Genomic DNA, 286,263 nt, shown 5'->3' with positions numbered 1-286,263 from the left:
AGCTGTGGTGTGTGTATGGGCTGAATCAAGGCAGGACAGCTGTGGTGTGGTGTGTATGGGCTGTATCAAGGCAGGACAGCTGTGGTGTGTATACTGGCTGAATCAAGGCAGGACAGCTGTGGTGTGGTGTGTACAGGCTGAATCAAGGCAGGACAGCTGTGGTGTGGTGTGTACAGGCTGAATCAAGGCAGGACAGCTGTGGTGTGGTGTGTACAGGCTGAATCAAGGCAAGACAGCTGTGGTGTGGTGTGTACAGGCTGAATCAAGGCAGGGCAGCTGTGGTGTTGTGTGTACGGGCTGAATCAAGGCAGGACAGCTGTGGTGTGGTGTGTACGGACTGAATCAAGGCAGGACAGCTGTGGTGTGGTGTGTACAGGCTGAATCAAGGCAGCACTGGTGCGGTGCGTACAGGCTGACTCAAGGCAGGACAGCTGTGGTGTGGTGTGTACAGGCTGAATCAAGGCAGGACAGCTGTGGTGTATGTATGGGCTGAATCAAGGCAGGACAGCTGTGGTGTGGTGTGTACAGGCTGAATCAAGGCAGGACAGCTGTGGTGTGGTGTGTACAGGCTGAATCAAGGCAAGACAGCTGTGGTGTGTGTGTGGGCTGAATCAAGGCAGGACAGCTGTGGTGTGTGTACAGGCTGAATCAAGGCAGGACAGCTGTGGTGTGGTGCGTACTGGCTGAATCAAGGCGGGACAGCTGTGTTGTAGTGTGTACAGGCTGAATGAAGGCAGGGCAGCTGTTGTGTGGTGTGTGTGGGCTGAATCAAGGCAGGACAACTGTGGTGTGTACAGGCTCAATCAAGGCAGGACAGCTGTGGTGTGGTGTGTACAGGCTGAATCAAGGCAGGACTGGTGCGGTGCATACAGGCTGAATCAAGGCAGGACAGCTGTGGTGTGGTGTGTACTGGCTGAATCAAGGCAGGACAGCTGTGGTGTGTACAGGCTGAATCAAGGCAGGACAGCTGTGGTGTGTGTATGGGCTGAATCAAGGCAGGACAGCTGTGGTGTGGCGTGTACAGGCTGAATCAAGGCAGGACAGCTGTGGTGTGGTGTGTACGGGCTGAATCAAGGCAAGACAGCTGTGGTGTGTGTGTGGGCTGAATCAAACCAGGACAGCTGTGGTGTGTGTACAGGCTGAATCAAGGCAGGACAGCTGTGGTGTGGTGCGTACTGGCTGAATCAAGGCGGGACAGCTGTGGTGTAGTGTGTACAGGCTGAATGAAGGCAGGACAGCTGTTGTGTGGTGTGTGTGGGCTGAATCAAGGCAGGACAACTGTGGTCTGTACAGGCTCAATCAAGGCAGGACTGCAGTGGTGTGGTGTGTACAGGCTGAATCAAGGCAGGACTGGTGCGGTGCATACAGGCTGAATCAAGGCAGGACAGCTGTGGTGTGGTGTGTACTGGCTGAATCAAGGCAGGACAGCTGTGGTGTGTACAGGCTGAATCAAGGCAGGACAGCTGTGGTGTGTGTATGGGCTGAATCAAGGCAGGACAGCTGTGGTGTGGCGTGTACAGGCTGAATCAAGGCAGGACAGCTGTGGTGTGTGTACAGGCTGAATCAAGGCAGGACAGCTGTGGTGTGGTGTGTACAGGCTGAATCAAGGCAAGACAGTTGTGGTGTGGTGTGTACAGGCTGAATCAAGGCAGGACAGCTGTGGTGTGGTGTGTACAGGCTGAATCAAGGCAGGACAGCTGTGGTGTGGTGTGTACAGGCTGAATCAAGGCAGGGCAGCTGTGGTGTGGTGTGTGTGGGCTGTATCAAGGCAGGACAGCTGTGGTGTGGTGTGTACAGGCTGAATCAAGGCAGGACAGCTGTGGTGTGTGTGGGCTGAATCAAGGCAGGACAGCTGTGGTGTGTACAGGCTGAATCAAGGCAGGGCAGCTGTGGTGTGTGTACAGGCTGAATCAAGGCAGGACAGCTGTGGTGTGGTGTGTACAGGCTGAATCAAGGCAAGACAGCTGTGGTGTGGTGTGTACAGGCTGAATCAAGGCAGGACAGCTGTGGTGTGGTGTGTACAGGCTGAATCAAGGCAGGGCAGCTGTGGTGTGGTGTGTACGGGCTGAATCAAGGCAGGACAGCTGTGGTGTGGTGTCTACGGGCTGAATCAAGGCAGGACAGCTGTGGTGTGGTGTGTACAGGCTGAATCAAGGCAGGACAGCTGTGGTGTGGTGTGTGTGGGCTGAATCAAGGCAGGACAGCTGTGGTGTGGTGTGTACAGGCTGAATCAAGGCAGGACAGCTGTGGTGTGTACAGGCTGAATCAAGGCAGGGCAGCTGTGGTGTGGTGTGTACGGGCTGAATCAAGGCAGGACAGCTGTGGTGTGGTGTGTGTGGGCTGAATCAAGGCAGGACATCTGTGGTGTGGTGTGTACGGACTGAATCAAGGCAGGACAGCTGTGTTGTGGTGTGTACAGGCTGAATCAAGGCAGGACAGCTGGTGGTGTGGTGTGTACAGGCTGAATCAAGGCAGGACAGCTGTGGTGTGGTGTGTACAGTCTGAATCAAGGCAGGACAGCTGCGGTGTGTGTATGGTCTGAATCAAGGCAGCACAGCTGTGGTGTGTGTATGGGCTGAATCAAGGCAGGACAGCTGTGGTGTGGTGTGTATGGGCTGTATCAAGGCAGGACAGCTGTGGTGTGTGTCCTGGCTGAATCAAGGCAGGACAGCTGTGGTGTGGTGTGTACAGGCTGAATCAAGGCAGGACAGCTGTGGTGTGGTGTGTACAGGCTGAATCAAGGCAGGACAGCTGTGGTGTGGTGTGTACAGGCTGAATCAAGGCAAGACAGCTGTGGTGTGGTGTGTACAGGCTGAATCAAGGCAGGGCAGCTGTGGTGTTGTGTGTACGGGCTGAATCAAGGCAGGACAGCTGTGGTGTGGTGTGTACGGACTGAATCAAGGCAGGACAGCTGTGGTGTGGTGTGTACAGGCTGAATCAAGGCAGCACTGGTGCGGTGCGTACAGGCTGACTCAAGGCAGGACAGCTGTGGTGTGGTGTGTACAGGCTGAATCAAGGCAGGACAGCTGTGGTGTATGTATGGGCTGAATCAAGGCAGGACAGCTGTGCTGTGGTGTGTACAGGCTGAATCAAGGCAGGACAGCTGTGGTGTGGTGTGTACAGGCTGAATCAAGGCAAGACAGCTGTGGTGTGTGTGTGGGCTGAATCAAGGCAGGACAGCTGTGGTGTGTGTACAGGCTGAATCAAGGCAGGACAGCTGTGGTGTGGTGCGTACTGGCTGAATCAAGGCGGGACAGCTGTGGTGTAGTGTGTACAGGCTGAATGAAGGCAGGACAGCTGTTGTGTGGTGTGTGTGGGCTGAATCAAGGCAGGACAACTGTGGTGTGTACAGGCTCAATCAAGGCAGGACAGCTGTGGTGTGGTGTGTACAGGCTGAATCAAGGCAGGACTGGTGCGGTGCATACAGGCTGAATCAAGGCAGGACAGCTGTGGTGTGGTGTGTACTGGCTGAATCAAGGCAGGACAGCTGTGGTGTGTACAGGCTGAATCAAGGCAGGACAGCTGTGGTGTGTGTATGGGCTGAATCAAGGCAGGACAGCTGTGGTGTGGCGTGTACAGGCTGAATCAAGGCAGGACAGCTGTGGTGTGGTGTGTACGGGCTGAATCAAGGCAAGACAGCTGTGGTGTGTGTGTGGGCTGAATCAAGCCAGGACAGCTGTGGTGTGTGTACAGGCTGAATCAAGGCAGGACAGCTGTGGTGTGGTGCGTACTGGCTGAATCAAGGCGGGACAGCTGTGGTGTAGTGTGTACAGGCTCAATGAAGGCAGGACAGCTGTTGTGTGGTGTGTGTGGGCTGAATCAAGGCAGGACAACTGTGGTGTGTACAGGCTCAATCAAGGCAGGACAGCAGTGGTGTGGTGTGTACAGGCTGAATCAAGGCAGGACTGGTGCGGTGCATACAGGCTGAATCAAGGCAGGACAGCTGTGGTGTGGTGTGTACTGGCTGAATCAAGGCAGGACAGCTGTGGTGTGTACAGGCTGAATCAAGGCAGGACAGCTGTGGTGTGTGTATGGGCTGAATCAAGGCAGGACAGCTGTGGTGTGGCGTGTACAGGCTGAATGAAGGCAGGACAGCTGTGGTGTGTGTACAGGCTGAATCAAGGCAGGACAGCTGTGGTGTGGTGTGTACAGGCTGAATCAAGGCAAGACAGTTGTGGTGTGGTGTGTACAGGCTGAATCAAGGCAGGACAGCTGTGGTGTGGTGTGTACAGGCTGAATCAAGGCAGGACAGCTGTGTTGAGGTGTGTACAGGCTGAATCAAGGCAGGGCAGCTGTGGTGTGGTGTGTGTGGGCTGTATCAAGGCAGGACAGCTGTGGTGTGGTGTGTACAGGCTGAATCAAGGCAGGACAGCTGTGGTGTGGTGTGTACAGGCTGAATCAAGGCAGGACAGCTGTGGTGTGTGTGGGCTGAATCAAGGCAGGACAGCTGTGGTGTGTGTGGGCTGAATCAAGGCAGGGCAGCTGTGGTGTGTGTACAGGCTGAATCAAGGCAGGACAGCTGTGATGTGGTGTGTACAGGCTGAATCAAGGCAAGACAGCTGTGGTGTGGTGTGTACAGGCTGAATCAAGGCAGGACAGCTGTGGTGTGGTGTGTACAGGCTGAATCAAGGCAGGGCAGCTGTGGTGTGGTGTGTACGGGCTGAATCAAGGCAGGACAGCTGTGGTGTGGTGTGTACGGGCTGAATCAAGGCAGGACAGCTGTGGTGTGGTGTGTACAGGCTGAATCAAGGCAGGACAGCTGTGGTGTGGTGTGTGTGGGCTGAATCAAGGCAGGACAGCTGTGGTGTGGTGTGTACAGGCTGACTCAAGGCAGGACAGCTGTGGTGTTGTGTGTACTGGCTGAATCAAGGCAGGACAGTTGTGGTGTGGTGTGTACAGGCTGAATCAAGGCAGGACAGCTGTGGTGTGTACAGGCTGAATCAAGGCAGGGCAGCTGTGGTGTGGTGTGTACGGGCTGAATCAAGGCAGGACAGCTGTGGTGTGGTGTGTACGGGCTGAATCAAGGCAGGACAGCTGTGGTGTGGTGTGTGTATGGGCTGAATCAAGGCAGGACAGCTGTGGTGTGGTGTGTACGGGCTGAATCAAGGCAAGACAGCTGTGGTGTGGTGTGTACGGGCTGAATCAAGGCAAGACAGCTGTGGTGTTGTGTGTACGGGCTGAATCAAGGCAGGACAGCTGTGGTGTGGTGTGTACCGGCTGAATTAAGGCAGGACAGCTGTGGTGTGGTGTGTACAGGCTAAATCAAGGCAGGACAGCTGTGGTGTGGTGTGTACGGACTGAATCAAGGCAGGACATCTGTGGTGTGGTGTGTACAGGCTGAATCAAGGCAGGACAGCTGTGGTGTGGTGTGTATGTGCTGAATCCAGGCAGGACAGCTGTGGTGTGTTGTGTACGGGCTGAATCGAGGCAGGACAGCTGTGGTGTGGTGTGTACAGGCTGAATCAAGGCAGGACAGCTGTGGTGTTGTGTGTACTGGCTGAATCAAGGCAGGACAGCTGTGGTGTGGTGTGTACAGGCTGAATCAAGGCAGGACAGCTCTGGTATGGTGTGTACAGGCTGAATCAAGGCAAGACAGCTGTGGTGTGTGTACAGGCTGAATCAAGGCAAGACAGCTGTGGTGTGTACAGGCTGAATCAAGGCAGGACAGCTGTGGTGTGGTGTGTACGGGCTGAATCAAGGCAGGACAGCTGTGGTGTGGTGTGTATGGACTGAATCAAGGCAGGACAACTGTGGTGTGGTGTGTACAGGCTGAATCAAGGCAAGACAGCTGTGGTGTGTGTACAGGCTGAATCAAGGCAGGACAGCTGTGGTGTGGTGTGTGTGGGCTGAATCAAGGCAGGACAGCTGTGGTGTGGTGTGTACGGACTGAATCAAGGCAGGACAGCTGTGGTGTGGTGTGTACAGGCTGAATCAAGGCAAGACAGCTGTGGTGTGTGTACAGGCTGAATCAAGGCAGGACAGCTGTGGTGTGGTGTGTACAGACTGAATCAAGGCAGGACAGCTGTGGTGTGGTGTGTACAGGCTGAATCAAGGCGGGACAGCTGTGGTGTTGTGTGTACTGGCTGAATCAAGGCAGGACAGCTGTGGTGTGGTGTGTATGGGCTGAATCAAGGCAGGACAGCTGTGGTGTGGTGTGTACTGGCTGAATCAAGGCGGGACAGCTGTGGTGTGGTGTGTACAGGCTGAATCAAGGCGGGACAGCTGTGGTGTGGTGTGTACAGGCTGAATCAAGGCAGGACAGCTGTGGTGTGGTGAGTGTGGGCTGAATCAAGGCAGGACAGCTGTGGAGTGTACAGGCTGAATCAAGGCAGGACAGCTGTGGTACGGTGTGTACAGGCTGAATCAAGGCAGGGCAGCTGTGGTGTTGTGCGTACAGGCTGAATCAAGGCAGGACAGCTGTGGTGTGGTGTGTACTGGCTGAATCAAGGCAGGACAGCTGTGGTGTGTACAGGCTGAATGAAGGCAGGACAGCTGTGGTCTGGTGTGTACGGGCTGAATCAAGGCAGGACAGCTGTGGTGTGGTGTTACAGGCTGAATCAAGGCAGGACAGCTCTGGTGTTGTGTGTGTGGGCTGAATCAAGGCAGGACAGCTGTGGTGTGTGTATGGGCTGAATCAAGGCAGGACAGCTGTGGTGTGGTGTGTACAGGCTGAATCAAGGCAGGACAGCTGTGGTGTTGTGTGTACTGGCTGAATCAAAGCAGGACAGCTATGGTGTGGTGTGCACGGGCTGAATCAAGGCAGGACAGCTGTGGTGTGGTGTGTACGGGCTGAATCAAGGCAGGACAGCTGTGGTGTGGTGTGTACAGGCTGAATCAAGGCAGAACAGCTGTGGTGTGGTGTGTACAGGCTGAATCAAGGCAGGACAGCTATGGTGTGGTGTGTACAGGCTGAATCAAGGCAGGGCAGCTGTGGTGTGGTGCGTACAGGCTGAATCAAGGCAGGACAGCTGTGGTGTGGTGTATACAGGCTGAATCAAGGCAGGACAGCTGTGGTGTGTACGGGCTGAATCAAGGCAGGACAGCTGTGGTGTGGTGTGTACAGGCTGAATCAAGGCAGGACAGCTGTGGTGTGGTGTGTGTGGGCTGAATCAAGGCAGGACAGCTGTGGTGTGGTGTGTACAGGCTGAATCAAGGCAGGACAGCTGTGGTGTGTGTATGGGCTGAATCAAGGCAGGACAGCTGTGGTTTGGCGTGTACAGGTTGAATCAAGGCAGGACAGCTGTGGTGTGTGTACAGGCTGAATCAAGGCAGGACAGCTGTGGTGTGGTGTGTACAGGCTGAATCAACGCAAGACAGCTGTGGTGTGGTGTGTACAGGCTGAATCAAGGCAGGACAGCTGTGGTGTGGTGTGTACAGGCTGAATCAAGGCAGGACAGCTGTGGTGTGGTGTGTACAGGCTGAATCAAGGCAGGGCAGCTGTGGTGTGGTGTGCACGGGCTGAATCAAGGCAGGACAGCTGTGGTGTGGTGTGTGTGGGCTGAATCAAGGCAGGACAGCTGTGGTGTGTGTGGGCTGAATCAAGGCAGGACAGCTGTGGTGTGGTGTGTACAGGCTGAATCAAGGCAGGGCAGCTGTGGTGTGGTGTGTACGGGCTGAATCAAGGCAGGACAGCTGTGGTGTGGTGTGTACGGGCTGAATCAAGGCAAGACAGCTGTGGTGTGGTGTGTACGGGCTGAATCAAGGCAAGACAGCTGTGGTGTGCTGTGTACAGGCTGAATTAAGGCAGGACAGCTGTGGTGTGGTGTGTACAGGCTGAATCAAGGCAGGACAGCTGTGGTGTGGTTTGTACGGACTGAATCAAGGCAGGACAGCTGTGGTGTGGTGTGTACAGGCTCAATCAAGGCAGGACAGCTGTGGTGTGGTGTGTATGGGCTGAATCAAGGCAGGACAGCTGTACTGTGATGTATACGGGCTGAATCAAGGCAGGACAGCTGTGGTGTGGTGTGTACAGGCTGAATCAAGGCAGGACAGCTGTGGTGTGGTGTGTGTGGGCTGAATCAAGGCAGGACAGCTGTGGTGTGTACAGGCTGAATCAAGGCAGGGCAGCTGTGGTGTGGTGTGTACGGGCTGAATCAAGGCAGGACAGCTGTGGTGTGGTGTGTACGGGCTGAATCAAGGCAAGACAGCTGTGGTGTGGTGTGTACGGGCTGAATCAAGGCAAGACAGCTGTGGTGTGGTGTGTACAGGCTGAATTAAGGCAGGACAGCTGTGGTGTGGTGTGTATAGGCTGAATCAAGGCAGGACAGCTGTGGTGTGGTTTGTACGGACTGAATCAAGGCAGGACAGCTGTGGTGTGGTGTGTACAGGCTCAATCAAGGCAGGACAGCTGTGGTGTGGTGTGTATGGGCTGAATCAAGGCAGGACAGCTGTACTGTGATGTGTACGGGCTGAATCAAGGCAGGACAGCTGTGGTGTGGTGTGTACAGGCTGAATCAAGGCAGGACAGCTGTGGTGTTGTGTGTACTGGCTGAATCAAGGCAGGACAGCTGTAGTGTGGTGTGTACAGGCTGAATCAAGGTAGGACAGCTGTGGTGTGGTGTGTACGGGCTGAATCAAGGCAGGACAGCTGTGGTGTGGTGTGTATGGACTGAATCAAGGCAGGACAACTGTGGTGTGGTGTGTACAGGCTGAATCAAGGAAAGACAGCTGTGGTGTGTGTACAGGCTGAATCAACGCAGAACAGCTGTGGTGTGGTGTGTGTGGGCTGAATCAGGGCAGGACAGCTGTGGTGTGGTGTGTACAGGCTGAATCAAGGCAAGACATCTGGGGTGTGTGTACAGGCTGAATCAAGGCAGGACAGCTGTGGTGTGGTGTGTGTGGGCTGAATCAGGGCAGGACAGCTGTGGTGTGGTGTGTACGGACTGAATCAAGGCAGGACAGCTGTGGTGTGGTGTGTACAGGCTGAATCAAGGCAAGACAGCTGTGGTGTGTGTACAGGCTGAATCAAGGCAGGACAGCTGTGGTGTGGTGTGTACAGGCTGAATCAAGGCAGGACAGCTGTGGTGTGGTGTCTACAGGCTGAATCAAGGCGGGACAGCTGTGGTGTTGTGTGTACTGGCTGAATCAAGGCAGGACAGCTGTGGTGTGGTGTGTATGGGCTGAATCAAGGCAGGACAGCTGTGGTGTGGTGTGTACTGGCTGAATGAAGGCGGGACAGCTGTGGTGTGGTGTGGACAGGCTGAATCAAGGCGGGACAGCTGTGGTGTGGTGTGTGTGGGCTGAATCAAGGCGGGACAGCGGTGGAGTGTACAGGCTGAATCAAGGCAGGACAGCTGTGGTACGGTGTGTACAGGCTGAATCAAGGCAGGGCAGCTGTGGTGTGGTGCGTACAGGCTGAATCAAGGCAGGACAGCTGTGGTGTGGTGTGTACTGGCTGAATCAAGGCAGGACAGCTGTGGTGTGTACAGGCTGAATCAAGGCAGGACAGCTGTGGTGTGGTGTGTACGGGCTGAATCAAGGCAGGACAGCTGTGGTGTGGTGTGTACGGGCTGAATCAAGGCAGGACAGCTGTGGTGTGTGTATGGGCTGAATCAAGGCAGGATAGCTGTGGTGTGGTGTGTACAGGCTGAATCAAGGCAGGACAGCTGTGGTGTGGTGTGTACAGGCTGAATCAAGGCAGGACAGCTGTGGTGTGGTGTGTACAGGCTGAATCAAGGCAGGACAGCTGTGGTGTGGTGTGTACAGGCTGAATCAAGGCAGAACAGCTGTGGTGTTGTGTGTACTGGCTGAATCAAGGCAGGACAGCTGTGGTGTGGTGTGTGTGGGCTGAATCAAGGCAGGACAGCTGTGGTGTGGTGTGTGTGGGCTGAATCAAGGCAGGACAGCTGTGGTGTGGTGTGTACGGGCTGAATCAAGGCAGGACAGCTGTGGTGTGGTGTGTACAGGCTGAATCAAGGCAGGACAGCTGTGGTGTTGTGTGTACTGGCTGAATCAAGGCAGGACAGTTGTGGTGTGGTGTGTACAGGCTGAATCAAGGCAGGACAACTGTGGTGTGGTGTGTACAGGCTGAATCAAGGCAGGACAGCTGTGGTGTTGTGTGTACAGGCTGAATCAAGGCAGGACAACTGTGGTGTGGTGTGTACAGGCTGAATCAAGGCAGGACAGCTGTGGTGTTGTGTGTACTGGCTGAATCAAGGCAGGACAGCTGTGGTGTTGTTGTGTACTGGCTGAATCAAGGCAGGACGGCTGTGGTGTGGTGTGTGTGGGCTGAATCAGGGCAGGACAGCTGTGGTGTGGTGTGTACGGACTGAATCAAGGCAGGACAGCTGTGGTGTGGTGTGTACAGGCTGAATCAAGGCAAGACAGCTGTGGTGTGTGTACAGGCTGAATCAAGGCAGGACAGCTGTGGTGTGGTGTGTACAGGCTGAATCAAGGCAGGACAGCTGTGGTGTGGTGTCTACAGGCTGAATCAAGGCGGGACAGCTGTGGTGTTGTGTGTACTAGCTGAATCAAGGCAGGACAGCTGTGGTGTGGTGTGTATGGGCTGAATCAAGGCAGGACAGCTGTGGTGTGGTGTGTACTGGCTGAATGAAGGCGGGACAGCTGTGGTGTGGTGTGGACAGGCTGAATCAAGGCGGGACAGCTGTGGTGTGGTGTGTGTGGGCTGAATCAAGGCGGGACAGCGGTGGAGTGTACAGGCTGAATCAAGGCAGGACAGCTGTGGTACGGTGTGTACAGGCTGAATCAAGGCAGGGCAGCTGTGGTGTGGTGCGTACAGGCTGAATCAAGGCAGGACAGCTGTGGTGTGGTGTGTACTGGCTGAATCAAGGCAGGACAGCTGTGGTGTGTACAGGCTGAATCAAGGCAGGACAGCTGTGGTGTGGTGTGTACGGGCTGAATCAAGGCAGGACAGCTGTGGTGTGGTGTGTACGGGCTGAATCAAGGCAGGACAGCTGTGGTGTGTGTATGGGCTGAATCAAGGCAGGATAGCTGTGGTGTGGTGTGTACAGGCTGAATCAAGGCAGGACAGCTGTGGTGTGGTGTGTACAGGCTGAATCAAGGCAGGACAGCTGTGGTGTGGTGTGTACAGGCTGAATCAAGGCAGGACAGCTGTGGTGTGGTGTGTACAGGCTGAATCAAGGCAGAACAGCTGTGGTGTTGTGTGTACTGGCTGAATCAAGGCAGGACAGCTGTGGTGTGGTGTGTGTGGGCTGAATCAAGGCAGGACAGCTGTGGTGTGGTGTGTGTGGGCTGAATCAAGGCAGGACAGCTGTGGTGTGGTGTGTACGGGCTGAATCAAGGCAGGACAGCTGTGGTGTGGTGTGTACAGGCTGAATCAAGGCAGGACAGCTGTGGTGTTGTGTGTACTGGCTGAATCAAGGCAGGACAGCTGTGGTGTTGTTGTCTAGTGGCTGAATCAAGGCAGGACAGCTGTGGTGTGGTGTGTTGATTGGCTGAATCAAGGCAGGACAGCTGTGGTGTGGTGTGTACAGGCTGAATCAAGGCAGAACAGCTGTGGTGTGGTGTGTACAGGCTGAATCAAGGCAGGACAACTGTGGTGTGGTGTGTACAGGCTGAATCAGGGCAGGACAGCTGTGGTGTATGTGTGGGCTGAATCAAGGCAGGACAACTGTGGTGTGGTGTGTACAGGCTGAATCAAGGCAGGACAGCTGTGGTGTGTGTACAGGCAGAATCAAGGCAGGACAGCTGTGGTGTGTGTACAGGCTGAATCAAGGCAGGACAGCTGTGGTGTATGTGTGGGCTGAATCAAGGCAGGACAGCTGTGGTGTGGTGTGTACGGGCTGAATCAAGGCAGGACAGCTGTGGTGTTGTGTGTACTGGCTGAATCAAGGCAGGACAGCTGTGGTGTGGTGTGCACGGGCTGAATCAAGACAGGACAGCTGTGGTGTGGTGTATACGGGCTGAATCAAGGCAGGACAGCTGTGGTGTGGTGTGTACAGGCTGAATCAAGGCAGGACAGCTGGGTTGTGGTGTCTAGGGGCTGAATCAAGGCAGGACAGCTGTGGTGTGTGTGGGCTGAATCAAGGCAGGACAGCTGTGGTGTGGTGCTTACAGGCTGAATCAAGGCAGCACAGCTGTGGTGCGGTGTGTACAGGCTGAATCAAGGCAGGACAGATGTGGTGTGGTGTGTGTGGGCTGAATCAAGGCAGGACAGCTGTGGTGTGGTGTGTACTGGCTGAATCAAGGCAGGATAGCTGTGGTGTGGTGTGTACAGGCTGAATCAAGGCAGGACAGCTGTGGTGTGGTGTGTACAGGCTGAATCAAGGCAGAACAGCTGTGGTGTTGTGTGTACTGGCTGAATCAAGGCAGGACAGCTGTGGTGTGGTGTGTGTGGGCTGAATCAAGGCAGGACAGCTGTGGTGTGGTGTGTGTGGGCTGAATCAAGGCAGGACAGCTGTGGTGTGGTGTGTACGAGCTGAATCAAGGCAGGACAACTGTGGTGTGGTGTGTACAGGCTGAATCAAGGCAGGACAGCTGTGGTGTTGTGTGTACTGGCTGAATCAAGGCAGGACAGCTGTGGTGTTGTTGTGTACTGGCTGAATCAAGGCAGGACGGCTGTGGTGTGGTGTGTGTGGGCTGAATCAAGGCAGGGCAGCTGTGGTGTGGTGTGTACAGGCTGAATCAAGGCAGGACAGCTGTGGTGTGTGTGGGCTGAATCAAGGCAGGACAGCTGTGGTGTGGTGTGTGTGGGCTGAATCAAGGCAGGACAGCTGTGGTGTGGTGTGTACGGGCTGAATCAAGGCAGGACAGCTGTGGTGTGCACGGGCTGAATCAAGGCAGGACAGCTGTGGTGTGGTGTGTACGGGCTGAATCAAGGCAGGACAGCTGTGGTGTGTGTGGGCTGAATCAAGGCAGGACAGCTGTGGTGTGGTGCTTACAGGCTGAATCAAGGCAGCACAGCTGTGGTGCGGTGTGTACAGGCTGAATCAAGGCAGGACAGATGTGGTGTGGTGTGTGTGGGCTGAATCAAGGCAGGACAGCTGTGGTGTGGTGTGTACTGGCTGAATCAAGGCAGGATAGCTGTGGTGTGGTGTGTACAGGCTGAATCAAGGCAGGACAGCTGTGGTGTGGTGTGTACAGGCTGAATCAAGGCAGAATAGCTGTGGTGTTGCGTGTACTGGCTGAATCAAGGCAGGACAGCTGTGGTGTTGTTGTGTACAGGCTGAATCAAGGCAGGACAGCTGTGGTGTGGTGTGTACAGGCTGAATCAAGGCAGAACAGCTGTGGTGTTGTGTGTACTGGCTGAATCAAGGCAGGACAGCTGTGGTGTGGTGTGTGTGGGCTGAATCAAGGCAGGACAGCTGTGGTGTGGTGTGTGTGGGCTGAATCAAGGCAGGACAGCTGTGGTGTGGTGTGTACGAGCTGAATCAAGGCAGGACAACTGTGGTGTGGTGTGTACAGGCTGAATCAAGGCAGGACAGCTGTGGTGTTGTGTGTACTGGCTGAATCAAGGCAGGACAGCTGTGGTGTTGTTGTGTACTGGCTGAATCAAGGCAGGACAGCTGTGGTGTGGTGTGTGTGGGCTGAATCAAGGCAGGACAGCTGTGGTGTGGTGTGTACAGGCTGAATCAAGGCAGGACAGCTGTGGTGTGTGTGGGCTGAATCAAGGCAGGACAGCTGTGGTGTGGTGTGTGTGGGCTGAATCAAGGCAGGACAGCTGTGGTGTGGTGTGTACGGGCTGAATCAAGGCAGGACAGCTGTGGTGTGTACGGGCTGAATCAAGGCAGGGCAGCTGTGGTGTGGTGTGTACGGGCTGAATCAAGGCAGGACAGCTGTGGTGTGGTGTGTACAGGCTGAATCAAGGCAGGACAGCTGTGGTGTGGTGTGTACAGGCTGAATCAAGGCAGGACAACTGTGGTGTGGTGTGTACAGGCTGAATCAGGGCAGGACAGCTGTGGTGTATGTGTGGGCTGAATCAAGGCAGGACAACTGTGGTGTGGTGTGTACAGGCTGAATCAAGGCAGGACAGCTGTGGTGTGTGTACAGGCTGAATCAAGGCAGGACAGCTGTGGTGTGGTGTGTACAGGCTGAATCAAGGCAGGACAGCTGTGGTGTGGTGTGTACAGGCTGAATCAAGGCAGAATAGCTGTGGTGTTGCGTGTACTGGCTGAATCAAGGCAGGACAGCTGTGGTGTTGTTGTGTACAGGCTGAATCAAGGCAGGACAGCTGTGGTGTGGTGTGTACAGGCTGAATCAAGGCAGAACAGCTGTGGTGTTGTGTGTACTGGCTGAATCAAGGCAGGACAGCTGTGGTGTGGTGTGTGTGGGCTGAATCAAGGCAGGACAGCTGTGGTGTGGTGTGTGTGGGCTGAATCAAGGCAGGACAGCTGTGGTGTGGTGTGTACGAGCTGAATCAAGGCAGGACAACTGTGGTGTGGTGTGTACAGGCTGAATCAAGGCAGGACAGCTGTGGTGTTGTGTGTACTGGCTGAATCAAGGCAGGACAGCTGTGGTGTTGTTGTGTACTGGCTGAATCAAGGCAGGACAGCTGTGGTGTGGTGTGTGTGGGCTGAATCAAGGCAGGACAGCTGTGGTGTGGTGTGTACAGGCTGAATCAAGGCAGGACAGCTGTGGTGTGTGTGGGCTGAATCAAGGCAGGACAGCTGTGGTGTGGTGTGTGTGGGCTGAATCAAGGCAGGACAGCTGTGGTGTGGTGTGTACGGGCTGAATCAAGGCAGGACAGCTGTGGTGTGTACGGGCTGAATCAAGGCAGGGCAGCTGTGGTGTGGTGTGTACGGGCTGAATCAAGGCAGGACAGCTGTGGTGTGGTGTGTACAGGCTGAATCAAGGCAGGACAGCTGTGGTGTGGTGTGTACAGGCTGAATCAAGGCAGGACAACTGTGGTGTGGTGTGTACAGGCTGAATCAGGGCAGGACAGCTGTGGTGTATGTGTGGGCTGAATCAAGGCAGGACAACTGTGGTGTGGTGTGTACAGGCTGAATCAAGGCAGGACAGCTGTGGTGTGTGTACAGGCTGAATCAAGGCAGGACAGCTGTGGTGTATGTGTGGGCTGAATCAAGGCAGGACAGCTGTGGTGTGGTGTGTACGGGCTGAATCAAGGCAGGAGAGCTGTGGTGTTGTGTGTACTGGCTGAATCAAGGCAGGACAGCTGTGGTGTGGTGTGCACGGGCTGAATCAAGGCAGGACAGCTGTGGTGTGGTGTGTACGGGCTGAATCAAGGCAGGACAGCTGTGGTACGGTGTGTACAAGCTGAATCAAGGCAGGACAGCTGTGGTGTGTGTATGGGCTGAATCAAGGCAGGACAGCTGTGGTGTGCGTACAGGCTGAATCAAGGTAGGACAGCTGTGGTGTGTATGGGCTGAATCAAGGCAGGACAGCTGTGGTGTGTGTGTGGGCTGAATCAAGGCAGGACAGCTGTGGTGTGGTGTGTACGGGCTGAATCAAGGCAGGGCAGCTGTGGTGTGGTGTGTACGGGCTGAATCAAGGCAGGACAGCTGTGGTGTGGTGTGTACGGACTGAATCAAGGCAGGACAGCTGCGGTGTGGTGTGTCTGGGCTGAATCAAGGCAGGACAGCTGTGGTGTGGTGTGTCTGGGCTGAATCAAGGCAGGACAGCTGTGGTGTGTGTGGGCTGAATCAAGGCAGGACAGCTGTGGTGTGTACGGGCTGAATCAAGGCAGGACAGCTGTGGTGTGTACGGGCTGAATCAAGGCAGGGCAGCTGTGGTGTGGTGTGTACGGGCTGAATCAAGGCAGGACAGCTGTGGTGTGGTGTATATGGGCTGAATCAAGGCAAGGCAGCTGTGGTGTGTTGTGTACGGGCTGAATCAAGGCAGGACAGCTGTGGTGTGGTGTGTACAGGCTGAATCAAGGCAGGACAGCTGTGGTGTTGTGTGTACTGGCTGAATCAAGGCAGGACAGTTGTGGTGTGGTGTGTACAGGCTGAATCAAGGCAGGACAGCTGTGGTGTGGTGTGTACGGGCTGAATCAAGGCAGTACAGCTGTGGTGTGGTGTGTACGGGCTGAATCAAGGCAGGACAGCTGTGGTGTGGTGTGTACAGGCTGAATCAAGGCAAGACAGCTGTGGTGTGTGTACTGGCTGAATCAAGGCAGGACAGCTGTGGTGTGGTGTGTACAGGCTGAATCAAGGCAGGACAGCTGTGGTGTGTGTATGGGCTGAATCAAGGCAGGACAGCTGTGGTGTGGTGTGTGTGGGCTGAATCAAGGCAGGACAGCTGTGGTGTCTATGGGCTGAATCAAGGCAGGACAGCTGTGGTGTGTGTGTGGGCTGAATCAAGGCAGGACAGCTGTGGTGTGGTGTGTACAGGCTGAATCAAGGCAGGACAGCTGTGGTGTGGTGTGTGTGGGCTGAATCAAGGCAGGAGAGCTGTGGAGTGTACAGGCTGAATCAAGGCAGGACAGCTGTGGTACGGTGTGTACAGGCTGAATCAAGGCAGGACAGCTGTGGTGTGGTGTGTATGGGCTGAATCAAGGCAGGACAGCTGTGGTGTGGTGCGTACAGGCTGAATCAAGGCAGGGCAGCTGTGGTGTGGTGCGTACAGGCTGAATCAAGGCAGGGCAGCTGTGGTGTGGTGCGTACAGGCTGAATCAAGGCAGGGCAGCTGTGGTGTGGTGTGTACTGGCTGAATCAAGGCAGGACAGCTGTGGTGTGGTGTGTACAGGCTGAATCAAGGCAGGACAGCTGTGGTGTGTGTATGGGCTGAATCAAGGCAGGACAGCTGTGGTGTGGTGTGTGTGGTCTGAATCAAGGCAGGACAGCTGTGGTGTGTATGGGCTGAATCAAGGCAGGACAGCTGTGGTGTGTGTATGGGCTGAATCAAGGCAGGACAGCTGTGGTGTGGTGTGTATGGGCTGTATCAAGGCAGGACAGCTGTGGTGTGTGTACTGGCTGAATCAAGGCAGGACAGCTGTGGTGTGGTGTGTACAGGCTGAATCAAGGCAGGACAGCTGTGGTGTGGTGTGTACAGGCTGAATCAAGGCAGGACAGCTGTGGTGTGTGTATGGGCTGAATCAAGGCAGGACAGCTGTGGTGTGGTGTGTGTGGGCTGAATCAAGGCAGGACAGCTGTGGTGTCTATGGGCTGAATCAAGGCAGGACAGCTGTGGTGTGTGTGTGGGCTGAATCAAGGCAGGACAGCTGTGGTGTGGTGTGTACAGGCTGAATCAAGGCAGGACAGCTGTGGTGTGGTGTGTGTGGGCTGAATCAAGGCAGGAGAGCTGTGGAGTGTACAGGCTGAATCAAGGCAGGACAGCTGTGGTACGGTGTGTACAGGCTGAATCAAGGCAGGACAGCTGTGGTGTGGTGTGTATGGGCTGAATCAAGGCAGGACAGCTGTGGTGTGGTGCGTACAGGCTGAATCAAGGCAGGGCAGCTGTGGTGTGGTGCGTACAGGCTGAATCAAGGCAGGGCAGCTGTGGTGTGGTGCGTACAGGCTGAATCAAGGCAGGGCAGCTGTGGTGTGGTGTGTACTGGCTGAATCAAGGCAGGACAGCTGTGGTGTGGTGTGTACAAGCTGAATCAAGGCAGGACAGCTGTGGTGTGTGTATGGGCTGAATCAAGGCAGGACAGCTGTGGTGTGGTGTGTGTGGTCTGAATCAAGGCAGGACAGCTGTGGTGTGGTGTGTACAGGCTGAATCAAGGCAGGACAGCTGTGGTGTGTGTATGGGCTGAATCAAGGCAGGACAGCTGTGGTGTGGTGTGTATGGGCTGTATCAAGGCAGGACAGCTGTGGTGTGTGTACTGGCTGAATCAAGGCAGGACAGCTGTGGTGTGGTGTGTACAGGCTGAATCAAGGCAGGACAGCTGTGGTGTGGTGTGTACAGGCTGAATCAAGGCAGGACAGCTGTGGTGTGGTGTGTGTGGGCTGAATCAAGGCAAGACAGCTGTGGTGTGGTGTGTACAGGCTGAATCAAGGCAGCACTGGTGCGGTGCGTACAGGCTGACTCAAGGCAGGACAGCTGTGGTGTGGTGTGTACAGGCTGAATCAAGGCAGGACAGCTGTGGTGTATGTATGGGCTGAATCAAGGCAGGACAGCTGTGGTGTGGTGTGTACAGGCTGAATCAAGGCAGGACAGCTGTGGTGTGGTGTGTACGGGCTGAATCAAGGCAGGACAGCTGTGGTGCGTGTACAGGCTGAATCAAGGCAGGACAGCTGTGGTGTGGTGCGTACTGGCTGAATCAAGGCGGGACAGCTGTGGTGTTGTGTGTACCGGCTGAATGAAGGCAGGACAGCTGTTGTGTGGTGTGTGTGGGCTGAATCAAGGCAGGACAACTGTGGTGTGTACAGGCTGAATCAAGGCAGGACAGCTGTTATGTGGTGTGTACAGGCTGAATCAAGGCAGGACTGGTGCGGTGCATACAGGCTGAATCAAGGCAGGACAGCTGTGGTGTGGTGTGTACTAGCTGAATCAAGGCAGGACAGCTGTGGTGTGTACAGGCTGAATCAAGGCAGGACAGCTGTGGTGTGGTGTGTACGGGCTGAATCAAGGCAGGACAGCTGTGGTGTGTGTATGGGCTGAATCAAGGCAGGACAGCTGTGGTGTGGTGTGTACGGGCTGAATCAAGGCAAGACAGCTGTGTTGTGGTGTGTACAGGCTGAATCAAGGCAGGACAGCTGTGGTGTTGTGTGTACTGGCTGAATCAAGGCAGGACAGCTGTGGTGTGGTGTGTACAGGCTGAATCAAGGCAGGACAGCAGTAGTGTGGTGTGTACGGGCTGAATCAAGGCAGGACAGCTGTGGTGTGGTGTGTACAGGCTGAATCAAGGCAAGACAGCTGTGGTGTGTGTACAGGCTGAATCAAGGCAAGACAGCTGTGGTGTGTACAGGCTGAATCAAGGCAGGACAGCTGTGGTGTGGTGTGTGTGGGCTGAATCAAGGTAGGACAGCTGTGGTGTGGTGTGTACGGACTGAATCAAGGCAGGACAGCTGTGGTGTGGTGTGTACAGGCTGAATCAAGGCAGGACAGCTGTGGTGTGGTGTGTACAGGCTGAATCAAGGCAGGACAGCTGTGGTGTGGTGTGTACAGGCTGAATCAAGGCGGGACAGCTGTGGTGTGTATGGGCTGAATCAAGGCAGGACAGCTGTGGTGTGGTGTGTAAAGGCTGAATCAAGGCAGGACAGCTGTGGTGTGGTGTGTATAGGCTGAATCAAGGCAGGACAGCTGTGGTGTGGTGTGTACGGGCTGAATCAAGGCAGGGCAGCTGTGGTGTGGTGTGTACGGGCTGAATCAAGGCAGGACAGCTGTGGTGTGGTGTGTACGGACTGAATCAAGGCAGGACAGCTGTGGTGTGGTGTGTACAGGCTGAATCAAGGCAGGACAGCTGTGGTGTGGTGTGTACAGGCTGAATCAAGGCAGGACAGCTGTGGTGTGGTGTGTACATGCTGAATCAAGGCGGGACAGCTGTGGTGTGTATGGGCTGAATCAAGGCAGGACAGCTGTGGTGTGGTGTGTACTGGCTGAATCAAGGCGGGACAGCTGTGGTGTGGTGTGTACCGGCTGAATCAAGGCAGGACAGCTGTGGTTTGGTGTGTACAGGCTGAATCAAGGCAGGACAGCTGTGGTGTTGTGTGTGTGGGCTGAATCAAGGCAGGACAGCTGTGGTGTGGTGTGTATAGGCTGAATCAAGGCAGGACAGCTGTGGTGTGGTGTGTGTGGGCTGAATCAAGGCAGGAGAGCTGTGGAGTGTACAGGCTGAATCAAGGCAGGACAGCTGTGGTACGGTGTGTACAGGCTGAATCAAGGCAGGACAGCTGTGGTGTGGTGCGTACAGGCTGAATCAAGGCAGGGCAGCTGTGGTGTGGTGCGTACAGGCTGAATCAAGGCAGGGCAGCTGTGGTGTGGTGCGTACAGGCTGAATCAAGGCAGGGCAGCAGTGGTGTGGTGTGTACTGGCTGAATCAAGGCAGGACAGCTGTGGTGTGGTGTGTACAGGCTGAATCAAGGCAGGAGAGCTGTGGTGTGTGTATGGGCTGAATCAAGGCAGGACAGCTGTGGTGTGGTGTGTGTGGGCTGAATCAAGGCAGGACAGCTGTGGTGTGTATGGGCTGAATCAAGGCAGGACAGCTGTGGTGTGTGTGTGGGCTGAATCAAGGCAGGACAGCTGTGGTGTGGTGTGTACAGGCTGAATCAAGGCAGGACAGCTGTGGTGTGGTGTGTGTGGGCTGAATCAAGGCAGGAGAGCTGTGGAGTGTACAGGCTGAATCAAGGCAGGACAGCTGTGGTACGGTGTGTACAGGCTGAATCAAGGCAGGACAGCTGTGGTGTGGTGCGTACAGGCTGAATCAAGGCAGGGCAGCTGTGGTGTGGTGCGTACAGGCTGAATCAAGGCAGGGCAGCTGTGGTGTGGTGCGTACAGGCTGAATCAAGGTAGGGCAGCTGTGGTGTGGTGTGTACTGGCTGAATCAAGGCAGGACAGCTGTGGTGTGGCGTGTACAGGCTGAATCTAGGCAGGACAGCTGTGGTGTGGTGTGTACAGGCTGAATCAAGGCAGGACAGCTGTGGTGTGGTGTGTGTGGGCTGAATCAAGGCAGGACAGCTGTGGTGTGGTGTGTACAGGCTGAATCAAGGCAGGACAGCTGTGGTGTGTATGGGCTGAATCAAGGCAGGACAGCTGTGGTGTGGTGTGTACTGGCTGAATCAAGGCGGGACAGCTGTGGTGTGGTGTGTACCGGCTGAATCAAGGCAGGACAGCTGTGGTGTGGTGTGTACAGGATGAATCAAGGCAGGACAGCTGTGGTGTGGTGTGTGTGGGCTGAATCAAGGCAGGACAGCTGTGGTGTGGTGTCTGTGGGCTGAATCAAGGCAGGACAGCTGTGGTGTGGTGTGTACAGGCTGAATCAAGGCAGGACAGCTGTGGTGTGGTGTGTGTGGGCTGAATCAAGGCAGGAGAGCTGTGGAGTGTACAGGCTGAATCAAGGCAGGACAGCTGTGGTACGGTGTGTACAGGCTGAATCAAGGCAGGGCAGCTGTGGAGTGGTGCGTACAGGCTGAATCAAGGCAGGACAGCTGTGGTGTGGTGTGTACAGGCTGAATCAAGGCAGTACAGCTGTGGTGTGGTGTGTACTGGCTGAATCAAGGCAGGACAGCTGTGGTGTGGTGTGTACAGGCTGAATCAAGGCAGGACAGCTGTGGTGTGTGTATGGGCTGAATCAAGGCAGGACAGCTGTGGTGTGGTGTGTGTGGGCTGAATCAAGGCAGGACAGCTGTGGTGTGTATGGGCTGAATCAAGGCAGGACAGCTGTGGTGTGTGTGTGGGCTGAATCAAGGCAGGACAGCTGTGGTGTGGTGTGTACAGGCTGAATCAAGGCAGGACAGCTGTGGTGTGGTGTGTATAGGCTGAATCAAGGCAGGACAGCTGTGGTGTGGTGTGTACGGGCTGAATCAAGGCAGGGCAGCTGTGGTGTGGTGTGTACGGGCTGAATCAAGGCAGGACAGCTGTGGTGTGGTGTGTACGGACTGAATCAAGGCAGGACAGCTGTGGTGTGGTGTGTACAGGCTGAATCAAGGCAGGACAGCTGTGGTGTGGTGTGTACAGGCTGAATCAAGGCGGGACAGCTGTGGTGTGTATGGGCTGAATCAAGGCAGGACAGCTGTGGTGTGGTGTGTACTGGCTGAATCAAGGCGGGACAGCTGTGGTGTGGTGTGTACCGGCTGAATCAAGGCAGGACAGCTGTGGTGTGGTGTGTACAGGCTGAATCAAGGCAGGACAGCTGTGGTGTGGTGTGTGTGGGCTGAATCAAGGCAGGACAGCTGTGGTGTGGTGTGTACAGGCTGAATCAAGGCAGGACAGCTGTGGTGTGGTGTGTGTGGGCTGAATCAAGGCAGGAGAGCTGTGGAGTGTACAGGCTGAATCAAGGCAGGACAGCTGTGGTACGGTGTGTACAGGCTGAATCAAGGCAGGGCAGCTGTGGTGTGGTGCGTACAGGCTGAATCAAGGCAGGACAGCTGTGGTGTGGTGTGTACTGGCTGAATCAAGGCAGGACAGCTGTGGTGTGCTGTGTACAGGCTGAATCAAGGCAGGACAGCTGTGGTGTGTGTATGGGCTGAATCAAGGCAGGACAGCTGTGGTGTGGTGTGTGTGGGCTGAATCAAGGCAGGACAGCTGTGGTGTGTATGGGCTGAATCAAGGCAGGACAGCTGTGGTGTGTGTGTGGGCTGAATCAAGGCAGGACAGCTGTGGTGTGGTGTGTGTGGGCTGAATCAAGGCAGGACAGCTGTGGTGTGGTGTGTACAGGCTGAATCAAGGCAGGACAGCTGTGGTGTGGTGTGTACAGGCTGAATCAAGGCAGGACAGCTGTGGTGTGGTGTGTACAGGCTGAATCAAGGCAAGACAGCTGTGGTGTGGTGTGTACAGGCTGAATCAAGGCAGGGCAGCTGTGGTGTTGTGTGTACGGGCTGAATCAAGGCAGGACAGCTGTGGTGTGGTGTGTACGGACTGAATCAAGGCAGGACAGCTGTGGTGTGGTGTGTACAGGCTGAATCAAGGCAGCACTGGTGCGGTGCGTACAGGCTGACTCAAGGCAGGACAGCTGTGGTGTGGTGTGTACAGGCTGAATCAAGGCAGGACAGCTGTGGTGTATGTATGGGCTGAATCAAGGCAGGACAGCTGTGGTGTGGTGTGCACAGGCTGAATCAAGGCAGGACAGCTGTGGTGTGGTGTGTACGGGCTGAATCAAGGCAAGACAGCTGTGGTGTGTGTACAGGCTGAATCAAGGCAGGACAGCTGTGGTGTGGTGCGTACTGGCTGAATCAAGGCGGGACAGCTGTGGTGTAGTGTGTACAGGCTGAATGAAGGCAGGACAGCGGTTGTGTGGTGTGTCTGGGCTGAATCAAGGCAGGACAACTGTGGTGTGTACAGGCTGAATCAAGGCAGGACAGCTGTGGTGTGGTGTGTACAGGCTGAATCAAGGCAGGACTGGTACGGTGCATACAGGCTGAATCAAGGCAGGACAGCTGTGGTGTGGTGTGTACAGGCTGAATCAAGGCAGGACTGGTACGGTGCATACAGGCTGAATCAAGGCAGGACAGCTGTGGTGTGGTGTGTACTGGCTGAATCAAGGCAGGACAGCTGTGGTGTGTACAGGCTGAATCAAGGCAGGACAGCTGTGGTGTGGTGTGTACGGGCTGAATCAAGGCAGGACAGCTGTGGTGTGTGTATGGGCTGAATCAAGGCAGGACAGCTGTGGTGTGGCGTGTACAGGCTGAATCAAGGCAGGACAGCTGTGGTGTGTGTACAGGCTGAATCAAGGCAGGACAGCTGTGGTGTGGTGTGTACAGGCTGAATCAAGGCAAGACAGTTGTGGTGTAGTGTGTACAGGCTGAATCAAGGCAGGACAGCTGTGGTGTGGTGTGTACAGGCTGAATCAAGGCAGGACAGCTGTGGTGTGGTGTGTACAGGCTGAATCAAGGCAGGGCAGCTGTGGTGTGGTGTGTGTGGGCTGAATCAAGGCAGGACAGCTGTGGTGTGGTGTGTACAGGCTGAATCAAGGCAGGACAGCTGTGGTGTGTGTGGGCTGAATCAAGGCAGGACAGCTGTGGTGTGTACAGGCTGAATCAAGGCAGGGCAGCTGTGGTGTGGTGTGTACGGGCTGAATCAAGGCAGGACAGCTGTGGTGTGGTGTGTACGGGCTGAATCAAGGCAAGACAGCTGTGGTGTGGTGTGTACGGGCTGAATCAAGGCAAGACAGCTGTGGTGTGGTGTGTACAGGCTGAATCAAGGCAGGACAGCTGTGGTGTTGTGTGTACTGGCTGAATCAAGGCAGGACAGCTGTGGTGTGGTGTGTACAGGCTGAATCAAGGCAGGACAGCTGTGGTGTGGTGTGTACGGGCTGAATCAAGGCAGGACAGCTGTGGTGTGGTGTGTACGGACTGAATCAAGGCAGGACAGCTGTGGTGTGGTGTGTACAGGCTGAATCAAGGCAAGACAGCTGTGGTGTGGTGTGTACGGGCTGAATCAAGGCAAGACAGCTGTGGTGTGGTGTGTACAGGCTGTATCAAGGCAGGACAGCTGTGGTGTTGTGTGTACTGGCTGAATCAAGGCAGGACAGCTGTGGTGTGGTGTGTACAGGCTGAATCAAGGCAGGACAGCTGTGGTGTGGTGTGTACGGTCTGAATCAAGGCAGGACAGCTGTGGTGTGGTGTGTACGGACTGAATCAAGGCAGGACAGCTGTGGTGTGGTGTGTACAGGCTGAATCAAGGCAAGACAGCTGTGGTGTGTGTACAGGCTGAATCAAGGCAAGACAGCTGTGGTGTGTACAGGCTGAATCAAGGCAGGACAGCTGTGGTGTGGTGTGTGTGGGCTGAATCAAGGCAGGACAGCTGTGGTGTGGTGTGTACGGACTGAATCAAGGCAGGACAGCTGTGGTGTGGTGTGTACAGGCTGAATCAAGGCAGGACAGCTGTGGTGTGGTGTGTACAGGCTGAATCAAGGCAGGACAGCTGTGGTGTGGTGTGTACAGGCTGAATCAAGGCGGGACAGCTGTGGTGTGTATGGGCTGAATCAAGGCAGGACAGCTGTGGTGTGGTGTGTACTGGCTGAATCAAGGCGAGACAGCTGTGGTGTGGTGTGTACCGGCTGAATCAAGGCAGGACAGCTGTGGTGTGGTGTGTACAGGCTGAATCAAGGCAGGACAGCTGTGGTGTGGTGTGTGTGGGCTGAATCAAGGCAGGACAGCTGTGGTGTGGTGTGTACAGGCTGAATCAAGGCAGGACAGCTGTGGTGTGGTGTGTGTGGGCTGAATCAAGGCAGGAGAGCTGTGGAGTGTACAGGCTGAATCAAGGCAGGACAGCTGTGGTACTGTGTGTACAGGCTGAATCAAGGCAGGGCAGCTGTGGTGTGGTGCGTACAGGCTGAATCAAGGCAGGACAGCTCTGGTGTGGTGTGTACAGGCTGAATCAAGGCAGGAAAGCTGTGGTGTGGTGTGTACTGGCTGAATCAAGGCAGGACAGCTGTGGTGTGGTGTGTACAGGCTGAATGAAGGCAGGACAGCTGTGGTGTGTGTATGGGCTGAATCAAGGCAGGACAGCTGTGGTGTGGTGTGTGTGGGCTGAATCAAGGCAGGACAGCTGTGGTGTGTATGGGCTGAATCAAGGCAGGACAGCTGTGGTGTGTGTGTGGGCTGAATCAAGGCAGGACAGCTGTGGTGTGGTGTGTACAGGCTGAATCAAGGCAGGACAGCTGTGGTGTGGTGTGTATAGGCTGAATCAAGGCAGGACAGCTGTGGTGTGGTGTGTACGGGCTGTATCAAGGCAGGGCAGCTGTGGTGTGGTGTGTACGGGCTGAATCAAGGCAGGACAGCTGTGGTGTGGTGTGTACGGACTGAATCTAGGCAGGACAGCTGTTGTGTGGTGTGTACAGGCTGAATCAAGGCAGGACAGCTGTGGTGTGGTGTGTACAGGCTGAATCAAGGCAGGACAGCTGTGGTGTGGTGTGTACAGGCTGAATCAAGGCGGGACAGCTGTGGTGTGTATGGGCTGAATCAAGGCAGGACAGCTGTGGTGTGGTGTGTACTGGCTGAATCAAGGCGGGACAGCTGTGGTGTGGTGTGTACCGGCTGAATCAAGGCAGGAGAGCTGTGGTGTGGTGTGTACAGGCTGAATCAAGGCAGGACAGCTGTGGTGTGGTGTGTGTGGGCTGAATCAAGGCAGGACAGCTGTGGTGTGGTGTGTACAGGCTGAATCAAGGCAGGACAGCTGTGGTGTGGTGTGTGTGGGCTGAATCAAGGCAGGAGAGCTGTGGAGTGTACAGGCTGAATCAAGGCAGGACAGCTGTGGTACGGTGTGTACAGGCTGAATCAAGGCAGGGCAGCTGTGGTGTGGTGCGTACAGGCTGAATCAAGGCAGGACAGCTGTGGTGTGGTGTGTACTGGCTGAATCAAGGCAGGACAGCGGTGGTGTGGTGTGTACGGGCTGAATCAAGGCAGGACAGCTGTGGTGTGTGTATGGGCTGAATCAAGGCAGGACAGCTGTGGTGTGGTGTGTGTGGGCTGAATCAAGGCAGGACAGCTGTGGTGTGTATGGGCTGAATCAAGGCAGGACAGCTGTGGTGTGTGTGTGGGCTGAATCAAGGCAGGACAGCTGATTTGTGGTGTGTACAGGCTGAATCAAGGCAGGACAGCTGTGGTGTGGTGTGTATAGGCTGAATCAAGGCAGGACAGCTGTGGTGTGGTGTGTACGGGCTGAATCAAGGCAGGGCAGCTGTGGTGTGGTGTATACGGGCTGAATCAAGGCAGGACAGCTTTGGTGTGGTATGTACGGACTGAATCAAGGCAGGACAGCTGTGGTGTGGTGTGTACAGGCTGAATCAAGGCAGGACAGCTGTGGTGTGGTGTGTCTGGGCTGAATCAAGGCAGGACAGCTGTGGTGTGTGTGGGCTGAATCAAGGCAGGACAGCTGTGGTGTGTACGGGCTGAATCAAGGCAGGGCAGCTGTGGTGTGGTGTGTACGGGCTGAATCAAGGCAGGACAGCTGTGGTGTGGTGTGTACGGGCTGAATCAAGGCAAGACAGCTGTGGTGTGGTGTATACGGGCTGAATCAAGGCAAGGCAGCTGTGGTGTGGTGTGTACGGGCTGAATCAAGGCAGGACAGCTGTGGTGTGGTGTGTACAGGCTGAATCAAGGCAGGACAGCTGTGGTGTTGTGTGTACTGGCTGAATCAATGCAGGACAGCTGTGGTGTGGTGTGTACAGGCTGAATCAAGGCAGGACAGCTGTGGTGTGGTGTGTACGGGCTGAATCAAGGCAGTACAGCTGTGGTGTGGTGTGTACGGACTGAATCAAGGCAGGACAGCTGTGGTGTGGTGTGTACAGGCTGAATCAAGGCAAGACAGCTGTGGTGTGTGTACAGGCTGAATCAAGGCAGGACAGCTGTGGTGTGGTGTGTACAGGCTGAATCAAGGCAGGACAGCTGTGGTGTGTGTACAGGCTGAATCAAGGCAGGACAGCTGTGGTGTGTGTACAGGCTGAATCAAGGCAGGACAGCTGTGGTGTATGTGTGGGCTGAATCAAGGCAGGACAGCTGTGGTGTGGTGTGTACGGGCTGAATCAAGGCAGGACAGCTGTGGTGTTGTGTGTACTGGCTGAATCAAGGCAGGACAGCTGTGGTGTGGTGTGCACGGGCTGAATCAAGGCAGGACAGCTGTGGTGTGGTGTGTACGGGCTGAATCAAGGCAGGACAGCTGTGGTGTGGTGTGTACAGGCTGAATCAAGGCAGGACAGCTGTGGTGTGTGTGGGCTGAATCAAGGCAGGACAGCTGTGGTGTGGTGTGTGTGGGCTGAATCAAGGCAGGACAGCTGTGGTGTGTATGGGCTGAATCAAGGCAGGACAGCTGTGGTGTGTGTGTGGGCTGAATCAAGGCAGGACAGCTGTGGTGTGGTGTGTACAGGCTGAATCAAGGCAGGACAGCTGTGGTGTGGTGTGTATAGGCTGAATCAAGGCAGGACAGCTGTGGTGTGGTGTGTACGGGCTGTATCAAGGCAGGGCAGCTGTGGTGTGGTGTGTACGGGCTGAATCAAGGCAGGACAGCTGTGGTGTGGTGTGTACGGACTGAATCTAGGCATGACAGCTGTGGTGTGGTATGTACAGGCTGAATCAAGGCAGGACAGCTGTGGTGTGGTGTGTACAGGCTGAATCAAGGCAGGACAGCTGTGGTGTGGTGTGTACAGGCTGAATCAAGGCGGGACAGCTGTGGTGTGGTGTGTGTGGGCTGAATCAAGGCAGGACAGCTGTGGTGTGGTGTGTACTGGCTGAATCAAGGCGGGACAGCTGTGGTGTGGTGTGTACAGGCTGAATCAAGGCAGGACAGCTGTGGTGTGGTGTGTACTGGCTGAATCAAGGCGGGACAGCTGTGGTGTGGTGTGTACCGGCTGAATCAAGGCAGGACAGCTGTGGTGTGGTGTGTACAGGCTGAATCAAGGCAGGACAGCTGTGGTGTGGTGTGTGTGGGCTGAATCAAGGCAGGACAGCTGTGGTGTGGTGTGTACAGGCTGAATCAAGGCAGGACAGCTGTGGTGTGGTGTGTGTGGGCTGAATCAAGGCAGGAGAGCTGTGGAGTGTACAGGCTGAATCAAGGCAGGACAGCTGTGGTACGGTGTGTACAGGCTGAATCAAGGCAGGGCAGCTGTGGTGTGGTGCGTACAGGCTGAATCAAGGCAGGACAGCTGTGGTGTGGTGTGTACTGGCTGAATCAAGGCAGGACAGCTGTGGTGTGGTGTGTACGGGCTGAATCAAGGCAGGACAGCTGTGGTGTGTGTATGGGCTGAATCAAGGCAGGACAGTTGTGGTGTGGTGTGTGTGGGCTGAATCAAGGCAGGACAGCTGTGGTGTGTATGGGCTGAATCAAGGCAGGACAGCTGTGGTGTGTGTGTGGGCTGAATCAAGGCAGGACAGCTGAGGTGTGGTGTGTACAGGCTGATTCAAGGCAGGACAGCTGTGGTGTGGTGTGTATAGGCTGAATCAAGGCAGGACAGCTGTGGTGTGGTGTGTACGGGCTGAATCAAGGCAGGGCAGCTGTGGTGTGGTGTATACGGGCTGAATCAAGGCAGGACAGCTTTGGTGTGGTATGTACGGACTGAATCAAGGCAGGACAGCTGTGGTGTGGTGTGTACAGGCTGAATCAAGGCAGGACAGCTGTGGTGTGGTGTGTCTGGGCTGAATCAAGGCAGGACAGCTGTGGTGTGTGTGGGCTGAATCAAGGCAGGACAGCTGTGGTGTGTACGGGCTGAATCAAGGCAGGGCAGCTGTGGTGTGGTGTGTACGGGCTGAATCAAGGCAGGACAGCTGTGGTGTGGTGTGTACGGGCTGAATCAAGGCAAGACAGCTGTGGTGTGGTGTATACGGGCTGAATCAAGGCAAGGCAGCTGTGGTGTGGTGTGTACGGGCTGAATCAAGGCAGGACAGCTGTGGTGTGGTGTGTACAGGCTGAATCAAGGCAGGACAGCTGTGGTGTTGTGTGTACTGGCTGAATCAATGCAGGACAGCTGTGGTGTGGTGTGTACAGGCTGAATCAAGGCAGGACAGCTGTGGTGTGGTGTGTACGGGCTGAATCAAGGCAGTACAGCTGTGGTGTGGTGTGTACGGACTGAATCAAGGCAGGACAGCTGTGGTGTGGTGTGTACAGGCTGAATCAAGGCAAGACAGCTGTGGTGTGTGTACAGGCTGAATCAAGGCAGGACAGCTGTGGTGTGGTGTGTACAGGCTGAATCAAGGCAGGACAGCTGTGGTGTGTGTACAGGCTGAATCAAGGCAGGACAGCTGTGGTGTGTGTACAGGCTGAAGCAAGGCAGGACAGCTGTGGTGTATGTGTGGGCTGAATCAAGGCAGGACAGCTGTGGTGTGGTGTGTACGGGCTGAATCAAGGCAGGACAGCTGTGGTGTTGTGTGTACTGGCTGAATCAAGGCAGGACAGCTGTGGTGTGGTGTGCACGGGCTGAATCAAGGCAGGACAGCTGTGGTGTGGTGTGTACGGGCTGAATCAAGGCAGGACAGCTGTGGTGTGGTGTGTACAGGCTGAATCAAGGCAGGACAGCTGTGGTGTGTGTGGGCTGAATCAAGGCAGGACAGCTGTGGTGTGGTGTGTACGGGCTGAATCAAGGCAGGACAGCTGTGGTGTGGTGTGTACGGGCTGAATCAAGGCAGGACAGCTGTGGTACGGTGTGTACAGGCTGAATCAAGGCAGGACAGCTGTGGTGTGTGTATGGGCTGAATCAAGGCAGGACAGCTGTGGTGTGTGTACAGGCTGAATCAAGGTAGGACAGCTGTGGTGTGTATGGGCTGAATCAAGGCAGGACAGCTGTGGTGTGTGTGTGGGCTGAATCAAGGCAGGACAGCTGTGGTGTGGTGTGTACGGGCTGAATCAAGGCAGGGCAGCTGTGGTGTGGTGTGTACGGGCTGAATCAAGGCAGGACAGCTGTGGTGTGGTGTGTACGGACTGAATCAAGGCAGGACAGCTGTGGTGTGGTGTGTCTGGGCTGAATCAAGGCAGGACAGCTGTGGTGTGGTGTGTCTGGGCTGAATCAAGGCTGGACAGCTGTGGTGTGTGTGGGCTGAATCAAGGCAGGACAGCTGTGGTGTGTACGGGCTGAATCAAGGCAGGACAGCTGTGGTGTGGTGTGTACGGACTGAATCAAGGCAGGGCAGCTGTGGTGTGGTGTGTACGGGCTGAATCAAGGCAGGACAGCTGTGGTGTGGTGTGTACGGGCTGAATCAAGGCAGGACAGCTGTGGTGTTGTGTGTACTGGCTGAATCAAGGCAGGACAGCTGTGGTGTGGTGTGCACGGGCTGAATCAAGGCAGGACAGCTGTGGTGTGGTGTGTACGGGCTGAATCAAGGCAGGACAGCTGTGGTGTGGTGTGTACAGGCTGAATCAAGGCAGGACAGCTGGGGTGTGGTGTCTAGGGGCTGAATCAAGGCAGGACAGCTGTGGTGTGTGTGGGCTGAATCAAGGCAGGACAGCTGTGGTGTGGTGCTTACAGGCTGAATCAAGGCAGCACAGCTGTGGTGCGGTGTGTACAGGCTGAATCAAGGCAGGACAGATGTGGTGTGGTGTGTGTGGGCTGAATCAAGGCAGGACAGCTGTGGTGTGGTGTGTACTGGCTGAATCAAGGCAGGATAGCTGTGGTGTGGTGTGTACAGGCTGAATCAAGGCAGGACAGCTGTGGTGTGGTGTGTACAGGCTGAATCAAGGCAGAACAGCTGTGGTGTTGTGTGTACTGGCTGAATCAAGGCAGGACAGCTGTGGTGTTGTTGTGTACAGGCTGAATCAAGGCAGGACAGCTGTGGTGTGGTGTGTACAGGCTGAATCAAGGCAGAACAGCTGTGGTGTTGTGTGTACTGGCTGAATCAAGGCAGGACAGCTGTGGTGTGGTGTGTGTGGGCTGAATCAAGGCAGGACAGCTGTGGTGTGGTGTGTGTGGGCTGAATCAAGGCAGGACAGCTGTGGTGTGGTGTGTACGAGCTGAATCAAGGCAGGACAACTGTGGTGTGGTGTGTACAGGCTGAATCAAGGCAGGACAGCTGTGGTGTTGTGTGTACTGGCTGAATCAAGGCAGGACAGCTGTGGTGTTGTTGTGTACTGGCTGAATCAAGGCAGGACAGCTGTGGTGTGGTGTGTGTGGGCTGAATCAAGGCAGGACAGCTGTGGTGTGGTGTGTACAGGCTGAATCAAGGCAGGACAGCTGTGGTGTTGTGTGTACTGGCTGAATCAAGGCAGGACAGCTGTGGTGTTGTTGTGTACTGGCTGAATCAAGGCAGGACAGCTGTGGTGTGGTGTGTGTGGGCTGAATCAAGGCAGGACAGCTGTGGTGTGGTGTGTACAGGCTGAATCATTGCAGGACAGCTGTGGTGTGTGTGTGGGCTGAATCAAGGCAGGACAGCTGTGGTGTGGTGTGTACAGGCTGAATCAAGGCAGGACAGCTGTGGTGTGGTGTGTGTGGGCTGAATCAAGGCAGGACAGCTGTGGTGTGGTGTGTACGGTCTGTATCAAGGCAGGGCAGCTGTGGTGTGGTGTGTACGGGCTGAATCAAGGCAGGACAGCTGTGGTGTGGTGTGTACGGACTGAATCTAGGCAGGACAGCTGTGGTGTGGTGTGTACAGGCTGAATCAAGGCAGGACAGCTGTGGTGTGGTGTGTACAGGCTGAATCAAGGCAGGACAGCTGTGGTGTGGTGTGTACAGGCTGAATCAAGGCGGGACAGCTGTGGTGTGTATGGGCTGAATCAAGGCAGGACAGCTGTGGTGTGGTGTGTACTGGCTGAATCAAGGCGGGACAGCTGTGGTGTGGTGTGTACCGGCTGAATCAAGGCAGGACAGCTGTGGTGTGGTGTGTACAGGCTGAATCAAGGCAGGACAGCTGTGGTGTGGTGTGTGTGGGCTGAATCAAGGCAGGACAGCTGTGGTGTGGTGTGTACAGGCTGAATCAAGGCAGGACAGCTGTGGTGTGGTGTGTGTGGGCTGAATCAAGGCAGGAGAGCTGTGGAGTGTACAGGCTGAATCAAGGCAGGACAGCTGTGGTACGGTGTGTACAGGCTGAATCAAGGCAGGGCAGCTGTGGTGTGGTGCGTACAGGCTGAATCAAGGCAGGACAGCTGTGGTGTGGTGTGTACTGGCTGAATCAAGGCAGGACAGCTGTGGTGTGGTGTGTACGGGCTGAATCAAGGCAGGACAGCTGTGGTGTGTGTATGGGCTGAATCAAGGCAGGACAGCTGTGGTGTGGTGTGTGTGGGCTGAATCAAGGCAGGACAGCTGTGGTGTGTGTGTGGGCTGAATCAAGGCAGGACAGCTGAGGTGTGGTGTGTACAGGCTGAATCAAGGCAGGACAGCTGTGGTGTGGTGTGTATAGGCTGAATCAAGGCAGGACAGCTGTGGTGTGGTGTGTACGGGCTGAATCAAGGCAGGGCAGCTGTGGTGTGGTGTATACGGGCTGAATCAAGGCAGGACAGCTTTGGTGTGGTATGTACGGACTGAATCAAGGCAGGACAGCTGTGGTGTGGTGTGTACAGGCTGAATCAAGGCAGGACAGCTGTGGTGTGGTGTGTCTGGGCTGAATCAAGGCAGGACAGCTGTGGTGTGTGTGGGCTGAATCAAGGCAGGACAGCTGTGGTGTGTACGGGCTGAATCAAGGCAGGGCAGCTGTGGTGTGGTGTGTACGGGCTGAATCAAGGCAGGACAGCTGTGGTGTGGTGTGTACGGGCTGAATCAAGGCAAGACAGCTGTGGTGTGGTGTATACGGGCTGAATCAAGGCAAGGCAGCTGTGGTGTGGTGTGTACGGGCTGAATCAAGGCAGGACAGCTGTGGTGTGGTGTGTACAGGCTGAATCAAGGCAGGACAGCTGTGGTGTTGTGTGTACTGGCTGAATCAATGCAGGACAGCTGTGGTGTGGTGTGTACAGGCTGAATCAAGGCAGGACAGCTGTGGTGTGGTGTGTACGGGCTGAATCAAGGCAGTACAGCTGTGGTGTGGTGTGTACGGACTGAATCAAGGCAGGACAGCTGTGGTGTGGTGTGTACAGGCTGAATCAAGGCAAGACAGCTGTGGTGTGTGTACAGGATGAATCAAGGCAGGACAGCTGTGGTGTGGTGTGTACAGGCTGAATCAAGGCAGGACAGCTGTGGTGTGTGTACAGGCTGAATCAAGGCAGGACAGCTGTGGTGTGTGTACAGGCTGAATCAAGGCAGGACAGCTGTGGTGTATGTGTGGGCTGAATCAAGGCAGGACAGCTGTGGTGTGGTGTGTACGGGCTGAATCAAGGCAGGACAGCTGTGGTGTTGTGTGTACTGGCTGAATCAAGGCAGGACAGCTGTGGTGTGGTGTGCACGGGCTGAATCAAGGCAGGACAGCTGTGGTGTGGTGTGTACGGGCTGAATCAAGGCAGGACAGCTGTGGTGTGGTGTGTACAGGCTGAATCAAGGCAGGACAGCTGTGGTGTGTGTGGGCTGAATCAAGGCAGGACAGCTGTGGTGTGGTGTGTACGGGCTGAATCAAGGCAGGACAGCTGTGGTGTGGTGTGTACGGGCTGAATCAAGGCAGGACAGCTGTGGTACGGTGTGTACAGGCTGAATCAAGGCAGGACAGCTGTGGTGTGTATGGGCTGAATCAAGGCAGGACAGCTGTGGTGTGTGTGTGGGCTGAATCAAGGCAGGACAGCTGTGGTGTGGTGTGTACGGGCTGAATCAAGGCAGGGCAGCTGTGGTGTGGTGTGTACGGGCTGAATCAAGGCAGGACAGCTGTGGTGTGGTGTGTACGGACTGAATCAAGGCAGGACAGCTGTGGTGTGGTGTGTCTGGGCTGAATCAAGGCAGGACAGCTGTGGTGTGGTGTGTCTGGGCTGAATCAAGGCTGGACAGCTGTGGTGTGTGTGGGCTGAATCAAGGCAGGACAGCTGTGGTGTGTACGGGCTGAATCAAGGAAGGACAGCTGTGGTGTGTACGGGCTGAATCAAGGCAGGGCAGCTGTGGTGTGGTGTGTACGGGCTGAATCAAGGCAGGACAGCTGTGGTGTGGTGTGTACGGGCTGAATCAAGGCAGGACAGCTGTGGTGTTGTGTGTACTGGCTGAATCAAGGCAGGACAGCTGTGGTGTGGTGTGCACGGGCTGAAACAAGGCAGGACAGCTGGGTGTGGTGTGTACAGGCTGAATCAAGGCAGGACAGCTGGGGTGTGGTGTCTAGGGGCTGAATCAAGGCAGGACAGCTGTGGTGTGTGTGGGCTGAATCAAGGCAGGACAGCTGTGGTGTGGTCCTTACAGGCTGAATCAAGGCAGCACAGCTGTGGTGCGGTGTGTACAGGCTGAATCAAGGCAGGACAGATGTGGTGTGGTGTGTGTGGGCTGAATCAAGGCAGGACAGCTGTGGTGTGGTGTGTACTGGCTGAATCAAGGCAGGATAGCTGTGGTGTGGTGTGTACAGGCTGAATCAAGGCAGGACAGCTGTGGTGTGGTGTGTACAGGCTGAATCAAGGCAGAACAGCTGTGGTGTTGTGTGTACTGGCTGAATCAAGGCAGGACAGCTGTGGTGTTGTTGTGTACAGGCTGAATCAAGGCAGGACAGCTGTGGTGTGGTGTGTACAGGCTGAATCAAGGCAGAACAGCTGTGGTGTTGTGTGTACTGGCTGAATCAAGGCAGGACAGCTGTGGTGTGGTGTGTGTGGGCTGAATCAAGGCAGGACAGCTGTGGTGTGGTGTGTGTGGGCTGAATCAAGGCAGGACAGCTGTGGTGTGGTGTGTACGAGCTGAATCAAGGCAGGACAACTGTGGTGTGGTGTGTACAGGCTGAATCAAGGCAGGACAGCTGTGGTGTTGTGTGTACTGGCTGAATCAAGGCAGGACAGCTGTGGTGTGGTGTGTACAGGCTGAATCAAGGCAGGACAGCTGTGGTGTGGTGTGTACGGACTGAATCTAGGCAGGACAGCTGTGGTGTGGTGTGTACTGGCTGAATCAAGGCAGGACAGCTGTGGTGTGGTGTGTGTGGGCTGAATCAAGGCAGGACAGCTGTGGTGTGGTGTGTACAGGCTGAATCATGGCAGGACAGCTGTGGTGTGTGTGGGCTGAATCAAGGCAGGACAGCTGTGGTGTGGTGTGTGTGGGCTGAATCAAGGCAGGACAGCTGTGGTGTGGTGTGTACGGGCTGAATCAAGGCAGGAGAGCTGTGGTGTGTACGGGCTGAATCAAGGCAGGGCAGCTGTGGTGTGGTGTGTACGGGCTGAATCAAGGCAGGACAGCTGTGGTGTGGTGTGTACAGGCTGAATCCAGGCAGGACAGCTGTGGTGTGGTGTGTACAGGCTGAATCAAGGCAGGACAACTGTGGTGTGGTGTGTACAGGCTGAATCAGGGCAGGACAGCTGTGGTGTATGTGTGGGCTGAATCAAGGCAGGACAACTGTGGTGTGGTGTGTACAGGCTAAATCAAGGCAGGACAGCTGTGGTGTGTGTACAGGCTGAATCAAGGCAGGACAGCTGTGGTGTGTGTACAGGCTGAATCAAGGCAGGACAGCTGTGGTGTATGTGTGGGCTGAATCAAGGCAGGACAGCTGTGGTGTGGTGTGTACGGGCTGAATCAAGGCAGGACAGCTGTGGTGTTGTGTGTACTGGCTGAATCAAGGCAGGACAGCTGTGGTGTGGTGTGCACGGGCTGAATCAAGGCAGGACAGCTGTGGTGTGGTGTGTACGGGCTGAATCAAGGCAGGACTGCTGTGGTGTGGTGTGTACAGGCTGAATCAAGGCAGGACAGCTGTGGTGTGTGTGGGCTGAATCAAGGCAGGACAGCTGTGGTGTGGTGTGTACGGGCTGAATCAAGGCAGGACAGCTGTGGTGTGGTGTGTACGGGCTGAATCAAGGCAGGACAGCTGTGGTACGGTGTGTACAGGCTGAATCAAGGCAGGACAGCTGTGGTGTGTGTATGGGCTGAATCAAGGCAGGACAGCTGTGGTGTGTGTACAGGCTGAATCAAGGTAGGACAGCTGTGGTGTGTATGGGCTGAATCAAGGCAGGACAGCTGTGGTGTGTGTGTGGGCTGAATCAAGGCAGGACAGCTGTGGTGTGGTGTGTACGGGCTGAATCAAGGCAGGGCAGCTGTGGTGTGGTGTGTACGGGCTGAATCAAGGCAGGACAGCTGTGGTGTGGTGTGTACGGACTGAATCAAGGCAGGACAGCTGTGGTGTGGTGTGTCTGGGCTGAATCAAGGCAGGACAGCTGTGGTGTGGTGTGTCTGGGCTGAATCAAGGCTGGACAGCTGTGGTGTGTGTGGGCTGAATCAAGGCAGGACAGCTGTGGTGTGTACGGGCTGAATCAAGGCAGGACAGCTGTGGTGTGTACGGGCTGAATCAAGGCAGGGCAGCTGTGGTGTGGTGTGTACGGGCTGAATCAAGGCAGGACAGCTGTGGTGTGGTGTGTACGGGCTGAATCAAGGCAAGACAGCTGTGGTGTGGTGTATACGGTCTGAATCAAGGCAAGGCAGCTGTGGTGTGGTGTGTACGGGCTGAATCAAGGCAGGACAGCTGTGGTGTGGTGTGTACAGGCTGAATCAAGGCAGGACAGCTGTGGTGTTATGTGTACTGGCTGAATCAAGGCAGGACAGCTGTGGTGTGGTGTGTACAGGCTGAATCAAGGCAGGACAGCTGTGGTGTGGTGTGTACGGGCTGAATCAAGGCAGTACAGCTGTGGTGTGGTGTGTACGGACTGAATCAAGGCAGGACAGCTGTGGTATGGTGTGTACAGGCTGAATCAAGGCAAGACAGCTGTGGTGTGTGTACAGGCTGAATCAAGGCAGGACAGCTGTGCTGTTGTGTGTACTGGCTGAATCAAGGAAGGACAGCTGTGGTGTGGTGTGTACGGGCTGAATCAAGGCAGGACAGCTGTGGTGAGGTGTGTACGGGCTGAATCAAGGCAGAACAGCTGTGGTGTGGTGTGTACAGGCTGAATCAAGGCAGGACAGCTGTGGTGTGGTGTGTGTGGGCTGAATCAAGGCAGGACATCTGTGGTGTGGTGTGTACGGACTGAATCAAGGCAGGACAGCTGTGTTGTGGTGTGTACAGGCTGAATCAAGGCAAGACAGCTGTGGTGTGTGTACAGGCTGAATCAAGGCAGGACAGCTGTGGTGTGGTGTGTACAGGCTGAATCAAGGCAGGACAGCTGTGGTGTGGTGTGTACAGTCTGAATCAAGGCAGGACAGCTGCGGTGTGTGTATGGGCTGAATCAAGGCAGCACAGCTGTGGTGTGTGTATGGGCTGAATCAAGGCAGGACAGCTGTGGTGTGGTGTGTATGGGCTGTATCAAGGCAGGACAGCTGTGGTGTGTGTACTGGCTGAATCAAGGCAGGACAGCTGTGGTGTGGTGTGTACAGGCTGAATCAAGGCAGGACAGCTGTGGTGTGGTGTGTACAGGCTGAATCAAGGCAGGACAGCTGTGGTGTGGTCTGTACAGGCTGAATCAAGGCAAGACAGCTGTGGTGTGGTGTGTACAGGCTGAATCAAGGCAGGGCAGCTGTGGTGTTGTGTGTACGGGCTGAATCAAGGCAGGACAGCTGTGGTGTGGTGTGTACGGACTGAATCAAGGCAGGACAGCTGTGGTGTGGTGTGTACAGGCTGAATCAAGGCAGCACTGGTGCGGTGCGTACAGGCTGACTCAAGGCAGGACAGCTGTGGTGTGGTGTGTACAGGCTGAATCAAGGCAGGACAGCTGTGGTGTATGTATGGGCTGAATCAAGGCAGGACAGCTGTGGTGTGGTGTGTACAGGCTGAATCAAGGCAGGGCAGCTGTGTTGTGGTGTGTACAGGCTGAATCAAGGCAGGACAGCTGTGGTGTTGTGTGTACTGGCTGAATCAAGGCAGGACAGCTGTGGTGTGGTGTGTACAGGCTGAATCAAGGCAGGACAGCAGTAGTGTGGTGTGTACGGGCTGAATCAAGGCAGGACAGCTGTGGTGTGGTGTGTACGGACTGAATCAAGGCAGGACAGCTGTGCTGTGGTGTGTACAGGCTGAATCAAGGCAAGACAGCTGTGGTGTGTGTACAGGCTAAATCAAGGCAAGACAGCTGTGGTGTGTACAGGCTGAATCAAGGCAGGACAGCTGTGGTGTGGTGTGTGTGGGCTGAATCAAGGTAGGACAGCTGTGGTGTGGTGTGTACGGACTGAATCAAGGCAGGACAGCTGTGGTGTGGTGTGTACAGGCTGAATCAAGGCAGGACAGCTGTGGTGTGGTGTGTACAGGCTGAATCAAGGCAGGACAGCTGTGGTGTGGTGTGTACAGGCTGAATCAAGGCGGGACAGCTGTGGTGTGTATGGGCTGAATCAAGGCAGGACAGCTGTGGTGTGGTGTGTACAGGCTGAATCAAGGCAGGACAGCTGTGGTGTGGTGTGTATAGGCTGAATCAAGGCAGGACAGCTGTGGTGTGGTGTGTACGGGCTGAATCAAGGCAGGGCAGCTGTGGTGTGGTGTGTACGGGCTGAATCAAGGCAGGACAGCTGTGGTGTGGTGTGTACGGACAGAATCAAGGCAGGACAGCTGTGGTGTGGTGTGTACAGGCTGAATCAAGGCAGGACAGCTGTGGTGTGGTGTGTACAGGCTGAATCAAGGCAGGACAGCTGTGGTGTGGTGTGTACAGGCTGAATCAAGGCGGGACAGCTGTGGTGTGTATGGGCTGAATCAAGGCAGGACAGCTGTGGTGTGGTGTGTACTGGCTGAATCAAGGCGGGACAGCTGTGGTGTGGTGTGTACCGGCTGAATCAAGGCAGGACAGCTGTGGTGTGGTGTGTACAGGCTGAATCAAGGCAGGACAGCTGTGGTGTGGTGTGTGTGGGCTGAATCAAGGCAGGACAGCTGTGGTGTGGTGTGTATAGGCTGAATCAAGGCAGGACAGCTGTGGTGTGGTGTGTGTGGGCTGAATCAAGGCAGGAGAGCTGTGGAGTGTACAGGCTGAATCAAGGCAGGACAGCTGTGGTACGGTGTGTACAGGCTGAATCAAGGCAGGACAGCTGTGGTGTGGTGCGTACAGGCTGAATCAAGGCAGGGCAGCTGTGGTGTGGTGCGTACAGGCTGAATCAAGGCAGGGCAGCTGTGGTGTGGTGCGTACAGGCTGAATCAAGGCAGGGCAGCTGTGGTGTGGTGTGTACTGGCTGAATCAAGGCAGGACAGCTGTGGTGTGGTGTGTACAGGCTGAATCAAGGCAGGACAGCTGTGGTGTGTGCATGGGCTGAATCAAGGCAGGACAGCTGTGGTGTGGTGTGTGTGGGCTGAATCAAGGCAGGACAGCTGTGGTGTGTATGGGCTGAATCAAGGCAGGACAGCTGTGGTGTGTGTGTGGGCTGAATCAAGGCAGGACAGCTGTGGTGTGGTGTGTACAGGCTGAATCAAGGCAGGACAGCTGTGGTGTGGTGTGTGTGGGCTGAATCAAGGCAGGAGAGCTGTGGAGTGTACAGGCTGAATCAAGGCAGGACAGCTGTGGTACGGTGTGTACAGGCTGAATCAAGGCAGGACAGCTGTGGTGTGGTGCGTACAGGCTGAATCAAGGCAGGGCAGCTGTGGTGTGGTGCGTACAGGCTGAATCAAGGCAGGGCAGCTGTGGTGTGGTGCGTACAGGCTGAATCAAGGCAGGGCAGCTGTGGTGTGGTGTGTACTGGCTGAATCAAGGCAGGACAGCTGTGGTGTGGCGTGTACAGGCTGAATCAAGGCAGGACAGCTGTGGTGTGTGTATGGGCTGAATCAAGGCAGGACAGCTGTGGTGTGGTGTGTGTGGGCTGAATCAAGGCAGGACAGCTGTGGTGTGGTGTGTACAGGCTGAATCAAGGCAGGACAGCTGTGGTGTGTATGGGCTGAATCAAGGCAGGACAGCTGTGGTGTGGTGTGTACTGGCTGAATCAAGGCGGGACAGCTGTGGTGTGGTGTGTACCGGCTGAATCAAGGCAGGACAGCTGTGGTGTGGTGTGTACAGGATGAATCAAGGCAGGACAGCTGTGGTGTGGTGTGTGTGGGCTGAATCAAGTCAGGACAGCTGTGGTGTGGTGTCTGTGGGCTGAATCAAGGCAGGACAGCTGTGGTGTGGTGTGTACAGGCTGAATCAAGGCAGGACAGCTGTGGTGTGGTGTGTGTGGGCTGAATCAAGGCAGGAGAGCTGTGGAGTGTACAGGCTGAATCAAGGCAGGACAGCTGTGGTACGGTGTGTACAGGCTGAATCAAGGCAGGGCAGCTGTGGAGTGGTGCGTACAGGCTGAATCAAGGCAGGACAGCTGTGGTGTGGTGTGTACAGGCTGAATCAAGGCAGTACAGCTGTGGTGTGGTGTGTACTGGCTGAATCAAGGCAGGACAGCTGTGGTGTGGTGTGTACAGGCTGAATCAAGGCAGGACAGCTGTGGTGTGTGTATGGGCTGAATCAAGGCAGGACAGCTGTGGTGTGGTGTGTGTGGGCTGAATCAAGGCAGGACAGCTGTGGTGTGTATGGGCTGAATCAAGGCAGGACAGCTGTGGTGTGTGTGTGGGCTGAATCAAGGCAGGACAGCTGTGGTGTGGTGTGTACAGGCTGAATCAAGGCAGGACAGCTGTGGTGTGGTGTGTATAGGCTGAATCAAGGCAGGACAGCTGTGGTGTGGTGTGTACGGGCTGAATCAAGGCAGGGCAGCTGTGGTGTGGTGTGTACGGGCTGAATCAAGGCAGGACAGCTGTGGTGTGGTGTGTACGGACTGAATCAAGGCAGGACAGCTGTGGTGTGGTGTGTACAGGCTGAATCAAGGCAGGACAGCTGTGGTGTGGTGTGTACAGGCTGAATCAAGGCGGGACAGCTGTGGTGTGTATGGGCTGAATCAAGGCAGGACAGCTGTGGTGTGGTGTGTACTGGCTGAATCAAGGCGGGACAGCTGTGGTGTGGTGTGTACCGGCTGAATCAAGGCAGGACAGCTGTGGTGTGGTGTGTACAGGCTGAATCAAGGCAGGACAGCTGTGGTGTGGTGTGTGTGGGCTGAATCAAGGCAGGACAGCTGTGGTGTGGTGTGTACAGGCTGAATCAAGGCAGGACAGCTGTGGTGTGGTGTGTGTGGGCTGAATCAAGGCAGGAGAGCTGTGGAGTGTACAGGCTGAATCAAGGCAGGACAGCTGTGGTACGGTGTGTACAGGCTGAATCAAGGCAGGGCAGCTGTGGTGTGGTGCGTACAGGCTGAATCAAGGCAGGACAGCTGTGGTGTGGTGTGTACTGGCTGAATCAAGGCAGGACAGCTGTGGTGTGGTGTGTACAGGCTGAATCAAGGCAGGACAGCTGTGGTGTGTGTATGGGCTGAATCAAGGCAGGACAGCTGTGGTGTGGTGTGTGTGGGCTGAATCAAGGCAGGACAGCTGTGGTGTGTATGGGCTGAATCAAGGCAGGACAGCTGTGGTGTGTGTGTGGGCTGAATCAAGGCAGGACAGCTGTGGTGTGGTGTGTGTGGGCTGAATCAAGGCAGGACAGCTGTGGTGTGGTGTGTACAGGCTGAATCAAGGCAGGACAGCTGTGGTGTGGTGTGTACAGGCTGAATCAAGGCAGGACAGCTGTGGTGTGGTGTGTACAGGCTGAATCAAGGCAAGACAGCTGTGGTGTGGTGTGTACAGGCTGAATCAAGGCAGGGCAGCTGTGGTGTTGTGTGTACGGGCTGAATCAAGGCAGGACAGCTGTGGTGTGGTGTGTACGGACTGAATCAAGGCAGGACAGCTGTGGTGTGGTGTGTACAGGCTGAATCAAGGCAGCACTGGTGCGGTGCGTACAGGCTGACTCAAGGCAGGACAGCTGTGGTGTGGTGTGTACAGGCTGAATCAAGGCAGGACAGCTGTGGTGTATGTATGGGCTGAATCAAGGCAGGACAGCTGTGGTGTGGTGTGCACAGGCTGAATCAAGGCAGGACAGCTGTGGTGTGGTGTGTACGGGCTGAATCAAGGCAAGACAGCTGTGGTGTGTGTACAGGCTGAATCAAGGCAGGACAGCTGTGGTGTGGTGCGTACTGGCTGAATCAAGGCGGGACAGCTGTGGTGTAGTGTGTACAGGCTGAATGAAGGCAGGACAGCGGTTGTGTGGTGTGTCTGGGCTGAATCAAGGCAGGACAACTGTGGTGTGTACAGGCTGAATCAAGGCAGGACAGCTGTGGTGTGGTGTGTACAGGCTGAATCAAGGCAGGACTGGTGCGGTGCATACAGGCTGAATCAAGGCAGGACAGCTGTGGTGTGGTGTGTACTGGCTGAATCAAGGCAGGACAGCTGTGGTGTGTACAGGCTGAATCAAGGCAGGACAGCTGTGGTGTGGTGTGTACGGGCTGAATCAAGGCAGGACAGCTGTGGTGTGTGTATGGGCTGAATCAAGGCAGGACAGCTGTGGTGTGGCGTGTACAGGCTGAATCAAGGCAGGACAGCTGTGGTGTGTGTACAGGCTGAATCAAGGCAGGACAGCTGTGGTGTGGTGTGTACAGGCTGAATCAAGGCAAGACAGTTGTGGTGTAGTGTGTACAGGCTGAATCAAGGCAGGACAGCTGTGGTGTGGTGTGTACAGGCTGAATCAAGGCAGGACAGCTGTGGTGTGGTGTGTACAGGCTGAATCAAGGCAGGGCAGCTGTGGTGTGGTGTGTGTGGGCTGAATCAAGGCAGGACAGCTGTGGTGTGGTGTGTACAGGCTGAATCAAGGCAGGACAGCTGTGGTGTGTGTGGGCTGAATCAAGGCAGGACAGCTGTGGTGTGTACAGGCTGAATCAAGGCAGGGCAGCTGTGGTGTGGTGTGTACGGGCTGAATCAAGGCAGGACAGCTGTGGTGTGGTGTGTACGGGCTGAATCAAGGCAAGACAGCTGTGGTGTGGTGTGTACGGGCTGAATCAAGGCAAGACAGCTGTGGTGTGGTGTGTACAGGCTGAATCAAGGCAGGACAGCTGTGGTGTTGTGTGTACTGGCTGAATCAAGGCAGGACAGCTGTGATGTGGTGTGTACAGGCTGAATCAAGGCAGGACAGCTGTGGTGTGGTGTGTACGGGCTGAATCAAGGCAGGACAGCTGTGGTGTGGTGTGTACGGACTGAATCAAGGCAGGACAGCTGTGGTGTGGTGTGTACAGGCTGAATCAAGGCAAGACAGCTGTGGTGTGGTGTGTACGGGCTGAATCAAGGCAAGACAGCTGTGGTGTGGTGTGTACAGGCTGTATCAAGGCAGGACAGCTGTGGTGTTGTGTGTACTGGCTGAATCAAGGCAAGACAGCTGTGGTGTGTACAGGCTGAATCAAGGCAGGACAGCTGTGGTGTGGTGTGTGTGGGCTGAATCAAGGCAGGAGAGCTGTGGAGTGTACAGGCTGAATCAAGGCAGGACAGCTGTGGTATTGTGTGTACAGGCTGAATCAAGGCAGGGCAGCTGTGGTGTGGTGCGTACAGGCTGAATCAAGGCAGGACAGCTCTGGTGTGGTGTGTACAGGCTGAATCAAGGCAGGACAGCTGTGGTGTGGTGTGTACTGGCTGAATCAAGGCAGGACAGCTGTGGTGTGGTGTGTACAGGCTGAATGAAGGCAGGACAGCTGTGGTGTGTGTATGGGCTGAATCAAGGCAGGACAGCTGTGGTGTGGTGTGTGTGGGCTGAATCAAGGCAGGACAGCTGTGGTGTGTATGGGCTGAATCAAGGCAGGACAGCTGTGGTGTGTGTGTGGGCTGAATCAAGGCAGGACAGCTGTGGTGTGGTGTGTACAGGCTGAATCAAGGCAGGACAGCTGTGGTGTGGTGTGTATAGGCTGAATCAAGGCAGGACAGCTGTGGTGTGGTGTGTACGGGCTGTATCAAGGCAGGGCAGCTGTGGTGTGGTGTGTACGGGCTGAATCAAGGCAGGACAGCTGTGGTGTGGTGTGTACGGACTGAATCTAGGCAGGACAGCTGTGGTGTGGTGTGTACAGGCTGAATCAAGGCAGGACAGCTGTGGCGTGGTGTGTACAGGCTGAATCAAGGCAGGACAGCTGTGGTGTGGTGTGTACAGGCTGAATCAAGGCGGGACAGCTGTGGTGTGTATGGGCTGAATCAAGGCAGGACAGCTGTGGTGTGGTGTGTACTGGCTGAATCAAGGCGGGACAGCTGTGGTGTGGTGTGTACCGGCTGAATCAAGGCAGGACAGCTGTGGTGTGGTGTGTACAGGCTGAATCAAGGCAGGACAGCTGTGGTGTGGTGTGTGTGGGCTGAATCAAGGCAGGACAGCTGTGGTGTGGTGTGTACAGGCTGAATCAAGGCAGGACAGCTGTGGTGTGGTGTGTGTGGGCTGAATCAAGGCAGGAGAGCTGTGGAGTGTACAGGCTGAATCAAGGCAGGACAGCTGTGGTACGGTGTGTACAGGCTGAATCAAGGCAGGGCAGCTGTGGTGTGGTGCGTACAGGCTGAATCAAGGCAGGACAGCTGTGGTGTGGTGTGTACTGGCTGAATCAAGGCAGGACAGCTGTGGTGTGGTGTGTACGGGCTGAATCAAGGCAGGACAGCTGTGGTGTGTGTATGGGCTGAATCAAGGCAGGACAGCTGTGGTGTGGTGTGTGTGGGCTGAATCAAGGCAGGACAGCTGTGGTGTGTATGGGCTGAATCAAGGCAGGACAGCTGTGGTGTGTGTGTGGGCTGAATCAAGGCAGGACAGCTGATTTGTGGTGTGTACAGGCTGAATCAAGGCAGGACAGCTGTGGTGTGGTGTGTATAGGCTGAATCAAGGCAGGACAGCTGTGGTGTGGTGTGTACGGGCTGAATCAAGGCAGGGCAGCTGTGGTGTGGTGTATACGGGCTGAATCAAGGCAGGACAGCTTTGGTGTGGTATGTACGGACTGAATCAAGGCAGGACAGCTGTGGTGTGGTGTGTACAGGCTGAATCAAGGCAGGACAGCTGTGGTGTGGTGTGTCTGGGCTGAATCAAGGCAGGACAGCTGTGGTGTGTGTGGGCTGAATCAAGGCAGGACAGCTGTGGTGTGTACGGGCTGAATCAAGGCAGGGCAGCTGTGGTGTGGTGTGTACGGGCTGAATCAAGGCAGGACAGCTGTGGTGTGGTGTGTACGGGCTGAATCAAGGCAAGACAGCTGTGGTGTGGTGTATACGGGCTGAATCAAGGCAAGGCAGCTGTGGTGTGGTGTGTACGGGCTGAATCAAGGCAGGACAGCTGTGGTGTGGTGTGTACAGGCTGAATCAAGGCAGGACAGCTGTGGTGTTGTGTGTACTGGCTGAATCAATGCAGGACAGCTGTGGTGTGGTGTGTACAGGCTGAATCAAGGCAGGACAGCTGTGGTGTGGTGTGTACGGGCTGAATCAAGGCAGTACAGCTGTGGTGTGGTGTGTACGGACTGAATCAAGGCAGGACAGCTGTGGTGTGGTGTGTACAGGCTGAATCAAGGCAAGACAGCTGTGGTGTGTGTACAGGCTGAATCAAGGCAGGACAGCTGTGGTGTGGTGTGTACAGGCTGAATCAAGGCAGGACAGCTGTGGTGTGTGTACAGGCTGAATCAAGGCAGGACAGCTGTGGTGTGTGTACAGGCTGAATCAAGGCAGGACAGCTGTGGTGTATGTGTGGGCTGAATCAAGGCAGGACAGCTGTGGTGTGGTGTGTACGGGCTGAATCAAGGCAGGACAGCTGTGGTGTTGTGTGTACTGGCTGAATCAAGGCAGGACAGCTGTGGTGTGGTGTGCACGGGCTGAATCAAGGCAGGACAGCTGTGGTGTGGTGTGTACGGGCTGAATCAAGGCAGGACAGCTGTGGTGTGGTGTGTACAGGCTGAATCAAGGCAGGACAGCTGTGGTGTGTGTGGGCTGAATCAAGGCAGGACAGCTGTGGTGTGGTGTGTGTGGGCTGAATCAAGGCAGGACAGCTGTGGTGTGTATGGGCTGAATCAAGGCAGGACAGCTGTGGTGTGTGTGTGGGCTGAATCAAGGCAGGACAGCTGTGGTGTGGTGTGTACAGGCTGAATCAAGGCAGGACAGCTGTGGTGTGGTGTGTATAGGCTGAATCAAGGCAGGACAGCTGTGGTGTGGTGTGTACGGGCTGTATCAAGGCAGGGCAGCTGTGGTGTGGTGTGTACGGGCTGAATCAAGGCAGGACAGCTGTGGTGTGGTGTGTACGGACTGAATCTAGGCAGGACAGCTGTGGTGTGGTGTGTACAGGCTGAATCAAGGCAGGACAGCTGTGGTGTGGTGTGTACAGGCTGAATCAAGGCAGGACAGCTGTGGTGTGGTGTGTACAGGCTGAATCAAGGCGGGACAGCTGTGGTGTGTATGGGCTGAATCAAGGCAGGACAGCTGTGGTGTGGTGTGTACTGGCTGAATCAAGGCGGGACAGCTGTGGTGTGGTGTGTACCGGCTGAATCAAGGCAGGACAGCTGTGGTGTGGTGTGTACAGGCTGAATCAAGGCAGGACAGCTGTGGTGTGGTGTGTGTGGGCTGAATCAAGGCAGGACAGCTGTGGTGTGGTGTGTACAGGCTGAATCAAGGCAGGACAGCTGTGGTGTGGTGTGTGTGGGCTGAATCAAGGCAGGAGAGCTGTGGAGTGTACAGGCTGAATCAAGGCAGGACAGCTGTGGTACGGTGTGTACAGGCTGAATCAAGGCAGGGCAGCTGTGGTGTGGTGCGTACAGGCTGAATCAAGGCAGGACAGCTGTGGTGTGGTGTGTACTGGCTGAATCAAGGCAGGACAGCTGTGGTGTGGTGTGTACGGGCTGAATCAAGGCAGGACAGCTGTGGTGTGTGTATGGGCTGAATCAAGGCAGGACAGCTGTGGTGTGGTGTGTGTGGGCTGAATCAAGGCAGGACAGCTGTGGTGTGTATGGGCTGAATCAAGGCAGGACAGCTGTGGTGTGTGTGTGGGCTGAATCAAGGCAGGACAGCTGAGGTGTGGTGTGTACAGGCTGAATCAAGGCAGGACAGCTGTGGTGTGGTGTGTATAGGCTGAATCAAGGCAGGACAGCTGTGGTGTGGTGTGTACGGGCTGAATCAAGGCAGGGCAGCTGTGGTGTGGTGTATACGGGCTGAATCAAGGCAGGACAGCTTTGGTGTGGTATGTACGGACTGAATCAAGGCAGGACAGCTGTGGTGTGGTGTGTACAGGCTGAATCAAGGCAGGACAGCTGTGGTGTGGTGTGTCTGGGCTGAATCAAGGCAGGACAGCTGTGGTGTGTGTGGGCTGAATCAAGGCAGGACAGCTGTGGTGTGTACGGGCTGAATCAAGGCAGGGCAGCTGTGGTGTGGTGTGTACGGGCTGAATCAAGGCAGGACAGCTGTGGTGTGGTGTGTACGGGCTGAATCAAGGCAAGACAGCTGTGGTGTGGTGTATACGGGCTGAATCAAGGCAAGGCAGCTGTGGTGTGGTGTGTACGGGCTGAATCAAGGCAGGACAGCTGTGGTGTGGTGTGTACAGGCTGAATCAAGGCAGGACAGCTGTGGTGTTGTGTGTACTGGCTGAATCAATGCAGGACAGCTGTGGTGTGGTGTGTACAGGCTGAATCAAGGCAGGACAGCTGTGGTGTGGTGTGTACGGGCTGAATCAAGGCAGTACAGCTGTGGTGTGGTGTGTACGGACTGAATCAAGGCAGGACAGCTGTGGTGTGGTGTGTACAGGCTGAATCAAGGCAAGACAGCTGTGGTGTGTGTACAGGCTGAATCAAGGCAGGACAGCTGTGGTGTGGTGTGTACAGGCTGAATCAAGGCAGGACAGCTGTGGTGTGTGTACAGGCTGAATCAAGGCAGGACAGCTGTGGTGTGTGTACAGGCTGAAGCAAGGCAGGACAGCTGTGGTGTATGTGTGGGCTGAATCAAGGCAGGACAGCTGTGGTGTGGTGTGTACGGGCTGAATCAAGGCAGGACAGCTGTGGTGTTGTGTGTACTGGCTGAATCAAGGCAGGACAGCTGTGGTGTGGTGTGCACGGGCTGAATCAAGGCAGGACAGCTGTGGTGTGGTGTGTACGGGCTGAATCAAGGCAGGACAGCTGTGGTGTGGTGTGTACAGGCTGAATCAAGGCAGGACAGCTGTGGTGTGTGTGGGCTGAATCAAGGCAGGACAGCTGTGGTGTGGTGTGTACGGGCTGAATCAAGGCAGGACAGCTGTGGTGTGGTGTGTACGGGCTGAATCAAGGCAGGACAGCTGTGGTACGGTGTGTACAGGCTGAATCAAGGCAGGACAGCTGTGGTGTGTGTATGGGCTGAATCAAGGCAGGACAGCTGTGGTGTGTGTACAGGCTGAATCAAGGTAGGACAGCTGTGGTGTGTATGGGCTGAATCAAGGCAGGACAGCTGTGGTGTGTGTGTGGGCTGAATCAAGGCAGGACAGCTGTGGTGTGGTGTGTACGGGCTGAATCAAGGCAGGGCAGCTGTGGTGTGGTGTGTAAGGGGTGAATCAAGGCAGGACAGCTGTGGTGTGGTGTGTACGGACTGAATCAAGGCAGGACAGCTGTGGTGTGGTGTGTCTGGGCTGAATCAAGGCAGGACAGCTGTGGTGTGGTGTGTCTGGGCTGAATCAAGGCTGGACAGCTGTGGTGTGTGTGGGCTGAATCAAGGCAGGACAGCTGTGGTGTGTACGGGCTGAATCAAGGCAGGACAGCTGTGGTGTGTACGGGCTGAATCAAGGCAGGGCAGCTGTGGTGTGGTGTGTACGGGCTGAATCAAGGCAGGACAGCTGTGGTGTGGTGTGTACGGGCTGAATCAAGGCAGGACAGCTGTGGTGTTGTGTGTACTGGCTGAATCAAGGCAGGACAGCTGTGGTGTGGTGTGCACGGGCTGAATCAAGGCAGGACAGCTGTGGTGTGGTGTGTACGGGCTGAATCAAGGCAGGACAGCTGTGGTGTGGTGTGTACAGGCTGAATCAAGGCAGGACAGCTGGGGTGTGGTGTCTAGGGGCTGAATCAAGGCAGGACAGCTGTGGTGTGTGTGGGCTGAATCAAGGCAGGACAGCTGTGGTGTGGTGCTTACAGGCTGAATCAAGGCAGCACAGCTGTGGTGCGGTGTGTACAGGCTGAATCAAGGCAGGACAGATGTGGTGTGGTGTGTGTGGGCTGAATCAAGGCAGGACAGCTGTGGTGTGGTGTGTACTGGCTGAATCAAGGCAGGATAGCTGTGGTGTGGTGTGTACAGGCTGAATCAAGGCAGGACAGCTGTGGTGTGGTGTGTACAGGCTGAATCAAGGCAGAACAGCTGTGGTGTTGTGTGTACTGGCTGAATCAAGGCAGGACAGCTGTGGTGTTGTTGTGTACAGGCTGAATCAAGGCAGGACAGCTGTGGTGTGGTGTGTACAGGCTGAATCAAGGCAGAACAGCTGTGGTGTTGTGTGTACTGGCTGAATCAAGGCAGGACAGCTGTGGTGTGGTGTCTGTGGGCTGAATCAAGGCAGGACAGCTGTGGTGTGGTGTGTGTGGGCTGAATCAAGGCAGGACAGCTGTGGTGTGGTGTGTACGAGCTGAATCAAGGCAGGACAACTGTGGTGTGGTGTGTACAGGCTGAATCAAGGCAGGACAGCTGTGGTGTTGTGTGTACTGGCTGAATCAAGGCAGGACAGCTGTGGTGTTGTTGTGTACTGGCTGAATCAAGGCAGGACAGCTGTGGTGTGGTGTGTGTGGGCTGAATCAAGGCAGGACAGCTGTGGTGTGGTGTGTACAGGCTGAATCAAGGCAGGACAGCTGTGGTGTTGTGTGTACTGGCTGAATCAAGGCAGGACAGCTGTGGTGTTGTTGTGTACTGGCTGAATCAAGGCAGAACAGCTGTGGTGTGGTGTGTGTGGGCTGAATCAAGGCAGGACAGCTGTGGTGTGGTGTGTACAGGCTGAATCATTGCAGGACAGCTGTGGTGTGTGTGTGGGCTGAATCAAGGCAGGACAGCTGTGGTGTGGTGTGTACAGGCTGAATCAAGGCAGGACAGCTGTGGTGTGGTGTGTATAGGCTGAATCAAGGCAGGACAGCTGTGGTGTGGTGTGTACGGTCTGTATCAAGGCAGGGCAGCTGTGGTGTGGTGTGTACGGGCTGAATCAAGGCAGGACAGCTGTGGTGTGGTGTGTACGGACTGAATCTAGGCAGGACAGCTGTGGTGTGGTGTGTACAGGCTGAATCAAGGCAGGACAGCTGTGGTGTGGTGTGTACAGGCTGAATCAAGGCAGGACAGCTGTGGTGTGGTGTGTACAGGCTGAATCAAGGCGGGACAGCTGTGGTGTGTATGGGCTGAATCAAGGCAGGACAGCTGTGGTGTGGTGTGTACTGGCTGAATCAAGGCGGGACAGCTGTGGTGTGGTGTGTACCGGCTGAATCAAGGCAGGACAGCTGTGGTGTGGTGTGTACAGGCTGAATCAAGGCAGGACAGCTGTGGTGTGGTGTGTGTGGGCTGAATCAAGGCAGGACAGCTGTGGTGTGGTGTGTACAGGCTGAATCAAGGCAGGACAGCTGTGGTGTGGTGTGTGTGGGCTGAATCAAGGCAGGAGAGCTGTGGAGTGTACAGGCTGAATCAAGGCAGGACAGCTGTGGTACGGTGTGTACAGGCTGAATCAAGGCAGGGCAGCTGTGGTGTGGTGCGTACAGGCTGAATCAAGGCAGGACAGCTGTGGTGTGGTGTGTACTGGCTGAATCAAGGCAGGACAGCTGTGGTGTGGTGTGTACGGGCTGAATCAAGGCAGGACAGCTGTGGTGTGTGTATGGGCTGAATCAAGGCAGGACAGCTGTGGTGTGGTGTGTGTGGGCTGAATCAAGGCAGGACAGCTGTGGTGTGTGTGTGGGCTGAATCAAGGCAGGACAGCTGAGGTGTGGTGTGTACAGGCTGAATCAAGGCAGGACAGCTGTGGTGTGGTGTGTATAGGCTGAATCAAGGCAGGACAGCTGTGGTGTGGTGTGTACGGGCTGAATCAAGGCAGGGCAGCTGTGGTGTGGTGTATACGGGCTGAATCAAGGCAGGACAGCTTTGGTGTGGTATGTACGGACTGAATCAAGGCAGGACAGCTGTGGTGTGGTGTGTACAGGCTGAATCAAGGCAGGACAGCTGTGGTGTGGTGTGTCTGGGCTGAATCAAGGCAGGACAGCTGTGGTGTGTGTGGGCTGAATCAAGGCAGGACAGCTGTGGTGTGTACGGGCTGAATCAAGGCAGGGCAGCTGTGGTGTGGTGTGTACGGGCTGAATCAAGGCAGGACAGCTGTGGTGTGGTGTGTACGGGCTGAATCAAGGCAAGACAGCTGTGGTGTGGTGTATACGGGCTGAATCAAGGCAAGGCAGCTGTGGTGTGGTGTGTACGGGCTGAATCAAGGCAGGACAGCTGTGGTGTGGAGTGTACAGGCTGAATCAAGGCAGGACAGCTGTGGTGTTGTGTGTACTGGCTGAATCAATGCAGGACAGCTGTGGTGTGGTGTGTACAGGCTGAATCAAGGCAGGACAGCTGTGGTGTGGTGTGTACGGACTGAATCAAGGCAGGACAGCTGTGGTGTGGTGTGTACAGGCTGAATCAAGGCAAGACAGCTGTGGTGTGTGTACAGGCTGAATCAAGGCAGGACAGCTGTGGTGTGGTGTGTACAGGCTGAATCAAGGCAGGACAGCTGTGGTGTGTGTACAGGCTGAATCAAGGCAGGACAGCTGTGGTGTGTGTACAGGCTGAATCAAGGCAGGACAGCTGTGGTGTATGTGTGGGCTGAATCAAGGCAGGACAGCTGTGGTGTGGTGTGTATGGGCTGAATCAAGGCAGGACAGCTGTGGTGTTGTGTGTACTGGCTGAATCAAGGCAGGACAGCTGTGGTGTGGTGTGCAGGGGCTGAATCAAGGCCGGACAGCTGTGGTGTGGTGTGTACGGGCTGAATCAAGGCAGGACAGCTGTGGTGTGGTGTGTACAGGCTGAATCAAGGCAGGACAGCTGTGGTGTGTGTGGGCTGAATCAAGGCAGGACAGCTGTGGTGTGGTGTGTACGGGCTGAATCAAGGCAGGACAGCTGTGGTGTGGTGTGTACGGGCTGAATCAAGGCAGGACAGCTGTGGTACGGTGTGTACAGGCTGAATCAAGGCAGGACAGCTGTGGTGTGTGTATGGGCTGAATCAAGGCAGGACAGCTGTGGTGTGTGTACAGGCTGAATCAAGGTAGGACAGCTGTGGTGTGTATGGGCTGAATCAAGGTAGGACAGCTGTGGTGTGTATGGGCTGAATCAAGGCAGGACAGCTGTGGTGTGTGTGTGGGCTGAATCAAGGCAGGACAGCTGTGGTGTGGTGTGTACGGGCTGAATCAAGGCAGGACAGCTGTGGTGTGGTGTGTACGGACTGAATCAAGGCAGGACAGCTGTGGTGTGGTGTGTCTGGGCTGAATCAAGGCAGGACAGCTGTGGTGTGGTGTGTCTGGGCTGAATCAAGGCTGGACAGCTGTGGTGTGTGTGGGCTGAATCAAGGCAGGACAGCTGTGGTGTGTACGGGCTGAATCAAGGAAGGACAGCTGTGGTGTGTACGGGCTGAATCAAGGCAGGGCAGCTGTGGTGTGGTGTGTACGGGCTGAATCAAGGCAGGACAGCTGTGGTGTGGTGTGTACGGGCTGAATCAAGGCAGGACAGCTGTGGTGTTGTGTGTACTGGCTGAATCAAGGCAGGACAGCTGTGGTGTGGTGTGCACGGGCTGAATCAAAGCAGGACAGCTGTGGTGTGGTGTGTACGGGCTGAATCAAGGCAGGACAGCTGTGGTGTGGTGTGTACAGGCTGAATCAAGGCAGGACAGCTGGGGTGTGGTGTCTAGGGGCTGAATCAAGGCAGGACAGCTGTGGTGTGTGTGGGCTGAATCAAGGCAGGACAGCTGTGGTGTGGTGCTTACAGGCTGAATCAAGGCAGCACAGCTGTGGTGCGGTGTGTACAGGCTGAATCAAGGCAGGACAGATGTGGTGTGGTGTGTGTGGGCTGAATCAAGGCAGGACAGCTGTGGTGTGGTGTGTACTGGCTGAATCAAGGCAGGATAGCTGTGGTGTGGTGTGTACAGGCTGAATCAAGGCAGGACAGCTGTGGTGTGGTGTGTACAGGCTGAATCAAGGCAGAACAGCTGTGGTGTTGTGTGTACTGGCTGAATCAAGGCAGGACAGCTGTGGTGTTGTTGTGTACAGGCTGAATCAAGGCAGGACAGCTGTGGTGTGGTGTGTACAGGCTGAATCAAGGCAGAACAGCTGTGGTGTTGTGTGTACTGGCTGAATCAAGGCAGGACAGCTGTGGTGTGGTGTGTGTGGGCTGAATCAAGGCAGGACAGCTGTGGTGTGGTGTGTACGAGCTGAATCATGGCAGGACAACTGTGGTGTGGTGTGTACAGGCTGAATCAAGGCAGGACAGCTGTGGTGTTGTGTGTACTGGCTGAATCAAGGCAGGACAGCTGTGGTGTTGTTGTGTACTGGCTGAATCAAGGCAGGACAGCTGTGGTGTGGTGTGTGTGGGCTGAATCAAGGCAGGACAGCTGTGGTGTGGTGTGTACAGGCTGAATCATGGCAGGACAGCTGTGGTGTGTGTGGGCTGAATCAAGGCAGGACAGCTGTGGTGTGGTGTGTGTGGGCTGAATCAAGGCAGGACAGCTGTGGTGTGGTGTGTACGGGCTGAATCAAGGCAGGAGAGCTGTGGTGTGTACGGGCTGAATCAAGGCAGGGCAGCTGTGGTGTGGTGTGTACGGGCTGAATCAAGGCAGGACAGCTGTGGTGTGGTGTGTACAGGCTGAATCCAGGCAGGACAGCTGTGGTGTGGTGTGTACAGGCTGAATCAAGGCAGGACAACTGTGGTGTGGTGTGTACAGGCTGAATCAGGGCAGGACAGCTGTGGTGTATGTGTGGGCTGAATCAAGGCAGGACAACTGTGGTGTGGTGTGTACAGGCTAAATCAAGGCAGGACAGCTGTGGTGTGTGTACAGGCTGAATCAAGGCAGGACAGCTGTGGTGTGTGTACAGGCTGAATCAAGGCAGGACAGCTGTGGTGTATGTGTGGGCTGAATCAAGGCAGGACAGCTGTGGTGTGGTGTGTACGGGCTGAATCAAGGCAGGACAGCTGTGGTGTTGTGTGTACTGGCTGAATCAAGGCAGGACAGCTGTGGTGTGGTGTGCACGGGCTGAATCAAGGCAGGACAGCTGTGGTGTGGTGTGTACGGGCTGAATCAAGGCAGGACAGCTGTGGTGTGGTGTGTACAGGCTGAATCAAGGCAGGACAGCTGTGGTGTGTGTGGGCTGAATCAAGGCAGGACAGCTGTGGTGTGGTGTGTACGGGCTGAATCAAGGCAGGACAGCTGTGATGTGGTGTGTACGGGCTGAATCAAGGCAGGACAGCTGTGGTACGGTGTGTACAGGCTGAATCAAGGCAGGACAGCTGTGGTGTGTGTATGGGCTGAATCAAGGCAGGACAGCTGTGGTGTGTGTACAGGCTGAATCAAGGTAGGACAGCTGTGGTGTGTATGGGCTGAATCAAGGCAGGACAGCTGTGGTGTGTGTGTGGGCTGAATCAAGGCAGGACAGCTGTGGTGTGGTGTGTACGGGCTGAATCAAGGCAGGGCAGCTGTGGTGTGGTGTGTACGGGCTGAATCAAGGCAGGACAGCTGTGGTGTGGTGTGTACGGACTGAATCAAGGCAGGACAGCTGTGGTGTGGTGTGTCTGGGCTGAATCAAGGCAGGACAGCTGTGGTGTGGTGTGTCTGGGCTGAATCAAGGCTGGACAGCTGTGGTGTGTGTGGGCTGAATCAAGGCAGGACAGCTGTGGTGTGTACGGGCTGAATCAAGGCAGGACAGCTGTGGTGTGTACGGGCTGAATCAAGGCAGGGCAGCTGTGGTGTGGTGTGTACGGGCTGAATCAAGGCAGGACAGCTGTGGTGTGGTGTGTACGGGCTGAATCAAGGCAAGACAGCTGTGGTGTGGTGTATACGGTCTGAATCAAGGCAAGGCAGCTGTGGTGTGGTGTGTACGGGCTGAATCAAGGCAGGACAGCTGTGGTGTGGTGTGTACAGGCTGAATCAAGGCAGGACAGCTGTGGTGTTATGTGTACTGGCTGAATCAAGGCAGGACAGCTGTGGTGTGGTGTGTACAGGCTGAATCAAGGCAGGACAGCTGTGGTGTGGTGTGTACGGGCTGAATCAAGGCAGTACAGCTGTGGTGTGGTGTGTACGGACTGAATCAAGGCAGGACAGCTGTGGTATGGTGTGTACAGGCTGAATCAAGGCAAGACAGCTGTGGTGTGTGTACAGGCTGAATCAAGGCAGGACAGCTGTGCTGTTGTGTGTACTGGCTGAATCAAGGCAGGACAGCTGTGGTGTGGTGTGTACGGGCTGAATCAAGGCAGGACAGCTGTGGTGAGGTGTGTACGGGCTGAATCAAGGCAGAACAGCTGTGGTGTGGTGTGTACAGGCTGAATCAAGGCAGGACAGCTGTGGTGTGGTGTGTGTGGGCTGAATCAAGGCAGGACATCTGTGGTGTGGTGTGTACGGACTGAATCAAGGCAGGACAGCTGTGTTGTGGTGTGTACAGGCTGAATCAAGGCAAGACAGCTGTGGTGTGTGTACAGGCTGAATCAAGGCAGGACAGCTGTGGTGTGGTGTGTACAGGCTGAATCAAGGCAGGACAGCTGTGGTGTGGTGTGTACAGTCTGAATCAAGGCAGGACAGCTGCGGTGTGTGTATGGGCTGAATCAAGGCAGCACAGCTGTGGTGTGGTGTGTACAGGCTGAATCAAGGCAGAACAGCTGTGGTGTGGTGTGTACAGGCTGAATCAAGGCAGGACAGCTGTGGTGAGGTGTGTACGGGCTGAATCAAGGCAGAACAGCTGTGGTGTGGTGTGTACAGGCTGAATCAAGGCAGGACAGCTGTGGTGTGGTGTGTGTGGGCTGAATCAAGGCAGGACATCTGTGGTGTGGTGTGTACGGACTGAATCAAGGCAGGACAGCTGTGTTGTGGTGTGTACAGGCTGAATCAAGGCAAGACAGCTGTGGTGTGTGTACAGGCTGAATCAAGGCAGGACAGCTGTGGTGTGGTGTGTACAGGCTGAATCAAGGCAGGACAGCTGTGGTGTGGTGTGTACAGTCTGAATCAAGGCAGGACAGCTGCGGTGTGTGTATGGGCTGAATCAAGGCAGCACAGCTGTGGTGTGTGTATGGGCTGAATCAAGGCAGGACAGCTGTGGTGTGGTGTGTATGGGCTGTATCAAGGCAGGACAGCTGTGGTGTGTGCACTGGCTGAATCAAGGCAGGACAGCTGTGGTGTGGTGTGTACAGGCTGAATCAAGGCAGGACAGCTGTGGTGTGGTGTGTACAGGCTGAATCAAGGCAGGACAGCTGTGGTGTGGTCTGTACAGGCTGAATCAAGGCAAGACAGCTGTGGTGTGGTGTGTACAGGCTGAATCAAGGCAGGGCAGCTGTGGTGTTGTGTGTACGGGCTGAATCAAGGCAGGACAGCTGTGGTGTGGTGTGTACGGACTGAATCAAGGCAGGACAGCTGTGGTGTGGTGTGTACAGGCTGAATCAAGGCAGCACTGGTGCGGTGCGTACAGGCTGACTCAAGGCAGGACAGCTGTGGTGTGGTGTGTACAGGCTGAATCAAGGCAGGACAGCTGTGGTGTATGTATGGGCTGAATCAAGGCAGGACAGCTGTGGTGTGGTGTGTACAGGCTGAATCAAGGCAGGACAGCTGTGGTGTGGTGTGTACGGGCTGAATCAAGGCAAGACAGCTGTGGTGTGTGTGTGGGCTGAATCAAGGCAGGACAGCTGTGGTGTGTGTACAGGCTGAATCAAGGCAGGACAGCTGTGGTGTGGTGCGTACTGGCTGAATCAAGGCGGGACAGCTGTGGTGTAGTGTGTACAGGCTGAATGAAGGCAGGACAGCTGTTGTGTGGTGTGTGTGGGCTGAATCAAGGCAGGACAACTGTGGTGTGTACAGGCTGAATCAAGGCAGGACAGCTGTGGTGTGGTGTGTACAGGCTGAATCAAGGCAGGACTGGTGCGGTGCATACAGTCTGAATCAAGGCAGGACAGCTGTGGTGTGGTGTGTACTGGCTGAATCAAGGCAGGACAGCTGTGGTGTGTACAGGCTGAATCAAGGCAGGACAGCTGTGGTGTGGTGTGTACGGGCTGAATCAAGGCAGGGCAGCTGTGGTGTGTGTATGGGCTGAATCAAGGCAGGACAGCTGTGGTGTGGCGTGTACAGGCTGAATCAAGGCAGGACAGCTGTGGTGTGTGTACAGGCTGAATCAAGGCAGGACAGCTGTGGTGTGGTGTGTACAGGCTGAATCAAGGCAAGACAGTTGTGGTGTGGTGTGTACTGGCTGAATCAAGGCAGGGCAGCTGTGGTGTGGTGTGTACAGGCTGAATCAAGGCAGGACAGCTGTGGTGTGGTGTGTACAGGCTGAATCAAGGCAGGGCAGCTGTGGTGTGGTGTGTGTGGGCTGAATCAAGGCAGGACAGCTGTGGTGTGGTGTGTACAGGCTGAATCAAGGCAGGACAGCTGTGGTGTGTGTGGGCTGAATCAAGGCAGGACAGCTGTGGTGTGTACAGGCTGAATCAAGGCAGGGCAGCTGTGGTGTGGTGTGTACGGGCTGAATCAAGGCAGGACAGCTGTGGTGTGGTGTGTACGGGCTGAATCAAGGCAAGACAGCTGTGGTGTGGTGTGTACGGGCTGAATCAAGGCAAGACAGCTGTGGTGTGGTGTGTATAGGCTGAATCAAGGCAGGACAGCTGTGGTGTTGTGTGTACTGGCTGAATCAAGGCAGGACAGCTGTGGTGTGGTGTGTACAGGCTGAATCAAGGCAGGACAGCTGTGGTGTGGTGTGTACGGGCTGAATCAAGGCAGGACAGCTGTGGTGTGGTGTGTACGGACTGAATTAAGGCAGGACAGCTGTGGTGTGGTGTGTACAGGCTGAATCAAGGCAAGACAGCTGTGGTGTGGTGTGTACGGGCTGAATCAAGGCAAGACAGCTGTGGTGTGGTGTGTACAGGCTGAATCAAGGCAGGACAGCTGTGGTGTTGTGTGTACTGGCTGAATCGAGGCAGGACAGCTGTGGTGTGGTGTGTACAGGCTGAATCAAGGCAGGACAGCTGTGGTGTGGTGTGTACGGGCTGAATCAAGGCAGGACAGCTGTGGTGTGGTGTGTACGGACTGAATCAAGGCAGGACAGCTGTGGTGTGGTGTGTACAGGCTGAATCAAGGCAAGACAGCTGTGGTGTGTGTACAGGCTGAATCAAGGCAAGACAGCTGTGGTGTGTATAGGCTGAATCAAGGCAGGACAGCTGTGGTGTGGTGTGTGTGGGCTGAATCAAGGCAGTACAGCTGTGGTGTGGTGTGTACGGACTGAATCAAGGCAGGACAGCTGTGGTGTGGTGTCTACAGGCTGAATCATGGCAGGACAGCTGTGGTGTGGTGTGTACAGGCTGAATCAAGGCAGGACAGCTGTGGTGTGGTGTGTACAGGCTGAATCAAGGCGGGACAGCTGTGGTGTGTATGGGCTGAATCAAGGCAGGACAGCTGTGGTGTGGTGTGTACTGGCTGAATCAAGGCGGGACAGCTGTGGTGTGGTGTCTACCGGCTGAATCAAGGCAGGACAGCTGTGGTGTGGTGTGTACAGGCTGAATCAAGGCAGGACAGCTGTGGTGTGGTGTGTGTGGGCTGAATCAAGGCAGGACAGCTGTGGTGTGGTGTGTACTGGCTGAATCAAGGCGGGACAGCTGTGGTGTGGTGTGTACCGGCTGAATCAAGGCAGGACAGCTGTGGTGTGGTGTGTACAGGCTGAATCAAGGCAGGACAGCTGTGGTGTGGTGTGTGTGGGCTGAATCAAGGCAGGACAGCTGTGGTGTGGTGTGTGTGGGCTGAATCAACGCAGGACAGCTGTGGTGTGGTGTGTACAGGCTGAATCAAGGCAGGACAGCTGTGGTGTTGTGTGTGTGGGCTGAATCAAGGCAGGAGAGCTGTGGAGTGTACAGGCTGAATCAAGGCAGGACAGATGTGGTACGGTGTGTACAGGCTGAATCAAGGCAGGGCAGCTGTGGTATGGTGCGTACAGGCTGAATCAAGGCAGGACAGCTGTGGTGTGGTGTGTACAGGCTGAATCAAGGCAGGACAGCTGTGGTGTGGTGTGTACTGGCTGAATCAAGGCAGGACAGCTGTGGTGTGGTGTGTACAGGCTGAATCAAGGCAGGACAGCTGTGGTGTGTGTATGGGCTGAATCAAGGCAGGACAGCTGTGGTGTGGTGTGTGTGGGCTGAATCAAGGCAGGACAGCTGTGGTGTGTATGGGCTGAATCAAGGCAGGACAGCTGTGGTGTGTGTGTGGGCTGAATCAAGGCAGGACAGCTGTGGTGTGGTGTGTACAGGCTGAATCAAGGCGGGACAGCTGTGGTGTGGTGTCTACCGGCTGAATCAAGGCAGGACAGCTGTGGTGTGGTGTGTACAGGCTGAATCAAGGCAGGACAGCTGTGGTGTGGTGTGTGTGGGCTGAATCAAGGCAGGACAGCTGTGGTGTGGTGTGTACTGGCTGAATCAAGGCGGGACAGCTGTGGTGTGGTGTGTACCGGCTGAATCAAGGCAGGACAGCTGTGGTGTGGTGTGTACAGGCTGAATCAAGGCAGGACAGCTGTGGTGTGGTGTGTGTGGGCTGAATCAAGGCAGGACAGCTGTGGTGTGGTGTGTGTGGGCTGAATCAACGCAGGACAGCTGTGGTGTTGTGTGTACAGGCTGAATCAAGGCAGGACAGCTGTGGTGTGGTGTGTGTGGGCTGAATCAAGGCAGGAGAGCTGTGGAGTGTACAGGCTGAATCAAGGCAGGACAGATGTGGTACGGTGTGTACAGGCTGAATCAAGGCAGGGCAGCTGTGGTGTGGTGCGTACAGGCTGAATCAAGGCAGGACAGCTGTGGTGTGGTGTGTACAGGCTGAATCAAGGCAGGACAGCTGTGGTGTGGTGTGTACTGGCTGAATCAAGGCAGGACAGCTGTGGTGTGGTGTGTACAGGCTGAATCAAGGCAGGACAGCTGTGGTGTGTGTATGGGCTGAATCAAGGCAGGACAGCTGTGGTGTGGTGTGTGTGGGCTGAATCAAGGCAGGACAGCTGTGGTGTGTATGGGCTGAATCAAGGCAGGACAGCTGTGGTGTGTGTGTGGGCTGAATCAAGGCAGGACAGCTGTGGTGTGGTGTGTACAGGCTGAATCAAGGCAGGACAGCTGTGGTGTGGTGTGTATAGGCTGAATCAAGGCAGGACAGCTGTGGTGTGGTGTGTACGGGCTGAATCAAGGCAGGACAGCTGTGGTGTGGTGTGTACGGACTGAATCAAGGCAGGACAGCTGTGGTGTGGTGTGTACAGGCTGAATCAAGGCAGGACAGCTGTGGTGTGGTGTGTACAGGCTGAATCAAGGCAGGACAGCTGTGGTGTGGTGTGTACAGGCTGAATCAAGGCGGGACAGCTGTGGTGTGTATGGGCTGAATCAAGGCAGGACAGCTGTGGTGTGGTGTGTACTGGCTGAATCAAGGCGGGACAGCTGTGGTGTGGTGTGTACCGGCTGAATCAAGGCAGGACAGCTGTGGTGTGGTGTGTACAGGCTGAATCAAGGCAGGACAGCTGTGGTGTGGTGTGTGTGGGCTGAATCAAGGCAGGACAGCTGTGGTGTGGTGTGTACAGGCTGAATCAAGGCAGGACAGCTGTGGTGTGGTGTGTGTGGGCTGAATCAAGGCAGGAGAGCTGTGGAGTGTACAGGCTGAATCAAGGCAGGACAGCTGTGGTACGGTGTGTACAGGCTGAATCAAGGCAGGACAGCTGTGGTACGGTGTGTACAGGCTGAATCAAGGCAGGGCAGCTGTGGTGTGGTGCGTACAGGCTGTATCAAGGCAGGACAACTGTGGTGTGTGTACTGGCTGAATCAAGGCAGGACAAATGTGGTGTGGTGTGTACAGGCTGAATCAAGGCAGGACAGCTGTGGTGTGGTGTGTACAGGCTGAATCAAGGCAGGACAGCTGTGGTGTGGTGTGTACAGGCTGAATCAAGGCAAGACAGCTGTGGTGTGGTGTGTACAGGCTGAATCAAGGCAGGGCAGCTGTGGTGTTGTGTGTACGGGCTGAATCAAGGCAGGACAGCTGTGGTGTGGTGTGAACGGACTGAATCAAGGCAGGACAGCTGTGGTGTGGTGTGTACAGGCTGAATCAAGGCAGGACAGCTGTGGTGTATGTATGGGCTGAATGAAGGCAGGACAGCTGTGGTGTGGTGTGTACAGGCTGAATCAAGGCAGGACAGCTGTGGTGTGGTGTGTACGGGCTGAATCAAGGCAAGACAGCTGTGGTGTGTGTGTGGGCTGAATCAAGGCAGGACAGCTGTGGAGCGTGTACAGGCTGAATCAAGGCAGGACAGCTGTGGTGTGGTGCGTACTGCCTGAATCAAGGCGGGACAGCTGTGGTGTAGTGTGTACAGGCTGAATGAAGGCAGGCCAGCTGTTGTGTGGTGTGTGTGGGCTGAATCAAGGCAGGACAACTGTGGTGTGTACAGGCTGAATCAAGGCAGGACAGCTGTGGTGTGGTGTGTACAGGCTGAATCAAGGCAGGACTGGTGCGGTGCATACAGGCTGAATCAAGGCAGGACAGCTGTGGTGTGGTGTGTACGGACTGAATCAAGGCAGGACAGCTGTGGTGTGGTGTGTACAGGCTGAATCAAGGCAAGACAGCTGTGGTGTGTGTACAGGCTGAATCAAGGCAAGACAGCTGTGGTGTGTACAGGCTGAATCAAGGCAGGACAGCTGTGGTGTGGTGTGTGTGTGGGCTGAATCAAGGCAGGACAGCTGTGGTGTGGTGTGTACGGACTGAATCAAGGCAGGACAGCTGTGGTGTGGTGTGTACAGGCTGAATCAAGGCAGGACAGCTGTGGTGTGGTGTGTACAGGCTGAATCAAGGCGGGACAGCTGTGGTGTGTATGGGCTGAATCAAGGCAGGACAGCTGTGGTGTGGTGTGTACTGGCTGAATCAAGGCGGGACAGCTGTGGTGTGGTGTGTACCGGCTGAATCAAGGCAGGACAGCTGTGGTGTGGTGTGTACAGGCTGAATCAAGGCAGGACAGCTGTGGTGTGGTGTGTGTGGGCTGAATCAAGGCAGGACAGCTGTGGTGTGGTGTGTACAGGCTGAATCAAGGCAGGACAGCTGTGGTGTGGTGTGTGTGGGCTGAATCAAGGCAGGAGAGCTGTGGAGTGTACAGGCTGAATCAAGGCAGGACAGCTGTGGTACGGTGTGTACAGGCTGAATCAAGGCAGGGCAGCTGTGGTGTGGTGCGTACAGGCTGAATCAAGGCAGGACAGCTGTGGTGTGGTGTGTACAGGCTGAATCAAGGCAGGACAGCTGTGGTGTGGTGTGTACTGGCTGAATCAAGACAGGACAGCTGTGGTGTGGTGTGTACAGGCTGAATCAAGGCAGGACAGCTGTGGTGTGTGTATGGGCTGAATCAAGGCAGGACAGCTGTGGTGTGGTGTGTGTGGGCTGAATCAAGGCAGGACAGCTGTGGTGTGTATGGGCTGATCAAGGCAGGACAGCTGTGGTGTGTGTGTGGGCTGAATCAAGGCAGGACAGCTGTGGTGTGGTGTGTACAGGCTGAATCAAGGCAGGACAGCTGTGGTGTGGTGTGTATAGGCTGAATCAAGGCAGGACAGCTGTGGTGTGGTGTGTACGGGCTGAATCAAGGCAGGGCAGCTGTGGTGTGGTGTGTACGGGCTGAATCAAGGCAGGACAGCTGTGGTGTGGTGTTTACGGACTGAATCAAGGCAGGACAGCTGTGGTGTGGTGTGTACAGGCTGAATCAAGGCAGGACAGCTGTGGTGTGGTGTGTACAGGCTGAATCAAGGCGGGACAGCTGTGGTGTGTATGGGCTGAATCAAGGCAGGACAGCTGTGGTGTGGTGTGTACTGGCTGAATCAAGGCGGGACAGCTGTGGTGTGGTGTGTACCGGCTGAATCAAGGCAGGAAAGCTGTGGTGTGGTCTGTACAGGCTGAATCAAGGCAGGACAGCTGTGGTGTGGTGTGTGTGGGCTGAATCAAGGCAGGACAGCTGTGGTGTGGTGTGTACAGGCTGAATCAAGGCAGGACAGCTGTGGTGTGGTGTGTGTGGGCTGAATCAAGGCAGGAGAGCTGTGGAGTGTACAGGCTGAATCAAGGCAGGACAGCTGTGGTACGGTGTGTACAGGCTGAATCAAGGCAGGACAGCTGTGGTGTGGTGCGTACAGGCTGTATCAAGGCAGGACAACTGTGGTGTGTGTACTGGCTGAATCAAGGCAGGACAAATGTGTTGTGGTGTGTACAGGCTGAATCAAGGCAGGACAGCTGTGGTGTGGTGTGTACAGGCTGAATCAAGGCAGGACAGCTGTGGTGTGGTGTGTACAGGCTGAATCAAGGCAAGACAGCTGTGGTGTGGTGTGTACAGGCTGAATCAAGGCAGGGCAGCTGTGGTGTTGTGTGTACGGGCTGAATCAAGGCAGGACAGCTGTGGTGTGGTGTGAACGGACTGAATCAAGGCAGGACAGCTGTGGTGTGGTGTGTACAGGCTGAATCAAGGCAGGACAGCTGTGGTGTATGTATGGGCTGAATGAAGGCAGGACAGCTGTGGTGTGGTGTGTACAGGCTGAATCAAGGCAGGACAGCTGTGGTGTGGTGTGTACGGGCTGAATCAAGGCAAGACAGCTGTGGTGTGTGTGTGGGCTGAATCAAGGCAGGACAGCTGTGGTGCGTGTACAGGCTGAATCAAGGCAGGACAGCTGTGGTGTGGTGCGTACTGGCTGAATCAAGGCGGGACAGCTGTGGTGTAGTGTGTACAGGCTGAATGAAAACAGGCCAGCTGTTGTGTGGTGTGTGTGGGCTGAATCAAGGCAGGACAACTGTGGTGTGTACAGGCTGAATCAAGGCAGGACAGCTGTGGTGTGGTGTGTACAGGCTGAATCAAGGCAGGACTGGTGCGGTGCATACAGGCTGAATCAAGGCAGGACAGCTGTGGTGTGGTGTGTACGGACTGAATCAAGGCAGGACAGCTGTGGTGTGGTGTGTACAGGCTGAATCAAGGCAAGACAGCTGTGGTGTGTGTACAGGCTGAATCAAGGCAAGACAGCTGTGGTGTGTACAGGCTGAATCAAGGCAGGACAGCTGTGGTGTGGTGTGTGTGTGGGCTGAATCAAGGCAGGACAGCTGTGGTGTGGTGTGTACGGACTGAATCAAGGCAGGACAGCTGTGGTGTGGTGTGTACAGGCTGAATCAAGGCAGGACAGCTGTGGTGTGGTGTGTACAGGCTGAATCAAGGCGGGACAGCTGTGGTGTGTATGGGCTGAATCAAGGCAGGACAGCTGTGGTGTGGTGTGTACTGGCTGAATCAAGGCGGGACAGCTGTGGTGTGGTGTGTACCGGCTGAATCAAGGCAGGACAGCTGTGGTGTGGTGTGTACAGGCTGAATCAAGGCAGGACAGCTGTGGTGTGGTGTGTGTGGGCTGAATCAAGGCAGGACAGCTGTGGTGTGGTGTGTACAGGCTGAATCAAGGCAGGACAGCTGTGGTGTGGTGTGTGTGGGCTGAATTGAGGCAGGAGAGCTGTGGAGTGTACAGGCTGAATCAAGGCAGGACAGCTGTGGTACGGTGTGTACAGGCTGAATCAAGGCAGGGCAGCTGTGGTGTGGTGCGTACAGGCTGAATCAAGGCAGGACAGCTGTGGTGTGGTGTGTACAGGCTGAATCAAGGCAGGACAGCTGTGGTGTGGTGTGTACTGGCTGAATCAAGACAGGACAGCTGTGGTGTGGTGTGTACAGGCTGAATCAAGGCAGGACAGCTGTGGTGTGTGTATGGGCTGAATCAAGGCAGGACAGCTGTGGTGTGGTGTGTGTGGGCTGAATCAAGGCAGGACAGCTGTGGTGTGTATGGGCTGATCAAGGCAGGACAGCTGTGGTGTGTGTGTGGGCTGAATCAAGGCAGGACAGCTGTGGTGTGGTGTGTACAGGCTGAATCAAGGCAGGACAGCTGTGGTGTGGTGTGTATAGGCTGAATCAAGGCAGGACAGCTGTGGTGTGGTGTGTACGGGCTGAATCAAGGCAGGGCAGCTGTGGTGTGGTGTGTACGGGCTGAATCAAGGCAGGACAGCTGTGGTGTGGTGTTTACGGACTGAATCAAGGCAGGACAGCTGTGGTGTGGTGTGTACAGGCTGAATCAAGGCAGGACAGCTGTGGTGTGGTGTGTACAGGCTGAATCAAGGCGGGACAGCTGTGGTGTGTATGGGCTGAATCAAGGCAGGACAGCTGTGGTGTGGTGTGTACTGGCTGAATCAAGGCGGGACAGCTGTGGTGTGGTGTGTACCGGCTGAATCAAGGCAGGACAGCTGTGGTGTGGTCTGTACAGGCTGAATCAAGGCAGGACAGCTGTGGTGTGGTGTGTACAGGCTGAATCAAGGCAGGACAGCTGTGGTGTGGTGTGTACAGGCTGAATCAAGGCAGGACAGCTGTGGTGTGGTGTGTGTGGGCTGAATCAAGGCAGGAGAGCTGTGGAGTGTACAGGCTGAATCAAGGCAGGACAGCTGTGGTACGGTGTGTACAGGCTGAATCAAGGCAGGACAGCTGTGGTGTGGTGCGTACAGGCTGAATCAAGGCGGGACAGCTGTGGTGTAGTGTGTACAGGCTGAATGAAGGCAGGACAGCTGTTGTGTGGTGTGTGTGGGCTGAATCAAGGCAGGACAACTGTGGTGTGTACAGGCTGAATCAAGGCAGGACAGCTGTGGTGTGGTGTGTACAGGCTGAATCAAGGCAGGACTGGTGCGGTGCATACAGGCTGAATCAAGGCAGGACAGCTGTGGTGTGGTGTGTACTGGCTGAATCAAGGCAGGACAGCTGTGGTGTGTACAGGCTGAATCAAGGCAGGACAGCTGTGGTGTGGTGTGTACGGGCTGAATCAAGGCAGGACAGCTGTGGTGTGTGTATGGGCTGAATCAAGGCAGGACAGCTGTGGTGTGGCGTGTACAGGCTGAATCAAGGCAGGACAGCTGTGGTGTGTGTACAGGCTGAATCAAGGCAGGACAGCTGTGGTGTGGTGTGTACAGGCTGAATCAAGGCAAGACAGTTGTGGTGTGGTGTGTACAGGCTGAATCAAGGCAGGACAGCTGTGGTGTGGTGTGTACGGGCTGAATCAAGGCAGGACAGCTGTGGTGTGGTGTGTACGGACTGAATCAAGGCAGGACAGCTGTGGTGTGGTGTGTACAGGCTGAATCAAGGCAAGACAGCTGTGGTGTGTGTACAGGCTGAATCAAGGCAAGACAGCTGTGGTTTGTACAGGCTGAATCAAGGCAGGACAGCTGTGGTGTGGTGTGTGTGGGCTGAATCAAGGCAGGACAGCTGTGGTGTGGTGTGTACGGACTGAATCAAGGCAGCACAGCTGTGGTGTGGTGTGTACAGGCTGAATCAAGGCAGGACAGCTGTGGTGTGGTGTGTACAGGCTGAATCAAGGCAGGACAGCTGTGGTGTGGTGTGTACAGGCTGAATCAAGGCGGGACAGCTGTGGTGTGTATGGGCTGAATCAAGGCAGGACAGCTGTGGTGTGGTGTGTACTGGCTGAATCAAGGCGGGACAGCTGTGGTGTGGTGTGTACCGGCTGAATCAAGGCAGGACAGCTGTGGTGTGGTGTGTACAGGCTGAATCAAGGCAGGACAGCTGTGGTGTGGTGCGTGTGGGCTGAATCAAGGCAGGACAGCTGTGGTGTGGTGTGTACAGGCTGAATCAAGGCAGGACAGCTGTGGTGTGGTGTGTGTGGGCTGAATCAAGGCAGGAGAGCTGTGGAGTGTACAGGCTGAATCAAGGCAGGACAGCTGTGGTACGGTGTGTACAGGCTGAATCAAGGCAGGGCAGCTGTGGTGTGGTGCGTACAGGCTGAATCAAGGCAGGACAGCTGTGGTGCGGTGTGTACAGGCTGAATCAAGGCAGGACAGCTGTGGTGTGGTGTGTACTGGCTGAATCAAGGCAGGACATCTGTGGTGTGGTGTGTACAGGCTGAATCAAGGCAGGACAGCTGTGGTGTGTGTATGGGCTGAATCAAGGCAGGACAGCTGTGGTGTGGTGTGTGTGGGCTGAATCAAGGCAGGACAGCTGTGGTGTGTATGGGCTGAATCAAGGCAGGACAGCTGTGGTGTGTGTGTGGGCTGAATCAAGGCAGGACAGCTGTGGTGTGGTGTGTACAGGCTGAATCAAGGCAGGACAGCTGTGGTGTGGTGTGTATAGGCTGAATCAAGGCAGGACAGCTGTGGTGTGGTGTGTACGGGCTGTATCAAGGCAGGGCAGCTGTGGTGTGGTGTGTACGGGCTGAATCAAGGCAGGACAGCTGTGGTGTGGTGTGTACGGACTGAATCAAGGCAGGACAGCTGTGGTGTGGTGTGTACAGGCTGAATCAAGGCAGGACAGCTGTGGTGTGGTGTGTACAGGCTGAATCAAGGCAGGACAGCTGTGGTGTGGTGTGTACAGGCTGAATCAAGGCGGGACAGCTGTGGTGTGTATGGGCTGAATCAAGGCAGGACAGCTGTGGTGTGGTGTGTACTGGCTGAATCAAGGCGGGACAGCTGTGGTGTGGTGTGTACCGGCTGAATCAAGGCAGGACAGCTGTGGTGTGGTGTGTACAGGCTGAATCAAGGCAGGACAGCTGTGGTGTGGTGTGTGTGGGCTGAATCAAGGCAGGACAGCTGTGGTGTGGTGTGTACAGGCTGAATCAAGGCAGGACAGCTGTGGTGTGGTGTGTGTGGGCTGAATCAAGGCAGGAGAGCTGTGGAGTGTACAGGCTGAATCAAGGCAGGACAGCTGTGGTACGGTGTGTACAGGCTGAATCAAGGCAGGGCAGCTGTGGTGTGGTGCGTACAGGCTGAATCAAGGCAGGACAGCTGTGGTGTGGTGTGTACTGGCTGAATCAAGGCAGGACAGCTGTGGTGTGGTGTGTACAGGCTGAATCAAGGCAGGACAGCTGTGGTGTGTGTATGGGCTGAATCAAGGCAGGACAGCTGTGGTGTGGTGTGTGTGGGCTGAATCAAGGCAGGACAGCTGTGGTGTGGTGTGTACAGGCTGAATCAAGGCAGGACAGCTGTGGTGTGGTGTGTACGGGCTGAATCAAGGCAGGACAGCTGTGGTGTGTGTATGGGCTGAATCAAGGCAGGACAGCTGTGGTGTGGCGTGTACAGGCTGAATCAAGGCAGGACAGCTGTGGTGTGTGTACAGGCTGAATCAAGGCAGGACAGCTGTGGTGTGGTGTGTACAGGCTGAATCAAGGCAAGACAGTTGTGGTGTGGTGTGTACAGGCTGAATCAAGGCAGGACAGCTGTGGTGTGGTGTGTACAGGCTGAATCAAGGCAGGACAGCTGTGGTGTGGTGTGTACAGGCTGAATCAAGGCAGGGCAGCTGTGGTGTGGTGTGTGTCGGCTGAATCAAGGCAGGACAGCTGTGGTGTGGTGTGTACAGGCTGAATCAAGGCAGGACAGCTGTGGTGTGTGTGGGCTGAATCAAGGCAGGACAGCTGTGGTGTGTACAGGCTGAATCAAGGCAGGGCAGCCGTGGTGTGGTGTGTACGGGCTGAATCAAGGCAGGACAGCTGTGGTGTGGTGTGTACGGGCTGAATCAAGGCAAGACAGCTGTGGTGTGGTGTGTACGGGCTGAATCAAGGCAAGACAGCTGTGGTGTGGTGTGTACAGGCTGAATCAAGGTAGGACAGCTGTGGTGTTGTGTGTACTGGCTGAATCAAGGCAGGACAGCTGTGGTGTGGTGTGTACAGGCTGAATCAAGGCAGGACAGCTGTGGTGTGGTGTGTACGGGCTGAATCAAGGCAGGACAGCTGTGGTGTGGTGTGTACGGACTGAATCAAGGCAGGACAGCTGTGGTGTGGTGTGTACAGGCTGAATCAAGGCAGGACAGCTGTGGTGTGGTGTGTACGGGCTGAATCAAGGCAAGACAGCTGTGGTGTGGTGTGTACAGGCTGAATCAAGGCAGGACAGCTGTGGTGTTGTGTGTACTGGCTGAATCAAGGCAGGACAGCTGTGGTGTGGTGTGTACAGGCTGAATCAAGGGAGGACAGCTGTGGTGTGGTGTGTACGGGCTGAATCAAGGCAGGACAGCTGTGGTGTGGTGTGTACGGACTGAATCAAGGCAGGACAGCTGTGGTGTGGTGTGTACAGGCTGAATCAAGGCAAGACAGCTGTGGTGTGTGTACAGGCTGAATCAAGGCAAGACAGCTGTGGTGTGTACAGGCTGAATCAAGGCAGGACAGCTGTGGTGTGGTGTGTGTGGGCTGAATCAAGGCAGGACAGCTGTGGTGTGGTCTGTACGGACTGAATCAAGGCAGGACAGCTGTGGTGTGGTGTGTACAGGCTGAATCAAGGCAGGACAGCTGTGGTGTGGTGTGTACAGGCTGAATCAAGGCAGGACAGCTGTGGTGTGGTGTGTACAGGCTGAATCAAGGCGGGACAGCTGTGGTGTGTATGGGCTGAATCAAGGCAGGACAGCTGTGGTGTGGTGTGTACTGGCTGAATCAAGGCGGGACAGCTGTGGTGTGGTGTGTACCGCCTGAATCAAGGCAGGACAGCTGTGGTGTGGTGTGTACAGGCTGAATCAAGGCAGGACAGCTGTGGTGTGGTGTGTGTGGTCTGAATCAAGGCAGGACAGCTGTGGTGTGGTGTGTACAGGCTGAATCAAGGCAGGACAGCTGTGGTGTGGTGTCTGTGGGCTGAATCAAGGCAGGAGAGCTGTGGAGTGTACAGGCTGAATCAAGGCAGGACAGCTGTGGTACGGTGTGTACAGGCTGAATCAAGGCAGGGCAGCTGTGGTGTGGTGTGTACAGGCTGAATCAAGGCAGGACAGCTGTGGTGCGGTGTGTACAGGCTGAATCAAGGCAGGACAGCTGTGGTGTGGTGTGTACTGGCTGAATCAAGGCAGGACATCTGTGGTGTGGTGTGTACAGGCTGAATCAAGGCAGGACAGCTGTGGTGTGTGTATGGGCTGAATCAAGGCAGGACAGCTGTGGTGTGGTGTGTGTGGGCTGAATCAAGGCAGGACAGCTGTGGTGTGTATGGGCTGAATCAAGGCAGGACAGCTGTGGTGTGTGTGTGGGCTGAATCAAGGCAGGACAGCTGTGGTGTGGTGTGTACAGGCTGAATCAAGGCAGGACAGCTGTGGTGTGGTGTGTATAGGCTGAATCAAGGCAGGACAGCTGTGGTGTGGTGTGTACGGGCTGTATCAAGGCAGGGCAGCTGTGGTGTGGTGTGTACGGGCTGAATCAAGGCAGGACAGCTGTGGTGTGGTGTGTACGGACTGAATCAAGGCAGGACAGCTGTGGTGTGGTGTGTACAGGCTGAATCAAGGCAGGACAGCTGTGGTGTGGTGTGTACAGGCTGAATCAAGGCAGGACAGCTGTGGTGTGGTGTGTACAGGCTGAATCAAGGCGGGACAGCTGTGGTGTGTATGGGCTGAATCAAGGCAGGACAGCTGTGGTGTGGTGTGTACTGGCTGAATCAAGGCGGGACAGCTGTGGTGTGGTGTGTACCGGCTGAATCAAGGCAGGACAGCTGTGGTGTGGTGTGTACAGGCTGAATCAAGGCAGGACAGCTGTGGTGTGGTGTGTGTGGGCTGAATCAAGGCAGGACAGCTGTGGTGTGGTGTGTACAGGCTGAATCAAGGCAGGACAGCTGTGGTGTGGTGTGTGTGGGCTGAATCAAGGCAGGAGAGCTGTGGAGTGTACAGGCTGAATCAAGGCAGGACAGCTGTGGTACGGTGTGTACAGGCTGAATCAAGGCAGGGCAGCTGTGGTGTGGTGCGTACAGGCTGAATCAAGGCAGGACAGCTGTGGTGTGGTGTGTACTGGCTGAATCAAGGCAGGACAGCTGTGGTGTGGTGTGTACAGGCTGAATCAAGGCAGGACAGCTGTGGTGTGTGTATGGGCTGAATCAAGGCAGGACAGCTGTGGTGTGGTGTGTGTGGGCTGAATCAAGGCAGGACAGCTGTGGTGTGGTGTGTACAGGCTGAATCAAGGCAGGACAGCTGTGGTGTGGTGTGTATAGGCTGAATCAAGGCAGGACAGCTGTGGTGTGGTGTGTACGGGCTGAATCAAGGCAGGGCAGCTGTGGTGTGGTGTGTACGGGCTGAATCAAGGCAGGACAGCTGTGGTGTGGTGTGTACGGACTGAATCAAGGCAGGACAGCTGTGGTGTGGTGTGTACAGGCTGAATCAAGGCAGGACAGCTGTGGTGTGGTGTGTCTGGGCTGAATCAAGGCAGGACAGCTGTGGTGTGTGTGGGCTGAATCAAGGCAGGACAGCTGTGGTGTGTACGGGCTGAATCAAGGCAGGGCAGCTGTGGTGTGGTGTGTACGGGCTGAATCAAGGCAGGACAGCTGTGGTGTGGTGTGTACGGGCTGAATCAAGGCAGGACAGCTGTGGTGTGTACGGGCTGAATCAAGGCAGGGCAGCTGTGGTGTGGTGTGTACGGGCTGAATCAAGGCAGGACAGCTGTGGTGTGGTGTGTACGGGCTGAATCAAGGCAAGACAGCTGTGGTGTGGTGTATACGGGCTGAATCAAGGCAAGGCAGCTGTGGTGTGGTGTGTACGGGCTGAATCAAGGCAGGACAGCTGTGGTGTGGTGTGTACAGGCTGAATCAAGGCAGGACAGCTGTGGTGTTGTGTGTACTGGCTGAATCAATGCAGGACAGCTGTGGTGTGGTGTGTACAGGCTGAATCAAGGCAGGACAGCTGTGGTGTGGTGTGTACGGGCTGAATCAAGGCAGTACAGCTGTGGTGTGGTGTGTACGGACTGAATCAAGGCAGGACAGCTGTGGTGTGGTGTGTACAGGCTGAATCAAGGCAAGACAGCTGTGGTGTGTGTACAGGCTGAATCAAGGTAGGACAGCTGTGGTGTTGTGTGTACTGGCTGAATCAAGGCAGGACAGCTGTGGTGTGGTGTGTACAGGCTGAATCAAGGCAGGACAGCTGTGGTGTGGTGTGTACGTGCTGAATCAAGGCAGGACAGCTGTGGTGTGGTGTGTACGGACTGAATCAAGGCAGGACAGCTGTGGTGTGGTGTGTACAGGCTGAATCAAAGCAAGACAGCTGTGGTGTGTGTACAGGCTGAATCAAGGCAAGACAGCTGTGGTGTGTACAGGCTGAATCAAGGCAGGGCAGCTGTGGTGTGGTGCGTACAGGCTGAATCAAGGCAGGGCAGCTGTGGTGTGGTGTGTACTGGCTGAATCAAGGCAGGACAGCTGTGGTGTGGTGTGTACAGGCTGAATCAAGGCAGGACAGCTGTGGTGTGTGTATGGGCTAAATCAAGGCAGGACAGCTGTGGTGTGGTGTGTGTGGGCTGAATCAAGGCAGGTCAGCTGTGGTGTGTATGGGCTGAATCAAGGCAGGACAGCTGTGGTGTGTGTGTGGGCTGAATCAAGGCAGGACAGCTGTGGTGTGGTGTGTACAGGCTGAATCAAGGCAGGACAGCTGTGGTGTGGTGTGTACAGTCTGAATCAAGGCAGGACAGCTGCGGTGTGTGTATGGGCTGAATCAAGGCAGCACAGCTGTGGTGTGTGTATGGGCTGAATCAAGGCAGGACAGCTGTGGTGTGGTGTGTATGGGCTGTATCAAGGCAGGACAGCTGTGGTGTGTGTACTGGCTGAATCAAGGCAGGACAACTGTGGTGTGGTGTGTACAGGCTGAATCAAGGCAGGACAGCTGTGGTGTGGTGTGTACAGGCTGAATCAAGGCAGGACAGCTGTGGTGTGGTGTGTACAGGCTGAATCAAGGCAAGACAGCTGTGGTGTGGTGTGTACAGGCTGAATCAAGGCAGGGCAGCTGTGGTGTTGTGTGTACGGGCTGAATCAAGGCAGGACAGCTGTGGTGTGGTGTGTACGGACTGAATCAAGGCAGGACAGCTGTGGTGTGGTGTGTACAGGCTGAATCAAGGCAGCACTGGCGCGGTGCGTACAGGCTGACTCAAGGCAGGACAGCTGTGGTGTGGTGTGTACAGGCTGAATCAAGGCAGGACAGCTGTGGTGTATGTATGGGCTGAATCAAGGCAGGACAGCTGTGGTGTGGTGTGTACAGGCTGAATCAAGGCAGGACAGCTGTGGTGTGGTGTGTACGGGCTGAATCAAGGCAAGACAGCTGTGGTGTGTGTGTGGGCTGAATCAAGGCAGGACAGCTGTGGTGCGTGTACAGGCTGAATCAAGGCAGGACAGCTGTGGTGTGGTGCGTACTGGCTGAATCAAGGCGGGACAGCTGTGGTGTAGTGTGTACAGGCTGAATGAAGGCAGGCCAGCTGTTGTGTGGTGTGTGTGGGCTGAATCAAGGCAGGACAACTGTGGTGTGTACAGGCTGAATCAAGGCAGGACAGCTGTGGTGTGGTGTGTACAGGCTGAATCAAGGCAGGACTGGTGCGGTGCATACAGGCTGAATCAAGGCAGGACAGCTGTGGTGTGGTGTGTACTGGCTGAATCAAGGCAGGACAGCTGTGGTGTGTACAGGCTGAATCAAGGCAGGACAGCTGTGGTGTGGTGTGTACGGGCTGAATCAAGGCAGGACAGCTGTGGTGTGTGTATGGGCTGAATCAAGGCAGGACAGCTGTGGTGTGGTGTGTACGGGCTGAATCAAGGCAAGACAGCTGTGGTGTGGTGTGTACAGGCTGACTCAAGGCAGGACAGCTGTGGTGTTGTGTGTACTGGCTGAATCAAGGCAGGGCAGCTGTGGTGTGGTGTGTACAGGCTGAATCAAGGCAGGACAGCTGTGGTGTGGTGTGTACGGGCTGAATCAAGGCAGGACAGCTGTGGTGTGGTGTGTACGGACTGAATCAAGGCAGGACAGCTGTGGTGTGGTGTGTACAGGCTGAATCAAGGCAAGACAGCTGTGGTGTGTGTACAGGCTGAATCAAGGCAAGACAGCTGTGGTGTGTACAGGCTGAATCAAGGCAGGACAGCTGTGGTGTGGTGTGTGTGGGCTGAATCAAGGCAGGACAGCTGTGGTGTGGTGTGTACGGACTGAATCAAGGCAGGACAGCTGTGGTGTGGTGTGTACAGGCTGAATCAAGGCAGGACAGCTGTGGTGTGGTGTGTACAGGCTGAATCAAGGTGGGACAGCTGTGGTGTGTATGGGCTGAATCAAGGCAGGACAGCTGTGGTGTGGTGTGTACTGGCTGAATCAAGGCGGGACAGCTGTGGTGTGGTGTGTACCGGCTGAATCAAGGCAGGACAGCTGTGGTGTGGTGTGTACAGGCTGAATCAAGGCAGGACAGCTGTGGTGTGGTGTGTGTGGGCTGAATCAAGGCAGGACAGCTGTGGTGTGGTGTGTACAGGCTGAATCAAGGCAGGACAGCTGTGGTGTGGTGTGTGTGGGCTGATTCATGGCAGGAGAGCTGTGGAGTGTACAGGCTGAATCAAGGCAGGACAGCTGTGGTACGGTGTGTACAGGCTGAATCAAGGCAGGGCAGCTGTGGTGTGGTGCGTACAGGCTGAATCAAGGCAGGACAGCTGTGGTGTGGTGTGTACAGGCTGAATCCAGGCAGGACAGCTGTGGTGTGGTGTGTACTGGCTGAATCAAGGCAGGACAGCTGTGGTGTGGTGTGTACAGGCTGAATCAAGGCAGGACAGCTGTGGTGTGTGTATGGGCTGAATCAAGGCAGGACAGCTGTGGTGTGGTGTGTGTGGGCTGAATCAAGGCAGGACAGCTGTGGTGTGTATGGGCTGATCAAGGCAGGACAGCTGTGGTGTGTGTGTGGGCTGAATCAAGGCAGGACAGCTGTGGTGTGGTGTGTACAGGCTGAATCAAGGCAGGACAGCTGTGGTGTGGTGTGTATAGGCTGAATCAAGGCAGGACAGCTGTGGTGTGGTGTGTACGGGCTGAATCAAGGCAGGGCAGCTGTGGTGTGGTGTGTACGGGCTGAATCAAGGCAGGACAGCTGTGGTGTGGTGTGTACGGACTGAATCAAGGCAGGACAGCTGTGCTGTGGTGTGTACAGGCTGAATCAAGGCAGGACAGCTGTGGTGTGGTGTGTACAGGCTGAATCAAGGCGGGACAGCTGTGGTGTGTATGGGCTGAATCAAGGCAGGACAGCTGTGGTGTGGTGTGTACTGGCTGAATCAAGGCGGGACAGCTGTGGTGTGGTGTGTACCGGCTGAATCAAGGCAGGACAGCTGTGGTGTGGTCTGTACAGGCTGAATCAAGGCAGGACAGCTGTGGTGTGGTGTGTACAGGCTGAATCAAGGCAGGACAGCTGTGGTGTGGTGTGTACAGTCTGAATCAAGGCAGGACAGCTGTGGTGTGTTGTGTGTGGGCTGAATCAAGGCAGGAGAGCTGTGGAGTGTACAGGCTGAATCAAGGCAGGGCAGCTGTGGTGTGGTGTGTACAGGCTGAATCAAGGCAGGACAGCTGTGGTGCGGTGTGTACAGGCTGAATCAAGGCAGGACAGCTGTGGTGTGGTGTGTACTGGCTGAATCAAGGCAGGACATCTGTGGTGTGGTGTGTACAGGCTGAATCAAGGCAGGACAGCTGTGGTGTGTGTATGGGCTGAATCAAGGCAGGACAGCTGTGGTGTGGTGTGTGTGGGCTGAATCAAGGCAGGACAGCTGTGGTGTGTATGGGCTGAATCAAGGCAGGACAGCTGTGGTGTGTGTGTGGGCTGAATCAAGGCAGGACAGCTGTGGTGTGGTGTGTACAGGCTGAATCAAGGCAGGACAGCTGTGGTGTGGTGTGTATAGGCTGAATCAAGGCAGGACAGCTGTGGTGTGGTGTGTACGGGCTGTATCAAGGCAGGGCAGCTGTGGTGTGGTGTGTACGGGCTGAATCAAGGCAGGACAGCTGTGGTGTGGTGTGTACGGACTGAATCAAGGCAGGACAGCTGTGGTGTGGTGTGTACAGGCTGAATCAAGGCAGGACAGCTGTGGTGTGGTGTGTACAGGCTGAATCAAGGCAGGACAGCTGTGGTGTGGTGTGTACAGGCTGAATCAAGGCGGGACAGCTGTGGTGTGTATGGGCTGAATCAAGGCAGGACAGCTGTGGTGTGGTGTGTACTGGCTGAATCAAGGCGGGACAGCTGTGGTGTGGTGTGTACAGGCTGAATCAAGGCAGGACAGCTGTGGTGTGGTGTGTACAGGCTGAATCAAGGCAGGACAGCTGTGGTGTGGTGTGTGTGGGCTGAATCAAGGCAGGACAGCTGTGGTGTGGTGTGTACAGGCTGAATCAAGGCAGGACAGCTGTGGTGTGGTGTGTGTGGGCTGAATCAAGGCAGGAGAGCTGTGGAGTGTACAGGCTGAATCAAGGCAGGACAGCTGTGGTACGGTGTGTACAGGCTGAATCAAGGCAGGGCAGCTGTGGTGTGGTGCGTACAGGCTGAATCAAGGCAGGACAGCTGTGGTGTGGTGTGTACTGGCTGAATCAAGGCAGGACAGCTGTGGTGTGGTGTGTACAGGCTGAATCAAGGCAGGACAGCTGTGGTGTGTGTATGGGCTGAATCAAGGCAGGACAGCTGTGGTGTGGTGTGTGTGGGCTGAATCAAGGCAGGACAGCTGTGGTGTGGTGTGTACAGGCTGAATCAAGGCAGGACAGCTGTGGTGTGGTGTGTATAGGCTGAATCAAGGCAGGACAGCTGTGGTGTGGTGTGTACGGGCTGAATCAAGGCAGGGCAGCTGTGGTGTGGTGTGTACGGGCTGAATCAAGGCAGGACAGCTGTGGTGTGGTGTGTACGGACTGAATCAAGGCAGGACAGCTGTGGTGTGGTGTGTACAGGCTGAATCAAGGCAGGACAGCTGTGGTGTGGTGTGTCTGGGCTGAATCAAGGCAGGACAGCTGTGGTGTGTGTGGGCTGAATCAAGGCAGGACAGCTGTGGTGTGTACGGGCTGAATCAAGGCAGGGCAGCTGTGGTGTGGTGTGTACGGGCTGAATCAAGGCAGGACAGCTGTGGTGTGGTGTGTACGGGCTGAATCAAGGCAGGACAGCTGTGGTGTGTACGGGCTGAATCAAGGCAGGGCAGCTGTGGTGTGGTGTGTACGGGCTGAATCAAGGCAGGACAGCTGTGGTGTGGTGTGTACGGGCTGAATCAAGGCAAGACAGCTGTGGTGTGGTGTATACGGGCTGAATCAAGGCAAGGCAGCTGTGGTGTGGTGTGTACGGGCTGAATCAAGGCAGGACAGCTGTGGTGTGGTGTGTACAGGCTGAATCAAGGCAGGACAGCTGTGGTGTTGTGTGTACTGGCTGAATCAATGCAGGACAGCTGTGGTGTGGTGTGTACAGGCTGAATCAAGGCAGGACAGCTGTGGTGTGGTGTGTACGGGCTGAATCAAGGCAGTACAGCTGTGGTGTGGTGTGTACGGACTGAATCAAGGCAGGACAGCTGTGGTGTGGTGTGTACAGGCTGAATCAAGGCAAGACAGCTGTGGTGTGTGTACAGGCTGAATCAAGGTAGGACAGCTGTGGTGTTGTGTGTACTGGCTGAATCAAGGCAGGACAGCTGTGGTGTGGTGTGTACAGGCTGAATCAAGGCAGGACAGCTGTGGTGTGGAGTGTACGTGCTGAATCAAGGCAGGACAGCTGTGGTGTGGTGTGTACGGACTGAATCAAGGCAGGACAGCTGTGGTGTGGTGTGTACAGGCTGAATCAAAGCAAGACAGCTGTGGTGTGTGTACAGGCTGAATCAAGGCAAGACAGCTGTGGTGTGTACAGGCTGAATCAAGGCAGGGCAGCTGTGGTGTGGTGCGTACAGGCTGAATCAAGGCAGGGCAGCTGTGGTGTGGTGTGTACTGGCTGAATCAAGGCAGGACAGCTGTGGTGTGGTGTGTACAGGCTGAATCAAGGCAGGACAGCTGTGGTGTGTGTATGGGCTAAATCAAGGCAGGACAGCTGTGGTGTGGTGTGTGTGGGCTGAATCAAGGCAGGTCAGCTGTGGTGTGTATGGGCTGAATCAAGGCAGGACAGCTGTGGTGTGTGTGTGGGCTGAATCAAGGCAGGACAGCTGTGGTGTGGTGTGTACAGGCTGAATCAAGGCAGGACAGCTGTGGTGTGGTGTGTACAGTCTGAATCAAGGCAGGACAGCTGCGGTGTGTGTATGGGCTGAATCAAGGCAGCACAGCTGTGGTGTGTGTATGGGCTGAATCAAGGCAGGACAGCTGTGGTGTGGTGTGTATGGGCTGTATCAAGGCAGGACAGCTGTGGTGTGTGTACTGGCTGAATCAAGGCAGGACAACTGTGGTGTGGTGTGTACAGGCTGAATCAAGGCAGGACAGCTGTGGTGTGGTGTGTACAGGCTGAATCAAGGCAGGACAGCTGTGGTGTGGTGTGTACAGGCTGAATCAAGGCAAGACAGCTGTGGTGTGGTGTGTACAGGCTGAATCAAGGCAGGGCAGCTGTGGTGTTGTGTGTACGGGCTGAATCAAGGCAGGACAGCTGTGGTGTGGTGTGTACGGACTGAATCAAGGCAGGACAGCTGTGGTGTGGTGTGTACAGGCTGAATCAAGGCAGCACTGGCGCGGTGCGTACAGGCTGACTCAAGGCAGGACAGCTGTGGTGTGGTGTGTACAGGCTGAATCAAGGCAGGACAGCTGTGGTGTATGTATGGGCTGAATCAAGGCAGGACAGCTGTGGTGTGGTGTGTACAGGCTGAATCAAGGCAGGACAGCTGTGGTGTGGTGTGTACGGGCTGAATCAAGGCAAGACAGCTGTGGTGTGTGTGTGGGCTGAATCAAGGCAGGACAGCTGTGGTGCGTGTACAGGCTGAATCAAGGCAGGACAGCTGTGGTGTGGTGCGTACTGGCTGAATCAAGGCGGGACAGCTGTGGTGTAGTGTGTACAGGCTGAATGAAGGCAGGCCAGCTGTTGTGTGGTGTGTGTGGGCTGAATCAAGGCAGGACAACTGTGGTGTGTACAGGCTGAATCAAGGCAGGACAGCTGTGGTGTGGTGTGTACAGGCTGAATCAAGGCAGGACTGGTGCGGTGCATACAGGCTGAATCAAGGCAGGACAGCTGTGGTGTGGTGTGTACTGGCTGAATCAAGGCAGGACAGCTGTGGTGTGTACAGGCTGAATCAAGGCAGGACAGCTGTGGTGTGGTGTGTACGGGCTGAATCAAGGCAGGACAGCTGTGGTGTGTGTATGGGCTGAATCAAGGCAGGACAGCTGTGGTGTGGTGTGTACGGGCTGAATCAAGGCAAGACAGCTGTGGTGTGGTGTGTACAGGCTGACTCAAGGCAGGACAGCTGTGGTGTTGTGTGTACTGGCTGAATCAAGGCAGGGCAGCTGTGGTGTGGTGTGTACAGGCTGAATCAAGGCAGGACAGCTGTGGTGTGGTGTGTACGGGCTGAATCAAGGCAGGACAGCTGTGGTGTGGTGCGTACGGACTGAATCAAGGCAGGACAGCTGTGGTGTGGTGTGTACAGGCTGAATCAAGGCAAGACAGCTGTGGTGTGTGTACAGGCTGAATCAAGGCAAGACAGCTGTGGTGTGTACAGGCTGAATCAAGGCAGGACAGCTGTGGTGTGGTGTGTGTGGGCTGAATCAAGGCAGGACAGCTGTGGTGTGGTGTGTACGGACTGAATCAAGGCAGGACAGCTGTGGTGTGGTGTGTACAGGCTGAATCAAGGCAGGACAGCTGTGGTGTGGTGTGTACAGGCTGAATCAAGGTGGGACAGCTGTGGTGTGTATGGGCTGAATCAAGGCAGGACAGCTGTGGTGTGGTGTGTACTGGCTGAATCAAGGCGGGACAGCTGTGGTGTGGTGTGTACCGGCTGAATCAAGGCAGGACAGCTGTGGTGTGGTGTGTACAGGCTGAATCAAGGCAGGACAGCTGTGGTGTGGTGTGTGTGGGCTGAATCAAGGCAGGACAGCTGTGGTGTGGTGTGTACAGGCTGAATCAAGGCAGGACAGCTGTGGTGTGGTGTGTGTGGGCTGAATCAAGGCAGGAGAGCTGTGGAGTGTACAGGCTGAATCAAGGCAGGACAGCTGTGGTACGGTGTGTACAGGCTGAATCAAGGCAGGGCAGCTGTGGTGTGGTGCGTACAGGCTGAATCAAGGCAGGACAGCTGTGGTGTGGTGTGTACAGGCTGAATCCAGGCAGGACAGCTGTGGTGTGGTGTGTACTGGCTGAATCAAGGCAGGACAGCTGTGGTGTGGTGTGTACAGGCTGAATCAAGGCAGGACAGCTGTGGTGTGTGTATGGGCTGAATCAAGGCAGGACAGCTGTGGTGTGGTGTGTGTGGGCTGAATCAAGGCAGGACAGCTGTGGTGTGTATGGGCTGATCAAGGCAGGACAGCTGTGGTGTGTGTGTGGGCTGAATCAAGGCAGGACAGCTGTGGTGTGGTGTGTACAGGCTGAATCAAGGCAGGACAGCTGTGGTGTGGTGTGTATAGGCTGAATCAAGGCAGGACAGCTGTGGTGTGGTGTGTACGGGCTGAATCAAGGCAGGGCAGCTGTGGTGTGGTGTGTACGGGCTGAATCAAGGCAGGACAGCTGTGGTGTGGTGTGTACGGACTGAATCAAGGCAGGACAGCTGTGCTGTGGTGTGTACAGGCTGAATCAAGGCAGGACAGCTGTGGTGTGGTGTGTACAGGCTGAATCAAGGCGGGACAGCTGTGGTGTGTATGGGCTGAATCAAGGCAGGACAGCTGTGGTGTGGTGTGTACTGGCTGAATCAAGGCGGGACAGCTGTGGTGTGGTGTGTACCGGCTGAATCAAGGCAGGACAGCTGTGGTGTGGTCTGTACAGGCTGAATCAAGGCAGGACAGCTGTGGTGTGGTGTGTACAGGCTGAATCAAGGCAGGACAGCTGTGGTGTGGTGTGTACAGTCTGAATCAAGGCAGGACAGCTGTGGTGTGTTGTGTGTGGGCTGAATCAAGGCAGGAGAGCTGTGGAGTGTACAGGCTGAATCAAGGCAGGACAGCTGTGGTACGGTGTGTACAGGCTGAATCAAGGCAGGGCAGCTGTGGTGTGGTGCGTACAGGCTGAATCAAGGCAGGACAGCTGTGGTGTGGTGTGTACTGGATGAATCAAGGCAGGACAGCTGTGGTGTGGTGTGTACAGGCTGAATCAAGGCAGGACAGCTGTGGTGTGTGTATGGGCTGAATCAAGGCAGGACAGCTGTGGTGTGGTGTGTGTGGGCTGAATCAAGGCAGGACAGCTGTGGTGTGTGTGTGGGCTGAATCAAGGCAGGACAGCTGTGGTGTGGTGTGTACAGGCTGAATCAAGGCAGGACAGCTGTGGTGTGGTGTGTACAGTCTGAATCAAGGCAGGACAGCTGCGGTGTGTGTATGGGCTGAATCAAGGCAGCACAGCTGTGGTGTGTGTATGGGCTGAATCAAGGCAGGACAGCTGTGGTGTGGTGTGTATGGGCTGTATCAAGGCAGGAAAGCTGTGGTGTGTGTACTGGCTGAATCAAGGCAGGACAGCTGTGGTGTGGTGTGTACAGGCTGAATCAAGGCAGGACAGCTGTGGTGTGGTGTGTACAGGCTGAATCAAGGCAGGACAGCTGTGGTGTGGTGTGTACAGGCTGAATCAAGGCAAGACAGCTGTGGTGTGGTGTGTACAGGCTGAATCAAGGCAGGGCAGCTGTGGTGTTGTGTGTACGGGCTGAATCAAGGCAGGACAGCTGTGGTGTGGTGTGTACGGACTGAATCAAGGCAGGACAGCTGTGGTGTGGTGTGTACAGGCTGAATCAAGGCAGCACTGGTGCGGTGCGTACAGGCTGACTTAAGGCAGGACAGCTGTGGTGTGGTGTGTACAGGCTGAATCAAGGCAGGACAGCTGTGGTGTATGTATGGGCTGAATCAAGGCAGGACAGCTGTGGTGTGGTGTGTACAGGCTGAATCAAGGCAGGACAGCTGTGGTGTGGTGTGTACGGGCTGAATCAAGGCAGCACAACTGTGGTGTGTACAGGCTGAATCAAGGCAGGACAGCTGTGGTGTGGTGTGTACAGGCTGAATCAAGGCAGGACTGGTGCGGTGCATACAGGCTGAAACAAGGCAGGACAGCTGTGGTGTGGTGTGTACTGGCTGAATCAAGGCAGGACAGCTGTGGTGTGTACAGGCTGAATCAAGGCAGGACAGCTGTGGTGTGGTGTGTACGGGCTGAATCAAGGCAGGACAGCTGTGGTGTGTGTATGGGCTGAATCAAGGCAGGACAGCTGTGGTGTGGCGTGTACAGGCTGAATCAAGGCAGGACAGCTGTGGTGTGTGTACAGGCTGAATCAAGGCAGGACAGCTGTGGTGTGGTGTGTACAGGCTGAATCAAGGCAAGACAGTTGTGGTGTGGTGTGTACAGGCTGAATCAAGGCAGGACAGCTGTGGTGTGGTGTGTACAGGCTGAATCAAGGCAGGACAGCTGTGGTGTGGTGTGTACAGGCTGAATCAAGGCAGGGCAGCTGTGGTGTGGTGTGTGTGGGCTGAATCAAGGCAGGACAGCTGTGGTGTGGTGTGTACAGGCTGAATCAAGGCAGGACAGCTGTGGTGTGTGTGGGCTGAATCAAGGCAGGACAGCTGTGGTGTGTACAGGCTGAATCAAGGCAGGGCAGCTGTGGTGTGGTGTGTACGGGCTGAATCAAGGCAGGACAGCTGTGGTGTGGTGTGTACGGGCTGAATCAAGGCAAGACAGCTGTGGTGTGGTGTGTACGGGCTGAATCAAGGCAAGACAGCTGTGGTGTGGTGTGTACAGGCTGAATCAAGGTAGGACAGCTGTGGTGTTGTGTGTACTGGCTGAATCAAGGCAGGACATCTGTGGTGTGGTGTGTACAGGCTGAATCAAGGCAGGACAGCTGTGGTGTGGTGTGTACGGGCTGAATCAAGGCAGGACAGCTGTGGTGTGGTGTGTACGGACTGAATCAAGGCAGGACAGCTGTGGTGTGGTGTGTACAGGCTGAATCAAAGCAGGACAGCTGTGGTGTGGTGTGTACGGGCTGAATCAAGGCAAGACAGCTGTGGTGTGGTGTGTACAGGCTGAATCAAGGCAGGACAGCTGTGGTGTTGTGTGTACTGGCTGAATCAAGGCAGGACAGCTGTGGTGTGGTGTGTACAGGCTGAATCAAGGCAGGACAGCTGTGGTGTGGTGTGTACAGGCTGAATCAAGGCAGGACAGCTGTGGTGTGGTGTGTACGGACTGAATCAAGGCAGGACAGCTGTGGTGTGGTGTCTACAGGCTAAATCAAGGCAAGACAGCTGTGGTGTGTGTACAGGCTGAATCAAGGCAAGACAGCTGTGGTGTGTACAGGCTGAATCAAGGCAGGACAGCTGTGGTGTGGTGTGTGTGGGCTGAATCAAGGCAGGACAGCTGTGGTGTGGTGTGTACGGACTGAATCAAGGCAGGACAGCTGTGGTGTGGTGTGTACAGGCTGAATCAAGGCAGGACAGCTGTGGTGTGGTGTGTACAGGCTGAATCAAGGCGGGACAGCTGTGGTGTGTATGGGCTGAATCAAGGCAGGACAGCTGTGGTGTGGTGTGTACTGGCTGAATCAAGGCGGGACAGCTGTGGTGTGGTGTGTACCGGCTGAATCAAGGCAGGACAGCTGTGGTGTGGTGTGTACAGGCTGAATCAAGGCGGGACAGCTGTGGTGTGTATGGGCTGAATCAAGGCAGGACAGCTGTGGTGTGGTGTGTACTGGCTGAATCAAGGCGGGACAGCTGTGGTGTGGTGTGTACCGGCTGAATCAAGGCAGGACAGCTGTGGTGTGGTGTGTACAGGCTGAATCAAGGCAGGACAGCTGTGGTGTGGTGTGTGTGGGCTGAATCAAGGCAGGACAGCTGTGGTGTGGTGTGTACAGGCTGAATCAAGGCAGGACAGCTGTGGTGTGGTGTGTGTGGGTTGAATCAAGGCAGGAGAGCTGTGGAGTGTTCAGGCTGAATCAAGGCAGGACAGCTGTGGTACGGTGTGTACAGGCTGAATCAAGGCAGGGCAGCTGTGGTGTGGTGTGTACAGGCTGAATCAAGGCAGGACAGCTGTGGTGTGTGTATGGGCTGAATCAAGGCAGGACAGCTGTGGTGTGGTGTGTGTGGGCTGAATCAAGGCAGGACAGCTGTGGTGTGGTGTGTACAGGCTGAATCAAGGCAGGACAGCTGTGGTGTGGTGTGTACGGGCTGAATCAAGGCAGGACAGCTGTGGTGTGTGTATGGGCTGAATCAAGGCAGGACAGCTGTGGTGTGGCGTGTACAGGCTGAATCAAGGCAGGACAGCTGTGGTGTGTGTACAGGCTGAATCAAGGCAGGACAGCTGTGGTGTGGTGTGTACAGGCTGAATCAAGGCAAGACAGTTGTGGTGTGGTGTGTACAGGCTGAATCAAGGCAGGACAGCTGTGGTGTGGTGTGTACAGGCTGAATCAAGGCAGGACAGCTGTGGTGTGGTGTGTACAGGCTGAATCAAGGCAGGACAGCTGTGGTGTGGTGTGTACGGACTGAATCAAGGCAGGACAGCTGTGGTGTAGTGTGTACAGGCTGAATCAAGGCAGGACAGCTGTGGTGTGGTGTGTACGGGCTGAATCAAGGCAAGACAGCTGTGGTGTGGTGTGTACAGGCTGAATCAAGGCAGGACAGCTGTGGTGTTGTGTGTACTGGCTGAATCAAGGCAGGACAGCTGTGGTGTGGTGTGTACAGGCTGAATCAAGGCAGGACAGCTGTGGTGTGGTGTGTACGGGCTGAATCAAGGCAGGACAGCTGTGGTGTGGTGTGTACGGACTGAATCAAGGCAGGACAGCTGTGGTGTGGTGTGTACAGGCTGAATCAAGGCAAGACAGCTGTGGTGTGTGTACAGGCTGAATCAAGGCAAGACAGCTGTGGTGTGTACAGGCTGAATCAAGGCAGGACAGCTGTGGTGTGGTCTGTGTGGGCTGAATCAAGGCAGGACAGCTGTGGTGTGGTGTGTACGGACTGAATCAAGGCAGGACAGCTGTGGTGTGGTGTGTACAGGCTGAATCAAGGCAGGACAGCTGTGGTGTGGTGTGTACAGGCTGAATCAAGGCAGGACAGCTGTGGTGTGGTGTGTACAGGCTGAATCAAGGCGGGACAGCTGTGGTGTGTATGGGCTGAATCAAGGCAGGACAGCTGTGGTGTGGTGTGTACTGGCTGAATCAAGGCGGGACAGCTGTGGTGTGGTGTGTACCGGCTGAATCAAGGCAGGACAGCTGTGGTGTGGTGTGTACAGGCTGAATCAAGGCAGGACAGCTGTGGTGTGGTGTGTGTGGGCTGAATCAAGGCAGGACAGCTGTGGTGTGGTGTGTACAGGCTGAATCAAGGCAGGACAGCTGTGGTGTGGTGTCTGTGGGCTGAATCAAGGCAGGAGAGCTGTGGAGTGTACAGGCTGAATCAAGGCAGGACAGCTGTGGTACGGTGTCTACAGGCTGAATCAAGGCAGGGCAGCTGTGGTGTGGTGCGTACAGGCTGAATCAAGGCAGGACAGCTGTGGTGCGGTGTGTACAGGCTGAATCAAGGCAGGACAGCTGTGGTGTGGTGTGTACTGGCTGAATCAAGGCAGGACATCTGTGGTGTGGTGTGTACAGGCTGAATCAAGGCAGGACAGCTGTGGTGTGTGTATGGGCTGAATCAAGGCAGGACAGCTGTGGTGTGGTGTGTGTGGGCTGAATCACGGCAGGACAGCTGTGGTGTGTATGGGCTGAATCAAGGCAGGACAGCTGTGGTGTGTGTGTGGGCTGAATCAAGGCAGGACAGCTGTGGTGTGGTGTGTACAGGCTGAATCAAGGCAGGACAGCTGTGGTGTGGTGTGTGTGGGCTGAATCAAGGCAGGACAGCTGTGGTGTGGTGTGTACAGGCTGAATCAAGGCAGGACAGCTGTGGTGTGGTGTGTGTGGGCTGAATCAAGGCAGGAGAGCTGTGGAGTGTACAGGCTGAATCAAGGCAGGACAGCTGTGGTACGGTGTGTACAGGCTGAATCAAGGCAGGGCAGCTGTGGTGTGGTGCGTACAGGCTGAATCAAGGCAGGACAGCTGTGGTGTGGTGTGTACTGGCTGAATCAAGGCAGGACAGCTGTGGTGTGGTGTGTACAGGCTGAATCAAGGCAGGACAGCTGTGGTGTGTGTATGGGCTGAATCAAGGCAGGACAGCTGTGGTGTGGTGTGTGTGGGCTGAATCAAGGCAGGACAGCTGTGGTGTGGTGTGTACAGGCTGAATCAAGGCAGGACAGCTGTGGTGTGGTGTGTATAGGCTGAATCAAGGCAGGACAGCTGTGGTGTGGTGTGTACGGGCTGAATCAAGGCAGGGCAGCTGTGGTGTGGTGTGTACGGGCTGAATCAAGGCAGGACAGCTGTGGTGTGGTGTGTACGGACTGAATCAAGGCAGGACAGCTGTGGTGTGGTGTGTACAGGCTGAATCAAGGCAGGACAGCTGTGGTGTGGTGTGTCTGGGCTGAATCAAGGCAGGACAGCTGTGGTGTGTGTGGGCTGAATCAAGGCAGGACAGCTGTGGTGTGGTGTGTACGGGCTGAATCAAGGCAGGACAGCTGTGGTGTGGTGTGTACGGGCTGAATCAAGGCAAGACAGCTGTGGTGTGGTGTATACGGGCTGAATCAAGGCAAGGCAGCTGTGGTGTGGTGTGTACGGGCTGAATCAAGGCAGGACAGCTGTGGTGTGGTGTGTACAGGCTGAATCAAGGCAGGACAGCTGTGGTGTTGTGTGTACTGGCTGAATCAATGCAGGACAGCTGTGGTGTGGTGTGTACAGGCTGAATCAAGGCAGGACAGCTGTGGTGTGGTGTGTACGGGCTGAATCAAGGCAGTACAGCTGTGGTGTGGTGTGTACGGACTGAATCAAGGCAGGACAGCTGTGGTGTGGTGTGTACAGGCTGAATCAAGGCAAGACAGCTGTGGTGTGTGTACAGGCTGAATCAAGGCAGGACAGCTGTGGTGTTGTGTGTACTGGCTGAATCAAGGCAGGACAGCTGTGGTGTGGTGTGTACGGGCTGAATCAAGGCAGGACAGCTGTGGTGTGGTGTGTACGGACTGAATCAAGGCAGGACAGCTGTGGTGTGGTGTGTACAGGCTGAATCAAGGCAAGACAGCTGTGGTGTGTGTACAGGCTGAATCAAGGCAAGACAGCTGTGGTGTGTACAGGCTGAATCAAGGCAGGACAGCTGTGGTGTGGTGTGTGTAGGCTGAATCAAGGCAGGACAGCTGTGGTGTGGTGTGTACGGACTGAATCAAGGCAGGACAGCTGTGGTGTGGTGTGTACAGGCTGAATCAAGGCAGGACAGCTGTGGTGTGGTGTGTACAGGCTGAATCAAGGCGGGACAGCTGTGGTGTGTATGGGCTGAATCAAGGCAGGACAGCTGTGGTGTGGTGTGTACTGGCTGAATCAAGGCGGGACAGCTGTGGTGTGGTGTGTACCGGCTGAATCAAGGCAGGACAGCTGTGGTGTGGTGTGTACAGGCTGAATCAAGGCAGGACAGCTGTGGTGTGGTGTGTGTGGGCTGAATCAAGGCAGGACAGCTGTGGTGTGGTGTGTACAGGCTGAATCAAGGCAGGACAGCTGTGGTGTGGTGTGTGTGGGCTGAATCAAGGCAGGAGAGCTGTGGAGTGTACAGGCTGAATCAAGGCAGGACAGCTGTGGTACGGTGTGTACAGGCTGAATCAAGGCAGGGCAGCTGTGGTGTGGTGCGTACAGGCTGAATCAAGGCAGGACAGCTGTGGTGTGGTCTGTACAGGCTGAATCAAGGCAGGACAGCTGTGGTGTGGTGTGTACTGGCTGAATCAAGGCAGGACAGCTGTGGTGTGGTGTGTACAGGCTGAATCAAGGCAGGACAGCTGTGGTGTGTGTATGGGCTGAATCAAGGCAGGACAGCTGTGGTGTGGTGTGTGTGGGCTGAATCAAGGCAGGACAGCTGTGGTGTGTATGGGCTGATCAAGGCAGGACAGCTGTGGTGTGTGTGTGGGCTGAATCAAGGCAGGACAGCTGTGGTGTGGTGTGTACAGGCTGAATCAAGGCAGGACAGCTGTGGTGTGGTGTGTATAGGCTGAATCAAGGCAGGACAGCTGTGGTGTGGTGTGTACGGGCTGAATCAAGGCAGGGCAGCTGTGGTGTGGTGTGTACGGGCTGAATCAAGGCAGGACAGCTGTGGTGTGGTGTGTGTGGGCTGAATCAAGGCAGGAGAGCTGTGGAGTGTACAGGCTGAATCAAGGCAGGACAGCTGTGGTACGGTGTGTACAGGCTGAATCAAGGCAGTGCAGCTGTGGTGTGGTGCGTACAGGCTGAATCAAGGCAGGACAGCTGTGGTGTGGTGTGTACTGGCTGAATCAAGGCAGGACAGCTGTGGTGTGGTGTGTACAGGCTGAATCAAGGCAGGACAGCTGTGGTGTGTGTATGGGCTGAATCAAGGCAGGACAGCTGTGGTGTGGTGTGTGTGGGCTGAATCAAGGCAGGACAGCTGTGGTGTGTATGGGCTGAATCAAGGCAGGACAGCTGTGGTGTGTGTGTGGGCTGAATCAAGGCAGGACAGCTGTGGTGTGGTGTGTACAGGCTGAATCAAGGCAGGACAGCTGTGGTGTGGTGTGTACAGTCTGAATCAAGGCAGGACAGCTGCGGTGTGTGTATGGGCTGAATCAAGGCAGCACAGCTGTGGTGTGTGTATGGGCTGAATCAAGGCAGGACAGCTGTGGTGTGGTGTGTATGGGCTGTATCAAGGCAGGAAAGCTGTGGTGTGTGTACTGGCTGAATCAAGGCAGGACAGCTGTGGTGTGGTGTGTACAGGCTGAATCAAGGCAGGACAGCTGTGGTGTGGTGTGTACAGGCTGAATCAAGGCAGGACAGCTGTGGTGTGGTGTGTACAGGCTGAATCAAGGCAAGACAGCTGTGGTGTGGTGTGTACAGGCTGAATCAAGGCAGGGCAGCTGTGGTGTTGTGTGTACGGGCTGAATCAAGGCAGGACAGCTGTGGTGTGGTGTGTACGGACTGAATCAAGGCAGGACAGCTGTGGTGTGGTGTGTACAGGCTGAATCAAGGCAGCACTGGTGCGGTGCGTACAGGCTGACTCAAGGCAGGACAGCTGTGGTGTGGTGTGTACAGGCTGAATCAAGGCAGGACAGCTGTGGTGTATGTATGGGCTGAATCAAGGCAGGACAGCTGTGGTGTGGTGTGTACAGGCTGAATCAAGGCAGGACAGCTGTGGTGTGGTGTGTACGGGCTGAATCAAGGCAAGACAGCTGTGGTGTGTGTATGGGCTCAATCAAGGCAGGACAGCTGTGGTGTGTGTACAGGCTGAATCAAGGCAGGACAGCTGTGGTGTGGTGCGTACTGGCTGAATCAAGGCGGGACAGCTGTGGTGTAGTGTGTACAGGCTGAATGAAGGCAGGACAGCTGTTGTGTGGTGTGTGTGGGCTGAATCAAGGCAGGACAGCTGTGGTGTGGTGTGTACGGACTGAATCAAGGCAGGACAGCTGTGGTGTGGTGTGTACAGGCTGAATCAAGGCAGGACAGCTGTGGTGTGGTGTGTACAGGCTGAATCAAGGCGGGACAGCTGTGGTGTGTATGGGCTGAATCAAGGCAGGACAGCTGTGGTGTGGTGTGTACTGGCTGAATCAAGGCGGGACAGCTGTGGTGTGGTGTGTACAGGCTGAATCAAGGCAGGACAGCTGTGGTGTGGTGTGTACCGGCTGAATCAAGGCAGGACAGCTGTGGTGTGGTGTGTACAGGCTGAATCAAGGCAGGACAGCTGTGGTGTGGTGTGTGTGGGCTGAATCAAGGCAGGACAGCTGTGGTGTGGTGTGTACAGGCTGAATCAAGGCAGGACAGCTGTGGTGTGGTGTGTGTGGGCTGAATCAAGGCAGGAGAGCTGTGGAGTGTACAGGCTGAATCAAGGCAGGACAGCTGTGGTACGGTGTGTACAGGCTGAATCAAGGCAGGGCAGCTGTGGTGTGGTGCGTACAGGCTGAATCAAGGCAGGACAGCTGTGGTGTGGTCTGTACAGGCTGAATCAAGGCAGGACAGCTGTGGTGTGGTGTGTACTGGCTGAATCAAGGCAGGACAGCTGTGGTGTGGTGTGTACAGGCTGAATCAAGGCAGGACAGCTGTGGTGTGTGTATGGGCTGAATCAAGGCAGGACAGCTGTGGTGTGGTGTGTGTGGGCTGAATCAAGGCAGGACAGCTGTGGTGTGTATGGGCTGATCAAGGCAGGACAGCTGTGGTGTGTGTGTGGGCTGAATCAAGGCAGGACAGCTGTGGTGTGGTGTGTACAGGCTGAATCAAGGCAGGACAGCTGTGGTGTGGTGTGTATAGGCTGAATCAAGGCAGGACAGCTGTGGTGTGGTGTGTACGGGCTGAATCAAGGCAGGGCAGCTGTGGTGTGGTGTGTACGGGCTGAATCAAGGCAGGACAGCTGTGGTGTGGTGTGTGTGGGCTGAATCAAGGCAGGAGAGCTGTGGAGTGTACAGGCTGAATCAAGGCAGGACAGCTGTGGTACGGTGTGTACAGGCTGAATCAAGGCAGGGCAGCTGTGGTGTGGTGCGTACAGGCTGAATCAAGGCAGGACAGCTGTGGTGTGGTGTGTACTGGCTGAATCAAGGCAGGACAGCTGTGGTGTGGTGTGTACAGGCTGAATCAAGGCAGGACAGCTGTGGTGTGTGTATGGGCTGAATCAAGGCAGGACAGCTGTGGTGTGGTGTGTGTGGGCTGAATCAAGGCAGGACAGCTGTGGTGTGTATGGGCTGAATCAAGGCAGGACAGCTGTGGTGTGTGTGTGGGCTGAATCAAGGCAGGACAGCTGTGGTGTGGTGTGTACAGGCTGAATCAAGGCAGGACAGCTGTGGTGTGGTGTGTACAGTCTGAATCAAGGCAGGACAGCTGCGGTGTGTGTATGGGCTGAATCAAGGCAGCACAGCTGTGGTGTGTGTATGGGCTGAATCAAGGCAGGACAGCTGTGGTGTGGTGTGTATGGGCTGTATCAAGGCAGGAAAGCTGTGGTGTGTGTACTGGCTGAATCAAGGCAGGACAGCTGTGGTGTGGTGTGTACAGGCTGAATCAAGGCAGGACAGCTGTGGTGTGGTGTGTACAGGCTGAATCAAGGCAGGACAGCTGTGGTGTGGTGTGTACAGGCTGAATCAAGGCAAGACAGCTGTGGTGTGGTGTGTACAGGCTGAATCAAGGCAGGGCAGCTGTGGTGTTGTGTGTACGGGCTGAATCAAGGCAGGACAGCTGTGGTGTGGTGTGTACGGACTGAATCAAGGCAGGACAGCTGTGGTGTGGTGTGTACAGGCTGAATCAAGGCAGCACTGGTGCGGTGCGTACAGGCTGACTCAAGGCAGGACAGCTGTGGTGTGGTGTGTACAGGCTGAATCAAGGCAGGACAGCTGTGGTGTATGTATGGGCTGAATCAAGGCAGGACAGCTGTGGTGTGGTGTGTACAGGCTGAATCAAGGCAGGACAGCTGTGGTGTGGTGTGTACGGGCTGAATCAAGGCAAGACAGCTGTGGTGTGTGTATGGGCTCAATCAAGGCAGGACAGCTGTGGTGTGTGTACAGGCTGAATCAAGGCAGGACAGCTGTGGTGTGGTGCGTACTGGCTGAATCAAGGCGGGACAGCTGTGGTGTAGTGTGTACAGGCTGAATGAAGGCAGGACAGCTGTTGTGTGGTGTGTGTGGGCTGAATCAAGGCAGCACAACTGTGGTGTGTACAGGCTGAATCAAGGCAGGACAGCTGTGGTGTGGTGTGTACAGGCTGAATCAAGGCAGGACTGGTGCGGTGCATACAGGCTGAAACAAGGCAGGACAGCTGTGGTGTGGTGTGTACTGGCTGAATCAAGGCAGGACAGCTGTGGTGTGTACAGGCTGAATCAAGGCAGGACAGCTGTGGTGTGGTGTGTACGGGCTGAATCAAGGCAGGACAGCTGTGGTGTGTGTATGGGCTGAATCAAGGCAGGACAGCTGTGGTGTGGCGTGTACAGGCTGAATCAAGGCAGGACAGCTGTGGTGTGTGTACAGGCTGAATCAAGGCAGGACAGCTGTGGTGTGGGTTGTACAGGCTGAATCAAGGCAAGACAGTTGTGGTGTGGTGTGTACAGGCTGAATCAAGGCAGGACAGCTGTGGTGTGGTGTGTACAGGCTGAATCAAGGCAGGACAGCTGTGGTGTGGTGTGTACAGGCTGAATCAAGGCAGGGCAGCTGTGGTGTGGTGTGTGTGGGCTGAATCAAGGCAGGACAGCTGTGGTGTGGTGTGTACAGGCTGAATCAAGGCAGGACAGCTGTGGTGTGTGTGGGCTGAATCAAGGCAGGACAGCTGTGGTGTGTACAGGCTGAATCAAGGCAGGGCAGCTGTGGTGTGGTGTGTACGGGCTGAATCAAGGCAGGACAGCTGTGGTGTGGTGTGTACGGGCTGAATCAAGGCAAGACAGCTGTGGTGTGGTGTGTACGGGCTGAATCAAGGCAAGACAGCTGTGGTGTGGTGTGTACAGGCTGAATCAAGGTAGGACAGCTGTGGTGTTGTGTGTACTGGCTGAATCAAGGCAGGACAGCTGTGGTGTGGTGTGTACAGGCTGAATCAAGGCAGGACAGCTGTGGTGTGGTGTGTACGGGCTGAATCAAGGCAGGACAGCTGTGGTGTGGTGTGTACGGACTGAATCAAGGCAGGACAGCTGTGGTGTGGTGTGTACAGGCTGAATCAAGGCAGGACAGCTGTGGTGTGGTGTGTACGGGCTGAATCAAGGCAAGACAGCTGTGGTGTGGTGTGTACAGGCTGAATCAAGGCAGGACAGCTGTGGTGTTGTGTGTACTGGCTGAATCAAGGCAGGACAGCTGTGGTGTGGTGTGTACAGGCTGAATCAAGGCAGGACAGCTGTGGTGTGGTGTGTACGGGCTGAATCAAGGCAGGACAGCTGTGGTGTGGTGTGTACGGACTGAATCAAGGCAGGACAGCTGTGGTGTGGTGTGTACAGGCTAAATCAAGGCAAGACAGCTGTGGTGTGTGTACAGGCTGAATCAAGGCAAGACAGCTGTGGTGTGTACAGGCTGAATCAAGGCAGGACAGCTGTGGTGTGGTGTGTGTGGGCTGAATCAAGGCAGGACAGCTGTGGTGTGGTGTGTACGGACTGAATCAAGGCAGGACAGCTGTGGTGTGGTGTGTACAGGCTGAATCAAGGCAGGACAGCTGTGGTGTGGTGTGTACAGGCTGAATCAAGGCGGGACAGCTGTGGTGTGTATGGGCTGAATCAAGGCAGGACAGCTGTGGTGTGGTGTGTACTGGCTGAATCAAGGCGGGACAGCTGTGGTGTGGTGTGTACCGGCTGAATCAAGGCAGGACAGCTGTGGTGTGGTGTGTACAGGCTGAATCAAGGCAGGACAGCTGTGGTGTGGTGTGTGTGGGCTGAATCAAGGCAGGACAGCTGTGGTGTGGTGTGTGTGGGCTGAATCAAGGCAGGACAGCTGTGGTGTGGTGTGTACAGGCTGAATCAAGGCAGGACAGCTGTGGTGTGGTGTGTGTGGGCTGAATCAAGGCAGGAGAGCTGTGGAGTGTACAGGCTGAATCAAGGCAGGACAGCTGTGGTACGGTGTGTACAGGCTGAATCAAGGCAGGGCAGCTGTGGTGTGGTGCGTACAGGCTGAATCAAGGCAGGACAGCTGTGGTGTGGTGTGTACAGGCTGAATCAAGGCAGGACAGCTGTGGTGTGGTGTGTACTGGCTGAATCAAGGCAGGACAGCTGTGGTGTGGTGTGTACGGGCTGAATCAAGGCAGGACAGCTGTGGTGTGTGTATGGGCTGAATCAAGGCAGGACAGCTGTGGTGTGGTGTGTGTGGGCTGAATCAAGGCAGGACAGCTGTGGTGTGTATGGGCTGAATCAAGGCAGGACAGCTGTGGTGTGTGTGTGGGCTGAATCAAGGCAGGACAGCTGTGGTGTGGTGTGTACAGGCTGAATCAAGGCAGGACAGCTGTGGTGTGGTGTGTATAGGCTGAATCAAGGCAGGACAGCTGTGGTGTGGTGTGTACGGGCTGTATCAAGGCAGGGCAGCTGTGGTGTGGTGTGTACGGGCTGAATCAAGGCAGGACAGCTGTGGTGTGGTGTGTACGGACTGAATCAAGGCAGGACAGCTGTGGTGTGGTGTGTACAGGCTGAATCAAGGCAGGACAGCTGTGGTGTGGTGTGTACAGGCTGAATCAAGGCAGGACAGCTGTGGTGTGGTGTGTACAGGCTGAATCAAGGCGGGACAGCTGTGGTGTGTATGGGCTGAATCAAGGCAGGACAGCTGTGGTGTGGTGTGTACTGGCTGAATCAAGGCGGGACAGCTGTGGTGTGGTGTGTACCGGCTGAATCAAGGCAGGACAGCTGTGGTGTGGTGTGTACAGGCTGAATCAAGGCAGGACAGCTGTGGTGTGGTGTGTGTGGGCTGAATCAAGGCAGGACAGCTGTGGTGTGGTGTGTACAGGCTGAATCAAGGCAGGACAGCTGTGGTGTGGTGTGTGTGGGCTGAATCAAGGCAGGAGAGCTGTGGAGTGTACAGGCTGAATCAAGGCAGGACAGCTGTGGTACGGTGTGTACAGGCTGAATCAAGGCAGGGCAGCTGTGGTGTGGTGCGTACAGGCTGAATCAAGGCAGGACAGCTGTGGTGTGGTGTGTACGGGCTGAATCAAGGCAGGACAGCTGTGGTGTGGTGTGTACGGACTGAATCAAGGCAGGACAGCTGTGGTGTGCTGTGTACAGGCTGAATCAAGGCAGGACAGCTGTGGTGTTGTGTGTACTGGCTGAATCAATGCAGGACAGCTGTGGTGTGGTGTGTACAGGCTGAATCAAGGCAGGACAGCTGTGGTGTGGTGTGTACGGGCTGAATCAAGGCAGTACAGCTGTGGTGTTGTGTGTACGGACTGAATCAAGGCAGGACAGCTGTGGTGTGGTGTGTACAGGCTGAATCAAGGCAAGACAGCTGTGGTGTGTGTACAGGCTGAATCAAGGCAGGACAGCTGTGGTGTTGTGTGTACTGGCTGAATCAAGGCAGGACAGCTGTGGTGTGGTGTGTACAGGCTGAATCAACGCAGGACAGCTGTGGTGTGGTGTGCACGTGCTGAATCAAGGCAGGACAGCTGTGGTGTGGTGTGTACGGACTGAATCAAGGCAGGACAGCTGTGGTGTGGTGTGTACAGGCTGAATCAAAGCAAGACAGCTGTGGTGTGTGTACAGGCTGAATCAAGGCAAGACAGCTGTGGTGTGTACAGGCTGAATCAAGGCAGGACAGCTGTGGTGTGGTGTGTACAGGCTGAATCAAGGCAGGACAGCTGTGGTGTGGTGTGTGTGGGCTGAATCAAGGAAGGACATCTGTGGTGTGGTGTGTACAGGCTGAATCAAGGCAGGACAGCTGTGGTGTGGTGTGTACAGGCTGAATCAAGGCAAGACAGCTGTGGTGTGGTGTGTACAGGCTGAATCAAGGCAGGGCAGCTGTGGTGTTGTGTGTACGGGCTGAATCAAGGCAGGACAGCTGTGGTGTGGTGTGTACGGACTGAATCAAGGCAGGACAGCTGTGGTGTGGTGTGTACAGGCTGAATCAAGGCAGCACTGGTGCGGTGCGTACAGGCTGACTCAAGGCAGGACAGCTGTGGTGTGGTGTGTACAGGCTGAATCAAGGCAGGACAGCTGTGGTGTATGTATGGGCTGAATCAAGGCAGGACAGCTGTGGTGTGGTGTGTACAGGCTGAATCAAGGCAGGACAGCTGTGGTGTGGTGTGTACGGGCTGAATCAAGGCAAGACAGCTGTGGTGTGTGTATGGGCTCAATCAAGGCAGGACAGCTGTGGTGTGTGTACAGGCTGAATCAAGGCAGGACAGCTGTGGTGTGGTGCGTACTGGCTGAATCAAGGCGGGACAGCTGTGGTGTAGTGTGTACAGGCTGAATGAAGGCAGGACAGCTGTTGTGTGGTGTGTGTGGGCTGAATCAAGGCAGCACAACTGTGGTGTGTACAGGCTGAATCAAGGCAGGACAGCTGTGGTGTGGTGTGTACAGGCTGAATCAAGGCAGGACTGGTGCGGTGCATACAGGCTGAAACAAGGCAGGACAGCTGTGGTGTGGTGTGTACTGGCTGAATCAAGGCAGGACAGCTGTGGTGTGTACAGGCTGAATCAAGGCAGGACAGCTGTGGTGTGGTGTGTACGGGCTGAATGAAGGCAGGACAGCTGTGGTGTGTGTATGGGCTGAATCAAGGCAGGACAGCTGTGGTGTGGCGTGTACAGGCTGAATCAAGGCAGGACAGCTGTGGTGTGTGTACAGGCTGAATCAAGGCAGGACAGCTGTGGTGTGGTGTGTACAGGCTGAATCAAGGCAAGACAGTTGTGGTGTGGTGTGTACAGGCTGAATCAAGGCAGGACAGCTGTGGTGTGGTGTGTACAGGCTGAATCAAGGCAGGACAGCTGTGGTGTGGTGTGTACAGGCTGAATCAAGGCAGGGCAGCTGTGGTGTGGTGTGTGTGGGCTGAATCAAGGCAGGACAGCTGTGGTGTGGTGTGTACAGGCTGAATCAAGGCAGGACAGCTGTGGTGTGTGTGGGCTGAATCAAGGCAGGACAGCTGTGGTGTGTACAGGCTGAATCAAGGCAGGGCAGCTGTGGTGTGGTGTGTACGGGCTGAATCAAGGCAAGACAGCTGTGGTGTGGTGTGTACGGGCTGAATCAAGGCAAGACAGCTGTGGTGTGGTGTGTACACGCTGAATCAAGGTAGGACAGCTGTCGTGTTGTGTGTACTGGCTGAATCAAGGCAGGACAGCTGTGGTGTGGTGTGTACAGGCTGAATCAAGGCAGGACAGCTCTGGTGTGGTGTGTACGGGCTGAATCAAGGCAGGACAGCTGTGGTGTGGTGTGTACGGACTGAATCAAGGCAGGACAGCTGTGGTGTGGTGTGTACAGGCTGAATCAAGGCAGGACAGCTGTGGTGTGGTGTGTACGGGCTGAATCAAGGCAAGACAGCTGTGGTGTGGTGTGTACAGGCTGAATCAAGGCAGGACAGCTGTGGTGTGTACAGGCTGAATCAAGGCAGGACAGCTGTGGTGTGGTGTGTACGGGCTGAATCAAGGCAAGACAGCTGTGGTGTGGTGTGTACGGGCTGAATCAAGGCAAGACAGCTGTGGTGTGGTGTGTACAGGCTGAATCAAGGTAGGACAGCTGTGGTGTTGTGTGTACTGGCTGAATCAAGGCAGGACAGCTGTGGTGTGGTGTGTACAGGCTGAATCAAGGCAGGACAGCTGTGGTGTGGTGTGTACGGGCTGAATCAAGGCAGGACAGCTGTGGTGTGGTGTGTACGGACTGAATCAAGGCAGGACAGCTGTGGTGTGGTGTGTACAGGCTGAATCAAGGCAGGACAGCTGTGGTGTGGTGTGTACGGGCTGAATCAAGGCAAGACAGCTGTGGTGTGGTGTGTACAGGCTGAATCAAGGCAGGACAGCTGTGGTGTTGTGTGTACTGGCTGAATCAAGGCAGGACAGCTGTGGTGTGGTGTGTACAGGCTGAATCAAGGCAGGACAGCTGTGGTGTGGTGTGTACGGGCTGAATCAAGGCAGGACAGCTGTGGTGTGGTGTGTACGGACTGAATCAAGGCAGGACAGCTGTGGTGTGGTGTGTACAGGCTAAATCAAGGCAAGACAGCTGTGGTGTGTGTACAGGCTGAATCAAGGCAAGACAGCTGTGGTGTGTACAGGCTGAATCAAGGCAGGACAGCTGTGGTGTGGTGTGTGTGGGCTGAATCAAGGCAGGACAGCTGTGGTGTGGTGTGTACGGACTGAATCAAGGCAGGACAGCTGTGGTGTGGTGTGTACAGGCTGAATCAAGGCAGGACAGCTGTGGTGTGGTGTGTACAGGCTGAATCAAGGCGGGACAGCTGTGGTGTGTATGGGCTGAATCAAGGCAGGACAGCTGTGGTGTGGTGTGTACTGGCTGAATCAAGGCGGGACAGCTGTGGTGTGGTGTGTACCGGCTGAATCAAGGCAGGACAGCTGTGGTGTGGTGTGTACAGGCTGAATCAAGGCAGGACAGCTCTGGTGTGGTGTGTACGGGCTGAATCAAGGCAGGACAGCTGTGGTGTGGTGTGTGTGGGCTGAATCAAGGCAGGACAGCTGTGGTGTGGTGTGTACAGGCTGAATCAAGGCAGGACAGCTGTGGTGTGGTGTGTGTGGGCTGAATCAAGGCAGGAGAGCTGTGGAGTGTACAGGCTGAATCAAGGCAGGACAGCTGTGGTACGGTGTGTACAGGCTGAATCAAGGCAGGGCAGCTGTGGTGTGGTGCGTACAGGCTGAATCAAGGCAGGACAGCTGTGGTGTGGTGTGTACAGGCTGAATCAAGGCAGGACAGCTGTGGTGTGGTGTGTACTGGCTGAATCAAGGCAGGACAGCTGTGGTGTGGTGTGTACGGGCTGAATCAAGGCAGGACAGCTGTGGTGTGTGTATGGGCTGAATCAAGGCAGGACAGCTGTGGTGTGGTGTGTGTGGGCTGAATCAAGGCAGGACAGCTGTGGTGTGTATGGGCTGAATCAAGGCAGGACAGCTGTGGTGTGTGTGTGGGCTGAATCAAGGCAGGACAGCTGTGGTGTGGTGTGTACAGGCTGAATCAAGGCAGGACAGCTGTGGTGTGGTGTGTATAGGCTGAATCAAGGCAGGACAGCTGTGGTGTGGTGTGTACGGGCTGTATCAAGGCAGGGCAGCTGTGGTGTGGTGTGTACGGGCTGAATCAAGGCAGGACAGCTGTGGTGTGGTGTGTACGGACTGAATCAAGGCAGGACAGCTGTGGTGTGGTGTGTACAGGCTGAATCAAGGCAGGACAGCTGTGGTGTGGTGTGTACAGGCTGAATCAAGGCAGGACAGCTGTGGTGTGGTGTGTACAGGCTGAATCAAGGCGGGACAGCTGTGGTGTGTATGGGCTGAATCAAGGCAGGACAGCTGTGGTGTGGTGTGTACTGGCTGAATCAAGGCGGGACAGCTGTGGTGTGGTGTGTACCGGCTGAATCAAGGCAGGACAGCTGTGGTGTGGTGTGTACAGGCTGAATCAAGGCAGGACAGCTGTGGTGTGGTGTGTGTGGGCTGAATCAAGGCAGGACAGCTGTGGTGTGGTGTGTACAGGCTGAATCAAGGCAGGACAGCTGTGGTGTGGTGTGTGTGGGCTGAATCAAGGCAGGAGAGCTGTGGAGTGTACAGGCTGAATCAAGGCAGGACAGCTGTGGTACGGTGTGTACAGGCTGAATCAAGGCAGGGCAGCTGTGGTGTGGTGCGTACAGGCTGAATCAAGGCAGGACAGCTGTGGTGTGGTGTGTACGGGCTGAATCAAGGCAGGACAGCTGTGGTGTGGTGTGTACGGACTGAATCAAGGCAGGACAGCTGTGGTGTGCTGTGTACAGGCTGAATCAAGGCAGGACAGCTGTGGTGTTGTGTGTACTGGCTGAATCAATGCAGGACAGCTGTGGTGTGGTGTGTACAGGCTGAATCAAGGCAGGACAGCTGTGGTGTGGTGTGTACGGGCTGAATCAAGGCAGTACAGCTGTGGTGTTGTGTGTACGGACTGAATCAAGGCAGGACAGCTGTGGTGTGGTGTGTACAGGCTGAATCAAGGCAAGACAGCTGTGGTGTGTGTACAGGCTGAATCAAGGCAGGACAGCTGTGGTGTTGTGTGTACTGGCTGAATCAAGGCAGGACAGCTGTGGTGTGGTGTGTACAGGCTGAATCAACGCAGGACAGCTGTGGTGTGGTGTGCACGTGCTGAATCAAGGCAGGACAGCTGTGGTGTGGTGTGTACGGACTGAATCAAGGCAGGACAGCTGTGGTGTGGTGTGTACAGGCTGAATCAAAGCAAGACAGCTGTGGTGTGTGTACAGGCTGAATCAAGGCAAGACAGCTGTGGTGTGTACAGGCTGAATCAAGGCAGGACAGCTGTGGTGTGGTGTGTACAGGCTGAATCAAGGCAGGACAGCTGTGGTGTGGTGTGTGTGGGCTGAATCAAGGAAGGACATCTGTGGTGTGGTGTGTACGGACTGAATCAAGGCAGGACAGCTGTGTTGTGGTGTGTACAGGCTGAATCAAGGCAAGACAGCTGTGGTGTGTGTACAGGCTGAATCAAGGCAGGACAGCTGTGGTGTGGTATGTACAGGCTGAATCAAGGCAGGACTGCTGTGGTGTTGTGTGTACAGGCTGAATCAAGGCAAGACAGCTGTGGTGTGTACAGGCTGAATCAAGGCAGGACAGCTGTGGTGTGGTGTGTACAGGCTGAATCAAGGCAGGACACCTGCGGTGTGTGTATGGGCTGAATCAAGGCAGGACAGCTGTGGTGTGTGTATGGGCTGAATCAAGGCAGGACAGCTGTGGTGTGGTGTGTATGGGCTGAATCAAGGCAGGACAGCTGTGGTGTGTGTACTGGCTGAATCAAGGCAGGACAGCTGTGGTGTGGTGTGTACAGGCTGAATCAAGGCAGGACAGCTGTGGTACGGTGTGTACAGGCTGAATCAAGGCAGGACAGCTGTGGTGTGTGTACAGGCTGAATCAAGGCAGGACAGCTGTGGTGTGGTGTGTACAGGCTGAATCAAGGCAGGACAGCTGTGGTGTGGTGTGTACAGGCTGAATCAAGGCAGGACAGCTGTGGTGTGGTGTGTACAGGCTGAATCAAGGCAAAACAGCTGTGGTGTGGTGTGTACAGGCTGAATCAAGGCAGGGCAGCTGTGGTGTGGTGTGTACGGGCTGAATCAAGGCAGGACAGCTGTGGTGTGGTGTGTACGGACTGAATCAAGGCAGGACAGCTGTGGTGTGGTGTGTACAGGCTGAATCAAGGCAGCACTGGTGCGGTGCGTACAGGCTGTCTCAAGGCAGGACAGCTGTGGTGTGGTGTGTACAGGCTGAATCAAGGCAGGACAGCTGTGGTGTATGTATGGGCTGAATCAAGGCAGGACAGCTGTGGTGTGGTGTGTACAGGCTGAATCAAGGCAGGACAGCTGTGGTGTGGTGTGTACGGGCTGAATCAAGGCAAGACAGCTGTGGTGTGTGTGTGGGCTGAATCAAGGCAGGACAGCTGTGGTGTGTGTACAGGCTGAATCAAGGCAGGACAGCTGTGGTGTGGTGCGTACTGGCTGAATCAAGGCGGGACAGCTGTGGTGTAGTGTGTACAGGCTGAATGAAGGCAGGACAGCTGTTGTGTGGTGTGTGTGGGCTGAATCAAGGCAGGACAACTGTGGTGTGTACAGGCTGAATCAAGGCAGGACAGCTGTGGTGTGGTGTGTACAGGCTGAATCAAGGCAGGGCAGCTGTGGTGTGGTGCGTACAGGCTGAATCAAGGCAGGACAGCTGTGGTGTGGTGTGTACTGGCTGAATCAAGGCAAGACAGCTGTGGTGTGGTGTATACAGGCTGAATCAAGGCAAGACAGCTGTGGTGTGTGTACAGGCTGAATCAAGGCAGGACAGCTGTGGTGTGGTGTGTGTGGGCTGAATCAAGGCAGGACAGCTGTGGTGTGGTGTGTACCGGCTGAATCAAGGCAGGACAGCTGTGGTGTGGTGTGTACAGGCTGAATCAAGGCAGGACAGCTGTGGTGTGGTGTGTGTGGGCTGAATCAAGGCAGGACAGCTGTGGTGTGGTGTGTAGAGGCTGAATCAAGGCAGGACAGCTGTGGTGTGGTGTGTGTGGGCTGAATCAAGGCAGGAGAGCTGTGGAGTGTACAGGCTGAATCAAGGCAGGACAGCTGTGGTACGGTGTGTACAGGCTGAATCAAGGCAGGGCAGCTGTGGTGTGGTGCGTACAGGCTGAATCAAGGCAGGACAGCTGTGGTGTGGTGTGTACTGGCTGAATCAAGGCAGGACAGCTGTGGTGTGGTGTGTACAGGCTGAATCAAGGCAGGACAGCTGTGGTGTGTGTATGGGCTGAATCAAGGCAGGACAGCTGTGGTGTGGTGTGTGTGGGCTGAATCAAGGCAGGACAGCTGTGGTGTGTATGGGCTGAATCAAGGCAGGACAGCTGTGGTGTGTGTGTGGGCTGAATCAAGGCAGGACAGCTGTGGTGTGGTGTGTACAGGCTGAATCAAGGCAGGACAGCTGTGGTGTGGTGTGTATAGGCTGAATCAAGGCAGGACAGCTGTGGTGTGGTGTGTACGGGCTGAATCAAGGCAGGGCAGCTGTGGTGTGGTGTGTACGGGCTGAATCAAGGCAGGACAGCTGTGGTGTGGTGTGTACGGACTGAATCAAGGCAGGACAGCTGTGGTGTGGTGTGTACAGGCTGAATCAAGGCAGGACAGCTGTGGTGTGGTGTGTCTGGGCTGAATCAAGGCAGGACAGCTGTGGTGTGTGTGGGCTGAATCAAGGCAGGACAGCTGTGGTGTGTACGGGCTGAATCAAGGCAGGGCAGCTGTGGTGTGGTGTGTACGGGCTGAATCAAGGCAGGACAGCTGTGGTGTGGTGTGTACGGGCTGAATCAAGGCAAGACAGCTGTGGTGTGGTGTATACGGGCTGAATCAAGGCAAGGCAGCTGTGGTGTGGTGTGTACGGGCTGAATCAAGGCAGGACAGCTGTGGTGTGGTGTGTACAGGCTGAATCAAGGCAGGACAGCTGTGGTGTTGTGTGTACTGGCTGAATCAATGCAGGACAGCTGTGGTGTGGTGTGTACAGGCTGAATCAAGGCAGGACAGCTGTGGTGTGGTGTGTACGGGCTGAATCAAGGCAGTACAGCTGTGGTGTGGTGTGTACGGACTGAATCAAGGCAGGACAGCTGTGGTGTGGTGTGTACAGGCTGAATCAAGGCAAGACAGCTGTGGTGTGTGTACAGGCTGTATCAAGGCAGGACAGCTGTTGTGTTGTGTGTACTGGCTGAATCAAGGCAGGACAGCTGTGGTGTGGTGTGTACAGGCTGAATCAAGGCAGGACAGCTGTGGTGTGGTGTGTACGTGCTGAATCAAGGCAGGACAGCTGTGGTGTGGTGTGTACGGACTGAATCAAGGCAGGACAGCTGTGGTGTGGTGTGTACAGGCTGAATCAAAGCAAGACAGCTGTGGTGTGTGTACAGGCTGAATCAAGGCAAGACAGCTGTGGTGTGTACAGGCTGAATCAAGGCAGGACAGCTGTGGTGTGGTGTGTACAGGCTGAATCAAGGCAGGACAGCTGTGGTACGGTGTGTACAGGCTGAATCAAGGCAGGACAGCTGTGGTGTGTGTACAGGCTGAATCAAGGCAGGACAGCTGTGGTGTGGTGTGTACAGGCTGAATCAAGGCAGGACAGCTGTGGTGTGGTGTGTACAGGCTGAATCAAGGCAGGACAGCTGTGGTGTGGTGTGTACAGGCTGAATCAAGGCAAAACAGCTGTGGTGTGGTGTGTACAGGCTGAATCAAGGCAGGGCAGCTGTGGTGTGGCGTGTACGGGCTGAATCAAGGCAGGACAGCTGTGGTGTGGTGTGTACGGACTGAATCAAGGCAGGACAGCTGTGGTGTGGTGTGTACAGGCTGAATCAAGGCAGCACTGGTGCGGTGCGTACAGGCTGTCTCAAGGCAGGACAGCTGTGGTGTGGTGTGTACAGGCTGAATCAAGGCAGGACAGCTGTGGTGTATGTATGGGCTGAATCAAGGCAGGACAGCTGTGGTGTGGTGTGTACAGGCTGAATCAAGGCAGGACAGCTGTGGTGTGGTGTGTACGGGCTGAATCAAGGCACGACAGCTGTGGTGTGTGTGTGGGCTGAATCAAGGCAGGACAGCTGTGGTGTGTGTACAGGCTGAATCAAGGCGGGACAGCTGTGGTGTAGTGTGTACAGGCTGAATGAAGGCAGGACAGCTGTTGTGTGGTGTGTGTGGGCTGAATCAAGGCAGGACAACTGTGGTGTGTACAGGCTGAATCAAGGCAGGACAGCTGCGGTGTGGTATGTACAGGCTGAATCAAGGCAGGACAGCTGTGGTGTTGTGTGTACAGGCTGAATCAAGGCAAGACAGCTGTGGTGTGTACAGGCTGAATCAAGGCAGGACAGCTGTGGTGTGGTGTGTACAGGCTGAATCAAGGCAGGACAGCTGCGGTGTGTGTATGGGCTGAATCAAGGCAGGACAGCTGTGGTGTGTGTATGGGCTGAATCAAGGCAGGACAGCTGTGGTGTGGTGTGTATGGGCTGAATCAAGGCAGGACAGCTGTGGTGTGTGTACTGGCTGAATCAAGGCAGGACAGCTGTGGTGTGGTGTGTACAGGCTGAATCAAGGCAGGACAGCTGTGGTACGGTGTGTACAGGCTGAATCAAGGCAGGACAGCTGTGGTGTGTGTACAGGCTGAATCAAGGCAGGACAGCTGTGGTGTGGTGTGTACAGGCTGAATCAAGGCAGGACAGCTGTGGTGTGGTGTGTACAGGCTGAATCAAGGCAGGACAGCTGTGGTGTGGTGTGTACAGGCTGAATCAAGGCAAAACAGCTGTGGTGTGGTGTGTACAGGCTGAATAAAGGCAGGGCAGCTGTGGTGTGGTGTGTACGGGCTGAATCAAGGCAGGACAGCTGTGGTGTGGTGTGTACGGACTGAATCAAGGCAGGACAGCTGTGGTGTGGTGTGTACAGGCTGAATCAAGGCAGCACTGGTGCGGTGCGTACAGGCTGTCTCAAGGCAGGACAGCTGTGGTGTGGTGTGTACAGGCTGAATCAAGGCAGGACAGCTGTGGTGTATGTATGGGCTGAATCAAGGCAGGACAGCTGTGGTGTGGTGTGTACAGGCTGAATCAAGGCAGGACAGCTGTGGTGTGGTGTGTACGGGCTGAATCAAGGCAAGACAGCTGTGGTGTGTGTGTGGGCTGAATCAAGGCAGGACAGCTGTGGTGTGTGTACAGGCTGAATCAAGGCAGGACAGCTGTGGTGTGGTGCGTACTGGCTGAATCAAGGCGGGACAGCTGTGGTGTAGTGTTTACAGGCTGAATGAAGGCAGGACAGCTGTTGTGTGGTGTGTGTGGGCTGAATCAAGGCAGGACAACTGTGGTGTGTACAGGCTGAATCAAGGCAGGACAGCTGTGGTGTGGTGTGTACATGCTGAATCAAGGCAGGGCAGCTGTGGTGTGGTGCGTACAGGCTGAATCAAGGCAGGACAGCTGTGGTGTGGTGTGTACTGGCTGAATCATGGCAAGACAGCTGTGGTGTGGTGTATACAGGCTGAATCAAGGCAAGACAGCTGTGGTGTGTGTACAGGCTGAATCAAGGCAGGACAGCTGTGGTGTGGTGCGTACTGGCTGAATCAAGGCGGGACAGCTGTGGTGTAGTGTGTACAGGCTGAATGAAGGCAGGACAGCTGTTGTGTGGTGTGTGTGGGCTGGATCAAGGCAGGACAGCTGTGGTGTGTACAGGCTGAATCAAGGCAGGACAGCTGTGGTGTGGTGTGTACAGGCTGAATCAAGGCAGGGCAGCTGTGGTGTGGTGCGTACAGGCTGAATCAAGGCAGGACAGCTGTGGTGTGGTGTGTACTGGCTGAATCAAGGCAAGACAGCTGTGGTGTGGTGTATACAGGCTGAATCAAGGCAGGACAGCTGTGGTGTGTGTACTGGCTGAATCAAGGCAGGACAGCTGTGGTGTGGTGTGTACAGGCTGAATCAAGGCAGGACAGCTGTGGTGTGGTGTGTACAGGCTGAATCAAGGCAGGACAGCTGTGGTGTGGTGTGTACAGGCTGAATCAAGGCAAGACAGCTGTGGTGTGGTGTGTACAGGCTGAATCAAGGCAGGGCAGCTGTGGTGTGGTGTGTACGGGCTGAATCAAGGCAGGACAGCTGTGGTGTGGTGTGTACGGACTGAATCAAGGCAGGACAGCTGTGGTGTGGTGTGTACAGGCTGAATCAAGGCAGGATAGCTGTGGTGTGGTGTGTACAGGCTGAATCAAGGCAGGACAGCTGTGGTGTGTGTATGGGCTGAATCAACGCAGGACAGCTGTGGTGTGGTGTGTACAGGCTGAATCAAGGCAGGACAGCTGTGGTGTGTGTCTGGGCTGAATCAAGGCAGGACAGCTGTGGTGTGTGTACAGGCTGAATCAAGGCAGGACAGCTGTGGTGTGGTGCGTACTGGCTGAATCAAGGCGGGACAGCTGTGGTGTAGTGTGTACAGGCTGAATGAAGGCAGGACAGCTGTTGTGTGGTGTGTGTGGGCTGAATCAAGGCAGGACAGCTGTGGTGTGCGTGGGCTGAATCAAGGCAGGGCAGCTGTGGTGTGGTGTGTACAGGCTGAATCAAGGCAGGACAGCTGTGGTGTGGTGTGTACGGGCTGAATCAAGGCAGGACAGCTGTGGTGTGGTGTGTACAGGCTGAATCAAGGCAGGACAGCTGTGGTGTGGTGTGTACTGGCTGAATCAAGGCAAGACAGCTGTGGTGTGGTGTATACAGGCTGAATTAAGGCAGGACAGCTGTGGTGTGTACGGGCTGAATCAAGGCAGGACAGCTGTGGTGTGGTGTGTACAGGCTGAATCAAGGCAGGACAGCTGTGGTGTGGTGTGTACGGGCTGAATCAAGGCAGGACAGCTGTGGTGCGGTGCATACAGGCTGAATCAAGGCAGGACAGCTGTGGTGTGGTGTGTACAGGCTGAATCAAGGCAGGACAGCTGTGGTGTGTGTATGCGCTGAATCAAGGCAGGACAGCTGTGGTGTGGCGTGTACAGGCTGAATCAAGGCAGGACAGCTGTGGTGTGTGTACAGGCTGAATCAAGGCAGGACAGCTGTGGTGTGGTGTGTACAGGCTGAATCACGGCAAGACAGCTGTGGTGTGGTGTGTACAGGCTGAATCAAGGCAGGACAGCTGTGGTGTGTACGGGCTGAATCAAGGCAGGTCAGCTGTGGTGTGGTGTGTACAGGCTGAATCAAGGCAGGACAGCTGTGGTGTGGTGTGCACGGGCTGAATCAAGGCAGGACAGCTGTGGTGTGTGTACATGCTGAATCAAGGCGAGACAGCTGTGGTGTGTACAGGCTGAATCAAGGCAGGACAGCTGTGGTGTGGTGTGTGTGGGCTGAATCAAGGCAGGACAGCTGTGGTGTGGTGTGTACGGACTGAATCAAGGCAGGACAGCTGTGGTGTGGTGTGTACAGGCTGAATCAAGGCAGGACAGCTGTGGTGTGGTGTGTACAGGCTGAATCAAGGCAGGACAGCTGTGGTGTGGTGTCTACAGGCTGAATCAAGGCGGGACAGCTGTGATGTGGTGCGTACAGTCTGAATCAAGGCAGGACAGCTGTGGTGTGGTGTGTACAGGCTGAATCAAGGCAGGACAGCTGTGGTGTGGTGTGTACTGGCTGAATCAAGGCAGGACAGCTGTGGTGTGGTGTGTACAGGCTGAATCAAGGCAGGACAGCTGTGGTGTGTGTATGGGCTGAATCAAGGCAGGACAGCTGTGGTGTGGTGTGTGTGGGCTGAATCAAGGCAGGACAGCTGTGGTGTGTATGGGCTGAATCAAGGCAGGACAGCTGTGGTGTGTGTGTGGGCTGAATCAAGGCAGGACAGCTGTGGTGTGGTGTGTACAGGCTGAATCAAGGCAGGACAGCTGTGGTGTGGTGTGTATAGGCTGAATCAAGGCAGGACAGCTGTGGTGTGGTGTGTACGGGCTGTATCAAGGCAGGGCAGCTGTGGTGTGGTGTGTACGGGCTGAATCAAGGCAGGACAGCTGTGGTGTGGTGTGTACGGCCTGAATCAAGGCAGGACAGCTGTGGTGTGGTGTGTACAGGCTGAATCAAGGCAGGACAGCTGTGGTGTGGTGTGTACAGGCTGAATCAAGGCAGGACAGCTGTGGTGTGGTGTGTACAGGCTGAATCAAGGCGGGACAGCTGTGGTGTGTATGGGCTGAATCAAGGCAGGACAGCTGTGGTGTGGTGTGTACTGGCTAAATCAAGGCGGGACAGCTGTGGTGTGGTGTGTACCGGCTGAATCAAGGCAGGACAGCTGTGGTGTGGTGTGTACAGGCTGAATCAAGGCAGGACAGCTGTGGTGTGGCGTGTACGGGCTGAATCAAGGCAGGACAGCTGTGGTGTGGTGTGTACGGACTGAATCAAGGCAGGACAGCTGTGGTGTGGTGTGTACAGGCTGAATCAAGGCAGCACTGGTGCGGTGCGTACAGGCTGTCTCAAGGCAGGACAGCTGTGGTGTGGTGTGTACAGGCTGAATCAAGGCAGGACAGCTGTGGTGTATGTATGGGCTGAATCAAGGCAGGACAGCTGTGGTGTGGTGTGTACAGGCTGAATCAAGGCAGGACAGCTGTGGTGTGGTGTGTACGGGCTGAATCAAGGCACGACAGCTGTGGTGTGTGTGTGGGCTGAATCAAGGCAGGACAGCTGTGGTGTGTGTACAGGCTGAATCAAGGCGGGACAGCTGTGGTGTAGTGTGTACAGGCTGAATGAAGGCAGGACAGCTGTTGTGTGGTGTGTGTGGGCTGAATCAAGGCAGGACAACTGTGGTGTGTACAGGCTGAATCAAGGCAGGACAGCTGTGGTGTGGTGTGTACAGGCTGAATCAAGGCAGGGCAGCTGTGGTGTGGTGCGTACAGGCTGAATCAAGGCAGGACAGCTGTGGTGTGGTGTGTACTGGCTGAATCAAGGCAAGACAGCTGTGGTGTGGTGTATACAGGCTGAATCAAGGCAAGACAGCTGTGGTGTGTGTACAGGCTGAATCAAGGCAGGACAGCTGTGGTGTGGTGCGTACTGGCTGAATCAAGGCGGGACAGCTGTGGTGTAGTGTGTACAGGCTGAATGAAGGCAGGACAGCTGTTGTGTGGTGTGTGTGGGCTGAATCAAGGCAGGACAGCTGTGGTGTGTACAGGCTGAATCAAGGCAGGACAGCTGTGGTGTGGTGTGTACAGGCTGAATCAAGGCAGGGCAGCTGTGGTGTGGTGCGTACAGGCTGAATCAAGGCAGGACAGCTGTGGTGTGGTGTGTACTGGCTGAATCAAGGCAAGACAGCTGTGGTGTGGTGTATACAGGCTGAATCAAGGCAGGACAGCTGTGGTGTGTGTACTGGCTGAATCAAGGCAGGACAGCTGTGGTGTGGTGTGTACAGGCTGAATCAAGGCAGGACAGCTGTGGTGTGGTGTGTACAGGCTGAATCAAGGCAGGACAGCTGTGGTGTGGTGTGTACAGGCTGAATCAAGGCAAGACAGCTGTGGTGTGGTGTGTACAGGCTGAATCAAGGCAGGGCAGCTGTGGTGTGGTTTGTACGGGCTGAATCAAGGCAGGACAGCTGTGGTGTGGTGTGTACGGACTGAATCAAGGCAGGACAGCTGTGGTGTGGTGTGTACAGGCTGAATCAAGGCAGGACAGCTGTGGTGTGGTGTGTACAGGCTGAATCAAGGCAGGACAGGTGTGGTGTGTGTATGGGCTGAATCAACGCAGGACAGCTGTGGTGTGGTGTGTACAGGCTGAATCAAGGCAGGACAGCTGTGGTGTGTGTCTGGGCTGAATCAAGGCAGGACAGCTGTGGTGTGTGTACAGGCTGAATCAAGGCAGGACAGCTGTGGTGTGGTGCGTACTGGCTGAATCAAGGCGGGACAGCTGTGGTGTAGTGTGTACAGGCTGAATGAAGGCAGGACAGCTGTTGTGTGGTGTGTGTGGGCTGAATCAAGGCAGGACAGCTGTGGTGTGTGTGGGATGAATCAAGGCAGGGCAGCTGTGGTGTGGTGTGTACAGGCTGAATCAAGGCAGGACAGCTGTGGTGTGGTGTGGACGGGCTGAATCAAGGCAGGACAGCTGTGGTGTGGTGTGTACAGGCTGAATCAAGGCAGGACAGCTGTGGTGTGGTGTGTACTGGCTGAATCAAGGCAAGACAGCTGTGGTGTGGTGTATACAGGCTGAATTAAAGCAGGACAGCTGTGGTGTGTACGGGCTGAATCAAGGCAGGACAGCTGTGGTGTGGTGTGTACAGGCTGAATCAAGGCAGGACAGCTGTGGTGTGGTGTGTACGGGCTGAATCAAGGCAGGACAGCTGTGGTGCGGTGCATACAGGCTGAATCAAGGCAGGACAGCTGTGGTGTGGTGTGTACAGGCTGAATCAAGGCAGGACAGCTGTGGTGTGTGTATGGGCTGAATCAAGGCAGGACAGCTGTGGTGTGGCGTGTACAGGCTGAATCAAGGCAGGACAGCTGTGGTGTGTGTACAGGCTGAATCAAGGCAGGACAGCTGTGGTGTGGTGTGTACAGGCTGAATCACGGCAAGACAGCTGTGGTGTGGTGTGTACAGGCTGAATCAAGGCAGGACAGCTGTGGTGTGTACGGGCTGAATCAAGGCAGGTCAGCTGTGGTGTGGTGTGTACAGGCTGAATCAAGGCAGGACAGCTGTGGTGTGGTGTGTACGGGCTGAATCAAGGCAGGACAGCTGTGGTGTGGTGTGTACAGGCTGAATCAAGGCAGGACAGCTGTGGTGTGGCGTGCACAGGCTGAATCAAGGCAGCACAGCTGTGGTGTGTGTACAGGCTGAATCAAGGCAGGACAGCTGTGGTGTGGTGTGTACAGGCTGAATCAAGGCAAGACAGCTGTGGTGTGGTGTGTGTACAGGCTGAATCAAGGCAGGACAGCTGTGGTGTGTACGGGCTGAATCAAGGCAGGACAGCTGTGGTGTGGTGTGTACGGGCTGAATCAAAGCAGGACAGCTGTGGTGTGGTGTGTACAGGCTGAATCAAGGCAGGACAGCTGTGGTGTGTATGGGCTGAATCAAGGCAGGACAGCTGTGGTGTGGTGTGTATGGGCTGAATCAAGGCAGGACAGCTGTGGTGTGGTGTGTACGGGCTGAATCAAGGCAGGACTGCTGTGGTGTGGTGTGTACGGGCTGAATCAAGGCAGGGCAGCTGTGGTGTGGTGTGTACGGGCTGAATCAAGGCAGGACAGCTGTGGTGTGGTGTGTACAGGCTGAATCAAGGCAGTGGGTGTGCAGGCCGGAGAGTGGGGAGTACCCAATGGTCAGCCAGTCCTGGAGCAAACTTGAAGGCAATTTGATTCGGCAGAACTGAGATGAGGCAAGCAGAGTTGAAGTGGCGGGGCCCGGACTCAGGCCTGGGAGTGAAGAAAGACCTTCGATTTGAGCAAGTAAAGTGCCAAGCTGAATTGGAAAAGTTGGGTATGGGCCGAATTGAGATGGCAGGACACTAGCCCGAGAGCATAGGAAGTGGCAAGCCCGGAAGCAAGGTCTGAACGATTTAAGCACTAGGTCAGAATGAGAAAAGGACAGAGTGTCAGGGCGTGAGGTGAGGCACAGGCCGGTTCAAATCGCTGCCCCATGAGGTTGACTCACCTCCACGCTGAACTTCAACTCGTTACTTGGCGAGGTTTACTCATCTCTGACTGTGGCCTGTAACTATCACAGTGTGAACTTGCCATTGTGAACTTCAGTTCTGAATGCTATTTGCCGCCTTGTATTGTTTGCTGGTACCTTTCCTGTAGCACCATGGGCTCTTGTTAAGCATCCTCAAGTGCAGCACCTTGTAAGAGACCCTCTGAGAATCCTAATGAACAACACCCACTGACTCCCCTTTATCTATTCTACCTGTTATTTCCTCAAAGAATTCCAACAGATTTGTCAGGCAAGGCTTCCCCTTGAGAAAACTCTGCTGATTTTGGCCTATTTTATCATGTTCCTCCAAGTACCCCTCACCTCATCCTTAATAATAAACTCCAACATCTTCCCAACCACTGAGGCCAGGGTAACTGGCCTATAATTTCCTTTCTTCTGCCTCCCTCCCTTTTTAAAGAGTAGAGTGACACTTGCAATTTTCGAGTCCTCTGGAAGCATTCCCGAATCTAGTGATTCTTGAAAGATTATTACTAATCCCTCCACAATCTCTGCTGCTACCTCTTTCAGAACCCTGGGTGTAGTGCATCTGGTCCAGGTGACTCATCTACCTTCAGACTTTTGAGATTCCTAAGAACCTTCTCCTAATAGACAATAGGTGCCGCAGTAGGCCATTCGGCCCTTCGAGCCAGCACCGCCATTCACTGTTATGGCTGATCATCCACAACCAGTACCCTGTTCCTGCCTTCTCCCCATATCCCTCGACTCCACTATCTTTAAGAGCTCTATCTAACTCTTTCTTGAAAGCATCCAGAGAATTGGCCTCCACTGCCTTCTGAGGCAGAGCATTCCACAGAACCACAACTCTCTGGGTGAAAAGGTTTTTCCTCAACTCCATTCTAAATGGCCTACCCCTTATTCTTAAACTGTGGCCTCTGGTTCTGGACTCCCCCAACATCGGGAACATGTTTCCTACCTCCAGCGTGACCAATCCCTTAATAATCTTATACCTTTCAATCAGATCCCCTCTCATCCTTCTAAATTCCAGTGTATACAAGCCCAGTCACTCCAATCTTTCAACATATGACAGTCCCGCCATCCTGGGAATTAACCTTGTGAACCTACGCTGCACTCCCTCAATAGCAAGAATGTCCTTCCTCAAATTTGGAGACCAAAACTGCACACAATACTCCAGGTGTGGTCTCACCAGGGCCCTGTACAGCTGCAGAGGGACCTCTTTGCTCTTATACTCAACTCCCCTTATTATGCAGGCCAACATGCCATTAGCTTTCTTCACTGCCTGCTGTACCTGCATGCTTACTTTCAGTGACTGATGAACAAGGACACCTAGATCTCCTTATACTTCCCCTTTTCCTAACTTGACACCATTCAGATAGTAATCTGCCTTCCTGTTCTTGCCACCAAAGTGGATAACCTCACATTTATCCACATTAAACTGCATCTGCCCACTCACCCAACCTGTCCAAGTCACCTTGCATTCTCGTAACATCCTCCTCACATTTCACACTGTCACCCAGCTTTGTGTCATCTGCAGATTTGCTAATGTTACTTTTAATCCCTTCATCTAAATCATTAATGTATATTGTAAATAGCTGTGGTCCCAGCACTGAGCCTTGCAGTACCCCACTAGTCGCCGCCTGCCATTCTGAAAAGGACCCGTTAATCCCTACTCTTTGTTTCTTGTCTGCCAACCAATTTTCTATCCATGTCAGTAGCCTACCCCCAGTACCATGTGTTCTAATCTTGTCCACTAACCTCCTATGTGGGACCCTATAAAAGGCTTTCTGAAAGTCCAGGTACACTACATCCATGGGCTTTCCCTTGTCCATTTTCATAGTTACATCCTCAAAAATTTCAGAAGATTAGTCAAGCATGATTTCCCCTTCGTAAATCCATGCTGACTCGGACCTATCCTGCTACTGCTATCCAAATATGCCGGTATTTCATCTTTTATAATTGATTCCAGCATCTTCCCCACCACTGATGTCAGACTAACTGGTCTATAATTCCCTGTTTTCTCTCTCCCTCCTTTCTTAAAAAGTGGGATAACATTAGCTACCCTCCAATCCACAGGAACTGATCCTGAATCTGTAGAACATTGGAAAATGATTACCAATGCATCCACGATTTCTAGAGCCACCTCCTTAAGTACCCTGGGATGCAGACCATCAGGCCCTGGGGATATATCAGCCTTCAGTCCTATCTGTCTTTCCAACAACATTTTCTGCCTAACATAAATTTCCTTCAGTTCCTCCATTACCCTAGATCCTCTGGCCACTATTACATTTGGGAGATGGTTTGTGTCTTCCCTAGTGAAGACAGATCCAAAGTTCCTGTTCACCTCGTCTGTAATTACAATGACAGTCACTTCTTCCCTCAACACTGTCGCATTTCTGGCATACTGCTAGTGTCTTCCTCAGTGAAGACTGACACAAAATACTTGTTAAGTTTGCCTACCATTTCTTTGTCCCCCATTGCTATCTCTCCAATTTCCAAGCTGGAAGCCAGAAAGCTTGGAGCATCAGATAAAGAGGCAGGGATGAGTTGGACAGAGTGGTGGGGGGCATGGAATGCTGTCAGAGGGCATAGTATTTGCAGCCAAATACTATTTAAGAGATTCTCAGAAAGGCACAGGGATGAAAGAAGAGTGAAGGGTATACAGAAGGGGAATGTTAGATTGATCTTGGAGCAGGGTAAAATATCAGCACAACATTGTGGACTGAAGGGCTGGAGTAGGAATGGTTACCTGTCTTTAGCTCCCTGTGCATGTTCCAGACACTGACTGATTTCATACACCTCAGTCAACCTATTGCCTTTGACCAAATAGCCCTCTGTCCTGGGTCTGTGGTGGGTCACGCCCATTCCAGTCTTGAGCACAAAATCTGAGTTGACAGTGCAGGCCTGAGCCAGTGCTTTACCAATAAACAGGCCTTGCGTTCTCTCTGGTGGACAACTTGGTTAAAAAAAAATAAGGCAATGCTGCTGATTTGGTCAATTTAACCCATCAACTGTTATAACAAAGAACATATTATATTGTTGCTTACTCAATTAATGTGTGGTAGGACTTATTTATGTTTTTTTCAGTGTTTCCAGCATTATAAACTATTTATTCACTGTAAATTATTTTGGGATGAATGAATGTAAGAATGCAATTTTATTTCATGATCATCAAAAACATAAAATCTCTGCATTTGGGATCCAAATATAAAATTCTACAAAATGCCGATAATTTTTCAAGTAGATGCCAAGCTTGTTGTGATGAAATCATCTCTTCTAAACAGTTGTTGACTGACTTTGTCTAAAGACAGGGATCTGAGGGGGCAGTAAAAGAATGCAGAACCCATAGATGCATGAATTCCCAAAACAACACCACAAAGACTTTGATGTCTTTCAATACCAGCTGACAGAGAGGCCATTGTCACAATCCAACTCGATGAGTAATAACAAGCATGGCCAGCTCGAAGCAGTGGCTGATATGTCAAACTCCACACTACTGTCATAAACCTGATACTCCTGGAATGGGATTAACAGGGTAGGGCGACTACACATGTGCATGGTGATTCAATGGGTGATAGTGTGGATTAAGTTTCCATTCAGCATGGAGCTGTGACACTGATGGGCTTGGATGCTCTCTTCTTGGGGTTCCTGTTTGTGTTCCTCACTGCAGTGACTTCAGGTAGATTCATCTTCTAAATGGTGAAATTAGTAAATGAGTCAGGGAAACAAATGTTCAGTAATTTAAAATGTGGCAAGATAGTATTATGAGAAAAGGGAGCACATGGCCACTGAGGCCAAAAAGACGGTGTTAGTGTGTCTTCAACAGTGTGAGTTGCCCTTCTATCTGTCTATATCAGTGTCAGTGTGCGCTTGTATCTGTCTATATCAGTGTTAGCGTGCGCTTGTATCTGTCTATATCAGTGTCCATGTGCGCTTGTATCTGTCTATATCAGTGTTAGTGTGCGCTTGTATCTATCTATAACAGTGTTTGTGTGCGCTTGTATCTGTCTATATCAGTGTTAGTGTGTGCTTGTATCTGTCTATATCAGTGTCCGTGTGCGCTTGTATCTGTCTATATCAGTGTTAGTGTGTGTTTGTATCTGTCTATATCAATGTGTGTGCTTCTATCTGTCTATATCAGTGTCAGTGTGCGCTTGTATCTGTCTATATCAGTGTTAGTGTGTGTTTGTATCTGTCTATATCAGTGTGTGTGCTTGTATCTGTCTATTTCAGTGTTTGTGTATGCTTGTATCTGTCTATATCAGTGTCAGTGTGCGCTTGTATCTGTCTATATCAGTGTGAGTGTGCACTTGTATCTGTCTGTATCGGTGTTTGTGTGCGCTTGTATCTGTCTATATCAGTGTGAGTGTGCGTTTGTATCTGAATATATCAGTGTTTGTGTGTGTTTGTATCTGTCTATATCAGCGTGAGTGTGCGCTTGTATCTCTCTGTATCAGTGTGAGTGTACGCTTGTATCTGTCTATATCAGTGTGTGTCTGTGGTTGTACCTGTCTATATCGGTGTTGGTGTGCATTTGAATCTGTCTATATCGGCGTTTGTGTGAGCTTGTACCTGTCTATATCAGTGTTAGTGTGCACTTGTATCTGCCTATATCGGTGTGAGTGTGCACTTATACCTGTCTATATCGGTGTGAGTGTGTATTTGTATCTGTCTATATCGGTGTGAGTGTGCATTTGTATCTGTCTATATCGGTGTGAGTGTGCATTTGTATCTGTCTATATCGATGTTGATGTGCGTTTGAACCTGTCTATATCAGTGTTTGTGTGCACTTGTATCTGTCTATATCAGTGTTAGTGTGTGCTTGTATCTGTCTGTATCAGTGTGAGTGTGCCCTGGTATCTGTCTGTATCAGTGTTAGTGTGCGCTTGTATCTGTCTGTATCAGCGTGACTGTGCGCTTGTATCTGTCTATATCAGTGTTTGTGTGCCCTTGTATCTGTCTAAGTCAGTGTTAGTGTGCGCTTGTATCTGTCTATATCAGTGTTAGTATGCACTTGTGTCCGTCTATGTCAGTGTGTGTGTGTGCTTGTATCTGTCTATATCAGTGTTAGTGTGTGTTTGTATCTGTCTATATCAGTGTGTGTGCTTGTATCTGTCTTTTTCAGTGTTTGTGTATGCTTGTATCTGTCTATATCAGTGTGAGTGTGCGCTTGTATCTGTCTATAGCAGTCTTTATGTGCACTTGTATCTGTCTATATCAGTGTTTGTGTGCGCTTGTATCTGTCTAAGTCAGTGTTAGTGTGCGCTTGTATCTGTCTATATCAGTGTTAGTATGCACTTGTGTCCGTCTATGTCAGTGTGCGTGTGTGCTTGTATCTGTCTATATCAGTGTTACTGTGTGTTTGTATCTGTCTATATCAGTGTGTGTGCTTGTATCTGTCTTTTTCAGTGTTTGTGTATGCTTGTATCTGTCTATATCAGTGTGAGTGTGCGCTTGTATCTGTCTATAGCAGTCTTTATGTGCACTTGTATCTGTCTATATCAGTGTTTGTGTGCGCTTGTATCTGTCTATATCAGTGTTAGTGTGCACTTGTATCTGTATATATCAGTGTTTGTGTGTCCTTGTATCTGTCTAAATCAGTGTTAGTGTGTGCTCGTATCTGTCTATATCAGTGTTAGTGTGCCCTTCTATCTGTCTATATCAGCGTTAGTGTGTGTTTGTATCTGTCTATGTCAGCGTTAGTGTGCGCTTATATCTGTCTATATCAGTGTGTGCCCTTCTATCTGTCTATATCAGTGCTAGTGTGTGCTTGTATCTGTCTATATCAGCATTAGTATGCACTTGTATCTGTCTATATCCGTGTGTGTCTGCTTGTATCTGTCTATATCAGTGTTAGTGTGCGTTTGTATCTGTCTATATCAATGTGTGCACTTGTATCTGTCTATATCAGTGTTTGTGTGTGCTTGTATCTGTCTGTATCAGTGTTAGTGTGTGTTTGTATCTGTTTATATCAGTGTTAGTGTGCGCTTGTATCTGTCTATATCAGCGTTTCTGTGCGCTTGTATCTCTCTATATCAGCGTTAGTGTGTGCTTGTATCTGTCTGTATCAGCGTGAGTGTATGCTTGTACTGTCTGTATCCGTCTTTGCGTGCGCTTGTATCTGTCTATATCAGTGTGAGTGTGCACTTGAATCTGTCTATATCAGTGTGTGTGCGCTTGTATCTGTCTATATCAGTGTTAGTGTGTGCTTGTATCTGTCTGTATCAGTGTGAGTGTGCCCTGGTATCTGTCTGTATCAGTGTTAGTGTGCGCTTGTATCTGTCTGTATCAGCGTGACTGTGCGCTTGTATCTGTCTATATCAGTGTTTGTGTGCCCTTGTATCTGTCTAAGTCAGTGTTAGTGTGCGCTTGTATCTGTCTATATCAGTGTTAGTATGCACTTGTGTCCGTCTATGTCAGTGTGTGTGTGTGCTTGTATCTGTCTATATCAGTGTTAGTGTGCGCTTGTATCTATCTATAACAGTGTTTGTGTGCGCTTGTATCTGTCTATATCAGTGCTAGTGGGTGCTTGTATCTGTCTATATCAGTGCGTGCACTTGTATCTGTCTATATCAGTGTTAGTGTGCGCTTGTATCTGTCAGTATCAGTGTGAGTGTGCGCTTGTATTTGTCTGTACCAGTGCTTGTGTGCCCTTGTATCTGTCTGTATCCATGTTTGTGAGCGCTTGTATCTGCCTATATTGGTGTTAGTGTGCGCTTGTATCTGCCTATGTCAGTGTTAGTGTGCATTTGTATCTGTCTATGTCGATGTGAGTGTGTGCTTGTATCTGTCTATATCAGCATTAGTGTGCGCTTGTATCTGTCTATATCAGTGTTAGTGTGCGCTTGTATCTGCCTATGTCAGTGTTAGTGTGCATTTGTATCTGTCTATGTCGATGTGAGTGTGTGCTTGTATCTGTCTATGTCGGTGTCTGTTTGCACTTGTATATGTCTATATCGGTGTCTGTGTGCATGTGCGCTTGTATCTGCCTATATCGATGTTTGTGTGCGTTTGTATCTGCCTATATCGGTGTTTGTGTGTAGTTGTATCTGTCTATATCAGCGTGAGTGTGCGCTTGTATCTGTTTATAATGGTGTGAGTGTGCCCTTGTATCTGTCTATATCAGCGTGAGTGTGTGCTTGTATCTGTCTATATCAGTGTGAGTGTTTGTTTCTATCTGTCTATATCACTGTTAATGTGCGCTTGTATCTATCTGTCTATATCACTGTTAATGTGTGCTTGTATCTGTCTATACCAGTCTTTATGTGCACTTGTATCTGTCTATATCAGTGTCAGTGTGCGCTTGTATCTGTCTATATCAGTGTTAGTGTGTGCTTGTATCTGTCTATATCAGTGTTAGTGTGCCCTTCTATCTGTCTATATCAGCGTTAGTGTGTGTTTGTATCTGTCTATGTCAGCGTTAGTGTGCGCTTATTTCTGTCTATATCAGTGTGTGCCCTTCTATCTGTCTATATCAGTGCTAGTGTGTGCTTGTATCTGTCTATATCAGCGTTAGTATGCACTTGTATCTGTCTATATCCGTGTGTGTCTGCTTGTATCTGTCTATATCAGTGTTAGTGTGCGTTTGTATCTGTCTATATCAATGTGTGGACTTGTATCTGTCTATATCAGTGTGTGTGCGCTTGTATCTGTCTATATCAGTGTTAGTGTGTGCTTGTATCTGTCTGTATCAGTGTGAGTGTGCCCTGGTATCTGTCTGTATCAGTGTTAGTGTGCGCTTGTATCTGTCTGTATCAGCGTGACTGTGCGCTTGTATCTGTCTATATCAGTGTTTGTGTGCCCTTGTATCTGTCTAAGTCAGTGTTAGTGTGCGCTTGTATCTGTCTATATCAGTGTTAGTATGCACTTGTGTCCGTCTATGTCAGTGTGTGTGTGTGCTTGTATCTGTCTATATCAGTGTTAGTGTGCGCTTGTATCTATCTATAACAGTGTTTGTGTGCGCTTGTATCTGTCTATATCAGTGCTAGTGGGTGCTTGTATCTGTCTATATCAGTGCGTGCACTTGTATCTGTCTATATCAGTGTTAGTGTGCGCTTGTATCTGTCAGTATCAGTGTGAGTGTGCGCTTGTATTTGTCTGTACCAGTGCTTGTGTGCCCTTGTATCTGTCTGTATCCATGTTTGTGAGCGCTTGTATCTGCCTATATTGGTGTTAGTGTGCGCTTGTATCTGCCTATGTCAGTGTTAGTGTGCATTTGTATCTGTCTATGTCGATGTGAGTGTGTGCTTGTATCTGTCTATATCAGCATTAGTGTGCGCTTGTATCTGTCTATATCAGTGTTAGTGTGCGCTTGTATCTGCCTATGTCAGTGTTAGTGTGCATTTGTATCTGTCTATGTCGATGTGAGTGTGTGCTTGTATCTGTCTATGTCGGTGTCTGTTTGCACTTGTATATGTCTATATCGGTGTCTGTGTGCATGTGCGCTTGTATCTGCCTATATCGATGTTTGTGTGCGTTTGTATCTGCCTATATCGGTGTTTGTGTGTAGTTGTATCTGTCTATATCAGCGTGAGTGTGCGCTTGTATCTGTTTATAATGGTGTGAGTGTGCCCTTGTATCTGTCTATATCAGCGTGAGTGTGTGCTTGTATCTGTCTATATCAGTGTGAGTGTTTGTTTCTATCTGTCTATATCACTGTTAATGTGCGCTTGTATCTATCTGTCTATATCACTGTTAATGTGTGCTTGTATCTGTCTATACCAGTCTTTATGTGCACTTGTATCTGTCTATATCAGTGTCAGTGTGCGCTTGTATCTGTCTATATCAGTGTTAGTGTGTGCTTGTATCTGTCTATATCAGTGTTAGTGTGCCCTTCTATCTGTCTATATCAGCGTTAGTGTGTGTTTGTATCTGTCTATGTCAGCGTTAGTGTGCGCTTATTTCTGTCTATATCAGTGTGTGCCCTTCTATCTGTCTATATCAGTGCTAGTGTGTGCTTGTATCTGTCTATATCAGCGTTAGTATGCACTTGTATCTGTCTATATCCGTGTGTGTCTGCTTGTATCTGTCTATATCAGTGTTAGTGTGCGTTTGTATCTGTCTATATCAATGTGTGCACTTGTATCTGTCTATATCAGTGTTTGTGTGTGCTTGTATCTGTCTGTATCAGTGTTAGTGTGTGTTTGTATCTGTTTATATCAGTGTTAGTGTGCGCTTGTATCTCTCTATATCAGCGTTAGTGTGTGCTTGTATCTGTCTGTATCAGCGTGAGCGTATGCTTGTACTGTCTGTATCCGTCTTTGCGTGCGCTTGTATCTGTCTATATCAGTGTGAGTGTGCACTTGAATCTGTCTATATCAGTGTGTGTGCGCTTGTATCTGTCTATATCAGTGTGAGTGTGCGTTTGTATCTGTCTATATCGGTGTTTGTGTGTGTTTGTATCTGTCTATATCAGCGTGAGTGTGCGCTTGTATCTGTCTGTATCAGTGTGAGTGTGTGCTTGTATCTGACTATATCAGTGTGTGTCTGTGGTTGTACCTGTCTATATCGGTGTTGGTGTGCGTTTGAATCTGTCTATATCGGCGTTTGTGTGCACGTACACTTGTCTATATCGGAGTTTGTGTGCGCTTGTACCTGTCTATATCGGTGTTTGTGTGCATTTGTATCTGCCTATATCGGTGTGAGTATGCACTTATATCTGTCTATATCGGTGTGAGTGTGTGTTTGTATCTGTATATATCGGTGCTTGTGTGCGCTTGTACCTGTCTATATCGGTGTGAGTGTGCACTTGTATCTGTCTATATCGGTGTTGGTGTGCGTTTCAATCTGTCTATATCGGCGTTGGTGTGCGTTTGAACCTGTCTATATCGGCGTCTGTGTGCACTTGTATATGTCTCTATCGGTGTTTGTGTGCGCTTGTATCTGCCTCCATCAGTGTGACTGTGTGCCTGCATCTGTCTGTATCAGTGTTACTGTGCTCGTATCTGTCTATATCAGTGTTGGTGTGTGCTTGTATCTGTCTATATCAGTGTTAGTGTGCGTTTCTATCTGTCTATAACAGTGCGAGTGTGCCCTTCTATCTGTCTATATCAGTGTTAGTGTGTGTTTCTATCTGTCTATATGTGTTAGAGTGTGTTTCTATCTGTCTATATCAGCGTTAGTGTGTGTTTCTATCCGTCTATATCAGCGTTAGTGTGTGTTTGTATCTGTCTATATCAGTGTGTGCCCTTCTATCTGTCTATATCAGTGCTAGTGTGTGCTTGTATCTGTCTATATCAGTGCGTGCACGTATCTGTCTATATCAGTGTGAGTGTGCGCTTGTATCTGTCTGTACCAGTGCTTGTGTGCCCTTGTATCTGTCTGTATCCATGTTTGTGTGCGCTTGTATCTGCCTATATTGGTGTTAGTGTGCGCTTGTATCTGCCTATGTCAGTGTTAGTGTGCATTTGTATCTGTCTATGTCGATGTGAGTGTGTGCTTGTATCTGTCTATGTCGGTGTCTGTTTGCACTTGTATATGTCTATATCGGTGTCTGTGTGCATGTGCGCTTGTATCTGCCTATATCGATGTTTGTGTGCGTTTGTATCTGCCTATATCGGTGTTTGTGTGTAGTTGTATCTGTCTATATCAGCGTGAGTGTGCGCTTGTATCTGTTTATAATGGTGTGAGTGCGCCCTTGTATCTGTCTATATCAGTGTGAGTGTTTGTTTCTATCTGTCTATATCACTGTTAATGTGCGCTTGTATATACCTGTCTATATCACTGTTAATGTGTGCTTGTATCTGTCTATATCAGTCTTTATGTGCACTTGTATCTGTCTATATCAGTGTCAGTGAGCACTGGTATCTGTCTATATCAGTCTTTATGTGTCACTTGTATCTGTCTATATCAGTGTGAGTGTGCACTTGTATCTGTCTGTATCGGTGTTTGTGTGCGCTTGTATCTGTCTATATCAGTGTGAGTGTGCGTTTGTATCTGAATATATCGGTGTTTGTGTGTGTTTGTATCTGTCTATATCAGCGTGAGTGTGCGCTTGTATCTGTCTGTATCAGTGTGAGTGTGCGCTTGTATCTGTCTATATCAGTGTGTGTCTGTGGTTGTACCTGTCTATATCGGTGTTGGTGTGCGTTTGAATCTGTCTATATCGGCGTTTGTGTGCGCTTGTACCTGTCTATATCGGTGTTAGTGTGCACTTGTATCTGCCTATATCGGTGTGAGTGTGCACTTATATCTGTCTATATCGGTGTGAGTGTGCGTTTGTATCTGTATATATCGGTGCTTGTGTACGCTTGTATCTGTCTATATCGGTGTGAGAGTGCATTTGTATCTGTCTATATCGGTGTTGGTGTGCGGTTGAATCTGTCTATATCGGTGTGAGTGTGCATTTGTATCTGTCTATATCGGCGTTGGTGTGCGTTTGAACCTGTCTATATAGGCGTCTGTGTGCACATGTATCTGTCTATATCGGTGTTTGTGTGCGCTTGTATCTGCCTATATTGGTGTTAGTGTGCGCTTGTATCTGCCTATGTCAGTGTTAGTGTGCATTTGTATCTGTCTATGTCGATGTGAGTGTGTGCTTGTATCTGTCTATGTCGGTGTCTGTTTGCACTTGTATATGTCTATATCGGTGTCTGTGTGCATGTGCGCTTGTATCTGCCTATATCGATGTTTGTGTGCGTTTGTATCTGCCTATATCAGTGTTTGTGTGTGCCCTGGTATCTGTCTATATCAGTGTTAGTGTGCACTTGTATCCGTCTGTATCAGCGTGACTGTGCGCTTGTATCTGTCTATATCAGTGTTAGTATGCACTTGTGTCCGTCTATGTCAGTGTGTGTGTGTGCTTGTATCTGTCTATATCAGTGTTAGTGTGTGTTTGTATCTGTCTATATCAGTGTGTGTGCTTGTATCTGTCTTTTTCAGTGTTTGTGTATGCTTGTACCCGTCTATATCAGTGTGAGTGTGCGCTTGTATCTGTCTATAGCAGTCTTTATGTGCACTTGTATCTGTATATATCAGTGTTTGTGTGTCCTTGTATCTGTCTAAATCAGTGTTAGTGTGTGCTCGTATCTGTCTATATCAGTGTTGGTGTGCGTTTCTATCTGTCTATATCAGTGTTAGTGTGCCCTTCTATCTGTCTATATCAGCGTTAGTGTGTGTTTGTATCTGTCTATGTCAGCGTTAGTGTGCGCTTATATCTGTCTATATCAGTGTGTGCCCTTCTATCTGTCTATATCAGTGCTAGTGTGCGCTTGTATCCATCTATATCAGCGTTAGTGTGCGTTTGTATCTGTCTATATCAGCGTTAGTGTGCGCTTGTATCCATCTATATCAGCGTTAGTGTGCGTTTGTATCTGTCTATATCAGCGTTAGTGTGCGTTTGTATCTGTCTATATCAGTGTTTGTGTGGACTTGTATCTGTCTATATCAGTGTGAGTGTGTGCTTGTATCTGTCTATATCAGCGTTAGTGTGCGCTTGTATCTGTCTATATCAGCATTAGTGTGCGCTTGTATCCATCTATATCAGTGTTAGTGTGCGCTTGTATCCATCTATATCAGTGTTAGTGTGCGCTTGTATCTGTCTATATCAGCATTAGTGTGCGCTTGTATCCATCTATATCAGTGTTAGTGTGCGCTTGTATCCATCTATATCAGTGTTAGTGTGTGCTTGTATCTGTCTATATCAGCGTTAGTGTGCGTTTGTATCTGTCTATATCAGTGTTAGTGTGCGCTTGTATCTGTCTATATCAGCGTTAGTGTGTGCTTGTATCTGTCTATATCAGTGTGAGTGTGCGCTTGTATCCATCTATATCAGTGTTAGTGTGCGCTTGTATCTGTCTATATCAGTGTTAGTGTGCGTTTGTATCTGTCTATACCAGTGTTAGTGTGCGTTTGTATCTGTCTATATCAGTGTTTGTGTGCGCTTGTATCTGTCTATATCAGTGTTTGTGTGGACTTGTATCTGTCTATATCAGCGTTAGTGTGCGCTTGTATCTGTCTATATCAGCATTAGTGTGCGCTTGTATCCATCTATATCAGTGTTAGTGTGCGTTTGTATCTGTCTATATCAGTGTTAGTGTGCGCTTGTATCCATCTATATCAGTGTTAGTGTGCGCTTGTATCTGTCTATATCAGTGTTAGTGTGCGTTTGTATCTGTCTATATCAGTGTTAGTGTGCGCTTGTATCTGTCTATATCAGTGTTAGTGTGCGTTTGTATCTGTCTATATCAGTGTTAGTGTGCGTTTGTATCTGTCTATATCAGTGTTTGTGTGCGCTTGTATCTGTCTATATCAGCGTTAGTGTGCGCTTGTATCTGTCTATATCAGCGTTAGTGTGTGCTTGTATCTGTCTATATCAGCGTTAGTGTGTGCTTGTATCTGTCTATAACAGTCTCTGTGTGCGCTTGTATCTCTCTATATTAGTGTTTGTGTGCGCGTGTCGCTCTATATTAGCATTTGTGTTTGCTTCTATCTGTCTCTATCAGTGTTTGTGTGCATGTTTCTGTGTATATCAGTTTTTGTGTGTGCTCGTATCTAGGATTTGTATTTGTGTGTGTCTGTGTTATGTTTTTGTGTATTTGGGTGCTTCTGCATATCCATGTCTGTACGTGCATTTGTGTTTGAACACATGTAGCTGTGTGGGTGTTTATATGTGTAAGCATGCGGATACACACATTAGGTGAGCTTACAAACTACGCTAAAGCTTCCACTGATTGGGGTCTCCACCTGGTAGTTTCGGATCCCGATGCCACTCTCCCCTGGAGCTCCTGGATTTTTGCTGCTTTGACCGGCTCCACCTGAACGGTAACCCCAGGCAGACCGCATCACTGACTCTCTTCACTTCCTTACAAGTATCACTCATGTTCGTCAAATGCAGCATCAGCTTAAATTAATTCTACACTCACCATCCTCGGTTAATTTGTTCTCTTAGAAAGGAAAGGTTTAACCTCACCCTTAGGATGGACTCCAACAGTTTGTTCTTAAGGAGACATACTACCACAGTGCTGTTCCAGGATTTCAACCCAATGATGATGGCAAAATATTTACACTGTTAACATATTTAACGCTGATGGCTGCAACATGTCTCACTAATCACAATTCCGTGTGTTGATCCATGCCCTGAGTTCTAACAGTACTTCTTGCATTGAAATACACGCAACTCAGAACATTAGTCGCACCATGTTCAACCCTTTGATTTGTGACTTTGACTGAGGTCATAACAACATTAGTCTCCAACCTCTCCACTATCTGTTCTGGCACTCTCGTTCCCGTCCCCCTGCAGCTCTAGTTGGAATCTCCCCCACACACCATTAACAAACTTTCCCGCTAGGATCCCTTCAGTTCAGGTGCAAACCCTCCCTTCTATACAGGTCCAACCTTTCCTTGTGAAGAGCTCAATGATCTAACTCCTTGATCATGTGTTAAAAATTTGATTTCTGGCCTCACTAGCAGGTGGCACGGGGAGCAATCCTGAGGTCACAACTCTGGAGGTCCTGCCCTTTAACTCAGCACCTAACTCGCTGAATTCATTTCTCAGAACCTCATCACTCTTCCTACCCGTGTCACTGGTACCTACATGGACCACGACCTCTGGCTGCTCACCCTCCCACTTAAAAATGCTGAGAACTCAATCCAACATGTCCCAGACTCTTGGCACTTGGGTGGCAATATACCATCTGGGAGTCCCATTCTTGTCGACAGAACCTCCTTTCTGTTTCCCTAACTAACAAATATTCTATCACTGCAGCTCGCCTCTTCTCCACACTTCTCTTCTGAGTCACAGAGCCAGACACCTGACCACTGTGACTTTCCTCTGCCAGCTCATCCCCCACAACAGTATTCAAAGTGATGTACCTGTTGTTGAGGGGATGGCCACAGGGGTTCTCTGCACTGGCTCCTTAACCCCTTTCCCCTTCCTGACTGTCACCCAGTTTCTGTGTCCTGCACTTTAGGTGTACCTACCTCTCTCTATGTCCTATATCACACCCTCGGTCTCCCAAAGAGTACGGAGTTCATCGAGTTCCAGCTCCAACTCCTAACACGACCGTTAGAAGCTGCAGCTGGATGCACTTCTTGCAGGTGTAGATGTCAGGGACACTGGAGGTCTCCCTGCCTTCCCACATCACACAGGGGGAGTATTCAGCTGTCCTGCCTGGCATCCCTACTGTTCTAACTTGCAGCTATAAAGAAAGAAACAATAAACTGGAAAAATTCTACCTACAGCTTTTTCGCCTTCTTTTATTCAAACCTCTCCTCGCTGAAGCCTCGAAGAGCTAAAGCCTCAAATAACCACTCTAACACTCTCTGCGCCAACAAAGGAACAACAAATGGAATTATGATATTGTAGCCATGGAATTATGAGATTGCAGACTGTTGCACGAAACATCAGGTTGTTATAATAGGTGATTTTAACTTTCCACTTATTGACTAGGATTCCCATACTTTAAAAGGACTAGATGGGATAGTTTGTCAAGTGTGTTCAGGAAAGTTTCCTTAATCAGTACATAGAAGTCCTGATGAAACAGTGTGCAATACTTCATCTCTCATAAGGGAATGAGACTGGGCATGTGACAGAAGTTTGTGCAGGGGACCACAATGCCATTAGTTTCAAAGTAAATATGGTAAATGATAGGTCTGATCCACAGGTTGAGATTCCAAGTTGGAGGAGGGCCAGTTGTCCTGGCATCAGAAAGAACTTGGCAAGTGTAGACTGTGACAGGCTGTTTTCTAGCAAAGGTGTACTTGGTAAGTGGAGGGCCTGCAAAATAGAAATTTTGAGAGTACAAAGCTTGTATGTGCCTGTCAGAATAAAGGTAGCAGGTTTAGGGAACTTTCGTTTGCATGAGATATTGAAGCCTTGCTTAAGGGAAAAAAGGAGATGCATTGCAAATATAGGCAAGTAGGAACAATTGAGGTACTTCTGGAGTATAAGAAATGCAGGAGAACACTTAAGAAAGAAATCAGGAGGGCTAAAAGAAGGCATGACAAGGTGAAGGAGAATTCAAAGGGATTCTACAGATACATTAGGAGCAAAAAGAATTGCAAGGGACAATATTGGTCCTCTGGAAGATCAGAATGGTGATCTCCTTGTGGAGCCAAAAGAGATGGGGGAGATCTTAAACAGATTTTTTTGCATCTGTATTTACTCAGGAGATGGACACATGGTCTATAGAGGTGAGGCAAAGGGGCAGTGAGGTCATGGACTCTCTACAGATTATAGAGGAGGAGGTGTTTGTTGTCTTGAGGCAAATTAAAGTGGACAGATCTCCAGGGCCTGACAAGATGGATGTTTCTATGTTCTACTTTTCGATGACTCTATTGGAATGGTGTGAGAGTTAAAGCGGAAACTGCAGGTTCTGGTATTCTCATGTACCTGTTGTGATTTGGGAGCTGGTGTAGTCTGTGTGAATGACTGAACTGCATTTGTAGATTGTGCATCTAGTTGTTTCATTGATAATGGGAATTGAACCACAACCAGCAGGAACAAGGTATCTGCCAATGATAACCACAAACCTCTCAGCAATCTGTACTCCTATTGAAAACAAGTACAGAGAATGGTAGAAATCCTCAGCAGCTCGAGCAGCATTTGTGGAGAAAGGAACAGGAAAACTTCATAAGCAGGAGCAGGATTCGACCATCTGGGCCCTCATGCTGTTAGTCAGACCATAGCTGATTTTTTTACCTCACATTCCCACACGAATCCCTTTCTCCCTTGATTCCCTCAGTATTCAGAAACCTATCAATCTCGGTCCTGAAGACTGAGTTTCTACAGCCCTCTGGGTTAGCGATCTCCAAATAGTCAGCACCCTTGGAAAAGGAATTTCTCTCCAGCCGGGGGAAGTATTACCCCCACCTTGTCAAATCTGTAGGTATTGAGATCACCTTTAAGAGGGAAGGATTAGGCTAAGGGAACCAAATGTCAAGTTGCAAGTTTGTGAATAATACAAACCTGGTTGGGACTCTGAGGAGGATGAGAAAAAAACAACTCGATGTCTGGGCAACAACATTTCAGATTGAACATAATGTGGGAGAATGTCCACTTTGCTTCACAACATTTAAAAGCAGGGTTTTTTAAGTGGAGTTATGTTGGATGTTCCAATGGGCCTCAGTGAGTGTCCTTCATATGTCATTGAAACAAGTGGGTGTGGGAAAGAGTTAGGGTCACAGTGGCTGGTGGCCTTTATTCTGACAGGACTATCAGACTATATCTCTTGATAAACACAATAGATGCTGGAAATCTTGAGCAAAACACACAAAATGCTGGAAGAACTCAGCAAGTCATACAGCATCTGTGGAGGGGAATAAATTGTTGATGTTGCAGGCTGAGACCCTTCACAATGGCTGGAAAGGAAGGCAGCAGAATACTGCCATGATGGGACCAAACACAGGTTGGAGCAGCAGCACCTCATATTCTGTCTTGGTAGCCTCCAAGCTGATGATAAGAACTTTGATTTCTCTAACTTCTGGTAATTTCTCCCATTCCTCCTTTTCTTTTTTCTGTTCTCCATTCTGATCACCTCTCACCCCTTCTCTGTTCAAAGTTTAAAGTGAATTTATTATCAAAGTACATATATGTCACCATATACAACCCAGAGATTTGTTTTCTTGGGGGCATACTCAGAAAATCCAAGAAACATAGAACCAATGAAGGACCCCACCCAACAGGACGGACAAACAACTAAAATGCCAAAGACAGCAAACTGTACAAACACAAAAGACAAAAGAAAAAAGAGAAAAATAATAATAAATAAATAAGCAATGAATATTGAGAACAAGAGATGAGGAGTCCTTGAAAGTGATTCCATAGGTTGTGAGAACAGTTCGGAGATGGGGCGAGTGAGATTGAGTGAATTTATCCCCACTGGTTCAAGAGCTGACGGTTGAGGGATAAAATCTGTTCCTGAACCTAATGATGTAGATCCTGAGGCTCCTGTATCTTCTGATGGCAGCAGCGACCAGCGAGGTGAGGACCCATGATGATGAATGCTGTTGCCCTACAACAGCACTCCATGTAGGTGAGGGCTTTACCCGTGATGGACTGGGCTGTATCCACCATCTTGTGTAGGATTTTCTATTCAAGGGTATTGATGTTTCCATACCAGGCTGCATAGCAACTGATCAATATACTCTCCACCACACATCTATAGAAGTTTGTCAAAGTTTTAGGTGAACACACTGAATCTTCGCAATGCCGAATCTTCACAAAGTTCTAAGGAAGCAGAGGTGCTGCTGTGCTTTCTTCATGCTGGGTCCAGGAAAGATCCTCTGAAATTATAACACCAGCGAACTTAAAGTTCCTGATCCTCTCCACCTCTGATCCCCCAATGAGGACTGGCTTATGGACATCCGGTTTCCTTCTCCTGAGGTCAACAATCAACTCCTTGGTCTTGCTGACATTGAGTGAGAGGTTGTTGTTGTGACAGCACTCAGCCAGATTTTCAATCTCCCTCCTATATGCTGAATCGTCACTACCTTTGATTCAGCCAACCATGGTGTCATTAGCAAAATTGAGTATGATATTGGAGCTGTACTTAGACACACATTCATAAGTGTAATGCAAGTAAAGCAGGATCTGTGCACACAGCCTTGTGGTGCACCAATGCTGAGGGCAATCACGGATGAGATGTTGCCAATCCGAACTGACTGGGGTCTGCAAGTGAGAAAATTGAGGTTCCAATTGCACAAGGAGGTATTGAGGCCAAGGTCTTGAAACTGAGTGATTAGTTTTGTGCGGATGATAGTATCGAATGCCAGGCTGTAGTCAATAAAGAGCACACTGAGGTATGCGCCTTTGCTGGCCAGGTGTTCCAGGGCTGAGTGAAGAGCCAAAGAAATGGCATCTGCTGTGAACCTGTTGTGTCGGTAGGCAAACCGGAGTGGGTCCAAGTCACTTCTCACGCATGAGTTGATACGTTTAATTCCCAAACTCTCTAAGCAGTTCATCTTCGTGGATGTTAGTGCTAGTGGATGATAGTCATCAAGGCAGGTTACCACATTCTTCTCAGATACAGGTATACTTAAACAGCTGGGTTCCTCAGACTGTTGAAGTGAGGGGTTAAAGATATCGGTGAGTACACCAGCAGCTCTTGCCTCTACCTGCTCACCACCTCCCTCTGGTGCTCCTCCCCCTTCCCTTGCTTCCATGATCCTCTGTTCTGTCCTATTGGATTCCTTCCTCTTTTTCTTTAGATTATGAGGACACACAGTCCTCTTTTATTGTCATTTAGTAATGCATGCATTAAGAAATGATACAATTTGTTCCTCCAGAATGATATCACAGAAACACAAGACAAACCAAGACTTAAAAACTGACAAAAACCACATAATTATAACATATAGTTACAACAGTGCAAAGCAATACCGTAATTTGATAAAGAACAGACCACGGGCACGGTAAAAAAAAAAGTCTCAGAGTCTCTCGAAAGTCCCATCATCTCACACAGACAGTTGAAGGGAGAAACTCTCCCCACCATGAGCTTCCAGTGCTGCAAACTTGCCGATGCAGCATCCTGGAATCACCCAACCACAGCCCAACTCTGAGTCCATCCGAAAATTCTGAGCCTCTGACCAGCCCTCCGACACCGAGCACCATCTCTGCCGAGCGCTTCGACCCCGGCCCCGGCAACAGGCAAAGCCGAGGATTTGGGGCCTTCCCCTCCGGAGATTCTCGATCACACAGTAGCAGTGGCAGCGAAGTGGGTATTTCAGAAGTTTCTCCAGATGTTCCTCCGTGCTTCTCACGTCCATATCCATCAGGATTGTGCACGGTCCCTATTTAACAAATACGATATCAATTCGGAGCGGCCACGCGCGCTTCTCCTCCCCTCCTCCTCAGCCCTTTACCTCTTCACCTACCATTTCTAAGCTTCTTACTTCATATCCACCCCCCCCCCCAACCATGCACCTTCCTCCTCACCTGGTTTCACCTATCACTCCTTTCCTTCCCCCCCACCCCCACTTTAAATTATTCAGGCTTCTGCCCCCATCCTTTTCAGTCCTGACAAAGGGTCACTGCTTGAAACATCAACTCCTCATTCTCCTCCATAAGTGTTTGGTGACTTGCAGAATTCTGCCAGCATTTTGTTTGTACTGCACTTGGTTGATGTTCCCCTGGCCTGAGGAGTCTAGAGCAAATGTTACAATCAGGCCTGAGGTGGGGAGACATTTCTCCATCAAGGGTGTGCTGACTCCTTGGAACTCTCTACCTTGGAAGGGCTGTGAAAATTCAGTTTTTACCAAACAGGGGTCCTTAGGTCTTTGAATTTCAGGGGAACTGAGACAGTGCAGAAAATGCAGATAAGCCATGATGAAGGGTAGACACTGGAGGTGCTGGTATCAGGAGTGCAAAATAAGCTACTGGAGGAACTCAGCAGGTCGGAGAGTGCCTGTGCGAGAGAACAGACAGTTGACATTTCAGGATAAGACCTTTCATCCAAACTGAAAGGTAAAAGGTGACTGTATAAAGAAGCAAGGGGAGAGGATGGAGTGAGAGCTGGAAGGAGATAGGTGATGCAGATGAGGGGGAGTGGTGACTTGCAGATGAAGGAAGGGAGAGTGGGAATAGTGACAGAGACCAGGAGGCAATAGATTCATTTGTTCACTATCTGCCTTGTTGTCTGACGTAGGTCATCATGGCCATGATTCTCCTTGGTAGTTTTTTCTACAGAAGCGGCTTGCCCTTATCTTGACAAGATGGGTGACCCCAGCCATTAACAATACCCTTTAGAGACTGCCTGCCTGGCATCAGTGGTCGCAATACCAGGGCTGATGATCTGCAGATGTGCACCAGCTGCTCATATGACCATCCACCGCCTTCTCCCATGGCTTCACTTGTCCCTGATCCGGTGGCGGGGGGGGGGGGGGTGTGGAAGGGCTAAGCAGGTGCTTCACCTTACTCAAGGGTAACCTACAGATGAGCGGAGAGAGGGAGCGCCTTACACTTCATAGTCATACTTTATTGATCCCAGGGGAAATTAGTTTTCGTTACAGTTGCACCATAAATAATAAATAGTAATAGAACCATAAATAGTTAAATAGCAATATGTAAATTATGCCAGGAAATAAGTCCAGGACCAGCCTATTGGCTCAGGGTCTCTGACCCTCCAAGGGAGGAGTTGTAAAGTTTGATGGCCACAGGCAGGAATGACTTCCTATGATGCTCTGTGTTGCATCTCGGTGGAATGAGTCTCTGGCTGAATGTACTCCTGTGCCCAACCAGTACATTAGGTAGTGGATGGGAGACATTGTCCAAGATGGCATGCAACTTAGACAGCATCCTCTTTTCAGACACCACCGTGAGAGAGTCCAGTTCCATCCCCACAACATCACTGGCCTTACGAATGAGTTTGTTGATTCTGTTGGTGTCTGCTACCCTCAGCCTGCTGCCCCACCACACAACAGAAAACATGATCGCACTGGCCACCACAGACCCGCAGAACATCCTCAGCATCATCCGGCAAATGTTAAAGGACCTCAGTCTCCTCAGGAAATAGAGACGGCTCTGTCCCTTCTTGTAGACAGCCTCAGTGTTCCTTGACCAGTCCAGTTGACCTCTTCTTTTGGTAGAACTGTGTTTCCACCCGCACCCCAGTAACAGATTGAGGCACCGAATGGCTGAAGATGTTGGAATTGGATAGGAGAGGGGAGTGGAGTGGAGCATGCCCAACTATGTGAGGTAGGGAACAGTGTACGTGTAATGGGCGGGTGGAGTGCATCGAGGAGATGAGGGAAACAGGGTGATTGTGGGGCTGGTGTGTGTGGAGGAGGTACTGAGTAGACCAGGAGGGACAGGGAGAGAGGAGCTTACCCCCTCATTATTATTCAGGAGAATTCAGTGTGCATGGTGTTGGCTGCCAGGTGGAGTAAGAGATGCTGAACCTATAGTTTACATTTTGGCCTTAGTGGAGGAGGCAGAGGACAGTCACCTTGGTGTGGGAATGGAACTAAAATGGCCAACAACCGCGAGGGCCAGAGGTCATGGCAGATAGCGTGTAGGTGATTAGCAAAGTGGCTACCCAGTCAGAATGATTGTGAGGGGGGAGTGACAGGAGCAAGTGTTTGGTGAGGGGGAAGAGGTGAGTGATCCAGGGAGTCACAGAGAGAGCAGCCCCTGTGGAAAGCAGGGAGGGGGAGGTGAATAGTGCTGGTCTAACTGGCAGGACTGATGTGCTGGTGGTGGCGGGGTGAAAGTTAAACATAGAACATAGGATAGTACAGGCCCTTCAGCCCACAAACCCTGCCTCCCATATAACCCCCCACCTTAAATTCCTCCATATACCTGTCTAGTAGTCTCTTAAACTTCACCAGTGTATCTGCCTCCACCACTGACTCAGACAGTGCATTCCATGCACCAACCACTCTCTGAGTAAAAAACCTTCCTCTAATATCCCCCTTGAACTTCCCACCCCTTACCTTAAAGCCACGTCCTCTTGTATTGAGCAGTGGTACCCTGGGGAAGAGGCGCTGGCTGTCCACTCTATCTATTCCTCTTATTATTCTGTACACCTCTATCATGTCTCCTCTCATCCTGCTTCTCTCCAGAGAGTAAAGCCCTAGCTCCCTTAATCTCTGATCATAATGCATACTCTCTAAACCAGGCAACATCCTGGTGGATCTCCTCTGTACCCTTTCCAATGCTTCCACAACCTTCCTATAGTGTGGCAACCAGAACTGGACACAGTACTCCAAATGTGGCCTAACCAGAGTTTTATAGAGCTGCATCATTACCTCGTGACTCTTAAACTCTATCCGTCGACTTATGAAAGCTAACACCCCATAAGCTTTCTTAACTACCCTATCTACCTGTGAGGCAACTTTCAGGGATCTGTGGACATGTACCCCCAGATCCCTCTGCTTCTCCACACTACCAAGTATCCTGCTATTTACTTTGTACTCTGCCTTGGAGTTTGTCCTTCCAAAGTGTACCACCTCACACTTCTCTAGGTTGAACTCTATCTGCCACTTCTCAGCCCAATTCTGCATCCTATCAATGTCTCTCTGCAATCTTTGACAATCCTCTACACTATCTACAACACCACCAACCTTTGTGTCATCTGCAAACTTGCCAACCCACCCTCCTACCCCCACATCCAGGTCGTTAATAAAAATCACGAAAAGTAGAGGCCCCAGAACAGATCCTTGTGGGACACCACTAGTCACAACCCTCCAATCTGAATATACTCCCTCCATCACGACCCTTTGCCTTCTGTAGGCATGCCAATTCTGAATCCACCTGGCCAAACTTCCCTGGATCCCATGCGTTCTGACTTTCTGAATAAGCCTACCGTATGGAACCTCGTCAAATGCCTTACTAAAATCCGTATAGATCACATCCACTGCACTACCCTCATCTATATGCCTGGTCAGCTCCTCAAAGAACTCTATCATGCTTGTTAGACACAATCTGTCCTTCACAAAGCCATGCTGACTGTCCCTGATCAGACCATGCTTCTCTAAATGCCCATAGATCCCATCTCTAAGAATTTTTTCCAACAGCTTTCCCACCACAGACGTAAGGCTCACTGGTCTATAATTACCTGGACTATCCCTACTACCTTTTTTGAACAAGGGGACAACATTCGCCTCCCTCCAATCCTCTGGTACCATTCCCGTGAACAATGAGGACATAAAGATCCTAGCCAGAAGCTCAGCAATCTCTTCCCTCGCCTTGTGGAGCAGCCTGGGGAATATTCCGTCAGGCCCCGGGGACTTATCCGTCCTAATGTATTTTAACAACTCCAACACCTCCTCTCCTTTAATATCAACATGCTCCAGAACATCAACCTCACTCATATTGTCCTCACCGTCATCAAGTTCCCTCTCATTGGTGAATACCGAAGAGAAGTATTCATTGAGGACCTGGCTCACTTCCACAGCCTCCAGGCACATCTTCCCACCTTTATCTCTAATCGGTCCTACCTTCACTCCTGTCATCCTTTTGTTCTTCACATAATTGAAGAATGCTTTGGGGTTTTCCTTTACCCTGCTCTACTTTGTTTACCCCACCCTACCCTGTTCTACTTTGAGAACGCTATCCCCTCTGTAAAGAGAAGGGGCTTGAGAGCAGGTGCAGGAAATGAAGGAGGTCGCCAGGAGGGCTCCATTAACCACAGTGCCGACAACAGATTGAAGGGCCGAATGATCTCCTTCCGCTTCTATTAGGCTCTTGTGACCTTTCGCTGGAACTGAATTTGGACGCACACGATAGTTTATCGTCGAAGTGCGTGTGAGTTTAGTAAGTAGTCCAGTAAGTTACATTCCTGGAGGCGGGGTGGCACTGGGAGGGGCGTGGGTCTGCCCCCTGTCCCGGAGTGGAGGGGTGCTTCACCCGCACCCTCCCGGGAATTGACTAACCTTCCCAGAGAGTCGGCAAGCGTTCCGCAGTCTCTCTTTCGAGAAAGTGGGTGGCGCAGGGAGTCTCCGAGTGCCGCAGGTAAGCGTCCGATTAGCTGATCCGACTGTGTTGCGGGGAACGTCTGCGGCACCGCTCGGCTTCCCTGGAGCGGGAGTTCCCGGACTTTGGCTGTGGACGTGGGCGGACGCCGGTTTTTACAAGGGCAGCTGAAGTGCGGAGATGCCGGAGTTTGCCGGCGTCGGAGGGCAGGTCTATAGCATGAGGTGCGGGGCGGAGGGAAAATCCCCTGCACTCCGGGTCGGCGGCATTCACAGACGGAGGAAGGTAGGAAAGAGGAGGCGAGCCCGATTGGTGTGGGGGCTTTGGTCTGTGAGCCCCCTCCCCGCCCGCTCCGTGGGGCGGAGACACCTTCTCGGCGTTTGGGTGTGGTGTTTGAAGCCTGGATCCCGTGGAGGGTGGAGGTCCTGCTCGGGTCCGGGTTGTGGACGGGGGCGGATTGTCGGCGATTGACTTTACCCGTGCCCCCCGGGACCTGATCCCCCTTCCCAGAGTGTACGCGGGACCGCAGTGTGCGGCTCACGGCACCCTGTGGGTGAGAAACGCTGTCAAGCACCCTGCGAGCAACTGGAACACGGGGAGTCGGGTCCTGGGTGACACCGAGAGATCCAACCGGGGTAGAGCGGCACTGCGGCTCAACCTGTGGCTGCAGGTGGGCGAGAGGGGAGGCGTGGATGAGGGGTCCTTCACCGAGGAGGGGAAGAGTGGATGAGGGGTCCTTCGCTGAGGAGGGGAGGAGTGGATGGGGGGTCCTTCACCGAGGAGGAGAGGAGTGGATGAGGGATCTTTCACTGAGGAATGGGTCTGCGATGCTTTGGCGGGGAGGATGTCTTTTCCTGGGCTCAGGTAATGCGGTGGGGGAATGAGGTTCTTTAAGGGACAAGCGCCTTCTCCCAGGAACCAGTGGTGTGAATGTATTCTATTGAAGTAAATCTGACTCCTGGTCTGTAGAGTTTGTATAGCGTGAAAACAGGCCCTTCAGCCTGTCTGGCCCATGCAAACAAGATGTCCCATCTGAGCTAGTCCAATTTGCCTCAGTTTGGCCATCTGAACCTTCACTTGCCCCATCAATGAAATGTTCCTGCAACCTGCGGACACACTTTCAAGCACACTTTGTCGCATGTTCTCAATATTTATTTATTTATTATTATTATTTCTTTCTTTTTGTATTTGCACCATTGTCCTTTGCACACTGGTTGAATGCCCAAGTTGATGCGGTCTTTCATTGATTCTATTAGTTATTATTCTATTATGGAATTATTGAGTATGCCCACAAGGAAATTAACCTCATGCTGTATGTAGTGACATAAATGTGTTTGATAATAAATTTACTTTGACCTTTGAAACTTTTCTAATCGGAAGACTGTCTTTTCAAAGTTGTTGTTGTACCTGCCCCAGCCACTTCCTCTGGCAGCTGATACCACCCTGTAAGGAAAGAAAAGTTGCCCCTCGAGGGCCTGGGTTGTTTGGCTGCTGATGGTGTTGGTACGTTACCCACAGGATGGACTCCTGCTGCAGCATTTTCTGTTCATTTTTGTCATCTGCTCAGTTAGCTATAGATTCTGGGCACAAACAACTGCTGTGCCCACAGAACATTGTAGCTGGGTGGAAGGGAGCAGCAGTTAGGCCACTGGTGCCAGGAACCCTGGCTTTTGGTGACATTGGTTCAGTAACGCTCAGGATGTCACTGGAATTTCCAGCAGTACAAGCTCAGCTGGCCAGGCAGTGCCTATGTGGAGAGACACAGTTGGTATCTCGGAGCTGAGGAAAGTTATAAATCTGACATGTTTGAATTGGCAGCGAAGGGGGAGGATAGGGACGAATGAGGGCATGCTGGAGATAGGGTGGAGACCGCAGAGACTGGATGACACACGTGGCTGCGTCACTCAAGCCAGGCTAGTGAAGAATTGTTCAGTGCAGCTGTTCTGTCGGGAGATGTCAGCAGAAGATGAATGAATTCTGATAAAGAGACTGTGGCAAAACTGGTGGAGTTGTAAAACGCTGGAAATATTTGGCAGGCAAGACAGCATCAGTGAAGAGAGAAATAAAGGAATGTTTCAGGTTAGTGATCTTTCTTCGGATTGGGCCACTTCTGACACAAACTGGAAAGTTTGTGGGTTATCTGTGGGTAGAAAGGTTGGTTGTAGAGCTTCATGTTGAGTCTTGGGGGGTGAATTAGTTTAATATTGTCCCATGTACCTAGGCACGGTGAAAAGCTTGTTCTGTAAACTGCTCATACAGATCAATTTATTACAGAGTGCTTTGAAGTAGTATAGGAGAAAACGATAACACAATGTGTAAAACCTACGGAGAATGTGCATTCCAGTAACAAGTTGAGATGCTGTTCCTGACAATTTATGTTGCATTTCATGGTAGCAATGTTAGATTTCAAGAACAGAGATAGAGTGCAAGGGGAGTGCAGAATTAGAGTGACAGGCAACTGGAGCTCAGTCTGGATTGAATGGAAGTATTCTGGAAAACAGCCACCCGATCTCCTCTATAACCATATAACAATTATAGCATGGAAACAGGCCATCTCGGCCCTTCTAGTCCGTGCCGAGCGCCTACTCTCACCTAGTCCCACCGACCTGCACTCAGCCCATAACCCTCCATTCCTTTCCTGTCCATATACCTAACCATCTTGTCCTTAACCTTATTGAGAATTATTACCTGTTATTACTACTTGGTGTTGGACTCAACTGGATATGGTAGGCAATTTCTGTTCCTTCAAGGGCATCACTGGACCAATAAAAAGTTATGTTTCTGCTAGTAATGAGTGACCAGGTTGTTGAATTTACGTCAGTGAAAGACCACATAATGAGCAGCGAATGCAGTGAATGCGCTAGATTGTACGATGGAGTGGAAGGTGGGAAGAGTTGCATCTCCTGGGGTTGAATGTGGAAGTGCCATTAGATAAGGTGTGTTTGCTGAAGATGAAGGAGTGGATCAGAGGGCTGCTGCTTCAGAATGCCGGAGAAGGGGAGGGCAAAATGTGTTCGGTGATCGGAATCCTGTTCAAGGTGGCAGAGCTTACAGAGTGTTATGTGGACACTGGTGGGGTAGAAGATAAGAACAAGGGGGCCTTATTCTTGTTCCAGCCTATAAGAAGGGGTGAAAACAGAAATTGTAGGCAATTGTAGGGATGCAATAATTCTCGCAGAGAGCAGGTCACAGTTAACGAGTCAGGTAAACCTCAACACAAAAAATGCTGGTGAACGCATCAGGCCAGACAGCATCTACAGGAAGAGGTACAGTCAACGTTTCGGGCCAAGGCCCTTCAGCTAGTCCTGATGAAGGGTCTCGGCCCGAAACATCGACTGTACCTCTTCCTAGAGATGCTGCCTGCCCTGCAGCGTTCACCAGCATTTTTTGTGTGTGTTGCTTGAATTTCCAGCATCTGCAGATTTCTTCGTGTTTAAGGTAAACCTCAAGATCGCTGGTGAATGGGAGGAAGCAGGGTGCAAGTCCAGATAGCTGTGGACTGCATAGTCATTGTTAACTGTCCCCTGAGCTGGAGGTAGAGAAGCTGAGAATGGAAAGAGTCAAAAATTAGAATCAGTTTTATTCTGGGACCACCAGTGAGGTGGTCTGTTATGTGAAACTTGTATGCAGTACAGTGCAAAGGCATAAAGTCACTGTAAATTAGCAAAACGAATAAATACTGCAAAAGAAGAATAACAGAATAGTAATCATGGGCTGTTCAGAAATCCACTGGCGGAAGAAAAGCTGTTCCTGAATTGTTGTGTGTGGGTCTTCAGGTGGTAGTAATGAGAAGAGGGCATATCCCAGATGGTGAGGATCCTTCTCGAGGCACCAACTCAAGATGTCCTGGATAGTGGGGAAGGTTGTACCTGTGACGGAACTGGCTGAATCTGCAAACCTCTGCAGCCTCTTGCAATCTTGGGCATTGGAGCCTTAATATTAATAACTTAAAGCCTTATGCAACCAGTCAGAATGCACCTGTAGATATTAGTGAGTGGGAACAGCGTTGAAACCTTGAGTTCGGTTGCTAATATAATCAGCAGCGTAAAGGGCCAGGCCAGAGTTAGACTGAAGTGGACCATTCCTGGAAAAAAAGTGTTTCTACAGAGCGGTAGGTCTCTGGAATCCACTGGTGGAGCCGGATATGATCGAGGTGTTTAAGAGGCTCTTAGATGGGGACATGAATGTGCTGAGAATGAAGAACTATGGACCATGGCAGGCAGTGACTAGTGGGGTACCACAAGGCTCAGTGCTGGGACCCCAGTTGTTTACAATATATATTAATGACTTAGACGAGGGAATTAAATGCAGCATCTCCAAGTTTGCGGATGACACGAAGCTGGGTAGCAGTGTTAGCTGTGAGGATGCAGGGTGACTTGGATAGGTTAGGTGAGTGGGCAAATTCATGGCAGATGCAATTTAACGTGGATAAATGTGAGGTTATCCACTTTGGTGGCAAGAACAGGAAAACAGATTATTATCTGAATGGTGGCCGATTAGGAAAAGGGGAGGTGCAACAAGGCCTGGGTGTCATTATACACCAGTCATTAAAAGTGGGCATGCAGGTACAGCAGGCGGTGAAAAAGGCGAATGGTATGTTGGCATTCATTGCAAGAGAATTCGAGTACAAGAGCAGGGAGGTACTACTGAAGTTGTACAAGGCCTTGGTGAGACCACACCTGGAGTATTGTGTGCAGTTTTGGTCCCCTAATCTGAGGAAAGACATTCTTGCCATAGAGGGAGTACAAAGAAGGTTCACCAGATTGATTCCTGGGATGGCAGGACTTTCATATGATGAAAGGCTGGATTGACTAGGCTTATACTCTCTGGAAATTAGAAGATTGAGGGGGGATCTGATTGAAACGTATAAAATTCTAAAGGGATTGGACAGGTTAGATGCAGGAAGATTGTTCCCAATATTGGGGAAGTCCAGAACGAGGGGTCACAGTTTGAGGATAAAGGGGAAGCCTCTTAGGACTGAGATGAGGAGAAACTTCTTCACACAGAGAGTGGTGAATCTGTGGAATTCTCTGCCACAGGAAACAGTTGAGGCCAGTTCATTGGCTATATTTAAGAGGGAGTTAGATATGGCCCTTGTGGCTAAAGGTATCAGGGGGTATGGAGAGAAGGCAGGTACAGCGTTCTGAGTTGGATGATCAGCCATGATCGTACTGAATGGCGGTGCAGGCTCGAAGAGCCGAATGGCCTACTCCTGCACCTATTTTCTAAGTTTTTATGTGTAGACGGAAGGGATTTGTATAATTAGGCACCAGTAGCTTAATATCCTTTAAATGGTACAGTGTTGTGGTCTAAAGGGCATTTTCCTGCCCTCCTCCTGTAACACAAGACAGTTCGGGCTTCGCTTGGACCATGTGACTTCCCATAGCTGCACCTTTGATCCGGTGTAAGGGAATGTTGAAGGAAAAGTTGTTCAACATGAGACTGAATTTTTCTCTCCAGGACTTTGGAGATTCGGGGGCAACCTCAAAGAATTTATAAAGTTCTGAGATGCAGGGGCAGGGTAAATAGTGAGTCTTTTTCCCAAGGTGGAAGTGTCAAGTAACAACGGTGGAGGGGGGGGAGGAGTTTAGAGGTTTGCAAGGCACGTTTTTTATTATATAAAGGGTGCTATGTGCTCAGTACATTCTGCCAGGAGAGGTGGTGGATGTTTCAGAGGAACTTAGACAGGTACATGAAGAGGCAGAGGTCAGCTTAGTTTGGCATTATGAGCGAAGAGCCTGTTCCCGTTCTGTACTCGGTTTCATTCAGCCAGGAGGGAGCGTGGTGGTAAAAATTGGACATGTGCTCAAGCAAGAAGTAAAGGACTCTCAGACTGTGCTGGTGTGGGGTGGAGGTGGAAGGGGTTTGGATGTGAGGGTAAAATGAGCTGTTTGGGATGAGGGAGCTGTTCAAGTGTCATCGATATACATGAAGCAGACTGGACTGGGGAGAGGAATAGAGTGAAGGAGGTGGTGAAGCAAGACAAGTTGAAGTTATGAGCCCTTTGGGACAGAGCTGCTTATGGACCTTGGGGAGGGGGAGGAGCTGTGGTGAAGAGTCTGAAAGAAAGGAAAAGAGTCATCGGCGGGGAAACGGTGCCAGTCCTCAGTGGTGGGGTTGTGGTCCAGCGGAAGGTGTGGGTAACAGCAGGACCACCACTGTGAGCAGGTTTGACGATGTCTGGGTCATGCACTATCATGAGGGCAGCTTGGTAGCATAGTGGTCAGCACAATGCTTTATGGTACCAGTAACCTGGGTTCAATTCCTGTCACCAACCCGTGACCATGTGGGGTTCCTCCTGGTGCTTTGGTTTCCTCCCATAGTCCAAAGACTGGATTGGTCATGGACAAGAATAGGCTATGGTTAAATTGGGGTATTGCTGAAGGGTGGGGCTTGAAAGACTGGAAGAGCCTAATCTGCATTGTATAAATAGATAGATATGAATCAGGGTGACAGAAAGCTGCTCCAGCTGTGATTCCATCTGATCTGAACCCAGATGCTCTCCTGTTTCCCTCAGCACCCCTTATCTCTCTCAGCACACCTGCTTATCAACAGTCTCTGGCTCATAGATGTTCAAGAATTCTGCTCTCACCACTCCTTAGAGAATTTCCAAATGCACAGGGCCCTCGTCTCATGTCTGGCTCACCTTGCTGACCACTGACTGTTCAACAGCGAAACATGATAAACCTGCAGGGGTACGAGGGAGGCTTCAGGGTCACAGGGATCAGCTGAGTCAGTGGGTGATGACATGGTTAAATGTGAAGCAATCCACTTCCATGCACGACATGGAAGAATGTAAATTCTGAGCAATGTCAAAAGAATTCTCTGTGTATCACAGTGAGGAACAGCATTGCTCATCTTGTCCACGCTGACTATCACCCACCCATTTACACCAATCCCACGTTAACCCCATTTCTTTCATTCTCCCCACTTTCCCAACAACTCCACCCCTCACCCACTAGGGGCAATTTACAATAGCACGGTTGGCAAAAACACTCTCTCCAGTAACCTTTAAGCTATGAAGCTGCCAAATCACACCAAATAACACGTAAAAATACACAGCTTATATAAAGTAGAAATAGCGTATGTACAGTGTAGTGTCACAGGAATCAGGAAGGCAGCTTGCTGAGCACACTGATAATGGTGTGTTAGGCTGAGTCGTCAGAGTTTGGGTGGTGCAGTGGCCCCCACCCTCCGGGCCGCGACCGATACCGATCCGCGAAGAATGCAGGGGTACAGCGGTAGCCTGGAGGCACACAGCACATCTTTAAGAAAAAAGCCGAAATAAACATGCTAATTAATTAGGCGACATCACCTCTGATCTGGGCCAAAAATTACGTGCCGGATGGCACCTAGTTAATTATCATGTTTATTTTGGCTTTTTTCTTAAAGATGTGCTTTGTGCCTCCTGGCTACCGCTGCATTCTCCGCGAATTGGTATCTGTCCGCAGCCTGGGGGTTGGGGTGGTAGGACACTGAGGTGTCATTTCATCATCATCTGTTTCCATCAGGGCAGGCAGCTCATCGTCTCCTATGACTGCCCGCCTCGACGTTGAAGGTCGAGGTTCGTCGTCTGCTGTGGCTGATGTGGAAGGCTTGCTTGACTGCTGAGCCTCGCGCATTTTTCTATCATACAGTTCTTTGTAAGCACTCAAACCATCTTGCAAATATGCCCTAAACCGACGTACCCTTTCAAAATTAAAGTTGTACTTCATCATTGCAGCGAAAATCTCACGCAGTTGCTTTATGTTCAGTTCCTGGACGACTTCACTTTCGCTACTGAATTCAGTTTCAATTGTTATCCTTTCCTCTTCCAATTAATTGCATCAGCTCTTCATCTATCAGTTCTTGGTCATGGGATGCCAAAACCTCTTCAACATCATCTTCGTCAGCTTTCACAAGCCAAACTCACTTTGTCCTTACTTGGTTCACCACGATGGAAACGCTTAATTATGTCTAGTTTTACGCTACGTGCAACACGCCTACGAGCTCTTTTAGGCTTTTCCGATACCTTAGAACTCATCTTGCTAATGGCTGCTCACAGGCACGTGTTTAAGCAATGCCGGCAAGAATACCGTTCTGAATCCGGGGGAGAGCGGCTGCTCGAGGCGCGCGCTGCCTTTTTTATCACGCGCTGCCTTTCCTCGTAACAGTGAAAATACCTTCTGTTAGCGAAAACAGGTAACTAATGTAGGTCTTTTGTAACAGTGAGGTTTCGTAAAGCAAACATTTGAAAAGTGGGGGACACCTGTATATGGATTTCAGCAAGGCATTTGATAAGGTACCCCATGCCTAGTAAGGAGGCATGGAATCCAAGGGGACATTGCTTTCTGGATCCAGACTGGCTTGTCCACAGAAGGCAAAAAGCGGTTGTAGAGGTCATATTCTACGTAGAGGCCAGTGTACAGTGGTGTGTCTCAGGGATCTATTCTGAGACCCCTACTCTTTGTGATCTTTATAAATGACCTGGATGAGGAAGTGGAGGGATGGGACCCTGGTCAGATCCCACTTGGAGTACTGTGCTCAGTTCTGGTCTCCTCGCTACAGGAGGGATGTGGAAATGGTGCAGAGGAGATTTACAAGGATGTTGCCTGGATTGGGGAGCATGCCTTATGGTTGAGTGAACTTGGCCTTTTCTCCTTGGAGTGACGAAGGATGAGAGGTGACCTGATAGAGGTGAATAACATGATGAGAGGCATTGATCATGTGGATAGTCAGAGGCTTTTTCCCAGGGCTGAAATGGCTAACAGGAGAGGGCACAGTTTTAAGGTGCTTGGAAGCAGGTACAGAGGAGATGTCAGGGGTAAGTTTTTTACCCCTGACATCAGAGAGCGGTGAGTGCGTGGAATGGGCTGCCGGCGATGATAGTGGAGGCGGATACGATAGCGTCTTTTAAGAGACTCCTGGACAGGTATATGGAGCTCAGAAAAATAGAGGACTATGGGTAACCCTGGATAATTTCTCAGGTAAGGGCATGTGCAGTACAGTTTTGTAGGCTGACGGGCCTGTATTATGCTGTAGGTTTTCTATGTTTCTATATGTAAAGAGCCAGTGACAACCCTGGGAGGTCACAGTCATTTGGATTCCAGGAAATGTGGTCAATTTTATAATGCAAGAAATGGGACAACAGTCTGACAGTACTGTGAAATTCATCTAATCTGCTTCACTAATCTACAGGCTCACTTTCAAGGACTCTTTACAATTTATCTTCTCGGTACTTTTATTTGCAGTTTGTTGTCTTTTGCACATTGGTGTCTGTCAGTCTTTGCCTGTGTACGTATAGCTTTTCATAAAATTCTATTGTATTTCTTTGTTCCTTGTAAATGCCAGCTAGAAAATGAATTTCAAGGTAACATATACTGTATGTAATAAAATTCCTTTGAGCTTTGACATTTCTTGGACAGGGCACTTTTCAGCTCTCTGAAATGATTCGATGGAATCAGCAAAGGAGAGCATGCAGGGCCTCCTAGTCCAAAAGGTCTGAGTTTTGCACACGTTCCATGTTAGGTTCTGAAAACAAGCAGTGGCTGGGATGAATACACAGCCCCAGAGACTTGAGGTTTTGACATATCTGCCATCTACTGATGTTGAGGTTGATTTCATGTTGCTGGGTCCATTGCCAGGATTTATCAAGCGTGGCTTTTGTCTGAGTGGATGATCCATCAGAGTCATTTGGGGAGGTGAGTCTGTGCAGTGACAAGCCTTGTAAACTTTGTCACACCACTTCCCAGGGAATGCAGCAGGCAGATTGCTCAACGAGGTGAGGGACACCCTTGGCAGCCTCAACCAGTGAGGGGCTGGATGACTGGCAGCAGAGACAGGCCAGTTCTTTGCCACAGAGTTGGAGCCCATAGTCCTGGATTGTAGTCACCATATAATCAGCGGACTTTTCATAACTGCCCCCAGGAAGAGCGAGACCTGTGTGCAGTCAACAGCGCAGTCAGTATCATTGTGAAATGCTGTGTTCAGAATAATGCCTTGCATACCCCAGGGATGGCTGCCTGCTGATCTGATCCACTTGGGAAGTGTAAATGTCGTGGCTTAGGTTGGAATATAGGCACAATGAAACTGAGTGGATTGTCATGTAGGATTATCATCTGATACTGCATGTTTGTTTACTTTGTGGTGAGGAAACTTCAAAAGGAGAATAGCTATTATTTGACTTGTACTGTGTATTAGTAATTTGAAATTGAGCATAGCAGAGAGATGGAGTCTGACATGAATGTACTTGTAGATACTTGGGTATGTCACGTGACCGGCAACAATGAATATAAATTTGAGGCAGGTTTTATAAAAACAAACAAACATTTATTGAACTTTGCTTAAAAATAGCGAAATGTATTTAAACGACTAACTTAACCGGAATTTAACTGCTATACGGCAACTCTGGAACAGTTCTTAAAAGGGTAAATGCAGAAACAGTTCTTAAAGTGTAAATTCGAACACAGTTCTTAGAATGGTAAATTCGAAAGTCCAAGAGATTTATACAGCCAATTAGGAGAGACTTCCCTGAAGTAAAGAATTCCTCGAAGACGTCACGTTACTGCTGATCCCAGCCGGAACCTGCCTTGTCCACAGGATTCACGACGATGGAAATAAAACAGTTTAAAAGAACTGATCTTTTCCTCTGGCGAATAGACACTGCACTATCCTTCCTATTTTAGCAGGTGATATCTCAGTTGCAGGTCACTTTTACTTAAATGAAGATTCAATGATCATCTCCAAAACCGCCAAACGAAATCAGCTTTACTCGACTCGGCGAATTCCTGTACTTTGGTAAGGTCTTCACTCTCCGATACTACTGACAATGGAAAGCAGAACTCCATTTTAAAACAAAACTGCGTCATCAGCCGAATACACAGCAAAACGGAGTATCTAAACTGAAAACTAACTGCGTCACCAGGGGTTTCCCTTTTATTTACCTGTTGAGAACAGGTCATCATGTGACCTCACTGGTGGGAAAATTACGTCATGTGACCTCCGCAAGACCATTACATCATCCTCATAAGACAGTCACAAGATATCCATGAAGTATGTAACAGGTACAATCTCTTTATTGTGGATCAAGACTTAGTTACAGTGGAAATTGATGCTTGTAAACCTGTCATTGAACATATAAATTCAGGTTTATCAGGGATACAGAGGAAATAGATTGTTGTGATTCCATGTGGGAAATGCTAGAGACCAGAATGTTCCAGACAGACATATCAGGACTTCATCTTTGTACCTTGGAGAACTCACCTCAAGGTTAAAGAGTCTTAGAAGGAAATCAGCACCTTTAGCCAACCTGGTCTAAAATGCCCATATAAGCTAATCTCAAATGCCAGTGTTTGGCCTGTGTCTCTCTAAACCTTTCCATCTGCTCAAATGTGGATGTTGCAGTTTGGAGAGGGTTATCCAGGTGGTTGGTGCTGCTTGTTGGCGGTGGTCAGAGGGAGGAGGTTGTGGCTCTGAGACACAAGATGCCCCGAGTCACGATGCCTCACCCTCAGTCTTCAACTTCTGACAGGTACCTGGCGCTTGCTGGCTGTATCATTAAGAGCAGTGAAAGTAGGGGAGTGGCTAATTTGCCAGTACGAGGTCGATGTGACTGAAACAAATACAACGTCGGTGGTGGGGAAACTGCTGGAGTCAGTTATCAAGGATGTGATAACAGCACATTTGGAAAGCGGTGAAATGATCGGACAAAGTCAGCATGGATTTGTGAAAGGAAAATCATGTTTGATGAATCTCATAGAATTTTTTGAGGATGTAACTAGTAGAGTGGATAGGGGAGAACCAGTGGATGTGGTATATTTGGATTTTCAGAAGGCTTTTGACAAGGTCCCACACAGGAGATTAGTGTGCAAACTTAAAGCACACGGTATTGGGGGTAAGGTATTGGTGTGGATAGAGAATTGGTTAGCAGACAGGAAGCAAAGAGTGGGAATAAACGGGACCTTTTCAGAATGGCAGGCAGTGACTAGTGGGGTACCGCAAGGCTCAGTGCTGGGACCCCAGTTGTTTACAATATATATTAATGACTTGGATGAGGGAATTAAATGCAGCATCTCCAAGTTTGCAGATGACACGAAGCTGGGTGGCGGTGTTAGCTGTGAGGAGGATGCTAAGAGGATGCAGGGTGACTTGGATAGGTTGGGTGAGTGGGCAAATTCATGGCAGATGCAATTTAATGTGGATAAATGTGAAGTTATCCACTTTGGTGGCAAAAATAGGAAAACAGATTATTATCTGAATGGTGGCCGATTAGGAAAAGGGGAGGTGCAACGAGACCTGGGTGTCATTATACACCAGTCATTGAAAGTGGGCATGCAGGTACAGCAGGCGGTGAAAAAGGCGAATGGTATGCTGGCATTTATAGCGAGAGGATTCGAGTACAGGAGCAGGGAGGTACTACTGCAGTTGTACAAGGCCTTGGTGAGGCCACACCTGGAGTATTGTGTGCAGTTTTGGTCCCCTAATCTGAGGAAAGACATCCTTGCCATAGAGGGAGTATGGAGAAGGTTCACCAGATTGATTCCTGGGATGGCAGGACTTTCATATGAAGAAAGACTGGATGAACTGGGCTTGTACTCGTTGGAATTTAGAAGATTGAGGGGGGATCTGATTGAAACGTATAAGATCCTAAAGGGATTGGACAGGCTAGATGCAGGAAGATTGTTCCCAATGTTGGGGAAGTCCAGAACGAGGGGTCACAGTTTGAGGATACAGGGGAAGCCTTTTAGGACCGAGATGAGGAAAAACTTCTTCACACAGAGAGTGGTGAATCTGTGGAATTCTCTGCCACAGGAAACAGTTGAGGCCAGTACATTGGCTATATTTAAGAGGGAGTTAGATATGGCCCTTGTGGCTACGGGAGTCAGGGGGTATGGAGGGAAGGCTGGGGCGGGGTTCTGAGTTGGATGATCAGCCATGATCATAATAAATGGCGGTGCAGGCTCGAAGGGCCGAATGGCCTACTCCTGCACCTATTTTCTATGTTTCTATATATTGTTTACAATATATATTAATGACTTAGACGAGGGAATTAACTGCAGCATCTCCAAGTCTGCGGATGACATGAAGCTGGGCGGCAGTGTTAGCTGTGAGGAGGATGCTAAGAGGATGCAGGGTGACTTGGATAGGTTAGGTGAGTGGGCAAATTCATGGCAGATGCAATTTAATGTGGATAAATGTGAGGTTATCCACTTTGGTGGCAAGAACAGGAAAACAGATTATTATCTGAATGGTGGCCGATTAGGAAAAGGGGAGGTGCAACGAGACCTGGGTGTCATTATACACCAGTCATTGAAAGTGGGCATGCAAGTACAGCAGGCGGTGAAAAAGGCGAATGGTATGCTGGCATTCATAGCAAGAAGATTCGAGTACAGGAGCAGGGAGGTTCTACTGAAGTTGTACAAGGCCTTGGTGAGACCACACCTGCAGTATTGTGTGCAGTTTTGGTCCCCTGATCTGAGGAAAGACATTCTTGCCATAGAGGGAATACAGAGAAGGTTCACCAGATTGATTCCTAGGATGGCAGGACTTTCATATGGTGAAAGACTGGATCGACCTGGCTTATACTCTCTGGAACTTAGAAGATTGAGGGGGGATCTGATTGAAACGTATAAAATCCTAAAGGGATTAGACAGGCTAGATGCAGGAAGATTGTTCCCAATGTTGGGGAAGTCCAGAGCGAGGGGTCACAGTTTGAGGATAAAGGGGAAGCCTTTTAGGACCAAGATGAGGAAAAACTTCTTCACACAGAGAGTGGTGAATCTATGGAATTCTCTGCCACAGGAAGCAATTGAGGCCAGTTCATTGGCTGTATGGCGGGAGGAGAGAGAGCAGCGCGCCGTGCGCGTGCGCAGCCCTCCAGTGAAAATGATATCGTATCCGTTAAATAGGGGCCGTGGACAATTCTGATTTGATGGAGACAGATGTGAAAGAACAGAGGAACATCTGGAGAAATTTCTGAAATGCCAGTTTGCTGCTGTTGTTACTGTGCGATCAAGAATCTTCCAAAGGGAAGGCCTCAAAATCCCTGGCTTTGCCTGCTGCTGGCGACCAAGGCTGAGATCGAAGCGTTCGGATAGAGATGGTGCTCGGTACTCAGTGTTGGAGGGCTGATCAGAGCTCGAAGTTTTCAGACGACTCAGAGTCGGACTGTAGTCGGGCATGGCAGGGAGAGTTTTCTTCCTTCTCCCGTCTGCGTGAGATGTGGGACATTCGAGAGACTTTGGATTTTTTACTGTGCCATGGCCTGTTCTTCATCAAGTTATGGTATTGTTGCACTGTTGTAACTATATGTTATAATTATGTGGTTTTGTTAGTTTTTTCAGTCTTGGTCTGTCCTGTGTTTTGTGATATCACACCGGAGGAAATATTGTATCATTTCTTAATGCATGCATTACTAAATGACAATAAAAGAGGACTGCGTGTCTTCATAATCTAATATCTAAGAGGGAGTTAAATATGGCCCTTCTGGCTAAAGGGATCAGGGAGTATGGAGAGAAGGCAGGTACAGGGTTCTGAGTTGGATGATCAGCCATGATCATACTGAATGGCGGTGCAGGCTTGAAGGGCCGAATGGCCTACTCCTGCACCTGTTTTCTATGTTTCTATGTTTCTAAATGGAGAGACCACGTGGCTGTTTCCTGCTCGGGTTCTGTCTTCCTGTCATGATCATGTTAATCTTTTACCTCAGTGCCACTTTCCTTCCCTAACCACATACACCCTATTCCCTAACATAGTTACCAGTCGATTCCCTGAATATCATCAGCAACTGGGCTTCTACAGTGCTGTGGTTGAGAATTCCCAAGAATTCCCAAGATGACAGGCTCCCTGGAAGAAGTAGTTTCTTCTCCTATCTGTCACAGATGGTCAGCTCATAATTTAGGCTGCTGTGTTTCTGTATACCTTGGCAAGCTCTCAGAATTTTACAACATTTCAAAGAGATTGCCGCATTCTTCTCTATTTGTTCAGAGTACAGACCCAGACTGCTTAATTCTGCTTAGTGCGACACAACTCATTCTGCCTCACGGCAGGACTTCTTGGCATGAGTTCCTCGGGCAGTGTCTGGGTCCAGCCATCTTCAGCCGCCTCATCAGTAACCTTCCTTCCATCCTGAGATCAGAAGTGGGTACGTTTGCTGATGAATGTGCAACATTCAAGTCTCCTCACAGATCCTCAGCAAATGAAGCAGCCACGCCTGCACGCAGTAAGAACTGGATGATATTCAGGAATGGGCAGGTAATCTGTCAGCCAAAAAAAAAAGTGCCAGGCATTGCCTATCTTCACCGGGAGAGAGTCTAACCACCTACTCTCGGCCTTCAGTGGCATTGCCATCCATGAGTCCTGACTGTCATCATCCTGAGGAACATCAACAACAGTACCAGTCACATAAAACATGCAGCTGGGGCTGGTGACTCAGTCACTTCCTGATGCCCCCTTGGTCTTCCCACCAGCTACCTGATCTTCCCACCATCTTCCTGATGCCCCCTTGGTCTTCCCACCATCTAGAGACCATAACTCTGGTGAAATGGAGAGTACTCCACTTGCTGGATGAATGCAGCTCCAACTCTAAGTATCATCCAAAGTGTAGCCGCCTACATAACCTGGCCGCTGTCTATAATCCTTCCCATCACCGCGGAGTGTGCATGCTCAATACGTGCAGCTGTCACTTTTTCATGCACGGGATGGTGAGTTTATGGAATGAACCAGCAGAGGAAGTGGTTGAGGCACAGAGGGGTGGGTCTTTGGGAGAAATAGGTCTTGCATGGAACTGGGACTAGTTGTGTAGGCACAAGAGCCTGTATCCACACTGTGTTGTTCTGTGACAACACTCGCAGACTTTCCAGCTCTGTCACTAAGGATAGAAACTGCAGGATCACCATCACCTGCAGGTTCCACTCCAGATCACGCACCATCCCAACATGGAAATGCTTCACAGTTAGTCTCCAGCACCGGCTTCAAGTCCTGGAGCTCCTGCTGGGTGGAGCACTGCAGATGCAACGTCACCAGTGGGGCTGCAGTGCCACAAAACAACAAATTTCAGTGATTACAAAGCTGATTTTGACGTGCTGTCATTAACGTGTAAGGATGATAACACGCACGCACACAGCGAATAGACTTTGTGTTGGAAATAATTCAGAAGATGAGTGGCTCAGGTGGCTGAGTTGTTCTCTGGTCTTGACAATTTATTTGCAAACGTTTCGTCACCATGGTTCTTTTGGTGTACAAAAGTATGAACAGGCTATTGGACAAGATCAATGTAGCCTACACAATCCAATGTGGAGACTGTAGCAAATGTTATGTTGGCCGAACTGGGAGAAAACTATCGACAAGGATCCATGAGCATGAGCGGGCTGTAAAGTGACATGATCAGCTGTCCCTGGTCTCTACCCATGAAGATTGAGGGGACACAAATTCAACTGGGCATCAGTGAAAGTCATGGTGCAAGCAAACATGTGAATTCCTAGAAGCGTGGTTTTCCGCAAACAGTTCTATAAACAAACATGTAGACCTCAATCCCATTTATGATGGAATGTGAGCAAAGTTCCATACCATAACGCACAAAGTTCACCCAACAACCAATCAGCAGTGGGATTTCCCCCTCACTTCAAAATTGAGTTTCTGAAATGACATCCAATCAGCTCACTGAAAAGTATATAAAGGCCATGCATTCGGAGAACACACCGCAATCAACAACACACGTCATGTTTCCTTGTGTGGTGATGAAACATTTGCCAGTAAATACAAAGATCGGCAAACAACTCAACCCAAGCAGTTTGTTTGGGGTTTTATATGGTGGAGCTGTGGTCATACAGAACAGGAACAGGCCCCTTCAGCCTTCCCTGCCATTCCCAAACATCAAACCCGCTCCACACTCATCCCATTTTCCAGCCCTGGCTCTTTGATGATTAGATTATGAGGACACTCAGTCCTCGTTTATTGTCATTTAGAAATGCATGCATTAAAAAATGATATGATGTTCCTCCAGAAAGGTATCACAGAAACGCAGGACAAACCAAGACTAAACTGACAAAACCACATAATTATAACATATTGTTACAACATTGCAAAGCAGTACCGTAGTTTGATAAAGAGCAGACCATGGGCACGGTAAAAAATAAGTCTCAAGTCCCGATAGCCCCATCATCTCACGCAGACGGAAGTGCCGCAAACTTGCCGATGCATTGGAAGCACCCGACCACAGCCGACTCTGAGTCCATCCAAAAACTTTGAGCCTCCGACCAGCCCTCTGACACTGAGCACCGAGCACCATCTCTGCCGAGCACTTTGATCCCGCCTCGGCCGCCAAGCAACAAGCAAAGCCGAGGACTCGGGGCCTTCCCCTCCGGAGATTCTGGACCACACAGTAGCAGCAGCAGCGAAACAGGCATTTCAGAAGTTTCTCCAGATGTTCCTCCGTGCTCTCACGTCTGCCTCCATCAAATCAGGATTGTGGACGGCCCCTACTTGATTCAAGTAGTTAGCTACATACTTAAGCGTACTGCCTCCACCACCATTATGCTCCAGTTTGCAACCATTCTCAGGGTGGGAAACATTACAAATTAATCTATTTTCTTTTCCCTCTCATTTGTTTCCTTATCTCTAAACTCCATCTTTATTTCCCTCTCATTTTTTCTTTTGGTTTATACTGTAATCTGACCTTGAATTAGCTGTTGTGTGTTAGACTTCCTGAGTAAGACTTTGCCTGCCTCAAGGAGGTTTCACTAAGGGGCCACCCAACTGCCTGGCTTGTTCAGGTTAGTCTCAGATGTCTGTGAAGGACACTGGATCAAAATGGTCCGTATGCAAGACTCGTAGGATGTTTCTGAGCAACTACCTGTGCAGTGAGCGGAGCACACAGGACAGGGTAAAGGCTAATGTGGTCCTGGGGAGAGAAGGATGTGTGTATAGGGTGAGAAAGTAGACAGTCAGTCTTTGGAAGTTCATAAGTCTGTTGGGCAAAGGGATTATTTCCTGTTGCTAAACTTTATTTCATTAGTAAAATACAAAATGATAGACTGAGCTCTTATTAATTAAGTAATTGTCCCTTTTACTAAAACTAAAATCAGCATTAGCTCTTTGTTGTTTTACAGGAAATGGAGCTGTGGAAGATGTGGTTCTCATTTCTGATTGTCGCTCTGTGGGCAGCTGGCTGTCAGGGTAAGAGACTGAGCTTCTCCCTGTAACTGTGACTTCCCATTCCTGGCATTGTTCCAGTGCAGAGCTCTTTGGCGAGCGAGAACTTGCCTGTTATGAGCTGTGGCAGTGTTGAAGGCCCAGGCACACCCAGTGTGGGATCTCAGTGGTGGACTGTCCAGGAGTCTCTTAAAAGACCCTATCATATCCACCTCCACCACCGTTACCGGCAGCCCATTCCACGCACTCACCACTCTCAGTGTGAAAAAAAACTTAACCCCTGACATCTCCTCTGTACCTACTTCCAATCTCCTTAAAACTGTGCCTTCTTATGCTAGTCGTTTCAGCCCTGAGAAAAAGCCTCTGACTATCCACACAATCAATGCCTCTCATCATTTTATACACCTCGATCAGGTCACCTCTCATCCTCTGCCGCTCCAAGGAGAAAAGGCCGAGATCACTCAACCTATTCTCATAAGAAATGCTCCCCAATCCAGGCAACATCCTTGTAAGTCTCCTCTGCACCCTTTCTATAGTTTCCACATCCTTCTTGTAGTGAGGTGACCAGAACTGTGCACAGTACTCCAAGTGGGGTCTGACCAGGGTCCTATAAAGCTATAACATTACCTCTCGGCTCTTAAATTCAACTCCACAGCCAATGCACCATATGCCTTCTTAACCACAGAGTCAACCTGCGCAGCAGCTTTGAGTGTCCTATGGACTCGGACCACATGATCCCTCTAATCCTCCACACTGCCAAGTGTCTTACATTAATACTGTATTCTGCCATCATATTTGACCTACCAAAATGAACCACCTCACACTTATCTGGGTTGAACTCCATCTGCCACTTCTCAGCCCAGTCTTGCATCCTTTCAATGTCCCGCTGTAACCTTTGACAGCCCTCCACACTATCCACAACACCCCCAACCTTTGTGTCATCAGCAGATTTACTAACCCATCCCTCCACTTCTTCATCCAGGTCATTTATAAAAATCATGAAGAGTAAGGGTCCCAGAACAGATCCCTGAGGCACACCACTGGTCACCAAACTCCATGCAGAATATGACCCGTGTACAACCACTCTTTGCCCTCTGTGGGCAAGCCAGTTCTGGATCCACAAAGCAATGTCCCCTTGGATCTCATGCCTCCTTACTTTTCCAATAAGCCTTGCATGAGGTACCTTATCAAATGCCTTGCTGAAATCCATATACTCTACATCTACTGCTCTTCCTTCATCAACGTGTTTAGTCACATCCTCAAAAAATTCAACCAGGCTCGTAAGGCATGACCTGGCTTTGACAAAGCCATGTTGACTATTCCTAATCATATTATGCCTCTCCAAATGTTCATAAATCCTGCCTCTCAGGATCTTTTCCATCAACTTACCAATCCCTGAAGTAAGACTCACTGGTCTATAATTTGTTGGGCTATCTCTACTCCCTTTCTTGAATAAAGGAACAACATCCGCAACCCTCCAATCCTCCAGAACCTTTCCCGTCCCCATTGATGTAAAGATCATCGCCAGAGGCTCAGCAATCTCCTCCGTTGCCTCCCACAGTAGCCCGGGGTACATCTCATCCGGTCCCGGTGACTTACCCAACTTGATGCTTTCCAAAAACTCCTGCACGTCCTCTTTCTTAATATCTACATACTCAAGCTTTTTAGTCCGCCGTAAGTTATCCCAACAATCGCCAAGATCCTTTTCCGTAGTAAATACTGAAGCAAAGTAGTCATTAAGTACCTCTCCTCCATTTCCATACACACTTTTCCACTGTCACACTTGATTGGTCTTTTTCTCTCACGCCTTATCCTCTTGTTCTTCACATACTTGTAGAATGCCTTGGGGGTTGTCCTTAAACCTGCTCACCAAGGCTTTCTTGTGGCCCCTTCTGGCTCTCCTAATTTCACTCTTAAGCTGCTTCCTGCTAGCCTTATAATCTTCTAGATCTCTACCTAGTTTTTTTGAACCTTTTGTAGACTCTTCTTTTCTTCTTGACTAGATTTACAACAGCCTTTGTACACCACGGTTCCTGTACCCTATCATCCTTTCTCTGTCTCATTGGAACGTATCTACGCAGAACTCCACGCAAATATATCCTGAACTTTTGCCACATTCCTGCCATACATCTCCCTGAGAACATCTGTTCCCAATTTATGCTTCCTAGTTCCTGCCTTGTAGCTTCATATTTCCACTTACTTCAGTTAAATGCTTTCCGAACTTATCTGTTCCTATCCCTCTCCAGTGCTATGGTAAAGGACATAGAATTGTGATCTCTATCTCCAAAATGCTCTCCCACTGAGAGATCTGACACCTGACCAGGTTCATTTCCCAATACCAGATCAAGTACAGCCTCTCCTCTTGTCGGCTTGTCTACATATTGGGTGAGGAAACCTCTTGAATACACCTAACAAACTCCACCCCATCTCAGCCCCTTGTTATAGGGGAAATTAAAATCACCCACCATGACAACTCTGTTTTATTACACCTTTTTAAGAATCTGTCTACCTATCTGCTCCCTGTTACTATTGGGAGGTCTATAAAAAACACCCAGTAGAGTTATTGACCCCTTCCTGTTCTTAACTTCCACCCACAGGGACTCCATGGACAATCCCTCCATGACTTCCTCCTTTTCACCACCGTGACACTATCTTTGATCAACAGTGCCACGCACCCACCTCTTTCGCCGCCCTCCATGTCCTTTCTGAAACATCTAAGGCTTGGCACTCTGAGTAACCATTCCTGCCCCTGAGCCATCCAAGTCTCTGTAATAGCTACAACATCATAGCTCCAAGTACTGTTCCACGCTCTAAGCTCATCCACTTTGTTCATGATGCTTCTTGCATTAAAATAGACGCATCTCAAACTATTGGTCTGAGCGTGTCCCTTCTCTATCACCTGCCTATCCTCCCTCTCACACTGCCTATGCTTTCTCTATTTGTGACCCAACTGCCCCTTCCTCTGTCTCTTCAGTTCAGTTCCCATCCCCCAGCAATTCTAGTTTAAACTCTCCCTAAAAGCCTTAGCAAACCTCCCGGCCAGGGTATTGGTCCCCCTCGGATTCAAGTGCAACCTGTCACGCTTGACCCAAAAGAGGTCCCAATGATCCAGAAATTGGAATCCCTGCCCTCTGTTCCAATCCCTCAGCCACGCATTTATCCTCCACCTCACTCTATTCCTGTACTCACTGTCGCACGTTCTCGAATCCATCTGAAAAGCCCTGATTCTACATCTGGCTGCATTACTTCAAGCAGCTTTGGAACTCCCCAAGCAGATTGGAATTCATTTCCAGGCGCCGATATCGCTGGCAGCTGTGGGAGGGGCTGGGTGGTAACTGCGAGGTGGGAGGAGCTGATCCTGGAGATGGCGTGGCTCCGAGACAGGGGAAGCTACAAAGGTGAATGTGAGAACGGGGGAAGTGATATGGTGGCAGGTGAACCAGGAGTGGGCGTGGTGGGGGGTAAGAAGCAAATGCGGGGGCAATGAAGAGAGAGGCTGATGAGAAGAGGAAGTGACAGAGGGAGGAAGGTGTGTGCAGGTCAGCTGGGATACAGGCCATGAGAGAGGTGAACCAGAAGGAGAATGGGGAAAGAGCTGGGATGATGCAAAAAGAGTTTGTCAGCCCTGTACTCAGCCCACTCATTGAAATTATTTTTTTCAGCAACCTTGCCTTTGTGGTGGACGTACCTTAGTTGGGTGGTCAGATTTGATCTCTGTCTCTGCCTTGGGTTTTCCTGATCTGATCTGACTCTCTTTTCTCTTCAGGCAATCACTGCATCGCCAGTCAATCAAAAACCTGCACTGAATGTATCAGAGTGGCTGCAGACTGTTCGTACTGTGCTGACAAGGTATGTTCCCCAGAGTACAGACCCATTCCCGAGCCACAAACGGCTCCTGGCTTGAGTCAGGAACGTCAGGTTGATTTTGAAGAGTTTAATTAAATGTTGTCACTCCTGCTTTGAACCAGGTGTCTGATCAAGACACTTAAAAGAACATGAGGGATACCTGTTGCCCTCAGCAGCAGTACGATGGTTTGCAAACAACAGGCTGTGACATTGAATCGACGACAAAGTCACTGTGAAGAATCTTTCAGCCTGAAGGTCACAGCAGAAGCTGTGGGACAGAGCTGCTGTCAAGCCTTTGTAAAGTCATACATTTACTCACTCACAGGGGCAGCAAGGCATGTGTAGTAATGTCGGATATTGTATCCGACTTGTCTGATGCCATGAGGCTAAAGCCAGTCAGGGGGCATCTGTGGAGACCAAAGGAGGGTTAGATTCAGGTGAGTGGGAAAAGAAGGGTGGCTTAAATTGCAGAGGAGTAGAGAGAGAGAAAACAGGGAAAGGCGACTATAGGGCGGAGAGCGAAGTTGTACAGGTAACGAATGCATTCAGTGCTGTCTAGTTAATATGTGAACAGGAGCACACAAGGTGACAAAGTACACAGGAACTTGAGATACAGAGCATAGCATTGGCTGGAAATATCCAAAAAAAATTCAGTCAGCATCTGTGAGAGAGAAAAGCTGAGTTACTGTTCTTTGGAGCTGGACAGTTCTGACACAATCAGGTTTGGCTGGCTATGGGAAATAGTTGAGTTTAGTATTGCAACATGCCAGGATGGAAGATGTGGTGCTGAATAAGGTCAATGTGTTTTCCATCAGATAGTGAAAGGACTTGATCTGAAACTTCCTCCCAAACTTCTCTCTCCACAAATGCTGTCTGACCTGCTGAGTGTTGCCAGCGCAAACTGTTTTCAGTGCCCATGATACTGAGGCCAGTGTGATACTGTCCTGGCCCCAGTCATTAGCTCCTAGTTCTTTTCACGGTTGAAGTGCGTGTAGCACTGTTTGTTTGGGGATGGGGTTGTTGGTGTGAAGTGGGCTGGGAGAGAGATTAGCTGAATCAGGCAGAGGTGGAGTTGAATTCGAATGGCTGAGACAGTGACCTTCACCTTCCATCCCATTCCACAATTAACTGGAAAAAGAACAGAAGCTGGAAGAGTTTGTTTGGCCCTTCAAACCTGCTCCACCATCCAGGAAGGACTTAGCTAATATCTTCCCTCTGCCGTCTCCCCACAACCCTCAGTTCTTCTATAATTTATGCTTTTCTTGTGAATATCATTTGTGGCTGTGATGCTTTACGTTGCATTTGGATGCATGAACTCGTGCACATGACAACAAACTTGACTTCGATGACTGGGAGAAAGAGGCAAAGTCACTATCATTGTGTGACAGGGTCAGAAGACCCAGGAGAACAAGGGGTCACTGGAGGTATGATCTGAAGGCTGCAATAACTGGTTCTTTTTGTTCCAAAGGACTTCAACTTCTCAAGGTGTGACCTACAGAGCAGTCTGAAATCCATTTGTAAGAACACTGTCACTATGAAATCCAAGATGGAGATACTACGGGTACGTTTTTTCACAAAGCATAACCTGTGGTCCCTAAGCAAAGAAAGTAAATGCAAAATCTTTATATCACTTTCTCTCCTCTTTCCATTTCTCTCTCCTTCTCAACCCCCATTTCTGCCTCCCCATCTCCATATACCCCCTCTTTCCTTTCCCTTCCCCTCTCTCCTGTGTGCCCCCCCCCCCCCGAATGATTCTCCTATTATAATAGTGCGGCTCAATCTGTATCACTTCCCTGAAGTATTTTGGAATACAGGGCAGAAATGCTAGTCTCTTCTTGTACAGGCCACTAGGATTGATACGAGCCGAAAACGCACCCAGATCTCACCACAGCAAGTATCCGTGTCCCTGAGGGCAGGAGAGGAAAGGACCTTGGACTTCGAAGTGTTCCAGCCACTGGAAGCTCCAGTTGACCTCTATTTCCTAATGGACTTCTCCAACTCCATGAAGGATGATTTGGACAATTTGAAGAAACTGGGTCTCCAGTTGGGTGAGTGTCAAATGTACAGTCATAGAGTCATACAGCACGTAAAAATGCCTTTTCAGCTCAACCTGTTGGTATCCACCAAGATGTTCATCTAAGCTAGTCCCATTTGCCCATGGTTGGCCCGATCTCTCTGAAGCTTTCCTATCCAGGTATCTGTCAAAGTACCTTTTACTGTAAATGTTGTTAACATACCTGCCAATATCTCCTCTTCTGACAACTCATTCCATGTTCCACAAGCCCATAAGATGTAGGAGCAGAATTAGGCCATAGACAATAGACAATAGCTGCAGGAGTAGGCTGTTCACTCCGCTATCCGAATTAGGCCATGAGGCCCTGTCAAGTCCTTCAGTCATGGCTGATTTATTTCCAGATCTGTTCTCCTGCTTTCTCCCTGTTATCCTCAACCCCTTGCCAATCAAAATCCTATCAATCTCTCCTTTAAATACAGCAAATGGATTGGCTTCCATAACTCTTTGTGGCAACAAACTCCCCAGATTCACTGCCCTCTGGATGAAGCAATTCCTTCTCATTTCAGTTTTAAATGGATGTTTCATTATTCTGATGCTCTGCCTTCAGATCCTAGACTCTCCAAGTAATGGAAGCATCCTTCCCATGTCCATTGTATCCAGGTCTTTCGGTGTCTGATGGACTTGGATCCCCTCTCATCATTCTGAAGTCCATCGAGTCCAGGCCCAGAGACATCAAACATGCCTTATTTGTTAAACTTTTCATTTCTGGGTGAAAATGTTGCCCCTCAGTTTCCTAATAAATCTGCCTCCCCTCACCTTAACCCTATGTCCTTTAGTCCTTGACTTCCAGTCGTGAGGGAAAGAGTGTGCACATTCACCCTGTCTGTGGCTGTCATGTCTTTATTCACTTCTGTGTGAGCCCCCCCCCCCCCCGGCTCACCCTGGAGATACCGAGTCTTGAGCTTCTAGGCTCAGTTAGGTTCACTCTTTGGTGGGCCATGGTTACCTGCTGTAGAATGGACTAGTACAATCAGCAGGGGCTTCACACAGCCCACCAGTGGACCAAACCTTCCCAGCTTAGTGTCCCTTGGACCAGAAGTGTGTATTTAAGTGCCATTCCAGAACTGTGACCAGCACAGCCCTGAGGGGTAGCTATCCCATCAGAGGTATTTTAACATTTGGCTGAACTGTTAGGCCATGACCTCTTCTATCGGGTGAATACCACAAATTGAATGACTTGATTTGGGCCATGTGGTGAAGATGGTTTGTTCCATCACTGTGATCAGGCCATTCTGTCACTGCTGTTTGAAGAAATGATTGATGTGTATTGTAATAACAATAATAATAAGTGCCTTATTGATCCCGAGTGCAGAATTCTTTTGTTACAGCAGCAACATTTAAAAACACAGTTAGCAGTGTGCAGACTTAACTACTAATAAAATACAGAATAATAATATACACAATAATAATGTACCAATATGTATTAATAATGTACAAAATAATGAAACAGACTATCGTACTATGATGTGGGTTCTCCTGTCACACAGAGATGGACCGTTGCATATGCTTATTGCATTTGGAAGGAAGGATTTCCTGTAACAATCCTTGTGACAGTGGAGCTGAATGAGCCTGTTCGAAAGGGTGTTCCACTGCTTATTCAGCAGGTCATGGAGAGGATGTGCCGGATTGTCCATAATGGATAATAGCTTGTTTAGTGACCTTCTCTCCACCACTAACTCAGAAGATTAAAAGTGCTAAATCAACAGGTTTGACATTGGAGTATTGGGGCTCCCAGCATTATGAAAAGGACAATGTATGTACGCACACATCAGTACTAACATTAGTGTTCTGTTTGTATCTGACAGCTGATGTGGTGAAGAACATGTCAAATGACTACACCATCGGCTTTGGGAAATTTGTAGACAAAGTTACTGTTCCACAGACAGATATGAGACCATCAAGGTAAGACTGAGATTTCAATTACTGCACATCCTTAGAATAATGGTGTGTACATTGTGACCGTGTGTGACTGCATGTATTTTATGTGTCTACAGTGAGTTACTGTTGTGGCTTTCAACAAACAAAATTGCTTATGGCCCTTCTGTGGAGTTGAACACATTACAGCCAGGGGTGACCATCCAACTAACTTCCTCTTGAGACGAGCAGAGTCAGCACCACATCCACTGATCTGGGGAAAGGATGGGCCAGTGGCACCAACTCTCAGAGAATCTGCTGTGCGATTCAGTGGTTATAGAATGGTGGGTTCCAAAGACATTTCTGGAGGAGAGAAATTGCAATAGGGAATTCCAGCATTTAGGGTAAGATATGCAGAAATCATAAGACGTAGGAGCAGAATTAGGCCATTTGGCCCATCAAGTCTGCTCTGCCAATCCATTGTAGCTGATTCCAGATCCCGCTCAATACTTGACAGCGGTTCAGCAGGCAACCCCACACTCCATTATCCTGGACATACAGCCTTTCACTCCACTGGGAGAATCAGGGCTTGTGACTTCCCAGAGAGGGAATGAGATCAAACACAGGCAACGGGTCCAGCTCAGGTAGACACCATGCTTGGCATGGGCAGGTTGAGTCAAAGGTGCTGTATCAAAGCCCCATCATATTCCAGCATTCCCTGGACCAGCCGATGTTCCTAAGTGCCCAGCTCTCTCACTCAGCTTTCTATCCTTGCACCTCTTCAGAATTATTCAAGGGGTGCTCTTGTGAAACACCGCAGATTGCATGAAAGATGTTCCGTAAATGCATTGTTCTTATGACAGGGAGTGGCAGAGAGAGGGAGGCTGTGGCTGGAGCATGTAGTCCGAATGTTGGAATTGTAACTGAGACTGGAGAAGGGGAGGGGTGAGGGGGGCAGATTGAGGGAATTGAGCAGTGAGAGAGTGGTAGAGACTGGGTTGTCAGGAAATGTACAGTGCAGCAGAGACGACTTGGCAATAAATGATATTGTACTAATAAACTGCAAAATAACAAGCCACGAAGGGGCCACAAAACAAGAGAGAACAGATACTTAACACAAGACGAGGAGCAACTGGTTCATTTGACTGAACAGGCGAGGAGCAACTGGTTCATTTGTCTGAACAAGTATTGTGGATGAGAGCTGGGTTTAAATCTGCTCAGGTGATCATGAGGGGCAGGTTATCCCTGTGAGATTGGAAGGTTGCTGCCTGTGAACACCTGACGTGGGTAGCGAACGGAGGAAGGGAGAAGGTGAGTACCGACGAGGGAAAAGGCAGGAGGATGGCATTGGGCTGGTGGAGAAATGAGTAAATAAGGAGGAAGGAATTTCACAAATTTTCTGCCAAGATGTGACAGAAACAAATGATTGTAGTTATTGCTCTGGAACTCCATGGTTAATGCAATAACCAAAGACAAACTGTGTTTGGCAGGGTGTGGCACGAAAACTTTATTACTCTGTCAGAGCATTCTTGCTCAGTCTGAGCCAAGAGCTGGTTTATTGGTGTCTCTCGATTACAATAGAGAGGCAGACTGACTGGGTAACTTTGGATCAATGGCAGCTTTGTTTCACTAACAGCCGGCAAAGATAGTGAGTCACAGGCACAACGGATAAACTGGCTGGCACTTCCAAATCTCCTTGCACTCTTACAGCTACTTGAATAAATCTGTCTCAATGCTCATCATAGAATGGCTTTGTGCCTCTCTCCCTCTCCTTTTATCTCATTGTCTGCATACCCCCCCCCCCACATCCCTGCTCTCTCTGCTGTGTCCACCTCCCACACTCTTTATATAAGTGTCCCCATCTCGAACTCACTCTCTGTGGTTGCTTCACCTTCCTTTTATCTGAATTCCTCTATCACTCCATTCTCTGCCTCTCCCTCTGATCAGTGCGCACGCTCGCCCTTCCTCGCTCTCAACACGTGAGCACGCTTCGTGAAGCTAACGGCTAAGTAGGCACCACTGCTGTGTTTTTCAGTGAGATGGCCACAACGCAATATGATCCTATCCTGCTTCTACTTTGCAGACTCTTTGTGTGTCCTCACAATTTGCCAACCAACAGCAGCAAATCTTCCTGCTGCAGCCTCCATCATCCATGTGGTTTGTAAGGGGTTGAAGCCCAGCATTGATCCCTGGGACACCCCAGTGGTTACTGAAAATGAGCTGTCACTCTGTTAGTAAGTTCCCTGTCTCCTCATCATTCATGTCAATATATTATCCCAACCTCACAGGGTAGTATCCTTGCAGTAGCTTTTTATGTGGCTTCTTAATGAACGTTGTCTGGAAATCAAGGCACACCGCATCCACTGGTTCTCCTTCATCCACATCATTCATTACACCCTCATCAAAGTCAAGAAAATGTGTCAAGCACAATTTCCTATTCATGAAATCTGCCTGCTTGTCTTATGATTTTTTTTAAATGTCCTGCTCTTACCTACTTGTAATAAATTCTCTCAGGCTCTCTGGCCCTGGTTCTCATCTTCTTTTTGGGGATCTGTTCATGATTTTTTTAGTTTTCTGCTTCTTCTCCAGAACTGGGGGAGATTTCCACTCTTTCTGCAGCCACTTCCTTTAATCCCTCAATTAGTTACAGGGGATGAATCGGCCTTTAGTCATATTGGTGTGTCAGGGACTTGTGTTTCCTAGTGATCGATACTGTTTTAATTTTAGCCCTTTGTGTAGCCCCCTGACTATCCATTATGACCAGGATGTTCTTTGTGTTTTCTTTCGTGGGAATAATTATTTAGAATCTCTGCCATTTCTTAATTTTCCTGTACTAATTGCCCAGACTCACCTCCAATGTTTGTGTTAGCTGCTCTCTTCCTGTTTAGGTACCTGCAGAAGATCGTACCACATTACATTATGTGCTAGATTATTTCATCAACCCCATCTTTATATTTTTGAGCTACACCTTTGCTGGTTTGTAATAAGTTGTCCAGTCCTCAAGCCAGTTAATATGCCTGCTCTTTCATTGTGACCATTCTGAACCGCTTTGATTAGACGTACTTTACATTCTCATAGAGCCTCTCCCCCTCACTGGCACTTACCTTTGACAAGAATCATGAAATATCTCCTTAACGTACTGTTCTGATCCGTCTTTTCAACTTTAATCTATTTTCCTATCCACTTCAACTAATTCTACCTTCATACCAGCATAATTGCCTTGATTTAAGTTGAGCCTGCTGATTTCAGAAATGAGTTTCTCTGCTTCAAGCTGAATGTGGAGTGTCCCAGAGCAACCTTTAGGACACAGAACGTTGAATGTGGAACATAGAACAGTACCGCACAGAAACAAGCCCCTTGGCCCATCATGTTTGTACCCACCAAACAAGATACGGAATTAAACTAAGGGCGTCTACTCTTGGTTTTTCTCCTTTTCTAGGCTTAAGCAACCTTGGCCCAACAGCGAGGCGCCATTCTCCTTCAAGAATGTCATTCGCCTTACAAGCAGTGCCAATGATTTCACCCAGGAGCTGGAGAAGGAGAGAATCTCGGGCAACGTAGATGCACCCGAAGGTGGATTTGACGCAATTCTTCAGGTTGCAGTCTGTGAGGTGAGCCAGATGCTGAGATCTCGATCTTTTCTGTGCTTTGGCTAGGGTAAAAAGAGATGGGAAATATATTAGGTGTTATACCCTGTGAAATGTTTTGAGTGTCTCCACTTCAGGAGTGCAGGGTTCACTGAGTTGGACATTTGCAGGTTCTTCCAGTGCACTGGGATTTGGCCATTACCAGCACTGTTACACCAACTGAAATGTGCAATGGCACATTGATAGTAATCTTAAGAGAACTGGAGCATAGAAGGCAGGTTAATATTCTCACAGCATCTTGTGATACATGAATACTGATGATACATGTCTAGTAGTGTGTGTGGAGGGGCCAGGCTGGGTAACTGGACCTTGTCCAACAGTGAATACCGCTGTACTTTCTACTGGAGAATTAAAGATGATTCAGCAACAACATAATAATAATAATAAGTGCTTTATTGATCCTGAGTGGGAAATTCTTTTGTTACAGGAGCAGCATTTAAAAACATACTTAGCGGTGTGCAGACATAACTAATAATAAAGTTCAGAATTAGGGTTATTATCACCGGCATGTGTCGTGAAATTTGTTAACTTTGCAGCAGCAGTTCAACGCGATACATCATAGAGAAGAAAAATAAATGAATAAATTAAAGTACGTATATGTATATTGAATAGATAAAAAAAATCATACAAAACAGAAATAATACATATTAAAAAAGTGAGGTAGTGTCCAAATCTTCAATGTCCATTTAGGAATCGGGTGGCAGAGGGGAAGAAGCTGTTCCTAAATCGCTGAGCGTGTGCCTTCAGGCTTCTGTACCTCCTACCTGATGGTAACAGTGAGAAAAGGGCATGCCCTGGGTGCTGGAGGTCCTTAATAATGGACGCTGCCTTTCTGAGACACCACTCCCTAAAGATGTCCTGGGTACTTTGTAGGCTAGTGCCCAAGATGGAGCTGACTAGATTTACAACCCTCTAATAATAATATACACAATAATAATTTACCAGTGTGCAATAATGTGCAATAATAATGAGTGAAATAATAAAACAAAATGTTGGATTTTAAAAAGGTGTGGACTGTAGTTTTCAGGGTTTTTTAGAGATATTACTGTATTCCATTGTTACATAGTGACAGACATGATTACCATGAATATGCAGTGTTATGCATTGACAGACCTGTCCCAATCAGTACTGTACCCCAGTGTTATACAGTGACAGACCTGTCCCAATCAGTACTGTACTCCAGTGTTATACAGTGATAGACCAGCCCCACTAGTACTGAACGCCAGTGTTATACAGTGACAGACCTGTCCCAACCGGTACCGTACCCCAGTGTTATACAGTAACAGACCTGTCCCAACCAGTACTGTGTCCCAGTGTTATACAGTGACAGACCTGTCCCAATCAGTACTGTACTCCAGTGTTATACAGTGATAGACCAGCCCCACTAGTACTGAACGCCAGTGTTATACAGTGACAGACCTGTCCCAACCGGTACTGTACCCCAGTGTTATACAGTGACAGGCCTGTCCCAACCAGTACTGTGTCCCAGTGTTATACAGTGACAGACCTGTCCCAACCAGTACTGGTCCCAGTGTTATACAGTGACAGACCTGTCCCAACCGGTACTGTGTCCCAGTGTTATACAGTGATAGACCAGCCCCACTAGTACTGAACCCCAGTGTTATACAGTGACAGACCTGTCCCAACCGGTACCGTACCCCAGTGTTATACAGTAACAGACCTGTCCCAACCAGTACTGAACCCCAGTGTTATACAGTGACAGACCTGTCCCAACCGGTACTGTACCCCATTGTTATACAGTGACAGACCTGTCCCCGCCAGTACTGTACTCCAGTGTTATACAGTGGCAGACCTGTCCCCACCAGTACTGTACTCCAGTGTTATACAGTGATAGACCAGCCCCACTAGTACTGAACCCCAGTGTTATACAGTGACAGACCTGTCCCAACCGGTACTGTACCCCAGTGTTATACAATGATAGACCAGCCCCACTAGTGCTGAACCCCAGTGTTATACAGTGACAGACCTGTCCCAACCGGTACTGAACCCCAGTGTTATACAGTGACAGACCTGTCCCAACCAGTACTGTGTCCCAGTGTTATACAGTGACAGACCTGTCCCAACCGGTACTGTGTCCCAGTGTTATACAGTGACAGACCTGTCCCAACCGGTACTGTACTCCAGTATTATACAGTGATAGACCAGCCCCACTAGTACTGAACCCCAGTGTTATACAGTGACAGACCTGTCCCAACCGGTACCGTACCCCATTGTTATACAGTGACAGACCTGTCCCCGCCAGTACTGTACTCCAGTGTTATACAGTGGCAGACCTGTCCCCACCAGTACTGTACTCCAGTGTTATACAGTGACAGACCAGCCCCACTAGTGCTGAACCCCAGTGTTATACAGTGACAGACCTGTCCCAACCGGTACTGAACCCCAGTGTTATACAGTGACAGACCTGTCCCAACCAGTACTGTGTCCCAGTGTTATACAGTGACAGACCTGTCCCAACCAGTACTGTGTCCCAGTGTTATACAGTGACAGACGTGTCCCAACCAGTACTGTACTCCAGTGTTATACAGTGATAGACCTGTCCCAACCGGTACTGTACTCCAGTGTTATACAGGGATAGGCCTAGAAGTACTTCACTACAGCATTGCATAGCAATAGATTTGTATGAGCCTGTTTGCATTCCAATGTTATACAGTGACATGCCTGTATCATAACATAAGACCACAAGACCACAAGACAAAGGAGCAGAAGTTGGCCATTCGGCCCATCGAGTCTGCTCTGCCATTTTATCATGAGCTGATCCATTCTCCCATTTAGTCCCCCTCCCCCGCTGTTGCAGCAGAGTTAGTACTTTATTCCGAATAAAAGAGACGGAGACTCTTTGGGCTCACCTCGTAGCAAAGTCCTTTTATTGTCGTGATAATCACAGAGAGCCAACCCTCACAATGGAGCGGTGGGTTCTGTCCGGACGCATAAGCTATTTGAACTTTTATACAGATAAATGAGACAGCTCTACGTAAAGAGAGATGATTACTTCTTAGAATATGTCTAGTCTGCAGTTGATGATAAAGCAGATAGCGCTACAATTCTTGTAAGAACATTGCTTTGACAGAAATAAATTGTTAACACCTTTGCAAACTCAAATGCATCACAGGGAGCTCTTAGCAGCGAGCAAAGAAGAGCTGCTAATGCAGAATTTTCCAGTTACCACAGTTCCCCCCTTGTTGATCTATTATGACCAACACTACCATCAGAGCCTACATTCGGTCACATTGGTGATACACAAATTGCCTATTACGACATGACTCCAAACAGGGTCTCTAAAATTAAGATAAGTCCTTCCGGAGTCATATCCCCGGTGTAGTTTCCGAACCGACCATGGGGTAGTAGGCCTTGCACCGTGTGGCGTGGACCCAATCCTCTTTCCCTTCGAGCCTTACAGCGGTGCGGTTAACAAGCAGAACTTGATAGGGTCCTTTCCACCTAGGGGAAAGAGAATCTCTTTTTAATGCCTTTAACAACACCCAGTACCCTATTTTTGAAAGGGGTGCATGGGCTCATTCGTGAGAGGGCTCTGTCCCTCCCTTACTTTGTCATGTAACTTCCCAGCGGCTTTGCAAAGCGCCTGTGCATACTCGAGGCCCCTCTCTTCCACTCCATTAAGTTCACACCAGTCAGTGTCTTAGGAGGGCCCGCCCCGTGGGCATGGCCCGACCCATTGGAGCCTCATATGGGGTGAGGCCGTTTTGCAATTCTTTTGATTTCTCGTCCTGAAGAGGGCCAAGGGGAGGGCTTCCGGCCATTTCAGTCCCGTATTCTGGCACAGGTTTCTCAGGGTGTTCCTTATTTCCCCATTTACCCTTTCAACCATGCCAGATGATTGGGGGTGATAAGGGGTATGTAATTTCCATTCAACCCCTAATTCTTGTGTCAGCGACTGCACCATCCTATTGGTGAAATGAGTTCCTCTATCACTGTTTATTTCACTGGGGATCCCAAAACGGGGTATCGACTCCTTGCTGAGGGCCTTCATTACTGCCCGGGCATCATTCTTTCCGGTAGGGTAGGCTTCAACCCATCGGGTGAACATGTCTACTATTACCAATATATACTGATATCCTGCTGCCGGGGGGGGGGGGGCATATGAACAAAGTCGACCTGTAGTTTCTCAAACGGGGAGTCGGGCATAGGGAGGTGGTCATGGCCGGCCGAGGACTTGGCCCCCCCGTGTCTTTGACAAACGTCGCATGTCGGATTAACCTCTCGATTGTGCCCGTCACGCCCGGGGCAAACCAGTGCTGCGCGATGTTACGCTGTATCCCCCCTTTGACCATGTGAGCCCTACCATGGGCGAGGCGAACCAGGGGCAAAAAGAGAGCGCGGGGAAGACAGGGGCGACCGTCCGGATGTGTATAAATGTCATCCTTCATTATGCAGCCTGTCTTTTCCCACCCTCGGCCTGTCGTTGGGCCTGCGTAAGATCGAGAAAGGGACTGGGAGCAATCAGACGTGCTGCCTGAAGCCTATAAACCCCTCGTATGGACACCCGTCTGGCAGTTGTGTCAGCTAGTGCATTACCGAGGGATACGTCGTCGGTGCCCCTGAGTGGTCCGCACATTTGACCACTGGTTCACGGCGGGGAAGGAGGATTGCCGATAGTAAATCACGTACCAGTCGGTAATGCCTGATGTTTTTCCCCACGGTTCTTCCGCAGTTGGCCGAAACCGTGCACCACTCCAAAAGCGTCCCTGGAATCGATATATATAGTAGCAGATTTGTCCGTGGCGTGCACACGTGCACGGCGGAGGGCAAAGAGCTCGGCCTCTTGTGCTGTCGTACCATGCGGAAGGGGGTAAGCTTCTAACACAGTCTGGAGGGAGGTGACAGCGTATCCGGCCAATAGCACTCCGTCAGTCGGGCGACTGGAGGATCTGTCAGTGAAGAGGACCAGATCGGCGCCCAGCAGGGGTTTGTCACTTAGATCCGGCCGGGGAGATGCATCGGCCTGTACTTCCGATATCCAGTCGTGAGCAAACATCTCTGGGTGGGCGGCTGAAGTTTCCTCGGAAGGTGACAGGAAGGAGGCGGGGTTGAGGGAGGCAGAGCGACGAAAAGACAGATTGGGGCGGGACATTTCGCCGGGCTGCTGAGAAATGTTGGGTGGCACTGGAATTAAGGAGTAGGAGTACGGCATGGAGTGTAACGACGGTGCGTGGATGATCCATAAGGATCGTGGAGGCCTTCTCTACCAGTCCTGCCGTGGCTGTCACTGCCCTTAAACAAGGTGGCATCCCCAAGACCACAGGTGGCAGTAAAATGGAATAGTAAGCTACTGGTCGTTGATCGGAGCCGTGCTCCTGAGTCAATACGGCTATCCCCAAACCGGCCTTTTCATTCATGAAAAGACAGAACGGCCTATCGTACCGTGGTAAATCCAAAGCGGGTGCAGTCGAGATGGCACGTTTGAGATGTTCGAAAGCGGCTCGTCGCTCAGCTGTGTCAATGGTTCCTCCGGGAGTCTCCGGCTTGGCAGCTTCCCGCAGTTTGGCATCATGCACTGTGTAATCTGGTATCCACTGCCGGCAGTAGCCGACCATCCCTAAGAAGGCGAGGATCTCCCGTCGCGTTCTCGGGAAAGGAACACCGCCGACAAGAGGGTAAGGATCTGGTTAACATCAGGTATGATGGGCGAAATAGGTATCACGATGTCATTTATGGCTTGTAGGTCTTGGACAAATCGCCGCTCGTCGGGCCGATTGGGTTTCGGCATGGGGAGCATCGGTGTGTTGCAGGGGATCTGAGTTTTCTTAAGCACCCCTTGTTCCAATAGGGACTTGATAACGGGCGCTATGCCCTGCTGGGCAGCTGCGGAGAGGGGATATTGTCGAACACAGGGAAGCGTATTCCATCACGTAGGCGCACTTGATGTGGTTGGGCAGAGATCGCCGTCCCACATGGATTTTGTGCTGAGCCCAGAGGGAGTTGGGCACCTCCTGTAATAGTAGCGGGTCTCGCTCTCGGGGATCTTTTTTTTTAAAAAAAAACAAAATTCTTTATTACAAATGTCGGTGCTATACAATATTTACAAAACCAGTGACTAACACATTTACTACACTACAAACAGACAATACATGTTAAATCAATATATTGCCATCCTCGTCAATGATGGCATTTACACCCCGCGGAGCCCAACGGTCCCGGAACATCTCTACGGTCGCCGTGGACTGTGCGTATTCCTTTTCAATGTTCACCCGGGCTCGAACATACCCCCTAAACATAGCCAGGCAGTCCGCCCGGGGAGAAACTCCTGCCACCCTTTTCCAGGAGCCACGGATGGCAATTTTCGCCAGACCCAGGAGCAAGTTGACAAGGACATCCTCATCCCTCTGTGCCCCCCTCCTTACTGGATGACCATATATGAATAGGGTGGGACTGAAATGCAACCAGGAGGCGAGAAGCAGCCCACGCAAATACGCGAAAAGGGGCTGCAGCCTCACACACTCCACGTACATATGGTACACGGTCTCCTCCAGCCCGCAGAAGTGACACGCGGCTGGGAGATCCGTGTACAAACTAAAGAACTTATTGCAGGGCACCGCTTTATGCAGCACCCTCCAGCCGAGATCCCCAAGGTGTATGGGAAGGACTCCCTTGTAAAGGGACTTCCACTGGGGACCCCCCTCACTTCCAGGTGGAAAGATCGACCGCCATGCCGTGTCGGGACGGTGGACAAATGCTAGGAAGTGGAGGGTGTGGAGCAGCAGCCCATAAAGGTACCTCCTGCCTGCATCCCTGAATGGGATTGTGGGTGTTGATGAAAGACGGCTCAAATTGTGTGGATTCGTCTCTCGGGTAAGGCTGCGGGGCCTGGGCCCGACCAGCAGCTCAGCCCGAGTCGTTCCACATACCTGAGCCGCACTGACATCCGTTGAGACAGGGCAAGGGTCGGCCAGGACCCCGCCCTCTGCCAGAGGAGGGGATTCCCGGCCTGAGGCAACCATGTTCCAGACTCTCAGTAGGTCCTGATAGAAGCCGGGCAGCCTCTGCAAAGCAGCACGGCTGACGCCCATCGCTGATAGCTGCATATCTTCGTGAAGGCAGCAGCCCCTCCAGAGGAAGAAAGTCGCCAACACGTGCCACCTGGGAGGGTGCTCGGCGTACAGGAATCTCTGCAGAGTCCTGAGGCGGAGAGCCGCCAGTCGTGTGCGTACACACACACCAGCGACTGTCCGCCCTCTCCTTCTGGGAGACTCAGAACCGCTGCAGAGACCCAATGCTTCCTGTTTCCCCAGAAGAAGTCCACTAGCTTCCTCTGCATCCTTGCGACAAAAGGGGCGAGGGGGGGGGGCCAAGGTGACCATCCGGTACGACAACATGGAGGCCACCAGCTGGTTTATGACCACCACCCTGCCTCGATAGGAAAGCACCCTGAGAAGGCCTGACCAGCGCCCTAGCCGGGCCATGACCTTTGTCTCCAGGTCCTGCCAGTTCGCCAGCCAGGTCTCCCCAGAAGGACTCAGGTAGACTCCCAGATAGAGAAGGCGTCTGGTGTTCCACTCAAAAGCTCTCATCTCCTCCGGCAGGGAGTCCACCTGCCACTGGCCTACTAAGAGTCCGGAACATTTCGCCCAGTTGACCCTGGCGGAGGATGCCGCCGAGAAAACATCTTGGCACTCGCGCATCCTCCGCAGGTCACAGGGGTCTGTCATCATGAGAAGTACGTCATCGGCGTAGGCCGAGAGGACGACCTCCATTTCCGGTTCGCGCAGAACCAGACCTGTCAGCCTTCGCCGAAGAAGGCCGAGGAATGGCTCGACACAGATTGCATACAGTTGACCGGACATGGGGCACCCTTGACGCACTCCTCTTCGGAAGTGGATAGGTCCTGTCAATGATCCATTAATCTTAACTAGGCACTCTGCGGCAGAGTACAGGAGCCGAACTCGGGCCACAAAGTGTGGTCCGAGCCCAAAAGCCTGCAGGGTGCCCACCAGGAAACTGTGGTCCACCCGGTCAAAAGCCTTCTCCTGGTCAAGAGAAAGAAACGCTGCCGGGGTCCCAGTCTCCTGGAGTAGGTGGATCAGGTCCCGTACTAGGTGGACATTGTCCTGGATGGAGCGGCCTGGGACTGTGTAAGATTGGTCAGGATGGACCACCTGTCCAATTACCGAACCCAGACGGTTGGCCATTGCCCGAACGAAGATTTTGTAGTCCGCGCACAAGAGGGAGACCGGCCGCCAGTTCTTTAGCAGGCGGAGGTCTCCCTTCTTGAGCAGTAGGACCACAACAGCTCTTCGCCATGAGAGGGGCATTTCTCCGGTGGCTAGGCTCTCCCCTAGGACAAGGCTGTAATCATCCCCCAGGACATCCCAAAAAGCCTGATAAAACTCAACACTCAGTCCATCCAAACCAGGGGACTTGCCCCTCCGGGTTGCTGCCTTTGAAAGGTAGTTGGAGTGTGTATCGTGCTAAAGCAAATGAGACCCTCTTTCTCTTCCTTCGACACCCGCACAATCACCTCCTCCTGCATCGTTGCGATATGATAGGTTTCAAAGTGCTCATAGTCAATTTCCCCCACTCGGCTCGCCAAATTGGTCATGCATTTCGCCCCGTACGGCGGCTTGACAGCCAGCGTCACATGTGGCACAGACTCCCGGAATAAGTCCTCCTGACGTCTGGAAAGTTGAGCTCGTACTCCCAACCCTTCCGGTCCAAAACACACATGAGAGTTCAAAACCAAAGTGTCTGATTCGTTTAGACGTCCATGCACAGGAGCCGAATAGTCCGATTGCTCTACTGAGTCCGGCTTTAGGTACCGAGCGGTGCAATGAAGTCGGTCAAGTAGTCTACTGGTTCCCAACACCCAGCGCAAAGTGTCTAGTGCGGGCGTCCGGTCTGTTTTAAGCGCGTTCCACAGGCGGTGGAGAAAATCACGGTAGGGTTGTAGGCCAGCAACACAGAATTGGCCCCCGGCCATCAATAGTGGTTTCGGAGGCCAGAATACGCGACAGCTGGTGAATCTGTGGGGCTGGAAGTTGTGGAAAACCCCTTCCTGTGTGCAGTAAATTGTGGCTCCTAGTTTACAAAGAGCCTGTCTGCCTAGGAGGGGGACCGGCGCGTTGGGGGAGATGATTAAAGTGTCTACTATTTCTCGGTCTCCTACTCTTAACAGGGGTGGGAATAGACAGAGGTTCTCGAAGGGGAATCCCTGCGACTCCGATTGTCGAGATTTGCCCTCCACTGGGTTGAATCCCCAGGGAGGGAGGCATTGAGGACATAGTCGCTCCCGTGTCAATTAAGGCCGCCACTTTCACTCCCCTCACTTGAAGTGTGATCATGGGTGCTTCATCTCCTTCACAGGAGACTCGAATTCGAGCGGCCTGCCACTCCTCCCTCCCGGGGCACCCCAAGTCCCTGTTCGGGGTGGGGCCGAAAGGCTGTGAGTAAGTGAAGGCAGGGGGACCGGGGTTATATGCTGACGAAGTTTTCGCTGGGCTTCCGATCACTCTACAGTCCTGGGCCCAATGTCCCTTTCTGCCGCATTTTCGGCACACATCATGGGAGCGATCCCGCTGAATTCTAAAGTTGGGGCCACCCTTGGTTCTGTAGTCGGGATTTCGGCGAGGTTGGTCCCGATACAGTTGCTTCACCTTTAGGCCAGGAAAAAGGCCAGCCCTGTCCATATTGACTAGGGTGGTTATCACGTCGGTCCACTGTTTATTCTGCCAATCCGATACTTTCAGTTTATAAATCTGCGCGCACGCGGACTCTAGACAATTTAGCAGGGTCTGCACCGCTAATTGGTGATTAGTATCTAGTGGGATCCCTGCCCACTCGTCCCAAGTCTCCCTAAATCGGGCAATGAACTCGGGTACCGACTCCCCCCCCTTTTTTTTGGAGACACCTAGTGACTTCGGAAAAGTCCCGTGTTGCTGAGCATTTTGCATTAGCGCCTCTTTACCCCTCCCGCGTAACCAAGTGTCCCGGCTCTCGTTTCCATCCTGGGTATCATCGGTTCTCCACATACCTCCCTCGCCCAGGGGGATAGCAAACCGATCTTTCACCGTCGCCCACGATGTTCCGTAGGCGGCTTGTAACAGGAGTCGTACATCAGCAGGCAAGGGGTCGTAAATAATACAGGTTTGTTCAAGCCAATTTAGAAAAGCAGCGGGTTTCTTGAGGGGATTAGGAGCGTTAGAAAGCGTGTCCCGAGCCTTTCCTGGGGTCCAAGGACGCAGAGTTGGAGCGTTCCCGACCATGATGCGCGGAAACTGAGAGGCATTAGAGTCCCATTATAGGGCCAGTCCCCTTCTTCTAGAGACTGATACCGGTACCACCCATACAGATTTGGACAGAAAGGGGTCACGTAACTACCTACCTCAGTTTCTCGGAAAACTATGTCCGCTGGTGATCCAGGCCTCGGGTAGGGATCATTAGGCGCCAACATCCCCACCGATTTTGGATCACTATCTCCTACCTCAATTGGGATCCCAAGAGTCCTGCGCCTTTCTCCTTTTCTTCGCCTGGGAGTACCAACTTTTAGGACTCTACCAGTACTATTTCTCTGTCCCATGATTAATTCCTGCTTTGGAAAGAACTTACACGATTACCAACATCACAATAAGTCACACGTAACACTGAACACAGACGGACAGAGCGCTCACCAAGGTCCCGCTTCGACATGAGCCCGTAGTCTCAATCAAAAATTTGTAAAAATTTGTCTTCTCAATTAAAAATTTGTAAAGATTTGTCTTCTTGTACAGCCTCCCGCCATACTCACCCGGACTCCCCTGGAGCTAGAGCCGAGACAGGAGGAATCATTACCACCCCTGCAGACTTTTGTTTTCTTGCACAGCCTCCCGCCGTGCTCACCTGGACTCCCCTGGAGCTAAAGCCCGGGACAGGGGGAATTCTTACCTCCCCTGCAGACCTTACTCTGCCTAAATGCCCGAATCCCATCAATGGGATCCTGCCGACTACACCAGAACTGTTGCAGCAGAGTTAGTACTTTATTCCGAATAAAAGAGATGGAGACTCTTTGGGCTCACCTTGTAGCAAAGTCCTTTTATTGTCGTGATGATCACGGAGAGCCAACCCTCACAATGGAGCGGTGAGCTCTGACTGGATGCATAAGCAAGTTGAACTTTTATACAGATAAATGAGACAGCTCTACGTAAAGAGAGATGATTACTTCTTAGAATATGTCTAGTCTGCAGTTGATGATAAAGCAGATAGCGCTACAATTCTTGTAAGAACATTGCTTTGACAGAAATAAATTGTCAACACCTTTGCAAACTCAAATGCATCACAGGGAGCTCTTAGCAGCGAGCAAAGAAGAGCTGCTAATGCAGAATTTTCCAGTTACCACACTCACCTTCTCACCATAACCTTTCATGCCCTGGCTACTCAGATACCTATCAATCTCTGCCTTAAATACACCCAATGACTTGGCCTCCACTGCTGTCTGCGGCAACAAATTCCATAGATTCACCACCCTCTGACTAAAAAAATTTCTTCGCATTTCTGTTCTGAATGGGCGCCCTTCAATCCTTAAGTCATGCCCTCTCGTACTGGACGCCCCCATCATGGGAAACAACTTTGCCACATCCACTCTGTCCATGCCTTTTAACATTCGAAATGTTTCTGTGAGGTCTCCCCTCATTCTTCTAAACTCCAAGGAATACAGTCCAAGAGCAGACAAACGTTCCTCATATGTTAACCCTCTCATTCCCGGAATCATTCTAGTGAATCTTCTCTGTACCTTCTCCAACGTCAGCACATCCTTTCTTAAATAAGGAGACCAAAACTGCCCACAGTACTCCAAGTGAGGTCTCACCAGCGCCTTATAGAGCCTTAATACAGGGTCAAACCTGTACCTCAGTTACTTAATGAGTGACTGTCTCCCACTGGCAATATTTGGCCACAATTCTGGTACGTATCAGATCTGAGCCCATGTCACAGTGCGCTGGGGCTTGGGTGTATTCCTGGAGTCACAGTGAGTACAGCATGGCCCAGTAATCATGTGTCTATGCCCTCTTCTATCTTCCCCACGTTTTTATGAGCTTCTCACAGATTATTCCGCTCACACACTCCACGAACAGTTTACACTGGCCAAATAATCTACTAATGTTTCTGGGGTGGTTCTCACTGGGGAAGACCACACAGTCGGAGAAAGAGCAAGAAAACCCCATACGGAGGCCAGGATTGAACCTGGGACCCCGATGCTGTGAGACAGCAGCTCGGCCAGCTGCCTGGAGCGGAAGACAGACCTGTGCCCGTTAGCCCTGTGTCCAGGGGGCAGAAGCAGACCTAGAAGATGCAGCTGAAATTTGTTTCTGGATCCATTGTATCTGGGGTGTTGAAGCTGCTAAACTGTCTTCTGGTTGTTTCCCCAATGTGAATATTCACCTTTCGCAGGCTGATTGCCTGTTCCCAGTCTCACCTCCAGGTGGGACTTCACTTTTGTCAGTTGGCACCAGAGTTGAAGAATGCCCTCAGCTCTGTGAGAGTCACCTTTCTGAGTCTGTGGTTATGAAACGCAACAAGTCAGAGCAAAGCTGGAAGCAGCTTCATAAAACTGGAGTGCGAGAGGCACGAGGGCAGGTCTGTCTCCAGCTGGTAAGTACTATTGCCTCTGCACTGTGCAAGGTGCCTGCTAGCTTAGTATGCTCACTGATCACCAGCTTCCTGCAGTAAAGTTTGCGGAGTGGGTTCCCGGAATATGCTTCCTACAGTGTTACAACATGGGCTGAGGCCTCTCTGCCGTCAGGGCCATTTTGATTTCACTGCAGAGAAAATAAGCCAGTCCCGTTCCCTCACACTTTCCCGATGGTCCCACAAATTCATTTGTTGGATATGTATCAACTTCCTTTTAAACTCTGGAGCTAAATCTCCTTCCAGACTCTCTGCATGAAGCAAGGGGTTCCTGTTCTGAAGCAAATGAAAACAAACACGTGGGGGAATTCAGCAGGTCGGGCAGCATCTGTGGAGGGAAATTGACAGTCGGCATTTCGCGTAGAGACCCTTCATATGGATGGGGTCTGTCACTCTATAATATGGGTCTAGTACTGGCGGGGACAGGTCTCTCGCTATATAACACTGGAGTACAGTACTGAATACGGTCTGTTACTGTAGAGCTCTGGGATTCACTACTAGAGACAGGCCTATCACTGTATAACACCAGGATAAAGTACTGGTGGGGACAAGTCTATCACTGGAATACAGTACTGGTGGGGCCTGGTCTGTCACTGTATAACACTGGGACACAGTACTGGTAGGGACAGGTCTCTTACTGTATAACACTGGGACACAGTACTGGTGGGGACCGGTCTGACACTGTATAACACTGGGATACAGTACTGGTGTGGACAGGTCTGACACTGTATAACACTGGGACACAGTACTGGTAGGGACAGGTCTGTCACTGTATAACACTGGGATACAGTACTGGTGGGGCCTGGTCTGACACTGTATAACACTGGAATACAGTACTGGTGTGGACAGGTCTGACACTGTATAACACTGGGATACAGTACTGGTGTGGACAGGTCTGTCACTGTATAACACTGGAATACAGTACTAGTAGAGACAGGTCTGTCACTGTATAACACTGGGATACAGTACTGGTGGGGCCTGGTCTGACACTGTATAACACTGGGATACAGTACTGGTGTGGACAGGTCTGTCACTGTATAACACTGGAATACAGTACTGTTAGGGACAGGATTGTCACTCTATAACCCTGGGTTACAGTACTGTTGGGCACAGGTCTATTTCCTTCTGCAGTTGCTGTCTGATCTGCTAAACTCACCCAGAAGTTTGTTGTTTGTTGCTGTCTCCAGCATCTACTTCCTTCGGATTTGGCACATCATCTAAAACTTTGACAAGTTTCTATAGATGTGTGATGGAGAGTATATTAACTGGTTGCATCACAGACTGGTATGGAAACACCAATGTCCTTGAACAGAAAAGCTTACAAAGAGTAGTGTATTTCGCCCAGTCCGTACGGGTAAAGCCCTCCACGTCTACAAGGAGCACTGTTGCAGGAAAGCAGCATCCATCATCACGGACCTACCCTCTTCTCACTTCTTCCATCAGAAAGGGGGTACAGGATCCTCAGGATCCACACCACCAGGTTCAGGAGCAGTTTTACCCCTCTTTGAACCAGGGGGGATAACTACACTCACCCCATCACTGAACGGTTCCCAACAACTTGTGGACTCTTCATCTCATGTACTCGATATTTATTGCTAATTTATGTAACATCCTGGTTAAGAACATGTTTTATTGTACTTACTACTGTTGATGTACTTCCTGCACCTTTTCTGTAAAACGCAGTCCGTTCTGTTAATTAAGCTTCGCAGTTCAGTATTTTGGTTTCTACAAAGAGAAGGAGTCGTTTGCTCAGCTTAGGAATGTTGTGTCAGCTGATTGGGTTTGTGTCCGTAACATTCTGTCCAGTGGGGTGCCATGGAACATTCGAGAGTGCTTGGCCGCATCAGATTTCTGAGAGACAGGTGGTTGGTTTGGGGTCCTTTGTTGGCAGGGGTCGGAGGAAGAATGAGGTGCGGAGAAAAGCACAAGAGAAGATGTTGTCAGAATCCTGCCTGAAGGGGGTCCCCGTTGTGAAAAGTTCTCTGTACAGCCAAGTGGTTCCAAGGAGGCAATGCCAATACTCCTGAGTTAGCCAGCTCGTTTGTAACGGCCTTTGAGGGAAGTTCAAAATGTGGCCTGTCTCCACACAGAACGTGGGTTCAGTGAGTAAATAATTAAAGCGAAGCACCCAACTAACCAGAAATGGGCTCCAAAGTTTATGTGCACAATTAGACCGGTCTAACTGTAATGGGCTCTTTTCTTTTTCTATCAACTGTTCGTTAAAGTTGAAATATCTCTAACCACAAAATAATCTGCAGATGCTGGGGTCAAAGCAACACTCACAACACGCTGGAGGAACCCAGCAGGACGAAGGGTGCCGGCCCAAAACGTCGACCGATCTTTTCCGCGGATGCTGTCCGACCTGCTGAGTTCCTCCAGCGTGTTGTGAGTGTTGAAATATCTGTAAGTATATTTCCACTTCAATTTTAAGCAGGTGTAAGATCTGTTATTTCCTGACAAACAATAATGTCGTGTGGGGCAGTATTCAAACAGCATTCACCATAATTTCCATTCCCTCATCAAAACGTCCCAACTTTCCCATTTGGTTGAACCCATATCATACGGACCCTAGGCGTGTGTTTCTTATCGAAGTTGGCCTTTTCACCATTACACAAGTGATGCTTAATCATGTAGCTGTTAGCCCGAGATAGCTAATGAGCCTGGTTTGTTACGAGTCACGGTGAGAGGGTCACATTTATGTACTATTATTTTGTTTGTTTTTTTGGTTCTTTTATACTTACTGTGAATGCCCACAAGAAAGTGAGTTTCAGCAGTGTATATGGTGAAATATGTAATTTGATTTAAAGAAAGATGACTTTGAACTTTGACCTATATCTCTTGTGTCTGCAGTTTCCTCCTCTGATATTGTTGCAGTGTGTTGTGGGCTTTGCTGAACAATTGTTTTCTTTTTACAATTGGTGTTAACATTTTTACTTCTGGAGCTGATGCCCTGAATGTCCATCCCAAGGTTCTATATTGTCCTTCCCTGCTGTAATGACTCCTGCTTCCGGTTGATTTGATTCCTGTCCTGAGGAAATCTTTCTTCTTTGCAGAACATCATTGGCTGGAGGGGTGAGAGTACTCACCTGTTGGTCTTCTCCACTGAATCTGCCTTTCATTATGAAGCTGACGGCTCCAATGTGCTATCAGGGATCTTGAAGAGGAATGATGAAAGTTGCCATTTAGATGGCGCTGGCACTTACACCCAGGATACCAAACAAGATTACCCTTCCATTCCAACCCTGATACGCCTTCTTGTAAAGCAAAGCATTATTCCTATCTTTGCTGTTACTAACTATTCGTATTCTTACTATGAGGTAAGATATTTATCATTAGAAAGCGGACTGCGCACTCCGTGAGTATATTTCAGAACATGTCATTTGGCAAAAGTTGTTTTCAATACTGCAGGACCCATTGCAAGAATTAATAAGTTTCCATCCTTGGCTGACAACATGCTGTGTAGTCTGTTGTTATAATCAATTCTAAAACTCTGTCCGTCGAAATGAGGAAACTGAATGTTCAGGAACACGGTGATATTTAGGTTAGTGATATATTTCATTTGGAGGAAACTACTCTGCATGTAATCAGTACAAGGGGCATGTATACTATACTATACCGTATGTATACTATACTATACTGCATGTAATCAGTACAAGGTGCATGTAACCATAGAAACTACAGCACAGAAACAGGCCCTTTGGCCCTTCTTGGCTGTGCCGAACCATTTTCTGCCTAGTCCCACTGACCTGCACATGGACCATATCCCTCCATATACCTCCCATCCATGTATCTGTCCAATTTATTCTTAAATGTTAAAAAAGGACCCGCATTTACCACCTCGTCTGGCAGCTCATTCCATACTCCCACCACTCTCTGTGTGAAGAAGCCCCCCCTAATGTTCCCTTTAAACTTTCCCCCCCTCACCCTTAACCCATGTCCTCTGGTTTTTTTCTCCCCTTGCCTCAGTGGAAAAAGCCTGCTTGCATTCACTCTATCTATACCCATCATAATTTTATATACCCCTATCAAATCTCCCCTCATTCTACTACGCTCCAGGGAATAAAGTCCCAACCTATTCAACCTTTCTCTGTAACTGAGTTTCTCAAGTCCCGGCAACATCCTTGTAAACCTTCTCTGCACTCTTTCAACCTTATTTATATCCTTCCTGTAATTTGGTGACCAAAACTGAACACAATACTCCAGATTCAGCCTCATCAATGCCTTATACAACCTCATCATAACATTCCAGCTCTTATACTCAATACTTTGATTAATAAAGGCCAATGTACCAAAAGCTCTCTTTACGACCCTATCTACCTGTGATGCCACTTTTAGGGAATTTTGTATCTGTATTCCCAGATCCCTCTGTTCTACTACACTCCTCAATGCCTTACCATTAACCCTGTATGTTCTACCTTGGTTTGTCCTTCCAACGTGCAATACCTCACACTTGTCTGTATTAAACTCCATCTGCCATTTTTCAGCCCATTTTTCCAGCTGGTCTAAGTCCCTCTGCAGGCTCTGAAAACCTTCCTCACTGTCTACTACACCTCCAATCTTTGTATCATCAGCAAACTTGCTGATCCAATTTACCACATTACCATCCAGATCATTGATATAGATGACAAATAACAATGGACCCAGCACTGATCCCTGTGGCACACCACTAGTCACAGGCCTCCACTTGGAGAAGCAATTCTCTACTACCACTCTTTGGCTTCTTCCATTGAGCCAATGTCTAATCCAATTTACCACCTCTCCATGTATACCTAGCGACTGAATTTTCCTAACTAACCTCCCATGCGGGACCTTGTCAAAGGCCTTACTGAAGTCCATCTAGACAATATCCACTGCCTTCCCTTCATCCACTTTCCTGGTAACCTCCTCGAAAAACTCCAATAGATTGGTCAAACATGACCTACCACGCACAAAGCCACGTTGACTCTCCCTAATAAGTCCCTGTCTATCCAAATGCTTGTAGATTCTGTCTCTTAGTACTCCCTCCAATAACTTACCTACTACTGACGTTAAACTTACTGGCCTATAATTTCCCGGATTACTTTTCGATCCTTTTTTAAACAACGGAACAACATGAGCTACTCTCCAATCCTCCGGCACCTCACCCATAGACAGCGTCATTTTAAATATTTCTGCCAGGGCCCCCGCAATTTCAACACTAGTCTCCTTCAAGGTCCGAGGGAACACCCTGTCAGGTCCCAGGGATTTATCCACTTTAATTTTCCTCAAGACAGCAAGGATTTCCTCCTTTTCAATCTGTACAGTTTCCATGATCTCACTACTTGTTTCCCTTAATTCCATAGACTTCATGCCAGTTTCCTTAGTGAATACAGATGCAAAAAACCTATTTAAGATCTCCCCCATTTCCTTTGGTTCCGCACATAGCCAACCACTCTGATCTTCAAGAGGGCCAATTTTATCCCTTACAATCCTTTTGCTCTTAATATACCTGTAAAAGCTCTTTGGATTATCCTTCACTTTGACTGCCAAGGCAACCTCATGTCTTCTTTAAGCCCTCCTGATTTCTTTCTTAAGTATTGTCTTGCACTTCTTATACTCCTCAAGCACCTTATTTACTCCCTGCTTCCTATACATGTCATACAACTCCCTCTTCTTCTTTATCAGAGTTGCAATATCCCTTGAGAACCAAGGTTCCTTATCCCTATTCACTTTGCCTTTAATCCTGACAGGAACATATAAATTCTGCACTCTCAAAATTTCTCCTTTGAAGGCTTCCCACCTACCGATCACATCCTTGCCAGAGAACAACCTGTCCCAATCCACGCTTTCTAGATCCTTTCTTATTTCTTCAAATTTGGCCTTCTTCCAGTTAAGAAGCTCAACCCTAGGACCAGATCTATCCTTATCTATGATCAAGTTGAAACTAATGGTGTTATGATCACTGGAACCAAAGTGCTCCCCTACACAGACTTCTGTCACTTGTCCTAACTCGTTTCCTAACAGGAGATCCAATATTGCATCCCCTCTAGTTGGTCCCTCTGTATATTGATTTAGAAAACTTTCCCGAACACATTTTACAAACTCTAAACCATCTAGACCCCTAACAGTATGGGAGTCCCAATCAATATCTGGAAAATTAAAATCCCCTACCACCACAACTTTATGTTTCCTGCATTTGCCTGCTATCTCTCAGCAGATTTGCTCTTCCAATTCTCGTTGACTATTGGGTGGTCTGTAATACAATCCCACTAATGTGACCATACCTTTCCTGTTTCTCAGCTCCACCCATAAGGACTCAGTAGACAAGCCCTCTAATCTGTCCTGCCTGAGCACTGCTGTAATATTTTCCCTAACAAGCAATGCCACTCCCCCACCTTTCATTCCTCTGCCTCGATCACATCTGAAACATAGGAACCCTGGAATATTAAGCTGCCAGTTCTGCCCCTCCTGTAGCCAAGTTTCACTAATTGCTACAACATCATAATTCCACGTGTCAATCCATGCCCTCAACTCATCCGCCTTCCCCGCAATACTCCTAGCTTTGAAATATATACACCTCAGAAGATTTTTACCACCACTCACAACCTTTCTATTAGCGGATTTGCTTGAACTTTTAACATCATTTATTTTCACCCCAGCCACACTGTCAGCTGTCAGCTGTCACTGTGGTTCCCATCCCCCTGCAAATCTAGTTTAAAGCCTCTCCAATAGCACTAACAAACCTCCCTGAAAGGATATTGGTCCCCCTGTAGTTCAAGTGTAACCCGTCTCTCTTGTACAGGTCCCACCTGCCCCAGAAGAGATCCCAATGATTCTGAAATCTGAAACCCTGCTCCCTACACCAGTTCCTCAGCCACTTGTTCCTCCTCCAGAGCATCCTATTCCTACCCTCACTGGCATGTAGCACAGGTAGCAATCCTGAGATTACCACCCTTGAGGTCCTGCTTTTCAACTTCCTACCAAGCTGTCTATACTCACTCTCCAGGACCTCCTCACTCTTCCTTGCTATGTCATTGGTACCGATGTGCACCACGACATCTGGCTGGTCACCCTCCCATTTCAGAATGTCATGCAATCGATCAGAGACATCCTCGACCCTGGCACCCGGGAGGCAACAAACCATCCTGGATTCTCTGTCACGACCACAGAACCTTCTATCTGCACCTCTAACTATCGAGTCCCCTATCACTACCGCTCTCCTCTTTTCCCCCCTCCCTTCTGCACTGCAGAGCCAGACTCAGTGCCAGAGATCCGGCTACTGCAGCTTGTCCCAGGTAAGTCATCCCCCCCCAACAGTATCCAATGCGGTATACTTGTTGTTGAGGGGAATGGCCACAGGGGAACCCTGCTCTGCCTGCCCTTTCCTCTTCCCTTGCCTGACAGTGACCCAATTTCCTGTCCTCTGCTCCTTTGGCGTAACTACCTCCCTGTAGCTACGATCTATAATCTCCTCATTCTCCGGAATGATCCACAGGTCATCCAGCTCCTGCTCCAGTTCCCTCACGCGGTTTGTCAGGAGCTGCAGCTCGATGCACTTCTTGCAGGTGTCGTTATCAGGGACACCGGAGGGCTCCCTGACTTCCCACATCCTGCAAGAAGAGCATTCCAACATTCTGCCTGGCATTCTCTCTACGCTAGACAATCTGAACAAAAAACTTACCGGAACCTACCCTGGCCTCTGCCTGTTCTCGCCGAAGCCTGTTGAGCCAAAGCCATCCCACTCTGACTCAGTCCACTCTGCCGATGGCCGCTACAACGATGGCCGCTGTATATGGTGGTCTGCTTTTAAACCTTGGCGCGCTACGTCACGCGCCTGCGCAGTGCAGACCCTTCTCCCCGAGCAGTGTTTTAAAAAAAAACTTCTTCTACCCGAGTTCTTCCACTCCCTTCTTCTCAGCTGCTTGCTTCGACTGAAACAAGAGCCATTGAAAATATTCTCTTTTTAAACCTTGGCGCGCTGCATCACGCACCTGCGCAGTGCAGACCCTTCTCCCCGAGTATACTATACTATACTGCATGTAATCAGTACAAGGTGCATGTATACTATACTATGCTGTATGTATACTATACTATACTGCATGTAATCAGTACAAGGTGCATGTATACTATACTATGCTGTATGTATACTATACTATACTGCATGTAGTCAGTACAAGATGCATGTATACTATACCATACTGCATGTAGTCAGTACAAGGTGCATACTGTAATTCATCTTCTGTAGACTGTCTTGTAACATACCATTCAAAGTAGTTTACTTGGTGCCTAACAGGTAAGTTGTTGCCCATGTATCTTAGGCAATATTATAAATTTAGCCTTTGTTAGGACTTTCAGGAGTTATCCCATGGCCTGCACTGTTCATTCTGTGTTGTGCATCTTCCAGACAATGTTGTTTAATTTGTTTCTCGGAAGAAGGCCAAATGGTGAATGTGTTGCAGAGTGTGAGACCTGCTGTGACGTGGCCTGCCTGTTGACGACAGATTTGCAGGGTGTGCAGTTATGGGATGTGCATTGTTCTGAGCTTTGGAATTGTTTTATTATTGTCACACATACAGTCAAAAACTTTGTTTTTACACGTCTTCTATTCAAATAAGTGCATTGAAGTAAATGTGATTACAGAATGTAGAATTGTTACAGTTCAGAGGAAGTGCAGTGCAGGCAGACTAATAAATAATAACACAGTTTTACAGCATTTCATACAGCTGATGTAGTTCAAAGTGCTTTACCATGGGATAAAGTGCAAACATGAAAATAAAGTAAAAATTAAGCATGAAAATAAAAGACAAAGGGTGTTTGTTTAATAAATAGGGTTTGAGCTGGTGTTTAGAAGTGTCAATTGAGTCAGCATCCCTTGCAGTTTTAGATATTTAGAAGCATAGTTCAAAAAAACTGACTTACCAAATATCATTTGAGGGAGATTGTTTAAATTTACGAGACTGGCAGAAGAAAACTTGAGAGCTCGAGCAGGATTACAAAATAGAGACAATTCTGTGATGTACTCTGGTCCCAGACAACTGAGAGCTTTTGTTCTGAATGAGTTTCTCAACAGATTGCTTTGGAAAGCCAGTAAAGAGTGCATTACAGTAATCTACCCTATTCCATATACAGCATGAATTAGTTTTCCAGCATCACTACGTGACAGAATGGACATAAACTCTGAAATGCTGCTCTGGTCACTTTCTTTACATGGAATTTAAAATTCAAATCTGAATCCAGGGTAACATGTAGGATTGTTTCTTCTGATCTTACAAGGGGAGCCAAGTTCCCAAGCTTATCAAGAAGTTTTATCTCTTTTGGCTTTGGGGCCAACCAAAGGTATTTCAGTTTTATCTTCATTTAGTTTTAGGAAATTTTTTGCTCGTCCATTTGTTTATCATAGTTATACCAGAAGTCAGAGAGAGAGGGTGTTATCATCATCAGGCTCAACCGAGATACACAATTGTGTGTTGTCTGCATAACTGTGAAAATCAAGTTTATGCTCTCTAATGAGATCTCCTAAGGAGAGCATGTATGAGGAGAAGAGTAGAGGACCAAGACAGCTTCCCTGAGCAACATCAAAAAGTATACTGTATCTCTTAGAAAACTGACAGGCAAAAAAATTTTGATTGGAGAGTGGTGTGGTCTATATCAGTGTTGTGCATTTGTGATGCACAGAATCCAATCAGAGATCCTGGATATTTCTGTTGAACACTAAAGTTAAAGCTTCCATGTGTACGCTTGTGATAATTTACTTGGTCATTCCTTTTTCTTCATAACCCCACTAAGATATTTCCTTCAAAATAGCAGCACTGTAGAGATTCTGCTTTAAAATGGACCTTGTGCTTTTGTATCTAGAAATTGAGCAAGTATTTTCCAGTGTCTTATGTTGGACGGCTGCAGGAAGACTCATCCAATATCCTTGAGCTGTTACGCAATGCATTTGAGGTAAGCCATCCCAGCTTTCTGCACAAAGCCTATTCACCAGCAGGAATGTAGCCGCAGCATCACACAGCATTGTAATATTAGACACTTGACGTACAAAGCATGTTGTCGGATTACGTCCCTGCCCTGCACTCATTGCAAACACCATATTGTAATTTTACCTGCCTGGAGTGCTCTCATTTTGTCGTCTTTGATGACAGGTGCACCGATGTCAGTAACTGTTGCTGCAGTAACAGTTAAGTTGTGATCTTGTATGAAGATGTTGGATGCCCTTGTAGTTAACCCTCCTTTGCAATCTCCCTTCCTCAGAACATCCGGTCAAAAATGGAAATCCGGGCTGAAAATGTCCCCAGAATGATGAAAGCCAGCATCTCTTCATTATCGTCAGCAAAAACAGGAAGTGACTCTTCCACCTTCATTGTCACTTCAGGAGAAGTGGTAAGCCATCCCAGGAAAAGGGCAGTGCTTGGGGGACAGGTAGGAACGTTGCCTGGGCCCTGTGGATCAGGAAGAGCTTTGTTATCTGGTTAGTTCCTTGGGCACCAGCATCGGAGAAAGAGCTGGAAAGGTCTGAATGTTGCTCAGTGATTTCTGCTTGATGCACGGTCAGATGTTTATATTTGTGTCCACGTGTGAGAGAGGCTCAAAGTGGCTTAAAATTGGCTTCACAGTTGGGCTAGTCCTTGTATGAGGCAAGGTAACCCACAGACGGACTAAACCAGGAGAGTTAATCCATTTCATCCATTCAAACCAACTTGCAAGTTGGATCAATTTTCAAATGAACATCATTCTAAGAACGACTTGATGTTTTCAATCTTCCCCAACACATCATAAACAATTCTGGTTCTTCTAAACCAGGAGTTGGCAACCTTTTTGCCTCTGTGGGCCAGATTGCGTATTAATGAGTGGACGGTGGGCCAGATAAATGCTATAAAAAACTTGAAATATGGGAATTATCCATTTAAATACATCTAGTTACCTTTTGCCTCAAATTAATGAATAATGCATGTTAGAACATCATTTGTGCTTAAGGTTGCTTACCCCTGTTAACACAATCATGCTTCCACATTCTCAGAGTCAAAAGTCGAGGCATTCAGAGCAGATCATTGCTTTAGGCAGCAGTATATGGTGAGCATATTCCTCACCTCTCTTCCAATTTGTTCATTAGTCCAATTCATTCTGAAAAGACATAATGCACATGATGTCTTTCCAAATTATTGGTGGCACCATGTTTATTTTCTTGAAGAAACAACTTTGAACCTTTGATCATTGGACAGATCCCAGAATCCCCATCCTGAGTGCTTGCCAAATCTCTGAACAACACAAAACTTAAACATCATTTTAGTGGTTTCTATTGTCTTGCAAAGCTACAGCACATGACTGAAAAAAATTATTTGTTTATAAGGCAGTTTAATCTACTCCAATGACCTCAGGGAGATGTACAGAGATATTACTGAACAAAATGTAATTACTGAGATACAATTTACTTACTTTACTTGGGCTCTTAGCTCCCACCTGGACCATAGGCCACCGATTACCTCCCATCTCTATTGTCCTCTGAAGCTGATGGTATGGATGGAGTTCATCAACTCTTCTGCAATCCATTGTATCACTGTACAGGGGATTCACCAGAGCCTAGTTGGCCAGCCTTACCCATTTCCCCTGTCACAATGGGGACATACGGTTGAACTTTGAAGACTGGGTTACATATTACAATGCTGGATCCACATTGCAGCTTGAGACTGTAGTTCCAGTCAAAAGGAGAGCCACTTAAACCTCCGGTGAGAAATCTGTTGAGGTACCTGCTCACTTTCCAGGATGCCCTTCAGCCTTGGCAGTGTCCACTGGTCCGAAAAGGTCTCTGGTGGACACCACGTGCTTCAGTTCCGGTGGGTGGACCTACGCTGGCCTCTTGCCTAAGCCTGTGAATGGCCACCTTGGGCAGTCTCAGGAACAGACCAATGAGGCAGTCCCATCACCAACTCACCCCCCTCTGCATTGAGTGCTCAGAGATCAGGAAAGTGGGGCTGAAGTGCAACCAGAATTTGAGGAGTAACTTCCACACTCTGTATAAACATGGACCATGGGTTTCTCTGGGCCACAGAAGTGTCAGATGACTAGGAGCTTCCCAAACTTGCTTAAAACCCTAATGTGTGTCACAGCTGTGTGCAGCACACTCCACCACAGGTGTTCAGTGTAAAGGGTAGACTGATATAGGCACAGATGATTTTCTAAATAGGGAGTCTTCGTCTAGAATTCCCTAAAGGTTAACCTGAAGGTTGAGTCAGTGATAAGGAAGGCAAATGTTAGCATTCATTTCAAGAGGACTAGAATATAAAAGCAGGAAGTAATGCTTAAACTTTATAGGCATTGCTCAGACCACACGTGGAATATGGAGAGCAGCTTTGGGCCCCTTATCTAAGAAAGAATATGCTGGCATTGGAGAAGGTCCAGGAGAATTATCCTGGGGATGAAAGGGTTAACAGATGTTTGGCTCTGGACCTGTCTGTACTCGCTGGAGTTCAGAAGAATAAGGGGGATCTTTTTGAAACGAATATTGAAATGCCTAGATAGAGTGGATGTGGAGAAGATGTTTCCTATCGTGGGAGAGTCTAGGACCAGGGTGCAGAGCCTCAGAATAGAAGGAATTCCTTAAGAAAAGAGATCAGGAGGAATTTATTTAGCCAGCGGTTGGTGAGTCTGTAGAATCAAGACATTGGGTTTATTTAAAGTGGAGGTTCATAGGTCTTGATTACACAGGGTGTCAAAGGTTATGGGTAGAAGTCAGGACAATGGGATTGAGTGTCGATAATAAATTAGCCATGGTTGGATTGCAGAGCAGACTCAATAGGGCGAATAGCCTAATTCTTTTCCTATGTCTTACGGCATTATGGACCAGGGCCGAAAGTCCACAATGCCGTAAGACAGAGGAAAGGAATTAATATGCACGGCAGGGTCATGTGTCGAAGGAAGGCAGAGTCCCTGGGTAGCAGGAGGACCAGAGGCAACCTGTCGGGAATAGCAATGTGTTGTGGTTGATACGACCACAGAGACAAAGGACTGTGGTAGCCTGATTGCTTGCTGTGAGTTGATTACACTGTGTACAGAGGACATACCTTCAACGCTTTTCCTATTCCCTTCCTGTTTGCAACTAGAACAAGTTCCGGCTCAGTCTGAGAACTTTGGACAACGAAAATAATGCTCAACTGTGCAAATCTGACCAAGGTGCCCTGAGTGGAGTAATAAAGATCAAACCCAGCACTTCTGCAGACTCTCTGTTGGTGAACGCCTCCCTCATCTGTGATCAGTGTCCCTGTGAGCAGGTAAGCTCCTACTATACCTGTTTTTTTCAAAACTTTCACATAACTTTTCAGTCTCCTTAACTGCCTTCTATGGTTTGTCACAGACTCCGGAGATTAACTCTCCTATATGCAATTACCACGGTGACTTCATTTGTGGGGAATGCCTGTGCGAGGAAAGTTGGTAAGATCAATCAACTATTTTATGGTCCATCTCTGACATCCCTCTTCCCCTCTGTCTCCATCTCCAGATTACTGTATCTACCAACAACATTTACAAACCCACCAACTCCTAGTTATTGTGACTAGACCTCTTTTCACCCTGACACTTGTAAAATGCTTCTCCTCTCTCTTCTTCTACATCAGTTGTCATGATGAGGCTTTCCACTCCAGGATGTCCGAGATGTCCTTTGTTTTTCAAGAAACGGGGTTTTCTTTCCACCAGCATCAATGCTGCCCTCACCCGTATCTCATCTATTTCCTGTATGTCTGCCGTCACCTCCTTCCCCACCCAACATAACAGGGATGTGGTTCTTTTTGATCTCACCTATCATCACATGAACCTCCATATCCAACACCCTGTTCTCTTCAGCTTCCACTGTCTCCAGTAGGATGCTTCCCACCAGGCACATCTTTCCCTCCCCACTCTCCCTTGTCCACTCTTCCTCGCTCTGAGTTTCCCTCTTGGCAATTATCCCTGTGACCATGCTAAGTGTTACACCTCCTCACTCACCACCATTCAGAGCCATAAACAGTCCTTCCAGGTGAGGCAGTACATCCCCAAATAACTCTTTATTGCCCCTGGTGTGGCCTCCTCTGCATCAGTGAGACCCAATGCAGTTTGGGAGATGACTTGAATGAGCATCTTTGCTGCAACAGCCAGGATTATCCAGTAGCCAGCCAGCTCAATTCCCACACTGATGTGTCTGTCCTTGGCCTCCCCTAGTGCAGGTTGCAGGAGTGACTGCTCATATTCTGTCTTGGTAGTCTCTACCTGATGGAATGAACACTGATTTCTCTAAATTTTAGTAACCATTTACCTGGCTCCTATCACACTTCTTGGTTTTCCATCATTCTGGCTGGCAAACCGTTGCCCCTTCTCTTCCTTTCCCCCACTCCCATGACCTGCCCTCTGGTTCCTCACATCCTTCCTTTTATTTCTTGACTTTCTTCCCTCTCCTATCACATTTCTTCTTCAGTCCTTTATCACTCCACCTATCATCTCCAAGCTACTCACATTCATCCCTTTCCCCACCCACCCGCCTGTCTGCTCGCTAGATCTCACCTATCACCTCCCAGCTTGTGCTCCTGCTCTTCCCCAGACCTTTCAATTCTGGCTTCTGCCATCCCCCTTTCCCGGCCAGTTGAAGAGTCTTCACCCAGAGCATCCCCCTCCACAGACACGGCCTCACCTGCTGAATTCCTGCAGCAATGCGTGTCTTCCTTTAGATTTCCAGCAATTTCACAATCTCTTGTCTCAGATCTTTTGTTTGCTTTATAAAGCACTTGGAAAAGATGCATGAGACTTGCGCCTTGTCTTTTCACCAGCTCCGCGAGTCCCAGGTAGCTTCTAAGCATTGCTGTTTAAATGCGTTCACTCTTGTGGGTAATTATCAAAGGTCTCTGTGGGGTCTGTTGAAGTGTAAACATTGGCCAGGACTCTATGGTAATGCTGACAATTCTTCCTGACTTACTAAATTGTGGGATGCTACAGATTCCAGCATCTGCAGTCAATATGGAGTAAGTTGGTTCTTTCTATTTTTTTGAAACTTTTTATGAGTGGACCTCATTTTAACGTGTTGACTGGTGGATAGCTCCTCCTTCCCTGGAACTGCACATGGATATGTGCTCAAATCCTCTGAGAGGGGCTTGAACCTGCAACCTTCTGAATCAGAAACGAGTGCATTCACACTGAGCCGTAGCTTACACCCCTTGGGAGATACTCAGCCGAGTGAAGCCTTTTCTCTGGGAATGAGTCAACCAATGGGAGGTGTGAGAGTCTTCAAGATAAAGTGCAGACCCAATAATTCCACATGACGGGTCATGATATGAAGCAGTCACTAGCAAATATCTTCAGTGGTCAACATGGGGAAGACGTTACCCAAAGGTGATTGGAGGGAATACATCTAAGGGACTGAGGACATGAGATGTGGGAACAGGAGGAGGCCATTCAGTCCTTTATCAAGAACCTGGCTAATCTTCTGCCTTAGGACTTTACCCTGTACTATCCCTATATCTCCTTGCTAACCTTAATTCCCAGAAACCTTCCTCTTTCTGTTATGATTGAACTCATTTACCGAATGTTCTCTGACAAGCAGTCCCAAAGATTCACTACCCTCTGAATGAAGAAGTCTGTCTTCATCTCTGTCTTTTAAAAGTCATAGTTATAGAAGGATATAGCACAGAATCAGGCCATTTGGCCCACTAAACCAGCACTGACCATCAACCACCCAACTACATTGCACCCATTCACTCACAATCTTCCCTGTCCTCTTTCAGTCACACAGTGCTGTCTGGGTAATGATATTCTTCATTAGCCACTGAAAATTGCCCCCCCCCCCATGTTTAGGTGGCGTTAGGAGAATCAGGGGAGTATTGATGGGAATGTGAAAGACATTGTACAGAAATACATGTGAGAGTACGATTGGTGGAATTCCTCTGGGAGCAAGCACAGCCTCTCGGGGCCAAACATCCTTCTGTAACATAAATGACGTGAGTGAAAGACGGTGAAGAGAAACTGCCTTGTTTCAGTACGTCGACAGTGAATGGCACCACATCCTGTCCGCAGGTTTCACTGTTGACTGATGAATGTCCCCCCTTCCCTCTCCAGGCTGGGCCGTTACTGTGACTGTCGCAAGTATTCGGAGGAAAATACCAAGGTCTGTACAGAACCCAGTCTCAACATCACTCAGAGTTGCTCAGGCCGCGGGGACTGTCAGTGCGGAGTCTGTTACTGCCACCCCTCAGACAACCACCTGGAGCACTTTGATGGGAAGTACTGTCAGTACAGCAACCTGCTATGCCCCCGCTTCGCTGGCTTTACATGTAATGGTGAGTTGAAGAACTTGCAAAGCATATGTTCTAAAAAGGAACAAAGTGGTTCAGTAAGAAGGAGCCTTGAATTTGTCTGTAGTACAAACTTACAACTGAGTTTACAGTGAGCTCCCAATAATACCATAACACATAGAAGCATGAACCGTCAAGTCTACTGCACCATTCCATCACGGCTGATTTATTATCCCTCTCAACCCCATTCTCCCACCTCCTGTCCACAGCATTTAACACACTTACTAATCAAGAATTTATCAACTTCCACTTTAAATATCAAATTAGTTGGCCTCCGCAGCTACCTGTGGTATTGAGTTCCCCGTGGCTAAAGGAATGCATCGTTGCCTCTGTTCCAAAGGGATGCCTTCTATTCTGAAATTGTGCCCTCTGGTCCTAGACTCTCCCCACCAATCGGAAATATCCTCTTCATGTCTCTTCTGTCTAGGCTTTCAATATTAGGTAGGTTTCCATGAGGTCTCCCTCCCCCTCATTCTTTTAAATTGTGGTGAGTACAGGCCTAGAGTCATGAAGCATTCCTCATACATGAACCCGCTCATTCCTCAGATCATTCTGACAGCTTCCTCTGGACTGGACCCTCTCCAATGCTAGCACATCCTTTATGGGACTGCTCACAATATTTCAAATAGTCTGACTACAACAAAAGAGCAAACAACATTTGCTAAGGAGTTAGCTGCTGATCAGGGTAGCAGGGACATTTGTTGTTCTTCCAATGTTCCTGAGGGATATTTTTCATCTCCCATGACAGAGCTGTCATTTTTTACACCTCATCTCGAAGAGGTATTGCCTCTCAGCGATGCAGCTACCGCTCCCACCCCATTAATGTTCCTGGAAGCGTTGGTAGGCTGGTGGGGAGATGCATAAGCTCCTAGGGATCAGACCAGCACATGACTGACATCACAGGGTGCCAGTGTCCAAGGGACTTTGAAAGACCAGCACCTCTGACGTTCCATGCCCTGTTAATGCTGTCTTCTCCTGTCCTGGACCCCCAGGTGTTGTGCTCCTGCTAACTTATGGATGAGAACTGAGAAAGTTACTGGTAGTTACTACTGATGGAATTTGTAATTAGTGGGGACAGCGAGTTGAAGATGGAGGGGTGTGAGGTGGCGCAATTGAAACAAATCATCTCAAGCTCCTTGAGGAAGAACTGTAGGCTTAATGGGGGCATCTTCAGAGATCAATAGTGTTCAATAATTAATTGATTCCTTGACCAGGAGATGAATTTCCATTGCATGTTCTTCAGTGGGAGCCTGACCTGGGTCCATTCAGAGGGCTGGGTACGCTAGCCTCAGCACCACTGCCAATGGACAAAGATAGACAGATGCAACACTGTCACCGTCTCATTGGAGAAAAATCCACCTTCTCAAATTCCAGCACGTTTGTGTTTCAAGATATCTGTATGCTTATTTGATCAAAATGACCAATGACTCAAAGTAGGATGGGTCTGGCAGCGGACGGACTGACCGGCGGGGCTGGCAGGGAACGGACTGACCGGTGGGGCTGGCAGGGAACGGACTGACTGGCGGGGCTGGCAGTGGACGGATGGACTGACCGGTGGGGCTGGCAGGGAACGGACTGACCGGTGGGGCTGGCAGCGGATGGATGGACTGACTGGTGGGACTGGCAGTGGATGGATGGACTGACCGGTGGGTCTGGCAGGGAACGGACTGACCGGCGGGGGTGGCAGGGAATGGACTGACCGGTGGGGCTGGCAGCGGATGGATGGACTGACCGGTGGGGCTGGCAGGGAACGGACTGACCAGTGGGGCTGGCAGCGGATGGATGGACTGACTGGTGGGACTGGCAGTGGATGGATGGACTGACCGGTGGGTCTGGCAGGGAACGGACTGACCGGCGGGGGTGGCAGGGAATGGACTGACCGGTGGGGCTGGCAGCGGATGGATGGACTGACTGGTGGGACTGGCAGTGGATGGATGGACTGACCGGTGGGTCTGGCAGGGAACGGACTGACCGGCGGGGGTGGCAGGGAATGGACTGACCGGTGGGGCTGGCAGCGGATGGATGGACAGACCAGTGGGGCTGGCAGGGAACGGACTGACCGGTGGGGGTGGCAGGGAATGGACTGACCGGCGGGGGTGGTAGGGGACGGACTGACCGGCGGGGCTGGCAGCGGACGGACTGACCGGTGGGGCTGGCAGGGAATGGACTGACTGGTGGGGCTGGCAGTGGATGGATGGACTGCCCGGTGGGTCTGGCAGGGGACGGACTGACCGGTGGGGGTGGTAGGGGACGGACTGACCGGCGGGGCTGGCAGTGGACGGACTGACTGGTGGGGCTGGCAGGGAACGGACTGACTGGTGGGGCTGGCAGCGGATGAACTGACCGGTGGAGCTGGCAGTGGACGGACTGACTGGCGGGTCTGACAGTGTGTCGTGCTGGTCAGTAGAAATGGTGGGAAAAGTTGGATTGACCATTAGGAATAGCAGTATGAATGTGACTGAATATGAGATGTAATGACTGAATGCACTTTACAAAGTTGAGGTTATTGCCCTTTGTGTCTGCAATGCTTATGGTTTGTATTTAATTCAGCTTTTTTCTAATTTTGCACAGATCGTGGCAGATGTTTTGAGCAGACTTGTCAGTGTGACCCTGGGTGGACCGGCCCCTCGTGCGAATGTCCCATCAGTAATGCGACCTGTATGGATCCAGGCGGGGTAAGCTGAAATTAATGTGAGCACCACAGGTGGCACTTTCAGCCTGAGGGTGAATGTTAGTCCAGATGCAGGTGGCCATGGGTGAAAGTGAGTCAATTCCTGACCTTCCCAACGACCGGTTTTCATCTGAGTGCAATGCAAAATTCTTCTTTGCTTGTCTCCTCTGATGCCGAATAGCACGTTTCTCAGTTCAGGTTCTAAATCTTGTGTCTGTGTGTGCGTGGGCATGTTTTCCTAATGGGCTCTCATACTGCAGCTAATTCAAGGACGGCACAATTAAGGAAACAAATACAGAACTCCTGCTCCTTGTACAGGCCCAGAGATCTTCTGGAGGTGAAGAAAGAAAAATGTATGCAGAATTGCAGACACAAACAATACAAGTTAAATTGCTCTGTTTCTATTTCCAGCAGGGTGAGATGTTGGACGGGGAGGTCTAGGGAGAGACGGACAGGGTGGGATGTTGGACAGGGAGTGACAGACAGGGTGAGATGTTGGACAGAGAGACCTGGGGAGAGACAGACAGGGTGGGATGTTGGACAGGGAGGTCTGGGGAGAGACGGACAGGGTGGGATGTTGAACGGGGAGAGACAGACAGGGTAGGATGTTGGACGGGGAGATCTGGGGAGAGACGAACAGGGTGAGATGTTGGACAGGGAAGTCTGGGGAGAGACGGACAGGGTGAGACGTTGGATGGAGAGGTCTGGGGAGAGACGGACAGGGTGGGATATTGGACAGGGAGGTCTGGGGAGAGACGGACAGGGTGGAATGTTGGACGGGGAAAGACGGACAGGGTGAGATTATGGACGGGGAGGTCTGGGGAGAGACGGGCAGGGTGAGATGTTGGACGGGGAGAGACGGACAGGGTGGGATGTTGGACGGGGAGGTCTGGGGAGAGACGGACAGGGTGAGATGTTGGACGGGGAGGTCTGGGGAGAGACGGACAGGGTGGGATATTGGACGGGGAGGTCTGGGGAGAGACGGACAGGGTGGAATGTTGGGCGGGGAGAGACGGACAGGGTGAGATTATGGACGGGGAGGTCTGGGGAGAGACGGGCAGGGTGAGATGTTGGACAGGGAAGTCTGGGGAGAGACGGGCAGGGTGAGATGTTGGACAGGGAAGTCTGGGGAGAGACGGGCAGGGTGAGATGTTGGACGGGGAGAGACGGACAGGGTGGGATGTTGGACGGGGAGGTCTGGGGAGAGACGGACAGGGTGGGATGTTAGACGGGGAGGTCTGGGGAGAGATGGACGGGGTGGGATGGTGGACGGGGGGAGACAGACAGGGTGAGATGTTGGACGGGGAGGTCTGGGGAGAGACGGACAGGGTGGGATGTTGAACGGGGAGAGACGGACAGGGTGAGATGTTGGGCGGGGAGGTCTGGGAGAGATGAGCTCTCCAGGTTTGAGCCTGCCAGAACGCTGAATTAGAGCTCCCCCTGCTGTAATTGCCTTGTATTATCGGTCAAATCCCAGCAGCTCACCTTCGGGAACTGTTGCTTGGACTGCGTGTGTGCGTGTGTGTGTGCGCGGGGGGGGGGAATTGGAAGAGAACACTTCCTTCTCCACTCCTCCTCCTCATCATCTGATGACCAAGAGGGAGGTGAGGGAAGGTGGCCTCTCTCCACTTGCTGACTTGCATTTTCCTCACACAGAGGCTGTGTAACGACAGGGGCAAATGCGTGTGTGGACGATGCAAGTGTGAAGATGGAAGCCCAGACCTCACCTGTGGCAGCAGCTATCTGGTAAGCAGAGGCATGTATGTTCTTGCTCCTCTACCCTCAGTTAGCCCGGACTGCTTCATAGCCACAGTGCCCTGACGTGTGCTCACAACAAGCTCTCACAAACAACAATGCAGTTCACAGCAATGGATGCCACCAACACTGCTCCCATGAAGTTCTCCAAAGGTGTCCATGAACAGGGGTTAACCATTGCAGTGATAAATCTGGCCGAGGGCCCCTTCTCTACCAACTCTGAATGGTGACAAGGCACTCGGGGTTAGACAATTCAGGGGATCAGATCACTGGATGGTTTGAGCCCAGCCTGAGGGTCAACCTTGTAGTTAAATCTCCTCCCTTTCACCCCTGAAGGCCAACTTGCTGCCTCTGTCCATTCCCCACTCTGTACGATAACAATTGTGGTTCTCAACAACCTTGAGGAACTCTGAAAGCACAGGTGAGGTTGGTGACTTCGAATGGAGCCACAAGCCAGGATACTTACCGCTAGTGCTGGCAGTGATTTCAGAAGATCTGCTGTGACTGGATTATCATCCTGACCCCACTGGGTGTTAATCACCTTTCTTAAGTTTTTGTGTGAACCTCAGTCTTCTGGCCAAGGTCACCACCAGGACTAGGGGAAGGGAGTACTCCAGCTGTTTCCCACTGTTATTGTACCACAGGGCAAGTTGTGCCCCAGGTTTTCCTTTTAGGGTCAAGAGGACCATTCGTGCCTTCTTGGTAATGAGAGAATTCCACAGAGAAATACCTGTGGGGATTTGGTAGGTTCCTCTGTCATGGGTCCTGTATTTAACAGCTCCATTTTCACTGGAGAAAAAGTCACATCAGGGCTCTGGTCTCCATCAAGAAGTGTTCCAGCATCCAGCTGCCAGTGTTTGATGACAATGGGTTCTTTTCCCTCTGTCTGTGTCCTGCAGCAACAGCTGGGGCTGTGTGAGGACACTCGGAGCTGTGTCCAGTGCAAGGCCTGGAACACCGGGGAGAAGAAGGGACAAAACTGCCAGAGGTGTACCAATGAATTCGAGCTGGTGGACGAGCTGAAATCAGGTCAGCGAGGGCTTCATTCTCTTACACTACTTTCTCCTCAGTCATTTACACAGTCCTCTCCTGTTCCCCTGTGCTCGAAGGTTCGCAGTGTGGGCAGGTACCCTAAATTAGCTTTCCCAGTTTTCTGAAACCTTTACTCTGGTTACCTCCCAAAATACATTCCCTGCTCTGTGTACCATTGTCATGGTGAAGCAATAGAATATGGACCAATACAGGACAGGAACAAGCTTTACAGCCCACTGTGACACGAGATTCTGTAGATCTGGAGCAACATACATAAAATGCTGGAGATCTCAGCAAGTCAGGCAGCATCTACAGAGGGAAATAAACAGTCAATGTCTCGGGCCAAGACCCTTCATCAATCCTAATGAATGGTCTTTTCCCAAAATATTGACATTTCTTTTCCCTCAGTAGACGGCGCCTGGCCTGCTATGTGATGCTTCTGCCCTCAATATGCCAAACTGAATAAACTAGTAAATGAAGCTATGTATCTGTACACGGTCCACTTGTACTGTAAATAGCAAATTGCCAGTTACCCCACTGGTTGGTGGAAGAATATCATTCTGTACCTCCTCATGATTTGGGGGCTTTGTCCATAAGGCAACCAGCGTTTGGTTTAGTGGTTCTGTCTCCAGCACCGAGCACTGGCCACTCTTTCTTCCCAGGAAAGGCTTGTTACTGTAACTCCAGGGCTGGAGAGCTCCAACTTGGTGAGCTGACGATTTGCTTTGCCCCGCAGGTGACCAAGTGACAGAGAGCTGCTCTTTCCGGGATGAGGATGATGACTGCACATACTACTACACGGTGGTGAGACAGCCAGATCGAAACACAAGCCACATCCAGGTGCTCAAGAAGAAAGGTGAGTGGGGCAGAGAGATCAGAGTGCTCAGCAGGGAAGATGATATCTGTGGGGAGAGAAGCAGTTTGCGGCTAGGGCAGACGGCTCATTGGAGCTCCCAGCATCTGTTAAGGAACTTTGGTGTCAGAACTGCTAAAGACCCCCCTATCCCCACCATTTAGTTTTGCTGCAAGCTGATTGATTTGAGGTAGATTGCCAAGATGAATTTACACTCTTGGTGCTAGGACGCAGGAGAAGTTTTGGAATTGGTTTATGATTGTCACACATACTGAGGCACAATGAAAAACATGTCCTACATACTGTTGATACAGATCAAGTCATTGCACAGTGCTTTGAGGTAGAACAGTAACAATTCAGAATAAAGTCTAAAAGCTACAGAGAAAGTGTACAGTAGGTAAGCAACGAGATAGATTGTAAGGTTAATAGTCCATCTTAACTTACAAGAGGTTCATTCAAGACTCTGTCAGCTAAGGGATAGAAGCTATTCTTGAGTGTGTTAGTGGGTGCTTTCATTTTCTGCCTGATGGGAAAGGGGAGAAGAGAATGTCTGGGCTGGGTGGCATCTTTGATTATGTCGGCTGTTTTACTGGGGCAGAAGGAAGTGTAGTGCATGGAGGAGGGGTGATTCTGTGCTGTACATGACACTCTGCAGTTTCTTGCAGTCCTGGGCAGAGTGATTGATGCATCTGCATAGGAAACTTTCTGTAGTGCATCAATAAAAGTTGGTAAAAATTGACGGGGATATGGAAAATTTCTTTAGAACAGGTCATACCTCCCCCAGAAGAGATCCCAATTATCCAAGAACCTGAAGCCCTGCCCCCTGCACCAGCCTCTCAGCCACACATTTATCTGCCAGATCATCCTGTTTCTACCCTCACTGGCACATGGCACAGGCAGCAATCCAGAAATTACTACCCGGGAGGTCCTGCTTCTCAGCTTTCTGCCCAGCTCTCTAAATTCTCTTTTCAGGACTTCATTGCTTCTTGAGGAAGTATAGGTGTTGTTGAGGTCTCATCAATGACCTTGTTTGATGGCAGAGTCTTTGGGAAGGGAGGATAGGTTTGAGGCACAGCCCACTGCCTCAGAGACTCCCACTACTGGCCAAGGAGTTCCTGCGCCTGGTCTCTATGATGGTCAAACAGAGCAAGATAGTAGCAGCTGGGAGATGATGCACTTGTGGTCATAGTTAGATGCAGGAGGTTGGGGAAAGGGAGAAATGGTTGGTAACTGGAGGTGTCAGAAGGCTTGGGACCAGAGTGGCAGGAGGGAGGTGTCGGAGAGTTGGATGTTGGGGAGTTCAGGAGGTTTGGATCAGCAGATCACAGTGGGGGGGGCGGATGATGGAAATTGGGGAGGTCAGAGATGTGTGGTGTTGAAGACTTTGAGGGGTAAGATGTCAGTGATTTCAGAAAGTAGAGAGGCAGGGAGTAAAGGGACTGGAAACGTGAACCCTGACCCTCTTTCCACTGCCTGACCTGCTGAGTGTTACCAACATCCTCTGTTTTATTTTGAATTTGTAATATCTGTACTTCTTAAAAAAAGACTTTTAAAAGAGTTTGGTGGGGCTTGGCAGCAACAGTGAGGTAACTGGGGGCCAGTGGAGAGTTTGTTTTAAATTACGGAAGTACATTTATTGCAACCTTGCAATTCTACAATACTACAACAAAAACACAGGGACAATAGCAATGAGACCATAGACCATAAGACAGAGGAGCAGAATTAGGCCAGTCAGCCCATCGGGTCTGCTCTGCCATTCCATCATGGCTGATCCCGGATCCCACTCAACCCCATACACCTGCCTTCTTGCCATAACCTTTGATGCCCTGACCGATCAGGAAACTATCAATATTTGTTTTAAATATATACATGGTCTTGGCCTCCACCGCAGTCTGTGGCAGAGCATTCCACAGGTTCACTACTCCCTGGCTAAAAAAATCCCTCCTTACCTCTGTTCTAAAGGGTCACTCCTCAATTTTGAGGCTGTACCCTCTAGTTCTGGATAGCACCACCATAGTAAACATTTTCTTCACATCCACCCAATCTAGTCCTTTCAACATTCGGTACAGGCCCAAAGCTGCCAAACGCTCTTCATATGTTAACCCCTTCATTCCTGGAATCATCCTCGTAAACCTCCTCTGGACCCTCTCCAATGACAACATTCTTTCTGAGATATGGGGCCCAAAACTATTGACAATACTCCAAGTGCAGCCTGATGAGTGTCTCATAAAGGCTCAGTGTTATTTCCTTGTTTTCATACTCTATTCCCCTTGAAATAAATGCCAACATTGCATTTGCCTTCTTTACCACAGACTCAACTTGTAAATGAACCTTCTGGGAGTCTTGCACAAGGACTCGCAAGTCCCTCTGCATCTCTGATGTTTGAACCTTCTCCCCATTTAGACAATAGTCTGCATTATTGTTCCTTTTACCAAAATGCATTATCATACATTTCCCAACACTCTATTCCAACTATTGTACTTACTGTTTATTACAAATTACTATAAATTACACATTGCACATTCAGACGGAGATGTAAAAATCTTTACTCCTCATTTATGTGAAGGATGTAAGAAATAAAGTCAATTCATATTCAATTCAATTCGAGTTCAGTTCAATTCATCTGTCACTGTTTTTGCCCATTCTTCCAATTTGTCCAAGTCCTGCTGCAATCACATTGCTTCCTCAGCCCCACCTACCCCTCCATTTATCCTCATATCATCTGTAAACTTTGCCACAAAGCCATCAATTTCACTATCCAAATCACTGGCAAACAATGTGAAAAGTAGCGGTCCCAATACTGATCATTGAGGAACACCGCTAACCACTGGCAGCCAACTAGAAAGGGCCCTCTTTATTCCCATTCACTGCCTCCTGCCTGTCAGTCATTCTCCTTTCCATGCCATGGGATTTTATCTTGTTAAGCAGCCTCATGTGTGGCACCTTATTAAATGCCTTCTGAAAATGCAAGGAAATGACGTCCACTTTGTCCACTCTGCTGGTTATTTCCTTGAAGAACTCCAACAGATTTGTCAGGCAAGATTTCCCTTTACAGAAACCATGGTAACTTTGACTTATTTTGTTGGGGCACCCTTTGAGAGAAGGGTAGTGCAGTCTGATGTGACCAGAATGAACATTAAATTTTCCTGAATGCTATTGCTTTACTTTGGAAATTAAAGAAGAAAAACTCAGTTTATTAAAGAAGAACAACGCATATCGAGACATATATACCTCCTCCTCGTTTAACGAAGGAGATTTTTGATGACAACATTTCTGGTCAAGAATACGTTTTCATTTCTTTTTCCCCGGCTTAAAGCCACATACAGCTGACCGTGCTGGAGTACTGGTTTCTCTAGATAAATCAACACATTCTCCATGGTTTGGCCTTGCACCTTGTGTGTAGTCACAGCAAAGCGTGACTGTATCAGGAACCGGCTCCGCTGGAGAGGGACATCTTCCCCTTCTGATAAACTGAGTGTAATTCTTGGGATCATGACAATGTCATTTTTGAACGTACCAATGTTTATCTTTGCTACGATAAGATTGTCGTGCAGTTCTTCCATCATCATTCACGTTCCATTGCAAAGCCTTGGTGGATCCAAGTTCCTCACAGAAATGATGGCAGATCCCCTCTTCAATTCCAGTTTATGTGGTGGCAATCCAGAAAGTTCGACCGAATCAAGGAATTCTGTTGGAAAATGAGTGGCATTAGCTCCTTCACTTACGGCATTGAAGGAGCAGTATTCTTTCGTGATTCCAGGGAAGCGTCTAATGCATGTGAAGTTTATTTTTCGCATCATTTCATTGAGAGGAACGAAGATAGAATTCCTGGAGAACAGTTCTGCAGGATTGTCTAATGTCAGGTAGATGAAATCAATACATTCTTCCATAGTTTTTGCTGGCAGAATCATATCTTCAGGTAATTCGATTTCATCATTTTCATTTTTCTGAATCTTCTCCAGCATCCAATAAGAACTCAGAATATTGTCCTTCTCCCCCACTCAATCGTGTGTTTCTCTTCAATTGAAACTTGATGAAGCTTCTCCATAAGTAGGATTTTTTTATGCATGAATTTTCCACATCAGCATCATTTCTCGTTTCACACCTGCTACAAACTGACAGAAATCGCCACAGCAAATGGTTAAAGTGCCCCCAGAGGCCTCATTCTTGCTGCATACATCATGAAGAGTCCGGTCCACGTCTTCGAAGCTCTCCCTCCTAATCATGGGGCACTCATCCAAGACAATAAGCCTCACATTTCGGAGTAAATTTGCAGTATTGGTGTTTTTATCGATGTTACAAAGAGCATCTTCATTGACTTTGAGGGGTATTTTGAATCTTGAATGCACTGTCCTACCACCAGGCATCAATGTTGCCGCAATACCGGATGATGGTACAGCAATAGCAACACCTCCATCTCCCCTAACTTTAGTGAGGATCAAGTTGATGATAAATGTCTTGCCCGATCCTCCTGGTGCACCAGTGAAAATCATTGAAGAGAGATTCCTTTCCAAGCAGTCGCACACATATTCATATACTTCTCTTTGCTCATTATTCAATAGGGACTCCTTCTGTGAAACAAATTCCTGCTGCTCGTCTGTGTTGTATTGCAGTTCACGCAGAAATTCCAGATTGCCAGCACTTTGAGTAATTGTACCGTTTCTTGGTGTTGGCAAGTTATATTCTTCAAGTGTTTTGCCCAAGTTCTTAAGTTCCTCTTGGAAATACAGAAGAGCTTGTCCATGATGCCTCTCATCGATCATGATATTAGGATCATTGATAGTTCTCCTCTCCATTTGTAAGAAATCTTCAGATATTGCATTCTTGACTGGTTCCATAATTGCTGTGGATTGTTGATTTCAGTGTTTGTTAACAAGACGACAAACAAATCTCTCATTGCTCCGGGCATTCTTGTTCTCACTGCTTCTTCCATAGTTTGCTGCCAATGATCGTCAGCTTGCAACAATCCTCTCTCTCTGCTGACATCTTTGAATGATGGAAGAAAGATAGTGACCCCTTTATGTGATGAAGAAGAAGTCTCAAATAGTGGAGGTCACCACTTCGTGGAGAAACGGTATACACTCGACCCAGAACATCTGCCTCAGAAATCCCGGAGTAGTCCTCCACTCTTTTCCCCATTCTCCTTCTTTCCCATCTCTTATTAGTCCAAGTGTAGAATCTGAGAATAGGGTGTTTCGAAGTACTTCATTACAATAAGATTTAAATATCTCTTATTGATGGGTCGCAGGTTGATCTGTCCCAGTCCTGCACATACTGATGGTGATTAGCAGAACGTGACTGCTCGAAATAGAGCTGCCCTGCCCTTTTGCTGCGGTGGGTGTCGCTGCTGTGAGCACCGTGAGGCGCTGCTGGGGTTGGCCGTGCGCCTGCGTTGTGGTGTTGCGGTGTCGCAGTTTCCACTAAAGCTGGAATCGGCTCTGTGAGCATCATGAGGCTGGCCGTGCGCATGCGTTGTGGTGTTGTGCTTTCCATTAAAACTGGAATCGGCTCGGGTTGTGGAAAGTAGGGCCTGTTGATTGAGGAGTGAGCAATTTTATATGAACATATAACCCTGAACTTTGCATGCATTCTGTAAGTTAGCACATCTTAAGTTGATTTATCAAAAAAAAGTGCCGCTGTAATGCACAGTTTATGCTAATTGGAGGTCACAAACAGATAGACAGAGCATGAGAATTTTAGTATATAGACTAATCTCCAAGTACACTGAAACCTCATCCTTAATAATGGACTCCAACACTTTCCCAACCACTGAGGTTAGGCTAACTGGTCTGTAATTTCCTTACTTTTGCCTTCATTCCTTCTTAAAGAGTGGAGTGACATTTGCAATTTTCCAGACCTCCAGAACCATGCCAAGATCAAAAGATTCATGAAAGATCATGACAAATGCATTTGTTACCTCTTTAGCAACTCTGGGATGTAGTCCATCTGGTCCAGGTGACTTGTCCACTTTAAGACATTTCAATTTGCTTAGCACTTGTTTCTTTGTGGTAGCAATGACACTCACTCCTGCTCCCTGACACTCACAGACTTCGGCACGCTGCTAGTGTCTTCCACAGTGAACACTGATGCAAAGTACTTATTAAGTTCGTCCACCATTTCTTTGTTTCCCATTGATACCTCACCAGGATTATTTTCCAGTGGTCCAATAACACCTCTCGCCTTCCATTTACTCTTTATAAAGCTGAAAAAAGTTATAGTACCCTGCTTTATACTATTAGCTAGTTTGCCCTCATATTTCATCTTTTGCCTTCTTATGGCTTTTTTTTATATGCCTTTTATTGAATTTTAAAAGCTTCCCAATCATCCAACTTCCCACTCACTTTTGCAACATTAAATGGCCTTTCCTGGGCTTTTATGCAGCCTTAACTTCCTTTGTCAGCCACGGTTGCCTATGCTTCTGTCTATCACCTCTTCACTTTCCCTAACAAGCCGAAGATTAGCGAGCTGCAGCTCCAGTTCCCTAACATGATCCCTAAGTAGCTGCATCTCGATGCACCTGGTGTAGACGTGGCCATCGGGGAGGCTGGAAGTCTCCTGGAAATCCCACATCTGACACCCAGAACAGAACACTGTCTCTGCAGATGCATCCCCTATTATCTCAAGAGTTAAATAAGAAAAAGAAATAAAAAAACAAACTTATCTACTCATCTCACCTCAGCCTGTTCTCGCCAAAGCCTTACCACTCTGACTCAGACTGCTCTGATGATGACCGCTCCGATGATGATCACTCTTTTATGGAGACAGAGTTTTTCAAGCTCTGCTCCAGACCTGCATGGGAAAGATTCTACTACATCTGCGCTGCTGTCCAATCAAAGACACCTGCTGAAAACTGGCTGCTTTTTCAAGCTCCACTCCAGATCTGTGCGGGAACATTTGCGCTGCTGTCCAATCAAATACAGATTAAATTAGAACATTACCATCCCTACCTGGGATGACTTTTATCCCCCTCGTGCCCAGCAGAATCAGAGCCTCCCTAGTACCTGTGAAACCACATGCCCTTTCTCCAGTGATAGATGAATATAGAGCCAAAAAGTTACCAGGCAACCGGCCCAATCACTGCCTGCTTCCAAAACCACTGGATAGCTATCTTTGCCAGCCCCAGGAACAAGGACATCTTAGACCATGAGACATAGGAGCAGAATTAGGCCATCTGGCCCATTGAGTCTGTTCCACCATTCAACAACTGATCCTTTTTTTAAATCTCCTCCTCAACCCCACTTCCCGACCTCCTTCCCATAACCTTTGATGCCGTGTCCAGTCAAGAACCTATCAATCTCTGACTTAAGCACATCCAACAACCTGGCTTCCACAGCTGCATGTGACAACAAATTCCACAAATTCACCACCCTCTGGCTAAAGAAATTTCTCCGCTTCTCTGTTAGAATGGACGCCCCTCTATCCTGAGGCTGTGCCCTCTTGTCCTACACTCTCCCACCATGGGAAACACCCTCTCCACATCTACTTTGTCTAGGGCTTTCAACATTCGAAAGGTTTCAATGAGATCCCCCCTCATCATTCTGAATTCCAGAAAGTACAAACCCAGAGCCATCAAATGTTCCTCCTATGATAACCCTTTCATTCCTGAAATCATCCTTGTGAACCTCCTCTGGACCCTCTCCAATGCCAGCACATCTTTTTTTAAGACTGGGGGGCTGGAAAACTGTTCACAATACTCAAGGGGAGGCTCACCAGTGCCTTATAAAGCCTCAGTATTATGTCCCTGCTCTTGTATTCTGGACCTCTTGAAATGAATGCTAACATGGCATCGCCGTTTACAAAATGGTCCACACATTTATTTCTACTACCAAAGTGCATGACCATGCATTTTCCAACATTGTATTTAATTTCCCACTTTCTTGCCTATTCTCCTAATCTGTCTAAGTACTTCTGCATCCTACCTGTTTCCTCAACACCACCTGCCCCTCCACCAATCTTTTTATCATCTGCAAACTTGTCAACAAAGCCATCTATTCCATCATTAAATCATTTATATACAGCATAAAAAGAAGTGGTCCCAACACCGGTCCCTGTGGAACACCACTCGTCACTGGCAGACAACCAGAAAAGGATCTTTTATTCCCACTCGCTGCCTCTTACCAATCAGCCAATGCTCTAACTCTGTTAGTAACTTTCCTGTAATACCATGGGCTCTTAACTTGGTAAGCAGCCTTGTGTGTGGTACCTTGTCAAAGGCCTTCTGAAAGTCCAAATATACAACATCCACTACATTCCCTTTATCTATCCTACTTGTGATCTTCTCAAACAATTCCAACAAGTTCATCAGGCAGGATTTTCCCTGAAGGGAACCATGCTGACTTTGTACTATCTTGTCCTGTGTCACCAAGTACTCCATCACCTCATCCTTAACAATTGACTCCAACATCTTCCCAACCACTGAGGTCAGGGTAACTGGCCTATAATTTCCTTTCTGCTACCTTCCTCCTTTCTTAAAGATTGGAGTGACATTTGCAATTTTCCAGTCCTCTGGCACAGTGCCAGTGTCCAATGAGCTTTGAAAGATCATTTCCAATGTCACCACAACCTCTAACGCTACCTCTTTCAGAAACCTAGGGTGCATTTCATCTTGTCTGGGTGACTTATGTATGTTTAGGTCTTACAGCTTTTTGAGCACCTTCTTTACTCTTGTAACAGTAACTGCATCCACTTCTCTGCCTTCACACATTACAACATCAGGCACACTGTTAGTGTCTTCCACAGTGAAGACTGACGCAAAATACTCATTTAGTTCATCAGCCATCTCCTTGCCCCCGTTATTATTTCTCCTGCCTCATTTCCTAGAGGTCCTATGTCCACTCTCATTTCTCTTTTAATTTTAACATACTTGGAAAAACTTTTACTATCCACTTTGATATTATTTGCTAGCTTGCTTTCATATTTCATCTTTTCCCTTCTGATGATTTTTTTTTTTAGTTGCTCTCTGTAGGTTTTTCAAAACCTCCCAGTCCTCTATCTTCCCACTAATTTTTGCTTTATTGAATGTCCTTTCTTTTGCTTTTACAATAGCTTTGACTTCCCTTGTCAGCCACGTTTGTACTACTTTATCATTTGAGTATTTCTTCATTTTTGGATTACATATGTCCTGCACCTTCCTCATTTTCCCCAGAAACACACACCATTGCTGCTCTGCTGATGTCCCTGCCAGCAGCTCCTTCCAATTTACTTTGGCCGACTCCTCTCTCAAACCACTGTAATTTCCCTTACTCCACTGAAATACTGCTACATCAGACTTCACTTTCTCCCTATCAAATTTCAAGTTGAACGCAATCATATTGTGATCACTGGTTCCTAAGCGTTCTTTGACCTTAAGCTCCCTATTCGCCTCTGGTTCATTACATAAAACCCTTCCATTATGGCTGATCCCCTAGTAGGCTCAATGACAAACGGCTCTAAAATGCCATCTCTTAGGCATTCAACAAACTCACTCTCTTGAGGTCCATTACCAACCTGATTTTCCCAATTGACCTGCATGTTAAAATCTCCCATGACTACCATAACATTGCCCTCTTGACTCGCCTTTCCTATTTCCTGTTGTAACCTGTGGTCCACCTCCCAGCCACTGTTGGGAGGCCTGTATATAACTGCCATCGGCGTCCTTTAACCCTTGCAGTTTCTTAACTCAACCCACAAGGATTCAACATTGTCCGATCCTATGTCACATCTTTCAACTGATTTGATGCCATTCTTTACCGGCAGAGCCACACCATCCCCTCTGCCTACCTTCCCATCTCTCCAATACAACATGTGTAGCCCCCCGGTAAGCCTCAGGCTCGCTCAGCCTGCTTTCGTCTAGGGGGAGCAGCCTCCGGCCCTGCCAGACTGGGTAGTCAAGTTTGTGTGGATGCTGTGTGATATACCCCACCCCGCCAAATAACAGACAATACACCATATGCGATTAAATGATTAGACTTTATAGATCTTATTTGGAACTATGTAATTAATAGAGATAAAATGTAAAGGGAAAGTAAAAGGCGCCAAACTTATCAAAGTTCAACCACTTTGTGCACAACAGTTGGAGCTCAATTAACCGAGTCTTCTTTCCACCATTCGATCCCCTCCGACCTCCTTGACCACGGTGGTTGACCAGATGCTCCACACGAGTCTGTCTTCGTCTCCTCTCCTCGCTGAAGACCCTGGGCCTCGGACTCCCGCTCGGGATCCGTCCCGTTGCCCAGTTTACAGCATCGTGTCTCCTCTCTCAGTCCCCGTCGCGCCTTCTGCCCCAAAGCCCGCGAAAACAATAGCTTACAGACACACAAGAAAGAATAACATCTATCCCAATTGGTTACCAAATGAATACAATTCTCTTATCAGTAATTATAACCCAAACAAGCTGCGAGAGAGAAGCACTTTCTCAGCAGTTAACATAACAAAGAAGCCATTTTATTAGCTTTAGCAGTAACATAAAAGAAGAAATCCCTTACACATGTAACCTTGAACATTCACCTCCAAACTACAACCATCCTTCAGCCACAATTCAGTGATGGCCACATGATACCTGGCTACCTGTACCATTTCAACAAGGTCATCCACCGTATTTCTTATACTACACGCATTTCGATACAACACCTTGAGTACCATATTTACTATCCTTTCTGATTCTTCATCCCTAATGATTTGATACTCAGCCTATTGGCTGCAACTAAGCCCCATCACTTGCCTGCCCTTCCTGACAGTCTGACTGTATGCTATCTTTACTTTTTTACCATCTGTCCTACCCTGAGTCCCTTCACCCCCCCCCCCACCAAGTTAGATTAAACCCTCCCCAACGGTTCTAACAAATATTGGTCCCCCCTCAGGTTCAGGTGCAACCCGTTACCTTTAGAACAAGTCATACCTCCCCCAGAAGAGATCCCTATTATCCACGAACCTGAAGCCCTGCCCCCTGCACCAGCTTCTCAGCCACGCATTTATCTGCCAGATCATCCTGTTTCTACCCTCACTGGCGTGTGGCACAGGCAGCAATCCAGAAATTACTACCCGGGAGGTCCTGCTTCTCAGCTTTCTACCTAGCTCTCTCAATTCTCTTTTTCAGGACCTCATTGCTTTTCCTTCCTATGTCATCGGTACCAATATGTACCAAGACATTTTCCTCCCCCTTGAAACCCACAGCCCCCTTACTGGATGACCAAATATGGTGGGGCTAAAATACAAGCAGAAGGTGATGAGCAGTCCCCACAGATGTGCGAATAGGAGCTGCAGTCTCACACACTCCCTGTACATGTGGTACATTGTCTCTTCCAGTCCGCAGGAGTGACGGGTGGCTGGGAGATCCATGTACAAGCTGAGGAACATTACAGGGCACCACAGGTGTCGTTGACTCTTCAGTGATCCATGCTCCAGCCTCACTGTGCACTGTGCAGGAAGTCAATCCCACTCTGATGGTTTCTTCTTCTCTTCCAGAGTGCCCTCCCGGAGGCTTCCTCTGGCTTATTCCGCTCATCATTTTCCTCATGCTCTTGCTGGGCCTGTTGCTGCTGCTGTGCTGGAAGTACTGCGCCTGCTTTCGGGTGAGTAGCTCCTCGGTCACCGCCCTGTCTGTAGAGGGAAGTAGGTGCACGTCAGACTGTGGATTGGCAAAGACTTGGTAGAGAGTTAAAATCTTTTCTGCAGGGTGGGCAGAGGTTTAAAGTGAGAGGAAGGAGTTTTAAAGGAAGCTGAAGGCATGTTTAAACAGAATGAATTTTTCATGCTGCAGTACAGTGAAATGTATAAACAATACTACAAGCTACAAAAACAAATGGTACAAAAAATGAATAATGAGGAAGTGTTGATGGACCATTCAGAAATCTGCTGGCGGAGGAGAAGAAGCTGTTTCTAAAATGTTGAGTCTGAGTCTTCAGGCTCCTGCATCTCCTCTCCATGTTAGTGAGAAGTGGGCATGAGCCAGATGATGAGGATATCAGGAAAGACGATGAAGATCTGTGGAATGTTCTGCCAGAGGAAGTGGTGCAATCACATCCACTAACTACATTAAGTGGTGTTTAGAGAGGCATTGAAAGAGGCAAGGCACAGAAGTGTAAGGAGGTTTCGTCTTTTATGTTACTGGGTAGGCTAATTAAAATGGCTTCTTTGTTATGTTAAACGCTGAGACAGTTCTTGCGTTCGCAGCTTGTTTTGGGTTAGACTGTGATAAGAAGATGTTACGAACCAATTGGCCTGGGACCAACAATGGTGATTGACCAGATGCTCCACACGAGTCCGTCTCCATCTCCTCTCCTCGCCGAATGCCCCGGTCGGGGTCCGACCCCCTTAGCGGACTCACAGCACCTGGTCCATCCTCTGTCTCTCTCTCCTGCCTTCTGCCCCAAAACCCCCCGCGCATACAATATCTTTAGATACACCCAAAAACATAACAACTATCCCAATTGGTTCATAACATCTTCTTATCACAGTCTAACCCAAAACAAGCTGCTAGCGCAAGAACTTTCTCCGCATTTAACATAACAAAGAAACATTCCCAAGTATAACATAACAAAGAAGCCATTTTAATTAGCCTACGCAGTAACATAAAAGACGAAACCCCCTTACAGAAGGATACAATGGTGATGGGGGCAGCTGGGATTAGAGTATACGGTTAGGAAGGTCAGCATAGACATGGGCCGAAGGGCCATTTTTGTGCTGTGCAAATCTATGAAGACAGGCGGAGATGTCTGGGTCTCGGGGGGAATTGCACGGCTCTGTCCTGTGCACTGAGCACCCATGGGTGTTCAGAGTAAGATGAGAGCACCTCAGTGCAGCCCGGGTCAGGTTGGCAGCTTGACAGTCTCGAGAAAGTTGTTTATTCTTTGGGTTTTATCAGCCGGGAGGGAGGAGGCCATGACACCCTGAGGGAGGGAGGCAAAGGGGAAGTGTTGATGGGCTGACTGCAGAGGGGTTGGGGTTGCCGTGGGGCTCTGGAGGCAGTTGTGCTCAGGTCCTTGATTCCTCTGCTGTCTTATAAGTGCAGTGATTTTGAGATGTTCCCTGCAGAATCAGCAGCTGTGATTGACAGTGAGGGAGCAGATAGGAACTGCAGCCAAAGCAGGAAAAACGACTTGCAAGGTCACGGCAAGGGAATCTGTGCAGGGTAGCAGAAGATGTAGGGAAGAAAATAATGTGGTTATAAAGTTGTGCGGGTTAAGTATCGGCGCAGAATATTCGAGCTGGGAGGTGATGTTGGAACTTGGACCCTTCAGGATCATTAAGGTACTGTAGCACAGCAAGAGGAAACACACAGTCTGCTGAAGGAAGGCAGTGGGTGGGACAGAATCTGTGGGAGGAGATCAGGATGCAGAGTTTTATCCCAAAACAGCGACAATTCCTTCCCTCTTTCCAGTGCTGTTCAGCCTGCTAAGTTATTCCACTTTAGGAAAATGCTGCTGGGTTGTAGAATTTTAGTATGAGGAGGAGCTGGCTAGGTAGGGTGATTTTGTTTGAGAGGAGAATTATGTTAGGTGAACAGCAAGAACCTAGTTCCTGTAATAGAGAGGACGATAGGCGGGCCATAAGGTCACTGTTTAAAGGGTTAGGTGGACTGAAGAGGTTGTGTTTTTTTATTCAGTGGGCATTGGGGTTTGGTGCTCATTGCTTGATGAGGTGGAGGAGATGGGAACCATCCCTGTATTTGACCAGTACTTGTGCTGAAACCCACACAGCTCAGGATGGAAACATAGGCAGTATACTGAATGTCTACCACTCTTTCTGACTGGGGGTACTTTCGTTAAATATATCATCTTATGAAACTACTCTGTGGCTTGGATTAAGACTTGTTAGAGCTTGGAAATGGGATTGGCTTAATCGGTGGGTTTTGGTCTCCAGTCTCAGTAGAGTTGCATAAATAAATTCTTGAAGGATAAAGGAACCAAGGATTATAGGAAGTTTAGACCAGCATAAATTGGCCATGGTCACAATGAATGATGGGATAGGTTTGAGGGCTGAGTGGCCTACTTGTAGTTTATCATGTTTTTGGGGTGTCCCACAATTGGTTTTGTGTTTTCAGACCCTGCTGCCCAATTACATTGTATGTTCTCTTGTAGCTTTTATTGAAGTGGTCGGTTTAAAATTGATCGAAAGGTCTCTAAAACTACATCTCTGTGATTATTTAGTCTGACTTTGGACTGTGCTGGTAATGATGTCTCTCTCTTCTCCCAGGCTTGCTGTGCGAGGCTGCCTTGCTGTGCCATGTTGCCGTGTTGTGCACAAGGTAACGTTAATCTGCCCTTAAAATTCAGGACGGGGTCGTTGTCTCAAACAGCCTCAGTTGTGGAGTATCTCGGGCTCAGAGGTTGGATCAGATGTACATTGGTTCAGGGTCCGATGATGATACACACTGTGAGCTCATTTCTACCAAAGCTTTGTGTGGTGGGTATCTGAGCCACATATAGTATGTGGCCATCAGGGCCTGCCTACCTGGGGATTGCGATGGGCATGATGCATACCAGGTACAAGCAGGTATAGCCGACGAGATATACCCCAGGCTACTGTGGGAGGCGAGGGAGGAGATTGCTGAGCCTCTGGCAATGATCTCTGCATCATCAATGGAGGCGGGAGAGGTTCTGGAGGATTGGGGGGTTGCGGATGTTGTTCCCTTAGTCAAGACAGGGAGTAGGGATAGCCCAGGAAATTATAGACCAGTGAGTCTTACTTCAGTGGTTGGTAAGTTGATGGAGAAGATCCTGAGAGGCAGGATTTATGAACATTTGGAGAGGTATAATATGATTAGGAATAGTCAGCATGGCTTTGTCAAAGGCAGTTCGTGCCTTATGAGCCTGAGTGAATTTTTTGAGGATGTGACTAAGCACATTGCTGAAGGTTGAGCAGTAGATGTAGTGTATATGGATTTTAGCAAGGCATTTGATAAGGTACCTCATGCAAGGCTTATTGAGAAAGTAAGGAGGCATGGGATCCAAAGGGACATTGCTTTCTGGATCCAGAACTGGCTTGCTCACAGAAGGCAAAGAGTGGTTGTAGATGGGTCATATTCTGCATGGAGGTCGGTGGCCAGTGGTGTGCCTCAGCGATCTGTTCTGGGACCCCTTCTCTTTGTAATTTTTATAAAAGACCTAGATGAGGAAGTGGAGAGATGGGTTAGTAAGTTTGCTGATGACACAAAGGTTGGGGGTGTTGTGGATAGTGTGGAGGGCTGTCAGAGGTTACAGCGGGACATTGATAGGATGCAAAACTGGGCTGACAAGTGGCAGATGGAGTTCAGCCCGGGTAAGTGTGAGGTGGTTCATTTTGGTGGGTCAAATATGATGGCAGAATATCATATTAATGGTAAGACTCTTGACAGTGTGGAGGATCAGAGGGATCTTGTGGTCCGAGTCCATTGGACACTCAAAGCTGCTGCGCAGGTTGACCGTGTGGTTAAGAAGGTATATGGTGCATTGGCCTTCATCAACCGTGGGATTGAGTTTAGGAGCCGAGAGGTAATGTTGCAGCTATATAGGACCCTGGTCAGACCCCACTTGGAGTACTGTGCTCAGTTCTGGTCACCTCACTACAAGGAGGATGTGGAAACTATAGAAAGGGTGCAGAGGAGATTTACCAGGATGTTGCCTGGGTTGGGGAGCATGCCTTATGAGAATAGGTTGAGTGAACTCAGCCTTTTCTCCTTGGAGCGACGGAGGATGAGAGGTGACCTGATAGAGAGGCATTAAGATGATGAGAGGCATTGATCATGTGGATAGTCAGAGGCTCTTTCCCAGGGCTGAAATGGCTAACACGAGAGGGCACAGTTTTAAGGTGCTTGGAAGTAGGTACAGAGGAGATGTCAGGGCTAAGTTTTTTTACGCAGAGAGTGGTGAGTGTTGGAATGAGCTGCCTGTAATGGTGGTGGAGGCGGTTACGATAGGGTGTTTTAGAGACTCCTGGATAGGTACACGGAGCTCAGAAAAATAGAGGGTTATGGGTAACCCTGGATAATTTCTAAAGTAAGTACATGTTCGGCACAGCATTGTGGGCCGAAGGGCCTGTGTTGTGCTGTAGGTTTTCTATGTTTCTACACCCAAGGATGTACTGTATTTTGTTAATAAAGTATTTTATTAGCCTCTGCGCAAAATGAGATTTGCTGTGTAAACTGTCGATAATTGTGCCTTGCGCTCTATCTCCATCCTCCGATTTTATGCTTCCACATCCTTTAATCCTTGCAATTGTTATATTGACCATGCTTTGCAAGGATTAAAGAATGTGGAAGCATAAAATTACACGGAAAATCGGAGGATGGAGATAGAGCACTTGGCACAATTATCAGCCATTTACACAGCAATTCTCATGTTTGGTATGGGCCCCCAAATCCTAAGGACTTTCTACAGGGGCACAATTGAGAGCATCCTGACTGGCTGCATCACTGCCTGGTATGGGAACTGTACCTCCCTTAGTCGCAGGACCCTGCAGAGAGTGGTGTGGACAGCCCAGCACATCTGTAGTTTTGAATTTCCCATGATTCAGGACAGTTTCAAGGGCAAGAGTGTATAAAGGGCCCATGACATAATTGGGGACCCAAGTCACCCCAACCACAATCTATTCCAGCTGCTACCATCCGGGAAGCGGTACCGCAGCATAAAAGCCAGGACTAACAGGCTCCGTGACAGCTTCTTCCACCAGGCCATCAGACTGATGAACTCACACTGATTTGAGTGTATTTCTGTTACGTTGACTGTTCTATTTATTATAAATTACTATGATTGCACATTTAGACAGAGACGTAACATAAAGATTTTTACTCATGTATGCGAAGGATGTAAGAAATAAAGTCAATTTCATTTAAGCTGAACAGTTACTGGATTTGTCCATGGTTCTTTTTCCAGGTACCATGGTTGGGTTTAAGGAAGACCACTACATGCTCCGTCAAAGCAAGCTCACTGCTAACTACCTGGACACGCCAATGCAGCGGACAAACAAATTGGACGGCACAGATATTGTCCGGTGGAAGGTGACAGACAATGTACACAAGGGGGCCACGGTGCACTCCCAGCTGATCAGCCCCAAGGATACTGGTGGGTGTCACGGCAAGGGGAAGGGCTGAACTGAGAAGGCTGGGAACTGTTTTTAGAAGCAGCTTCTTGCATTTCCAATGTTGAAAAAGCCTGTGGGGGTTCTTCCTCCTCCAGCAAAGACCAGAGCTGCCAGATTTTTGAGCTTTAAAAGATAGATCATGTTGAAATGTTTCCAAGGGGCTTGAAAACTGACACAGAACTGTGCAACAGAAGTGCTGATCAGCATTCCGGGTCAAAGCCCTTCACCTGTCCTGATGAAAGGCTTCAGCTCAAAATGTCAACGGTTCATTTCCCTCCATAGATGCTGCCTGACCTGCTGAATTCCTCCAGTGTTTAGTGGTAGCAAACAACATGTTGGCTGACAGTTGTTGGGGAAATGTAGCTGGTTTGCTATTGTCACACGTACTGAGATACCATGAGCAAATGGCCTTGCATACTGTTCATCAGATCAATTCATTGCAACAGTGCAGGGAGGTGATACAAGAGCAAGCATTAACAGATGGCAGATTAAAGTGTAACAGTCACAGAGAAAGTGCAGTGCAGGCAAAGCCAATACCAGGTAGATTGAGGTCAGGTGTGAGATAGTGAGGAAGTACAGACTTCATGTGTAGAGGGGAAGTTCTTGCTGCTTTTCGAGTTGTGGTTTGAAGCTTTCACAAAGGTCTCTCTGACCCTCGCTCTGCTCTTCTCCCTCAGTTCTGTACAACCTGACCCTACGAGCTGCCCGAATGTTCAACCACGAGCTGAAAAACCCAGACTCGAGGGATTCCGAACAGCTGCGGCTTATGGTGGATGAAAATGTAAGTGTGCCTTTTTTACAGAAATAAATGTATTGCAACTTTAAGTTGCTACCATAACACATGACAACACTAGGACAAAAACAGTGACTAAGAAAGACTAAATTAAAATATTCCCATCCTCACCTATCTCCTGTGGTGGCCAGACACGTCCCTGATACCCCTGGAGAGGATTCGAGTACAGGAGCAGGGAGGTACTACTGCAGTTGTACAAGGCCTTGGTGAGACCACACCTGGAGTATTGTGTGCAGTTTTGGTCCCCTAATCTGAGGAAAGACATTCTTGCCATAGAGGGAGTACAAAGAAGGTTCACCAGATTGATTCCTGGGATGGCAGGACTTTCATATGATGAAAGACTGGATGAACTAGGCTTATACTCGTTGGAATTTAGAAGATTGAGGGGGGATCTTATTGAAACGTATAAAATCCTAAAGGGATTGGACAGGCTAGATGCAGGAAGATTGTTCCCGATGTTGGGAAAGTCCAGAACGAGGGGTCACAGTTTGAGGATAAAGGGGAAGCTTTTTAGGACCGAGATGAGGAAAAACTTCTTCACACAGAGAGTGGTGAATCTGTGGAATTCTCTGCCACAGGAAACAGTTGAGGCCAGTTCATTACCTATATTTAAGAGGGAGTTAGATATGGCCCCTGTGGCTAAAGGGATCAGGGGATATGGAGGGAAGGCTGGTACAGCGTTCTGAGTTGGATGATCAGCCATGATCGTACTGAATGGCGGTGCAGGCTCGAAGGGCCGAATGGCCTACTCCTGCACCTATTTTCTATGTTTCTATGGACACGGTGTATTCTTTCTCCATGGTTACCCAGGTGTGGACATATCCCTGGAAAATTACCAAGCAGTCAGCCTGAGCAGAGGTCTTCACTAGCCACCTCCAGGACTCATAGATAGCCATCTTGGCCACGCCTGGAGCAAGTTTACTGGGATATGCTCCTCCCTCCATGCCCCCTTTTCATACTGGATGGTCACACATGACTAGGTTGGGGCTGCAGAAGGTGTGGAGCAGCCCCACACACTGTGTTGTACACAGTCTCTTCCAGCCTGCAGCTGGGCAAATGTAGATGATACAGCATCCTCCCGTCCACCGGGGCAGTGTGGGAGTGTGGGGTCCTCCCGTGGCACAGTTGGGTTGTCTTGCTGTGGGTGAGCTGTCTCTGCAGTCTGGTGCTGTGAAAGGGCAGTAGCGTGGATGGAGTGAGGGTGGGGGAAGCTCTGAGACTGGTGTGCACAGATTGTCAGCGTAATGATGTGATGTATTGGCCCTGAGCTGTGGCTGCCATTATCTTTTCCAGCTCAACGAAGTGTATAAACGAATTCCTGGGGCTCAGGCTGTCCGTAATACTACGTTCAGGTATGGATGTTCCACGGTGCCTTTCTGACAGTCAACCTCTCTTTCGCTGTTTCCTTGTGACCCCTCTCCCTTCCCTTTCCCTCCTCAGCTTTTATTTTTTCCAGTCCTGCTAAAGTTTTTCAGCACGAGACGTTGACTGTACGCTTCTCCATAGGTGCTGCCTGGCTGCTGAGCTCCTCCAGCGTTTTGTGTGTGTTGCTTGGATTTCCAGCATCTGCAGATTTTCTCTTGTTTGTGACTCTCTCAATTGTACTCTCTCTCCCCTTTCTGTTCCCTCACCCACCCTGACTGACCCCTCTCACCACTCTGCCAATCCCTGCCCCTCACACTTCTCATTCTCTATCTTTGCTGTTCTATTTCCCTCTCTGCTCCTCCCTCCCCAGCCCGCCACTGCCTCATTGTTTTTAACTTCTCCCCTTCCCCTCTTCTGCCTCTGTATCTCTCTCCGCTTATTTTTGTCCCTTGGTCCTTGCAAGTCTCTTGTTCACTGCCTCTTATGCCTGTGGCTGTATGTCACTCTCTCTCTCTGCCCTACATTCACATCACTGTGTCTCTCTCTTCCCCCTCCCCCCTCCCCCTCCCCTCCCCCTCCCCCTCCCCTCCTCCTCCTCTCCTCCCCTCCTCCCCTCCTCCCCTCCCTCCTCCCTCCTCCCCCCCTCCCCCCTCCCCCCTCCCCCTCCCCCTTCCCCCTTCCCCCTCCCCCCTCCCCCTTCCCCCTTCCCCCTTCCCCCTTCCCCCTTCCTTCACTGTCGCTGACGGAAGCCTGTACAACCTACTTCTGAGAATGTGTCTATTTCTTGCTAAATATCTGTTTCTTTTGTTTCAGGGCTCAGTCTGATGGTGGAAAGAGGTAGGTGATTTCAGCACACATTTTACCAGCAGTTCCCCTGTAATCTCTCTGCTCTTAACCTGTGTGTTATACCTTGCTTGTCTCCGTACCCCATCCTGAACTCCTGTTCCAGATCCACCTGCCCACCTTCTCTGCAGGTTGAGTCCAAACCATCTCTGTTTTTCAATGACTTCCTCAACTGATTTTCTGCTTATTCCTTTCCCATTGCCAGACAAATTTGCAGCCCTGGTGTATGTGAACACTGTGTCTGAGTAGACATTATGCTGCAGGGACTATCATCATTTTATCCAGCCATTCAGTGAGGACCAGGACCCGAGGGCTCTTCCTTCCTCCATCGAGAAGTGAAGACCTTCATTTATGTGGCATCTTCCATAACCTTGTAACACTCCCAAGTGTTTTATAGGAAATGAGCCTTTTAAAGAAAATCCCTCCCCCCTCCCTCTTCCTCTTTTCCCCACTCTGGCCTTTTACCTTTTGTCATCTACCGATCAGTCTCTCCCAGGGTCCCCTCCCCCGTGGTCCACTCTCCTTTCTCACTCACCTGACTTCACCTATCACATTCTGGCTATCTTCCTTCTTCACCTCGCACCTTTTTCTCTCCCCTTCTTTTCCTGAAGAAGGGTCTCGGCCCAAAATGTTGACCATTTGTTCATTTCCATAGATGCTGCCTGACCTGTTGAGTTCTTCCAGCATTTAGTGTGTATTGCTTTGGATTTTGGAGTTCAAAGTTGGAAGTAAAATTTATTATCAGAGTACATACATGTGTCCACATACACAACCCTGAGATTCTTTTTCTGCAGGCATACTTAGCAAATCTATAGAACAGTAACTGTAAACAGGATCTGTAAACTGTAAACAAACTATGCAAATGCAGATAATAAATAGCAATAAATAACGAGCATGAAGTAACAAGGTAGAGTCCTTAATTGAATATAGTTATCCCCTTTTGTTCAAGAGCCTGGCAGTGTGAGTCCTGAGGCACCTGTACCTTCTACCTGATGGCAGCAGCAAGAAAAGAGCATGGCCTCGGTGGTGAGGCTGACAAAGGGTCCCGGCCCGAAATGTCAACTGTACCTCTTCCTATAGATGCTGCCTGGCCTGCTGCGTTCACCAGCATTTTTTATGTTTGATGATGGATGCATCTTTTCTACGGCAACATTTCATATAGATGTGCTCAGAGGTTGGGATGTACCTACAATGTACTAGACCAAATCCATCACCTTTTGTTGGATTTTCTGCTCATAGTATTCCTGTGCTAGGCCGTAATGCAATCAGTCAGCACACTTTCCACCACACATCTATAGAAGTTTGCCAAGGTTTTCAATCATATGCCAAACCTTCACAGACTCTTGAGGAAGTAGATGCATTATCGTGCTTCCTTCACAATGTTATTTATATGTTGGGTCCAGGACTGGTCCTCTGAGACAGTGACAGACCCTCTCCAATTCTGATCCTCCAGTGATCACTGGCTCATAGACCTCTGGTTTCCCTGTCCTGAAGTCTACCATCAGTTCCTTTATCCTATTGACATTGAGTGAGAGGTTGTTGTTATTACACCACTCAGCCAAGTTTTCAGTCTCCTGTATGCTAATTTATCACCCCCTTTGATACAGCCCACAACAGTGGTGTCATCGACAAACTTGTATATGGTGTTGGAGCTGTACTTAGCCACAGTCAGAGGTGTAAAGTGAGTAGAGCAGGGGCTACTCACACATCCCTGTGGTGCTCCTGTGCTGATGGAGATTGTGGATGAGATATTTTGCCAATCAGAACCGACTGGGGTTCATAAGTGAGGAAATCCAGGATCCAGTTGCACAAGAGGGTATTGAGCCCAGGCTTCCGAGTTTACTGATTAGTTTTGAGGGGATTATGGTGTTAAATGCTGAACTGCAATTGATAAAGAGCATCCTGATCTGTGCATATCTGCTGTCCAGATATTGTGTAAAGAGCCAACGAGATGGCATCTGCTGAAGACCTGTTGCTTTGGTAGACATATTGGAGCAGATCCAAATCACCACTCAGACAGGAGCCGATATGCTTCAACACCGTCTTCTCAGAACACTTCATCACCGTGGATGGAAGTGCCACTGGGCGATAGTCATTTAGACAGGTTGCCCCACTCTTGGGCACTGATACGATTGAAGCTTCTTTGGAACAGCTGAGTATCGCACACTGCCGAAGCAATAGGTTGGAGATACCTGTAAATACAGCAGCCAGCTGGTCAGCACAGGCCTTCAGTAGGTACTCCGTCCAGACCGGATGGTTTCCTTGGATTCACTCCCTCGAAGGCAGCCCGCACGTCATCTTTAGGTTCCGAGACCAAAGGAGACATGGGGAGCGATGGTTCCTTCCTGTTCTGGTGGTCAAAGTGAGCACAGAAGGTTCTATAAGCTCTAAAGATATAGTGTTGTATGGCTCTATAATGTGAACATTTTGACTGAGAGGTGAATATTTCACTTCCATTTTCACTATGTTGTAACAGCCACTGAGAGGGGTGCTTATTTGAAATGGGGAAACCTCTGCCAGTGTGGCACCTCCTCAGTATTGTACTGGATCACGAGGAATACAGAGCCGGAGCTGATCTGGTGATCTTCCATCTCCTTCTGTGGCTCTAGTACACACTGCAGTCAGTGATTACCCATCCTTTCTCCTTGCTCACTCTATGATTTTTGAACTTCCCCCATTAACGATCTCTGCCAAAAGGAAACAACCCTGGCTTTTTCAGTTTTCGCACAGAGCTGTGGTATGTGCTGGTTAACTCTGGGTTTTCTCCGTCACAGATCAGACCTCACTATTATTGACACGCAGCTGCCAGCTCCCCGCGCTGCAGAACCAGAGATCGTGAAACTCACCGAGCACCAGGTTACCATGGGCATCTTCAACGATCTGAAAGTCACCCCCGGCTATTACACAGTGGCATCTGATCGAGGTGAGAGAGCAGCAGTGAGCCAGCCTGCCCCAACTGTCTGTAGGATGAGGTGGGAGTGGGTTAAATGCAGTGGATCACACAGGGTGGGAGAGGATTACATGGAATGGATTAGTTGGGACTGGAGATGAAATAGGAGGTTGATTGTTTAGCCTCTGCCTGTCTTTATCACCACTGTCCTCTGCTGCCTAAACCCTCTGAACTGTCAGCTCTCCTTCAGTTCTACTCTCAAACGTTTCTGAATTTAACTGTTTCTGTGCAGTTACTCATGGCCCCAGTAGCCAGGGATCTGGAACATAGAGCTCTCTGCGTTTCTTCCCTTCACGGATGGTGTGGAGTGGATCTCTGGGTGGGGCTTGGAGTTCAATCACTGGAGATGTGTGGAATGGATCACTAGGAATGGTGTTTGGAGTCCATTGCCAGGGCTGGTGCTCTGTGGACAGACTGTGGGTGCTCTGTGGGGTAACCAGAGCAGTCAGTTATTAAGCTGAAGAGGGTGTTCGGTGGAGTAGTCTGCTCCCTCTTCACGGCTGTCCTGTTAGAGTGTTGGAGAATATTGACTGCTGAAATGTCCTCTTTGACCTGTTGGCAGATGCCCATGGACAGGTGGAATTCCTAGACGGGGTGGAATTAGTCAATGTGCGTGTCCCACTCTTCGTGAAGGATGAAGATGATGATGAGAAGCAGTTACTGGTGGAGGCCGTGGATGTTCCTCTGGGAAATGCAGAGATCGGCAAGCGATTTGTGGACATCACCATCATTAAAGAATCTGGTATGGTTTGGGAGTTTGCATCAGCCCGACGGGGCCTGGCACTAAAGCTTCTTAATTGTGTTCATGATCAATCCCATAGATAGGCTGCTCCTAAGCTTATAGTGATCCTCCAGACCCAGGGCATTAAATGGGTTCCTCCAACACTTGCCAGAACTGGATGTGAGAGATATGGGACTGTCAGTCTGTGCCAACTTGTTTCAGTTCCACATCACAACCTGAGCATCAAATGACCAGCAGACCCCCGCATCCCTTCCCACCCTCCAGCCTCTCTGTTAGCAGATTGCCCTTTACTGGTCTGCGTTTTAACCTCCTGTTGAGGAGATGTCAACGGGACTGGGTGCCCCATCTCCACCCATTGCAGCTCACCCTGCTCTCAGCCATACTTTCACCACCTCTGCCCTCTTCCAGTTGACTGCCCTACTGTTGAGGGAGATCAGCGGAAGCTCTGCTGTCGGTGGGTAAGTCACCTTTACTGGTTTTATCTCATCACTCACTGACACGTATCTCTGCTCTTGCCCTGTAGCCAAAAGTATCATCTCCTTCCTGCAATCATCCTATACCTACCAGCGGCAGGACAAAGTGGCCAAGATTCCCCTGGTCCGCGAGATCGTTGAAGATGGCCGGACCCAGGTCTCCTACAGGACACGAGACTTCACCGCCAAGGATGGCAAGGTACTTCTTACAGCCGGTGACCAAACCCTTCCCAACACTTACCCCGGCGGGAGCACTGACCACAGACCTTTTCTGCCCAGTGACATGAACTGTCAATTTTTTTTTTAATTTTGCTGTTAGAGGTGTGAGTGTACCTGGCCAGACCACCATCTATTGCCCAAATATAATTGCCCCTGCAATGCCCATGGCCCTCTTGGTGGGAACTTGCAGGACTTCAGACCAATTGAAGGGCAAGGCATTTATTTCTGAGCCAGGATGGCGCGGGAGGATGGACCGCGAGGACGGAGCGGGAGGGTGGATGGCGAGGGAGGGTGTATGGCGAGGGAGGGTGGACAGCACGGGAGGATGGACGGCAAGGATGGCGAGGGAGGGTGGACGGCAATGGAGGATGGATGGCGAGGGAGGGTGGACGGCGAGGGAGGCTGGACAGCGAGGGAGGATGGACGACGAGGACGGCGAGGGAGGGTGGACGGCGAGGGAGGGTGTATGGCGAGGGAGGGTGGACAGCACGGGAGGATGGACGGCAAGGATGGCGAGGGAGGGTGGACGGCAATGGAGGATGGACGGCGAGGGAGGGTGGACGGCGAGGGAGGCTGGACAGCGAGGGAGGATGGACGACGAGGACGGCGAGGGAGGGTGGACGGCGAGGGAGGGTGTATGGCGAGGGAGGGTGGACAGCACGGGAGGATGGACGGCAAGGATGGCGAGGGAGGGTGGACAGCACGGGAGGATGGACGGCGAGGGAGGGTGGACGGCGAGGGAGGCTGGACAGCGAGGGAGGATGAACGACGAGGATGGCGAGGGAGGCTGGACAGCGAGGAAGGATGGACGACGAGGACGGCGAGGGAGGGTGGACGGCGAGGGAGGATCGACAGCGAAGATGGCAAGGGAGGGTGGACGGCGAGGGAGGGTGGACAGCGAGGGAGGATAGATGGCCCGTGGCTTCTGCCTCTGTCTTGATGGTCAAAATGATAGGTTTGGGAGGGGCTGCTGAGTTACCTGGGCAAGTGACAGCAGAGGGAACGGCCATTGGATGTGAGTGAAGAAGCCTGTGCTGCGCTCCCTATTGAGCCAGGCCTGATCCTAGCCTTGCCTGTGGTGGTGGATTAGGGGATGTGCCTGACCGAGAGGTTGCAGATTGAAGAGGAGCAGAGTTGACCTGCCACACTGACTCTGCTCAGTCAATTCCAACCCAGGCGAGAGCATGGAGCTGCTCACCTGTTCTGATCCGGTCTATGCTGGCACAGCAGTCGTGCCATGTGAAGAGAGAGGAATCCCTCAGTGTTGTGACCAGGTGCTCACACCCCTGAGGATTGGGTAGGATCCCTCCTGCAATGAACAGGTGGGTGAGGGTGATGTTGTTGGCATCAGGGTTTGGCCAGGTCAGTTGAGAACGGTGCTACTGGACAAGACTGGACTATGTTTTCTGCCATTACTACAGTGTGCTTTTCCCAAGTGTTTAAGATGGAGAACTATCAATTCATCAACAGAGGGACAACAGTGGGTGGGAATTAGGGGGAGGTTTCTTTCTCCATGTTTGATGTGATTTCTCAAGTCTTCATTGAGTCTGGACACAAGGTAGAAGACTCTCAGGGCTCCTCTGTCCCTCCTGCGGGACACTAGTTAACCAGATACATTTTCCTGGCAATTTCTGACACCAGCTTCTTTTACCCTTCAAATTTATTCATTGATTTGAGTAGAATTTCCCACGAGGGCAGGGGCTTTTGAACATGTCTCCAGGGCAATAGTCTCTTGTGAGTGGGCTGAACAGAGCAGCTAAGCCTTTGCCATTTTGGGAGAACTTGGTGCAATCACAGGGAGTTTACGTGTGATCATCTCAGCCTGACCTTGTCGAGATGTAACATCCATTCTGGAGTTAGCTGGAGGACTGAGAATTGCTCTTCCTAGTGTAACTAATTCTTGAAACCCTGCTCCACCCCTTGTCCACAAAGTTCTCCCCCAGTAGTTTTAGTTGTAGTGTTCTCTCTGAGCTAACTTGATTGTAAACTAGGGCAGGTGATCCAGTCAGATCTTGGCTTGTTCAGGAATGGCGAACAGGCTGCAGGAAGTTCCTGTGGGTTACATGTAAGCTCCAGGCTGCCACAGTGATGTGGGGCACTGTCTGAGGACCCTGTCCTTCTGTCAAAAGATGCTTTGGCTGTCAGGCTGGTCAGCATGGAACCCTCTGCTCGCCTTTGGAAGGAAGAGCTAAGAATGAAGATGCAATCCTTGCACAATGACATTTCCTTTGCATCAGACTTTACCTTCTCACTAGACATGGTGCCCCATCCAGTGCCTTGGTTCTATTCAACTGAAATGCTGTCTGGTCAGAGCAAATTGTCAGGGGCCTTTGAGCAATATTCTGCTGCCAAATGAGTTCACCCAGGCACAGTGCCAGGGCATTGAAACAAACACAGAATGCATTACAGCTCTTCACCCTTTGCCAGGAAGATGGAGGGTTGTGAGCTGCCACTGTAACTTCACAACAATCCTGGAAATGCCAGTCAGTTCCAAAGATTTTCATTGTCCTGGATGTTTACAAGAAACCGGTCAAATCTTGAGTGAGTGAGTGAGTGGTATCACTAATACCTGTAAATTATAAAGCAGCAATCACCCAGCAATATTGAATTCTGTAAATATCTTACTCTTTTCAACATAAATACCCATCACGCTACCCTCCCTTACAAAGATTGTTTCCACCATGAAACCTGCGACCTGCCCCCTTGACATTGTCCCCACTGCCCTCCTGAAGGATGTCTTTGACATAGACGGTCCCAGCATCTCTCTATTATCAACAGCTCCCTGGCCACAGGGACCGTTCCAACCTGCTTCAAGCGTGCTGTGGTCCAGCCCCTCCTGAAAAAACCCAGCCTAGACCCTACCTTACCTAGTAACTACAGACCTATTTCTAAACTTCCATTCATGTCAAAGGTTCTCAAAAAGATTATTCTTAGTCAATTGCTGCCCTACCTATACCAAGACAACAGCTTGGAAAGATTTCAGTCAGGTTTTAAGGCTTATCATAGCATGGAGTCTGCCCTGCTGAAAGTGTACAATGATCTCCTCCTCTCCACCAACTCAGGTGACTCTGCCATTCTTGACCTCAGCGCAGCGTTCAATACTGTGGATCACGCCATTTTAATAGACCGTCTCCAGTACGGGGTTGGTGTGATGGCACTGCCTTGAACTGGTTCATATCCTACCTCAAAAATAGAAGCTTCTCCGTCAGCATAGGCAAATTTTCCTCTTCTCCAGCTAGTTTCTCCTGCGGGGTCCCACAAGGTTCTATCCTAGGTCCCATTCTTTTCTCTATATACATGCTTCCTCTCAGCCAAATCATTCAAAAACACGACATTTCCTTCCATTGTTATGCTGTCGACACACAGCTTTATCTCCCCTTGAAACCAAACGACCAGTCAAATCTAGTCAGCCTCATGAACTGCCTTGAGGACATAAAGTGTTGGATGGCACAAAACTTCCTGCAGCTGAATGAAGGCAAGTCTGAAGTTGTCCTATTTGGGCCCCCTGACTCCATCAAAGTGATTACCAACAGTCTTGGTAACCTGTCCACCCTTGTCAAACCCCATGTCAAAAACCCTGGTGTGATATTTGATTCCAAGTTAATTGCAAGTTAATGCAGTAGTAAAAGCCAGTTTTTTCCAGCTTCGTACTATTGCCAAAATCAAGTCGTTTCTCTCTTTCGAAGATCTCGGGAAAGTCATCCGTGCCCTTATATCCTCCTGCTTGGACCACTCCAACTCCCTGTATACTGGGATTAGACAGTCGTCCCTGTCCCGCCTACAACTGGTCCAGAACACCGCAGCCAGGCTCCTGACAGGTGCCCGGAAGAGGGACCATATTACTTCTATCCTGGCCTCTCTCCACTGGCTACCAGTACGGTTTAGAATTGGTTTTAAGGTTCTCCCGTGTGTTTATAAAGCCCTAAATGGGCTGGCCCCCTCCTATATCGCAGACCTACTAACCCCTTATTCTACTTCCTGGTCCCTCAGGTCGGCTGACTTGGGGCTCCTGGCTGTCCCGCGATCTAAACTTAAGCTCAGGGGTGACCGTGCCTTTGCTGTTGTAGCCCCTAGACTGTGGAACAGCATTCCCCTCCCTATCAGCTCTGCCCCCTCCATTGACTCTTTTAAATCCAGGCTCAAATCTTACTTTTATTCACTAGCGTTTGAATCTTCCTGATGTGGCAGATTTTTGGCTTGTGCCTAGGCTCGTGTGTTGTTTATTTTGTGCCTTTAAGCTGTGCGCCTTGTTGTTTATACCTGTGTTTCTTGTATTTGTGATTTTAGCTACCTGTTATGGTTTGTACACCACTTTGGTCAACATGGGTTGTGTTTAAATATGCTTTATATATAAATTTGACTTGACTTGAAAGATAACAAATACTGTAGGTGTGGCTCGCCTTGGGTCAACAGCCCAGGTGAACAGTTCCTCTGGACCATCAAGGAGCCCCTCTTTCCTTGATAATCTTTATCTTTACAACATCCACGTTTAATGGAATTTGTTTCTACTTTACTTTCACACTTTCACTGTGGACAAGCGTCTCAAAGTGAATCACGTCACGTTGATGAGAAGCTGCCATTGCCGCAGTCAGACAGACGATAAAACGAGCCCCGTGATCACTCAGTCTACCTCGTCAGGATCCTTGTATCTGCCTGCACTTCATTTTTGTCTGTAACTATAACATAATAGTATGCATTTTGTCAATTTTCCTTTTGTATTACCTTGATTTATTTAAATATGGAACAATCTGTTTAGGTGTCATGCAATCAAAAAATATTCACTGTTCATATTGGCACCAATGAAGAGGGAGGAAATGCAGAAGGGAGAATTTAGGGAGCTGGTAGAAAGCTGAAAAGCAGAACCTCCAATGCAGTAATTTCTGAATTGCTCCCTGGGCCATCAGCCAGTGAGGGTAAGAAGAGGATGATTTGCAGATGAATGCATGGCTGAGGAACTGGTGCAGGGGGCAGGGTTTCAGAATTCTGGGTCATTGGGATCTCTTCTGGGGAAGGTATGATCCGTACAAAAGGAACAGGTTACACCTGAACCCCCAAGGGGACCAATCTCCTTGCAGACAGTCTTGCTGCAGCTGGTGGGGAAGGTTTAAACTAATTTGGCAGGAGGATGAGAGACTGAGTGATAGGACTGAGGATGAGGGAGCTGGTACACAAGCCAATGCAGTGTGTAGTGAGACTGTGAGGAAGGGCAAACAGATGGGGCAAAATTGCAGTTAGTGGCATGAGTTCCAATATAAAAGAGGGACAAAATTGAAAAGTGTGACGAATACAGGACTGAAGGTGTTAATTTCAATGCACACAGTATATGGAAAGATGATCTTGTAGCATAGTTCATAGTCATACTTTATTGATCCCGGGGGAAATTGGTTTTTGTTACAGTTGCACCATAAGTAATAAATAGTAATAAAACCATAAATAGTTAAATAGTAATATGTAAATTATGCCAGTAAATTATGAAATAAGTCCAGGACCAGCCTATTGGCTCAGGGTGTCTGACCCTCCAAGGGAGGAGTTGTAAAGTTTGATGGCCACAGGCAGGAATGACTTCCTATGACGCTCTGTGTTGCATCTCGGTGGAATGTGTCTCTGGCTGAATGTACTCCTGTGCCCACCCAGTACATTATGTAGTGGATGGGAGACATTGTCCAAGATGGCATGCAACTTGGACAGCATCCTCTTTTCAGACACCACCGCCAGAGAGTCCAGTTCCATCCCCACAACATCACTGGCCTTACGAATGAGTTTGTTGATACTGTTGGTGTCTGCTACCTTCAGCCTTCTGCCCCAGCACACAGCAGCAAATATGATAGCACTGGCCACCACAGACTCATAGAACATCCTCAGCATCGTCTAGCAGATGTTAAAGGACCTCACTCTCCTCAGGAAATAGAGACGGCTCTGACCCTTCTTGTAGACAGCCTCAGTGTTCTTTGACCAGTCCAGTTTATTGTCAGTTCGTATCCCCAGGTATTTGTAATCCTCCACCATGTCCACACTGACCCCCTGGATGGAAACAGGGGCACCGGTACCTTAGCTCTCCTCAGGTCTACCACCAGCTCCTTAGTCTTTTTCACATTAAGCTGCAGATAATTCTGCTCATGCCAAGTGAGAAAGTTTCCTACTGTAGCCCTGTACTCAGCCTCATCTCCCTTGCTGATGCATCCAACTATGGCGGAGTCATCCGAAAACTTCTGAAGATGACAAGACTCTGTGCAGTAGTTGAAGTCCGAGGTGTAAGTGGTGAAGAGAAAGGGAGACAAGACAGTCCCCTGTGGAGCCCCAGTGCTGCTGATCAGGTTAGAGGTTGACAGGTATAATGTTGTGGGTATTACTGACTCGTGGCTGAAAGAAGATGATAATTAGGAGCCTAACATCCAAAAATACACGTTGTATCAAATGATAGGCAGGTAGGCAGAGGGGGTGGCGTGTCTATGTTGGTAAAAAGATGAAATTAAATCTTTAGGAAGAGGTGACATAGGGTCGGGAGATGTAGAATTCCTGTCAGTGCAGTTAAGGAACTGCAAGGGTGAAAAGACGGTTATTTGCAGGACTCCAAACAGTAGCCAGGCTGTGGGCAAAAATTACAATGAAAGATAGAAAATGCATGTAAAAAGGCCAATGTTATGACAGTCATGGGGGATTTCAACATACAGGTAGATTGGAAAAAAATAGGTTGGAGCTGATTTTGGATCCTAAGAGAGAGAATTTGTAGAATGACTAGAGGATGGCTTTTTAGAGCATGTTGTAGTTGAGCTCACCACGGGATTTGCTGTTCTGGATTGGGTGTTGCATAATGAACCGGATTTGATATGAGAGCCTAAGGTAAAGGAACCCTTAGGAGCCATTCATCATGATATGATAGAATTCACCCTGCAACTTGAGAGGGAGAAGCTGAAGTCAAATGTATCAGTATTACAGTGGAGTAATGGAATTACAGAAGCATGAGAGGGGAACTGGCCAAAGTGAGTGAATTGCTATTACTAAGGAGAAGGTGCTTAGGAAGCTAAAAGGTCTGAAAGTAGACAAGTGGCCTGGACCAGATGAACTACACCTAGGGTTCTGAAAGAGGGAGCTGAAGAGATTGTAGTGGTGTTAATAATCATCTTTCTGGCATAGTTCTTGAGGACTGGAAATGCAAATGTCACTCTATTCTTCAAGCTGAGAGGAAGGCAGTTATAAGACAGTTAGTCTGACTCAGTGGTTGGGAAGATGTTGGAGTCATTTGTTAAGGATAAATTCTCAGGGTACTTAAAGGTAATGATAAAATAGGCTGAAGTCAGCATGGTTTCCTCAAGGGAAAATCTTGCCTGACAAATCTGTTGGAATTCTTTGAAGAAATAACAAGCAGAATAAATGAAGGAGATTGGTGGATGTTGTGTACTTGGATTTTCGGAAGACCTTTGACAAAGTGTCACACATGAGCCTGCTTAGCAAGACAAAAGCCCATGGTATTATAGGAAAGACATTTTCATGGATAGAGCATTGTCTGATTGGCAGGATGCAAAGAGTGGGAATAAAAAGAGCCTTTTCTGATTGGCTGTCAGTGACAAATGGTGTTCTGTAGGTGTCGGTGTTGGGACCACTTCTTTTTGTTATATGTCAATGACTTGGATGCTGGAATTGATGGCTTTATGGCCAAATTTGCAGATTATATGAAGATAGGTGGAGAGGCAGGTAGTGTTGAGGAAGCAGGAAAGCTGAAGAAGGACTAGGACAGATTAGGAGAATGGGCAAAGAAGAGGCAGATGGAATACAGTGTCAGGAAGTGTGTGGTCATGCTCTTTGGAAGAAGGAATAAAAGCGTAGACAATTTTTAAAGTGGGGAGAACATTAAAAAATCCGAGGTCTTTTGGTCTTCAAGCAGGATTCCCTGAAGGTTAACTTGCAGGTTGAGTCGGTTGTGAGGAAGGCAAATGCATTGTTAGCATTCATTCTGAAAGGACTAGAATATTAAAGCAAGGGTGCAATGCTGAGACTTTATAAAGCACTGGTGAGGCCTCACTTGGAGTATTGTGAGCAGTTTTGGGCCCCTTATCTAAGAAAGAATATGCTGAAATTGGAGTGAGTTCAAAAGAGGTTACAAAAATGATTCCAGGAATGAAAGCAACACACACAAAATGCTGCTGGTACGCAGCAGGCCAGGCAGTATCTATAGGAAGAAGTATAGTCGACGTTTCAGGCTGAGACCCTTCGTCAGGACTAACGGAAAAAAGAGATAGTAAGAGATTTGAGAGGGGGAGGGAGAGACCCGAAATGATAGGAGAAGACAGGAGGGGGAGAGATGAAGCTAAGAGCTGGGAAGTTGCTTGGCAAAAGGGATACAGGGCTGTGCTTCTTCCTATAGATGCTGCCTGGCCTGCTGCATTCCACCAGCATTTTGTGTGTGTTGCTTGAATTTCCAGCATCTGCAGATTTCCTCATGTTTCTAGGAATTAAAGGCTTATCATATAGCATTTGATGGCTCTGGGTCTGTACTTACTGGGATTTAGAAGATTGAGGGGGAATCTAATTGAAACCTATTGAATGTTGAAATATTGAATGATGGGGTGAATGTGGAGAGGATGGTTCCTATGGTGGGGGAGTCTAGGACCAGAGGGCACAGCCTCAGAATAGAGGGACATCCATTTAGAATGTAGGTAAGGAGGAATCTCTTTAGCCAGAGGGTGGTGGGTCTGTGGAATTCATTGCCACAGGTGGCTGTGGAGACCAGGTCCTATCGGGTGTATTTAAGGTGGAGGTTGATAGATTCATGGTAAGTCAGAACATGAAGAGTTGAGAGGGAACTGGATGAAATGGTGGAACAGACTCACTGGGCCATATGGCCTAATTCTGCTCCTATGTCTTATGGACTACATGTAACACTAATAAACCTATTACAATATTGCTCTAGCTTTCCAGCATCTGTAATCCTTATAGTTCCAAACCATCTTCCTATTGTTAAGGTAGGGTCTCAAGTTTGAAGGTCTTTGTGGGTAGTGGCATTTTTGCAAATGGCCACATTTTGGGAGCTGCAGTTTAAGAGGCACAAGGAGCCCACAGGAATTACCCCCTGGCAGGAATGATCTCAGTGGATGTTTTTTTTTGCAATGCCTCTTAATAAATCCAAGGATTGCATGATCTTCAACAGTCTTCTCATCTTATGCTGCCTCATCCAAGCACAAAACTCTGTTCCTGCTGTACTTTGTAAACTGCTACATTAACTCACATGGTTTTTGAATTCTTCCTTATGAACTGTATCCAATCTCAAGGACAGCTTTTATCCTGCTTTTATAGAATGGACTTGTGTATGATATAAAATCTTGACCTCCCAACCTACCTCATCGTGGCTTGCCCTTGATTGTCTGCCTGCACTGTGCTTCCCCGGTACCTGTAACAGTTTATTCTGCGTTGTTACTGCTTTTCCCGTGTATTACCTGAGGTACTGACATGATGAAATGATCTGTATGGATGGCATCTGCCTGGTACATGCGATGATAATAAACCAAATTACCAGTGTATCATGTGCACTTGTTTTCCCCCCTTGCAGGATTATATAGCAACTGAAAATGAGCTGACGTTCCTTCCCGGTGAGACCCACAAGGAGATTCCTATCAAACTCCTGGAGCAGAACGAAATGGACTCCCTCCTGGGGAATGAGCAGATTAAACAGTTCCTCTTGGAGCTGTACAAACCCCGAAATGGTGCTAAACTCGGCAAGATACCCCGCACTACCATCACCATCGGCGACGAGAATGGTGGGTTCCTCTGTTGCTATCTCACCTGTCAACGCCTCCCCTTCATTTCCAGTGTCTCACTTGCCTCTTCCCCTAGCACCAATAACATGAAAAAGCGAAATCCTCTTGGCTTTTCTCATCATTCTGGGTGACCAGCAATAGGGAAGGGATGGGCAAAGTTCCGTTCTCTTCCGTATGCGCACATGCACATTCACAGACACAGACACCCACGCACATACACAGACACACACATAGTCACACACAGACACCCCCCACACAAACAAACAAACACACACACACACACACACACACAAACACACACGTACAACCAAATGTGTAGATACGTTGGTAAGTTTATTGACATGCACAAGTACAGTGAGGTACTGGAACAAGGAAAACTGCTTGTAGCTGCATCACAAGCATGTGGAATATAAATTATACACTAATTATTAAGGACAGAGACATGGAGAGACCATAGTGCCAAAGGAAAAGACATAACCAGAGACAAGGCCATTGTGGTGCAAGCGGTGGTCTGTATTTGATCAGAACTAGTGTAATTTAAGAGGCGCTTCATAACTGTGGGCCACCCTGGATGATTCTTCGGCAATTGAGCAGCAGACTGACTGTGGCGAAAATTTAATGTTGGTGATGTTAATATATTTTGTTGATAATTTTACAGCAAAACAGGTGGATCTCAACCAATCTGTGTTCCCTATCAATTCGCCACCTCTCAACATGAAAGCTCTGCCAATTGACAGCAGGAGGATCCAGGTGAATTGGAGTCCAGCCCAGGGTGACGTGTCGGGGTACAAGGTAAGCCCTCGTACCATTCCAATACGAGCTAACTGCCCAACGCCGGTGTAGAATGTCTCTGAAGATACAACAGAGGTAGAACGGCAGGAATTGGATATGACTCCAGGACTGATGGGAAGCACACCTCAACACAGTGACCTGGAGTCATAAGCAAAAGAAACTATGGGGCATTGCAGTTAGTTGGATGGGATAGCGAGCTAGGTGAGTATTTACTAGGCTGCTTAACAATACATTGGATTCTGGATAAATGGGCCATCAGTTAATCGGAACAGCCACTTACTTCAGACAACTCCAACAGAACAAAACCTAACTGAGATAATAGCTGGGATTCCCTTTGTTAAATTGGGACTGGAGACTGATGCTGAATAGTTTCTGCTATTACCAGCTGCACGCACTTGTGTAGTTGTTGGACACCACTGCGTGCTTACAGTGAACAGTTTTTAAATAGTGTCAGATGTGTGTGTTTGTGTTCAAAATACCTTTCCTATAATACCATGGGCTTGTAGCTTGATAAGCAGCCTCATGTGTGGCACCTTGTGAAAGACCTTCTGAAAATCCTTCGTCTATCCTGCTTGTTATCTTTTCAAAGACTTCCAGCAGATTTGTCAGGCAAAAATTTTCCTTGAGGAAACCATGCCAACTACGGCCTAATTCATCGTGTTTCTCCAAGTACCCTGAGAGCTCATCTTTAATAATCAACTCCAACATCTTCCCAACCACTTAGGTCAGACTAACTGACCTATCATGTCCTTTCATCTGCCTCTCTCCCTTCTTGAAGAGTGAAGTGACATTTGCAACTGTTGTTGAGAGGGATGGCCACAGTTGTTCCTTAACCCATTTCCCCTTCCTGACTGTCTTGTCAGTCTCCTGCATCCTGCACCTTGGCTGCAACTACTTCTCTATTTATCATCCTCCCGAATGATCCGGAGTTCATCCAGTTCCAGCTCTAACTCCTTAACACCGATTGTTAGAAACCACAGCTGGGTGCACTTCTTGCAGTTGCAGTTCTCAGGGACACTGGAGGCCTCCCTCCTTCCCAGTCCTGCAACAGGAGCACTCAACTCTGCTGCCTGGTATCTGTCCTGTCGAGGCTGAGCAGATATAAAGAAGGGAAAGGAAATAATCGTAATCTGGAGCTTTTCTTAATTAACTTGTATTCACTGTATATCTAACTCATGGGACAGTGGTAAGAGCCGGATCTTGAGCACTGGAATGGAAAGAGATGAATGTAACACCACAATCAAAGAAAGCAGAGCACAGGTCATAGAGTACATGGTGAGAGTTTAATACGGTCATGGCAGAGGAGTAAGGCATCACCTAAAATACGTTAGTACACCAGGTCATCATGATTTCAACAAAGAAAATTCTGTTGAAGAAATCTAGGAGTATTTGTGAGGATAGAAACATAGAAAACCTACAGCACAATACAGATCCTTCGGCCCACAATGCTGTGCAGAATATGTACTTACTTTAGAAATTATCCAGGGTTACCCATAACCCTCTATTTTTCTAAACTCCATATACCTGTCCAAGAGTCTTTTAAAAGACCCTATTGTATCTGCCTCCACCACCATTGCTGGCAGCCCATTCCACGCACTCACCACTCTCTGCATGGGGGGAAAAAAACTTACCCCTGACATCTCCTCTGTACCTACTTCAAAGCACCTTAAAACTGTGCTCTCTCATGCTAGCCATTTCAGCCCTGGGAAAAAGCCTCTGACTATCCACAAGATCAATGCCTCTTATCATCTTATACACCTCTATCAAGTCACCTCTCATCCTCCGTCGCTTCAAGGAGAAAAGGCCAAGTTCACTCAACCTATTCTCATAAGGCATGCTCCCCAATCCAGGCAACATCCTTGTAAATCTCCTCTGCACCCTTTCTATAGTTTCCACATCCTTCCTGTAGTGAGGTGAACAGAACTGAGCACAGTACTCCAAGTGAGGTCTGACCAGGGTCCTATATAGCTGTAACATTACCTCTCGGCTCTTAAACTCAATCCCACAGTTGATGAAGGCCAATGCACCGTACACCTTCTTAACCACACAGTCAACCTGTGCAGCAGCTTTGAGTGTCCTATGGACTCGGACCCCAAGATCCCTCTGATCCTCCACACTGCCAAGAGCCTTACCATTAATACTATATTCTGCCATCACATTTGACCCACCAAAATGAACCACCTCACACAGATCTAGGTTGAACTCTATCTGCCACTTCTCAGCCCAGTTTTGCATTCTATCAATGTCCCGCTGTAACTTCTGACAGCCCTCCACACTATCCACAACACCCCCAACCTTTGTGTCATCAGCAAATTTACTAACCTATCCCTCCACTTGCTCATCCAAGTCATTTATAAAAATCACGAAGAAAAAGGGTCCCAGAACAGATCCCTGAGGCACACCACTGGTCACCGACCTCCATGCAGAATATGACCCATCTACAATCACTCTTTGCCTTCTGTGGGCAAGCCAGTTCTGGATCCACAAAGCAATGTCCCCTTGGATCCCATGCCTCCTTACTTTCTCAGTAAGCCTTGCATGGGGTACCTTACCAAATGTCTTGCTGAAATCCATATACACTACATCTACTGCTCTGCCTTCATCAATGCGTTTAGTCACATCCTCAAAAAATTCAATCAGGCTCGTAAGGCACGACCTGCCTTTGACAAAGCCATGCTGACTATTCCTAATCATGTTATGCCTCTCCAAATGTTCATAAATCCTGCCTTTCGGGATCTTCTCCATCAACTTAACAACCACTGAGGTAAGACTCACTGGTCTGTAATTTCCTGGGCTATCTCTACTCCCTTTCTTGAATCAGAGAACAACATCTGCAACCCTCCAATCTTCCGTAACCTCTTCTGTAACCATTAATGTAACCATTGATGATGCAAAGATCATTGCCAGAGGCTCAGCAATCTTCTCTCTCACCTCCCACAGTAGCCTGGGGTATATTTCATCCGGTCCCAGTGACTTATCCAACTTGATGCTTTCCAAAAGCTCCAACACATCCTCTTTCTTAATGTCTGTCTGCTCAAGCTTTTCAGTCGGCTGTAAGTCATCCCTGCAATCGCTAAGGTCCTTTTCCGTAGTGAGTACTGAAGCAAAGTAATTACTTGGGCAGAGAAGATAGATAGATGGATCTGTGGATAGAACATATCTGAAACTTCTGGTACCGCAGAGTAGCATTACTCAAAATAAGGGCTCAGTGAGGTCTGTGCTAATGTATTAGCATAGCGCAGTGCAGGACAGACCTTTCAGTTAACGATGTTATGCTGAACTAATTAAACTAGTAATCAAATGCCCAAATAAAGTAAACTCTTCTGCTTGCACAATATCCATGCCCTTCCTTTTCCTGCAGATTGATGTGCATATCAAAGAGCATCTAGAAAACCTCTATTATACGCAGCTCGACCACCAGCATGCAGGCAACACATTCCAGTCACACACCAGTATCTGCATAACAAATCTTGCCCCACATATCTCCTTGAAACTCGTCATCCCCTCTTCTTAAGTGCATGTTCTCTAGTATCAGACATTTCAACCCTCGGACGAGTGCTTCTGGCTGTCTATCCAATCTATGCCATCTGGCTAAAGAACTGCCACCTCGTCTCTGTTCTACAGGGACGTCCTTGGATTTTGAGGCTGTGCCCTGGGGCTCTGGATTCCCCCACGAGAGGAACATCCTCTCCATGTTGGCTCTGGTTGGGCCTTTCAATATTCGATAGGTTTCACTGAGATTCTCCCTCATTCTTCTCAACTCCAGTGAGTACAAGCCCAGAGCTATCAAATGCTCCCTATATGTTAATCCTTTCATTCCTGGAATCTTTCCCGTGAACCTCCTCTGGACCCTCTCCAATGCTAGCACATCTTTTCTTAGATAATGGGCCCAAAACCACTCTCTATCCTTGAAGTGCAGTCTGACCAATGCTTTGTAAGGCCTCAACATTACAATCTTTTATATTCTAGGCCTCTCAAAATGAATGCAAACTTTGCATTTTCCTTCCTCACCACCAACGTTCCCCTAATTTACTACTTTGTTTTACAGTCGCATAGATCAACCATTGCTCTGAACAGGAAATATTTATGTGTGCTGCTCTTTATAGTACTATTATACAAAAGAAAATTTCAGCTGTGCCGCTAAAAGGGCTATGTGTGCGGGAGCGTTTCAGTTACAGCGCGGCTGCGCACCCATGCACCCATGCAGCTCATGGGGAGCAGTGCTTGCAACCAACTCAACCTGCAAGTTAACCCTCAGGGAATCCTGCACAAAGACATGCAAGTCCCTTTTTACTTCTGATTTCTCAATTTTCTCCACGTTTAGAAAATAGATTACACCTTTATTCCTTCTATCAAATTGCATGACCATTTGCTTCCCGACACTGTATTCCATTTGCCGCTTCTTTGTCTATTCTCCTAATCTTTCTGCGGACTCCCTGTATATAGTCCAGTCCCCTTGGTCCAGGGAATGTACAGGGTCCAGACCCCTCAGTCTGGGGAATGTATATAGTCCAGTCCCCTCGGTCCAGGGAATGTACAGGGTCCAGACCCCTCAGTCTGGGGAACGTATACGGTCCAGTCCCCTCAGTCCGGGAATGTATATGGTCAAGTCCCCTCGGTCGGGGGAATGTATAGGGTCCAGTCCCCTCAGTCCGGGGAATGTATAAGGTCCAGTCCCCTCGGTCCGGGGAATGTATAAGGTCCAGTCCCCTCGGTCCGGGGAATGTATAGGGTCCAGTCCCCTCGGTCCGGGGAATGTATAAGGTCCAGTCCCCTCGGTCCGGGGAATGTATACGGTCCAGTCCCCTCGGTCCGGGGACTGTATAGGGTCCAGTCCCCTCTGTCCGGGTAATGTATATGGTCCAGTCCCCTCGGTCCGGGGAATGTATATGGTCCAGTCACCTCGGTCCGGGGAATGTCTACGGTCCAGTCCGGGGAGTGTATACGGTCCAGTCCCCTCAGTCCGGGGAGTGTATACGGTCCAGACGCCTCAGTCCAGCGACTGTATATAGTTCGGATCCCTCAGTCGAATTGAAATCTTCAGTCTTTGCTGCCCTCGGTATAATGTAATGGCTCGGAAGCCTGTCACCCGGTGGAACCCCACAGCATGAGGCCTGCGTGCAGTGAGTCGTGCTGAAAAGTCTGCAGTCGACCACAGTAGAGCTTGTCTTCTTCGGAGTGAAGTTCTGAGAGGGCGCCATGCCACCCTGCCCCCGGTGAAGCACAACGTCTTCATCTCATATTTTGGCGCCTGCAGACAGGCAACATCATGACTTGGTCCTCACTACAGCCGAAGCCAGGAGCTCCCCCGTTATCTGCCCCGGCTCTCATCCAGCAAATCAGCAAATGCAACTTGTGTGGCAGCAGATTAACAATATCCAAAAGGGTCTTGTGATCACATTACTGGCACTTGCTGTTTGACTGTGAGCCTCCATCGACTCGGGCAGCAGCTCATTGCACAGCTCTTTGATTACCTCTGCTGGAGAGCAACTCACTGATGGTGTAGACCAGCAGTACTTCCAGTTCGTAATGTGACAATTACATTAAGTAGATGTAGAACCTTTTGTTGAGCCCATGGAAGCCACTGCGACCAGTTGTGCCACCCCATCTTGTCGGAAGGTAGTGAGAAGTTAAATATTAAATGGCCCCAAAAGCAAGGTTGCAGCTTTAAGAAAAAGAACATCTCCACAGTATTGCAAGGCTTAGCGGGCACTGCCCCGGATCTCAGTGGGCAATTTTGATTTCTCCGTGTTTCCAATAGTATATTTTTCTGGATAAAAAGAGAAAATGCTGGAAGCAGTCAGCAGGTCAGGCAGCATCCGAGGAGAGAGAAAAACAAAGTTAAAGTTTCATTCATCAGAACTAAGAAATTGTCCATTACCATCTGTCACTCAGAATCTTTGAAATGTTAACTTGTTTCTCCTCCCGCAGGCGCTGCCTGACCTGCCAGAAATTCTCAGCATTTTCTGTTTGTGGTTCAGGTTTCTGGCACCTGTGCTTTTTTTTTGATTTTTCTCATTTTTCTTGGAAGTTGTCCAGCGTGGATGATAGGCCAACTCCTGAGGTAAAAGTGTAGTCCCGAGGAATCTGCAGAAGCAGGCAGGCACAGTACAATGGTTAAGAGACATTTGGACAAGTTGGGAGGGATATGGGCCAAACACAGGCAAATGGGACCACCTTAGCTGGCATGGATGAGTTGGCTGAAGGGCCTGTTGGCACACACTGTGACTCTAAGAATTGGCAGGGTAGTTCATACTCGCTGCACAATGCGAGGTAATCCCTTCCAAACTTCCAGCAAAGTTAATGGCCAAGAGATGGAAAAACCTGAAGGAGGAACTCAAGCCAGGGCATAGTCAGCAGAAGGTGTCAGTCATTGGACTGAGGTGAGGAGAATTAATTGACATTAGAAGACTGCAAAGCTTTGGAATGTTATATCCACGTGGAAGAACAAGATCAGTAGCTTCTTGGACTCACAGAGGATGAGAGGACAAGGGGTGGCTGGTGAACAGTAAATCACGCTGAATCGACCGTATGATGGAGGAGAAGGGTTGAGGGTTTCATTCCCCCTAGGGATTGCTCCTGCTCCCGTTTCTGTTCTGATGGGGCATGTAGCTAACAGGGAGGTAATGGGTCCTTTGTGTGTCACCAGCTGAAGTACTGGCCTGTAGAAGACGAATTCTCCTCGCAAACAATCGACACAAAGAACAACTTTGCCGAGCTGACCAACCTACAGCCCAGTTGTGTCTATGCTATGGAGGTGATGGCCTACAACTCGCTGGGCACCAGCCCCTGCTCCAACGTTGTCCACTGCTGCACCTTGGACAGTGGTAAGTGGGATTGGACACAGTTCGGACCGAGGGGAGGGTCCAGGCACTCCACCGTGGGGAGAGTGGGGTTTTACCAGCTTCGTCTGGGAAATCGGGACCAGGGAACCAGAACACCTGGGGGAACCTATGCAGAACGTGCCAGCTGCACGCGGACAGCATCGGAAGCCAGGAATGAGCCTGGATCTCAGGCGCTGTGTGAGAGCAGCACCAATCACCCTGTCTCCCACCAGTTCTCACCTGCTCACTCTCATATTCACAGGCGCACAGTTTCACTCGCTTGCCCTCACTCATACTCGTTCTTCCATTCCTGTACATCGACACAACCTCAGATACACTCAGCTCGAGTTTATTGTCTGTGCGCAAGGACAGTAAGTTACAGCTACAATTGAAAACGTGCTTACAGCAACATCACAGGCACGTAGGTACGGACAACACTCAGATCGCAAATTGTAGTCAACAGTGAAGAAAGCAAGTGTGCAAAGTAAGATACTTGTACAAAAAAGACAGAGGAGCCCGTTTAGTGCAAAGGGCTGTCTGTAATGTTCCATTAGACCACAAGGCATGGGAGCAAAATTAGGCCATTCAGCCCATCAGGTCTGCTCCACCATTCCATCATGGTTGATCCCAGATCCCAGTCAATCCCATACACCTGCTTTCTTGCCATATCCTTTGATGCCCTGTTCAATCTGGAAACTGTAAGCTTCTGCTTTAAATATAACCACGGACCTGGCCTCCACCACAGTCTGTGGCAGAGCATTCCACAGATTCACTACTCTCGAGCTAAAAAAAAATTCCTCCTTACCTCAGTTTTGAGGCTGTACCCTCTAGTTCTGGATAGCCCCACCATAGGAAACATCTCCACATCCACCTATTCCTTTCAACTTCTGGCAGGTTTCAATGAGATCTCCCCCACATTCTTCTAAAGTTCAGTGAGTACAGGCCCAAAGCTGCCAAATGCTCCTCGTATATTAACCCCTTCACTCCCAGAATAATTCTGGGGAACCTCCTCCTGACCCTGTCCAATGAGAACGTTGCTGAGGTGGGGCTAAGGTTTTGAAGGTTGGCTTCGGCCCCTGATGGTGGTAGGAAGATGGTTGCCCCTGAACCTGGAACTTCAGGCTTCTGTGCTTCCTGCCTGATAGTTACAGTCAGAAGAGAGCATGACCCAGATGGTGGGGATCTTTCATTCAAAAAGTTCCTGCAGTAATTGGAGACGTTAGTCAGCATCACAAGTTCAGATTCCTGGACCCATTACCTCCTCGCCCACTGTGGTCTGCTGCACTTCTATCGGGTTCCAGTACCTTCTAAAATGGCATGAAGTTCCACAGAGAAACCTTGCCCTTGCTGAGCCTTTTGATTTACACAGAGCAACAGGAGAGTTCGTCGGGCCATTGTTAAAACTCCAGGATAGCAGAATAAATTAGATCTCCACTGAATCTTCCTTCAAGGTTATTGGATACGCCAAACAGTCAAAAACAAATACTAAGGCGTTTCACTAACATGACCTACTCTCTGATATTGCAGCAGGTGAACAAATTCATCTCAAGCAAGGTGCTGTCTCCATTAACTCCCCACCTTCTAATGTCAAAGCACAGCCAGTTGACAGCAGGAAAATCCATCTGAACTGGACCCCTCCGCCAGGCCGACCAACGGGTTACAAGGTAATAGATAATGGTAGAAGTACTCATTAGGGGGAGAGAAAGAGTGTTTTTGGCCCAAAACATTGACTTTTTTTTCCATAGATGCTGCCTAGCCTGCTGAGTTCCTCCAGCATTTTGTGTGTGCTGAAGAGCGTTTAGATTTCAGGTTAATTTCCTTTCATCAGAAGGCAACTCTGAATCTACTGGAAAGTCCTCTCCCATGCCGATGGTGTAGTGGGCCAGCTGAGAACTGATGATGCTGGTCTAAATTAGTCCTCTCGATGGCAATCATAGTTCCGTGTAGTACAGTGGTCCTCAGTGGAAAGGTGGGGCCTCATTGCGTGATGGAGAAGCATGGTTTTCTCTGCCTCTAGTGCAGAGGCAGGGGCATCTGCAACAGATTGATGGGGGAAGGCGAAATGATTTATCCCCTTGACAGATTGTTCCAATCTTTATGTGCAACTGCAGTTAACAGGATGTTACTGGAATCAGGGTTTAGCTGCTGAGATCTAATTCCACAATAAGTATCTTGTGCATTTATAATGGGTAATCTTTTTGAAGAAGAAACTTGAAGATCAAAACAGTTCAGACAGCAACCTTGCAAGGTGGTGGGGAGGGGGAGTGTTGCAGTTTGGAACTGAGATGTGTAGCCTGTCTGCAGTCTTTGGCTGGATGGGTTGGATGTGGAGAAACCAGTCATACTGTAGTCCCCCATTCAGGGTTCATCTGGGTTCCTTACAATCATCAGTATTACATTCTGGTGTCTTCAGCATGAAGGAGAACTGATTCGTCAGCTGAGGGAGGTGCAATCATTTGTTGCTCTAACTTAATGTCATTGAGGGATATTATTGGGCTTGTGAGTAAAAGTGGCCATTTTGCTCAATCAATTTCATTCATTGGAATTTGGAGCCCTGGCACCTACGTGAGCTGTCAGCCAATGAAACTCTGTCCTTTCCTCTTACCAGGCCAATCGTATCAGAGGAACCCCGTTAACTATTCACAGGGAAGGTGTTTGTACCCCTTGGGGCCTTTAGGTTGGGTGTGTGTGTGTGTGTTTGAGCCTCCTCTATGTTCTGCTGCCTGTGCCCACAGCTTTGACCTCTGGAGAAGGTGAAAGATGCTAGAGGTAATTACTCTGTGTTCAGTCCATCACCTCCCCTGTTATCTTGGGCTGTGCCCACACTGCGGTGTGATCCCAATTGCGATGGGCCAAACACAATGCCACTTGGGGAATGCATCAACTTGTGCACTCCTGATGAGACTGGGTGGTCACATTAGGGGTGGGGTGGGATATCACCAGCCTGGGTGAACTTCCCAGCGGTGTGACGCAATGGGTGCAGGCTCCGCACCCTGCTTCACCAAGCAAAATAGACTGTCAGTGGCATAACACTAACACGGTCAATACTGAGGGCCATCACTGCAAGATCAGTAGATGGGAGAGGGATGTGTGTCAAATGCAGGAAAATGGGACTAGCTTAGATGGGTACCTAGATGGCCATGATATGTTGGGCTGAAGGGCCTGTTCTGTGCCTTAGGATTAACATATCCGACAAGAAATAAGGAGAAGCCTCCTGAGCTATGAGATGGTGAAAGGGGCTGCTGTTACTTGCTACCTGAGAAAGGTAGGAGAGAAGTGGGGCAGGGGTGGTGAGGGTCTGAGAGAGCCGAGGCTGGTGGCATAGTGGGCTTTACTTGGTGAATGGTCTTTGCGACACTGCCAATGTTGTCCAAGAGTCAGCTGTAGACGATGAGATTTCCTGAACTTCCTCCCTGCACAGGTGACCTACTGGATTGAAGGGGATGAGAACTCTTCTCAGGTCATAACAACAACGGCACCCACTGCCGAGCTCACTGGCTTATACCCATACTGCGACTACGAGATGAACATCTTCGCCTACAATGCTGTGGGTGCTGGACCCCGCTCCGAGACGGTCAGCTGTCGCACTCCGGAAGACTGTGAGTTGAGTCTGAATAGCAGAGAACAATCTGACTGAGTGTCGTACACACAACCCAGAGGTTTCCAAGCGTTGTGACAGGGAAAAGGCAGGAGAGAAGGTTAACAACTTGCTCATCAGAATCAGAATTGGGTTTATTTATCACCGGCATGTGACGTGAAATTTGTTAATTTAGCAGCAGCAGTTCAATATATAATCTAGCAGAGAGAATAATAATAATAATAATAATAAAATAAAAGTAGTAATAACAATAAACAAATCAATTACAGTATATGTATATTGAATAGATTTTTAAAAACGTGCAAAAACAGAAATTCTGTATATTTAAAAAAAAAGTGAGGTAGTGTCCAAAGATTCAATGTCCATTTAGGAATGGAATGGCAGAGGGGAAGAAGCTGTTCCTGAATTGCTGAGTATGTGCCTTCAGACTTCTGTACCTCCTACCTGATGGTAACAGTGAGAAAAGGGCATGCCCTGGGTGCTGGAGGTCCTTAATAATGGACGCTGCCTTTCTGATACATGCCAAATCTCTTCAAACTCCTAATGAAGTCTAGCCGCTGTCTTGCCACCTTTATAACGACATTGATATGTTGGGACCAGGTTAGATCCTCAGAGATCTTGATGCACGGAAATTTGAAACTGCTCAGTCTCTCCACTTTTGATTCCCTCTATGAGTATTGGTATGTGTTCCTTCGTCTTACCCTTCCTGAAGTCCACAATCAGCTCTTTCATCTTACTGGCGTTGAGTGCCAGGTTGTTGCTGTGGCACCACTCCACTAGTTGCCATATCTCACTCCTGTACGCCCTCTCGTCACCACCTGAGATTCTACCAACAATGGTTGTATTGTCAGCAAATTTATAGATGGTATTTGAGCTATGCCTAGCCACACAATAGCGAGTAGAGCAGTGGGCTAAGCGCACAGCCCTGAGGTGCGCCAGTGTTGATTGTCAGCTATGAGAATATGTTATCATCTACTGGAGGCTGAATAATGACTGTGTATAGTTTTGGTTATCCTGTTATAGGAAACACATTACTAAAAGCTGGGAAAAGTTTATGAGATGGTTGCCTGGACTTGAGGGAGAGGTTGAGTACTCCTGGAGCATATGAGACTGAAGCGTGAGCTTATAGCGACGTACAAGATCAGATGCTGCACAGAGGAAGGGAATAAAATGCTAGAGAGCACCGCTTTGACGTGGGGGGGGGGAGCATTTAAAAGGGACCTGAGGGGCAACTTCACACAGAGGCTGGGGAGTACGTGGAACGAGCTCAAACAGGTTTGCTAGCAACATGTAAAAGACAGGTTCATGATAGGAAAGGTTAAGTGGGGTATTTGCCGAATGAGATGAGCTTAGGTGGGCATCTTGGTCAGCATGGACAAGTTGGGCTGAATGGCCTGTGTGACTCTGACTGTTTTGGCCTGGAGAGTGGGGAACCTCCCCTACACTCTGGATAGAGATCCAGAACCCTTCACAACCATCTCCGTGGTTACAGGGGCCTTGGATTAACATCACAAGGATTGGCTCCCAACAGCACTGGTGTATGTGGTGGGAGAGATGGAACAGGTACTCTCCCCTTCTCTCGGTATTGTACAAACACATGAGGGATATCGAAGATCAATCACCACTCTGGTCTCTGCAGGATCAATGCTGGTCAGGGGCTTTCCTGCTTCACACCCCTACTCTCCCAGACTTCCTCCACCAAAGAATGGATGGGATCCTCCTCCACCACACTGGGAATTATTCCTGAAGCTACCTCCTGGCCCTACTAAGCCATACCCCACCACCTCACACCTGCTCCCATGGCCCTCTTTTCCTCTTTCTTCTCCTCCATCGCCCTCTCCAAGCTGTCCCACCATGTAGAACTGCTCCTACCTCCTGTATCAAGCTGGTGCACAGCTCCACCAAACTGAGCTTGTGCCCCCTAACATTGTAAATCGTGTCCCCCACAACCCCCATTCCTCTCCCTTCTCCTACAAACCCATTGCCACCCCACCAGGGAGGAACATCTGTGAGGATTCATCCCTGGGTGCTTATATGAATTCTCTTTCCTCTTGTAGAAAAATCCAGGACAAGGGGGTCACTGTTCAAAAATGAGAAGTCATCTATCTGAGTTTTTTCTCTCTGTGAATCTTTGGAACTTGCCCTCACTGGCTGGTGCAAGCCTTTGAATATTTTTAAGGTGGATAGATTCTTAATAAACAAGAGTATGGAATATGACTGAACAGCAGAGAATGGGAACAGGCCGTTCAGTCCAGCACCAACGATGCCAGTCAAACTAATCTCATCTACCTGCTTGTGATCTATATCACTCTGTTCCCTGCCTGTTCTGGTGTCTGTCGGAATGCTTCTTGAGTATTGGGATAGAGGGGACGTGGAGTTAAGGTTATAATCAAATCGGCCACAATCTTGTTAAATGGTGAGTGAGGCCTGAGGATTGAATGACGTTCTAATTTGCACCTTCCTAAGTGACTACACTTGGAGATCCATCACCTATGTAGGGCTGTCTGAGCTGTTCCAGAGGCCCCCTCTGCCTCCTGTTTTAACCCCTGAACAAAACAGATCAGCTGACCCAACTTCCAGTGGCTGCTACCTCCTTCCTGGTTACATTGACCCATTCCCTTGCTCCTTCTCAAGGGAATGTTGTCAGGTTCAACGCTTTGGTTTTGTGCCTTCACTTTACATGCACATTGTGTCCAGTTCCTTGTTTTCCTTCCTCTGTATGTTTCTGTTTGCTTCCCTCCTGTAGCCTTCTCTCACTTCCCTCCTGTGAAGCTCTCCCACTTCCCTCCTGTACCCCTCTCTCACTTCCCTCCTGTACCCCTCTCCCGCTTCCCTCCCGTACCCCTCTCCCGCTTCCCTCCCGTACCCCTCTCCCGCTTCCCTCCCGTACCCCTCTCCCGCTTCCCTCCTGTACCCCTCTCACGCTTCCCTCCCGTACCCCTCACCCGCTTCCCTCCCGTACCCTTCTCCCGCTTCCCTCCCGTACCCCTCTCCCGCTTCCCTCCCGTACCCTTCTCCCGCTTCCCTCCCGTACCCCTCTCACGCTTCCCTCCCGTACCCCCCTCCCGCTTCCCACCCGTACCCCTCTCACGCTTCCCTCCGTACCCCTCTCCCGCTTCCCTCCCGTACCCCTCTCCCGCTTCCCTCCCGTACCCCTCTCCCACTTCCCTCCCGTACCCCTCTCACGCTTCCCTCCCGTACCCCTCTCACGCTTCCCTCCCGTACCCCCCTCCCGCTTCCCACCCGTACCCCTCTCCCGCTTCCCTCCCGTACCCCTCTCCCGCTTCCCTCCCATACCCCTCTCCCGCTTCCCTCCGTACCCCTCTTTCACTTCCCACCCGTACCCCTCTCCCACTTCCCTCCCGTACCCCTCTCCCACTTCCCTTCCTACCCCTCTCACATTTCCCTCCCGTACCCCTCTCCCGCTTCCCTCCCGTACCCCTCTCACGCTTCCCTCCGTACCCCTCTCCCGCTTCCCTCCCGTACCCTTCTCCCGCTTCCCTCCCGTACCCCTCTCACGCTTCCCTCCGTACCCCTCTCCCGCTTCCCTCCCGTACCCTTCTCCCGCTTCCCTCCTGTACCCCTCTCCCGCTTCCCTCCCGTACCCCTCTCTCGCTTCCCTCCCGTACCCCTCCCTCGCTTCCCTCCGTACCCCTCTCACGCTTCCCTCCCGTACCCCCCTCCCGCTTCCCACCCGTACCCCTCTCCCGCTTCCCTCCCGTACCCCTCTCCCGCTTCCCTCCCGTACCCCTCTCCCGCTTCCCTCCGTACCCCTCTTTCACTTCCCACCCGTACCCCTCTCCCACTTCCCTCCCGTACCCCTCTCCCACTTCCCTTCCTACCCCTCTCACATTTCCCTCCCGTACCCCTCTCCCGCTTCCCTCCCATACCCCTCTCCCGCTTCCCTCCCGTACCCCTCTCCCACTTCCCTCCCGTGCCCCTCTCCCACTTCCCTCCAGTGCCCCTCTCTCGCTTCCCTCCCGTACCCCTCTCTCGCTTCCCTCCGTACCCCTCTCACGCTTCCCTCCCGTACCCCCCTCCCGCTTCCCACCCGTACCCCTCTCCCGCTTCCCTCCCGTACCCCTCTCCCGCTTCCCTCCCGTACCCCTCTCCCGCTTCCCTCCGTACCCCTCTTTCACTTCCCACCCGTACCCCTCTCCCACTTCCCTCCCGTACCCCTCTCCCACTTCCCTTCCTACCCCTCTCACATTTCCCTCCCGTACCCCTCTCCCGCTTCCCTCCCGTACCCCTCTCCCGCTTCCCTTCCGTACCCCTCTCCCACTTCCCTCCCATACCCCTCTCCCGCTTCCCTCCCGTACCCCTCTCCCATTTCCCTCCCGTGCCCCTCTCCCGCTTCCCTCCCGTGCCCCTCTCCCGCTTCCCTCCCGTACCCCTCTCCCGCTTCCCTCCCGTACCCCTCTCTCGCTTCCCTCCCGTACCCTTCTCTCGCTTCCCTCCCGCGAGTCCCGCACCCTTCTCTCGCTTCCCTCCAGTACCCCTCTCCCAGTTCCCTCCTGTATCCCTCTCACACTTCCCTCCCGTACCCCTCTCCCAGTTCCCTCCCGTACCCCTCTCACACCTGCCTCCCGTACCCCTCTCCCACTTCCCTCCCGTACCCCTCTCTCACTTCCCTCCCGTACCCCTCTCTCACTTCCCTCCCGTACCCCTCTCCCACTTCCCTCCCGTACCCCTCTCCCACTTCCCTCCCGTACCCCTCTCCCACTTCCCTCCCGTACCCCTCTCTCACTTCCCTCCCGTACCCCTCTCCCACTTCCCTCCCGTACCCCTCTTTCACTTCCCTCCCGTACCCCTCTCCCACTTCCCTCCCGTACCCCTCTCCCGCTTCCCTCCCGTACCCCTCTCCCGCTTCCCTCCCGTACCCCTCTCCCACTTCCCTCCCGTGCCCCTCTCCCACTTCCCTCCAGTGCCCCTCTCCCACTTCCCTCCTATACCTCTCTCCCACTTCCCTCCCATACCCCTCTCCCACTTCCCTCCCGTACACCTCTCCCACTTCCCTCCCGTACCCCTCTCCCACTTCCCTCCTGATCTCCTCTTTGCCTGACTCCCGTTTCCCTCTCTCCCTCTCTTTCTCCTCCCAATCCCTTCCCTGCCTCCTGCTCCCTGAATCCGCTGCCTGCTGACAGTCAGAGATGTGCGTCCTTGAAATGGGAAAAGCACGGTAGCCTTGACTGCTGTGAAGTCATCAACTTCAGACAGAGGGATGGGAAAGAGGGCTGGGGACGAAAGACAGAGTAACTTTGTGTAAATAAATAAATAAATAAATAAACACAACACAAGATGCCTAAAAGTCAAATGATGGCTAACATCAATGAAACACGTAAAAGGTGTAGATGGAGTTTGAGAGTGAGTGTGGAATCTGGGGCAGTCAGTGTGAATCACAGAGGCAGGGAGAGGTGTCTTTCTCTGTCACTCAGTAGATCACACAGCCCCGAGGGAACCCCCAGTCACTCGATGACCACCTATTGGCAATGGGTTTTGAATCTACTGCCTCCCTCTCGACGACGGTGTTGACTGCCAGTTCCAAAGTGATGGGACGGTGTTTGGGAAGGGGGAGGAGGACCCATGTGAGGCTTTGGACGCTGGTGTGGGCACCGGGCCAGGAACTGGAGCTGCAGTTTTCCTGAATGCTCTGCCATCGCTCTTTCGGTGAGGTATGAGGAGATCTCACCACACGTCCTTGTCCTCTCTCCTTCAGTACCCAACGAGCCGGGACGGTTGGCATTCAACGTCATTTCACCCACGGTGACACAGCTGAGCTGGGCTGAACCATCAGAGACCAATGGAGAGATTGTGGAGTATGAGGTGACCTACACAGTGGTGACTGAGGAAAACAGTGAGTACCTCACAGCGCTGCTTCAGACATCACTCCCCCAGCCCACTTCATTGTCCATCTCAGCCCTGTCCCATGCCCAGCCACCAGCCCTGACTCCATGGAGATGCATGAGATCCTGCAGATACTGGAAATCCGGAACAACACACACAAAACCCTGGATGCATGTTTTTTCTCCTCAGGTTGGGTGAGACTAGAAATAGAGACCATAGGTGTAGGATGGAAGGTGAAGTACTTAATGGGATTATGAGAGGGGCTTCTTCGCTCAAGTGCAGGTGTGGGAAAATCTGCCGGTGTAAGTAATAGATGCAGGTTCAATTGTAACATTTCAATGAAGAGAAGATGGGATGGGTGGGGGTTTGGAGGGAGATGGTCCAGGTGCTGCTCGACATAACTTCAGCATGGGCAGGATGGGCTGAAGGGCCTTCTGTGCTCCGCCATGTGTGCTGCCCGATCTGCTGTGTTCCTCCAGTGTTTTGTGTTTGTGTGTGTTAAGCCGTGGCTTCATTTTCTGATACCAGCAGGGGTCCCACACCAAACCGCCTCCTGGTTGTGAGTCACTGTGAGCCCAGGGTCCAGTGTCCCTGTCGTGGTGGAGGTCCCGCGCTTGGAGCGGGTGGGCTGAGTCCCTGGACCATGTAGAAATCTCTGGTTTTCCCCGCCTGTGGCAGACCGGAGGGGCGAGTAGGGTGTTTGCGTCACTGACAGATCTTCTCACCCACTACTCTACTCTTCACTCACAGAACCCATAGGACCCACGAAGACGGTGAAGATCAATAAGCCGAAGAAGAGGACAGTGATGATAGAGAACCTGAAGGAAGAACAACCGTATCGATACACAGTTCGGGCCAGGAACGGGGCTGGCTGGGGACCTATCCGCGAAGCCACCATGAACCTCTCAACCCAACCAAAGCGACCCATGTCCAGTGAGTGAGACCGCATGTAGTTAGGCAGAGCCCAGGGCAGCCCGAGAGTTAGGCCAGCTTGCCCAGCACCCTCCTCCCGACACCCTGCAACAGCATGAGCTTGACGCAGGATCCTGGGATGAGGTCAAAGGACTGGGACGTCCATACTGTGCACGTCTCTTACCCAGGGCCCTGCAAACCGGTTAAGGAGACGTGAACACATCTCTTCCAAGTGTGTTGAAGATGAAGTCCCAATGGGCACCGGGAGCTGGGGTGTCAGCATTGATGCACGTCAATGTCCGAGAGACTTCTCAGCACAGCCCCGTGCCACGTGTCTCATGGTCTGTGTATGAAACAGCTCATGCTGGCTGGTCGGAGTCAAGTGGAAACTCATTGGCCATGCCTGCCAATATGCTGTGGCCATCTGCTCAGCCCCAGACATCCACCTGGCAAGTTGTACCCACACTGTGCCAGTACAGGGAGTCGACTGGGGTTGCTACAGATACTGGGTCCAGCTCCTTGCAGGGGTGGTATCACGGAGGTCTCCCCCCATCCCATGACTGTGCAGCTCCAAGGTGTGGGTTTACCCGGGGTATTCCGATTTCCTCTCATACCCCAGGGATGTGCAGATTAGTAGATGAATTAGCTGCTGTGAATTGCCCCTGTTCTGTCAGTGAGGGGGAAGTTTTCGGGAATGCAGCAAGAGAGAATAGGTTACAGCGAAGTAGATGAATGATATTTCTCTGTGAACCAGAATAGATTAATAGACTGAATAGCCTCCTGCTATGGCATGAGAAGCAATGTGAGTGGGCCTGTTGAATGTCTGTGCTGGTGTACTCTGGGGCTGCATTTAATTATCTCCCTGTCACCCTCAGTTCCCATCATCCCAGATATCCCCATCATTGATGCCGAGGCACATGATGAGTATGAGAACTTCCTGATGTACAGCCAGGACGTCATGCGGTCTCCTCGGCCCAGCACTTCAGAAGATACAGGTAGGATGTTGAACTGTGGCAGCTGATGCACACTGGTGACACAGAGAGTAAGAGTGGTCTTAAACCATCTCATAGCTGGGTTTGCAGTGCCTCGCCTACCCATGAATATAATTCTGGAGAGAGTAGTGTTGTGATCTATTCAGTGTATGGGCTCTCCATTGCAGGTTCCTGATGATTGCTACCCATACCTTCTAAATCCTCTTCTTTTAGGGGGATGTTTTTATATTTGCATAAATGTATATGTTTTCTATACACTCACATATTATATTAATATTGTTTAAAACATATTAAAGTGACAGTAGCTAGAAATAATTCCATATAGGCTGTTTCACATCCATAAGATTGCACAGTTAGTCACATTAGTTGTTGATACCACAGACAGCCAGGGCGGGTGTTAATCACCAACGCCAACACCATCGGAGATCCCAGAGCAATCCTCCCGTGAACGCACGAAGATGGACATTACTTTCTCCAGTTGGTCACTTGTTAGTGAAGTCTCTGGTCTGAAGACAGCCTTTCTACGTGTTGCTCATAAGGTCCAGCATTCCTGGTGACGCACAGTTTCCCGAAGTCTCCCTCGTGTGCAGATTGAGCCCCCCCCCCCCGCCCACCGTGAGCTGCATTTCTCATGTGTGAAACTCAGCATGTGGGAGAGCTCTGTCTCTGGAAAATGGTCCCACGTCCTTCCTTGCAAGGACATTAGCTTCCCCACCATCATTGCATTCTGCTGTGGTTGCCACTTTCACCCATGGTGCTGGTCCAGTCTGTGGCCCTGCTTTTCTCTTACTGATGGTGGCACAACCCGTTAACTGTCTTGCAGCCAGCTAGCTTGGAAAGCTGTCCCCAGACTTCTCACCTCTTTAGAACCCAGCTCACCTCTCACCTCTCCTGCTCCTGCCTGGGAATGCTCTTCTGCCGGATGGTGGTAAAAGTCACAGGATTTTCCTACCTCAGGGGTGGCTCCACATTTTCTCCTGCACACTTGCTGAGCTAATCAACCCACAATCTTTGCCTCAGCAGAGATCAGTCAAGCTCCCATTTACAGCTGTTCTAGGTGCCAGTTTCCAGCTGAGTTGAATGGATAGGAGAGTCAAAAGCCAGAGATTACTGCCTGAGGTCTTGGCCCCTGTAGCTATGTGTGTTAAACCCATATTCTAAAGCATCAGTGTCTGCATTATCAACATTAACTTGTGTTACAGCAGTTCCAATCCATTTGGCGATTTTACAGACGTGGAAATCTGCGGATGCTGGAGATCCAAAGCAACGCACACAAAATGCTGGAGGAGTTCAGCAGACCAGGCAGCATCTATAGAAAAGAGGAAACAGTTGAGATTTCAGGCCGAGGCCCTTCATCAGGCGAGCGGAGACCTTTCTTCAGGACCTTCTGCCCGGCCTGCTGAGTTCCGCCAGCATTTTGTGTGTGTTGTGTTTAACAGTTTGCTAGATTTATCTCCCTAAGGCATAATTGATTGAACGTGATGCCTTCCTAACTGAGGCCTGGGAAAGTGCTATGGAAGCCGTTGTTTTCTTTTGTGCTTCCGGCTTCCTCCTCTGGGAATTGGGTGTGTTATCCTGACGGAGGAGAGAATGGAACCTGCTGGGAGCATGAGTTGGAGCACGTACCCTCTGATTCTAAACTCATGAATTAATCATTATCCATGATCTTGTTTTAGAGAGCTGTGCCTCCTCTCCTCATGCTTGGTTGAAGAGAAGCCTGATGTTGATTCTGAACTGACAACTTCCGTGTGGGACAGTTTGAGCCTATGCTGCTGGCAGGATTTTAAGCTGGTGTTTGTCATTCCTACTCCTGTGGAGCTCGCTGTTGCCTTTAAGCTTTCTCTCAGCTGCTTCCTTCCGCTGGTGAAACTGACAGCCTTTCCTTTCCTTTCCTTTCCTTTCCTTTCCCCCTGCATCCCAGCCTAGTCCGGAGGTTTTGCTGTGCATTGTTCCCAGAATCTGAAGCTTCCTCACGTGAGTCAGTGATAAGAACAAGACATGGTACACAGGGAGTGGACTGATCACACCCTGTCTTGTACACGATTGTTTATTGAGAACGTGGTGTTTGGTGATTGGACACTCCATTTGGGAGTCTTCAAAAACCTCTGGGAACACTGCCTCATCTTCAGCTGCTTCAGCACTGTCCATGGAGTTTGCCCTGTAAACCATCTGCATGGCCCAAGCTGGTAATATCTGCAAATCTGCACAGCTTGCACCACGTTTCTGAAGGTAGCACACTGACATCATTAGGCTCAACATTGAGCCCTGGGATCCATACTGCTCACTTGCTCCAAGCTCAGGAATATTCCTCTAAAGCATTTCCACCATCCCCTTGTCTGCTCGGTTTTTATCTCCTGAATCCTGCATAACTTTAAAACTTTAAATTATAGTCTTAGCAACATTGTGTCCCAGGTTTTGTCAGTGGGGGAGTTGTTTCCTCCAAGGATTTAAGAGGCTTCAGAACCAGAATCCGATTCTTCATCAGTGTCTTGTATGGATGGTGTGAAATTTGTTGTTTGGCTGCAGCAGTACGAATACAAAGACATACAATTACTATGTTAGTATTGCTGCTATTGGTCAGGTAGGTGATGCTGTCTGCTCCCTCCTGCAGTAACTCCTCGCGATCAGAATCATCGGTCCCGTTCATGTGCACAGTCCTGAGCATTCTGCTACCTGGGTTTGCTTCCCTTGCCCCTAGTGTCAGGGTGGGAGGCAAGGAATTGAAGAGCGAGTCGGTGAGTGCAAAGCTGCAGGGGCCCAGCGCAGTGAGCAGAGGTAGGAGCGGACCAGCGGGACTGCTCTGGGATGGGTTGAAAGGCCGCCTTTGGTACAGTAGGAAGCAGGTGTCAGTGAGCGTGTGCTGTACAGTGCTGGGCTGCCTCCCGTCGGATGTAGGTAGGGCTCACGGGTGTGAAGCGCCACTGATGCACTGAATACCAACACGAGTCATTAACTTGTTCTGAAAGGCTCCAAATGGAAGCACGTCCGACTCCTGGGGGATGGTTTCGATTTGAGGAAGGTAACCTGGAAACTACCGGTGGAAGTGATACCCCGCCTTTCCACTGGCTCTTCCCTGACGTGTGCTTCCTCAGACATGGAGAGCCTCCTCTCCGAAGACCCTGAGTGTTTGGACAACACGCACAGGAGAGCAGCACCCCAGCCAGAGAAAGGTCAAGGTGAAGATCTCTCAGTGCTTCTCTCTCTAATATCCTTCTGTTTCTGAGCAACCTGTTCAATGGCCCGAGCAATGAGCTCACGGACTGTGCCGGTGAACTAAGGGCATCAAGACATGGTAGTGTAGCGGTTAGTGTAGCGCTGTTAGCACCAGCAACTCGGGTTCAATTCTACCCATGGCTGTATGTTCTCCCAATGTCCACATGGTTTTTCTCCAGTTGCTGTTGTTTCCTCCCACGTTCCAAAGACAGGGGGGTTCGTAAGTACATTGGTCACAAGGGTGTAGTTGAGCAGTGCAGACTTGGAAGGACGTCTCCAATCATTAAAAAAGGAACATGGAGCTGCACGAAGAGAGGGTTGGGGTTGATTGTGTAGGCTGAGGGTCAGCAGCCTGCTGTATGTCATGCCATGCCCAATGACTGTCATGGCCAGGGAACCCAATCACCACACACAGTAACTGGTACCCTGAGTCACCTGGCAGGGAAGCAGACCTTGCCTCTCTGAACATAAATGACAGACATTACTTCCAGTGCATCGCTGTGCTAAGCCACCTTGAACCCCCCCCTGCCATGTGGCAAGAGGTGTGTAAGTGACGGTGGACAGGAGAGGGAGAGAGTAGTTACAGGCTGCAGACAGGGCCATCAGTCAGAATCGCATCAGGATCTCGTAGCCATGTTGTTGGGAGTGTCAGACTCAATCCCACTCTCAGGATGGGTGAGATCAGTAATCATTTTATACAGGTCTTGAGTGCTTCTCAGCAACCTCTCCTGGGACATGGATATTCAGGATCCATTTACCATTCCATCCAAGTCCCCTGTTATTATCTGCTGGGGAGACTGTCGAGACGAAAATCTGTTGGATCAGAGCTACTCCCCCTCAGTTGCCCTTCTATCTGTCAGGCTGAGTTTAAAAGCCCCAGAGTCTGGTGTTGAGGGAGCTGCCCTCCTGAGTGAATGTTGGAAAATTCCAGCCAGCAGCGGGTGATGTCCTGGGTCAGGCACACCTTGGCCTCTTAACTGTGTAATCCACAAGTGCTTGGGCTGGGTGGAAGAACAAGAGCATTCTCCTCCACTGCTCTTTCTGTTGCCTCTTCCACAGTAATTTTGTTGGCAACACCAGGAATGAACAACTTAACATATCGGGAGCATTTGAAGGCTCTGGACCTGTACTCACTGGAGCTTCAAAGAATCAGAATCAGGTTTAATATCACCGGCATATGTCGTGAAATTGGTTAACTTAATGGCAGCAGTTCATTGCAATATATGATAAATATAGAGAAAAATACTGAGTTACATTAAGAGTGTGTGCGCGCGTGTGTATGTGTGTGTGTTTGTGTGTGTGTGTATATGCCTATTAAATAGTTAAAGGAAGTAGTGCAAACAAACAAATGAAGTATTGAGGTGGTGTTCTTGGGTTCAATGTGCATTCAGAAATCGGATGGCAGAGGGGAGGAAGCTGTTTTGAATCACTGAGTGTGTGCCTTCAGGCTCCTGTACCTCCTTGCCAACAGTAACGATAAGAAGAGGGCATGTCCTGGGTGGTGAGAATCCTTAATGATGGACGCTGCCTTTCTGAGGCACTGCTCCTTGAAGATGCCTTGGATACTCCGGAGGCTAGTATCCATGATGGAGCTGACTAGTTTCACAAGTTTCTGCAGTCTTCAATCTTGTGCAGTCATCCCCCCCGCCCCCCCCCCAATACCAGACAGTGATTCAGCCAGTCAGACTGCTCTCCACAGTATATTTGTTGAAGTTTTCAAGAGTTACTATTTCAAATAAACTTTGGAAAATTATTGGAAGAGAATATTATCCACTGCCTTTAAAACACAGGTTTGAAAACCATCCAGTCTTGTGGATTTGTGACTTGTACTGGTGTTAACTTCGCCTCTCACTGTCCTGATGTTCATTTCCTCAAGATATCTGTGATGGTGTTTTGTTCTCCTGTAAATGTTGCTGGAGTGTAATCATTCATTCACCTGTGACTTCTTCTTTGATGAATGGAACACTTGCCCCTGGGTTTATAAACTGTGTCTTTTATTCGCCTGTGATTTTCAACCTTGGGCAGTCTTCATCCCATCACTGAAACTTCCCCTTTGTGCAAATTCTGAAGAAGCCCTGAAACAAATGAACTCAGCTCACCCTTTGTCAAAATCTCCCATTAAAACGTCATTTCTGAAAGTCAAAGTTGAGCTTATTGTCAAGTGGACAAGTACATGTAGGCCCAGGTTAGTCGATGAAATGTCCTGTACCTAGATGGCAATAAAAAGCTTACTCTCACAGGAACATAGCTTCATGTAAGCAGCATTCACAATGAAAACAAACTAGACGTAAACTGCACACAATGTTTACAAGGAAGCACTCAAAAATAAACAAAGTTAATGTTGTTGCAAAATGATCACACCTTTGCTCAACTGTGGTGATGAGGGTTGTAAACAGCAAGGATTCTGTAGATATTAGAAACCTTGAGCAACTTACACAAAATGCTGGAGGAACTCAGCAAGTCAAGTAGCATCTATAGAGGGAACTAAACAGTCGACATTTCAGACTGGTATCCTTCATCAGGGCTTGAAACTGGCAGTGCAGACTCGATGGGCCAAATGGCGGACTTCTGCTCCTTTGTCTTATGGTCTTAGACAGATTGTGCCTGTTGGTTCAAGAACTGAATGTTTGAAGGGAAGTAGCTGTTCTTGACCTGATGGTGTGAGACTTCAGGCTTCTGTACTGATGGAAGATGGCATATGTACATTCTTGTTCCTAAATACTTGTCTCAGTTTTGCACTCGAGTATTCAGCCAGTCAACATTACTGGGCTGACACTGGGTCTTAGTTCCTGTTCTATTGGTTAGTCCTTGTGAAATCAGCTCTCCTTGTATCTGCTGCTATTACTAATATGACCTCACCTTTAACCACAAAGCTGATCTTAATCTTCACTTTGTATAGTGGTGCTGTTAATGGGTCCTGCAGTAGAGGTTCTGGGAGAGTGTTGGTGGGAAGGCAGGGCCGTCCTGGGGATAGATTGCTGTGTATGGTGATGGGCTCAGGGGAGGGAAGTCCCTGGTTGAGAAGGTAATAGGTGGGCTGGGCCTGTGTGAAAACATCATGTTGACAGTTGCTAGTGGCAAGGGACAGGGTGAGGAGATTCTGGTTTGGTAGTTGCTGGGTTGAGAAGAGTCTAGGTGGGGAGCCAGTTTAATTATCACTGAGTAGAGAGGAGCTGGTATGGTGAAGATAACCATGTTTATTGGTTGCTGAGTGCAGAGATACAATGAGAAGATGGTTAAGTGTGGGAGGGGTTGGGTGGGATAGAGTTGGTGGAGAGGAGAAGATTTGTAGGGTGATAAGGGGCCGGTAGCTGCGTTTAGCTCTGGGAGGAGCCAGGGTTGATGTTGGCTAGGTGGGGGTGGTTAAGAGGGCTGTGGCCTCGGCAGTTTGCAGTGGCATCTTTACTGACCTAACACCTTTCTTCTCCCTCTCCAACAGAGGTGCAGATGGACGGAAAGTGGGAGATGAACTCAGTGTTTGCCGGAGGTACCCACAGTGTTATTAATCAAAACACCAGCATTATCAACCAGCAGTTCACCAGGACGATGGGTGATTCCTCCATGCTGTCAGAGACCTACACCACTATGACTTCGGGACAGGGTCAGTAGGGGCCATCGAGGGATTACAGAGTCAGACTGCATGAAAATCAGCCCTTCAGCCCATCAGATCTATGCTGACCAAGATTCCAAACTAAGTTAAACCCATTTGTTGTGTTTGGCACATATTTCTCTAAACCTTTCCTATCCAAACATGCTTTAACTGTTAACGTACCTGCCCAAAACTTTCTCTGGCAGCTTGTTCCATATCATTACCATCAACTGGGTGAAAAGTTTGCCCCCCATGTTTGTATTAAGTTTCTCACCTCTCATCTTAAACCTTTAGTTCTCAATCCCCCAGCCGTGCGTGCATTCACCCTATCTATTCCCGTCATGATTTCATACAATCTTGTTAGATCACCCCTCAGTCTCCTATGTTCTAAGGAAAAGTGCCATTGTTGTTCTCTGCACCTTCAAACCTTTCACCTCCTGCCTCTTACAGTGAGTAAAACTGAGAATGTCGACAACTAAAGAGGGACATAACTTGTTTCACTTTCAAAATGTGAATTATTTTAAATTTTAGGGAATTGATGCTGGAAATCAGAAATAGAAAGAATGGGAACACTCACCACAGATCAGGCGCCATCTGAGAAGAGAAAAGCAAAGAATTGGTCTGGTTCTCCTGAGGCTTCCTGCAGCTCCCTGCAGGCCTTGGGCTGAGGAGTCACAGGAGATTCAACCCTAGCAGGCAGCAAAGATAGAATAACTCTAGCCTCCCCCATAAGTCTATCTATCATCAGTAAGTTTCCGGTGGGAGGTTCTGGGCTCCAGATGGGAAGAAAGGTGTCCAGGCTTTGGAGAGGTTATGGTGGAAATTTACCAGACTGAGATGTGAGCCCACCTGCAGAACTTCTTCCCTGCCTTCAACTCCTCCCAGTCCTAACCTCCAGCAACCGCTTTTTTCCCCCTACTCTCTACCAACTTGCCCCACTTTCGTTTTTACCCCTTTCCCCAACTTGCCTTCACGTCCCTGGCCCCTTGTCACAACCTGCTCCCCTCTTTCTTCCCCTATGTCCCCTCTTCTCTCTCTCCCCACCCACCTGCCTCTGCCCATCTCCTCAGCTCCTTTCCCACCTATCCTCCACCAACCCATGTCTCCACCTTCACTACTGCCATTCCCACCCCCACCCAGATTTCCGCCCTTTCCACAAACATAAACTGTTGTCTCCCCAACCTTCCCTGATGTCGATCTGAGCTGTGCTGGTTCAGACCTAGGGGAGCTGCCCTGGTGGTGGTCAGAGAAAACCTTGTTATAGAATTGGCAATGTAACTCTTTCCCAAAGAGCTTCTGGGCTAGAAATTCATTCAAAATGAGACTGATGGAGCTGAGGTGGGTGTGAGTTTTAATGGCTCTGGAACAAGCTGGGTAGTTGATGTTGAGGTAGAGATTCAGCACAGTCTGATAGACCGAGGGGCAAGCTTGAAGATCTGCTCTCTCTTCGACTACCTGTTCTGAATTGGCTCATCTTGGCTGGGGGCCCATCGAGGCCAGTTGTGGTCAAATCTGAGTTCGGGAAGGTGGAGTGTAGCATATCTACACTTGCTGATGACAGCAAATGGAATGGAAAAGCAGTTAGTACAGAGGATGCAAAGAGTCATATAAATAGATTAAAGAGTAGGCAAGGATCTGGCAGATGGAGTACAATGTTGATAAATGTGAGGCCATCCACTTTGGAAGGAAAAAATAGAAGACCAAGTTATTATTTATATGCTGAAAGAATGCAGCAGCTGTTGTGCAGAGGGACTCGAGAGCCCAGGTGCATGAAGCTGTGAAAGGTTGGTTGTAGGAGCAACAGGTTATCTGTCAAGAAAAGTGGAATGCTGGCCTTCATTTTGAGAGGATTGCATTTAAGAGCAGGGAGCTTTGACTGAAACTGTCAGGGCTGCAGCTGCCCCTGGAGCACTGCACTCAGTTCCGGTCTGCTTCCCTGAGGAAGGATATACTGGCTTTGGAGGTGGTGCAGGGGAGGTTCACCAGGCTGATCCCAGAGGTGAGGGGTTAGCCTATGAGAAGAGGTTGAGTTACCTGGGACTGTGTTCCCTGGAATTCAGAAGAACGAATGTGGATCTCATAAAAACATGTAAAATTTCAAACGGGGTAGACACAAGATAGAAATAAAGTCAGGAAAGTTGTTTCCACTGGTAAATGAAACTAGAACCGGGGGACATAACCTCAAGGTTCAGGGGAGTAGATTTACGATAGAGATGCGGAGGAAGTGCTTTTCCCAGGGAGTGGTGAATCCATGGAATTCTCTGCCTGGGGAGGCAGTAGAGACTACTTCATTAAATATATTATGGCACAGTTAGATAGATTTTTGCATACAAGGGGTTATGCGGGGGAAAAGGCAGGCAGATAGGTGGAGATGGGTCCATGGCCAGTTCAGCCAAGATCCTACTGCATGACAGAGCAAGCTTGACAGCACAGACGGCCTGTTCTTTACGTTCTAATATTTCCGGAATCATCTTTTGGGCGGCTGCTCAGGAGGTGCCGGGTGACCGGATCATCCTGTCCCTGGGTGCCTGCTGTAAGTACACGGTCTGCTTTCCCGAATGATGAGAGATGTTTGTTTCTGCAGGAGCACCAGTTCATGGAATGAGGGGAATTAACTACACAGTCACACAACAGACGATCGGCGGCAGGAACCGCATCGGATCCGAGGATGTGAACAGTGCTCTTGAGAACCTGGAGATGGTTCTGCATGGTTAGACCTCTTCCAATGTATCTCCAAAAACTCTTCCTTGGTCACAATCCTGGCCACCAAGTACGGCAGCATGGGATGTGAAGAGGAATTGCAGTAGGTCAGACCATGCGCTTGGCTTCTTGGTTCAGAGATTGGATCCAACCCAGACTGGAGTGTTGAGAACTGAGTAGAGATCAGTGAACAGATTGGGACTCCCAAGAGCAGGGTATGACTGTGAAATAAAGAGGACAGGGAAGAGAAGACGGAAAGCCCAGTGAAGGGGAGCGAGTTAGGGGAGAGAGAAATAGTGATTAGGGAGGTAATCCCAGAACCTAGAATCTAATGGCAGAAAAAACTGTTGGCCAGTTAGAAGGCAGAGGAGATCGGGGATGTACTGGGTCAGAATTAGGCAGAAAAGGAACCTTCGAGGTTGTGAGGTTGAATAAGAAGTATGAAGGCAGGGATTTTAAACTCAAGATGGGAACTCAAGATGCAATTCTGCGTCAAAGTAAGTTCACCAATTCACCATCCCGTGACCCCTTTGAGAAGCCGGTACCTTTCTTTCTGTGTTGGCAGTCTCTGTAAGCAACAGCAGGTAATGGGGATGGAAAATGGGTCACCTCACCAGACTGCAGCTGCACTGGGGTCAGTGTGTGGGAACGTTACTCTGTCTGGGAGCCACCTCCTCAACTGTGTTTGATGCTTTTGCTGCAAAGGAAAGGTTTCGCTTCCCAGCACTTGGTATGTAGAGATCCATTGGATTGATAAGAATATTCAGCGATACATCTGCATTTGCTTCATCAGAACTGTGGCTGTAGCTGAGCAAGTAGCCCAAGAGGATGGAGTTATTCACTGTGGGGCAGTAGTAAATCTCAGTTAGATGCTTCCCCCACAGCAGTCACTGACGGATGCAGTCAAAAAATCAAATGCCCTTCTGAAGTTACACTGACTCAGTGTTTTGCCACTCATCCATGGCTGATTTTTTTTCAAAAAAACATTTTCCCACCCTTCTGAAGGATAATATAACCATATAACGATTACAGCACGGAAACAGGCCATCTCGGCACTTCTAGTCCGTGCCGAGCTCTTACTCTCACCTAGTCCCACCTATCTACACTCAGCCCATAACCCTCCATTCCTTTCCTGTCCATATAGCTATCCAATTTAACTTTAAATGACAACATCGAACCTGCCTCAACCACTTCTGCTGGAAGCTCGTTCCACACAGCTACCACTCTCTGAGTAAAGAAGTTCCCCCTCATGTTACCCCTAAACTTTTGTCCTTTAACTCTCAACTCTCGGATGGTCCCGTCAGCAGTGTGCAGAGGAGATTTATCTTTTATGGAGCAAGGGGAGTGGTGCAGGTCAAGATAGAGCAAGAGGTAAAGTGGGGTAGGTCGAAACTGTTTGGAAGAGGGAGGGGGATGGGAACTAGAGTAGATGGTGTTGGATGTGGGGTTGAGCAAGAGACTAAGTGCGGACATGGGACAGGGTTGGACAGGGTGACGTGCTGCAAAAGAGAGAGCTGGGTTTTGTGGTTAGACAAGCTGGATGGATCTTCTGCTGGTGGACCACTTCAGTTCCCACCACCAACCCCAAGTGTGGTCTCACCTGCACACTGCTGATAGGACTATCTGTCATTCAGGTCACTGACTGGCCCCTGGCCCAGCTGGGGCACGGCAGCAGCTCCTCCAACCGGTTTTGGTGGCTGCCCCCTCTCCAGCAGCACTGGTTTCTGGGGCCCAGTGCATCATCCTTCAGAAGGCAAGGGTGGGAAAACAATTTTTGAAAAAAAAAATCAGCCAAGAATGAGTGGCAAATCACTCAATGAGCTGAATGGTCTAATTCTTCTCCTGTATCTTAGAACTTTGACTGGAAAGGTGCCGATAGCCGGAATAATTCCAGTGAATACACAAGAGAGTGCAGATGCTGGAATCTGGAGCCAGAAACAATCTGCTGGAGGAAGTCAGTGGGTCAAGCAGCAACTGTTAAGGGAAAGAAGTTGTCAATTTCTCAGCTTGAAACTCTGCATTAGGAATGAGAGTGGACCATAAGATATAGGAGGAGATGTAGGCCATTCAGCCCATCGAGACTGCTCCACCATTCAATCATGGGCTGATCCAATTCTTTCTGTCATTCTCACTCCCCTGCTTTCTCCCCATGCCCTGGCTAATCAAGAACCTATCTATCTCTGCCTTAAATGCACCCAATGACTTGGCCTCCATAGCAGCTCTTGGCAATGAATTCCACAGATTTACCACTCTCTGACTAAAGTAATTTGTCTGCATCTCTGTTCTAAACGGACATCCTTTAATCCTGAAGTCGTGCCCTCTTGTCCTAGACTCCCCGACCATGGGAAATAACTTTACCATATGTAATCTGTTCAGGCCTTTTAACATTCGGAGTGTTTCTATGAGATCCCCTCTCATTCTCCTGAACTCCAAGGAATACAGCCCAAGAGCTGCCAGACATTCCTCATATGGTAACCCTTTCATTCCTGGAATCACTCTTGTGAATCTTCTCTGAACCCTCACCAATGTCAGTATATCCTTTCTAAAGTGTGGTCTCAGGAGTGCCTTATAGAGCCTCAACATCACATGCCTGCTCTATATTCTATACCTCTAGAAATGAATGCCAACATTGCATTTGCCTTCTTCACCACTGAACCAACCTGGAGGTTAACCTTTAGGGTACCCTGCACAAGGGCTCCCAAGTCCCTTTGCATCTCTGCATTTTGAATTCTCTCCCCATTTAAATAATAATCTGCCTGTTTATTTCTTCCACGGAAGTGCATGACCATACACTTTCTAACATTGTATTTCATTTGTCACTTCTTTGCCCATCCCCCTAAACTAGCTCAGTCTCTCTGCAGACTCTCGTGTTTCCTCAACACTACCCGCTCCTCCACCTATCTTTGTATTATCGGTAAGTTAGCTACGAATCCATTAATCCCATAGTCCAAATCATTGACATACATCATAAAAAGCAGCGGTCCCAACACTGACCCCTGTGGAACTCCACTGGTAACCGGCAGCCAGCCAGAATAGGATCCCTTTATTCCCACTCTCTGTTTTCTGCCAATCAGCTAATGCTCCACCCATGCGAGTAACTCCCCTGTAATTCCATGGGCTCTTATCTTGCTAAGCAGCCTCATGTGTTCCACCTTGTCAAAAGCCTTCTGAAAATCCAAGTACATCACGTCTACTGCATCTCCTTTGTCTACCCTGCTTGTAATTTCCTCAAGAAATTGCAGTAGGTTTGTCAGGCAGGATTTTCCTTCAGCAAACCATGCTGACTTTGGCCTAGCTTGTCACGTGCCTCCAGGTACACCATAATCTCATCCCTAACAATCGATTCCAACAACTTCCCAACCACTGATGTCAGGCTAACAGGTCTATAGTTTCCTTTCTGCTGCTCCCCACCCTTCTTAAATAGCGGAGTAACATTTGCAATTTTCCAGTCGTCCGGTACAATGTCAGAATCTTATCAATTCTTGAAAGATCATCATTAATGCCTCCGCAATCTCTCCAGCTACTTCCTTCAGAACCCGAGGGTGCATTCCATCAGGTCCAGGAGATTTATCCACCCTCAGACGTTAAGCTTCCTGAGCACCTTCTCAGTCGTAATTTTCACTGCACAAACTTCACTTCCCTGATGCTCTTGAATGTCCAGTATACTGCAGACATCTTCCACTGTGAAGACTGATGCAAAATGCGCATTCAGTTCCTCTGCCATCTCACCATCTCCCATTACAGTATCTTCAGTGTCATTTTCTATTGGTCCTATATCTACCCTCGACTCTCTTTTACCCTTTATATACTTAAGAAAGCTTTTAATATCTGTGGAGAGAGGAGATGGCCTATACAGAGAGGAGAGGTGGAGTGGTGTGACAGGAGTCCAAGGAGGGGTGAGGGAAGACAGGGAGGTTGTGCTCAGGGTGGGGAGTGGCAGGCAGATGATGAATGAAGGCAGACGGGAGGAGGAGAAATAATGAGAGGCAAATGGGGGGTAATGTTGGACAGGGCTGCTGGAACTGAGAATTCCTGGCCACCACCCTGACAAATGCTGCTCGACCCAATGTGTTCCTCCAGTAGGTTGTTGGTAGTTCTTAATTCCCATGTCATTCCTCACTGTTCGAACTGTGTCATGGAGAACAGTTTCATGGCTGAGGGAAGTTGCAGGGAAGGGGAAGAGGGCTGGGGATTGTAGCCGGGCAAGCACGCTGTTCAGTGGATTGAGGCAGTGAAACATTCAGTGGGCCGAGGAGGGGGGATGCAACCTCTACCTAATTATGCTCTGACCTGCGATTCAGGCTTCACTTAATTCATTTTCATGGATTTCCTCTTGTCTCCATCCCACAGAAAACCGTTCTCCTGGGGTCCCGAGCACGCCGACCCGCCTGGTCTTCTCTGCGCTCGGAGCAACCTCGCTGAAGGTCAGCTGGCAGAAGCCTCAGTGCGAGCGGGAAATCCTGGCCTATCGTGTCACCCATCAACCCCTGGCCGGAGGTCAGTACCACCCAAGCAGCCACCACAAGGGTTCCCCAGGGGGGTTGTAGGAACAGCAGGACCACCAGGCGAGGAGAACCTGGACTGTCTTCACCACTACTCACTGGAGCTCTGAGCAAGAGGAGATCTCTGAAACTTGCACCAGGGGCAGTGCCTGGATATGAGAGGGATATCTCCTCAGCTTTGGGGACCAGACCCGAGTTTGCTGAGGGAGGGAGGGAGGGAGGGGGAGGCCATCTGTGACTGGAGGAGGAGGAAGCCTCCACAGAGGGTTGTGAATCCTTGGAGTTCTGCACCCAGTTACTGGGTTTATTTGGAACAGAGATCAGTAGATTTCTATCCCTGGTGGGATCGAGGTATGTGAGGACAGAGCAGGGGCATGCTGCCGAGCTGGAAGACCAATCTTGGGAGGAGCAGGTCAAAGGACAGACTACTTCTTGTGGAATATTGCCCATCTCCTTAACGTTCAACCCACCCTCCTGTACCATGAGGCTGGCTGATCAGCATTGAGTCGAGGGGGCTGCAAGTCGTTGTGGGGTGGGTGAGCTTAGTTTCAGAGCTCACTCACCATGTGGAAATACTTGAGAAGGATAGATAATAAGCCACAAGATTAACGTGCTGGTTCATAGATGCAAAGGAATCTCATGGTTTTGTGATAAACATGGACAAGTAACCCCATCCTGATTAAACTCACCCCAGCCTTGCAGAGTCATAGAACACTAAAGCACAGAAAGAGGCTAGTCCCATCTACCTGCATTTGCACCACATCATTTCATACCTGTCCTATCCATGTACTTATACAGACCTCTAAGGTGTTACAGTTGAGTTTGCAAAACCATCTCTGCTGACAGTTCATTGCACACTTCTTCCACCCTCTGAGTGAAGACGTTTCCCCACCAATTCCTCTTAAATATTTCACCTTTCACCCTAAACCTATGACCACTAGTTCTTTTTCTTTGTAATTTATTTTTTATTGAATTTCATCATCAAACATATCCATAAGATGTATTTCAGATACTGTACATATATATCATATAATCATATTTGTCACAAATCTCCACATAATATTTATCTGAGGTATACACTTACAGAAAGTAGAGGAAAGAAAGAACAATCAAAAGAAGAAAACTATGTACAAAGTAGGGAGTGATTTTTTTTTCACAACATATTCATTGACTAGTGAGAATAAAATTAGGCCTATGTGGTGTTATGTAGTTAAACCATTTTTCCCAGTATGAATCAAATTGTTCCAACTTATGATAAACAGATGCTGTTATCTTCTCCATTTTGTAAATGTCCATTGTAATTTCCATCCATGCATTTAAAGTTGGGCTCTCCTGTGATAACCATTTCCTGGTAAGAGTCTTTTTACCAGCCACCAGCAGTATATTCATTAAATATTTATCCCTTTCCAACCATTCTTGAGGTATATACTCAAAATATATGATCTGACTCTCTAAGGGTATTTCACATTTAAAGATGTCTTGTAGGTCATTATGTATCCCACTCCAATTGTCTTTGATAACGGGGCATTCCCAGAAAATATGATAATAGTTTGCATTTTGATTTCCACAATTTCTCCAGCAAACAGGGAGGTTACTATCATAATGGGATTTCTGAGAGGGTGTAATAAAATATCTTATCAAGTTTTTCCATCCAAACTCCCTCCATTTCTGTGAACTGGTACACTTCCATTGATACCTCCATATTATTGTCCAGTCTTCCTCAGATATTATTATCCCTCCTTCCTTCTCCCATTTTGTTTGAATGTATGAAGTTGAATGTGTTTTAAGATTTGATAAATCCTTATACATGCTTGAAATGATTTTTCTACCATTGTCTGAATTATATGCTTTTCTAAATAGCTCTATCAAACATGTACTTGCCTTGTTACATTTTTAACCGTCCTATTAACATACTGTCACATCTGTAAATACCGATAAAAGTCTTGTTTTTCTAATAAGTGTTTCTCTTTGAGCATTTCAAAACTGAACAGTGTTCCCCCTGTCATTATATTGCAAATAGCTGTTATTTCTTTAGCTGTCCAGTCCTTAAATCTAGCATCCAGTTTATTTGGCGTAAAATCCAAGTCATATGCACACCATTTAAGAATTGCAATGTCTCTCTCTAGTTTATATTCTTTTATAATAGTTTTCCATATTTTAAGAGTCCATTTCACCCATGGGTTATCAATAGTATTTATGTAAGTTTGTAGATTGTTATCAGCCAAAATTGCCTGTATGGGGATGGAAAGTATCCTCTCCTCAATGATTTTCCATTGAGCGTCATATGATGGGTTGCACCAGCATATCACAGCTCTCAACTGTGCTGCAAAATAATAATCTCGAAGAGAAGGTGGGCATGACCGCTAGTTCTAACCTCACCCAACCTCAAGGGAAATGCCTGCGTGTATTTACCCTATATATATTCCTCATAATTTTGTATATCTCTATCAAAGCTCCCCACATGTTCCAGAGGTCTAGAGAATAAAATTCGAAACTTTGCAAGAAATTTCTCCACATCTCTGTTTTAAATGGATGCCACTCTATCCCAGGGTAAGGTCTTTATGCAGAGAGTGGTGAACGGGCTGCTGGCGACAGTAGTGGAGGTGAATACAATAGGGTCTTTTAAGAGACTCCTGGATAGGTACATGGAGCTTAGAAAAATAGAGAGCTATGGGAGAGAGCTACCTAAGTAATTTCTAAAATAAGTACATGTTCGGCACAGCATCGTGGGCCAAAGGGCCTGTATTGCACCGTTAGTTTTCTATGTTTCTATCTTTCTGTTAGCTTTGACTTCCCTTGTCAGCCATGGTTGGACTATTTTGCCATTTGAGTATTTCTTTGCAACCATCCTTCAGCCACAACTCAGCGATGGCCTCAGCATCATACCTGACAATTTGTTATAGTGTAACAAGATCATCCACCTTATTTGTTATACTCCGTATAACTCAGATCCTCAAGTCCCAGCAACATCCGTGTAAATTTTCTCTGGAGTCAAGCTTATTGCTATCTTTCCTGAAGGTAGGTGACCAGGACTACTTTCAATACTCTAAATTTGCCCACACCAACATCTTGTACAATTTCAACATAACATCCCAACTCCTGTACTCAATATCCTGACGTATGAAGACCCATATGCCTAAAGTTCTCTGAATCAGTGTTTCTCCCCAGTGATCAAAACTAATACTCACTGGAAAAAACTTGGGAGGAACTACCAGGGCCACTGCCTTATAGCTGCAGTAACACAGGTTCACTACTGACTTGGCCCTGGTTAGAGATGAGTTAATCCTTTGTAATCCTCTCACCAGCATTAATGGCCAGGTGACTTAGTGATGAGAAGGCCACCTTCCATAAGCAACACATGTCTAGGGTTGGTATGATTCGGGGTTCAACCAAACAGGAAGGTTGGAATGTTCTGACGCGGGACATGAATTGTAGTGAGTGCTGGGTAAATACTTCCCCATGCACGGCTATCATTCACCAGAAAAATAACAGATCGTACACTAGCATGAAATTACAAAGGAAGTATATTTACCAATATTTCAACTTTAACGAACAGTTAACCGATAAAGTAAAAGGGTCCGTGGCAGTTAAATCAGTCTAAGTGTGCACCTAAACGTTGGAGCTCGTTCCTGAAGCAGTCAGGTGTTTTGCTTTACTTACGCACTGAACCCACATTCTGCATGAAGCCACAGTTTGAACTTCCCTTGGAGACTATCTTGAATGAACTGGCTAACTCAGGAACATTTCCTCCTTGTAACCATTCATCTGCACAAAGAGCTTCTTACAATGGGGTCCCTCCTGCAAACATCTTCCCCTGCACTCCACTCTGCAGCTCCTGCAAATGACCCCAGACCAGACTACTATCCTTCAGAAATCTGATCCCATCCAGCTCTCTCAAATCTTCCAAACTGGGCAAACTGTTACAACATGTTACCAAGACAAACCCAATTGGCTAATACAACATTCCTAGGTTGGCCAAATGGCTCCTGATCTTTAAACACTAATCCACCAAGGTTATTAACAGGGCATACTGCATTTGCAGAAAACTGCTAAAATAAGAATACCTCACAGCATGGCAGAAACCTTAACCAGGACATTTCACCTTCAGTAGTGGTGACTGAAACTTGTGCAGGTACAGGCAGTTTTACAGACATGGATGTAGTGGAATTTCTCCATGTGGGCAGGACAGGTGCCCGAGCCTGCGATCAGCAGTCCTCCCAATTCTGAGGTGAATCTATACTGATGAAAGGCAAGCTGAGCTTTGTGATGCAGGAGAGCTTCTGGAATGAGGCAATGTGGTTCACTTGTGGGAGTGAGGTATCCATTAGTGAATCCGTGCTGATCAGACAGGTGAGGAGAGCCATGAGCTGTGGTTACCAGCCAGTCACTGTAAGCTGATGTTGTCTCTTATGTTCCAGGTGAGATGAAGTCGGTGGAGATCTCGGACCCAAATGAAAACTCGCTGATTATCAATGACCTTCTTCCCAACTACTCCTACATGTTCAAGGTCAAGGCTCTGAGTGAAAAGGGCTGGGGGCCAGACCGCGAAGGAGTCATCACCATTGAATCCAAAGTGGACCCTATGAGTCCCCTCAGCCCAGTCCCAGGTAATGCTCCCTCCGGTTTAAGGTGGCTTGATCAGTGAGGGATGAGACGTGGCAATGTTGCACAGTCTGCCTTAAGCCTGGAGACTCCTGCACTGCTGCTCTTTGGCCTGAACTTAACTTCATGAGAAAATTCAACTGATTGCTATTTGATTAAATAACCATGTGCTGTACTTCATGGCTGGAGACTGGGCCAATATAAACAACCAAACTAAATTCATGTTGGAGTAATAATTCTAAATTTGATCTTCACCATTACCTGTACAACCACATTCTTATTAATCAAAATATATTGGTAATACTCAGCTGGTAAGGCAATTTTTGCGGAAAGAGAGAAGGGGAGAGAGTTAAAGGAAAAGGGCTAATGTTTCAGGTTGGCCAATCTAATGAATTCTTTCCCTGTCTATTCAGACGCTGCCTGACCTAATGAGTGTTTCCAGCATCTTACGTCTAAATTGCAGATTTCCAGAATCTGAAGTTTTCTTCGGCTTCACCAATATGTTGTTTGTGTGATCTTGCTCTACACCTATTCCTTTCTGCATGCAATAACTTGTATAAACACCACACCTTTAGCATAGGAAACATATCAAGGTACCTTACCAGTACTGGTTTTGTGGGTACAAAGGAGATTTCAAAGCAATGAGGGGATGCTAAGGAGCTCATTTTAAGAGAGACATGGGAGGCTGGATCCTGCAGAGGCAGAGCTCGCAATAAGCTTGGGAGGATGAAAAGTGCCGGTACTGGGGCAGGGCAGAGATCTCAAAGGCTTGTAGGGTGGAGGAGGCTAACTAGGTGAGGAAGGATGAGTCTATAGAGGGATTAAGAACTTGAACGCATTACCAGAGGAGCTAATTCAGGACAGCGAGCGCAGGGCCATGGGACAATGAATGAGATGAGACAGCTGGGGCAAAGGCTCCAGAGGTTCTATGTATATATTTTTTAAACAAAATAGCTCTGAAAGGAATTTAAATGTTTGTCATTAGTGTTATTTCACAGAGGATCGGCCAGGACTGCTTCCACTCTGGGAAGGCTTTTTCCATGCTGTTTTATTCACAGTCAGCCTCGGCCTTAGCTCCACACATTTTACAAAAACCCTTTGTGTCGTTCGTTTTATAATGATGGATCTCATATCAGAGTCCATAAATATCATTAAATGGTTGCTGGAGAAATAGCAGCTGCTTCTTCCCCTGTAGACTTACTCTTAGCATTTGCTCATCACTCATTTTAACTCCTCTTGTAAAATTCATGCCGATTTCTCAAAAGTTATCTGGTAAATTTCTAAACAATGTCAATAAAAAAATCTTCAGCTGTCTCAGTTTCACATTACTTTGGTTTAGGCTTCCTCATTTTCTGCCTGTCATTAATTATTTTCCATCTATTGTCCCTTCGCCACCATACCACAGCTAATTACTGAGATAGAAAAAGGTTTCTGCAGAATTTTTGATCTTGTTATATAGGATCTCTCCCAGTGTATCAGTTATAAATCCTCATCTCATTAATGGTCTAAAGTTCATACCTCTATTTTTTTAACAGCAGACTCAACCACATTTTCACCTAGCATATCTTTGCCTTCTACCTTGTTGATCAAATTTATACACTGGTAATTCCCACAACTGAGTAACATGCACAAAATGCTGGAGGAACTCAGCAGGTCAGCTAGCATCTATGGAGAGGAATGAACAGTCAAAACTTCAGGCCAAGACCCTTCATCGGGACTGGAAAGGAAGGGGAAAAAAGACAATTAAAAGATGGACAGAGGAGCACAAGCTGGCAGGTGACAGGTGAGACCAGGTGGGAGTGTGGTTAGGAAGATGGGAGGAGATGTGAGAAACTGGGAGGTGATAGCTGGAAGAGGCAAAGGGCTGAAGAGGGAATCTTATAGGAGAGGACAGTGGACCATGGGAAAAAAGGGAGGAAAGTGAGGAACCATTGGGAACTGTTAGGCAAGTCATGAGGTTGGGGGATAAGAGAAAGGAATAAGATGACCCCCTATAACTGGATCTTATAATTTGAACTCTCTGGTACGTTTTTTCCCAAGCAATGCATTGCTCATTCTAAGTGAATTATTCTTTTCTTTTCAAATATTTTTATTGTTATATTATACAAAAAAATAACACGAGTACATTGAAGTAAGAACACTTACAATGTCTCAAAAAAGACATCATCTTAAGGATTGAAAAAAAATTTGTGATAACAAAAAAAACCTACTAAGCAGAAAAAGTGAGGAAAAAAGAACCCATTACCCAGTACAACCGCAGAGTCATGCGTCATACAAGAAGCTTCTAAAACTAAACATCAAACCGCCTAACTGAATTATTCACCACAGTCTGGTTTTGGTATTGATTATGTGATGTTTTTCACATTAAATTTTAATCCACAAATTAATTTTGGTCTCCACCAATATATTTTGGATCCTTAAGTTTGATATGATCAGGAAGTAATGTTGCTGCTGTATAAAACTTTGGTTAGGCTGCACTTGAAGTATTGTGTGCAATTCTGGAAGTGATGGCGCAGAAGAGGCTTACAGGATGCTGCCTGGATTAGAGAGTAGAAGCTACAAGGAGAGATTGGACAAACTAGGGTTGTTTTCTTTGGAGCGAGAGAAGCCATGGGGAGGCCTGATAGAAATTTATAATGAGAGGATTAGACAGTCAGAATAATTATTTCCGGAGCAGAAATGTCAGTGTTCTAAAGGATATGCATTTACGGTGAGAGGGGTAAACCTGAAAGGGGATGCCCTTGTGAATGGTGGCACAGAGAGGGGTAGACCTGGGAAGGTGCTGCCAGGGGTGGTGGGGGGAGCAGATATTCTGGAGGTTTTAGATAGATATCGCTGGATTGTTGGGATATGGATCACGTGCAGTCAGAAAAGATTTGCTTTGTCATTGTGTTTGGTACACACAGTGTGGGCTGGATGGCCTGTTCCTCTCCTGTACTGTACTAGGCTGTGTGCTGTGGTGTTACTGGGAGTTCTCCACCATTGCCTGGAGTTGCTAATGTGCTATATTCCCCCTGCAGGTTCACCGTTCACACTGAGCACACCCAGTGCGCCCGGACCACTAGTGTTCACTGCGGTCAACCCAGAGCTGCTGAAACTGAACTGGGAGAAGCCCCGTAAACCAAACGGGGACATTCTGGGTTACCTGGTGACCTGTGAACCACTGGATGGCAAAGGTGAGCATTGCTGCGGACTCGATCATCACCTGCTCCACAGGAGAATGGTGCCTTTGCTCTGTTGGTAGCACCTCCTGAAAGGCAGAGGGCTGTGAGTTTGATGGGGATACTCAGCATCTGTGGGGAGAGGCATTTACTCTTCAGGCTGATGTGGGCACGTTGGGAAGATCTGTCCTCAGAAGTCCTATCTACTGAAGAGACAGAAGTTTGAGGTCAGATCTTTTGAGAGGTGGTGGATGCGCTATAGTAATCGACACAGAACTGGGTGTTTCCTGTGTCCTGAGTGTCCTGCCCTTTGGAGAAGCATCTGTGCCCTGGATACAAAGGTCAGTCAAGATGGTTACAAGACAGAGAACACAGCAGGGTCCCTTGTAGTGTTAGCTACATCAAACAAGGATAGAGAGTCCCTGTACCAGTCAAGTCCTCAACAGCACAACAGCTGTTTGTCGGTCAGTGGCGCTGTCCACCATCACTGTGCCACCATTCACAAAGGGCAGTCATCGGCTGGGCAAGGAACCCGTTGAGTTGGGTGTGTCTGGAAACCCTGCAAGATGACTGTTCTCCTGGTTATCATAGTCTGAGTGGCCTGGGTGATGGATATCCCATCCTCCTGGCTCTCCTCTGTGTGTCAGACACCTCCTTGATACTGCTGTCATGTGTTACGTCTGCCGGAGGTGAATGAAAGTCTGTTTCTCCAGCCGTCTCACGTTGAGCCCAAGACTCCCAGACTCCGTGACCGTGACCACAACCACTCCCACTCCTGCCCCTGCATGTACCTCACCCTGTGATCAGCTGACTGTCCCACTTCCCTCCCACCTGTGCTGTGTTCCCATCAGCTGGCTGCCCTGTTACTTATTACCTATTGCACTGAAAGGCTGTCATCACTTTTAGCCAGAGTGCCCCAATTTTCTCCAACAGATGAGATCAAGACCTATCAAGTGGAAGGGGATGATGCAGAGATGACTCTAATGGTGCCTCACCTCAGAGAGAATGTCCCATACAAGTTCAAGGTTCAGGCAAAGACGACACAAGGTTTTGGTCCAGAGCGCGAAGGGATCATCACCATCGAGTCTCAGGACAGAGGTGAGAGACCGTGCAGTTCCTATTCGGGCATATCCTGTGCTGAGAGTGGCTTGGACATAGTGCGTCTGTGTACTTTCTAGTTGGGGCTTGGGTAGGGGATGGGTGGGACAAGGTGGGGATTCAGTTAGTGGGCCGTTGAGCCTGTTGGTGAGGAGGGCAAGTGTGGGGTTGGGAGTGAGCATGTGGATGGGAGCTGGCTGGTTGTGGGGTGGGGTGGGGTGGGGGTAGGTTATGTGGGTGGGTGGGAGGGTCTGCAGCTTTAAGTCCGACTTCCCAGTTGTTTCAAAAGAAGGAAATTGTGCACTGGGCACGGAGGTCCTCAGTTCCTGCTGGGAAGGACAGTAAGTTGTTTTCTGGTTTAGGAGCAGGATGTCCTGTGTTGCTGTAAGAGTGGCTCTGGGACTTTACAGCCCAATTTCCTGCAGTTGGGATGATCTTGAGGTAAAGGGCCCAAGATGGGCAGTGAGAGAGAGCTGCTTGGCAAAGGTGCCAGAGGGGGGGTCTCCTGGTGAGGAGGGTGAGCGTGAGAGGATGGGTGTGTGTGTGTGTGTGTGTGTGTGTGTGTGTGTTACATTTAATGGGCAGTGCTGGCTCCCAGCAGCTTGTTTGCATTCTGTGTTTTAACGGCTCTAATCTGCTCTTCGTTTCCAAGCGAGTGTTTCCAAGTTCAGCAAGCAGATGGTGATGAGACATGAAGGCTTCATTCCTGGTACCATGCAGACTGAGACCAGCCTGATGGAGTCCAGCATTGACCCCTTCTTCTCAGGTTGGTGCTGAATACCCCCTTATGTTTGTGAATGAACCCTCAGCCCTTATTAAACCTTGTGAAGCTTTTAATTTCCTGATATGCGAACTCTGGATCTGCAGAGTAATCCCTGAGGTTAATCTTCTGCCTTCCTTTTCAGATGGAATGACTGTAACAACACAAAGGATGGAGGGTGGGACCTCCATCACCCAGCAAATCACTCGGACCATGATGACCAGTGGAACAGTCACCAAACAAGTGGAGAGGAAGTTTTATGAGGCCTGATTATGACATGGCCTCTACAAAGTCCTGATCTTTGGACTCAATATTAAACCATGCCAATGAACAACCTCTGAAGCCGCCTTGAACTCTGCTTGTCAGCATCTTAAATAAGGGAGCACCTTTAAAGTGAACAATTGCTATGGATGCTTGTTCTGGTCTGTGTGCGGGATTGCAGGTCTTGACACCTCTGTGATACTCCTGTAAAGTGTTCTGTCTGCCAAAGGTGAACGGAAGGCTCTTCCCCAGCTCTTTCAACATCCAGTTGTCTCACTTTGAGTCAAAGACTCCCTGGAGGAGATGAACATACTGAAGATACTGCTGCCAGCTGCATTCTGAATGCAAGAGCCTTGTCATAGCCAACAGAAGCATTCCATCCACTGCCCGTAGACACGCTGACCCTTAGGGTCACTTGTATTGTTGAACGATGTCTGTTGAGCTCACTCTTTCAGTTGGTTATCTGCTACTAATCACCGTAGAATATTTAGAAATGATGATTAACACTGGAAACGAGCACAAAGCTTTGATGCCAACATGTCATGGGTTTGCATTCTGTGTTTTTATAACTGTTAAATTTCCTTGTCCTCTCCAAGCATGTGTATCTCCCATATTCTTTGTACGGGCATTAACACTTATCCTAAATGAGGTAGTTGTTCTGTATTCCTGAGTGTCCCGACTGGGTTCATTCAGTTAGTTTAAAGATTAATTGGTTACTATGAACCCGTTCCACATCTGCAAACTCCCTATTCGATTAAAAGCTCCTCATAACTGACAGAACTCATTTGCTGACCAACTCCAGGTCTGTTAACCTTGGGAACAAGCTCCAGGAACACACTGTCAACTGCCTGTCTCCGTACACCGGGCAGTGTATGTTTGAATTTATGGGGAGTGTTGGCACGAGGAATGGTCGTAGAGGGCAGGGTATCCCTTCCTTCTGAGAGGGAACTTGCACTGTCCTGTCCTCTTTTCCTGTTATTCCAACGAATCACACTTTCCAGTTTGTGTGTGCAGCCCAAAAGAAAGTGCTCACCTAGTCACTGTTTAAATACAATGAGAGATTCTGCCCTCTCCACCCTGTTAGACAGCGTTCCAAATCCCGCCATTCGCTGGGGGGAATATGTTCCAAATCCCGCCACTCACTGGGGGGAATATGTTCCAAATCCCGCCACTCACTAGGAGGAGTACGTTCCAAATCCCGCCACTCACTGGGGGGAGTACGTTCCAAATCCCGCCACTCACTGGGGGGAATATGTTCCAAATCCCGCCACTCACTGGGGGGGAGGGGTACGTTCCAAATCCCGCCACTCACTGGGGGGGTACAAAACGTGCAGGTGTCTGCAGATCGAGCATTTCACCACCAACAGCCAGGAGGTTCCTGCAGTTCGGAATCTCACCTGCTGACTTTTTCCTGTTGATCAGTGACTGCTCCTCTGTTGAGGTACCTGTCAGATGGGGACAAACCAACTGAAAACTTTCTTCTCTGAAGCTAAAGTATTGCTGCAGTGCTAAAGAGGATTAAGCCATTTTGATCGTGTATTTTTATTTCTCTGGGCTGAAATCGTCTTGCATGCTTTGGATTTGCTTTGGAGTAGTCCCACTCTTCCTGGTGCCAGTCTGTATTGACCAAACCCTCCAAAGGTTGAGGTTCACAAGCCTGACAGGTCCGAGTTTAAGCCCCTGTCTAATCCCAGTTTCAACAGTCCCACTAACATTGTTGCTGTTACAGGAAGTTAATGGTGGAGTGGGAAGGGAGTGGTAGCTGCAAATCAGCTGATACTAGAGGTTAGGCGATAAAGAGATGATGCACAAAAATTAACTACTTGGATGCTCTCTCTCTGTAAGTTTGGCTTGTCCAGTATATTCCTCCTGCTGACATTCATGGATTTTGAAATGTAAGAAAATACTTCTTGTGCATTTATAATATATAAGTCTCATACATTCAGTAATCTTATTTCTGTTTTTTTTAAGTCATGTTTCCCTACTGGCTATCTCAGGCAAAGGAAGATTTACTGTTATAGGAAACGGATTTAATCAGGAATATCAAGTGAACTGAGCTGCTACTGCTGTCCGCCACAGTCAGTGTGAGCCAACAGACAGCTAGGCTAGTTACCAGAACTCCCTGTGCCATAGTCCCTACAGATCGCTCCCTCCACAGTGACCTAATTCAGAATGATTGTACTTTATCGCCTGGTGCTTGGAGTGACACAGGAATAGACATTTAGTCCTGCAAGCTTGCTCTGGACTTCTGTTAGACCAGAGATGATCTGTTCCTCAAATCCTTGGCTCTTAAATCCCATCATGATATTCCTCAAAAACTCCTAGACATTCTTGTTACACACCACACTCTTAGAATAATAGAGCATGGAGAAAGGTGCTTCAACAACTCGTCCATACCAGCCAAGGTTCCCGTCTAAGCTAGTCCCACTATCCATGCACCTGTCCAACTGTCTTTAGACTATGACATAGGAGCAGAATTAGGCCATTTGGCCCATTGAGTCTGCTCTGCCTTTCTGTCATGGCTGATATATTATCCCTGTCAACCCCATTACTCTGCCTTCTCCCCCAAACCCTGGACACCCAGACTAACCAAGAACCTATTAACCTCTGTTTTAAATGTACTTAAATGACATGACCTCCAAGATTCACAAGATTCCAAAGATTCACCACCCTTTGGCTAAAGAAGTACCTCCTCATCTCTGTTCTACATGGGCATTCTTCTATTCCCAGGCTGTGCCCTTTGTTTCTAGACTCGCTCACTATAGGAAATAACTCCTTTCCACATCTACTCTGCCTAGACCTTTCATTCAATATTCAATAGGCTTCAATGACATCCTCATTCATTCATTCTTCTAAACTCCAGTGAGTAAAGGACCAGAGCCTTTGAAGGGTCCTCATACATTAACCCCTTCATTCTCAGAATCATTCTTGTGAACTTCCTCTGGACCATCTCCAATGCCAACACATTTTTTCTTAGATAATGGGCCCAAGTGCAGTCTGATCAATGCCTTATAAAGCCTCAGCATAACATTCTCACTCTTGTATTCTAGTCTCTTGGGTTAACTCTTTCAGAATCCTGGAGCGTAGTTCATCTGGTCTGGGTACTTGTCTGCCTTCAGACCTTTCAGCTTCCCAAGCAGCTTTTCCTTAGTAACAGCAACTGCACTTACTTCTGTCCCCTGACTCTCGCTCTGGCACACTGCTGCTGTCACCCACAACAAAGGCTGATGCAAAATACTCCTACCATTCATCTACCATTTCTTTGTCCCCGTTACTCCCACTCCAATGCCGTTTTCCAGCGGTCCAGTATCCACTCTCTCCTCTCTTTTACTTTTATATATCTGGGAAAAAAAAGCATTTTTATCTTATTTAAATTATTGGCTAGTTTACCTTCATATTTCATCTTTTCTCTTATGTTTTTTAAGCTGCCTTCTGTTTGTTTTTAAAAGCTTCCCAGTCCTCTAACTTCCTTCGAATATTTGCTATTATATGCCCTGTCTGTAGCTTTCATGCTGTCTTTGACTTCTCTTGTCACCCATAGTTCCCTCATCCTCTCTTCAGAATACTTCATCTTTAGGATGTATCTATCCAGCACCTTCTGAATTGCCCCTAAAACTACAGCCATTACTGTTCTGCCATCATCCCTGCTTGTGTCCCCTTCCAATCAACTTTGGCCAGCTCCTCTCTCACACCTCTGTCTTACTCTTTACTCCACTGATACATCGGATTTTATCTTCTCCCTCTCAAATGGTAGGATGAATTTTATCATATTGTGATCATTGCCTTCCAAGGGTTCCTTTATATAGAACATCGAACAGGCCATTTGGTCCACAGTGTTATGCTGAACCAGCCAAAAAGTAAATTTTTTAAAAGAACAAGAATTAATCTTTTCTACCCACACAATTGATGGAGGCAGACATGAGAGCACGGAGGAATATCTGGTGAAACTTCTGAAATGCCTGCTTCGCTGCTGTTGCTACTGAGTGATCCGAAATCTCCAGAGGGGAAGGCCCTGAATCCTCGGCTTTGCCTGTTGCTTGGCAGTCAGGGCCGGGGTCGAAGTGCTCGGCAGAGATGGTGCTCGGTGTCGGAGGGCTGGTCGGAGGCTCAAAGTTTTCGGACGGACTCAGAGTTGGCTGCGGTCGGGTGTTTCCAGGATGCTGCATTGGCAAATTTGCGGCACTGGAAGCTCATGGCAGGGAGAGTTTCTCCGTTCTACCGTCTGCGTGAGATGTTGGGGCTATCAGGACTTTGAGACTTTTTTTTAACCATGCCCATGGTCTGTTCTTATCAAATTATGGTATTGCTTTGCACTGTTGTAACTATATGTTATAATTATGTGTTTTTTGTTAGTTTTTCAGTCTTGGTCTGTCTTGTGTTTCTGTGATATCATACTGGAGGAACATTGTATCATTTCTTAATGCATGTATTTCTAAATGACAATAAATAAGGGCTGAGAGTCCTCATAATCTAATTTCCATATCATTCATCTTCCTTATATTTATGTGCCTGTCCAAACTTCTCTTAAAAGCCTCCAATTTACATGCCTTGATCACCATTCCAGGCAGCACATTCCAGATATCCGCCACTCTCTGAGTGAAAAAACTTACCCCTCACATCCCCTTTGAACGTACTCCCTTTCATCTTCAATGCATGCCCTGAGGTATCAGACACTTACACACTGGGAAAAAGATACTCCCTGTCTATTATATCTGTGCCTCTCATAATCTTATGAACCTCTATTAGATATTCCCTCAACCTTAGCCACTCCAGAGAAAACAACTCAAGTTTGTCCAAGCCAAAGAGAGGGTATATAATATAAGTAGTGGGAAGTTAGAGGATTAGGAAGCTTTTAAAAAGCAACAGAAGACAGCTAAAAATATAAATAAGGAAAAGGAGGTAAACTAGCAAATAATAATGAAGAGGCGACCAAAATTTTCTTCAGCTATGTAAAGAGTGAAAGAGAGGCGAGAGTAGATATTGGACCACTGGAAAATGATGCTGGAGAGGTAGTAAAGGAGGACAAAAATGGCAGATGAACTGAATAAGTATTTTGCATCAGTCTTTACTGTGGAAGACACGAGCCGTATGCTAGAAGTTCAAGAGTGTCGGGGCAGAAGTGTGTAAAGTTGCCATTACTAGGGAGAAGGTTCCTGGAAAACAAAGGTCTGAAGGTAGATAATTCACCCGGACCAGATGGTCTACACCCCAGGGTTCTGAAAGAGGTGGCTGAAGAGATTGTGGAGGTATTAGCAATGATCTTTCAAGAATCAATGAATTCTACCATGGTTCTGGAGGACGAGAAAATTGCAAATGTGACTTCACTCTTCAAGAAGGGAGAGAGGCAGAAGAAAGGAAATTAAAGGCCAGTTACTTTGGCCTCAGTAGTTATGAAGATGTTGGAGTCAATTGTTAAGGATGTGGTTTGAGGTAGCTGGGCCCACATCAGAATCAGATTTGTTATCACCAGTATGTGGCACGAAATTTGTTAACTTAGCAGCAGCAGTTCAATGCAGTATATAATATAGAACAAAAAAAACAATAAATAAATAGATTATAGTATATGTGTATTGAATAGATTAAAAATTGTGCAAAAACCAGAAATAATGTATATTTAAAAAGTGAGGTAGTGTTTATGGGTTCAATATCTATTTAGGAATCAGATGGTAGAGGGGAAGAAGCTGTTCCTGAATCGCTGAGTGTGTGCCTTCAGGCTTCTGTATCTCGTACCTGATGGTAACAGTGAGAGAAGGGCATGCCCTGGGTGCTGGAGGTCCTTAATAATGGATGCTGCCTTTCTGAGACACCACTCCCTAAAGATGTCCTGGGTACTTGGTAGGCTAGTACCCAAGATGGAGCTGACTAAATTTACAACCCTCTGCAGCTTCTTTCAGTCCTGTGCAGTAGCACCTCCCGCCATACCAGACAGTGATGCAGCCTGTCAGAATGCTCTCCACAGTACAACTATAGAAGTTTTTTGAGTGTATTTGTTGACATACCAAATCTCTTCAAACTCCTAATGAAATATAGTTAACACAAAATAATCTGCAGATGCTGTGATCAAAGCAACACTTACAGTACGCTGGATGAACTCAGCAGGTCGGGCAGCATCAGTGGAAATGATGAGTCGACGTTTCGGGCCATAACCCTTTGTCAGGACTGAAGAATGAAAGATGGCAAAGGATTTGAAGAATGCTTGTAGGTTCAGTTGAAAGACCAGTAATTTGAAAGACAAAGGGGTGGGGGAGGGGAAGCATTGACGTCATAGGCAGGAAAACAATGGGTAGTAGAAGAAGGAGGCGGAACCATGAGGGAGGTGATAGGCAGCTGGGGGAGGGGGCAGAGTGAAATAGGGATAGAGGAGGGGGGGGAGGGAATTACCGGAAGTTGGAGAATTCTATGTTCATACCAAGGAGCTAGAGACTACCTAGATGGTATATGAGGTGTTGCTCCTCCAACCTGAGTTTAGCCTCATCATGACAGTAGAGGAGGCCATGTATGGACATATCTGAATGGGAATGGGAAGCAGAGTTGAAGTGGGTGGCTACCGGGAGATCCTGTCTGTTTTGGCGGTTGGAGCGGAGTTGCTCGACGAAGTGGTCCCCCAATCTGCGTCGGGTTTCATCGATGTAGAGGAGGCCACACCGGGAGCACTGGATGCAATAGATGACCCCAACAGACTCACAATTGAAGTGTTGCCTCACCTGGAAGGACTGTTTGAGGCCCTGAATGGTGCCTCCTTCTTCTACTACCCATTGTTTTCCTGCCTATGATGTCGATGCTTCCCCTCCCCCACCCCTTTGTCTTTCAAATTACTGGTCTTTCAACTGAACCTACAAGCATTCTTCAAATCCTTCCACCTCCTTCATTCTTCAGTCCTGATGAAGGGTTCCGGCCCGAAATGTCAACTGATCGTTTCCACTGATGCTGCCCGATCCGCTGAGTTCATCCAGCGTACTGTAAGTGTTGCAATGAAATATAATTGCTGTCTTGTCTTCTTTATAACTGCATCAATATGTTGGGACCAGGTTAGATCCACAGAGATCTTGACACCCAGGAACTTGAAGCTGCTCACTCTCTCCACTTCTGGTTCCTCTATAAAGATTGGTATGTGTTCCTTCGTCTTACCCTTCCTGAAGTCCACAATCAGCTCTTTCATCTTACTGACATTGAGTGCAGGTTGTTGCTGTGACAGTACTCCCTAGTTGGCATATCTTGCTCCTATACACCCTCTTGTCTCCATCTGAAATTCCACCAACAGTGGTTGTATCATCAGCAAATTTATAGATGGTGTTTGAGCTATGCCTAGCCACACAGTCATGGGTATAGAGAGAGTAGAGCAGTGGGCTAAGCACACACCCCTGAGGTGCACCAGTGTTGATCATCAGCGAGGAGGAGATGTTATCACCAATCTGCACAGATTGCGGTCTTCTGGTTAGGAAGTCAAGGATCCAATTGCAGAGGGAGGTACAGATGCCCAGGTTCTGCAACTTCTCAATCAGGATTGTGGGAATGATGGTATTAAAACCGGAGCTATAGTCGATGTACAGCATTCTGACATAGGTGTTTGTGTTGTCCAGGTGGTCTAAAGACGTGTGAAAAGCCATTGAGATTGTGTCTGCTATTGACCTATTGTGGTGATAGACAAATTGCAGTGGGTCCAGGTCCTTGCTGAGGCAGGAGTTCAGTCTGGTCATGACCAACCTCTCAAAGCATTTCATCACTGTCGATGTGAGTGCTACCGGGCGATAGTCATTAAGGCAGCTCACATTACTCTTCTTAGGCACTGGTACAGCAGGGATCTTCATAGCTGTAGTTATATTCTCTCTTTCAAGGCTGGCATTGAAGGCATTGAGTTCATCTGGTAGTGAGGCATCGCTGCCATTCATACTGGTGGGTTCGCTTTGTAGGAAGCAATGTCTTGCAAACCATGCCAGAGTTGTTGTACATCCAATGTCACCTCCAACCTCATTCAAAATTGTCTCTTCACCCTTGAAATAGCCTTCTGTAAATCATACCTGATTTTCTGGAACAAACCTGGGTCACCAGACTTGAATGCCACAGATCTAGCCTTCAGCAAACAATGTATCTCCTGGTTCATCCATGGCTTTTAGTTTGGGAATGTACAGTAAGTCTTTGTGGGCACACACTCATCCACATAATGAAGTTGTTAACAACTGCAGCATGCTCATCCAGATTTGAAGATGAATCCCTGAGTACAGTCCAGTCCACCGATTCAAAGCATGATAAAATAGGCTGTAGACAGCCTGGTTTCCTCAAAGGAAAATCTTGCCTGACAAATCTGTTGGAATTCTTTGAAGAAATAACAAGCAGGATAGACAAAGGAGAACCAGTGGATGTTGTGTATTTGGGTTGACAGAAGGGTTTTGACAAAGTGCCACACATGAGGCTGCTTAACAAATCAAGAGCCGATAATACTACAGGAAAGATAGTAGCATGAATAGAGCATTGGCTGATTGTCAGGAGGCAAAGAGTGGGAATAAAGGGGGCCTTTTCTGGTTGGCAGCCAGTGACCAGTGGTGCTCCACTGGGGTCTGTGTTGGGACTGCTTCTTTTTACATTGTACAGGGTGACCAAGGATGGGAGCTCAACGTTCAGGGGTATTCAATATTCAGGAGGGATAGACATGAAGGAAGGGGAGGTGGGGTGGCGTTGCTGGTTAAAGAAGAGATTAACGCAATAGAAAGGAAGGACAAGCCGGGAAGATGTGGAATCGATATGGGTAGAGCTGCGTAACACTAAGGTGCAGAAGACGCTGGTGGGAGCTGTGTACAGGCCACCTAACAGTAGTAGTGAGGTCGGAGATGGTATTAAACAGGAAATTAGAAATGTGTGCAATAAAGGAACAGCAGTTATAATGGGTGACTTCAATCTACATGTAGATTGGGTGAACCAAATTGGTAAAGGTGCTGAGGAAGAGGATTTCTTGGAATGTATGCGGGATGGTTTTTTGAACCAACATGTCAAGGAACCAACTAGAGAGCAGGCTATTCTGGACTGGGTCTTGAGCAATGAGGAAGGGTTAATTAGCAATCTTGTCGTGAGAGGCCCCTTGGGTAAGAGTGACCATAATATGGTGGAATTCTTCATTAAGATGGAGAGTGACATAGTTAATTCAAAAACAAAGGTTCTGAACTTAAAGAGGGGTAGCTTTGAAGATATGAGACGTGAATTAGCTAAGATAGACTGGCA

General features: G+C 50.1%; 1 protein-coding gene across 2 annotated transcripts; it reads left to right on the top strand.

Annotated features, from left to right (window-relative positions):
- Positions 1-135,258: 135,258 nt before the first annotated feature.
- itgb4 (integrin, beta 4) lies at positions 135,259-281,509 on the top strand. 2 transcript variants are annotated; one of them, XM_072242036.1, is made up of 42 exons: positions 135,259-135,308; positions 153,356-153,422; positions 157,165-157,247; positions 158,713-158,805; positions 159,088-159,292; positions 161,124-161,220; positions 164,612-164,783; positions 180,506-180,769; positions 187,266-187,355; positions 187,662-187,790; positions 190,508-190,675; positions 190,759-190,835; positions 193,482-193,702; positions 196,289-196,392; positions 198,045-198,134; positions 199,043-199,172; positions 199,912-200,031; positions 211,471-211,577; positions 214,201-214,252; positions 216,858-217,046; positions 217,743-217,846; positions 219,152-219,210; positions 220,037-220,060; positions 222,841-222,989; positions 223,579-223,758; positions 224,282-224,430; positions 233,995-234,202; positions 234,861-234,994; positions 241,644-241,821; positions 243,346-243,482; positions 245,240-245,417; positions 251,133-251,270; positions 252,011-252,193; positions 253,048-253,167; positions 259,817-259,978; positions 262,551-262,676; positions 267,017-267,163; positions 271,587-271,775; positions 274,791-274,946; positions 275,865-276,029; positions 276,682-276,795; positions 276,935-281,509. In XM_072242036.1, the coding sequence occupies exons 2-42, from the start codon at positions 153,359-153,361 to the stop codon at positions 277,057-277,059; spliced, it is 5,580 nt and encodes a 1,859-aa protein (XP_072098137.1). In that variant the 5' UTR covers positions 135,259-135,308; positions 153,356-153,358; the 3' UTR covers positions 277,060-281,509. The 2 variants fall into 2 exon arrangements, with proteins under 2 accessions (XP_072098137.1, XP_072098136.1); XM_072242035.1 differs by lacking the exon at positions 135,259-135,308 and adding an exon at positions 135,349-135,554.
- The last annotated feature ends 4,754 nt before the right edge of the window (positions 281,510-286,263 follow it).

The sequence above is a fragment of the Mobula birostris genome, chromosome 24 (genome assembly GCF_030028105.1).
Source record: "Mobula birostris isolate sMobBir1 chromosome 24, sMobBir1.hap1, whole genome shotgun sequence".
Classification (NCBI taxonomy): domain Eukaryota; kingdom Metazoa; phylum Chordata; class Chondrichthyes; order Myliobatiformes; family Myliobatidae; genus Mobula; species Mobula birostris.
The sequence above is the reverse complement of the archived record's forward strand: the minus strand, read 5'-3'. Positions and strand labels throughout refer to the sequence as shown.

Excerpts from the sequence above, each read along its gene's own strand:
- itgb4 (XM_072242035.1), top strand. The coding sequence starts at position 135,450 with ATGCCGGAGTTTGCCGGCGTCGGAGGGCAGGTCTATAGCATGAGGTGC. Across the intron at positions 276,030-276,681 it reads CATCGAGTCTCAGGACAGAG|CGAGTGTTTCCAAGTTCAGC; the intron begins GTGAGAGACCGT and ends TTCGTTTCCAAG. Across the intron at positions 276,796-276,934 it reads CATTGACCCCTTCTTCTCAG|ATGGAATGACTGTAACAACA; the intron begins GTTGGTGCTGAA and ends CTTCCTTTTCAG.